Source organism: Pseudorasbora parva, chromosome 2 (genome assembly GCF_024679245.1).
Source record: "Pseudorasbora parva isolate DD20220531a chromosome 2, ASM2467924v1, whole genome shotgun sequence".
Classification (NCBI taxonomy): Eukaryota; Metazoa; Chordata; class Actinopteri; order Cypriniformes; family Gobionidae; genus Pseudorasbora; species Pseudorasbora parva.
In genome coordinates, this window is record NC_090173.1 from 23,296,728 (window position 1) to 23,585,085 (window position 288,358).

Below are 288,358 nucleotides of genomic sequence, written 5' to 3' on the forward strand. Positions count from 1 at the left end.
CGAGGCGAGGGCGGGGCTGAGCGGGGGGGGGGGGGGGGGGGGGGGGCGTGCACCTGAGACCCGAGTGACAACTTGTTTGACAGTTGTCAGACTCGCAAAGATGGATAGTGACTGGAGTGAGGACAGTAGTTTTGCAACAGAGCAGTCATCTAAACTAGAGGACTTTTCTCCACCACCTTCACCTGAAGTGGACTGGAGGAGGGTGAAATGTCTGTAGACACAGAGTTTGTAGGCTCAAACTGCTTTAACTCCCGATGCGGACGATGCTTTCATTCATTCATTCATTCATGCTAGCGAAGCAGCAGCGCAAGAGAGAATGAGATCACTAACTAATCTATGAACACTGAACAGCCATATACTTATACTGAATACCACTAAAAAAGCGCAGGACCAATAAGTTCAAACCTAATAGCCTATTACAACCGATTTCCTCATATTAAATATTCCTCATGCATTAAATAAAAGTTAGACTACATACGCCAGCAGTCTAGCACGTTACGGATTTGTTGTTTGTTACCACGGCAACCATTTGCGTGTCAGGGTTTGTCTGAAAGCCTCTGAGGTATGAAAATTATCTGTAGACATGACAGGCGGCAAAAATATCAGAAGAAAAGCTAAACATGTACTTACAACTGCATTATATATCTGTATTTTCTTAATTAGGATGTTGAAAGCAAGTGAAGAGAACTTCTAACAATGCTACACTAACAACTATGCTAATTAACTAACTAGGCTACACGAATTAATCTAAATAACTATACAAATGGCTGTGCTAACTAGATGATAATATATGCTATCCTGATAATTTTCTATACTCGCAATTACAACTCCTGACTGGCTACAGAGGTTTTGAACTGAAACAGGATGCTTTTATACCAGGGGCGTGGTGAGCTCGCGCCAGGGGCGTTGTGAGTTCCCGCCAGGGTCGTGGTAGTGAGCCGTTGGAAGTACAAACCTACGTAACGAAGTACCATAACGTCCAATAGGAAAATTCAACTGCAGTAGCCTCCGTTCAACCTTAAGAGGGCAGCACTAAGACGTTTTTACACCATATATTATAGAATTTAAACACTTTAAACCCAACTGTCAAAACATTTACTCGACTCAATGAACAATAATAATAAACCTCCATTCTTGCAGATCATTAACTAAAAAAAGTTGTTCTAGGGTTTAGTTACCCTTTAAGTCCCTATTGTGTGTTGTCTTGTGCCAGTTCATTGTTTGGTGTGGCTGTGCAAGCACGCAGCCTTGTTGACTGGTATTCACTCATTTTGGATTTCTGCCCTGTCTTTGTTAGGCCAAGCTGTTTAGACTGGTTGCCTTTGGGTCTTTTAGTTTTGTTTTTCTTTGCTACACTTCTGTTTTCTCTAGACTGTTTTCTCCCTGCATCTTTGTATTGATTACAGAGGTTTGAATGACATTACTTTTAAGAATAGATATCCCCTGCCTTTAATGTCATCTGCCTTTGAACTACTGCAAGGAGTCAGGGTCTTCAGTAAGCTAGACCTCCGTAATGCTTATCATCTGGTCCGGATCCAAGAGGGGGATGAGTGGAAGACAGAGTTCATCACTCCCTCGGGACACTTTGAATACCGGGTCCTCCCTTTTGGTCTGACTAATGCCCCAGCTGTCTTCCCGGCCCTGGTCAACGACATGCAAAGGGACATGGTTAACCAATTTGTCTTTGTGTACCTTGATGACATTCTAATATTTTCTCCTTCTATTCAGGTACAACCCCAGCATGTTCGTCAGGTGCTACAACGGCTGTTGGAGAACCAGTTGTATGTGAAAGTGGAGAAGTGTGTTTTCCACGCAGTCAGTTTCATTCCTGGGCTGCATAATTTTGGTGGATGGCATCAAAGCTGATCCCGCTAAGGTAAGGGCCAAAGCCGAGTGGCTGACTCCAGACTCACACAAGGCTCTGCAGCGGTTTCTGGGATTCGCCAACTTCTATCGGTGTTTCATCCGGAACTTTAGTCAGGTTGCTGCACCTTTGACGGCTCTCACCTCTACAAAGGTACCGTTTAGATGGAATTCGAAAGCCCAGGGGGCCTTTGATGTTCTCAAGTCCCGGTTTATCTCAGCTCCTGTTCTTTCTTTTCCAGACCCTGAACGGCAGTTTATTGTGGAGGTAGGTCAGGCTGGCTCTGGGCCAGTGGCGTCACTGGTTAGAGGGGTAGACGCAGCCCTTCTTGGTTTGGACGGACCATAAGAACTTGGAGTATGTCCGCTCGGCCAAGAGGTTGAGCTCTCGCCAGGCCCGCTGGGCACTCTTCTTTGGCCTACAACTTCACTCTCTCGTATCGGCCAGGCTCTAAAAATGTCAAGCCCGATGCCCTCTCTCGTCTTTTTGGGATTCCTGGGGGAGGTGCACCGACTGATACCATCGTTCCTAAGGAGATGGTGGTAGGGTCCTGGGGTTTTCAATATCTTATGGACTGGGAGGGATACGGTCCGGAGTAGAGGAGTTGGATTCCGGCTCGGGATATTCTGGACCGGTCTTTGGTCGAGGACTTCGTCCGGAAGTGTGGTGGGCCTCTCCCTGGGGCGACTGGGGGCGCTCCTAGGGGGAGGAGCTGTCATGACCCTGGGCTGATCTGTCCATTCTCTTCCTGTCTCTGTCATGTGTTTGTGTTTTGGAGCACTTGGGCTTGCTTTGATAGTTCACCTTGTGCTTTGCTGTCACTGTGGTGTCTGGTCCCACCCCTTGTTATTCCATTCATTACCTTGTTACTGTTTCACTCTTTCCACCTTTGCTGTATCAATTTAGATCTGGATCCTCCTATTTAAGTCCCTCTTGTGTGTTGTCTTGTGCCAGTTTGTTGTTTGGTGTGGCTGTGCAAGCACTCCTCTAGCCTTGTTGTCTGGTATTCAGTGATTTTGGATGTCTGCCCTGTCTTTGTTAGGCCAAGCTGTTTGGACTGGTTGCCTTTGGGTCTTCAACTTTTAGTTTTGTTTTTCTCTGCTACGCTTCTGTTTTCTCAAGGCGGATTCCTTCTGCAATTGGCCCTGGTCTCGCTCTCTTATGCTGACCATGGGTCTCCTTCGCTGCCCTGCTTCACGTGCCATCTGAGCGCCGCCAGCCCCACCTATTCAGTGCCTCATGCTGCGCTTCTCTGCCTGGTTCAGGCTTGATAGTCTTAGCATTCATTGCCAGATGGCTCTGCTATTGACTCTTGTGTTGTCTTTTCAGGACTTTTCCCTGTTCCTGTCCAGATTATTGATAAGACTTTTGTGACTCCTTTTTTCTTCTGTTTCTGTCTGGACTATTGTCAGCCCGTTTGGGTTGCACCTTTTGTTTTCAATAAACTGTAATTTGGTGCCTTGAGTCAGTGTCCAAATCTGACAGAACTGGTTTACAAATTGGATAATTACATCTCATTTCACTGCATGGTGTCTCTCTCAGATCGCCATCAGATACAGGTAAGTTTCATGTAAATTAGGGATGCTCATATTAACCGTTTAACCGTTAACCGATAGTAAGAATTTTGACCGAATAATATTATCAGTTAAACGTTTTAAAGTTTTTTGGTTTTTTTACGCTTTTGTTTGTTTCCTGCATGGTGAAAAAGGGGAAAAAAGTTTATATTTATATTTTATATACACCTTTATATTTGTTAAAGGTGTCATGAACTGGCTTTTTACATTTTTATAGTGTTGTCTGAGGTCAACTAATGATGCTTGTGTGGTTTTTACATTCAAAAACATCATAACTAATAAGTAATAGGCTATTTTCTACACTGGTTTTGAGGCTCTCTCCAAAATGCTGGGTTTTGATGGGCGCACTGGAGACTTGGAAGTAAACGCCCATGGGTCGGCTAGGATTGGAAAAGATTTGCATATTTAATGATCTTCAGCTCCTGTCATATCTATGCCCCTGTCAGTTCAGTTCACATGAGGGAGGGTTTGTTTGGAAAGCGACAACCGGAATGATTCAAGTACTTCTTTATCAGACAAACACAATTATTTATTTCTCATCGCGATTGATTGAACTATTATTTTTGTATTACATACCCCGCACGATCGTTCAATTTAAGCACGTACGCCCTTCAAAATTCAAGTCAAGAGAGAGATAAAAGCACGGAACAAGAAAAAAAAAGGACTGTTTTGAGATTAATCGGCCTGCCGACGGGCTTACATTTTGGTAGCCCATCTGGAAAACACATATCCCCGGGACGTTGGGCTTTGCGAGCCCTGGGCCATGTCTGAGTCCAGGTTGTTAAAGGTATGTTCTGTTGGACACGTACACATAAGCAAAATGATCTATAACAATGCAATACTATTACATATAAAAAACAAGTTTTACTCACATAAGTGTGTTGCACCATTCCTAATGTCGGATCCAATATAGAAGAAATAGCATTGTGAGATGAGATTTGTTTACAAACGATCCCGCAGTGAAATGAAGTGAACACCATGTCTTCCCCACATCAGCTAGAACTTCATTAAAAATAAAGTTCAACCACACATTCTTAATATTAGGATCCAAAGGAAGCTTATGCTGTGTTCTTCCACAACCAGGATTAGCACAATATCTTGCTATATTATTCTGCATGTTTATTGCTGCTGGCTAGCATGATCCGATGAGTCGGGGCTCCTGAATTACACATGCTTATTATTCAGTAGAGGCGGTGTTTTGCCACACAATGACATCAGGATGAAGCACACAATCGTTTTCTGGGCCTGGTGTCTATAAAAGCTTTTCTTTGACTAACAATGAAGTTTTCAGCTCTGGATATTCTAGAAAGGATATTCTTATATTACCATGACCTTTTATATATCAAAAGCTGTTGATTTTTCAATTCATCACCCCTTTAACTCAACACATGCCAACACAGACATATTTCGCAAAATGAAGCAATGGAAAGCAGAAGCAGTACTGTGTGGGACCATTTTGACAGAAAGGGTGACGAAGTTACGTGCAAAATTTGCTACGCAGTATTAAAATACAGCAGTAGTACAAGCTCTTACTCCAGTGATCTGATTTCAAATCTTATCTCAGTATATCAGTGCAATTTTCTCCAGACCATGCTAACAAAGCTAAATGCAAAATTAAGTTTAAGTACAGACATGTAGGCTGAATGAACATCATCTTTAAGAGGAAAAAAAGGAAAACTATATTTTTTAAACAAATCATTTTGGTCATAATGTACAAACCTTATTTAGCATTACATATCGATAGAATAATTACCTGCATACTGTAAAGTTAGTTACCGTAATATTATCTCCCTATCTATTTATTACTTATAGAAATAGTGCAATGTCATATAGTTACATTACATGTATTGCAAAATACGTAATGTTTTGAGGACCAAGTTTGTAGTCAAAGTATGGGCAGGCCATAGTCAATTTAAATCATATTGCTGATGTTTCGTCAGTATTAGTTAATGTGCCATAACTGTTTATCCATCTGTCAGTGATCCTGCTTGTTTACTAGCCTGTGCATTCTTGGCTGGAGCTTTGGAGGGAGGGCTGTAGTGCAACAGAGAGCACCTGTGAGTTGTGCTTGTTCAAATTTTCAAGCTAAGTCAACATTTTCTAAAAACTCCCTACTAGCTTTAATATATGGATTCAAATTAAATAGATAGCCTGTATTGAATTTATTACTTCACAGGCAATCTGTCAAATGATTGCAACAATACCATGACCTGACATGATTTTGTCCTTGCCCATGAGCATGCCGGTTTGGATATGATCCAGTTTTAAAAGGTAGCCTTAACCAAGAATGCTTTCTGAAAGTGTGTTAATTTATTACATCCCTGAAGTGCGACAACAACAGCTAATACTTGACTCTCTGATCTCTGGTAGTGTTTTGTTCATGAACAATTCAGAGTTTCCTACAAATTTACAACAAATTGTCAACAAAGTGCTGATTTTATAGAAGCATTGCTAGGACCTGAACATACCTTCCTTGACTGAACAAGTGGCAAAGTCTGAACGAACTTCACCAATCCGTCATCTTGAACGAACGAATTAACTCAGCAGTCTCCTAAATTAGACACAACAATATTAATAAAAGATGACATTTTGGTCATGATAGGCTGAGTGAGTGATTCAATGACACCCAGGACACACAAAAAATAACTGGAAGAATTAGCGAACGAATCATTTTGGTCAAGAGATGTAAATGATTTGACTCACAGAGATAAATCAAAGCGTTAACTTTTGAGAAACAGGTCTCCTAAATTAGACACAACAATTTTGATAAAATATGACATTTTGGTCATGATAGTCTGAGTGAGTGATTCAATGACACACAGGACACAAACAAATAACGGGATGAATTAGCAAAAAAATTATTTTGGTCAACAGATCTAAAGGATTCAACTCACTGAGATGAATCAAAGCATTCACTTTTGAGAAACAGGTCTCCTGAATGCTGACCATATACTGTTGTGAAGGTAATGTAATGCTTTAATACAAATATGTGGGCTATAAGTCAGTGTTTATAGGCCTATACTATATACAGGCTTTATAGAATTTGTCTTTTAGAAAATAGAAGTGTTTATTTGTGCCAAGTGGCTCTTGCTAAACCCTTCACTGGAAATACAAAGCACATTTTCATGTTTCGCAATGTTCTAAGATGAAATGCATTATGTCATGTTTTCAGAATATGTGAAGTTGAAAACAGGAAATTAAATGAATAGACTGCATTCATGCATATGGCGAGATCCTCTGTTCTCTCTCTTCATTTGGTCTTGTGTGTATTTCCAGAGAATTTCTGGAAGAAGAAACATCTGTTCAGGATTGTGCTGTTACAGAAAGGCTTTGTAGAGAATAGACATGCACAACAAAAGTGTATTCATAATTACAATGAGAATTCCGTAATGGACTAGAGGCACTAAGTAGTCCATGACATGATGTATTGCTATTCAGAATTAATTTAATATTACTTAAGAGGTCAAACACAAGGCAGGTTTATCATACTGTGAATTTTGCCATACCAAATATGATATAATAAATATATTGTAATATAATTATTAATCTGAATGGTATAATTGGTAATGGATCTAAAGAAAATAAAAATGATTCTTTTAGTTTGTATTTTGAGATGACTAACAGACTTGAGCTTGAACTCCATTCCCAGACATAATCTGTCCATCCACCTGTCTCAACACCTGTCATTTCACCTCAAATAGCCCACTGGCAGCACAATGTCTCAACCTACTGTTCATTTGTAGTAATACACAATACTAGATTTGGTCACCAGGGCCCAGTTTTCAAAAGTAATCTAGTGGGATTTAGGATCATGGATTGGAAATAAGATAAGAGCATGTAATCCGATTTTACATTTGATCTGGAACAAACCTGCCCTTTGGGTTTTTCAAAACTTTGAACTCAGTTTGGGGTCTATTTGTCTAAAAAAAAAAAAAAAAAAAAAAAAACAACTGTATTATCCTGATCCCATCAGAAGGGTAGATTCAATTGTGATGTTTATAACCCTGGTAAAACAGGATTTTTGAAACAGGATTTTTGAAACAGGATTTTTGAAATTTGGTATTTGGAGCACAGTGATCCCAATTGTATGTTCCTTTAAAAAAATGGCATAAAGGTAAGATGGATTAGGTGATCCTGCATAGCAAAACATGGGATTTCTAAATCCAGATCAATTTGATCCAGATTAAAAAATAAATTTAAAAAAAGTTCAAAAAGTTCAAAAAGTTTAATCGGGATCAGAATTTTCTAGATTTGGAAATCCCATGTTTTGCAATCCTGGAACATGTAGCGTAGAGCTGAGAGAAAAATAATATATAACATAATTGCTTTTGCAAAACTTTTGTGAGTGAACTTCTTGGAGAATGCAAAATCATTCAAATGCAGGTTTCTGTAGCTCCGCATGTGACCCACAACATAAACAAACAAATATTAAAGATGCAACTGTTAGAAATAACTTTTGACTGATGTTTTTAATGCAGTTTATACATACAGTCATATGTATACACTCAGCTAAAGGATTATTAGAAACACTGTTCAATCTCTCATTAATGCAATTATCTAATCAACCAATCACATGGCAGCTGCTTCAATGCATTCAGTGGTGTGGTCCTGGTCAAGACAATCTCCTGAACTCCAAACTGAATGTCAGAATGGGAAAGAAAGGTGATTTAAGCAGTTTTGCGTGGGATGGTTGTTGGTGCCAGACGGGCCGGTCTGAGTATTTCACAATCTGCTCAGTTACTGGGATTTTCACGCACAAACATTTCAAGGGTTTACAAAGAATGGTGTGAACAGGGAAAAACATCCAGTATGTGGCAGTCCTGTGTGCGAAAATGCCTTGTTGATGCTAGAGGTCAGAGGAGAATGGGCCGATTAAAGCTGATAGAAGAGCAACTTTGACTGAAATAACCACTCGTTACAGCCGAGGTATGCAGCAAAGCATTTGTGAAGCCACAACACGCACAACCTTGAGGCGGATGGGCTACAACAGCAGAAGACCCCACCGGGTATCACTCATCTCCACTACAAATAGGAAAAAGAGGCTACAATTTGCACAAGCTCACCAAAATTGGACAGTTGAAGACTGGGAAAATGTTGCCTGGTCTGATGAGTCTCGATTTTTGTTGAGACATTAAGATGATAGAGTCAGAATTTGGTGTAAACATAATGAGAATATGGATCCATCATGCCTTGTTACCACTGTGCAGGGCTGCGTTTCCCAAAAGCATCGTAAGCCTATGTTGATCGTAAAAACGATTGTACGAGTGATCTTAATATTAAGGTCTGTTTCCCAAAAGCATCGTAACTTAAGTAGCACTTGAAAATGATTGTAGATCTACGAGTGCTCTGGAGTAATCGTAAAGCTCTAAGTGTATCCTAAGAAGAGAGAGTTATGAGGTCACCTACAGGACAACCGGCAGATTACACATTTAACTTTATTCAAGTGCATTGTGATAATACTAGGCCTATAATTTTTTTTAAATACAAAAACACATCTGAATTAAATGACAGAAAAAAAGAATAAAATAATAAAATAAGTAATGTAGAAAAAATACTTCAAAAACTGGGAAAAATAGAGATAAACTTATATGACTTGCTGACGTGCACGAAAACCAGCCACGTATTGGACATTCCTCTGCAGTGCCCTCTTCCTTTTTGTCAGGCTTGCAAAATCTTGCCATTTCTTGCAGACCTCTTTACCCGATCTTTTAACTAATAATTTAACTTTTAACTTTTAATTTGGTAGCAATGTCCTCCCATATGTTTTGTTTCTCTTTGTTTGTACGATGCCCTTTTAATCGGTTGAAAATAATATCTTTTCCCGCTCCACCTCCTCTAGAAGGATATTGATGTCGTCTTTTTGAAAGGTATCTTTTCTTTTCTTTTTTTTTCTTTCTTTTTTTTTTTGTTCAGCCATTTTGTCATTGCCTCAGCCTGTAGGTGCTTATTTGCTTATTATATATATAAAAGTTGCTTAGAATTATTTGGTGAACCGTTCAGAGGATCGATTCCATATAAGGTTATATTTCAGCACCTCGCAAATGGACAGCGACTCTTAAGTAGCACTTAGAGCGCGTCCTCGCACGTTCATGTTAAGTACATATTTGGGAAACGCACGTGGAATTGCTGCGAATGATCGTAACTTCGCTCGTAGAATGAGCTCTTTATAGCTAAGATACATCGTTATTGGGAAACCCAGCCCAGGCTGCTGGTGGTGGTGTAATGGTGTGAGGGATGTTTTCTTGGCACACTTTAGGCCCCTTATTGCCAATTGGGCATTGTTTAAGTGCCACGGCCTACCTGAGCATTGTTTCTGACCATGTCCATCCCTTTATGACCACCATGTACCCATCCTCTGATGGCTACTTCCAGCAGGATAATGCACCATGTCACAAAGCTTGAATCATTTCAAATAGGTTTCTTGAACATGACAATGAGTTCACTGTACTAAAATGGCCCCCACAGTCACCAGATCTCAACCCAATAGAGCATCTTTGGGATGTGGTGGTGCGGGAGCTTCGTGCCCTGGATGTGCATCCCACATATCCCAATCAACTGCAAGATGCTATCCTATCAATATGGGCCAACATTTCTAAAGAATGTTTTCAGCACCTTGGTGAATCAATGCCACTGGTCAAACACAGTATTAGTATGGTGTTCCTAATAATCATTTAGGTGAGTGTACATGTAGTATTTTATTTGATATTGATAGCTGTTTGGGGGATTATTTTATTGTTCCAAAATGTATCTAAGGCTACTTTACTGTAATGTTATGCTTACAAGGCAATGAGTGCCTAACTTTTACTTCTAATTTATGACGTTTACAGTTAAACTAATCAAAAGAGCAAAATGAAAATAGAAATGTGTGCATATGACATGATACAATTCATCAGGTGATATTTTTGACCAATTTTAAAGTTTTATTACATTAAAATTGTCAATGTCACATCTCAAATAACCTATCTCCAATTAAATGATCAACAGCAAATGTGTATTAGCAGTATCTACAATTAGTTAATGCTGCCCTCGTGTGGAGTACAGGCAGAAAGACGGAACTTGTAGATAACAGAATCATAGCCTACTGTCTGTCTTTTCTTTTCTTTTCTTTTCTCTTTTCTTTTCTTTTCTTTTCTTTTCTTTTCTTTTCTTTTCTTGGTAAAGTAGACTATGCACATATACATCCTGGAAACACTTCTGTCCTCATACCCTGTCAGTAAGAGTTCACAGAGGCTTAGCCGCATGAAACCAGACACTCCCAACAGCCCTGCATCTCTCTCTCTCTCTGGAGATGGATATCCCACAGAGGGAGACCTAGAGGGAATGAAATCACAGCAACAGAAGGGGGTCCCGTGTCACAGCCATGGTGATCCAGATGCAAACTCATACTGGATGAGTTATTGGAGTCTATACACCAACACTGCTGTGATTCACTAAAGGATTCTGGGACTTAGCAGAGCTGAAGTGACAGACAGAGCGTGGAAGGGGAATTTAGATCAATGAACATTTAATCTGGAAGGTGAGGTTTAGACAGAAAGTTGATCATTTGCAGGTCAGAATGCGGTAACTGGATTTGATTTTAATTCACTTCTGTATATGATTTTTCTTCATCTGAATGTTTATACTGAGCTTTCACTGGAGTTATGCACAAATTAGTACACTGTAAAACCCAACAAGTTACGGTAACTCAAACCATTTGAGGAAACCGATTGCTTCAAACCAATTAAGTTTTAAAACCATTAAGTATGAGTACCGAAAACTCATATACATTGAGTTAAATTAACTCATATTTTAGTGTTGTTTAAGTGTTAAAACTTATATTTTAGTGTTGTGTTGATCAATTATTAAGAGTAAACTGAACTTAAAGATTTTAAGTTAATTTTATTAATTCAGTTTGAATTCAGGTAACAAATCTAACTAAGTCTTAACAACTACATGGTTACTTAAATGGTTTTAGGAAACAGATTGCGGCAAATGGTTTAAGTTCATCAAACTCAAAGTGATTAAGTTACATAAGACTAAGCACAAGCTAACATTGGTACAAAATGAAGACAGAACAGGAGGGTATTTTTAAGTAATTTATTGAAATATAACATTTACATCATAAATACAGTATGCCATTATTTTCACAAATATAACTAGACAAAAAATATTAGACTTTTTCACCAAATAAAACAGCACAAACATGTTTAAAAAAGTCATAACATTTAAATAACAAAACATATAAAATAAAAAAAATTATGTAAAAAGGTACGTTTCCTCAAAAAGCAAAAGCACTGTATGATCTTTAATGTACTCTAAGTGTATTGCACTGACCGAAGACTTGGCAGACATCACCACCTCATCTTTAAAGACAATCAAAGCATCCAGTGGGTTTAAAGGTAACGTTCCCTCTTCCTCCTCGACAGTAAGGATGGTGACTGTTGGCTTCTGCACCTGGTCAAGCTCCTTTTTCTATATGCATTGGAAAAAAAGTTTGTATGTCACCACATATAAAAATAACCCTTGTCAGGGCAGACACCATATTTCAATTTTCATAAATAAAAAAAACGTTGTTATAAGGAACGGATTCTTGTTGATTTAATTGGGCGTGTGCTTATTTAAAACCCTGTAGTTCAATTTTGTAAAGATGTTAAGTTGTTTGTCAGCAAGGTTTAATTGGGGGAAAAACATTTTCAGGGGTGTATCAGCCGAATGTTCTAGACCTTGAATTGAATGACGAATTGAATTGAATTGAATTGAATTCAAGCGATAATGCACACATTGCAAAACATTTGTTTTTCATGTCAGTATGTCATAAATAGAAAGAGGCAACAGTTTACTGTCAAAGATTTGTCGCTCACATCACGCCGCATCCAGTGTAGACAACATAACGGACTATAAGGGGCTCTTTTGTCCTGTCGCGCTGCTCACATCCGGTGTAGACAAGGTGAAACAAGACAGATTTGATTAACAAATTTTAAATGGATAATGGCAAGACATCCTTGGTGTAAATTACGTTCTTCTTTCAGATTAATATAATCAGAGCGGTATTAATAAATGTCCTGGTTAATCCAAGCATTATAATGGCAGTAAACGGCTGTCCAAAATTTGAAGCCAAAAAAGTGCATCTATTCATTATAAAAGTAATCCACATGACTCTGGAGGGTTAATAAAGTACTTCCGAAGTGAATCGATGGGTTTATATAAGAAAAATATCCATATTTAACTCGTTATAAAATAAGAAAATAACTAGTTTCCGGCGCAACGATGACGTCGGATATAGCGTAAAAAAGCATAACAGCCACGGCGTTGACGGCGGACGCAGCGTAAAAAACATAAATGATGTGACGATGATGTCGGGCGTTGCACAAGCGTTTTGAATCACGAGAGGATATTTTTCTTACACAAACCCATCGATTTAATTCAGAAGGCCTTTATTATTCCCCCGAAGCCGTGTGGAGCACTTTTAAAATGGATGGATGCACTTTTTTGGGCTACAAATTTTGGGCTGCCATTCACTGCCATTATAAAGCTTGGACGAGCCAGGACACGTATTAATATAACTCTGATTGTATTCGTCTGAAAGAAGAATGTCATTTACACCAAGGAGGACTTGAGGGGGGGAGTAAATCAGGGTGAACGATTCCTTTAAGCTTGAGCTGAGATTGGTTTATTATGTGTCAAATAAGCTTTTGCTGTGCTCAATGTATATGCTAATGAAAGCCTAAATTAAACGTTTTGAAGACTAGATTTTCAATGGACAGATTAATAAAATTCTTATGTGTTTGGAACAATATGAGGGTTGGTAATTTATGAATCATGACTGAATTTGTATTGGCAAGTGGACTATACATTTAAGACAACTTGAATGATCAACTATCAGTCACTGTAACCACACCATGCATTTATGCTGGTGGCAGCTGAAAGGTTAACATGTTGCTAAATAAATGTAATGTAGTTTTGACATGTGTCCTACCTTGTGTCTTGAAAACATCTCCTGACTCTTCCTTTTAAATAGTAACAGACCTGCCAGGATCGTAGTTTTTTTTATGATTCATGACAAGACTTCTTTCAACCACTGCAAATCTAGCATTGCCAATTACCTTACACCTTTACAAACCCAAGGCAACTTCAGGATAACTGCCAGTGAAAATATAACACACGAAATGTTTCTGTTTATATTAGGAAAGCCGACTATAACAACAACTTTCAAGACTTGACCAGTATTCTCCTGAAGCAATACAACATGACTTTGAATGATAGACAGACTGGACTTTGGACTTTAAGCCTTTTAAAAAAATCATATTGCTTCAGAAGACTTACAAGTTGTGCTAAAAGGCATTTATGGTCATAATTACGTTTGCAAAAATAGCAATTCATTCAAAAATTAAAATTGAAGAACAAACTTATATTTGTATGAACATTATGTAACTGTTCATAACGTTATCATTTGCATTTTGCACAGTAACGTTACAAAATTCCATTGATTTGTTCAATGTTAATTCTAACTTACTTACTCATAGAATTGTAGCCACGTTGCTGCCATTGCACCTTCGTCTTTGCTCTGAAAAGATTTAAAAGCATGGCAACAATGTGTTAGTGTGAGTTTCAAATGAGAAAACGTCATGAGAAACAAATAACAGTTTAAAATTTTATCTAACGTTAGCAAAACAGGATCTAAAATGCTCCTCAAATCACTTTGTTCACCCCGGAGCTTCCAGTAGTATATTCCTGCACAACCGGAGGCTGCAGTTTCAGGACCCCAGTTTCAGGACCGCAATTCTAGGACCCTCGTTTTTTGTGACAGCACCACCTACAGAACTGGATGATATAGCGGTGTGCTGCAGTTTCAGGACCTCAGTTCTATGACCCATGTGGTTTAGTTAGTAGCCTACATAGTATAAAGATATTTAATCTCAGGAGTATATTTTATGTGTTTTTTTTAATTCAAAATGCATCAGAGGTTAATTACAAAATGTGTAATACCTGCTTTGAGTCACAATTTTAAATTTAAGCACATTAATTTACACAAAATAAAATTTTAAAATGTATATCAATCTTTAAAAAAAAGTTGAGTACCTTAAAAATCTTAGTTTCTTACTGTATATTGATTAACCTCCTTAACTTTAACTAATTAGTTCATTATCAGGTAAAATAATGATGGAATCAGTATATGCAGTCACTAAATTACAGTCAGATATTTTAAAGATTGTACAGAGGCAAGACAAGACTCAAGAATGTTTGAAGAATATATATTTATGTCAGTTTTGCAATAACAACAGCACCAAAAAGATATATATGATTTAACACTTGTGCACTGTTGGAGTTGTAGAGAGAGAAAGGCAAACAGAATATTAATGTTACTCATGTCTAATTCCAAACTCCAAATTTGTAGTATATAAGTGCAATACCCACCAATTGAGACCATGGTACTATACAGTTGAAGCTGCATACAGTGTGAGGCAACTATTGTAAACATTTCTTACTTAGCTAAATGGATGATGACTGAAAGTCATTATACTAATCTGGTGAACATGGTAGTTTTGATAAATAAGCCATGACACAAAATGAACTGTAGATGATAACATACATTCAATAAAATACTGCACAATTTATAAAAACCAGCAAGTGTTGAAAATACAAATATATATTGTTATAATACCCTTCTATTTGGAAGCGCTCCATCAAAAGAAGACACCACCACTTTCTAATGAAAGCCATGTCCATCTGAAAGATGTGTGACATTGACAGATACTATATAAGCATATACTTATATAAAATAAAAAATAAAAAATAAAAAAAACAAAAATAAAACACTGAGACTCTAAAATTAACATGGCAATCCTGCAGTCATTTCCACAGTGATGGCGTGGCAATCCCTAAAAGCAAAAAAAAAAAAGGTAACATAGGCTACATGTCAAAAGCGATTGCCCTCTCGGTTACATTATGAAATCTACATGATATGCAGAATGGAATATAATAGTATTTGTTTGAAGTAGCTAAATATGCATTTATTAATCACTGCAATATTATGCCCAGTCTTTTCAGTCCAGCTCCAAGGATAATAAAAAAAAAAATTGTGCAAGATTCATACAGAATTATTATTATTTTTTTAATTAAATGATTCATTTTAATCTTTTTAATCCTTCGCAGCAAAAGTACAGACTATAAGAACGTAGCCAAAGTATAAAAGGTTGAACTTGTCAAACATTATGCATCATTTAGACAGGCTGATATTGTAGTGCAACCAGGCAGTCAGAGCAGTTATGTAAGAATATTTTATTCTTAACTATGGTAAAACAATGATTATTCAGGAAGTTTCCCCACTAATACAGTAATCTACAGGTAAATCACACACCCTTACATCAATATGCATTTATCATCTTTTTAAGTTTAATAGTGTGGTGGCTAGATGTATTATAGTCATTAAAAATCAAAAAGGATTTAATAAATCATGGCCACGCCACGATCAAGAACATCATAGTAACTAATAAAACTAGCACACAAATTCTTAATTCGTGTGAATTTATTCTTAATTCATAGTTAGCAGCTCACTTTAGTACATTTTGTTTTTCGTTTAAACGTTATAAAATAAAACTTGATTGAATATCAGTACTTACAGTCTGATCAGTGTCCATCGTCCATCTTAAATTAGTGTTTTGGTGATTCAATTCGGTAGGTGGTGCTGTCACAAAAAACTAGGGTCCTAGAACTGGGGTCTTAGAACTGGGGTCCTGAAACTGCAGCCTCCGGTTGTGCAGGAATACCCTTCTCGGAGCTTCAGCTGCTTTAGTCAAATTAACTAGCATCACATATGATAGAGGAAACTCGAATTCGATTAACAATACATTTAAAACGGTTGTAATATAAGGAATGCGTGAGTTTGCATTAACGTTACCTTTTGCTTTAACGTAAGTTAGTTAACGTCACTGTGGCACGAGACGAGAGACATGGAAAGATGGCCAACTGTCTCTAAAGCCAGCGTTTATCTGTCCGACTGTGAGAAAGCACAAACATATATTTTTTAATTCCCCGCTGACAAACTGCAGTGTAAAACAGCATAATTAACTCCAAACGTGTACATTACCGTTGATAACACTGGTGCAATAGCGCATTTGCTCCTAATGTTAGATTGTTTGCTGGCTAACTTTACACACAACATTACTGAGCTGGTTAATCTTCGGATAAACATAAAAGAGTTACGAAAATAACACTGAAAACGTTCAAACATGAGCGAAATATGAATAAATAAGTTTGAAACGCTTACCTTTTGTTTTTCTTGACGGTAGCGCGAGCCGTCCTGCTGTGACTGGACTGAAGGAGGGAAAATGGTGCGGTTTTTGTTACCTCGGAAACTCACTGGGATGATACTTTGACATGACTAAATGTAATGACTTTAAAAGAGCTTAATGTAAGACTGTAGGCTTAATATGAGGTAGATTAATGTATATACTATTGTTTATTTATTTATTTTATCAGCTTTTAGTTATTTAATTGGCCATAGATGTAAAATACTAGATTAAATAAATATCTGTAACTTAAACCATTAGAGTTAAAAAGTTTTAGTAACTTATTTAGATTGAGGTTTGCTTACAATAATACATTTTTGAGTTAACATCACACATATTTGTTAAGTTGAATTAACTTTTTTGGTAACATTAAGTAAAATGAACTTATTTCATTTAGTGAATTTCACTGTTAGGTTTTACAGTGTACACAGCTAAATTGTAAAAAGTGGTATCTTAAAGTTTTATTAAATGTTTTGTTCAATGATTACTTCTTCTTAAATAAAATTGTCATCATTTACTCACTGCTGTGTTCAAAACCCATATGACTCTTTTTCTTCCTTGTCTGACCAAAAGTGAATGAGATTTGAGAGCTGAGTAGGTGTGAATAATGCCTTTAATTTCAGTCTTTTCCTCAAACAAACTATCATATACCCTCAAAAGACTTGGGATAAAGTGTATATGTAATATTGAAATCTTATAGGGCAAATAAATAATGAAAACATTTGAGCTGGACCCTGTGCAAAACAAAAACATCTTTATAAAATTATTAAAAATATTATTAAAAATATATATTTATTCTGCCAATTTAAAGTTTCTGGTCCCTGAATGCTTTTGTCATATGGGACAAAAGCATGAACATCCTTCAAAATGCTATGTTCCATGAATTAAAGAAAGCCATACAGGTTTAGAACAAAATAAGTATTGGTGAACAATGGATAACTGTTCATTGTTAAATTCTGTATCATTAGGAAATTCATATTTTTAATTAGTTTAAAATTAATGCTCAAAGAATCTCGCAAATTGTATATATATATATATATATATATATCCAAAACAAATTAAGCAGCACAACTGTTTTCAAGATTGATACTACAAATCAATGTTTATTGAGCATCAAATCATTGATTTCTGAAGGATCATGTGACAGTAATACTGCTAAAAAAAAAAAATCAGCTTTACCATCACATGAATAAATATGAACATTCCATTTGTTCATCTTTTTTTATTATTATTATTGAAGTAAGATTGTTAAACTTCTCATTCATCCTATTCTTCTGCAATCCAGAATGGGAGCACATGCTGAAAGGATTTGTTTGGAGCTGTGCCTTCTGGTGAATTTGCATTTCCTTCAGCCTGAGGCTTATTTATTTCACTTATGCTGAAAAAGCTAAAGGGCCTTTACATTTACAATTGTATTTATTTATTTATTTACTTTTACTTTTTTAATTAAAAAAACAAGCAAGAAGGCCCAGCCCAGCTGAGAAAAAGCACCCCCAAATTAACGTAATGCATTACTTTTAACAAAAAGTTACTAACACAATTAGCTACTTTTTAAGGAGTAACGCATACTGTAATGCGTTCATTTTAAAAGTAAGTTCCCCTATTATATATACACATTCTTTTCTATATTTCATCATGGGCAGGAGGTTCAGAGGGCTGAGTGAACAGGTGGATGATGCTTCTCTTTTAAACTGTTGTTACTGGCGCCTGAATGACAGACATCAGGGGTTAAAAAAGCAAGAATGTCAAGCAGTTGCCATTCATAGAAAAACAAGACAAAAGGCGTTTATCCTTAATAATTCCCTTGATCTCTTGAAACTCACAAAGACAGAGAAGAGTGCTGACCAATGAAACTGAGAAAATTGATTTATGGAATTATTTTAGTTGTATTCTATATTATTGTAGTTGGTGATTAACTAAAATTGAAGTGTGTAACACTTTAAATTGTAGGTTAATATGCAGAGACAACTAAGTAAAGCATTTTTAAGGTGATTCCTCTAAAGTTTATAACTGTGTCTTTCAAAACATTACTGTGTTTATTTGAGAATTCAGATCAGCAACATGATGGGATAATCTGATTGACTGAATTTTATTTTTTATTTTTTTGCTGAAGGCCGTGCCAATAATTTTACCTACAATTATGAATAAGAAAAGTTTCCAGAAGTGTCCAGATTTATCCATAGGAATGAGTTCTTTCTGAACTTTCCTCCATCTATTTCTCAATAGTAAACCAACAGCTTTATGAAAATTGCAGAACCTGTCAATCAGACATGGACAAACAAGATCTTACACAATCTTAGAAGATCCATTTTAGGTTCTGCAAAGATCCTTTAAATGAACAGTTCTTAAAGTGAAACCATGAAATCAAAAATTGATCATTATTTTTTTATGGAATATTGCAGTCCTTATTATTAATGATTTATCTGTGCACACATCATTATATATATTTTAATTCATGTGCCCTTGTAATATTTAATCAAAATAACTTCCTCTCCCTTCTGTAACGACATCTCTTCTCTTCCCCAATGATCAAACCATCTAATCAATTCCCATTGGACAAAATCAAGTACCGCAAGTGTCAAGTATTCAAGAATTCAAGTATTTTTTTCTCCTACGAGAATCCATTTCACATGGATATATGTCAAAATAAGAAACAAAAGACTATTGCAACATTTGTTTCAAAGAACTCTGTAAAAGAACGTTTAGGTAAAGAACGTCTGGGTTACATATGTAACCCTCGTTCCCTGAAGGAGGGAACGGAGATGCCACGTCGGAGTTGCCGACGAATAGGAATCTCGCTTGCGAGAGCCAATCTACTTCGAGTCTAACTAAACGAGCCAATGCACATTGGCATGCAATGATATCACCAGGTGCTCATGCCACGCCACGCAGGTATAAATGAGACACAGGTGATTGCATCAGATTATCTTTTTTGCTGAGGAGCCGAGTAGGTAGCCTGGCACCCCGGCAGAGACAGAGGACATGGCGACGGGACGTGTCCTTCAGGGAACGAGGGTTACATATGTAACCGAGATGTTCCCATTCAGTCGGTCACTCTTGACGCTACGTCGGAGTTGCCGACGAATAGGAATCCCTACCAAAGTGCCATGGACTCTGCCCCCTTCCAGTGCCCTGTGTGAGCCACCTGAGCTCTCTTACCTGATAAGACGGAGCTTACACAGAGAAATCCATACTGCTGTTCCGCCTGACCCACTCAGTGACTATTGGATAACATTGGGAAAGCATGCCCGAAGGGGCCACTGCGGAACCATGTCATACCAAGAGGAGTTATGTGGAGACAGAGCTGAGCCATCGCCCGCCACCGTGAGGGGGGCTCCATCCCCAAGAAGGGAGGTCTCTCCCAAGGGAAAGACACAAGCTTCCAGAGGAGCAATCGTGGAATAATGTGGGATCCCCGAGGGGTCGCTCACATAGCCAAAGCCAATACCGGTTGTCAAGGATACAGCGGCAAAAGCCTGATGCCAGGCACTCCGCCACGTCCAGCACCGAGGGCAGTGGAGGATTCACAGAGTTCCATTTCTGGAGAGAGTAGCACCGAGGCGCAGCAAGTCGACAGGAGCCGGGCCTCTTAGTGCTTCTACCCGTTTGAGGTGAGAACACAGGAGAAGACCGGTTCCACACGTAGGCTATAGAACCTAGTGAATGTGTTGGGTGTCACCCAGCCTGCAGCTCTACAGATGTCTGACAGCGAGGCGCCACGTGCCAGCGCCCTGGAGGATGCAACACTTCTAGTAGAGTGTGCTCGCACCCTGAGCGGGCAGGGCACACCTTGTGCTTGGTAAGCCAAGGTGATGGCATCCACTATCCAGTGGGCCATCCTCTGCTTGGAGACAGGCTTTCCCTTCTGCTGACATCTATGACAGACAAAGAGCTGATCTGAGGACCTGAAGCTTTGAGTTCTGTCCACGTAGATCCGCAGAGCGCGGACGGGACAGAGCAAAGCTAGGGCTGGGTCTGCCTCCTCCCAAGGCAGCGCTTGCAGGTTCACCACCTGGTCCCTGAAGGGAGTAGTGGGAACCTTGGGCACGTAGCCAGGCCGGGGTCTCAATACCACGTGGGTGTCCCCCGGCCCGAATTCTAGGCACGATTCATCGACCAAAAAAGCCTGCAGGTCCCCTACCCTCTTGATGGAGGCCAATGCAGCCAACAGCAAAGTCTTCATGGACAGAATCTTAAGCTCTGCTGACTGTAAGGGCTCGAATGGGGCATTCTGAAGTGCTCGGAGAACAAGAGCAAGATACCACGAGGATATGGTGGGAGGTCGAGGAGGATTTAACCGTCTCGCCCCCCTAAGGAACCTGACGACCAAGTCGTGCCTTCCAACTGACTTGCCTTCCACGAGGTCGTGATAGGCGGAAATAGCAGCAACGTAAACTTTGAGGGTGGAGGGGCGACAGCCTACGCTCCAACCCTTGCTGTAAGAAGGAAAGCACTGACGTGATCAAACATTTTCGGGGGTCTTCTCGGCGGGAAGAACATCAATTGACAAACAGGTTCCACTTCAAGGCATAGGCCTGTCTTGTAGACGGTGCTCTAGCCGAAGACATGGTGTTAACTACCCCTTGGAGTAAGTCACCTAGAACCTCCGTGTCCCATCCATGGACCAGACAAGTTTCCAGAGGTCCGGACGCGGGTGCCATCTTCTCTGAGTCAGAAGATCCTTCCTCAGAGGGATCGGCCAAGGAGGGGCTGTCGCAAGGAGCATGAGTTCTGGAAACCTCTCCAGTGGGGCCAATACGGGGCCACCAACAGGACCTGCTCCTCGTCCTCCCTGACCTTGCACAGTGTCTGTGCCAGTAGGCTCACTGGGGGAAACGCATATTTGCGCAGGCCCCGGGGCCAGCTGTGCGTGAGTGCATCCGTGCCGAGTGTGCCCTCGGTCAGCGAATAAAACCACTGGCAGTGGGAGGTTTCTGGGGAAGCAAACAGGTCGACCTGTGCCCTCCCGAACTGAACCCAGATCAGCTGGACCATCTGAGGGTGGAGCTGCCACTCTCCCAGGAGCGCTGCTCGTGACAGCTCGTCGGCCACACGGTTGCGCACCCCAGGGACATGAATGGCCCGAAGGGACCTCAGATACTTCTGACTCCAGAGGAGAAGATGGCGGGCGAGTTGCGACATGCGACGGGAGCGTAGACCACCTTGATGGTTTATGTACGCAACGGTCGCTGTATTGTCTGTACGGACCAGTACATCTTTGCCTCGTAACCGGCCCCTGTGGCGGCTCAGCGCACAATGTACTGTCAGCAACTCGAGGCAATTAATATGCCAATGCAGGTGCGGGCCCGTCCAAACCCCAGACACTGCATGCCCGTTGTACGTGGCACCTCAGCCCCTGGTCGAAGCATCTTTGAAAACCACAGCATGCCTGGACACCTGTTCTAGAGGCACTCCGGACCGCAGAAGCGAGGGGTCCGACCATGGGCTGAAGGTACGGCGGCAGGCCGGTGTGATGCTCACTCAGTGAGTGCCGTGGTACCACGCCTATCTCGGGACTCGGCCGTGAAGCCAATGCTGAAGCGTCTCATATGTAGCAGGCCGAGCGGTGTTACTGCTGCTGCGGCCGCCATATGTCCCAGGAGCCTCTGAAATTGTTTCAGTGGAACCGCCATCCTGCCATGAAACGTGTTCAGGCAGTTCAGCATCGACTGGACACGCTCTTCTGTGAGGCGCGCAGTCCACTCGACCGAATCCAACTCCATTCCGAGAAAAGAGATCCTCTGCATCCCCTGAGATCCTGGGGGGATGCCGGGCGAACTGAATCGCATAGCCGAGCCTGATGGTCCGAATGAGCCAGCGAGATGGACTGGGAAGCTCTAACCAGGCTCACAGAGACAGAACAAGCGGGATCATCGGGACCACCGGCGTACCCACCGTGGGGCAGCGAGGTGGAATACAGGCACCGGTCTGGGGCGGTTGTCTCATGGAGGCGGCCCGCAGAGAGGTGTGAGTGTGCTGTGCGACACCTACCTGATTCCACGGCTGGGCAGAGGGTCAGCACGTAGGTTGTGGGGTGTCCGTGTGTCGTCCGCTGCTGCCCGCTGGTGACACAGGAGGAGGATGAGTGTGGTCCGGCGTTTGACCGGCCACAACTCTCCGAGCCCCCTGGGGACCCGGAGATGAAGGAAACTGCTCTTTTATTGAAAATTTAAACAAAACGGAATACAAGATTCACCCGGCCCTCCTCTGGGGGATGGAGCGATGCGGTCACCGTCCTGGAGAGCAATCCTCCTCATCTCCGGGTCGCCCGTCTCAGGACCGCTGCCCATTGCCTTTGCTCCTCTTCGGGGCCGCCTGGACGGGCGGGATGGCTGGCTTGCGCCCGGCTCCACGACGTCGCTTGGGTGGAGGCTGCTGCTGTGACGCGGGAGCGGAGGCAGATGCAGACGGCCGCCCTCGGCGACGAGCTGGCTGAGGCACTGCCAGCGGCGGGGTGGAGGCAGCAGCTGATCGCCGCGGCATGATGTGACTGATGGCCTCAGTCTGCTTCTGTGCGACCGAGAACTGCTGGGCTAAGTTCTGCACAGCATCGCTGAAGAGGCCAGTCTGGGACACCGGGGCATTAAGGAACCTGATCTTGTCGGTATCCCTCATGTCCACCAGACACAGCCAGAGATGGCGCTCCTGGACCACCATAGTGGACATCGCACGTCCCACGGCACGCTCCGTAACCTTCGTCGCACGAAGCGCGAGGTCCGTCGCCGCCCTCAGCTCTTGTAGAACTGCGGGATCGTGACCACCCTCGTGCAGGTCCTTCAGTGCCTGGGCCTGATGGACCTGCAACAACGCCATAGCATGTAGGGGGCGGCGCCTGCCTCTCCACGAGCCTGGTAGGCCTTCCAGATCAGATCGGAGGAGTATCTACAGGCCCGGGAGGGGAGACACGGGTTCCCCCTTGATGTGGAGTTAGAGCACAGTTGCATAGCAACGGCCCATTCCACGGGAGGAACCTATGTGTAACCCTTTGCTGGACCGCCATCAAGGGTGGTGAGGGAGGAAGACCCACTGGGCCGGTTTCAGGCAGTAAAAGGTGCCGTCCACGACCTAGTGAGCTCCTCGTGCACCTCCGGGAAGAAAGGAACCGGGGTGGGGCGCTGAGAACCACCACGGGCCACCACGAGAAACCAATCGTCCAACCTCGACGGCTCGGGACACGGTGGAGGGTTCCACACGAGCCCGACCCTCTCGGCGGCCCGGGAAAGCATTGCCATCATCTCCGGATCGGTATCGGGCACAGCGGGTCTTCCCGAAGGAGCCCCCTGCGCCGACACGTCATCTCCAGACAACTCTGACCCTCCCTCCGATGCAGCGATGGACATTTCCTCATCGCTGGGAACCCCCGAAGGATAAGGATCGCAAGCAAGATTCCTATTCGTCGGCAACTCCGACGTGGCGTTGAGAGTGATCGACTGAATGGGAACCTTTTTTTCACTAGTAAGAATCTTGTGTGTAATGGAAAGTTTAAAGGTTCTTTGTTGAAACAGATTGTAATAAATAACCCTTTTTAATATAGTGTAGAAAAGTGGACCAAACCTGCTCAGCTTAACTTAAATTTCTACCTGAAAAGTTTGAGAGCATAATTATGAACTATAAACTGTATACTGGTTCTCATGTTACCATGCTACCATCATGCATCTGTCTCAGGGGTTTTGCTTGCGAACACTTAAGCTTCCTGTCCTTGTTTGGAGAATGATGATGGGATGGACCAACCCTCTTGATACATTTGGGAAGCATTGAGGAGAGTATAAATACTCTCAAAGTTCATTCTCATTCTCATTCCCCCCTGCTCGTCATCTTGGTGGAAGAATGGCTCCTAAAAAAGCTGAACCGAAGAAGGAGGCAGCAAAGCCAGCACCCCCTCCTGAAGCAGAGAAACCCAAGGAGCCTGAATTTGACCTTAAAAGCATCAAGGTACACTTATGGTTTTGTCTGTATTGCAATTTTAATCATCATGAGTAAACATAGGAAAAACCTGAAGTAACTCACTCCCAAAAATCATAAGGAGGAAGACTTAGAAGATAAGGACAGAGAGCTTATTTTTAAGCCTTTAATTTTTTTGTAGCAATAGCAGCAGCACAAAAAACTCAAATAGTTGACTGTTTTGATCTTGTGTTGTTCATCAAAAGCTCTTTAATTGATCTTAGAAAATATTTAATAGATTGTTAGTTATTACTTCACTTGGTTTGAAAACAAACTATTGGCATTTATGAGGATTAAAACATACCTTGAGGTCATGTTGAGTTAAAAACATCTCGGTTACGTATATAACCCTAGTTCCCTGAAGGAGTGAACAGAGGCGTTACGTTGAATAAGACCGACTGATAGAGAACATTCAGATATTGATTGGTCTAACCTTATATGTGGCCCTAAACAATATCATGGCTCAAACCAATGAATAAGGTTAAATAGTTTTACACAAACTTTAGTCCCATCTGTCTATGTGAAGACATTATTCAAACTGATCTGAGACCACACATACAACTTTAAGTAACCTGATGGTCAGAGATGGGGTCTGGAGAGTGGAAGGTTGTCTGAGGCCAGTTTGAAAGAGCCTGCATGTGGTCATTCGGCCTTTCACGCTGGTGTCTCCCTCTCTCCTTAAGCGGGTCTCTCTTTCCAGTGGACAAAACGGATGGGGTTTCACTGTAATTCCCTCTGGTCCTAGAACAGCCTTTTGTTATTCTTAGTCTCCATGAGTGGGGGAACAGCTGACTTTTGTTGAATGACCCCAGAAAGCTTTGTTTGAAAATTACAAACATCTGTATTCCATTGTGATCAGTAATGTTTAGGGGGAAAACAACTTTACCATTATTTACATTAATTGCAACACTACACTGTAAAAAAATATTTAGAAAAAAAGTTACCTGGTTGCCTTAAAATGTTGAGTTCATTGAAATTAAAATTTTGAGTTAATACAATGAACATTTTTGGAGATTCGACAACCTTTATTAAAATATCATTAAAATATTTTGTAAGCATATTTGGTAATTGTGTGTGTTTTATTTCTGATGACGCAGTGAAACATGCCAAATGATTTATCACATTTTTTATGTGGTTCAGATACAAAAATATTTTGAGTTTCTATTTATTAAACAAATTTCCTTCATTGTATCAACTTTTTAAGTTCAATAAACAACATTTTAAGGCAACCAGGTTACTTACTTTTTTAAGTTAAACCAACAAAAACCAACCTTTTTTACAGTGTAATCAATCAACTTCCTTATAAAAGTTACCTAAAATATTTTTTTTTCTCTCCACAGGTTGAGTTTACAGCTGACCAAATTGAAGGTAGGTAAAATTTGCTGAATGAAATAGACCTAAATTGATTTTTATATCTCTTCCTCATAATATACAATATCGTAATATCCTATCCACACAGAATTCAAAGAGGCCTTCATGCTATTCGACAGAACACCTACTGGTGAAATGAAAATCACCTACGCCCAGTGTGGTGATGTCATGAGGGCGTTGGGTCAGAATCCTACAAACGCTGAGGTTATCAAAGTACTTGGCAAACCCAAACCTGAGGGTGAGAGGAGTAAACTGTGTCTGACAGTAGGCTAAACGTTGAACAATTCAAATGAATACTTTTTTATGTGTTTGCCATTTTCTCTAGAAATGAACACCAAACTGATTGACTTCGAGACTTTCCTGCCTATGTTCCAACACGTGTCCAGGTCCAAAAATCAGGGCACGTTTGAGGACTTTGTTGAGGGCCTGCGAGTCTTTGACAAGGAAGGGAATGGCACTGTAATGGGCGCCGAACTTCGCCATGTACTTGCAACGTTGGGTAAATACAAAAAGAGCTCCATTAACAAACCCAATCAATGCTTTGTTGAATTAGGGAGAGATTTGTTGGAACATAAGGATCTTATTCAAATCTGTGTTTGACAGGTTTTTACATATTTACTTTGAGGTCAATGCAGCTTTCACGTACTATCTGAAATTTCCAACTTCCCACTTCTGAAGTCGTGATTATGAGCTCTCTGCATCCAAATTTTGACTTGAGAGTGTGTTCAAGTGCAATTTTTTATATAAAATCATATTTGTGATAAATCCGATAGCATGTGAAGGCAGCATACCACCACCAGAAACAAGTGGCAGTCCTTTTTCCTGCAGGTGAGAAGATGACGGAATCCGAGGTAGAACAGCTGATGGCAGGACAGGAAGATGCAAACGGCTGTGTCAACTATGAAGGTCTTTTTTTTTAAAAGAAATACTTTTATTCAGCAAGGATGCACTAATAAAAAAAGACTTTTACATTGTTACCCAAATTTCTTTTCAAATAGTTGAGTAAAGATGTTGAAAATGTAGCTTTACCATCACAGGAATAAATAAAATGTTAAAATATTTTCAAATAGAAAACAATTTTATATATTGTAATAATATTTTACAATATAACTATTTTAATGCTTTTTGCTGTGATCAAATAAAAGCAGCTTTGATTAACACAATGAACACAACATGTTTTTTGCCTATAGCTTCGTTTTACATTGGGTAGATGATAATCTTGTCTTTGTATCCTTTTTTTCCACAGCATTTGTTAAGCACATTATGGCTGGGTAAACGAATAAGGTCAGTGGTGGTTATGAATCTTAAATTCAATGATATTTGCTCATGCAAGTTTACTTTTGCAAAAGTAAAAGAGAAAGAATCTGATTGTCTTTTCCCCCTTATAGGCATGCTGTAACTGTCTTCTGCAGTTCTCAACAGTCCTTTAGCCCAGCTCTCTGCTCTCTGATGCCTCTGGACTATGTTTCCTGTATGAGATTTTGTATTAGCATTTTTTTTTTTACATTTGTGTTGCAGGCCAAACGAAAACAAACCGTTTCAAAAGTATAGGTTCCCATTTTACAACCAATGCATTTAATTGCAAATGTGTTGGTTACTGAAACAGCGTGTAAAGTTAGGCTAGATCCTGTCTCATGAAATGATGTCATTGATTTTTATGTGTCAGTGCTCAAACTCACAAAGTCTAAATCTCACAATCAGGTGGTATACAACATCAAAAATAAAACTGACCTCATCTCATCCACCTCAGTTGAAGCTTTATCTTCTTTTCAAGACACATCTGCAGCCAGAGAATTCCTTATATGTGTGATTTCCTTATACAAATGGATTACAGCAAAAGCTGGAAAGAGAAAAGTTACTAAGCCCCGGATAGGAGGAACAACAAGAGAAATACACATTACATGTGTAAAAGTTTTAATGGTTTCTGGTCTGGGGAAAGAACATTTCTTAGATCCTTTTGATTTGATTCATGATTTGTAGGTGGGCGGTGTAGCGGTCCTTTAGACAGGTCTTTGCTCAGGGTTAAAATCTATCCCTGGTCTAAATATTCAATTCTGATTGGATGGAAGGTGCTATTTAATGCACAGGTTCCAAGTCACTACATTATATTACTCAGCAAGTTGGTAACCGCTGTTTTTTAAGTAATTCAACTCGCAGCTTAGACATAGCACACACAGGTGATTCACCCCCCCCCCCTTCTCTCTCTCAATTCATTCAAATAAATTGTATAATTCAATCAAATAAATGTAACCTTACCGCACTACTTTATCTCTGCATCTACTTTAGAGCAGACAGAATGCTAGATCTAATGAGTACTGAATAAGCTGATGAAAATAACCACCATTTTAAGCCTTTAAGTCAAATTTAGCGCTACAAACATCTATGGCTAGCTGAATACACTTCATGGAGGCTTGTCAGGTCATTCCCTGAGATATGTTCACTTGCATTGCATCTGAGTTTATTCTCCTGATGCTATAAGGGGAACGCTTTCTCTGAAATACTGAAAGCTGATTGGTTCAAATCTTTGCACCTGCACATACAAATGGCTTTTCAGACATTTTGAGTCAGATTTTGTCTCCTTCAGCACGAAGATCATCTCCTTGAGGACTCTGAAGACTATGCAGTGACAAGCCTCTGCAGCGGAACAACTTCTCCCTTGTGGCTTTCCGGTGAAAAGCAAAAGAGCAAATTTCATGGAGCAAGCTGAAAGAGTAATTTTTCAATTTCTAATACAACTTTTCCAACAGAATGAACCGGGTGCTAGATCAGAGCCAGTGCTAGTGCCAGTTCTGAGTTGGTTGGACTGACGAGACTTCTAGCTACTGGTTTGCCCTTCCACATGCTAGAGAGTGCAGTAGCGGGAAACACAAACACACCAGGCTTGTTCGAGATGCATTGGCGCTGTGCAGACCGATCCACATATGATCTCAAAATACCGCATGAGCGATTCAAAAGCATAATGACTCGTATGTACTTTGACATGATACGGCGATCGGTCTGCACAGCGACGATGCAGCTTTAACAAGCCTTCCATTTGTGCAGCTCGCTGTGATTTGTATAGATGAAGATTACAATTGAGCAGCTATTAGCTCGATTAGCTGCTATTTCAAAAATGGAGGCCACATGTTTATGTGTTTGTCGTGGTAACCCTGCCCCCAGCCCCTGACACAAGCCATTCTTACTTCTAGATCAGCAATGTTTTGGTGCTACTTAAGAACCACTTATGTGGAAAGACAAAGAATCGATTTGAAACTAGGCTATGGCTCTAAACCAGCATCGCCTTGATGGAAAAGGGGTTAATTGTAAATAATAGGGGTAAATAAAAGAGCAAATTGAGCGACGTTTGCTTCAAAATGTGGCCCCCACAGGTGTGACACATTCAGGGCTCCCCTAGGACTCAGAGTTTATCTGCACCTTTCCAAGGCAGTAAGGGAGCTTAGACTGGTCGGCTCCTGAAAAGCCCAACTGCAGCCACCTCAATGAGGGGTTTCTGCAGCCAGGCCGTCACCAACTTCTTCCCAAAGGTCCATGAAGAACTGACGAAGTTATAGTGCACCCCCTATTCAGCATGCGTCCATTACTCCTCTTCAGCAGCCCTCACTACAGTTGATGGCATGGTGGAAAACGGTGGTTACACCAGGTTTTACCTACCAGAGGAAGCCCCGTCGCTGCACACCTCTGCCTACCCACAGCGCTCGGATGGAAGTCTAAAGCCACCCACCTGTCCAAGCAACATCAAAATAAGCAGTGCGGCAGGCTGGCTCTCACCCTAAACTACAGCTGGTCCCTGAGCCCACGATGCAGCCCTGATATATCAAGCAGAATTAGGAGGTAGCAGCTAAAAAATGTGAGGCCTGACTGCCACCAAAACTACCATGCATTCACCTCACAACTCCCTGTTCAGTTCCGGTTGTTGGAGGCATACTGGTTGAAGAATGGAGTAATGATACTGAAAATTCAGCTTGGCCGTCATTGCTAGCTTGTGATTCCTGTTTTTACCTGTGTGCACAGCAGTAGCTGTTTTAAATGTGCTTTAGAAATAAAATTGCCTTGCCTAAAGTCCTGTTTGAATAAAACAAGAGAGCATGTCTAAGGTGTGATATGAGAGAAATGAAATAGTGCTATCATTTGGAAAAATCTGGCAACTGGATGCCAAAATAGACTAGGTGAATATAAGGAAGCACAATTTGTCTGTACAGACTCTTGGTTACGTTACAGACAGCTCATTCTCACGGATTAGTGATGGACATGTATGGGTCCACAGCTGACAAGTGTTAATTTACAGACCAGAACAGCTCTCCATTCAAAGGCTATTGTATTTTCTCTGTGTGTCCTTGTGGCTCATGGCAACGGAGATGCTGTCATTTGTCTCCCTTATTGTTGGGCTGTGGAACGTAAGCATCTCCTTTGATTTTTCAACACAATGATGCATAAATAGCTTCAGCTGTATCCCGTAGGATTGAGAAACACTGAGGCAGAGCAGGTTATTGTGTTACTGACACATGGAGAGGGAAGACACAAAACACAAGAAGGGATTCGTCTTTGTATCACTGTGAAGATTATCATGCTATATATACCTACAGCTAGAAATAAACTGCTACTCCTGTTATGTTGCCAGGATACCTTTAAAATCACAGTTGGAAAAATGTTAAATTAATTTTGTCTGAATGGGGCCCTCTATTTGCAGGAACACCAAAAACAAGACACTGCTCACTGCAATGGGTGGAGCATGACATTCAGCTCCCCCTTTCTACACCTAATCATTGGATCAAAAGGTCCAAACTTTTATATTGCAGTATTTGTTATAAATTATTTATCTGTGCACACCATTTTTTCAATACCTTCAATCATAATAACTCCCCATCCCACTTGCAGCAACATCTCAACTCTTCTATTATGATGTGTTTACTGGCAGAGGGTGGAACAACCCTTCACTCACTTGACATCACAGCAACAGCCAACAACAACCATCCAAAGATCCAATCATCTTAAAAATATATCTAAATCATGACATATGCTCTCAATACAAAATGCTGAACAGTTAGTTCATGCGTTCATGACCTCAAGGCTAGAATATTGTAATGCTGTACTGGGTGGTTGCCCTGCATGCTAAATAAACAAACTCCAGCTGGTCCAAAATGCAGCAGCTTGAGTTCTTACTAGAACCAGGAGGTATGTGCATTAGCCGGGTTCTGTCAACACTGCACTGGCGTGCTCCCTATAAACATCGTACATTTTAAAATCTGTCTTATTACTTACAAGCTCTAAATGGTTTAGCTCCTGAGTACTTGAGCGAGCTCTTAACGCATTATAGTCTTTCATGTCCATTGCAGTCTCAAAATTCTGTCCAGTTGATAATACCTAGAATATAAAAATCAACTGAAACAATCTGTATTGTTATAAAGTGCTATATAAATAAAGGTGACTTGACTAAACCAACATAAAACAATTTAAGATCCATCCACTAAGATCAAAGTTAAAAATCAGTTACCTTTCTGAGGAAGATCACATAACCCAGAGGTTTTCAAACTGAGGTCCCGGAAAGTCTAGAATGTATTATTTTTAAATAAATAACTAAATTGATTAAAATAAATAGCAATACATTGAAATAAATATAATAAAAGAAAAAATATATGAATATAAATAAATAAAAATTAGATACAAATACAAATGTTTTTGTGTGTGTATAAATTGAGAGTTCATAAAAGACTTGTACATTTTGGGATGGGGGTCCCTCACACAGGGATGATCATATTTGGGGGTCTGTGGCATCTAAAAGATTGAAAACCCCTGACAACTTGTCACAGTGACAGGACTGAGACGCCATCTAATGGCCAAAAGTATTTGTGACAGCAAGACTTTATCTTCTGCAGGAAAGAATCATCATTTTAAAAAATAAAGGTGGATGTATCAAAGCATATTGAAATAAAGAAAGGATTACAAATCCGACACAGGAAGACAAGTCAATGCAACAAACATTATCAGGCCATTAGCTTTCTTTCTCATAGACACACCTCAAAATGTAAGAAAATGCCTTCTCATTCACAAGGGGGCTGGTTGCTGAGCAACTCCCACCCAAGCCCAACCTCAACCAAGCACTTTATTGGCTTTCACACAGCATCTCACACATCTGAAGAAACACAAGGACACTGACAGCATCAACAGCACTGCTCTTTTTCATAACTTATTTACTTAGCAATAAGGAAGAAGGAGGAGATTTTAAAGTAGTACATTTGATCTAGCAATTTCTGTCTTTTGGGGCAAAAAAACTGTTAAGCGGATAAACAGAGGAACTCCTAAAGATTCAAGGACTACTGTTTATGTGAAGGTGTCCAGGTGAAGGAACTGGCTTGGTAAGTAACTCTGGGGAATTTGGCTGAATTTGGGGGCCAGATGGTGCTATTGTATGTGTGTATGTGTGTGTGTCATGCATGTTTGTTTAAGACTATACTGCGAAAATAGATGGGGCTTGTTCATATAAATCATACTGTTTATAAGCAGAAATTGTGCTAAAATAGCATTACGAGTGAATAAGCTGGAGTTATTGAAAATGCTGACACAGTCAAACTGACCCAAATGTCTAATGAAGAACCAGTTAATGAAATATAAATAACTGGAGAACTAATGTTTTATACACATTCCAGGACAAATCAACAAAAATAAAATAAAATAACATTAGTCTTTTTTTCTTTTCTTTGTCTAAACACAAACATTCTATATATAGCTTAATTTACTCTGTGATATTAAATGTATATTTATTTTAAATTATTTGTGGTTTAGCAAATGTGCTTGTATCCTTTAAGCTATCTTATATCCTTTAGGGAACTATGGAAAGAAAGTATCTGCCAAGAGCATAAACTGACAAATATTGATCACTCAGCACATATTCTCAAATATGAGTTTTGTAATGGCCGTCGGACCATTATGACCACACTTATGTGTAATCATCACATCAGGAAACTTTAACTTAACTAAACTTTACTTAACTTGCATCTGGAAAGTACACAAAATTAAAAAAAATTGTTGGTTTAACTTAAAAAAGTATGTAACCTGGTTGCCTTAAAAATGGTAAGTTTATTGAAATAACACAAAATTGAGTTGATACAATGAAGGAAATTAGTTTACTAAATAGAAACTCAAAATATTATTGCATCTGAACCACACAATTATAAATCATGAAAATAGCACGATTTTTTCCCTGTGTCATCACAAATAAAACACACAATTACCCAATATGCTTACAAAATCTTTTTATAATATGTGAATAAAGGTTGTCGATTCTCAAATGTTTTTCAATGTATTAATTCTCAATTTTAAAGCAACCAGGTAACTTATTTTTTAAAATGTTTTACAGTGCAGTCACAGAGCTTCACTAATTCCACATTTAATTATGTTACAGTCATGCAATTTCAAAATGGATTCAACTAATTATTTTTCTCATCAATTCTACAAACAATGCCCCAAGTATTCACAGCCTTTTGGTACTTTGTTGAAGCACCTTTGGCTCTAATTACAGCCTCAAGTCTTTTTGAGTGTGATTCTACAAGCTTGGCACACCTATTTTTTGGCAGTTTCTCCCATTATTCTTTGCAGGACCTCTCAAGCTCCATTAGGTTGGATGAGGAGCATCAGTGCACGGCCATTTTCAGATCTCTCCAGAGATGCTCAATCGGTTTAAGTCTGGGTTCTGGATGGGCCACTCAAGGACATTCACAGAGTTGTCCCGTAGCCACTCCTTTGTTATCTTGGCTGTGTGCTTAGGGTCATTGTCCTGTTGGACAATGAATCTCCGTCCCAGTCTGAGGTCCAGAGCGCTCTGGAGCAGGTTTTTATCAATGATGTCTCTGTACATTGCTGCATTCATCTTTCCCTTTATCCTGACAAGTCTCCCAGTTCCTGCAGCTGAAAAACATCCCCACAGCATAATGCTGCAACCATCATGCTTCTCTGTAGGGATGGCATTGGCCAGGTGATGAGCGGTGCTTGGTTTTGTCTGTACATGACACTTGCCATTCAGGCCAAAAAGTCCAATCTTTGTTTCATCAGACCAGATAATTTTGTTTCTCGTGGTCTGAGAGTCCTACAGGTACCTTTTCGCAAACTCCAGGAGGGCTGTCATGTTCCTTTAACTGAGGGTGAGGGTGCAGAGATAGTTGTTCTTCTGGAAGTTTCTCCTCTCTCCACAGAGAAAGGCTAGAGCTCTGTCAGAGTGAACATTGGGTCCTTGGTCACCTCCCTGACTAAGGCCCTTTCCCCCCAATTGCTAATATTGGCCAGGTGGATGATGAAGGCTACTGTGCTTATTGGGACCTTCAATGCAGCTGAAATGTTTCTGTACTCTTGGAGCTCTACAGACAATGGTTGGACATCATGGCTTGGTTTGTGCTGACATGCACTGTTAACTATGGGACCTTATATAGACAGGTGTGTGCCTTTCCAAATAATGTCCAATCAACTGAATTTACCAGACTCCAATCAAGTTGTAGAAACATCTCAAGGATAATCAGTGGAAGCAGGATGAACCTGAGCTCAATTGTAAGTGTCATGGCAAAGGCTGTGAATTCACATTGTTATTATGGGTCATTGTTTGCAGAATAGAGAAAAAAATTAATAAATTGAATCCATTTTGGAATTAGGGTGTAACATAAAATGTGTTAAAAGTGAAACACTGTAAATACTTTCTTGATACACTGCATGTGTTATATAAACTTAACTTATGTTAAGTTTTGGACAAAATCAGGATATAGTAAAATGAGGTCTGTGAACTTCCAGAGAGCTCGTTTATGCAGTATATAAAAGGTCGTACATTTGCGCTGAAGGCATCAAAAAGTTTGAAGCTGTTTTTGTCACCAATTTTTTTAAACCCCCCCCCCCCCCCCCGCGCTTTTTTTACGGGAAGCAAGCATCTGACCATAAACAGAATGCTATTTCTGTTCTAATATAATACAGTGCACTGCAGAAATGGTCAAATAAGTTATAATAAAATGCACAGCACTCGGTTAGTTGTGTGTAAATGCCATAGAAACGTCAGCCCAGTGTTCTGGCTCACCCTGACATCATTCTCGCTCTTGCTCTCTAGCGCCATCCTCCCTTTGCAGGACGCTGAAGGATTTGTGAGGGTTTGCTCACTGGCTGACTGCTGCAGTTGGACAGACAATAACTCAGTGTGCCACAGAGGTAAGTCAACCCGGTTTACAAACTCAGAGGCATGTATTTAATAGCGGTTCATCATGAATCAAGTAATAAACTATGTTCATAAGCCTTACCACAGTTTTTAGCTCTGCAACCAGTGTATTGGTCATAGGATGTTAGTGAATCCGACTGTTGGGTGTGTGACTGAGACATTATGGGCCTGCTTTTCTTCACAGAAAAAAAAAAAAAAACTAAAAACATTGCATGCATGTAATTTCAGTAAGATTGCTTCGACAGGGAAGTGCACATATAGCCTACATCTGATTGCTTTCTTTATGCATTTGCTTCTACCGGTAGATACTTATTTTAATGGATGCACTATAACTTATTTCCATTTAAAGAATATTACATCCCACTTGATTTGTCTTTTTTGCATGACGTGCATCGTATCGTTGAAATCTCGAGGCTGTGTGGCGATAGACGCATGCAATAGTTCACGTGCACGCGATTTGCCGGTGTGGAAAAACCTAGAAGTATGAGACACTGATGGAGCATAATGTGCCTCACGCCGGTGTGTTAAGTCAGTCTGGATAAAAGGTGGCAGGTTTTTCTTGACATCTTTGTGATCATAACCATTGACAAATCGATAAACGTTTTTGTGGCTTTAGCTCGCGGACCTGATCCGTCTGAAAGCGATTAAACGGACTCGACATGTCGCTGACATCCGGTGTAAAGGGATTTTCGCAGTTTGCTCATGGTGCTGATGCTGCATGTGGATGGCGTGTCATGGTTTCTATTAAATCTGCCCCTTATCTGTACGTTTCAAATGATTTTAAAGGGCGCGTCTTTAAGAAAGAACTCCTTATATTTATTCTTACGAGAACACCGCTTATTGAAGACGCTACCTTTGTAACACCACATGGAGCTTTTGTCTGGGCGACTTTGCAAATAATAATTATTTCGAATAATAATAATGCAATATTTTATAGTGTAATATTACACAAAACGACTTTTCTAGACTAATAAATAGAGCAAACAAGCATGGGTCGCACATTTAATATATTTTCTCTGTCCCATAGGCCTACTCCAATTACAACGTAAGTATTAAACATAAAAAACACATCCCCCCCCCATAACATTTAGCCTATAAAATGTATGAGGATGGATAGACTTAATTCTGCATTTTCAAGGCAGCGGACACACCTTGCTCCCCCGCCCTTCCCGTCTCTCTCTCTCTCTCCTCGCTCGCGCTCCCTCTCCCGCGCCCTTTCTCTCTCCATCACATCACGGCTGTTGCTCTGCCACACTCTCTCATCATCCGCGCCCATTGTTCGCCTCGTAAGTACTCTCTTTTTGAAAATAAACATTCTAAATGTGAAATTCTTTACTGTAGCGTTTGGACCGTAACGGTCGAGATCACGCGTCTGCATCCTTACTTCCTCCCCCACGCCCATCTCTGCTGAACATGCCATGCCTGTCTTTAGACAAACGGCACTGTCGCCTTCATTATGTAGGCTTTCATTTTTATAGCCTAATATTTAGAGATTACGAAATGCCATTTGCTGGTGGCTTTATAGCGGATAACGCGTGGCTCTTTCTGGAGAAGTTAATTTCATCGATATGTAGTGGTCGGTTTGTATTCTGTCAGCGAATGTATACCTGTTTGTGCATAACACGTGATAGGTCTAGATTAGCCTAGTTATTAGAGATGTCATTTTTAGGAAATACCCTAATAATTTCTTAGAAATTTTTTTGGGGGGTTGTTTTAGCTTCAGTTGGACAAAAAGAACAAACTACGGATGTACAAAAATAATTGAGGAGAATATTAATCAGTTTTGAACATATTTACAAAAACAAATATCCCAGTAAATCAGACAGCAAAAACGTTTTTAAGTTAATACTCAGGTCCTAGATTTAGGATGGCTTTTGCATGTGCGAGTTATAGAATACAAGCAAAAAAAGTTCAGATTTAAAAGAGGGAGGGGTATCTTTCGCAAAGATAAAATATAGATGCAGAATTTACCCTGATGAAGACTACAACTATATCTTCATCAGCATTATTCTGACAGTAATTGAGACACGTGCATGGGCGTAGATTACGCGGGGGACGCGGGGGACGTGTCCCCCTCACTTTTAATAAAATGTATTTTCGTCCCCCGCACTTTTACTGGGTCTCACCGATCCTAGTCGACCCGCTCCGAGCGGGATTCGAACCTGCGCGAGGGCGGGCAAGTTAACAGGGACGCTAAAAAACAGCTTTCTCTAATCTCGGTTGAGAGCGCGCTTCTTGAGGTCACGGGCAAATGTATTTACATAGAAACCAAAGTGAATACATCAAGATTTAAATTCAGAGACAAAAAATAATCTATGCAGGAGCTGTAATTTTATTCTAATCTGAATATGAGGAGGGCGCTCTCTCACAGAAAGTCCAAAAGCGGATTCGTAGAGGTAATACCTCTGGAGCTGTAGCTGAGCTGAAGGAAAACAATCGTTATGAGTGATGAAACGTGACGACGACAATCAGACGATTGCGACAATATATGCTTTATGTGTGTTTTTCAAGTCATCTCAATGTAGGCTATTTATTGACAATAAAGTAGGCTATATGAATAATGCAGCTTTTAATGTTTAGTATCTTCTGCTCACCAAGGCTGCATTTATGTAATCAAAAATAGTTAAAACAGTACTATTTTGAAATATTATTACAAATTAAAACAGCTTTTTTTCTATGTAAATATATATATATAGTAATTTATTCCTGTGATCAAAGCTGAATTTATAATCATTACTCCAGTCTTCAGTGTCACAAGATCCTTCACTAATCGTTATAATCAGGATATATAATAATCAAGATATAATCAAGATATAAGATATACAAAATAATTTTATAATCAAGAAACATTTATAATTATTATCTGTGTTGAAAACAGTTGTGCTGCTTAAAAATGTTGTGGAAACCACGATAGCCTACATGTTATTTTTCAGGATTCTTTAATGAATAGAAAGTTCAATGGACAGCATTTATTTGCATTTATTAAATACATTATCTTTTTTAATATTAAAAATATCACTTGTGATCAATTTAATGCATGCCTGATCAATAAAAGTATTAATTTCTCTCTTTTTTAATTTTACCACAAATGTTTAGATGGTTTCCACAAAAATTAAGCAGCACCTTGAGCAGCAAAACTGATAATAATCCTAAATGTGTGTTGATCATCAGATCCTCATCTGAGAATGATTAGTGAAGGATCATGTGACTCTGAAGACTGGAGTAATGACGATAAATTCAGCTTTGATCACAGGAATAAATGACACTTTACTATATCTTCACATGGAGAACAGCATGGTTTACATCAGAATATATCTATATTTTTTTACATTGCATAAAATCTATGGAATCTTAATGCACAATTGTTTGTAGCAGTAAAATTGGCATAAAAAATAGGAGAATAATATTATAGATATTAATTAGTGGTTATTGTTCAGTAGTGTATTTGATATCTTGCCCAATTAAAAGCAAGAGATGTGATAAATTATATTGGTCCAAAAAAGAAAGGGGGGGGGGGGGGTATTACGACATTTCTGTCCCCCTCACTTCTGAAAAGATGGCTACGCCCCTGGACACGTGGATGGAATATTTGGTTATTCAGATTCAGTTTACAGACGATGCAATGAAGTGTGTGTTTTTCCTTTCAGTATGATACTTGATTCAGTTTCAGACTGTTGATCACTTTATCATTTTAGAACAGAGGAGGATGGATGGACTTTTTCCCCCAGTCGAATAGGTACACTATTGTAACTTTTGGCCCTCGATTGTTTTGGTTGTGCTTTGGCTCTGTGTGACTGTGTGATCGCTCTTAAAACATTCACTAGGTGTAAGAGATATAACCAGTTTTAATGGAAATGATCTCAAGCTGACTAGCTGAAGCTAAACCCATTGATAGGCACTGCCCTTCCTTGTAAATAAATTCCAGCACAACAACCATAAAATTATTCGCACAAAAGATAATGCTTTACACCGAACTCTGTTAGAGAGCTACATATGGAAATGTATCCGTTCAATAAAATATCTTACTCACCTGAGTGATAAAAATGTCATCACATCGCTTTTACAACATTTCAAATTCCTCAAAAGCCAAGCCATCTTGATTTTCAAAACATATTTTGGAAGAAGGCTTGATTGCATATTGACTTTTGAACAAAAAGTAACATTTTGTGCACCTTTAAGATACGACCATGTAATGTGAAGATATATGAAGGTTGCATCTTTCAACCGGTTTCAAATGTAATGATCATTAAAACCGCATTTGATTTTGAAAATGTGCGCTAAATCCTGTCCAGCCAGCATGTGACAGTGCTTCTAAAAGGACCAAATCTGAGGTGTGGTCATATTTTGGCTTCTAAAAAAAGTCTTGAGGGAAACTTAATCGAGGATGCTCACCCTGTCTGCAGAACATGCAAAAAGAAAGTCTGCAATAGGGAGAAACACTTCAAATCTGCAGAGTCGTCTTCATGACCATCACCCACTGTTGTAAAGCGAAGTCAAGGCACGTTAACTTTGACCTCAATACCAAAATAAGGGAAATAAGTGGACATAATGTTGAGTTGAAATATTTCACCTCATTCTCTCGAAATTAGCGTGAAGCTTTTGCAAAGTGGCTTTGAGCCAAATACGAATGAACAAGTTCAGACTATTAAGGGTGACATTTATGGGATAATAATGTTTATTCATTGTACACTTATTACACAGATTTTTACCACATAAGTAATTATGGGGACAGATTGAGTCAAATCTTACCCGTTAATAAATCTATTTTGTACAGCGTACAAAATAATCGTCCAGATATAAACTAATCAAAACTGTTGTAGTATTCATCGTAAAGTCTCTCTGTAATATAATTTTTAATGCAATCAAAAATAGAGACGCAAGGCGACAAGTTGCATTTAAATGTAACGAGAGTGCAACCGTTGTGATAGATGGATGTGTTGTGTTATAATATGTTGCTATTGACAACGGTCATTATAAGGAAGGAAATGCCACAGAATAGAGTATTACTTAGAACTGCATCAGTTCTTTTTGAACACTTTAATCTCATTTTAACAAAACCGTGATAATACTGATAATTGTGACAATTTTGATTACTATAATAATTGTGATGTGGAAATTTCATACCTTCCCATCTCTATTCTGAACATTGCTTCTTGTAATGACTGCATCAAAATTGATTTTAGATCATTAAAAGGCATTTAATCAATATTGTCAATAACGTCTGAAAACATGAATTACATTAGAATATGACTATGCTTCATACTATACTTTGTTAGAGGGTCTCCTTAAGGGGGGTGTGAGCATTAGGGAACACTTTGATTTGATTAGAAGAGCCATTATCTCCCAATCAGATCTCAGGAACTTCCGGGGATATAATACACATCTGGAGTTACCGGAGCTGCTCATTGTTGGATACAACATGCAACAGTTTTGTGAAGACAGTGAGACAGCGTCTCTCTGGTCTGCTAGGCCAGATCCCATGCAGTATGCTCTGCAGTCCTGAACACCCTGATGCACCATGGCAACAGATGACTAACTTCCTGTGTGCAGCGGCTGGAGATTACAAAAATCTTGCACACATACACACACAAGCTGATTTCTGAGAGTTCATACATCTTACATTCTCTATATTGAATGTTAATGTCTGTGCCTCACAGCTATCTGCATCCGCGCACATTTTGTTGCTGGATGTATATCACAAGATTGACATTTTACTCTTCATGCCAGCATCTGTACGACACGTTCACATAAATGCCAACCGTCCTTTTTGGGGAGTGAATATTTTAATATGCAAAGTGGATCATGCTGTTATCTGCAGCAATTCCGTCTGGCAGCATGACCGTACAAGTCGGGACAGTGTCCGCACACACAAGCTCACACTAACTGCTCTGCCAGGCGTTTGATTTAACGTCCAGATTCGGTTCAGTGAGGTGTGATCTGAACTCTTGTGGAGAGTCTGGGCTGCGGGTCCAGAAACCACATGGCAGATGGGAATGTTCAGTCTCGTCGCGGTTAGATCAAGGACATCTCTAATGTTTGAGCAGGTGTGAGTGACATGGGCAAATCACAGCTCTGTTCATGCGTAAGGTTTAACGCATGATACATTCACATCTCTGAGAATGTTCCTGACTTTATTAGTCCTAATAATATCGTTCTGAGCACTATTCTGTGGGATTAAATAGAATCTCCTAAATCTTGTATGAGGCTTTGGGTTAGTGCTTCTTAAAGGGATAGTTCACACAAAAATGAAAATTCCCCAAATTTACTCACTTTCATGTCGTTTCAAACCCGTATGCCTTTCTGTGGAATTTGAACTATAAATCTTTGAAGAATATATTGACCCTTTTGTTACATAAAGTGAATTAGGAATGATAAAAATTATCAAAAAGCATCATGACTTGTGCCAGTCATACAGTACACTCTAGCCTAGAAATCTAGACGCACCCTAGTGGCAGCAAATCTAATCTGCCGCGAGTGTCATCTAGCAACTCTCAGTACACGTCTGAGCTGTAAAAACCAAACTCTTGTCAGGCCAATCACATCGTGTATAGAGTCGGTGGGTGGGGCTTAACATAATGACGACGGCCGAGTTGCGTTTGCGTGCTACTAAACACAGAAACTGGAGAACGGCAGTATTTCGAATCAGCTTTGACCGCGACTCTAGAAGACTTGGAGTTAAGCTTTTATCTGAGAAAAGAACGGCACTGAAGTCATTCTTAAAAAGGGAAGATGAGTTTTGCCGACTGGATACGGCGAATGTTTAATCTATCAATAAGCTCTGTTTCACCTTCATTGCTCTGGTTGGTTGTAGCGCTATCCTATCGCGTGCAGCGGGAGTTTGAAAGACAACCGTTTATCCCGCCCCTCGGATTGAGCCCTGTCTATGGTGAGTTTCCAGACCAAACATCTTGATGTGGGTCTGGCTTGTCAGGCTAAGTACACTCTGCACTGTAAAAAAAAAATATATATATATATATATATATATATATATATATATATATATATATATATATATATATATATATATATATATATATATATATATATATTTGTTGGTTTAACATAAAAAAGTAAGTAACCTGGTTGCCTTAAAAAATAGTTTATTGAAATAAAAATACATTTGTATTCCTTGATACAATGAAGGAAATTGGTTTAATATATATAAACTTAAAATATTATTGTATACCACCAAAAAAATGTGACAAATCATGAAAATAGTTTTTCATCACAAATAAAACACAAAATTACCAAATATGGTTATAAAATCTTTTAATATTTGAATAAAGGTTGTTGATTCTCAAAAAAGCTCATTGTATTAACTACAATTTTTAATTTTAATGAACTCAAAATTTAAAGGCAACCAGATAACTTATTTTTGAAATAGTTTTTTTTTTTTTTTTTTTTTTTTACAGCGTAAGGAACATACAAACTTAATTATTTCTTCATTAGTCATTATGCTATAGCCTCGGTGTGTTTAACAGCTTCAGTCCCTATCTGCTTTCATTATATTGAAAATAATGGGCATAATGTTCATTCCATTTTCATTTTTCCAAAAGTTACATTTAATGACATGATTTTGGGGTGAGACAGTGAAAGGATAAGATCTTAACCACTGGAATTAGTGTTTACCGGTTGTTCTTGCTGGCTGGTGTAAGCATGCTACATTACTTGAGGCAATATTGAACATTTTCTTGATTGGGCCGCACCTGCCATGCACTTGGCACGCGGAAGACATGCAGCCATTACCTTAACTAATCCTGCTGCCCAGTGCTGGAGCTCTGCAGGAACAGACAGAGAGAAAGGAGACAGACTAAAGGGTGGAGGCATGAGATGGAGAGATGGCTGCACCCTTCTGAAGTGATGCTGCAATCTGCGCTGCTAGCTGAGATGGACAAAACTAGGTCAGAGGCAGAGAGGCACCCAACTGGGTACGGACAGGGAAGCTAGCAGTGCTTCCAGCTCTTCGACAACTACCAAAGCGCAAACACAATATTTACTTTATCTAGAAATTGTACAAAATATTCAACATGTCTTTCATACTGAGCTGCCACAGGAAGTAGTTTCATTTGAGTGGACTTAACTTCAGTTTTGTTTTTGCTGCTGCATTGTGTCTGAGGCATTCCAGAACCATCTCCTGGACACTTCAATAACACTGCGCACAGGGCACTTATGTAATTGGTCTGCCTGAAAAACTCTTGAGAGAGACCCATAAATTTAGTGAACAGAACAGTGAACAGAACAGAAACGCTGAGCTGGAGAGGACAGTCTGGCTAATTTAACCCTCAGAATCTGTCTGGGCTGTTAAAGGGGATGGATGATAAACAAGCTAGTATTTTAGTTACAGGGAAATTACCTCTTAGATTTGGAGCTGCATTCGGAGTAAACCAGCATAGTGAGTGAATTTAAGATCAGACATTCACTAGTCTAAGGAATAAACACCAAGGTCTAAACTCTAGACAATGATAGGCCATTTGTTTCCAGTCTGTTAACCTGAACAACTACTTAGACCTGACAGATTTTTCTTAGGCTTAGACCTGACAGATTTTTCTTAGGCTTAGACCTGACAGATTTTTCTTAGGCTTAGACCTGACAGATTTTTGTATCCCTAAAGGGATAGTTCAACCCAAAATGAAAAATATAATTGACACATAATTTGGGTTTTTGTAAGGAAAAAATATCCATATTTGAAAATGTATAAAGTAAAATATCTATCTTCCGGCAAACTCCTTCTGTATTAAATTCACGAAGAAAGTGTAACGACTCTCGCAATTCAAAATGCTTATGCTTTGTCCTACGTCATCGCCGTGACAGTTAAGTTTTATCTGTAAGTTAAATACATAAGAGCTTTTTGGTCTGGCAGATGCTAGATATTTTTCTTGCACAAACCCATCGGTTCACTCCAGAATGCCTTTATTAACCCCCAGAGCTGTGTGGAGTACTTTTATAATGGATGGATGCACTTTTTTGGCCTTCAAATTTTGGGCTGCCATTCACAGCCATTAAAATGCTTGGATTAGCCAGGACTTTTTTTTAATATAATATTGTGCATCTTAAAATGTTGGGCAGGCTTGATTTTATTGATTGGAGAGTAATGAGTGATCTGTATATGACAGATTGTTGGAGGGGAGGAGATGAAAAATAAGAGCTTTGGGAAATCAGTCAATAAAGTGTTCAGGGAAGGAAGTTATTACATTTGAAAAACTTACAAGGCTTTCCTTTGGAATAACATGACCAGGTTAACTATTCACAATAAAACCAGGAATTTTAATTAAGAAAGAAAAGACAGGTTAAAACTTTTATTTTATGTTGACCTTAAAGAAAACCTCAATGTATTAGAGGCTTGGAAGACAGAAAAGCCACACTACATAAGACAGGTAATGGAAGACTGTAAACAGATCGATTACAAATAATGAATTTTATAGCCACAAGGGGCTAACATGGTAATCCTCTTATTAAGACATTATCCTTTATTAGGCAGCAAAGATCAAAATTCCTAGTGCTACAAAAGCTGGTACATGGATTATGAACTTTCTGAGGGACCAACCTAGTGAAATGATAGTGAATTTATTGCTTTTGTGTGTGGAAAATAAATTTACCATATCGATTTGCTGGATTGGTTGCCGTAGAAGCAAGAAACACCTTCATAGGTTTTCTTTTGTTTGTTTTTGGCTTATATTTATAGAAGATGGCTGCTCTATTGATTTCTCCTGTTATTGTATCAGCTGGGATCTGTAACATCTGCACTTTTTTCACATCTCTAGGCCAGCAGGACGTTTGCCTCATTTTCTGCCCTTGCTAAGGCCTGTACATTTACTGAGAGGATCTAATTACAGAAACAGACATACACAAGGTTACACGAGGTTATGGATCACCAGCATTTCATCAATTTGTAGCACCCCTACCCCTAACTCCTGGTATGTGGTGTGCAGAGTTTGACAGATGGCCATTTTTCCAATTGAATGAGCAAAAGTCGAGTCAGTTTAGCAGAAAAGCGGCCAATCCACACCACACCAGGACCACTGACAGGTTACATAGAGTCACATTTAACACGCTTCACTGGATCAATGTCATGCGATATTGAAAACTGGCCACTGGTTCTTCAACATATAGCATCCGATCATCGATGGACAGCGTTAAATTTGTCTAACTATGAATGGCTTTAAAAGGGCTAAAAAATCAAACAAACAAAAAAAAACCTGTAGATTGTAATTATATATATATATATATATATATATATATATATATATATATATATATATATATATATATATATATATATATATATATATATATATATATACATACACACATGAAAAAAGGACTTTGTCTAACTATGAATGGCTTTAAAAGGGCTAAAAAATCAAACAAACAAAAAAACCCTGTAGATTGTAATTATATATATATATATATATATATATATATATATATATATATATATATATATATATATATATATATATATATATATATATATATATATATATACATACACACATGAAAAAAGGACTTCCAATAAAATATTGGCAAATATCTTCCCCTGAGAAACTTTGCGAAACTCACAAAAATGTAGTTTTCCCGTCAACCACATACTATCTTCATCAAATTTGACCATAGCCGTGTCCGTTTAGGGACTCTGTAGCCAACCAAACTGAGAAAGTCATCAGACGGTCAGTGAATGGACTGTAGTTGTGCCGTCTCAGACTAGTAGCTACATGTATGTTTGTCGACGAACACAACCTCAAGAAACCTTTCAGATCAGTCGTGCTACAGGATCATTTAGCACAGTGTGCTCAGGCAAAATAACATGTGATCTGATGAGAGAGGACAGGGCTGAGTGCTGTGAAAATACCCACAGTGCCCCAGTCCTCTAGATGTGATGGCAGCCCATTGCACTGTTTCGGCAAAATCGGTGAAAGTCCCTCTAGAAATCTGCTGTATCATACAGTTGCAGGCTCTGTCTGTGTGTCTGTCACTCTTTCTTTTCTCCTGCCTGCAGTTCCTTTATCCTTTCATCCCTGAAGTGCTCTCTTTCTCTGTCCTCCTCCCTCTCTTTTTCTCGCTCACTGAATTCTTTCCTCCTGCTTGTTTCGTCTTTGTTTCTCTCTCTCCTTTCCGCCTACTCGCTCTTGTCCTTTCAGCTCAGAAACTCTCACACATTCCCTCTCTGTTTTGTCTTCCTCATCACTCACTCTCTTCTGTTCGCCGTTTACTGTAGGGTTGAAAATGTAGAGCAGGGCTCGGCAATAAGGGTTTTGTTTTCTGTAGGTCTGGGCTAGGGCTGGGCGATTAATCGAAAAGTAATCAAAACTGAAATTCAGAACCTCAAACTGACGTAATTTACCCATGTCGGTTATTTCGGTTTTAGTCTCAGAATTACTATGGTAATTGCATGTTTTAGACAGTTTATACAGGTAAATTAATCGCCGTTCTTACATGTGCTGCTACATGCACAAAGCCACAACGCTTTTACTTGCGTCTTCGTGAAGTTTGTCATTTAAATTGCCAGTTTAAATTTAAGCGATTTTACACTATTCAAGAACACGAAATGGCAAACATCTCCATTCAGTGCTCGTAAGCTTTTTTCTGTGACACAGAGAGCAGAGTTGTCTCGTGTCTCTCACAACGTGCGTGCCCTTAAGCCAGATCACTTTTACTTGCATCCTCACAAAACCTTGTCAATTGTATGTGTTTTAAAGCCTGCCCGTTTGAACACTGAATTTTACACCATCGGATGTGCATTACGTTGAACTAATGCCTGATATATTATGACACAAACACTCATACAGACAATAGCTCGCACATCATGTGAAGGTCACGCTCAGAAACTCATTGTCAACGCTGTCCTATGATTTATCAATAAAGTAGCTTAGAAACTCAACCGTTATAGCAGACCTTTGAAGTAACTTCAAACCACAGAATCACTCTCTCATTAATGCATTCAAATAAATGTAATCTAGGTCTACTGTGCCAATTTATCTGTATCTGATGTACAACAAACAGAAGTCTGTAAGAAATGTTATGACCCATAGACATTAACTGTTGAAAGTGATGCTCAAAGTAATGCACGGTTTCATAAAAATAAAAAAAAAACTTTAAAAATTTAACATATTTACAGTACAAACCACTGAACTATGAGGGCAAAAAAAAAAAAAAAGCAGCACAATATTCATTAATTAATCAAGGTTAAATGTTCAATTATTCGAGATTTAGATTTTAGGTCAAATTGCTCCATCCCTAGTCTGGGCCAATAATTCAGATTCATAACCTTCTCTGCCAAAAGTTTCACTAGCCCCAACAATTATGCAGTTTATATAGTGTATTAAAGGGTAAGTTCAAAAATAAAAATTCACCTGGCATTAAATTGTTGTTTAATTTATGGAGTCCATAAAAGTACATCTATCCATCATATAACTGCTCAACATGGCTCCGGGTTAATAAAGCCAAGGCCTTCAGAAGTGAAGTGGTGTGTTTGTGTAAGAAAAATATCAATGTTTAAAATGTTATACTAAATGACCTATCTTCCTTCAGAAAGCTGTATACGATTCGACTTGCGGCAAAGGAGATCATGAACCATAATTTACAGCTGTAATACAGCAAGAAATGATGGTTTATGATGCAAAATATTACTGACTGATTTCAAAATCTGATGAGTAACATATTCGATCCGATTTCTGTATTTTTTATTTATTTGAATGCTTCTGTTAAACAGATGCAAAAAAACCCCAACAAACAATATTGTATTTGATCTACTGTTTGTTCTTATTTTCAGTAACAAAGATAAAAAAATTATATTGTGATAATTCGTATAATCGAATCATATGACATATAATCGCTACTCTCTGAATCGTAATCGAAACAAATCGTGAAGCAAGTACTGGCCAAATGAAGTAAGTAACATTTCTGCCAAAAAGCCCAAAAGTCTCTGACAGCGTTCCATCCTCATTGATGATCTGTTCTGTTGCATTTGTGTTGCCATCCCCCTCCCCCCATTTTTTTCCGCTCAGTCTTTGTTTCCCTTTCACCCTCTCTTTTTTTGCTCACTCATTCTCTCATGCTTTCTGCAGTAATGTGTCCTGAATATTGATGAGGTGTGCATTGCCCATCCCTGGCTGCTGGCCAACTCGCATTACAATTCTCCGCCTCACCCCTGCTCACTTCAGTAAGGGCCACCCCTTACTCAGACCATGTTCTGTCTTTTAAGAGCCCTCCGAATTCCCAAATCTACTCTTTATGAATCCACTTTTACCATCCATCTCGTTTCAGCATTGCCCTTTCTGCTCTGTGCCAACCCCTTAACCACAAAAAGAGAGAAAGACATCCATCGCTAAGCAGAAAGGCTTCTCAATGGGGCATTGCCATTCTGCCTGCGCTGCCCAGGAGGGATCACAATCATTCAGGTCAAGTGCACCAGCACGCTGAGCACCGTGAACAGCGACTGTTGCAAATCTGACTTCCAGCCAGATGAGACCAACTGCAGGAGCTAAAAACTAAGGCAGCAAATTCACAATAGACTGCTTTTGAAAAGACAAAACAACATGAAATCTCAAATTGCACCGTTTACTTTCTCAATACACATTCCTGGTCTTAATATGTTATTCAATGTCCACGTGAAAGAAAATGTTTGTCTTTGCAATCTTTTATCAAGCAATACCTTGCCCTGCCAACACAATGACTTTCTTTTTGGTGTACGTCATCAATCCCTCTTGTTCTTCAGCCCCATCTGGTGCCCACTTACCAAGGTTGATTCCCTATGGATATAAGATCAAGTGTTGACTTGATGGAAATGTACATGCTTTTCATAACCATGGGTTCAAATAGCCTGCTAGCAAACACTGAATCACACATTGAGTAAATACATTTCTCTGCTGTCCAGACGAGCACATGCTTCCTCAGGCTATTTTATCCTATTTGATGTCTATTTAGTGATTATCACAGCCATGTTGTTTGCCTGCACAACTTGGTTGACCATCATGGCATTGTAAGTGAAGCTGATTGACTGACTTACTATTCAAGGTAGTTAAAGGAATGTTCAACATGAAAAAACAAATTTTTTTTGTAAGGTTTTACTCAGCCTTTTGTCGTTCCAAACTTGCAGGACTTTATATCTTCCCGTGGAACAAAAAAAGGATAAAATTTATTTCAGCTATGTGTGAGGAACAGACAAAATTCAGGTCTTTATTCATGGACATCTAACCACAATGACCTTAGACATCATGAAACAAACAGATGTTCAAATCCTATTTTCTGCCCTATTGAGACATATCTCCTAGTGAAACACCTTCTTCAATGAGAATAAAGGTAGAGCGGGACTTGATTTTGCCTGTAGTGGAAAGATGTTGTTGCGAGGGTGAGTGGACAGTAATATTTTTGATTAAAGATTACCAAGGCTCATGAATTACAAAAAACAAAACAAAAACCTGAAATATTCCATTAAAAAAGTCCTGCATGGGCCAAATTAGACATCTGATGGGACACCAGCATACCAAAATCAAACGTACCATCTGCTGACTCCAGCTGCTGGGCTGTCCTTTATTTTTTCAATTTTTGAGCATTTTAGCGGTTTCTCCCCAGTTCGTGTTTTGCAACATTTGCGTTAAATAAATCAGTCCCTATTGATGTAGTGGCGGTTTCCACTGATTATGTAGTTCTGGACTGGTTGCAGATGGTTTATAAGCTCTGTTTACTGACATCACAGACTATTCTGAATAATGCATGAGGAGCCTGTGGGAGTCAGGACTGAATTTGCACCACTGCTGCCTCAGGGAAACCCAGCTTCTGTGAGTTTATTATGAAGGTGGCAGATTTCCACCGGGGGGAATTTTGAGAAAGATGCTTCCCAATCTTCAACTCACTTGTGCAGTCATGGTACTGGGAATTCGGGATGTGCCCGAAGCTGAATACTGTGTTTGGAAAGGAAATTTCGCATTCTACAGTGCCTCTAAAGGGACAATGATGGAAATAATTTGAGATATATATTTAGCATTCTTTCGCAATTATATAGTTAGGTAATTGTATACAATTTACAGGCATCAGGGAGCCACTATATATATATGTTTTCCATATATTCCATCTGTTTTTTCTATATTGTTTGTTTCTAATTCGCCATCATGCGTACTCCGTTAATGGGGGGCCACGTTTTAGAAGATAAGATATTTGTCAGTAACGCTCCCAATATGTTGCCCAACAATTCCTCTGACAATGTCCTGTCAGCCATCTCTCCTTGCTATCTATCTTCACATGATAAGTAAAATCTGATGTACTGTAATGTAACTTCAGCAGCAAGCTTAACCACGTCCCTTTATGGGCTCTGTAGTATGAGATTGTTTCTTTTCTGTGCCTTTCCAAATTGGGATTTAGTTCCCTACTGGGGACAAAAAACCTCCATTTCAAAGCATAAGGAAATATTTCACCTAAAATATGACTCTTTTTGACTCAAATATGAAAATTTGATAACTGTTTTCCATATTCTTTGCCATGCATTTACAATAAATGGGAACTAAAGCTTCTAAGTGTAGAAAAGCTACAAAAGAACCATGATTTGGTCCATCCCTGACTTGGTCATATCGGTTTACAAATGAAAACATATTTTATTTTTGGATGAACTATGCCTTTAAAAAGCCATTTTGGCTTCTGATGTTGTTCCTTCCTGCTGGTCACTGCTGACTTTAAAGATGATGTAATTGACAAATATAAATCCACCCCTGCAGCTTTGGCACTATATTCAGCTTGACAGCACTTCTTGCCTAAAACACTGTGAAACTTGGTTTTCATTATGACCCCCACATCCAGATGACCTTGCTGTGCGATCTCGGGAGCACAAGCGAAGCATTCTGGTGTCCGATTACATGCACGTGGATCATCAACAAAAAAGGATTTCTGGAATGTGATAATGTTGCATGTGAGCCATCTCTTCCATTTCGACAATAATGGAATTCATGTTTATAGGTGTCCTGTGTGAAGGAGATGGATGAGAGTGTTCACTTTACTGTCTCGAGTGTGGATTTACAAATAGCTCTGCTGGGACTACATAAGTTTAATCATCTTTGTACAAAGTATAACGCAGAACTGCTAAGGAAAACCACATTCTTAGTTGTAACAGGAAGCACACAACGCAGTACATCAGTGACCATAAGTAAAATAACAGGATATGGTTTTCCTCTGGGTGTTCTTTAAGAGAAAAGGAAATCCCAGTGCCATCAATCCCTTGTTCATTTTAACTAACCATCTTTTACATCTGAACATTTCACCACCTCCCTAACCAACCAACTAACTAACTAACCATAGTTTTATCATAGTTACATAAAGGTTACCAACAACAAATTTACTAATCCCAACCCCACCCATACAGTAAATCTATGTAAGCTTTTGTATTATATATTTTGTCGTATAAAGTTTGTGTTCTTTGCTCCTGCCTTAATTAAAACATAGTTTTTTTTGTAGATAATGACTTACCACAATGTAATACTGTAGAATTTATATTAAATCAACACCATACAGGGTCTGAATTTAGGAGTGGGATTGTGAGTAGCCTATTTTGCATAAGTTTACTCATTCTTGCATTTAGAAACGGCTCTTTGACAGATGTTTTCTTTGCGCTCATAACCACAGCACACACACAAAGCTGCCTCAGAGAGCTTGCACAATCCAAATTAAGTTCCTTTTCATCGTTATTTAAACAATACGCTCTTAAATACAGTATGAGCATTGATCAGTGTTAAAAGTAAATACAAGTCTAGAATAGATCGTTTGAATGATGCACTCACCTGTCGATGTCTTAACACCTTGCACAAGTCAGGATGGGTAAGTGACAGATGTTTGGCAAGGTTGGATGTGTTGCCTCCTGAGACACGCTTGCAGACTGGTATGGCCAGGTCTGTTTCTCCCGTTTCAATAGGTTTATAAGCAAAGTAATTCCAAATTTCACTTCTACTGCCCTTTTTCTTCATTCGTTTTGGACGTGTTGAGAGATTCACCTGCTTTATCCATTTTGCTTCTCTATGTTGTCACATTTTATGGTTTGGCGTTCATGTTTATAAAGCCATTCTGTCACATTGGTAGCTTGACAAGCCAGACCCACATCAAGATGTTTGGTCTGGAAACTCACCATTGACAGGGCTCAATCCGAAGGGGCGGGATAAACGGTTGTCTTTCAAACAACCGTGGTTTTTGGTTTTTACTCCATCTGCATGGCATGCACGCAATTGGATAGCGCTACCACCAACCAGAGCAATGAAGGTGAAGCAGAGCTCGTTGAAAGATTAAACTTTCCCTGTATCCGGACAGTGACTGTGACAATGACTTCAGTGCCATTCTTTGTTCTTTTCTCAGAGAAAAGCTTAACTCCAAGTCTTCCAGAGTCGCGGTCAAAGCGGATTTGAAAGACCGCCATTCGCCAGTTTCTGTGTTTACTAGAAGCACGCAAACGCAACCCGGCCGCCATTATGCTAAGCCCCGCCCACCGACTCTATACACAATGGGATTGGCCTGACAAGAGTTTGGTTTTTACAGCTCAGAAGTGTATTGAGAGTTGCTAGATGACACTCGCGGCAGATTAGATTTGCTGCCGCTAGGGTGCGTCTAGATTTTTTAGGCTATCACATTGGTGCATTTTCATGCTGATACACAGCACCCCTTTTTGGGTACAATGTTTGGACCAGTAGGTGCACATGCAGGTCCTCTAGAATGGTTTGGAAATCCTTGGCAATTACTCAACCATAAAGTACAGTAGGGATTGGAATGCCATGATACTGCAGCCCAAACCATCACAGATCCACCTCCACGCTTTACTCTGGGCACGCAACAATCCTGTGCTATTGCTCTGCTAATTCAGCCTTCAGACTCTACACTTACTGATGGAATATAAACTAAAAGAATGGCCACTAGGCTGTACATATATAGGCAAGAAACCTCCACAGTATAATGCTCAGCGTTTCATTGACTGACTCCTGTATTGTATGTCTGTGCAAGTCTAGTACATTCATAAAACTAATATTTTGTGGTTGAAAGGCAATGCAGCACATTTGTGTCACTTTAAATCTGTAACGAACTGCTCTGAGACAGAAGGTTGGTTGAAGATCCACACGCAGTATTTATTAAAGGGTAATCCAAAGTCGTAGTCCATAAAACAGGCAAAAGGTCATACACAGGTAGGCAGTTCGAAAAAGCAAACAAAACAGAAGGAACAGGCAAAAGGGTAATCCACGGAGAAGGCAAGAAATCAAAGACCAAGATACATGAAACCAGATAAACGCTCAGAAATGCAGTTGTGACACTAAACAAGACTTTGCAATGAATGACAGAGAAAACCAGGCATATATAGGCAGAGGTAATGAGGTGATGAGACACAGGTGTAAACAGTAAGTGCTAATGAGTCCAAGGATTATGGGTAATGTAGTTTGTGATGGAGTGACAGTCTGGGGTGGAGTGCCCTCTGATGGTGATCACGGGCACTCACACTGGTGAATTGTCACAAAAACATTAACTTATTATGGTTATGTTTTTGTTTTAACTCTATAGACTGAAATCATCTCAAAATGGACCATCAGGACCACATGAATTCTGGACAGGTGGGTGACTCTCAGCACTCTCCTGGGAACAACATAGCATCTGGTGTAGCCAACATGACCATCAATGACGGACATCAACGAGACATAAAGAACGGGACAGCAGCACATAAGGGACCAGGTGAGAGTCCAGTGAAAGGTTTGTATAATAAGGGAAGAAATATTGTAGTTACTTTACTATATAGAAGGGGAAAAAAGTCTGAAAATCTCCTTTTCCCCACAAAGCGCAGAAGAGCTGAGTGATACTCATGGCAATGCGTTTTCACTTATGTCTTGTCTCATACTGAGAAACTCAACACATGCTGACAGTGACACCACTCAGCAATATGTTGGTTTCAAATGTCTGTGAAGATATTCATTCATTCAGGTCAATTGCAAAATGTCATGTAGAATTTATTTGTTGGACTTTATTTTCCATCTGTTGAATGATGATGGAGATCACAATCACAATTTAAACCTTTAGAGGACCGCTTACACAGTGATTGTGAGTCTCATGACATTGCGGTACATGACAATTTTAGTTTAAGGAATCCCCACAAGAGAGTTTCTACTGTCAGTGGAAAACCTGAAAAATATGATTTCTATGGAAAAGTCAAAGAAATTAATAAATGGCACATGGATAAAAGATGAGATGTCTTCAAATGTTGGAAAACAAAGTTCAGTTACGAATATCTTCTATAAGACATATGTCCTGCCTGCATTGTCTGTTCAAAATAGTTTTTCAAAAATACATTTGTGCATATAATATTGATATGTTTTTATGATGTATAGTAGGATGAAGCTCAGATGTGAGGAAACGGTTCATAGTTTACTATAAAAAGCTGATCTGTCTTACCCGCTTGGATTGTTCTGGCACAACTGACATTCTTTCAGCAAGCCCCAGGCTCCCTCACAAAACACGGATGAAACCTTCTTATCAACCAGCAACCTGAAAGTCCAGCTCAATTGTGCTGGCAGAAGTCAGTGAAGCAGAATGTCTCTAAAATGACAAATTCTGTAAAAAAAAAAAAAAAGTTTGGAAAACATAACACTGACTTTTAGAGAGTTAGTTTGCCCATTAAGAAAATATGTTTTGGACACTTATAGCTCTCATCTCAAGAGCGTACCAACATCTGCATCACGGTCCTGTTGTACTTCATCCTTTGCCTAGATGAAGACTGGAAGAGCTTAAGGAGATTGACTGCCCTAAATATTTTTGCTTTGTTTGCCATCTCAACCACCTCAGTCCTCTGCTGTCTTATCTAAAAGTTCACCGCTCTCTCATAGAGAAGTCACATGAACCAACGCCTGAAGAGAGACCCCAAAACCCTGTTTTAGACGACTCGGAAGCCACGCCCTCATTTGATAAAGATGTGCCATTGGGTATGACCCTCCAATTTAAACTACAATTGTGCCGCTCTACTTCGCTGCCTGTTGCTCAGCTTCATAAGGCCGTTTCCCTTGATCCCATAACTCTATTACACTACTGATTCAACCATTCAATTTTGCTTTCCCAAGGATACAATACCACAATTGCACTAATCAAATGACATTTTCGGCATACTTTTTATTGAAATTTTTAATTTTAATAACTGGCGCTTGAATGTTTTTTTGTGTGTGATAAAAACCAGCCTCTCATATTTCCCATTCGACAGTGGACAAATGAGAGTGCTAGACACAAATTTAGCCATTCATCATCCTACTGCTTTTCCCCAACTGCTATGCTTTGATTTGTAATGTAGGGCCCTTCCAGGCAATGTCCATAAAGGTTCCCACAGTCTTGGAAGACCTGGAAAAATCAGAGAATTTCAAAGTTATTTCCATGCTTGAAAACATAATAAAACTTCAAATGTCATCCAAATTATATAACTATAGTGAAAGTAGATTTATGTGATTCTGCTATGTATAGAAACTCAGAAAGCCAATTCCTCCATTGAGCCACATTTAAATCTCAGGCCATTTTTTTGTCTTTTTAGAGACTGACATGCATCTGACGTGCAGATGGAAATCTTTTGTAGAGATCACATGCAATAATAATGAACAACAGGAATAGTAATGGAAAAACAGTGGGAACCTTGACGCCAACATAAGAATGTATGCCTTGCTTTTGCTTCTAACAAGTTTCCAAAAAGCACTGCTTATTAACATTGTCAACAGAACAGTGACAATTCTATTGTTTTTTGGGGGGCCAGCAATAAATCTGGATCCTCCCAGGAATGACCTTGCTGGTGTATTCCTAAAAGCTTTTTTGAAACTTAGTTTTCGCTGATGTAAAGCAGAACTGAAAAAATTCACTGAAAGCTAATTGCATGCCTTCAAGGCTGTAAAATGCAGCTGCAACAGGAAGTAGTGTTCCCAAGCACAACTAACTCTTTAAAGGATTCAAGGCCAGTAAAAGCCCAGAATATTTGTCAGAGCAATTAGGCAGGTCTACTTCACCCTTCCTTTTTGAATAAGAGATTAATGGCAGTTCTGGGCAGGGTGAGTACTAGACTAAATAGTAGTGCCCAGAACATCCATTTGTTAAATGAGTTAATGAGATAAGTGACCAAATTGCTAATGGCTTAGATGGATGTACCTGTCTGATACTGCGACCTGGGCCTGATATAAGATGGAATAATAATAATTATTATAAGTATCATAAGTCTTATTATTATTATTATTATTTTATTTGTAGAAACAAAAGACAAAAGGGACAATACATATTAATGAACATTTTTCACAAATGTAAATATGCCAGATTATAGCCAAAGGCTAATTTCCATCTGCAGACCCCCAAGCAGGTAGATGTTACACATAAATTCACATAACTACATACAGACACACTATGCACAGGCTATGTACAGAGAAGAAAGGACAATAACAGTGATCACAACATACAAGCCCATAATACACTATATCCATGCTATACTAACTCCTATTACACAACCCATATCACACTGATAGTTCTATCCCATTTATTTTTATAAAACACTAACTCTATTTTACATCTGGTATATATACTAACGATTACTAAACATGCTCGCATAAGTCTTAATAATTCTAGCTCTAAGTATTGTCGTTAATATTATACAATGCTTTAAAACACATCACTATCATTTGCTGTTTTATGGCACCTAACTTGCAACAGCCAAAAATACTCATAATTGCATGAATAAAAAAAAAGTGAAATCAGAGCACTGTACTTCACGCTACAGATGTGTTCACATGTTCTACACGTTTATTTGGAGCACTCACATAAAAGCACTTCTCAAAAAAAGAGAGACTTTGTATTTGCTATCAAATTTCTTAATTGCAACATTTGACTAAAGTGGAAGTTACAGTGTACAAAAAATGCCATTTGGTCAAATGGTCACAACTAAACAATAAGGCCTACATCTGCCATTACATATGACATAATTACTTTGCAAAAGTTCAAGGTCTGAGTAAATGGTCTTACCTCCCAAGGCCACAAACTCATCGATCTTATCCGAGTAAAAGGCATTAAGATAGTGTTACGCATGTTGTATGCTATTGTTCTATGAAGTTGGGAGTGATTTAAATGGATTGGACTACCATTAGCCATCAGCTGAATATTTCATGTTAGAGAACATGTTGCTGATGTTTGCAGTGCAGCTGAAATGGGTCTACAAATTTAATTGCTGTAAAGTTCACTTTACATGCTTGTTATGAACTACCAGAGAGATCAAATGTTTATCAAGTCATACATAAAGTAGATTCTCCCCATTCATTTCATACGACAGACTCATTACTTTAAAGATATAGTGGGAGGATTAAATGAATGAAAACATTTTGCTGTGATTTATAGGTTGATAAGCATTGTGCTAGACTGCTAGCCACTTTAGTTCACACTGCAACATGTTTAGAAGACAATATATTTGCTGAATTTCTTGTAATAGGAAACCAACCAAACTGGGCAAAATATTCCCAGTGCTGCTGTTAATGTTCTTTGTATCCTATCTGTTCTTTTAACTCGCTTCCATGTGATTACACAACTTCGACACACCTGTTCAGGAGGAACAGCAGGAGCTGGAGAAGGTATGGTGGGCTCACCACCCCCTTACCCACCTGCAGTGTAAAACAAACACACTGGGCTCGTGACCAACACAGTTTAATTCCTTCATTGCTTGCACATATATGCAAAAATCAAATATGATTTCTAAATCTGTTTATATTGGCTCTATATTGCATCACTGTATCTGAGAAAATTAAAAGTATGAAAATAATGTCTTTCAAGTACAGCTATATTTGAATACAGTAAAAGTGATTCAAATGCATTTACAGCACAATTATTTTTACTGCTCAGATCAGATGCAAAAGATTCCATCAGTGTATTAAATGATACTTGCCAATCGACAATGCACCAATTCATTGCTTCATTGGCCATTTTGCTTCCAGTCATCAATGCTTTACACACTGAATCTCACAGAGATGTTGTGGGTCATTGTGGATATTGTGGTCTGATTGGACATTGGATATTTATGCTTTTGATTTTGATTGTTTTTGTTGTGATTAAATGAGTGAAGAGGCACTTTTATAAGAACTGATCCCATAACCCATTGAGCCTACTCGATTGACCCCTCATTTTGCCACTATAGTTACCCATTTTTTGGTGCAATCCATGTTGCAACCTACTGCTTGCTAATTTAGATTAACAAGCACTGTGTAAAAGTGCCTTTAACTCAAAGTTTATTGTGTAAAATCAGATTTTTGGACTGTTTAACTTTTGTCATGAAAACAGAAACTTGTCTTTTGTGTTGTGTTCGGGCTCCTTACATGGTTCTGTGCTTTTAGTTCCTTGATTTTATTTCTTTCTCTGCTTCTAATGTTGACTGTAGAGAGAGGGTGGTTGAGTGTTGCTAATTCTGAGGTGTTGTCTGTGGCTGTTCCTATCATTCTGCCTTCCACGTCATCAGAAGAGTTAACACTCGGAAGTCCGCCAGAGAGTGGCCGGAGCAGTGCGGCATCAGTGGAAGGGGAGGGAGAGCAGGAGAATGGGGAAAGAGAGAGCTCTGTCAGCCCACGGGAATCACCGATGTCCCCATATCCGTCGCCAACAACCCTTGCTGATGGTTTGGGTTCAGGGATCGCAGGCTTCGGCAGTCAGATGAAGAGGAGTCCTTCGGATAAGATGTCTGACCATCATAGTCCCAGTGGATCTGAGGAGGAGAAGGAGAAAGAAGGGAAAGAAATAGAGAAGTCTGATAGAAGATTGTCTGATTCTCTCCGTGTAGAAGAAGCACCTAGAAGTGCTATCACCATGAAAGAGGATAAAGAAGAGGACAAAGAAGAGGAAGAAACCGGAGTTTCCTTGGTACACAGTTCTGTGACCCCAGACTTGACAACCCAGAAAGACGACAATGAACACGAAACCCCTTCTCATCTTCCCATGACCCCAGAGGAAGCTAAAAAACGTGGCCTTTCGTTTGACTACACAGAACCTCAGAGTGGTCTTGTGGGCTGGGAGTGCAGCTCTGACAAAACGCCGCCGGAAAGCAAGAGCCCCGACTCGTGCAGGGCGGATCCGGGCTCACCTCTTTCTCTCAGTGCTGCCGCCGACCCTACCCAAGAGGAATCATCTCTCACAGATTTCCAAACGGATGCTCGGGAAGATGAAGAGGAAGTAGAGATACCAGAACCAGAACATAAAGATGATGAGACCACCGTTCCTCCTTTTCCCCAAGAAGATGTTGCACGCAAGATGGAGCCTAAGGCAGAGGAACATCGAGAAATTAAAGAAGCAAAAGAGATCAAGCAGGATAAATACTTGGAGCCGAGCAATGATGATCACATTGTTACAGTCCATTCTGTTGCAACACCAGTACCTGTTGCCAAACCTGAACCTGATGCTGTCAAAACGAATGATGCCATTAAGCCCAGTGCCCAAGATACACCCACAAAAGCACCAAGCCAAGCGGCTCCTGTCAAAGAATCTCCTGCAAAAAAACAGAAGAAACCCGTCGCTACAGTCGCTGCCACTCCTTCCCCCAAATCTGCTCCTAAACTTCAGAAAACCCCCTCTAAAGATGCTGCTCCGGCCAGAAAAGCAAGTGTCCCATCCAAAGGTCTGTTTTCCGTTCTGTTCCTCCAAACCCCACACAAATCTTTTTATTTCTCATTTCCTTTTCTTTTTTAAAGTAGATTAGTAGAACTATGCAGCACCCTTTCTTATAAGCGCACACTACTAAAAGAATGTGTTCGGTTGAAGAAACGGGCTGCTTGTAGCCACAAAATCTCTCTCTCTCTCTCTCTCTTGAATCTTTGTGCCCTGTGTCTATCTCTTCTCCTTCCCTCTCTGTGTGTGGTCAGTGTTGTTCGGCTTTTGTCTGTGACTAACTGCATTGATTGACTGTTATTGCTGGCACAGTTTCCACCTGCCCCTCTGTATTGCATGTCACCTATGCATGATGTGTGTTGAATGTATCACTCACAGAACTGTGCATTACCTTTGTGGGTCTACACCTTTCTAAGATGTCCATTTTATTAAACAACCAAATAGACCCAGATGCCCATGCTGATGGGGTTGACTATAACACATGCTGAAAGGAGGTCAGCGTTTGCTGCTGGGTTCAAGACAAACGTCCTCTAAATGTCTCGCACAGCTGTGCAGACATCTACAAAAATATCAGACAAGCTCACTCAATAATGTGAAAGAAACATTTTGCAAACCATGTCAAGGCAATTGATTGGCACTCAGCGATCTAGCAAGTTAAGTTTGGTGCATGCAAGGCAACACTATTTTAATACTCCTGAATCATTCTGCACTTCTCCACAATTTCTTTTTTTGGTCTTTATTTTAGCCATCTACCTTTTTTTTGAACTTTGTAAAAAAAAAACAATAAATAAACAATAACTAAATGTAAAAGGTTAATAAACAAGTAAAAGAAAAATATAAAATTAATGTTTCAAAATGTTATGGCATTGTAATATTTACATACTGAATTGTAATTGGTATTCTCTTACCTATGTCTATTTCACCAGTGAGAGCAACTGTGGAGAAAGTATCATTATGTGTTGATTTTTTTTTTTTGTGCAACGCCAAAAGAAAATAAGATGTCATTATCGTGACAATGACAGCTCTGTGCACTTTGTTTACAGCTCCAAAGCTTAAACCCAAAGTTAAAACTTTAACATTAGCCTACTCATTTGCTGCCTTGCAAGCACAGCTATTTACTTCAAGAAAATAAAATCTGCAATTGTTCCCTGTACGAGGTTAATTTTGTTTAATTCTTTGCTTTTTGCAATAACAAAATAAGGTCCTGCACAAATCAGTTGATCCCAAAAAATAAAATAGTTCACCTAAAAATTGTCATTTTCCTCACCCTCACCCTGTTTTACCGAACCCATGTGACTTGGTTCAAGGAATATCAAGTAATAATGGACTATTTACCATAGCAACCAGAATTATGGAAGACCAGTTTGCATTGTGAACGAATCATTCAAAAAAAAAAATGATCAAATGGGTCATCAGTTCAATTAAAATATGATTTAGAGACCACAACTAAAAGTGTACTCAATAATGAACCCAAGATTATTCAGTAAATTTAAAATATATTTAGGTATATTCCTATAAAGCTCTAGAATGGCTTCAGAAAACTTGGAATATACTTCTGTGTTTTTACAGTGGGTAAGTAAACAACATGAGGGTGAGTAAACAATGACATTTTCATTTTGTAATACATGTTTGTTTCTGAACGTTTATCAAAAACAAACTTAAAAAACCGAAACACTGGAATCTATGCTTCTGGGAACAGGACTCTCAACATCACATCTGATAAATCACATTGGGTACTGATGTAAAAACACATCTACAGCAACTGTCCTTCTTTGAATCTAGTAGATCGACATCTTGACAAATGTAAGTCTTGATTTCAGTCAAATAAAAACATTAACATATGAACTTGCACTTACTGTTCCTTCCTTTCTTACAGCTAAGGCTGGAGTTGGGGCAACTCCTGAAAAAAAGGTAGTTATCACGGGTGATATCGTGGTTTGTTGAAACAACTACAGTCTATAAAGTCTATAGCCAGATTAGTTTAAATACACCACTACAGAGAGGATTCATTGTTTCATAAATTAATTTGTTTTTACACTTAATTTTCTCAAAACTAAGTCATCTTCAGTTTTATTTAGCATTTAATTTGGTATTTTTGTTTTATTTTTAATTGCATTTTAGCATATCCTTTATTTTTTATGAGTTAATTCGCTTAAAGGGGGGGTGAAACACTCAGTTTCAGTCAATCTCATGTCAATCTTGAGTACCTATAGAATAGTATTGCATCCTTCATATCTCCGAAAAGTCTTTAGTTTTATTATATTTATAAAAGAAATATGGGCTGTACCGAGTCTTTCTGGAAAAAAACGAGCGCCTGGAGGCGTATCGTGTGGGCTAAAGAATGACGAATGCGCAAAGCGGTGACGTCCTCAAGCGTGGAGAAACCCTTGCTATCGATCTCAGCTAATAGATATGATCCAGAATCTAATTCGGAGGCTAAAAAAGAAACAGCAACATCAGGACGTCCGTCTCTGTGGTATGCACTGTAGTTAGTGGCCTGTCAACATTTGTGTGTGTTTACTCGCAGTTTATGAGGACATGATTCGGTTTATGGACTATTGTATGCGACTAAACCTCAGCAGTAGCAAGCGAAACGGTTTTGCACGTTAGACTAGTGTAACGTTATACATAGAACAGCAATGAAGTCCGTTAGCACATTTGAATGAAGAAGCACGCGATCGTGACGTTTACTGATGTTTACTCACGCGACGATAAGCAACAGCACAGACATTTGAAGCAGTGCTTCGAAGCAGTGCTTCGAAAGCAGGACCGAACCTTTATCGCTGGGACCGCTCCGTCAAAAACACACTTCTTGGAGTGTGGAGATCCACTTTGCGATGCGACTGAAGCGATGTTGTGAAGCTTCCCGTCATTTCTGCGTTCAAATCGGTTCAAATGCAGCGCTGCTGCATTCTTCCCGGAATGCTGTGCTGAAGCGTTGAAGTCGCTTAATGTCAAAGTGGAGGAATGAAGTGGAGCGGCGGCGCGGACTATAACCAACATAAGTGTTCATGGACGACTGGATCTGCACCTGAGAGAGTGTTTATGGGCGTGCATTTCCTTTCTCGCTCTAGTCACGCACGCACGCACTCTACCAGTAGAAGAGCCCGTATGGCCCATACAAGGACCTTCCGCTCTATTAACGTCAAGCTAAGCTATACTCGAAAAAAACTCTCCGAAACTTGTGAGAAACCGGAAGGAGTATTTTTAACACAGAAATACTCCATCAAACGTCCAACATTAGTTTTTGAAACTTTGTCTATGTTTAGGATGGGAATCCAAGTCTTTAACAGTGTAAAAAGCTCAGTAAGCATTAAACAGCATTTCACCCCCCCTTTAATTTACTGCTTTTTACTCTTGTTTTAATTTTTTTGTCTCCATCACCCTCTCAAACACGCAAGTTATCCACCACATCACTGCATGCAAAAGCTAGACCCAATTCTGCCCCCCAAAGAGGGTCGTCAGTCTCAGGCATCCCCAGCAAAAAGCCCTCAGCCTCCTCACCTTCATCATGTCGCTTTAGCAGTCCAATTTCTGCAAACTCTGTAGAAACACCCAAAAGTGCAGGAGCAAGAGAGTTCAGGGCCACGGTGAGTACTGCCACACATCCCAAACCATCAGTTAAGAGCTTTTGTTCAGATTTTTATGAACATTTTTCAACATTACGGTCCCCCTAATAGGGTCTCTACGATACAATTGAATTTACAGCACCTGAGACCCTTCACAACATCAACATCCTAATTACCAGAGCAGAAAGAGAAGTTTAATGAATGCATTTCTGTCATGTTTTGGTTTATTTTTGCATTTAAATTGTGATATAATTTATAAAAGTATATAAAGCTTTCTACTATTAGCTAATTCTTGCTTTAATTGTCCGTATTTAGGTTGGAGATGCCAAGACGAAGACAGTAGGTGCCAAACCTCATGGAGTAGGCACCAAAATGCCCGGTAAGTGATTTTCAGATGCATCTTTTCAAGGTCCCACATTAATCTTTATTTAGTACCATAAAAAAGGAAGGATACTTGGTGACTCAAAATTGAATTCCCCTTTCTGACTGTTCGAAAGGGAATTTAAATATTATTACGTGAGCCAAGTGCTTCCCACAAAAGAAGATATTTTGAAGAATGTTGGTAACCAGACAGTTTGACGGTCTATTGACTTCCATTTTTTTTTTATTCCTGGTTTGATAACCAACATTCTTCAAAGTATCTTCTTTTGTGTTCAACAGAAGAAAGAAACTAATACCGGTATGAGTCAAAATAAGTGTGAGTAAATGATGGCATGAATAAACGAATTTTGACAGAACTAACCATATAACTAGTTTTCAGGAAGTACACAATATTTGCCTACTAGAAATAGATTGGGAAACCCTAAGGGAATAATTCTCTATTTATAGAGAATTTACATGACTGATTTGTACCACTTTGATTTGTGAAATACAGCTGCTTCACGGATGGAGCAGCGAAAGACAGGACCAGGGTCCATTGAAAGAGGTAAAAAAAAAGTAGCCTCTTTTGTGCGGGAGCCAATCGAAAATATTTCTGTAAAATGCAGCTGTTGGCTCTGCAAAACCTGCACTTCTAAAATAACAAAAACTCCACAAAACTCCATGAAAGCTATTACATATTAATATGCCAAAGAGGCTGGAGGGTGAAAACTGTAGTTATTTATCGTCACCTTCCTAAAATAATTTGAGTATTTGACAAGTCAAATTATTTTAGGAAGGCGACATCCTAAAGTAAAAGAGTAAAATACAAACCAGCAGAGCAAAAACAAGAAAATAATTTGGTCTGCTGTTGTTTTTTTACCATCAGCTGACTCACCTAAAACCCCAGACCGTAGTGGTTGCAGCAGCCCGGCCAGTCGGTCCTCCACCCCTGGACAGCAGGTGAAGAAAGTAGCGGTGGTGCGCACCCCTCCCAAATCACCTGGTTCATTGAGAACCCGTGCCCCAATCGCTCCAGTTGCACCCATGCCTGACCTGAAGAATGTCAAGTCCAAGATCGGCTCCACTGAGAACATCAAACACCAACCTGGAGGCGGGAAGGTAATTCTGTCGACATGTTTTTTAACTGGTAAAATCAAACGTCCGGAAGGTCTGAAAACAAAACCAGCTGGTTGGGACACATTCAGAGTGGAATTAAAAGAGTCAGACTTGAATGTTTGATACAATAAAGCTCTAAGAGAAAACCTTGACCCCATCTGATGGAAGAAGGCCAATCATCATAGATGTTTAGTGGATATTTGGATTCTGGAAGATATTTGATAGAAAAGCCTATAATTAAGCTCATCCATGTTGGGTAATGTTCGTTATGTATGGGAAGTACATCCCCACAGGAAAGAAAACACAGCAAACCCTTTGCAGAGCATGGGATCTGCAGTTCAGCTCAAAGCACCAGGTTAACGTTCTTGACTCTCCTTGTCCTTTTCCAGGTGGCTATTGTTCATAAGAAGATCGACTTGTCTAATGTTCAGTCTAGATGCGGATCCAAAGACAATATCAAGCATGTTCCTGGAGGTGGTAATGTGAGTAACTGTTAGGGTTAGAAATAATAATAATAAAGCAGAGAACACTAGATTGAGTTGTAAAATAATGTAGAAAATGAGAAGAACAACCAAATAGCATTATATTTCAGATGTGTTTTCAAATGAAAAATGGCCCCTCAACACAGACAAAATATCCTGTAAAAGTTTTTTTTTTGTGATTTGGAAAAGCTCCCTCAGGATACATGATATATTCTACTTGATCTCTTTCAAAATGATCAAAAATTAGGTATTTAACCACCTCAAGCTTTGACTATGACCGCTGTATATTTCTGAAAGTTGAAAGAGTGTAAATCTCTCAAAGACAGTTCTGCTCACTCAATGTCAAATATTCCTCTTATAACTAATGAAACCCTGACACAAATACCTAGTCAAAGCTTATAAGAAGCTCTCCATCAAGTCAAGTGTTATCTTCCAAACACCCACAGTCAAAAAGACTGTGTGAATTGGTTCTATTTTTAAACTTTCTAGATTAAATTAGATTAAGAGATTAGGCAAGACTATATTTTAAAATGTACTACTAAGCCTAAACACCCACAATTAAAAAAATAGAACATATAAAAAATACAAAAAATTATATATATATATATATATATATATATATATATATATATATATATATATATATATATATATATATATATATATACACACACACACATTTTAGCATTTGAACTTTATTAATATATCTTGTTGATCGTGTCTGTAAAAGGTCACTACTAAAATAAACCATTACAGTGTGACCTGACTCTGATGGTTTTAGCTATGAGCTGTGTTATTAGATGCCAGAGTTTCATCAAGGTTTGGCTGGTTCAGGTTCTGCAGCATTCCTTCACAGGTAATGCATTTGGGCAAGCCATCCATCTAGATGCCTTTGGTTTAGTTAGTATTAGGTTGAGTTAATTTGCCTGAATCCCCAGTGTTGGTATCTCCTCTTACCTGGTGTTCTTCTTGGTCTCTCCTGGATTTCTGAATGGTGTTACTACATTGCAGACATGCTGCTGTGTAGTTTGCATGCATGTACCACAGAGAGAGGTGTTTCTTCCACTGAAATGGGGATAAAAAATCCTCTGCAGGTGAAGATTGTTAGGGGTCTCAGGTAGTCAGATATGCAGAATAAACTCCAAGGGATATGAATCTTCACTTGACTGCTTGAATCTGAGCATGTGCGTTATTACAGTGCTTGCAAGGCATCTTCAGAGTTCAGCGTGATTTTGCCAAGACAGACTTGTCCATGGATCAACATATTTTGTTGATCCAGGAACATTCCTGTCTGAAAATTTAATCCTAACCCTACCCATAACTTATATAATTTAACTTATATACCCTACAATAAGAACAAAACATGTCTCTCAAATCTGATTGGTTGATCGAAATGTTCCAGGAACATGTTGCACTTTGTGACATCATGTGCACCATATTTAAACCACAAATCTGTATTCAAATCCCTAATTTCTACTCACACTTTTTTTTGCACTTCTTTATACTTCACTATCTAGACTCGATAGTTTCCCCCTTCGGTATGCTACTTCACCCCCAAATTCCTAATCGGAATAATTTTAATGAAAATGTTGCTTTGATGCCTTACAAGAACTGGTATTGCCTTCAGATGTAAATGTAGTTATATCTGAATTTTGTATTAGTAAATCAGATATAACAGGTTTTTGCATTACAATCGCTTCCCTCTGTAAGTATATGAGTGATGCATATCTTGAGTGAATCTCTTTTATGACTCCATATCTGGGATAGAGAGGACATTTTCCATGTCTTGAATCTTATTTGATAAGGTATTTACAAATTTGTACATCTAAACATAAAGGGTCCATGTGAAAATGCCCTTTATAACGTATTCATATAGACAGTAATATCTTGTATACAATATGCGACTTAAACTGAGTCTAAATACATACAGTATTATGTAGTATTATGTGGATTAATATCCATTTTGTACTGGCCTATCAGTGGAAGGAAGTTTCTTCTCTGTCCCATGAACCCTGCTGTTGTGATTAATGGACATTTTCCTACTCCAGATCATCAGCTCCTCAGGTGCCTGATGAGCATGCGGTTCATTTCCTCCTAAATTGTTCTGGTTAAGGACTGACTCTTATCTGTTTCTCATGCTTCAGATTCAGATAGTGCACAAAAAGATCGACCTAAGCAACGTCCAAGCAAAATGCGGCTCCAAGGACAACATTCATCACAAACCAGGTGAGATTTCAGTTAGATATAAAGAAATTTATTAAAAAGGCACGTTGGCACAAACGTGACAACCAACACTGATTACTGTAGAAATATTATAAATGTTTATACAAATTGTATTTACCTTATTGGTTTGGAAGTGCCTTCCCCACCTTTGTCCTCACCTTCAGTAAACTAAAAACAGAGGGGAAAGGTTTGATTTAGGCAGAAGTTTTACACTTTAATCTGTATTTTAGGAGGTGGAAACGTGGAGATCAAATCTGAGAAGTTGGATTTCAAAGCCCAGTCAAAGGTTGGATCTCTGGAGAACATTGGACATGTTCCTCGTGGTGGACAGAAGAGGGTATGTTCTTGACTTTATTAAAAGCAACACCACAAGTCTCTAAGGAGTCACAAATGTGCAATAATGTGTTGAATTATTTGAAATATAGATGTAGAATTAATTCCACAAAAAAAAAAAAAATGTTTAATGATGCATTTTAACTTGTCTATTTTTTTAATCTGCACTACTCACTTGAAAGTTTCCTCCTTGCTAGATCTTGCTACGGTCAGCATGCTTCCTTCTGCTTGGCAGACTTTCAGTGTACTTCTTTTGCACAGATTTTTGTCAACTTCTTTGAGTTGCCTTTTAGATCTATTGTTTCAATGGACTGTTTGTTTAAATACATAATCCAGAGCAATTTTTTGTTATTATCCCATGGTCCATTAGAGGCACAATATGTACGATTTTTGGATTAAAATATACCACTAGAACAGTGTTATATATTTTGTTTACTTGTGTACTTACATTATGTTTCCAAGAATGTTTAAATCCAGAGAAATAAGCCATTTAAACATGGACAGGACATGACGGACCTTGTCCGTGCGTCGCCTATCAATGACATCATACACGCGTTACCCTCGATTTCGGGTTTTATTTTGTAGAAATCATGGAAACTCTAAAGACACTTTAATATATTATGTTTTATTGGATACTTTTTATTTTTTTTAGAGACTTTTCTATACAGAAAACAAATTATTGTACAGTAATATCATTTTCTCTGTCATGCAATGCGTTTTAAAATAAATTGCATGCCATTTAGCATATCCAGCATTTATTAATATGATATTTTATTATTAATCTAGCTTAGTGTGCAACAAGTTTCTCATAGCGTATGCGGAGACTGCGGCGGCATAAATGTTCCGCTGCTCTCCAGGAGTGTGTTGCGCTCGTCTCGCATTAGCAATCGCTCCAGCGGCCACGTTGCACTCCCACAACACTTAGCCCTGCTTAATACTTCAGCAACGTTAATAATCTGAACATGATTTCTGCCCACGTCCCTTCCCGATTCTTTTCCACGGGGTGTGACTACCAAGATTCCACACAATCTCGACGAAAAATGACAGTGTTCCTTTAACCGTCTATTTAAATGCTTATTTCGTCCAACATTTAACATTCTGTCATCATCTACTTACCTAATGTTGTTCCAAACATGCATGACTCTGTGGAACACAAAAGGAGACATTTAGCAGAATGTGCTGGCTGCTCTACTCCATTTAATGAAAATGAATGGGGCCTGTTGGGCTTCAGCCAAGACATACAGAATTACTCCTATAAATCACATGATATGAGTAAATGATGAACTATTCCTTAAATGAAAATATCTGCAGCTTTATGAAAACGTACCTAATTGAATCTGAATTAATTTAATCAACATGACACAAAAACAAAGTCTATAGATACCACATGCATTACTATAGGTGTTAACGTATTACATACACATTCAAACACATACAGGTCCTTCTAAAAAAATTAGCATATTTCATCTGACCAATAAAAGAAAAGTGTTTTTAATACAAAAAAAGTCAACCTTCAAATAATTATGTTCAGTTATGCACTCAATACTTGGTCGGGAATCCTTTTGCAGAAATGACTGCTTCAATGCGGCGTGGCATGGAGGCGATCAGCCTGTGGCACTGCTGAGGTGTTATGGAGGCCCAGGATGCTTCGATAGCGGCCTTTAGCTCATCCAGAGTGTTGGGTCTTGCGTCTCTCAACTTTCTCTTCACAATATCCCACAGATTCTCTATGGGGTTCAGGTCAGGAGAGTTGGCAGACGAATTGAGCACAGTAATACCATGGTCAGTAAACCATTTACCAGTGGTTTTGGCACTGTGAGCAGGTGCAAGGTTGTGCTGAAAAATCAAATCTTCATCTCCATAAAGCTTTTCAGCAGATGGAAGCATGAAGTGCCCCAAAATCTCCTGATAGCTGCATTGACCCTGCCCTTGATAAAACACAGTGGACCAACACCAGCAGCTGACATGGCACCCCAGACCATCACTGACTGTGGGTACTTGACTCTGGACTTCAGGCATTTTGGCATTTTCTTCTCTCCAGTCTTCCTCCAGACTCTGGCACCTTGACTTCCGAATGACATGCAAAATTTGCTTTCATCCGAAAAAAGTACTTTGGACCACTGAGCAACAGTCCAGTGCTGCTTCTCTGTAGCCCAAAAGTGGCTTGACCTGGGGAATGCGGCACCTGTAGCCCATTTCCTGCACACGCCTGTGCACGGTGGCTCTGGATGTTTCTACTCCAGACTCAGTTCACTGCTTCCGCAGGTCCCCCAAGGTCTGGAATCAGTCCTTCTCCACAATCTTCCTCAGGGTCCGGTCACCTCTTCTCGTTGTGCAGCGTTTTTTGCCACACTTTTTCCTTCCCACAGACTTCCCACGGAGGTGCCTTGATAAAGCCCTCTGGGAACAGCCTATTCGTTCAGAAATGTCTTTCTGTGTCTTACCCTCTAGCTTGAGGGTGTCAGTGATGGTCTTCTGGACAGCAGTCAGGTCGGCAGTCTTACCCATGATTGCGGTTTTGAGTAATGAACCAGGCTGGGAGTTCATAAAAGCCTCAGGAATCTTTTGCAGGTGTTTAGAGTTAATTAGTTGATTCAGATGATTAGGTTAATAGCTCGTTTAGAGAACCTTTTCATATGCTAATTTTTGAGATCTTTTTTTTTTTCATGAGCTGTATGCCCAAACCATCAGTATTAAAACAATAAAATACCTGAAATATTTCAGTTGGTGTGCAATGAATCGAAAATATATGAAAGTTTAATTTTTATCATTACATTACGGAAAATAATAAACTTTTATCACAATATGCAATTTTTTTTTTAGAAGGACCTGTATATGTATACATATATGAACAGCAACTGGGCATCTTGCTCTCCTTCATCTTCTCTCTCTACTGAACATATTTTCAGTCATTTTCAAGATCACTGCACTTTTTAGTGCTCCCTTAGTGCTAATTATTTTTCCATGCAGTAATTTCTGCTCATGAGTCTGTTATCACCACACATAACCTAGAACTGCTGGCTGAGTGCTGCTTCCATGTGTTCACATTTAGGAATCAAGTAGGAGTGCTGATCTAAGAACTATTTCCAGCAGATTAAAGGTAACAGTTACACTTTATTTCGATGGTCCACTTTAGACATTCTATTAAAGGAACTGTATGTAAGAAATGTATTTCAATTAATCATAAAAACGGTCCTGCTATGTCACTAGACATTAAGAAATCATGTTCATTTTAAATACTTATATCACTGACAGCAGTAGTTTTAGTAGTAGTAGACAGCAGTAGACACCAGCACGGCCAAGATATAGTCATTATAAAGTTGTTGCAGCCCTCAACTGATGTTGATGTTGACATGTTGTGTTTTGGCCTGAAACTCCGCCCTCCACCTATCGACCAATCACAACGTCAGTAGTGTTTGGGCATCCGGGTTGCCAGATCTGCTCTAGTTACCACAGCTGCAGCTACAAATGTTCCTGATGATCCTGCAGCCTATCTGGCAACCTCGAGTCAGGGGGGAATTTTTACCAGTTCTGGCCACAATCTTACACACACTTCCTTTAACCATAAATAACTTTTGCAACTACACGTCAACTAACTCTCATTAGAGTATTAGTAGATTGGCTGTTCGGGTTAGTATTGTTGTTTCTTATAGAATGTCTCTTGGAGGAGCATCACAACAAAGAGTTAGCAGATACTAAGCAGACAGTCTAATAACACTCTAATGAGAGTTAGTTGGTGTGTAGTTGCAGAAGTTACTTATAGTTAATAGAATGTCTAAAGTGGACCATCAAAATAAAGTACTAAGTTAAGTACTAAAGTTAATAAGCCTATATAAAATCATGGAACTGATCTCAGAATAAACTTTTTAATGGAAATTCACAAAGAGGTTCACTAAAATACATCAAGGCATAAACTATAATCATTTTTTACTCTAGCACTCCATACATCAAAAATAAATAAATCAGCTTTCATCTGCTGGTCATCAAACAGCATTGATCATTATTGGACATTATTATTTAATCCAAAGGAAGAAGACAGATCCGTACTCTAACTTGGAAATATTTAAATAATAATAACAATAATAATGTATTCAGATAGCTTCATCCCTTCTCCCAGCATTCCCCGTTTTTAGTGTGTTTTTCTCTCATAACCTCCTCATTTCATACTTTGCTCCCCAACCCCTCAATAATTTGTTTTGTTTACCCATAACCGTGAACTGTGGCGTCCATGCTGTAGAGTGAGAAGGGGAAGGAAGCAGAGCCGCAGGCCGCAAATGCTTCCTCTAATGGGGACGCTGTTCACTCTAATCATGTGGACATGACCTTTGACCTTCCCTCCACTGAAGGGAACAGTCTGGTTAAGTCAGAGGGCCTCAGTAAGTATACTGAAATTACAAAGTGTCAATTTAACTGACATGTCACCATTACATCGTTTTTATGTCCTTCTGTGCTAGTTATAATTTCTTGAGCGCAATAATACGCATGTCTTATTTCACTTTATTGGTGCGTTACCTTCTTAAATCACTATTTGGTACATTTCTGACACCCTATGCAAAAGGTATACAAGTAAAAGAAGACTAGTGCTACAGGTTTATATTAGACCCATCTTACCGTATAGCATCAAGTTGTCCATGTGCAGTAGGTCCACTAGAGGGCAGCCTTATATTTTCAGCTGTCTCTGCAAATGAATTAGGATACATTACATCAGTTTTTTAAAGAATTTAAAGGAACTGTATGTAAGAAATGTATTTCAATTAATCATAAAATGGCCCTGATATGTCACTAGGCATTAAGAAATCATGTTCATTTCAAATACTTATATCACTGACAGCAGTAGTCTGGTCAGGATATTGTCATTATAAAGTTGTTGTTGCAGTCCTCAACTGATGTTGATGTTGACATGTTGTGTTTTGGCCTGAAGCTCTGCCCTCCACCTATCGACCAATCACGAAGTCAGTAGTGTTTAGGCATCCGGGTTGCCAGATCTGCTCTAGTTACCACAGCTGCAGATCTACAAACGTTCCTGCTGATCCTGCAGCCTATCTGGCAACCTCGAGTCAGGGGGAGAGGGAGAGGGGATACACCGCTCTACTGTCATTTGAAAGTGATTGCAGTACCAGCTTTGGCCACAATCTTACATACACTTCCTTTAATACTTTTATTCAGCAAGGAAACATTAAATGGATCAAACATGACAAAGACATGTCATATTACAAAAGATTTCTATTTCACATAAATGCTTTTTTCCTGCTATTCATAATAATAATAAAATAAATGAATAATTTTGGAGCACTAAATCATCAATCATGTGACTGTAGACTGAGTAACAACAGCTTTGACATCACAGGAATACATTCAAATAGAAAACAGTTATTTTAAATTGTAATGTTTTTACTGTATATTTGATTAAAATATACTCAATGAAAATGAATATTTTTGTAAAAAAACAAACAAAAAACAGATATAACCTTTTAGCTTTACATTATGTATGCATTATCTTTAAAAACTGATAATTGTTCATATCAATCCAACTTAATCCAATTTTTGTACCTTTTCTCCCATCAGATTGAGAGCCACAAGCTAAATTTCCGAGAGCAAGCCAAAGCGCGCACTGACCACGGCGCTGAGATCGTGTATCAGTCCCCCACCATTTCCCAGGACGGATCGCCCCGCCGCCTCAGCAACGTGTCTTCCTCCGGCAGCATCAACATGACCGACTCCCCGCAACTGTCCACACTAGCCGACCAGGTGTCGGCCTCCCTCGCTAAACAAGGCCTGTGAAACGTGGGCCATTGACAAATCACAAAAATTTTAAATTTCCTTCAGTCCTTTTAAATAAGGTGCTCGTCGGATTTCTCCTTACTAAAGGTTGTCCCAGCGGCTTGTCTGCTTGTGAAATAATTTTCGCCTCTTGGCACGGAGGGACAGGTATTGTTGTTATTGGCTTAGTATCATCAAAAGACGAAAAAAATTACCGTTTAAAAGGAGCTGGTGGCGTACTGATCCAAATTTACAGCACTGAGTAGCCTGATTTGTTTAGTTTAATGCCCTATTTTTTGAAAGAAAAAACGACATTTGCTTTCAAAGTCGTATTTGCGTCGTTGCCTTATTGTGAATGTTTTTCTTTACCATAACTTACGCATTCCTGTTTTGACTTGCAGCAGTAAGGAAGGCAAACATGTTCCATGGTTTGTTAACGATACTGGCTATGAATTTGACAGGAACCGAACATTTCAAACGCTCTTAGGTAAAACTTGAGGCTATCAGGCTGTAAAGGACACATTTAAGAACAAAAGAGGCCTGCTATAAAATTATTTAAATCAAATCAATCAGTGGGCACTACAGTGCATGTTACAGTCCTTCAAAGATGTTCAAATTCCTTTTATAAAAGCAAAAATAAGACATTAAAAAATTACTCAGTCTAATTCTTAAATCACGGAAATTCTGGTGCCAGGCTCGGCTTGTAAATTCATCAAAACTACATTTTCCTCATGCTGAATGCACGAAGTCGCATCGCTGAAGGAAATCGTCTCGCTTGGCCTCTAGTGACTCTTTTGACAGAGAAGAAAGCAAATGTCAACATACAAAATCATACAAAACATTGAAGTAAAGCTGCTGCACAGGGCTCAACAATAAGGATTTTGTTCCTACATTTTTCCATGTTAAGCAACAGTTTAGGTTACAATGAGAGGTTTTTATCTTTTTAAAATTATTTAATGCAAACATTTAATTTAATATGAACATTTTATACATTTTTCATTAAATTACTGATGTTTTACATACAGCTTTTGTTGGAAAACTATGGTATTAATAATGCAAAGCATCGATCTACCTTTGCATTATTCTTACAATGTCCAATACTTCATTTAAACATCAATTCATATTTAAGTGTTCAAGGCAACAACAAAAAAACATGATACAAAAAGAAATGACAAATGACCTTGCCATCCTTATAGTTGAGCTCTGCAGTAGTTTTGCCTACACAAGCACCCTCTAACCGAAATCACTGGGCGCATCCCTCCGGTTTTTCATACCTTATCCTCCCTTAATGCTAACAATGCTTCTGTATTAATGGATTAAACAGCCTCTGTGTATAAATGCTGTTCCAAAGATTGTGTGAATGGACCAACGCAAAGGACATGAAAGGATTTCAAAGCACTCAATAAAACAACCACCAACATCATCATGGAGAAATCTCCTATTGAGATCAGACAGCTGAAAAGTGCCTCCCAGTGTCCATCAGCTACATTTGAGAAAACTGTCTATGTTGTAAAGATTGGCTTTGGTCTTAGACAGATTCAGTCATGTGCAGCAACACAGAGCTGATTCATCTGGTCTGAAATACGATGCAGGCCATTTAACACAAGCTTCCCTTCAGTACTAAAGCCTTCAATCCAAACCACGCTGCACATTCCCAGCATGCAATGGACTTCACCCATGGTCTTGAATATAGTAGCCAGTCACCACATCCCTATCCAGCTGTTTAGATAATTACCTTTACTAGACATTAAGAGCGTTTAACTCGTATTAAATCATGAAAAGAAAGAAAGAAAAAAGGTGGAGGAAGATAGGAACTAAGCTACCTGCAAAGGTTTATGTTGCACTCTTTTTTTTCTAATAGTATTGTGTGGACGATGTAAAATGTACGAATGCGTTCAGAAGATCTGATTTGGATCTGACACTAAGCTTTTTATTTAATATCTGCAGTGCATTGCAGCTTTATGCAAATTTTGAAAGGGAATGCACTGATTTGACATAAGAGCTGCCTCGAACTACATTATCATTAAGATGTGTATCTTGCATTTAAAAAAATAAATATACAAATAGGTAAAATAGGGGTCAATTTTGCATCCAGAATCCACAATATCAGTAAAGGTCTTGCCTAGTGCCACATATCTCTCACACGACCCTGTGGGAAGCTTTGGACGAATTGCTGTAAACCCAAACATTGCGTCCTCTTTACGGCATGCTGCTAACATAAACCTGAGCATTTAGACGTGTGGGTTAAGCTGAAGAACAGATAAAGAGTTTAAAAATGGCACAGAATAAGGCCTAAGTAAGTAATTCTACCCTTTAGATGTGTTTCAAACGGTTCTGTAATCCGTTAACCCGTTATGAGGTCTCTCTCCGTTTCATTTCCCGCCTCTGCTCTTCTCATCGCAGTTCTTCATTCTAGCTTGACAGTTGTGATTGTCCTTATTGTAATGTGTTTTATTAATTGGTTTACACTGATACTCCTTGCTGTAAACGTGAATTTGGAAATAAAGTCCGTATTAAACTGCTTTCTGTGTCCTTTCTTTTTTATAAGGTTGTTTTTCTTATAGCTGTTTTATTTAAATGTGTTGAATGGACGATGCAATATGAACACAAGATGTTTAAAGGTATAGCGTCATTTTCCTTTTTTGTCTTGCCAACAATATTGCTTTTGAAAGCTGTTCAGGCTGCTGTATATTTGCCTTATACATAGACTACAAAAAAAAGAAAACTACAAATAATGATATCAAGAATGAAAGCATCTACCTCTATGGTGTAGGCTACGCAGTTGCCAACAATTAATTTCTACTCACTTTCTTGTTATTCTGTAAACAAACAAACAAACAAATAAAAAAACACTACAATATATTGCACTATGGGAATTAAAAGGGCGGGCCTTAAAGTAGCCAGTGATGGGCTGTTTTCAAGTCATATGACAATGGAATGTTCTTCAAAAACATCTCCTTCACATGGAAGACAGTTAACCTAATTTCTAAACATCTCTTCTGAAGTGGGATTTTACTTCAGGGGGCAGCCTCTCTCAGCACAGCTGTATTTTTGAAGTTCGTTCTGTAGGTTTCTACACAGTGTAAGCTCGTGTTGCAAGGCAAGCTACCATTTATTTACTTACCTTTAATGACTTTGTTTTTAAAACGTTTCTGGATGCAAAACAATATAAAATTAACTGTACCAAAAATGTGTGTATATGGTCCAAAAGTGTCATTTTTGTCCATTTGTGAGCAATATCATAATACTTTTAAGAACCATTTTGAAGGTTCAATGATAGGTATTTGCTAACTTCTTTCGGCTGTTCGCAGTTCACAGCGAATCATCTGCTTCCATCTAGTCCTATCCTCTGTATCCTCCTCTCTCACACTGACTACCTTCATGTCCTCCTTCACTACATCCATAAACCTCCTCTTTGGTCTACCTCAGGGCTATTCAAATCTTACCCTGGAGGGCCAATGCAGTGCAGAGTTTAGCTCCAACCTGAATCAAGCACACCTGAACATGTTAATCAATCATTAGAAAGATCTCCAGGATCATTAGAAAACTTACGCATTCCTGTTTTGACTTGCAGCAGTAAGGAAGGCAAACATGTTCCATGGTTTGTTAACGATACTGGCTATGAATTTGACAGGAACCGAACATTTCAAACGCTCTTAGGTAAAACTTGAGGCTATCAGGCTGTAAAGGACACATTTAAGAACAAAAGAGGCCTGCTATAAAATTATTTAAATCAAATCAATCAGTGGGCACTACAGTGCATGTTACAGTCCTTCAAAGATGTTCAAATTCCTTTTATAAAAGCAAAAATAAGACATTAAAAAATTACTCAGTCTAATTCTTAAATCACGGAAATTCTGGTGCCAGGCTCGGCTTGTAAATTCATCAAAACTACATTTTCCTCATGCCGAATGCACGAAGTCGCATCGCTGAAGGAAATCGTCTCGCTTGGCCTCTAGTGACTCTTTTGACAGAGAAGAAAGCAAATGTCAACATACAAAATCATACAAAACATTGAAGTAAAGCTGCTGCACAGGGCTCAACAATAAGGATTGTGTTCCTACATTTTTCTATGTTCCTAGATTTTTCCATGTTAAGCAACAGTTTAGGTTACAATAAGAGGTTATCTTTTTAAAATTATTTAATGCAAACATTTAATTTAATATGAACATTTTATACATTTTTCATTAAATTACTGATGTTTTACATACAGCTTTTGTTGGAAAACTATGGTATTAATAATGCAAAGCATCGATCTACCTTTGCATTATTCTTACAATGTCCAATACTTCATTTAAACATCAATTCATATTTAAGTGTTCAAGGCAACAAAAAAAAACATGATACAAAAAGAAATGACAAATGACCTTGCCATCCTTATAGTTGAGCTCTGCAGTAGTTTTGCCTACACAAGCACCCTCTAACCGAAATCACTGGGCGCATCCCTCCGGTTTTTCATACCTTATCCTCCCTTTATGGTAACAATGCTTCTGTATTAATGGATTAAACAGCCTCTGTGTATAAATGCTGTTCCAAAGATTGTGTGAATGGACCAACGCAAAGGACATGAAAGGATTTCAAAGCACTCAATAAAACAACCACCAACATCATCATGGAGAAATGATGATGATGACACACTGACTACCTTCATGTCCTCCTTCACTACATCCATAAACCTCCTCTTTGGTCCAGGGCTATTCAAATCTTACCCTGGAGGGCCAATGCAGTGCAGAGTTTAGCTCCAACCTGAATCAAGCACACCTGAACATGTTAATCAATCATTAGAAAGATCTCCAGGATCATTAGAAAATCACAGGTGGGTGTGTTTGATCAGGGTTGGAGCTAAACTCTGCAGTGCATTGGCCCTCCAGGGTAAGATTTGAATAGCCCTGGTCTACCTCGTGACCTCCTGCCTAGCAGCTCTAACCTCAGCATCCTTTTACCTTATATATTCACTCTCTCCTCTGAACATGTCCAAACCGTCTCAACCTGGCCTCTCTAACTTTGTCTCCAAAGCATCTCACATGTGCTGTCCCTCTGATGTTCTCATTCTTGATCTTATCCATCCTCTTCACTCCCAAAGAGAACCTCAAGGTCTTCAGCTCTACAACTTCTAGCTTTTCCTCCTGTCTTTTCCTCAGTGCAACGGTCTCCAAACCATACAACATCGCTGGTCTCACTACTGTCCTGTACACTTTTCCTTTCATTCTTGCTGACACTTTTCTCAACCCATTCCAGCCTGCCTGCACACTCCCCATTGCTCTGGACTGTTGACCCTAAGTACTTAAAATCCTGCAGCTTCTTTACCTCTTCTCCCTGTAACCTGTAAGTCATATTCATGATCCGCATAATGAATTTGGCATTTTTTTTTACTTTGGATGCCCTGAGGGTTGACACAACCCTCTCTATTTAGCCGGGCTTGGAACTGGCACAAAAGGTACACTGGCGTGTGACCTCCTGTGGCTAGATTTTGGTTTGTAAGTGTATGTGTGTGTGTGTATATATATTTACACACACACACACACACACACACACGTTATGCCTCCTATATAGATACATACACAGTGGTGGTCAAAATTGTTGGTACCCCTGGTAAATATGATCAAATATGGCTGTAAAAAATAAATCTGCATTGAATATACTTTTGATCTTTTATTAAAAAAATTCACAAAAATCTAACCCTTTCATTAATGTAAAATAATTGAAAATGAGGGAGTAAATCACATTATGAAATAAATGCTTTTCTCCAAAACACGTGTGCCACAATTGTCTGAGTCTTCTTCTATGATGCCTGATGAGTTTGGAGAACACCTGAATAGAGATCAGAAAACATTCCTCCATACTGAACCTCTCCAGATCCTTCAGATTCACAGATCCATGCTGGTGCTTCTTCTCTTCTGTTAGGCCACACATCTTCGATCGGGTTCAGGTCAGGGAACTGGGATGGTCATGGCAGAAGCTTCATTTTGTGCTCAGTGACACATTTGTGTTGATTTTGATGTATGTTTTGGATCATTGTCCTGATGGGAGATCCAACCACGGCCCATTATACGATTTCTAGCAGAATCCATCAGGTTTTGATTTTTTATCTTTTGGTATTTGCTAGAATCCATGATTCAATGTATCTGAACAAGATGTCCAGGACCTCCAGCAAAAAAATAGGCCCACAACATTAAAGATCCAGTGGTATTTTTAGCCGTGGGCATGGGGTACTTTTTATCCCTGTTTGCACCAAACCCATCTGGTAGATTTGCTGCCAAAAAGCTATTTTATAGTTTAATTTGACCACAGAACCAGATCCCTTTTGACTTTCCAGTCGTGTCTGACCACTGAATGTGCTGTTTCTGGATGAGCGAGGAGGATTTTTCTTGAATCCCTCCCAAACAACATGTGGTGATGTAGGGCTTGTTTGATTTTTTTTAGGCTTTCTGACCCTAAGACTCAACTAATCTCTGCGATTCTCCATCTGTGACCCTTGGAGAGTCTTTGTGCACTCAAACGTTCCTCCTCGCCGTGCATTAGGACAATATACACACACGTCCTCTTTCAGGCAGATTTGTAACATTTTTAGTTAAATGGAGCTTCTTAATTATTGCCCTGATGGTGGAAATGGGGATTTTCAATGCTTTAGCTATTTTCCTAAAGCCTCTTTCTATTTTGTGAAGCTTAACAATCTTTTGCTGCATATTAGAACTATATTTTTTGGTTTAACTAAGGGAATTTGGCTTTTATGCCTCCTTATATTTATCCTCCTGTGAAACAAAACATCCTAGCTGGACAATGTCATGTTCCTTGTCACCCTGATGTGCTAAAAAATTAAATATTAATGTAAATATACTTCAGATATTTTACTCATTTAAAATTCTAGGGGTACCAATAATTGTGGTCAACGTGTTTTAGAGAAAATAATTTTTCATAATGTGATTTACCCCCCATTTTCAATTATTTTATTTAAATTATCCACTTAACTATCCATTTAAATTTTGTTTGTTTGTCCAAAAACAAAAAGAAAACAAAAGTTTGTGTAGGCCTACTGTTCTTAATTAACTGAGACTTCTTACAGCTCTTACAGGTTGTTGGCCTTGTTTGTTTCGTTGCTTCTATTGCTCTACCCTTTTTTGTAATTCACTTTGGATAAAAGTGTCTGCTAAACGAAAACATAAGTACAATATAATTATTAAATATTGTTGTAAATATTAGATGTAAATGAAAGGTTAGATTTTTTTAAATAAAAGATCAAAAGGATAAACAATGCAGATTATTTTTTAAAGCCATTTTGATCATATTTACCAGGGGTAACAACAATTGATTTATATACTTTGGTTTGTAAGTACATAAATCTATCTGTTTTGATTTGTATGATTGAAGCAATTTCATGGTTAGAAATTAGAACATAATTCATACCATAAAGAATGCATGAAGCTAGAATAAAACGTGTGTTCTCTGTTCTCTTTCCGTGTTTGGATATCCATTCAATAAAATACTCTAGGGGCCACGCTGGCGGTGGCTGGCAACCACATACATACGCGCGCTATATGAACTAGAGTTTAAACACAGTATGTGAAGTATCCTTCCAAGATTTTTAAAAGAACATACAAGTAGCAATGCAATAAGAATGTAAACCAATTTTACATTGTGAACAAACGTTGTAGAACAAAACGTCAAAGTATAGTCATGCTTACCAAAGGCTTTATTTTACTCATAAATTTAACCTCACCCCCATTATAAAACATTGAAGGAACCAGTGGCCAATTAGTCTTCCGGGTTCTGATGTCATCTCTGCACCAATGCTCATTACATTCATGTATGAATAGAGTGCACTATAAAGCAACTGGTAACCAAATACTACTGATTTTGCTTGATACTGCATTATTGCCACTAGGAGTCAGTATAATGACTGTAATAGCTGTACATGGCACAGCAATGTCCATGCAGTCATTACAAGGTACAGCACCTGTTTGAATAATAAAAAAAAAAATCATCAATAATATCTGACATCATCTAAATGTCTTTTTTAAATGTATTAAGCTTTTATCCTCCACGAACATTAAATTTAAAAAACTTCAACGGGGTCTGCTTTTCGAAGTTATGTTACATAAATAGGTTTAAAATGAATGCCAATTCTAATCCAAACCCTTGGCGATCCGAGCAGATGCCTTTAATGAATACTCTTTCTGCATGTGAACCTGATGGAAACAATTCACTGGTGCAACAGAAAGACAGAAGACATAAGTACAATATAATTCACTTTTAATTTGAGAAGCACAAACGTTGCCTGCCTGTCCGATCAGCCAATTATCGATAAACATTTTTTTTTTTTCTTGTTGCCTCTGCATAAACAAAGTGTTAAATATTTCCATGTGTCTTCTCCCTAGACAATCAGGACAGCTACAGCCTGAACATCAAACACAGTAAAGAATCAAACAAGGTATGTACAAAATAAACTTTTTTTTGTTGTTTTGTACAAACTATTACATGCTAAAGGATATACCAGACTCACCCAACCCTCATTCACCACATTGGAAATTCAAAGTATGAAAATAACTCACACGATACAATATTGGCTTTTGAAAGCTAGTCAAACCTTATGGTACATTTGCCCGATAAGTACACAGACCCCCACAGAGAGAGACATAAAACCATAATTAATGATATTAAGAATGAAAGGGGCGGCGGGTTTCTCAGCAGGAAATGGGACAGTCGTTGATGGTCCGCTTACAATTTGCCACATAACCTCGAAAGATGAGATTTCTCTGACACTATGAATGCTGTTATGCTCCAGTGAGATAAAAAAAAAAAGAATATATTAAGGATTTCTGGTTTACATGACATCCCTTAAACAAGAACAAATGGCTACAATAGCTAGATTTGTGTGACAACAGATACAGAGAAGCTACTTATAAAAATTGTAAGTAACTGGTGTCCGCTATTAGACTTTATTACATTCGTATTAGTTAAAACAACAGGAAAGAGCTGCAAGCTGTGACTCGCTGACTGGGAGGAAAAAAACGAAATAGTTCCTCGTCATTACACAACGAAAAAGAAAACTGAGAAGAAAAAAAAAAACGGGACTGTGACCGACAGCAACCGAGGAGCCAACGAATGAAAATTTGCCATGTCCTTTCTTGTCAAGCACTCCGGCCAATGTTAATCCTCATCATAAACCCAGTAACGAGATTTGATGATTGCTGTAGGTATTGCGGATTGATTTATTAAACGAATAGAGTTTAGACCTGACCAATCAATGGAAGATCTCTTTTGTACGGGGTACCACGTTTTAGGGAAACAAGTGGCAGGAAAATTTCAGTTTATATTGGAGTGACTGCATGTTCTTTGGACTAACTTGGTCATGCATAGTAGCGCCAAGTGCTACAAAACTCACACTAACGCAAGCCCACACAAGAAGGGCCATTCCACGATGCTAAGAGCGCAATCGAGCCTCCAATATTAGCGGCCTGCGCATGTTTATTCGGGTGCTGATTGTAGGGTTACTGGAAATAGTGTCATGCTAGAGAGACCAATTAAGTGCTCTAATCAGACTTGGTGGTGTTTAAAAAGCGCACGAGAGCCACATGGCAGTTTGATTTCCTGGCTGCGGTAAAGGCACCTGCTCTCTCTGTCACTTTGACAGAAATGGGGCACAGACGGACCATGGGACAAAAATGAAACTGGGATTTGTGCAATTCATAGCATTAAATATGAGGAAGTTTGTCTACTCAAAACAAAACAAAGGGAACGTGGAAATAATTCAAAGCCAATTGCTTTCGCAGAGAGAACAAAGACAAGCATTGGCGCCTTCGTGCAAGTCTCCTGTAATCATTACTGGCTTTATTTTTGCGTTTTATCACTCCAGTATAAACTGCAAGGCTGAACGAGAAATTTTAGGCAGGATTTTGGAAAAAGCTGGAAGGGAACCACACACAATGCAAGCTGAGCCCCTCAGTACGACAGCATGCTAAGGGGGAAGTGCTCTTCTGCGTTATACGATACATTTCGGAGCTTCTTATTTTGGTTTAGCACTCAAGCTAATCTCGCGTTCTTCCTTTTATTTTTATCGTCCTAAACATTTTTGTCCTCCAGTGACCCAAAAAGAAAGACTGAATTAAAACAGGTCTCTATATATAATCGCCATACAATTCACTAAAAACTGTGAAAGAATTTACTGATGTTTGAATATCAAACAACAGGGACTTTCATTCGTTTTGTTGGTTTTCTTTCCATCTACGTTGCTGCTGTTCCATGAGTTTCTGAAAGCTGGTGGATGGGGGGGGTTGGTTGGTGGGTGGGCAGAGTCTAGGCTTCATCGGTGAGTAGGTTTGGATGGGTTGGTTTGTTTCTGCTTGGCGCAGTCGTCGCCGAGAGGTGACGGAGGCCCAGCGTCGGACTCAGACTTGGAAGTTCTGGAGCCGGACACGCGTCGAATGGTCCTATATGACCTCTCGCCAGCAGGACTGAGATGGATTTCGCACTCCTGTTGCGGCTCCACGTCCAGTGGAAAGGTCCGGCATTCCCATGGCTGTACCGGTTGGGGAGCCCATAGGGACAAACAGAGACAGACCAAGTAAATACCTGCACACAGATCTGAAGACTGCACCTGGTAACCAGAAGGCTGTCAGTTTGAACTCCTCGGTTGCTCCAACAGGACAGTTTTTTTAGTAACTGAACTACTGAGCATGTTTGAACTTGAATGTACAATTAAGCCTCCAGTTCATATTGGAGCACAGAAGAACAGAATACTCTAAAAAAGTCAGGTAAACATCTATAGTGATGGATGGAAACAAGTATGTATTTTTTTGTATATAGATTAGAAAAAAAAACTTCTAACTTTACAAAAGAGGGAAAGATTACAGGAAAGAGACCGATTACATCAAAATTAAGCATTACTCCCTCAGCCGTTGTATTAGAAACACTCATGTAGCCAAAATAACTCGTTTTCTGTGATACCGAGGTAGTATAGGTTAGCCAATGTACAACTTTTTTTTAATGAAATAAAACTGATAATTTTCATAATCGTGATGGCGCTACATTGGGGGCCTACCATTTCCTCGCAGGTATCTGGGGTGGAGCAGCGCGTGTCCTCATTGGACAGCAGCCGGTGGGAGTCTCTGGAGCCTGGCGTGTGCAGGCCGGACAGCATCAGCATCTCCGGGCTGACGGGACTGGAGGGAGACGTCACTGAGCTGTACTCGTGCAGCAGGTGGAAATGTGCCGTGTCTGGAGATGAGGGCTGCGGCGTGGAGGGGTTGGTGCCGCACAGCAAAGGAGTTGTCCGTCCATCCACAGACTTGTACGATCTGTGGGAAAATAAACTGCCACTGATTATCATGATATACCTGTGGCTGTAGTGAAATCAGTAAAATGCTTATTGCTTTAATAACTTCATTAGAAAGTCGATGCAAGTGAACAGTCTGGTGTCGTTATTCTCTGCATCTCTTATGTCTCGTGTTTGAAACTGTCACTTTTGCACCTCATCTGCCATAATGAAGTGCAAAACTCAACGTCCAGCTACGTGTAGACGGCCGCCAAGTTGTTAATCAGAAGAAAATCGCACTCATCCCTAAAAAGAGCTGAGAAAAGCAGTGCAAGATGTGTGTTCCCTCACCTACTGCCTCTTCTCTTTGCGACGTTGCTGGCAGTCCAACTCCAGCGAGAGCGCTCCTGCTCCTCACAAGGAAGGTGTAGCTGAGAGAATGTAAGGTCAGAGAGATCCTCAACCTGAGAGAATGAGAGAAGACTATTAAATACATAGACATGCATAAATACATAGCTTCAGACTGTAAAAGGGGTTGACATTTTAAATTTGGGTCAAATTCTCAATAACTAAAAATTAACTACCACTTCCTCAAACTCTTCCTGCCTCAAACTCTTATTAATAGTTAGTAAGGTAGTTAAGTTTAGGTATAGGGTAGGATTAAGTAATGTAGAATATGGCCATGCAGAATAAGGCATTAATATGTGCTTTACAAGTACTAATAAACAGATAAAAACTTAGTAATATGTATGCTAATAAACAACTAGTTAATAGGGAGAATTGGACCTTAAAGGGTTAGTTCACCCAAAATTGAAATTTATGTCATTGATTACTCACCCTAATGTCGTTTTACACCTGTAAGACCTCCGTTCATCTTCAGAACACAGTTTAAGATATTTTATATTTAGTCCAAAAGCGTACCCAAGTGTATGCACACTATACTGTCCATGTCCAAAAAGGGAATAAAAACATCATCAAAGTAGTCCATATAAAATATCCTAAACTGTGTTCCGAAGATGAACGGAGGTCTTACGGGTGTGGAACAACATTAGGGTGAGTCATCTAACAGTAGGGAATAGTGAATGAGGGTTTAGGGGGCGATTTCAGATTTAGCTAGTGTTGAGCTGTGCCGCGTTCCATACGTTGTTTAAGCATCATGCACCGACACTGCTGTATATTAAAAATGTATATGATAAAAATCAACACCGGTATTCGGTATGAGACGGTATACCGCCCAGAACTAAAACAAACCTATGATGCCCTAAATTTCTAGATAGGCGGCTTACGGTCTTGACAGCCTAAAATAACTGCTGGGTGACCAACAGCATGGCCGTACCTCCACTGCATCGTCCTCTTCAGCTATTGGTTTTGCAAAAACGTCCACTTCTCGCCAACTACAATTAAAAAGCAAAAGGCAAAATAATCAGCAATCAAAGAGCAATTGATGTGGCTAATGAACACAGGTCAGAAAGCAGTTCTTTTGCATGTCAGTTTCTCTGACCTCGGGGTAAGGATCTCTTTATACTGTAGTTTCTCCACTCGGGTGGTGGCGGCCACGGACATGGGGATGACGATGTTATTGATGTCAAAGGGGCTCTCTCCTCTCCGTCTGCGAATAGTCTGTAAGAGTCACACACAGGCATAAGTAACTTGGTTCTCACATGTATACACAAACGGAGATGGAAGGCGTTTAAGAGCATCATACAGAGGCGCTGCTGTTAAGGTGGAGGGGCGTGGAGGTCTCAGAGGTCGACGGCTGTCTCATCAGGGGGCTGTGGGTGGGTGTGTTGAGAGCGGACAGAGATGGGCATGGACTCCCCATATCCATATACAACTTTGGAGTATCTATAGACAAATTATAGTGCGTTAAAAGAAGAAACTTAATGTTGATTAAGAGAGAGCAATTAAGACTGACGTGCATAAAAGCGAGTAAATGAGAGGAGAAAAATGTAACGAAGAACATACTTTCTGTACGGTCCAGCGAGGGTTCACGAGGTCTCTTGCGGCTGTGGCTCCTGTCAAAAGAACTGCTCTGCCGGAAATGCTGGCGAGAGTCAAGTCTACTGGCACTCATTGGGATGTCTAACTGCTGCCGGGACACCTTCTCTGAGCGCACCTTATGATGCGACAAACCTGAGAGAGAAAGCAAATGAGGAAATTTTTAATCTTTATCTGTATTTTTGGGTTATTTTACATGATTTACAGAAAATGAGATTCACAGTTTTTGTTTTGCACTAATACTTATTTTGCCCTATTATATTTTGTACATTTATTTTAACATCTAATTTGCCAGTTGTAATGTATATTTAACTATTTTGTTGTAATACATTTATAAAGATAAAATAAACATTTAGCCTAAACAAAGTGCTTTTGGACAACCATCTTTATTAACTCTTTTCCCGCTAGCATTTAAAAAAAAAAAAAAAGTTGCCAGCCACCGCCAGGGTTTTTGACCATTTTCACAAAAATTGAATAGCCCCTAGAATATTTGGTTTTATGAATATCTGAGTGTGAAATACATTAACAGAAAGAGCGGACCCTCTTCTTTCAAACAAAACTTTTATTCTAGCTTCATGTATTCCTTTTTTATCAACACTTGAATATGGGTAGGTTTCATAAAAAAAAAGCAAAATTTGAACTAAAAGAAAATCTGAGAAAATCATGTTTTTGTGAAAGACTGTTTCCAGATAAGATTCAGAACGATTATCAAACAAAGATGGAGAAGATGGAGTCCATCAACACTCCTAATGCTTACACAGTCCTGTAGCTCGTCCTGGATCCACATTTCATTCAGTAACATTAGATAGTTTTGAGTTATATGATGTTTAATTTTGATGAGCAGGTTATTTTGCATACGATCACTTCCTCGTATGTTTTGATCAGGAGATTTAACACTCATTCAGAAGATGTGTAATAGCGCCCCCTAGCGTCTGACAGTGAAAACCCGGAAAATTCCGTGTTTGGCGTGGAAACGCTTTCTCTCAAATAATGGAAATCTCTGTGTTTAGCGTGGAAGCGTTTTCTCAGAAATAATGGAAAATTCTGTGTTTGGCGGGGAAAGAGTTAACACCTAATGTTAGTTATCTTGCTTTTCGGTTACTCCGCATATTTTGCCTGTTTCCATCTTTTTTGCTGTTACTGATTCGTTTTTTTTTTTTTACGTCTTACTCTTTAGTTATTTTACATAATTTATATCTGTGTACATTTTTTCTTACTTTAACTTTTTTTTTAATGCGACCGTTATTATAAAATGTGTTCTAATTTCCATGGTAACATATCAAACTTTAAATGCACTTTATTTTGTATTATTTTTATACAAAATATTTACTGACTAAATTAAATGCATGTAAGTGACCTCCTTATGGTTAAAAGAATTCTAATTATATGTTTGTTGATTGGAAAGTTATCACGGGCTGTGGGCGGGGTGCTACCATTATGTTTTCAACACTGACAGGGAGTCAGAGGCTGCTGGATTTACAACACAAGATCATCCACTTCACCTGATATATGTCAGGGTAGAAAATTATTGTGCTAGTTGATCTGTAAAGTTATCACAGGCTGTGGGCATCCGCGCTGCCATTATATGTTTTAATACTGATGGAACCTGCTGGATTTACAACCTAAGATTATCCACTTCTCCTGATATAGGGTGAATTCAAGGTGATTGGGACACTTTTTGGCATTGAGATGACTTGCGAAAAGTGTCCCAATCACCATGAAGTCATCTTATGTGACATTACGTAAGGGAACATGGTAGAAAATTACTGTGTTGGTTAATCTGTAAAGTTATCACGGGCTGTGGGCATCCATGCCCCCATTATATGTTTAAACACTGACGGAGATGGGGCCTGCTGGATGTACATTTTTGTGATTGTGAAATGTAATTTGAAGTGTATGAAACCTAAAATAAACATTAAAAGACACTGATCTCAGTCAGTCTCGTCAACATGCTAAAGCAGATTAGAATTTTTGAATCTGGCAGGTTGATAACTAAATTTTCTAATCACATATGTGATCGTACGTGTCAAAGGGTTAATGTTATCTTTTCTTTGTCAGCATATGTAATTTGAGTAATGTAATTTGAGTAATCAATTATGTCAATCTCAAACAATACTAAATAACACAAAAACAAATATTACTACATTTCTCCCGTCACTCATTCAACTCTACGCTAAAGATCATTAAATCTGGATGCTTCAAAGTTTAATAATTCATACATAGGATGTGAAAAATAAATAAATAAAGGCGGCAACCGTGGCTAGACTTATATGATGCCAGAAATAACTGCTGAGTCACTGTAGCGAGAAGCTAATGACGGCCAGACAGTCACAGGACAATTTAACTGCTCATTAGGGCCATCACGTTTAGACCAAATTTAGACTCTCCTAAAGGTGTGAGAATTTTGCCTACATTAGAGACAACTAGACTCTTGACATTTCAGACATGAAGATGCAGGGAATTTCCTCTCAAAACTTGGTAGACTGTCAGAGCAGTGGCCTATAGAGCTTTGGTGCCTGTGCAGCCACCTCCATTTTCTAAATCCTATATACACCTCTGTATTTTCAACATCCATGAAAGTGGAAAAATGCTAATAAATGAGATCTTTCAGTGAATTTTGTTGTTGTTTTCACACTTACGGGCTGTGGAAAGGAGAGAGTTGGCGAGCCTGTGTTTGTCTTTGGAGGAAGGGTCTGAGATGCGGCTTCCCAAACACATCTTGTGCTTGAGTGAGATCTTCTTGATGGGCTTGATCTTCTCCAGAGGACGATTCTGCCAGTGTCCCTTCAGCACACGCTGCATATGGAGATTCATCATCACATCTAAGAGTAGAAAAAAAGTTAATAGTTTAAGACATGGCTTTGCACTGTCAGAGACCCACAGGACTAGATCATTTAAAGCTAGGTTCACGTCATCTGTGTCATTCTGATAGCTTTCTACACCTCAGAAATTCCTGGCTGACATCAAGCCCCACTAATGCTTCAATTCTTAGAGCATTTTATTGTTGGATATCCTGTTTCACTTAAAAATATATCCATCTAGCATCCAAATGGATTTTTCCAAATTTTCAATGCATTTAAGAAATGTTATATCATTTTGAAAGGCAAGTTTATTTATATAGCAAATTTCATAAACCATGGTAATTCAAATAGCTTTACATAAAAAAATAATAATACATTTAAACTAACATGAGACAAAATAAAAGACAATTATGTGCATTCCCTGGAATCAAACCCAATACCTGGTGTTGCTAACTTCATTTGACATATTGCTCCTTCAGAAGCCTTTCCATCCTTTAGCAACTGTATTAATGCGAATGTCGACTGACTTATGGTCTGCAAACATCTAAATCAGTGACACAAAGTCAACTAGACATGTGCGTAATTCTCCAGAAGGGGGAATCAGAGCTTGACTGTAGTATTCATCGTACTTTGGTTCCTCTTCCTTTTTTCCCTCCATCTACTAGTGTTTCACCAGCGGTGTCACCTGCCTCTTTCAACGCCCATTATTCATTTGCACAACAGAAGCCAGATTAGAGAGGACAACAGGCTCATATTAATGAGGGAAAATACGTCTGTCTCAGTTAGTCTGATAAAGCTAGCCGCTACTGGCACAGTTAGCCAGAGTCAGATTGCACTGCTCTTTAAAATGGTTATCACAGCAAAGGTCAGGCAGACGAATGCATGATCAGCTAATCTGATCCACACAGGGGGGAAGGACTGCTGATCTAAGATCAGCCCCTCAAATCCTATGTTATTCTCACAGACATGAAAAGCAAAAACAGTTCTGAGATCTAAGCACTAATGACCTGCTCCAAACCCAAAGCAGGCTGCAGGTTATTTTAAGAAGCGCAATAACCAGATACAGAATAATTAACACATTGCAGTAAAAAAAAAAAAAAAAAAAAAAAACATTTTAAATCCTTAAGGCAAACTGTGGAAGAGAAACGGCGGGTGATAGATAAAGCTGTGCTAGTCATGTGCTACACCGTCATTGCTTTTGTCTGTGTCTATGTACATGCGTGCATTCTGGAAAGAATAAGAAAAGATAAAAGGCTGGGGTGCGTCCTCACCGTCTGGAAAGGAGAGAATGGGGTGAATGCAGGGGTCAAACTGTGCCAGTCTGTCCAGTAGGGGGAGCTGGTGCTGGGTGTCAGCAGGAGGGAGAGCACATCCACTGCACATCACACACTGAGCGTTCAGCTCACAGCCACAGCGAGGAGCCACTGACCTCTGAGCGTGACAGAACAACAAGGAGAAAAGTTAGTGTATGAATAGTAATTATGGTGAACAGCCCATAAACAAAAAACTAAACTCCCCTAAAAAAAGACCAACTCTGACTGTAAAGACATTTATAATTTTATAAGAGTTCTATTTGAAATTTTGACACCACAATTTACACAAACATATTAAGCAGCATGACTGCTTTTAATGTTAAAATGAGAAATATTTCTTATTCATATATCAGTGTGATTTCTGAAGGATCATGTGACACTGAAAACTGGAGTAATTTGCCCTCAAAGGAATCAATTCCATTGTAAATAAAATGTTAAAATGATTACATCAATAATGAAATTAAATAAAAATACTACATTATTTTTTTACAATATTACAATATTTTTACAAAAAACTATTACAGTATTTACTTGCAAGTATTACAGATGCCAGCCGAGCTTAGCCCCGCCCACAAATTTTTTAGGTCGGACAGTTCGGTCTGGCCTTGCTCCATAGAGGAGTAATTATCTCTGAACAGAAACTCTTCGGAGCAATGAAATCATCAGGGCGGGCTTTAAACGATGACGGACAGATGATCAACAGTAACGTACTCATCACGTCATCAAAGGGGCTTGGATTATATTTTTTCGAATCCTAAACGGAGCGCTTGTTTGTATATGCATCACCTTCACGATTTCTCTCTGAAATCATGATCATGTTGGGTAGTGTTGTCACGATACCAAAATTATGACTTTGATACGATACAGACTAAAATACATTGATACCGATACTAAATCGATACCACAGTAAAAAACAAACAAAAACAGATTATATGAATAATATGACAACAGAACTTATTATTCATTGTTTTATTTTTGTTACTAAAACTTCACTTGTCCAGCAGTTCCTGCCCTGGTTTTTGCCCATTCCCTCCTCTTATTGCTATAATAACTACATGCCAGTGTGAACATCCTTACAGAGATCACATTATCAGTCATGTTATCATTCACTAACCTTTCACTTCTCAACAGGTTGGGATGAACAAAATCTTATTTTATGATTCGAGTAATTTAATATTTTTTAAGATGTAATCTAATTTTAAGTTGTATCTTGTTTTTAAAAATAAACAAAAAATGCAAATTACAAACAGTTCTTTATTTCTCAGCTTCATTAGGTCTATTTAATAGTAGCAAGTCAATAATCAAATATAAACCTGCTTACTTAGTCTTCACCCTATAATTTAACTATACACTGATTCTTAATAAATATATTTTAGTTATTTAGCCAAACGTGGTGGTTTTCTATTTTTTTCATTGTTTGCTTAACATTAATCACAGAATATTAGGTCTGGCTTAAGACCTGCACTGATCTAATTTCCTCAGCTGTACACGTTCACTAAAGACATGTCCGACTGAGTTTACCTGAATACCAGAGGTGTCAAAAGTACTGGCATTCATTACTCAAGTGGAAGTATAGATACTAGGGTTTAAAAATACATTTGTAGAAGTTGAAGTATCAACTCAAGCTTTTTACTTAAGTAAAAGTGTAAAAGTACTGGTTTTCAAAACTACTTAAAGTATAAAAGTAAAAGTAATGTAAGGGAAAAAAATGCCATTAAAGACAAAAGCTTAGGCCACACCACAGGGGCCTATAGAGCACTACCCCACCTCCTCAAAAAAACACTTTTCTAAAGGCCATAATGACTATAATGTTATATTAAAATGTTAATGTTGAAAAATTTGGGAGGCACTGGCTACCTGTTTCAGCTGCATATATACCCATTGAAAATGAATGCATTTTAGTACAATGGACATATACCATTATGTGTACTGCTGAGCATTAACATGTTTCCTGAAGCAGAAGATATGATGGCTAGTTGCCTATAAGTTATGAATAACCTTTATTGGAATGTAAATGTAGGCTACATGTGTGATCAGTGTTGCCAGATTGAGTCGACGATTTAGAGCCCTACGGGCCCTGACTTTTACACCCCTAACCTCATACCCACTGTCGGCCGCTGACTGCTTGGTTGTCACTTTAAAAAAAATTAACAAACAAACAAATTATCCAAACATTTTTCTAAAACATTCTTCGTTTAGTTCCAAACATAAGAAACTAAACGAAATATAACTATTGGACATTACAAACAAAGCTGAACTATTTTAATGACTGCAGGAGTGTGTCATAAGAAGGATTGTGCAGGGCTCAAAGCAGTGGCGCCTCCAGAAATTTTTCATAGGGGTGGCCAGATGGGGCCACTTAAAATCTTGGGTTGGCACACCAAAACTAGAAACCATAATTTCAGATTTTTATTCTACTGGTGTAGTAAACCAGCCTGTAGCACGTCACGACACATAATTCCGCGTCGTCTTTTACTAAAAAATATTTTTTGACTTATTTACTTACCAGTAGTCTACGTCTTCTAACGTTAACTTCTTTTGAAATTGTTGCCTGACTGGCATGCGCTGACCTGTTACTGTCTGAGCGCACAAAGACTTATTAATAAGTCTATTAATTTATGAGGCTCTTCAGTTCAAATTATCCAGTACCAAAATAATAATACTCTTTATTTTCCAAGTTCATAAATGATTTTCAAAATGGATTTGGAAAAAAAAAACATACACACAAAATGACTTATTTTAAATATAAAATATATAAAAGTCTTGGGCATGTCAAAGATTAGTAACAACTTTAGCTTTTATGCATTAGTTTTTGTGCAGCATCAGATTTTTCCTCCCTCATTTATTGTTCGTGGCTGTTTTTGCCCCATTGACTTCCATTATAGCCTCATTTTTTGATTGGAAAGCAATGACACCATATAATCATGCATTATTGATTGTTGGTGGTTTTCCCAGTTGGGAAGAGGTAAAATGTGTAATTTTTACAGTTGATAACCAGGTGGCACCATTAACCCTTTAGATAGGCCTGTGCTGAAGAAAAAAAGAACAAGCTTAGTTTCTGGCATTTGTATAGAATAACTGCATATAAATGAGAGATTAAAAAAATGTAAATCTGATGCTGCACACAAACTAACAATGCATCAAAGGCAGTGTTGTTACTAATCTTTGACGTACAAGACTGTGATAAAAGGTCAAAAAATATCCAGTCCACAATCACTTTTTATATTGAAAATAAGTTATTTTGTGTGTATGTTTTTTTTTTCCAAATCAGTTTTGAATCCGTTTTTGAAAATAATTTATGAGACCATTTATGAATTATTATAATAATAATTTATAATTTAATAATTTTATGAACGTTAAAGAGTGATAAGAGTGACAATGAAACAATGGCAGCAGCTCAACAATAAACATGGAATCATGTATGTAAACTTGCAACAGAACACATTTTAAATGATTTTACTTTTGATTATTTTATTTATTTCTGAAGATCTCTTTAGAAGCCTGTATTGGTGTACTTTAAAGGAATAGTTCACCCAAAAATGACATTTCTGTCATCATTTACACTCCCTCATGATGTCCCAAACCTGTATGAGTTTCTTTGGTCTGTTGAACATAAAAGAATATATTTTGAAGAACGTTTGTAACCAAATATTTGCTTTAGGGGCAACATTGACTTCCATGGTAGGAATGTGTCGTCATATGTATTCTACATAAAGAAATGCATACAGGTTTGGAACAACTTGAGGGTGAGGAAATTATGACAGATTTTTTGTGGGTGCACTGTCTCTTTAAGCAGTCATTCTGAACCAGTAACCACTTTACTGACAAATCTGAAATTCAAAAATGTTTAATCCTCTTTATTAATTTACTATTATGACTATATTATTATGTAATTATTTGTCTCATTTTAATCTAAATATTTTTTAAATATCAAACTGCTAAATTGATAACATTAATAGGCTATAATCTATTAAATTAACCGTTCTAATGTCTAGAAAAAATAAGTCTGCCAAGCTCTGATAAAGTATGGAATATTATATTATATTATCCATTAAAAAAACAATAGGCCTACCTTTAGTTCACGGATGTGTCTGTCATCACATGCTTTAAGTCAGACAGTCTGAGACACTGAAATGCTTCTCTGCAAAGGGTGCAGTTTGTCTTAGGTTCATCTTAAGTTACTGGACAGCCCTATATCTGGAAATCCTCTTGCGTTCAAACTGTGGACGCGAGCTCGACATGTTTTTAAAAAACCGCGCAGGTTTCCAGCGCATGTTCTCGAGACTCCGTCGCTATGGCAGCAAAGCGCCGCTAAAATGCAATCTTGTGCATCGCGTCCCATATTGGTTTGATATGGGACGCGTCATTTTGCTTATTTTAAAAATTGATTGGACTAGTACCTAGCGTCCCCCCCAAACCTACGCCATGGCCAGTGGGGTGGCCAGGGGTTCGCCAGGGGTGGCCATGGTGGCGCCACTGGCTCAAAGGTCACCAAAACTGGCAAAATAATGTGATGATATTTTATTGAAGAAGCCACTTTAAGTGCAAACAGTGCCCAATATAAGATATCGGAAAAAGCAAATAATTAACAGGCATTTCACATTAAAACACACCACTGCCAAAATGCGTAATTCATTGATACTGTACAATAATCCGCCGACAAAAAAATAACAATGCGCTTAGCTTTGCTCTGACAAAACTACAGTACCCTTGTGAAGTTCATAGAACACGCACTTATCCCAGTCAAAACTGATTCATCATTGATTCAAACCTCTTTCAGCAGCTGTTGGGGTTGCTAGTTGCAGATGTCCTGAGTGTGTATTATGATGGACAGGATCATGATTATAGTCTTCGAGTCACAGGTGTAATCCACGTTTGAGAGTTGGTTCACTCCACCACTCTGTAGAAACGGCTTGTGTATATATATATATATACTGTATGTATGCCACTTTAGCATAGCAATCACTTGAATATACATCTACAACGAGTTATCGCGGTAAAAACCTGGCTGTCATGAATGAGCACGTCTGCTGCTGATCGCTGATTGACTGAAAGTGCGTGCTCGTGCGCTGGAACCCGCGCAATCTGGCAACACCGTGTGTGATTTGTGCTTTGAGTCATGTGCAGGCGCGATGTAACCAATAGGGTGTTGGAATGGTATATGTTTACACTTCTCATCCAACCACAATCAAATTCACACTATCCGGATGACACGATTTATCTGCATAGTTTTTTTAAACAAGATGAAATGAAAGAGGAGTAACGAGGCTATTTTTAAAAAGTAAGGAGTAGAAAGTACAGATAATTGCTTGAAAATGTAAGGAGTAGAAGTAAAAAGTAGGCAGAAAAATAATTACTCCAGTAAAGTATAGATACCAAAAATTTCTACTTAAGTAAGGTAACGAAGTATTTGTACTTCGTTACTTGACACCTCTGCTGAATACTCACTGAATACTCACTTTTACATATGTTTGACCATTCAAACCCAAATAATAAGCCGCGAAAGAACTTGAAGACTGAAGGGCACGCGCACGCTTCAGGTCAAAGTCTGGCAGCACGAGCACGTCCCGCACCGCGCTTTTTCTCCTCATGCGCACATATTTCTGTTGCTTTCTTTATCATGCGTTGCACGTATATATTTAACTCTTCTACTTCTAATGTTTATTGAACGGCTAAGGCAGAGCTCTGCACACACGTCCTGACACCTGCTGTCACACGTCCACGCACATTAAGAAATGCAGCTCATAGGCGCTGTCCTCCTTAAAGTACCGGTACTAATAAAAGTCCATATCGTACCGTTTGTAATTGCAGGGTATCGCAATACTTTTCTAGTACCGGTATATCGTGCAACACTAATGTTGGGTAAGTACTCTGTGTATCATTCAATTCTTTTATTTTTTTACAACACCGGCCAAGATTGTGTATTCCAGCCTGATTCCAGCACGCGTGACAGGGTTGCCAAGTTTTTACAAAAAAACCGGCCAACTACTAGCCCTAAACAATAGCTTCTCAGGGGGTTCTCCGGGGGAAAAATGGCATTTGGGGGGTAAAATGTGTTATTTTGGCAAGGTTGCCTGCTAAAATTCGCACTCATGGGTCTATACATCACATACTAGCAGTGTTGGGCAAGCTCCTTGGAAAATCTAGTGAGCTAAGCTACCAGTTACTCTACATTAAGCTTCACTACACTGAAGCTACCCCCCTGGGAAATGTAGCAAGCTAAGCTAAAGCAACTTGAAAAAAGTAGTTTACTACATCTAAGCTACTTTTTCTTTTTTCTTTTTTATTGAACCAACTTCATTCATATCAATGCTATCTCAGTGATCAATAAAAGTCAAGCATATAGACACACATTTTTTTTTAGTTATTCATAAAACTGTCCGAAATCAATTCGGCATCAAAACCATGTGATCCATAATATTAACAAAACCAGGGGCCTATTGCACAAAACTAGGATAAGGGATTAAGCCGGGATATCTTGGTGATCTTGTCATTTTTATGTAAAATTTAGTACACAGCTGTCATGTAAACATACCCTGAAGGCAAACTGTATATATATATATTATATATTATATATTATATATATATATATATATATATATATATATATATATATATATATATATATATATATATATATATTAGCGGATAAATTGAGCAGGGATAACCAAAATAATCCCTTATCCTAGTATTGTGCAATAGGCCCCTGGTGGCGAGAGTGTGTGTGTGTGTATATATGTTCATCTGTATGTGTATGATAAGCATACACAACTGTGTGTTTGCATTTATGCTCGATTTAGACTTGGGCACTTTTGCAGGACAAACTGTAAGTTAATTTACAACTCAACTTGTACAAAAAAAGTCCAGTCCAGAAACTACAGTAGCAAAATAATTAAGACCTGCTCCAAAGAGTAACAACATGGCAAAAAACAAAACATGTAGCCTGTGTGTGTGTGTGTGTTTGTGTGTGTGATCTATCTCCCACACACATGAAACAAGTTTCATTCATTCATTCATATCAAGAGGTGGCCAGGCTGGACCCCGATACTTTTAACAAGAGGTGTTTATTCAAGAGACACAATAGATTTTAAAACATTGCAGTTTCTCTTTTGTCATCGCGCGGATGATGTGCGTGCAACAGCGAATTGAGCGCTAGGAAAAAAAAAAGTCAACTGCGAATGTGCACGCGCCTATCCCGTCTTTATGCGCTCACTGCCAAATGAGTGCTTTGAAAGGCTCTCGTGCGCGTCTGCGCAAGGCAGAAAGGAACGTAGAAAGTGAAGTATATCCACGTTCTTATCAGTTGTGTTTCCAATTTGAGCTTGATCCTCAGAAATGCTTGGAAAAATGTAACGCAAGCTTGTGTGGGCATTGTGATGTCCGACTAGAATTGAGTATGACCACGTCAGGCTAGTATTTACTTTCATTTTGAGCAAATATATTTAGCCTTCGTAATCATAGACTTTTCATAAGACACTTTTTTTATCTGACCAGCCACAAACTTTTGAATAGTGTAACTTATGTAACAATTTATTAAAACAGAGTATTAAAGGGATAGTTCAACCAAAGTTAATTACTCTGGTTAATTACCATTAATTACTCACCCCTCATGTCGTTACAAACCTATAAGACTTTTGTTCATCTTATGAACACAAATATTAATAAAATACTTTTTATATAATCGGAGCCAGTTCTGGACTCTCCATTGACAGCTATGCTCTTTAAGTTCATAAAGAGATTGTAAAACTGATGTACATAAATTAAATGGTTTAGTCCAAATGTTCTGATGAGACATGGCTTTAAATAAAAACAGGATAAATTAAGGCTTATTAAATGACAGAATGCTAATTTTTAGGTGAACAATCCCTTTAACCTATAAACACTTTTCAATTCTTGTAAAATGAGTGATGAAAATGATCAGATTTGGGAACAAACTTAGCACATAAAAGAACAAGGCAGTAATTATTTGCTGTTTAAAGTTTAAAATTGTGAATGGTGGATTTAAGACAAAGATCTGCAAACACATTTGTGTGTGCCTGGCAACAACCCCAGCACCAAACTTGCTAGCATCAAAATGTGAATTTTTCAAGAATTCTGCACAAAGAGCCTTAATATCAAAGCATCCATGGATTGTCATCAATTATGCCTTTCATTCATCTTAAATCCAGTCTTTCAAGTGTCTTCCACTGTGACCTTGCTTTAGTTAATGAAATCCCAGGAGCATCAGCAACCAAAATTTAAGTCTGCCAGGGATCAGCCTTTCCCTTTGTTTCCATTTACTTGAGTCAACCCTTCCAGCCTGATGCTCGCTTACAAATCTCTGCAGCAGATGACCACACATGGATCCTGAGCTGCTCACCCAGTTTTGCATGTGGCAGGTTCTCCTGCTCTCACATGCTGGTGTCATTAACCCAGAGCACAGCGCTGGAGAGAAAAGGTTGCTATTGGCAACTGGGCCCGGTTTTTCCGAGCCTATTCAAACAAGAGTGCTTCACATTAGAGCAGGACAGTTTACACAGGGACCATCATCTCTGCAATCACACAGAAAGCACCTGGAATTACAGAACTGATCTGCTTTCTTGGTTGTAATGAAATGCAAATTCTGCAAAGTGTTCCTTGATCCATTTTGAACATTTCAAAACAACTAAGTTTTTATATGTTGAACCCATTTTACTTACAAAGAGATTACGCTAAACGGATTAGCAGTATAATTCTGTCTCTGTCAGTGTTCAAACATGATGGACATTTTAAAAGCCGCAGTGTGTTTGCCTCTAACTGGGGCAGCGTTTATCTGGAGTGCCTGTTATAACGTTACAATTGGACTGAACATCAGTTAGCAGGTAGTTTATAACTGGCAGTGAGAGAGAATCTGGCTGTTGGTACATTGATGACACTGGCAGCATTTCTCATAACATTTCAAGAGCGTTGTTTCTGAATGACATCCAAGTGCTGTTATTTGTAATGGAGCTGAGATCGACTGGGGTTACGCTTATTGTTTTAGCACATGCCTGCGCATTCTCGCTCACAGTGGGCCTGTGTTATGGGAGGAATCGAGTTTTAAAGGCTGTTCAGAAAGCAAATAGCTCTATAAATTCACCAAAATGCAAGTGTAAATCAGGCGGATATTTTTCCATCATTCAGAGAACAGCTGCCTGTTGGACAGGGACTGTAACACTATGCCCTAACGAGGCGCGAGGTGATGTAAATCCATGTAAATCCAACTTTCTGTCCTAACTAGACGAACTACACTTTTTATTCACATTGATCCTATATATTTATAAACTTCAAACACAATAAATGACCGAAACCCTGGTATGTACCGGACTGAATCAGAACACAGATTTCGGTTCCTCATTTCGGTGCCATCAAACGCGCTTTGGCTGCCGCTGAGCCAGAGACAGACACGCTCAGCGCTCGTCACAACCACATCATGTTTATTTTAGGTTTAACACATTTAAATGCACATGAGTAGCAGCAAAAACACGCTGGTGTCTATGGAAGTGGCAATAACTCCTTTCTGACAGTTATAATTTGTGTTTTATTCATATCAGACACGTTATATAAGTTACTATATAGTTTACTCTATTTTTCTCTGAGTTTACTTGTCACATACTTTCATGCATTTCGTGAGACGAGGATGAATTTACTTTATGCAAATCCGTCAGATCCGAATCTGAGGCGCAAACTAACATGGCGGCGCCCATCGCGCATTATATATCAACTAACTTGATCCTTATGACAAAACATATTTACTTACACATATTTGAAAATCAGAATATCCGACAGCTCATGACATAGTTAACAAGTTTGTGAATATTTTGAATAAAAAAAAGAATAAAACTAAATAAACCGATACAGCCGAGCTATCATACAGTGCTATTGCGGCTGCTGTTTCCGCATTGCTATGGAAATAATAAGGCGATGCGTTCTAAAATATTTAGCCAGAGAATATGGTCGTATTAATGAAAAATAATGCTGAACCGAAGCTGGTTTGTAGCAGAACAAGACTACAGTCTTTGCTGTTATTAGTGCTATAATATCACTAGTATTAGTGCTGTTATTTAGTGTTAAATTAGGCCTATTTGGTTTAGGGTTAGGTGGCTTAGCTTTTACTGTGAATTTAAGTAAATTGTGTTTTGTATCTGTTTATATATTTAAGTATACTTTAAACGGTTAATAAATTGTTAAATTTAAAGAATTGTAAAAAACAAAAAAACAAAAAAATCAATAAAAAGCCATTCTTTAATGCCATCCACCGTCTTTCTGTGGCTCTTTTTCTTTTTTGTATCGGTTCAGGCACCGGTACCGTTTTAAAAGTACCATTTCGGCACCGTAATCGAAAAAAACCCAAATGATAACCAACCCTAAGTGCCGGTTCTGGAGTAGGACTGTGATCTCTGTAACACTGCAGTTGCTGTGTCACCTCTATTTAATCTATAACCTTTGCTAGAAGCCCATTGGGACCTCAGTGTGCCTTCAGTAAAACACATCCACAGAAGACACTGAAAGAACTTTTGTTCTGTCTCACACATCTCTCACAACAGCTTTCATGGCCCATTTACACAAATTGACCTTCTTCACTTAGAATCTGACACATCTTACTGCAAATATCTGTGCTTTTATTTAGACTAAAGGGGGTTAAAATAAGTTAAAGGTGTCATGAACTGGCTAATGACATTTGTGTTGTTTTTGCACCCAGTTGGTGGACATAAGCGCAAACCGTGCACACACACACACACACACACACACACACACACACACACACACACACACACACACACACACACACACACACACACAGGTGCATGCCTTTCAAATAAATAAAAGTTAAGAGTGAAAATAAATGAAGTAAAAAAAAAGCTTTTCTTTGACTAACAATGAAGTTTTCAGCTCTGAAACTTACAGGATATTCTTATATTACCATGACCTCTTAACAAAAGCTCAAGGGAAAGATGATTTCTCAATTCATCACCCCTTTAAAAAAAGTGTCCTTAGTGAATACTTTTGGTACAAATATGTTACTTGTGTTAAGTATTTACATCAGACTCTTGTGAACAGCAATTTGTGCTCATAACTACACCAGCCACTGGATCTGGAGAAAAAACACGTCTGTCCTTACCTTACGATTGAGACTGGTGAGCGAACCAGGCCGGAGGACTCTGCGTTTCCTGCATGAGAGCAGTGGCCGCGTGCGGGCCGCCACACACGTGTTGTCATACACAGAGGACGCCAGATGGCCCAGCTCCAGATTCTGCTCATCTGGGTTCGAGGTGACAGGGGAACCGGGTCGTAAGCTGGATGAGGACAGGAAATAAGCATAAGTGAACATAGTGACATCTCTTTTGGGGTAAACTTTTAACAAAGAAATTAAAAAAATGCACCTTCTATCATACCTGTTGATAACACCATTGACCTGTTTCAGAGATCCACAGCTTTTCTTCAAGCCAGTTTCTGACACGATACCATTAGATGATACAGACGCTTCTATTCCAACACTATCATGCTCCTAAAAAGACAAAAAAACAAACAAATGCGATGTTGGAAAGGACATCCCACCAATTATCCCCCTAAGTTGGTTGGGATGAGTTGAATGGTTCTTGCTGTATTTCTTTACTACTCTGAATGGATGAAAAGGTCAGCAGGGTTTTGCATACAACAGACAAAGAGATCGAGTGTTTGCAGCCCCTTTTCTCAATCTTCTCACTCAACAATCCCAGCATTCTCCTGGGATGTGCGTGGGCCCATATCATGGGCTTTTTATCCGTTTATGTGGGATTTAAACACACTGATGTGACTTAGGCTGTTTATTGGATTGAAAATTGATTACCTATAATCTTAACAATAACAGTAAATAAATGCAATGGTCTTGAATTATAGCTTAAATGAAATTCAGGACTAGGCTGACTCTGATGGTAGTCCATTTACTATTTTTGATGTAGTCATGTGTCTGTGCTCCTGGTCTTACCCGTCCGACAGGGCAGGTGATGCTCTCTGTCCTTGAGTCACTGCTATCCTCTGGTACTGACTCACACACTGAGCTCACCCCAAGTACAACAGAGCCCTAGAAAACAAAACCACACATAAATTATAGACCAAAACTAGGAGACATTGCTTTTCCTCCCATGTCAAAATCCCCCCAATCCTTTTCTTCTAGATTTGGCAAACATCTAAAAGCAGATTAAATGTTTACCTGAATTAACTAACAAAAGAAGATTAGCATCTGATGGTACATATCACATACACTTGTTTTAATTAAAAGAAGCAAATTCTTGAAGTCTGCATTGGCCGATCACATTCATTAAAAAAAGGCTAAATACTTAAAGGGTTACTTTAGCGATTAGCATATGGCTTTGTATCAGTAGAAACCCTGGAGTATATTCAAATGATTGTGCTTCCATCACTTCACGTCAGATGAAAGACTTGATATTCTCCAAATGATCTGTTTGTGTTTAAATCACACAGGGACAAGCTGAAGTAGCGCTTTGAAACAAAATAGTAAGCTAAAGAAACATGAAACGACGATGCCACAAGTGTACACTTTACCACCGGAAAACGAGAGAGAACCTGCATTGCCAAGTTACCTGAGGCAGACTGGTAACTTAAACTAGACTAATGATTCCGGCATATACAGCATGAAGTGAACTTTCATGAGTCAAAATAAAAGCAGCCTGTGTAAATGTTTTTTTGAGTCTGTGCACACCTTGCTGGAGCGTATCTGTCTGTAAATGTCCGTCTGTTGACGTATACGGTACTCCAGGTCTGAGACTTGGGCCTGTAGCCAGTTCCAGTGACTGATGATGGCAGCTCTGTCCACAGCATAACGGCCTTCTGCTCTCCTACATCTGGAAAACACACAGGAATATACTAGTTACAATTAAGGACAACAGCTTAAACATTTTTCATTCATGTTTAAGGGAACATCTGTCTTATTAAAAAGCATTTGCACTGGAGTTTTAGCTATATGCAAATGCAGTTAGCATACACATTCCAAACAAAATAAGCTAATTTGGTTGGACTCAATTGCAGATTATGTTGCTCACAATTTTAAATCCTTTTTCCACAGTTAATACAGTTAATTTAAGTTTTTCCTTGATTGCTAAGACACATTTCTTGAAAGCTGCTCTCATTTTCTCAATTTTCAAGCTACATTCACAAAACCTCAGACTCTTTTGCAAAACCAAACGTTCAAAACACTACTGAACAGTTACTAAACACTACGTAGAAAAATAGAAAACAATGCTCAGGGCAAGAAGAAATAAATGTTTATTGTTCACTGTAGGCTAAATGCATGTTGCAAAAAAAAAAAAAAAAAAAAAAAAAAAAAGTATGCATTTAGCATATGCACAAAAAGACAAAACCGAAATCTAATGTATTTGCCTCTTGTGTACAATACTCTTCCTCTCAGATTTCTATCCATTGTAAGGCCTCACAAACCAGTGCTCTCTGAACTGGCTTACTGTATACCGGTATCACATCATTAGCCACAAGTGTGATCAATTTTGAGTTGTTGCGTTCAAATGATGACATCACAATGAAAATGTGTTGGCAAGTTGTGTCTAAACAGGTGAAAAGTGCTTATGGTTTTGACAAAAGAGTTATTGATTCAATCAGTGGGTTCAGGCAACTGGGCATGTGGTTCAGACAATATGGTTATGTTTTAGCAATTAATAAAAACTATAAATGAAAAAAAAAAAAAATGGACAGAGTGAAAACCATCAAGTAACCCTTGTATGATAGTTATTGCCTCGCCACAGCACATGGTGACATGGAAGTGAGAAAACAAAACCAAGAAACAAAATCTGACAGGAAGTTAACCAAGAACATCAGTTCCATCCAAAACATCCTCTAGCTCGGGGGTACTCAATAGGCGGACCGCGGTCCGGGTCCGGACCCAGACGCAATACAATTTGGACCAACGCCAAAATCAACATTATAATTTAGTTATGATCCAAGCGAGTTTTGGTGCGGGATTTCTTATAATGTTTTCCTACTAGATGTGGTTTATCTATCTTGTCGCCCCCAAAGATCCAAAAAGGCGCTGTAATAACTGTAATAATCACCATGACAACGCACTCACTCAACTCAGGTTGTGTGTGGGTGTGTGTGTGTGTCATTCGCAAACAACGCAAGCGCTAATCCATAACGGTTACGTTACCCGTTTTCCTTGCTAGCGAATATCATGGCGTGCTCAAAACCTGACAAAAAGAGAAAAGTCGATTCTGAAAATCGCGAGTGGCAGAGTGGACTGGCAGTTATGCATTTGTGCTGCCGGCGGGGAGCACAAAAAATGTGCTTAATTTGCAACGAGACGGTTTCCGTTGTCAAGAGTGGTAACGTGAACCGTCACTATGAGTCAAAACATGCATGGACACTTTGACCACAATTACCCCCAAAAATCTGAGGTAAGGGCCAGAAAAATCAAACAACTGCAATCATCATACCAAGCAGCATGCAGTGTAATAGTTAGATCAGCCACCCAACAAGAGCGTGCAACTGAAGCGTCATTAAGAGTGATATGGGTCTTAGGAAAGCACAAGAAACCCTTCTCTGACTCTGAGATTGTAAAAGAATGCATGAATGAAATAGCAATTGCCATGTTTGAGGGAACTCTAAAAGATGACATCACCTTTTGTACATAGTTTGAACGTTTTGGGGGTTTTACCACTTTTGTTGTTGGAGTTCTTTTTTTGGATTTTGACCATCACTGTTCCGGACCCTGGACGTTAGGAAAATTTGGTGAGTGGACCTTTTAGGTTTCTAATTGAGTACCCCTGCTCTAGCTGATTGTGTGTGAGAATTTAGCAGGCAATTCGCAGACCATTTAAATCCGCCTGATATGTTCCCCATTTAATTTTAATGTAGTCCACACAAATAATAGCCTAGAAATCTAGACACACCCTAGCGGCAGCAAATTTAATCTGCCCGCAAGTGTCGTCTAGGAACTCTCAATACCCTTCTGAGCTGTATTCCCCTCACTCTGGATGGGCCAATCACATCGTGTATAGAGTCGGTGGGCGGGGCCATAATTACGACGGCTGAGTTGCGTTTGTGTGCTTCTAGTAAACACAGAAACTGGCGAACGGCGGTCTTTCGAATCAGCTTTGACCGTGACTCTGGAAGACTTGGAGTTAAGCTTTTCTCTGAGAAAAGAACGGCACTGAAGTCATTCTTAAAAAGGGAAGATGTGTTCGGAGTTTTGCCGACCGGATACAGTGAATGTTTAATCTATCAACGAGCTCTGTTTCACCTTCGTCGCTCGGGTTGGTTGTAGCGCTATCCTATCGCGTGCAGAGGGAGTTTGAAAGACAACCGTTTATCCCGCCCCTCGGATTGAGCCCTGTCTATGGTGAGTTTCCAGACCAAACATCTTGATGTGGGTCTGGCTTGTCAGGATACACAAATAATACAAATCTATAAACAACAACATATAGTCAAGCATCATTTTGAAAATGCACTGAATTGATCTCTGACCTCTTTACATTAGCCCTAGTACAATCTTGCACAACCTCTGGCCATGCAGTGAGGCAACATAAAAGGAGCAAAGCACATAACTGAAAATAAAAAGATTGCAAAACATAGGCAGAAATAAATTACAACTTTTTTTTAATCTGAAGTACAATAACATGACTCAAGATTTCCCTAAATCACAGAGAGAGAGTAAGAGAGAGAGTAAAAGAGAGAGAGAGAGAGAGAGAGAGAGAGAGAGAGAGAGAGAGACTAGAGCAAGAGGAAAAAGGAAAAGCATCACTGTAACCACAGCAGAGAATGACGAGAAGAGAAATACAAATTTGTGCTGAAACACGCTCACATCACTTTTGTGTTCTCTTTTAACAGTTCAATAAGAACGCTCTTTTATAAGCTGGAATTACACTCAGCTCTGCTTCAGAGGAGCCTGACAACAACAAAAGCTTGTGTGAAGCCTCACTTGCCTTTTCTTTACACACTAGAGAATTTCAAATCAATGAACTCGACAAACTAGCCTCATTTCTAACCATAGGATGTTTTGTTTTTCTTCAGTTCACTCTCAGATGTGCACCGATGGGGTCAACTTATTAGGGTTGTGTTATACTAAATCACAAGTTTGCAGCTCTTAAAGGCAGAAGACATCAATGCTCATCAAGCTCATGCACAACAATCTGGCCAATTCATCATGCACGACTGCTAACACACACACACGACCAAAACATTTATTCGTAGCCACTGCATGCCGATGAGCAATCGCTTGTGACATTATTGACAACCAATCAACTGAAATTAAGTTTTTATGTAGTCAAAGAACCACACCGCAGCAAGACCAACAGCATGCATGTGGAGCGGTTGTGGACATTTAAATACTTATTTTCATATCAGTCAGGCAGTGCATGGGTCCTACACCTAAAAAAGACCTTATTTTATTTAGCATGACTTGTCCTTGAAGTATCAGTACTTTTGACATGCCTTACTGTGTATGAGAGGCTGGAAAGATAAACGGCCCAGATAAGAGCCTGCAATCTGTGATCGTGAGGAGATCTGGCAACGTGTCTGTGCTAAAGCCTACACTAAAAAGGCCTATGAACATTTCAGTTTCATTCTCTAATGTAATTGTTAATATTAAGAACATTTGAAAACTAAATTAAAATAATTTATATTAACTATACTGTGAAATGTTATTCTTGTTTATAATAATAACAATGTTATAAGCATACACCACATACAGGCATTTCAATGTAATCAGACATTCAGATGTTGCGGGCAATGTGCATATTAACCTCAACAATAGTCAATCTATTCCAAAGAGGCAGACAAAGACAAGAATGGGGCTCCTGTAAACATGCTATGATTCCCTGGAACAAGCTTAAACAATGTGACCATCAATGTGACAATCTTCTTCCTCACTGGAATGCCATGTCTCTACTCTTGCCAATTCAGATGAGCATTTTGTATTTTTGGCCACTCAAAACGTTTCCACATGGGTTCAGGGTGGGGGGAAGGACTGACACATGCGGCAATACACCTAACTGGCCACAAGAGGCAGCTTGTCGACATGAATGATCATGGAGCATGTTTGCTAGTAAAGAGAAATGTGACCAGATTTTCTGTCTAGGTACACAGAGCTTTTAAAATGCAGTCAGCATGATCATAAGAAAACAAACTGAGTGACAGGTCTGATCTCAGTGAGCGTTCGTGGTGAAAAACGACTGAATGTGTGTAGAGGAGATGTTTCCAGGCCTGTTGTCCTTAGAGGAAGCAGAAAACAAACAGGAAGAGGCCACAAAATGAAGACAAGATACTATGTGCAGATGCACAGGCAGAACGCTGTAGAGAAAACAGTATTTATTGTTGCAATTTTTATATCGACATGTCTTGCAAAATCAATCAGTATGATCTATAATCTCTCTCAATGGGCTACAGTCCTTCCAATCTGTCATGTCTCACTTACATAGAATAAATAAAAAGCAAAACTACTAAGTAGTATCAAGTACATTCAACTTTATTCAAATGTTCAGACCTTCATTTGTCCCATCCAACCTTCATTCTGTCAAAACGGAAGCGACAACGGAATTTAAACAACAATAAACCCACAGGACTACTGCATTTTTCAACTATTAAATATGTTGCTGTCAGTGATAAAAACCCAGCCAATTATCATTTCAAAACAGCCAATTTCACAAATAAGCCACTTTTGAGATTAAGTTTTGATCTAACTTTCACATACTATAACATCATTTGACACAAAACAGAAATAATTCATAGGAAAACGACATGGTCTCTACAGAGCCAGTCACACACATATAAACTGAAATGCCAACCACATACAGCCATTTACAGGCCAAACAACCCAGAAAACTTTAGCTGGACGTCAAGTGGGTCGCCATAAGAAAACATCCACATTCCCAGTCAACACAAAGGAACAACAACAAACAGGACAAATGCTAACACAGAACAAGCCTGCTTCAAAGCATTTCAAACCAATACAAAAATAAAGCGTATGCACAAACACACACACGTGCCAAAAACATCAGGACCGCTCCAATTAGGTGTAAAACACCAATGATAAAGTTAAATAATAATTCATTAAATAATCTATCATAGTTATAGTCAGTGTTACATAATTATTACCCCTTATTTAGTCCAACCGGGGGACAAAAAACACTTCACAAATTAAACTAACATTACCAGTAAACACTGACCAGATTACATGTTGCTGCATTTTGTGAAGCATCCTCTAATCATTACTAGATTTTCAGAAAACCTTTTTCCTATTCCAGCTTAACATTATAAATAAACCATTTGTATGTTAATTCCCCTGCTCTTAGAGCATCCCCAAACAAATGTTGTGAGTTGGGGCAGGAATATCGGTTTAAAAACAGTCATACATTTTTCAAAAGAAATAAAACATGACTACACACTTGAAGCAAGTATTTATATGCCCAGTCCCATTCTTCAGCAGTGTCAATGAAACCAGAACACAAACAATGTTCAAGCTGTACTGATCCTTGGGAAAAAACAATGACTAACCTCCTTTAAATCGATGGGAACATTACATGGCAATCTTATCTGGCAGAGTTTAAAAACATAGCTTGTAAGCAGAGAGCCATCACTCAAAAATGTCCTCAAGTGCAGCGAGACAGAGCTAATGATCAACAGAAATGAAAGGGACACAAAAATACATAAAGATCCTTTCGCTGATGAGTCTAGCAAACTGACTAGCTGATGAGTCTAGCAAACTGACTAGCCTTCGACTGATTGCACCTTATCTATACATCATTTTTTTAATTCTTTTTAGAACTGTTTTAGTTTACCTGTTTTTTTATTTTATCATCATTTTATTATTTTTAACTCTCTTTACATTGTATTCTTTTTCTTATGCATTTTTTATCCCTATTTTAATTCCTTTCTATGTAAAGCACTTTGAATTGCCATTGTGTATGAAATGTGCTATATAAATAAACTTGCCTTGCCTTGACACCTGCACAAAACGAACCATTATGACAGTAGCACTTCATCTAAAAACATTCACAGACCAACTCAAGGTGGAAAGTGGGAATGTCCCACCTCAAGGTCAGAAAACACTACAAAATATCTCTGTGCAGCACAGTCCTTGGGGATTTCGTCAACTAAAGCAGTACAGAGATGAGTAAAAAGATTATGATCACCACAAGATATTTCAGTCAAAAACTTAATCTTGAAAACATATATTTCTAACAAAAACGCATTGTATTTGTTTAAAAGCAATCATTGTTATATTTATTCATCATTAAAAATATATATTTTTGTGAAATTGCTTTTATCTAAAACTAATATTGCATTGAAGATATACATTAGATCAGTACATTCCCTGGGAATCGAACCCATTACTTAGGCATTTGCTAGTGCCATGTTCTTTAATACTACTAATAAAATAAATCAATACATGTAAAAAAAAAAAAAAAAGAAAAAAAAAAAAAATAATACACATACCAATGTTGACAAAAAATTCAAGCACAGCTTACTAAATTGTTTTTCTGTTTCGTTATTTTTGTTTTGCTGCTTGCAATGTCTCAGCTCTTTATTATAAAACCGAATATATTATCTAAAAGGGGGTATAGAATTCAGAAACCCTTGTTATTAATGGCCATTTAGTGAAGTGGAGCCAGCAACTTATTGCTCATGCTCAAACTAGTGCAAATGTAATGCAGAGAAGACAATGTGATTCAAGACCCGACAAAATTAGACGAAGTTCTTTTTTGCTCTTTGCTTAAGTTGGAAATACCAACTTAACTTAACGTGTTAACGGACCACCCGATGCGGTCCACATGGCTGAGAGTGACGTTTAGGTGAATATGTAAATGTGTTCTGCATGATTTCCAAAATAAAAAACTAAATTGACAGCCGTGAGAAAACAGCGAAGAAATCTGATCATAGCGATGTGGACATGTTTGGACACGCTTTGCTATTCACCGGCAGCATGTTGGCAGAGAAAGACTGCTATGATAGTTTGATCATTAAGAATATTTTAGACTGATCTATAAATAGTATATATAGGGAACGAATCCATTTTCTTTACATGACACACTGACATTACAGCACAGAATAGCTCTTTTGATACCCTGAACATTGTATAAGCATTCATTTGTGTCATTAAAGAGAGGATATTTCTGGAGCGGGTTCAACCGTCACATTCTTTGGATTTTCTTGGCAAAACTGACCTGAGTCCTTCACATACAATTCAGTCTACAGGATTTTTCAGACAACCTAGGAAAATGGGGAAGGTCTAGGTTTTTAAGTTTACTTGCAAGCTGTCCACAAACTGGCAATACAAAAAAACAATGAATAATACATACATTGTTACATATAGCACCTTCTGTTACAATATTTAATTCAGGATTACATGGACAAACTTGAAGACTTAACTGAGAAAATTGAAAGCTGTGAGACACGGTTTTCATTTAATTTGTTAACCAAAATACACAGCAAATATTTCCCCGAAATATGTATAAAAAATATTATTGAATTATTAGTACCATAACCTGGTCCATTTTCACGTTGGACTCTTATCTACATCATTGCCTTCATGTTGAACTCTTTTTCCCCTGACACACACACACAACAGTGCACATGCACGCACACCCTGCTTTTTCAGGAAATGACAGAACGAGGTGGAGGAACTAAATGAAAACACAGGAAATCAAGCCTGCGGTGATCATTACGTGGGTAACATGAAGACAGCTGAGACGAGAAGGCTGAATGCACACACCTGCATGCAAGCGAACACCAACAACATCCAAGCACAATCATTTAAAATAGAGATAAGGTGGCTCAGAAAGATAAAAAAGAAAGAACTGGCAGAACGGTCGGGCACGCTCAAAACGCAACGCGTTTTCAGTGCAGCCCACATTTGTAATCATTGTGAACCAAGTGTGAATGTGTGTGAAGGGCAGAATGAAAGCCGACTTCAAGGCCAGGAATAGAGCTTCTCTACTGCAGACATGATATGGGCGTCGTCTGGAGAACAAAGAGTTGAGAAAAAGAGAGAGCGAGTCCCGCCCCCTTCAAGGTCACATGACTGGTAGGAGGCAGACATGGAGCAATAGAAGAGGAAAGAAATGGAGAGAGAATGGAACGCGATAAAGAAAAGGCATGCCAAGTTTAAAGCATGAATATAGTGTTTAAGCATGCTTAAAATAGCTTTTATTGTATTGTTTGGGAGTTGTGTGGGGATTAAAACTCATTTAACACAGTATTACGTCCAGTGACTAAAAATGTATGAAGACGAAGTACAGCATAAATGGCATTCTCAACACCGTTCAACAAACAAATCGCTCTTTTATACTTTTTAGTGGACTTATTTGAACGGATTCACAAAGTGTGTGTAAAATACTCAACTTTATGCTTCCAACAAGTCAGAGCCACACTATACAATTACATTCATTTTCAAATATGTACAAATTATGTGATTAAGTGATGATGACTATGACCTGAAGCAAATAATTCGATTGTACCGATTTGCTACAATAAACCTATCACCAGCTATGCTAATTTGGGCTAATTCAACTATGATTTCAGCAACCAACAACAGGACAGTACTCTCAGCACCTTGTTAACAGGTTTTACCATATATCATAATCCGTAAGTGTATACATAGACAGATATCATTGAAATTAGCCATGCCCCATAAAGTCAGAGCAGTCGGCTTTACACATGAGAATGTGTGGCATGTATGGACGACGGGCCTGGTCTCTCACACAGGAAGCCTGTGCCCCATCATCCCAGCAGATTACTGTAAGTCAGCAGATTTCCACAGTACTGACCAGATGCCCAAACCCTCTCCCATATATCCCCCACTGCTCTCAGTGTGTGAGGGAGGTCGTGGTTTGCTATATAGTGTTGTGAACTCGTAAATAACACAAGACATGTGTGGGGGGCGTTAGTACTGATAGAGGAGGATCTGGAGGGTCTGATAATAACCATGTTTCCGTGTTGATCACAACACACAACGACCGTCACTACTGCCACAAAAGGGCCAATGTCGTGCCTGATGCTAACAAAAGAAAGGAGGTCAGTTTACTATGCTGATGTTTAACTTGACTAAACACGGAACATAAAAAACAGGCTCTGACTAACGTTCGAACATTTCTGATTAACAATACAAGCACGAACTATTATGTAAAATAATACAGATATTATTTTAAAGCAAAAACACAGCTTAATGCTTACAATTAAAGTTACAGCAAGTTCTTTTCTTAATCTTTTGTTCGATTAGCACAAAATACAGCAGCAGACCAAATATTTATAGGGATGTAACGATACATCGTATATCCATATCACAATATAAAAATGTGACAATATATATTGTTTATGTAACCTATATGATTCACAATATAGAGTTAGTCTTATCCAAGGCTCAGCTAACTGTATATAAAAATAGGCCAATAATTCGCTCAAAGATGTAAATGTCAATGTACTCAACCTCATGTCTCTTCAAACTATACGATTTTCATTTAACTTCAAAACACAAACTAAGATACTTTTCAAGAAACCAAAGAAAGATTTCTGTACCTCCAAAAAAAAGTCCATTCCTCTCAAACTTAAGCTCCAAAACATGACAAAGTCATTGTAAAAATAATCAATCGAGTGGTCTAATCCAAATCCAAGTCTTCTGAAGCATTTAACATGATTCAAATTTGACATGACGTGCGGAAACAACATGAGTGACTAAATGCAGAACTAACCATTTACAGGCCTGGAATGGTCATTTTGACACTTTCTTGCGATTAGAACTGAGACTGATTAAATTGATCATCTGAAGCACAGGCATCATTTAAAGCAGCACTTCTTATAGTGAAAGTGCAAACATCATACATGTCATATACATCATAATGTTGAATATATTGTATTGTAATGCAATAAGGGAATATGTGTGCGTGCCCAGATAATCACCCCACCGGGAGACCAAGAACATGTAGCTGGTTTCGGTATCTCTATACTGTAGAAAAGGAGTAAATAAAAAAACTAAAATAATCAAAATCTGAATTTTTGACAACACCACTTAGAACTTGCATCACTAAAAAGATAAAACTCAAAAAAAAAAAAAAAAAAAATATCAGCAAATTTCAACAAGAATATAATCTCCACAGTTACAACAACTACAGGTCATAGTAGGTCATGATCAGCTGATCAGTGATCACAGCTGTACAAGTACAAACATGACGATTGCAGCATTGAACCCTAAATGTAATTTTCCAGTAAATATTAGGAGAAAAAAAACAGACATCTGGAGTTTCAGTAACTGATAGAGCTTATATGTAAACTACTGCGTGTAGAGATTTGTTTTGCATAAACAGGTCGACGTTAAACATGCAGCCACTTGAACAAATGACACCTATAACCTGTTACATAAACCAAAATGATATGTACAGTAGGGCTGGGTTTCTATTCAAATTTAAAGAATCGATTCCGATTCTCAAGATCTTGCTGAAGAACGGCTGTGTTCTTCAGCACGGTGACGGCGGTATAATGTTAGGCCGTGTGTCCACCAAAGCTTTTTTAGCCAGCTGAAAATGCTAGGCGCTCAGCTGAAAACTCCTCGCTGTGAGCACTTAAGAGAGTATTGGCAGGCAACGTTTTTTCTCCTCAGTTGAGATTTTCTTGTTGTTATGATACGGAAAATCCACAGAGGTCTTTCTAATTTCACAGGTAGTTTGTTCCTGTATTGATTCTATATAAAATTGCAGATACAATGTAAAGTATTATCTGGCATTTTGCATTTTGCTCTGGCATTTGCTTTAAATCATTTTGTTTCGTTATTGCTTGTTGACATCTGATGACGACACGCAGAATGTGGTAGTTGGTCTGTGTTGTATTTGTCCCGCCACTCCTCCACTGTGATTGGACGGCTGGGTGAAAAGTGACAGTGATGAGCGCTGCGTTTTACTCAAAGTTGAACATGCTTCAACTTTCGGCGACCAGTAAAAAACGCTGAGCACTCAGCGCGTGAGCTTGAAATACTCGCTCAGTGCCTCGGTGCGCTCCAGCCGTTCTTAAAACCAGGCGCTCATTGAAAACAATTGAAAACGCCAGCCAGTATTCTCTGTCCGCGGCGTTTCTGGAGTTTTCAAAGCTGCCATGTCCGTTGTGTTAATGTCCATCCACCTCGCACACATGCGTGAATTCGGCAAATTAAAATTCAATGTAGGCCTATTATTAAATTGATCCTCTGAGTTACGGATCGATCTTTAGAAGTTAATATGAAAATCGATTCAGAATTGGTGAATCGATTTTTTCAACACAGCCCTAATGTACAGTGAAGAGGTCAATGCAGTGTAACATTTGGTTCATTGCGCACTGGTGTATGTAATTTTTTATCTCGCAATTTTAAGTGATAATGTTAGTCTAAATCAATGGTTCAGCAAACTTACAGTGGCATTTTAATTCACCCCCTATATAACTATACATGAAAGCTAAATGGATTTCTAAATCTGGCAAAAGTATGCATTTTTTCATAAAATCAAAACTCCATGGGCACACACACACACGCATATATATATGATATTTTTAGATTTTCTAGTTAAAGGGTTAGTTCACCCAAAAATGTAATTTTTACAATAATTCACCCATTAATGACTCACCCTAATGTCGTTCCACACCCGTAAGACCTCCGTTCATCTTCGGAACACAGTTTAAGATATTTTATATTTATATTTATTTATATACGCTGTCGAACTAAATATAAAAAACTGTGTTCCAAAGATGAACGGAGGTCTTACGGGGAACAACATCTTATGGAACAACATTAGGGTCATTCATGACATAAATAACCCTAATTAGGTTTAATTAGGTAGAAAAGGCAAGTTTTTTTTTATTTAATATTTTTTAATCTTTATCTTTTTCCTTAACCAGTAAGTCCAATCAGGAATCTGGAAATTTAGTGTGCTTGGCCTTTGAATATGGTTGTGGAGACCTTAAGAGTCAAAATGGTTGAGAACCACTGCTCTGCAGAATTCCCAAGAAAGCTCCACAAGAATCACTGCAGAATTTGTCCTTCATTTTAAAAAACATTATATAATCAATATGATTCTCTTAGATGTGTTAAGCTGCTTTATCCTATTTCAATTATTCAAAATAATTCTAGAATAGTGTTGTAAAAATGTGACGCTTCAAGCGCTGTAATTGTAAACTCTGACTGGCCATTGTGCTCACATGCTCATCAGATGTGCCTGATAGACTGATAGACGTCTTCGTTCAAACGCTCTGTGTGTATCTGTGTTAGCGTTCTGTGAAAAGCGTCATTGATGTATTTTTACAACATGTTTGTGAAGAGCTGATCGTAGTAGCCAATCACAGACATATTTGATGAGCACGCGCGCGAGCACAATAGCCAGTCAAAGATGTTTACAATTCTGCTCAGTTTTCAAAGCGTCACATTTTTTAAATTTCAGAATTCTAGTTACATCTGTGCAGATTCCATGTGGGCTGAGCTATGACTGTATTTGAAGGTGAATGGAACAAATGTAAATATGAGCTTAGTGAAACAAGAGGTGAATCTCATGTGGAATTCTGGAGTCTGTACATTAAAGAGTGAGAAAAAGCAGGGACACAAAGCAGAGACGGATCGAGACGGGCAGAAACAAAAAGAGCTGGCTACCCAGAGAGCAAAGGCTGTGTGTTCACTGTAGGACAGGAGAGATTGAGACAGTGACAGACTTCCTCCTTCACTGTCACAAATACATTTCTATAAGAGACCTCTACTTTAATAAATTTAATACATTAATAAATAACTTTACAGCCATGACTGAAATAGAAAAAATAAATATAATACTAGGAGAGGGACAGACAGCCGCACTGGCTGCGAGATACGTGTGTGCCACAGCCTGAGAGACAGCAGGTGAGTGTGTGTTTAATGTGTGTAATGCATCTGACCTGAGTGTGTGTCCCTACTGTCCACCAGTGACCATATATATATGTGTGTGTGTGTGTGTGTGTGTGTGTGTGTGTATATATATATATATATATATATATATATATATATGTTAAAACACTGTGGTATCAAAAGTTCTAATTTGTTACACCGTTTATTTAAGTTCAAGTTATGTTATATGTTCAAGTATACTGTGTTGTAATATTTTCTTTATTATTACCATCGATTATTATTATTTATGTTAATGTGTATTATTATTTGTTATTCACTTTGGCAATATTGTATTTTTACATTCAAGCCAATAAAGCAATCTTGAATTGGAGAGAGAGAGAGAGAGAGATAGAGATAGAGATAGAGAGAGAGAGAGAGAGAGAGAGAGAGAGAGAGAGAGAGAGAGAGAGAGAGAGAGAGAGAGAGAAGAGAGAGAGAGAGAGAAAGAGAGAGAGAGAGAGAAAGCAAGAGAGATAGAGATAGAGAGAGAGAGAGAGAGAGAGAGAGAGAGAGAGAGAGAGAGAGAGAGATAGAACCGTTATGCAATTGGTGTGGGTGCAGTTTTCCAAGTCCATTAGTTAGGCTGTAAGCAGCTCCAGATGTTTGGAGTTCAGGGTGGGAAAGTGACACGGCTGCTCGGCATGTTTCAACTCCTGACTGAATGCACTACCAGAGCAGGAACTGCCTTACGTCACACCAGCATAAGAGATCTGTGATGCGTTTCTAAAGAGAAGAAAACTTGGGAGATGAACTGACAGATTCTACGAAGAAGTACGAAGGGATACATGCCAAGCGTATACTGCAAACATGATCATTGCTCTTAGGATGAAATTGAGAAAATATTTTTCCTGCAAATTTCATACATAATCTACTTAAAAATGTTTTCTTTGGCTCATTTGAAATGCATTGTCATACTTCACCCTGAACCTTTGAGCAAACGACAGGAAAAACAAACAAAAGAGAAGTACCCAAGTTGTTGTGTCAATGCTTTAGTAAAATATCATATAATACTATGCATGTGATATAAAATGTGCTGAACATCAGTGGACATTCTTCATTACTATCATTCTGACAAACATTGATTAAATTGTTTCTCAGTGTTACAAGTGTCCTGTAGTGTAAGGTTTGTGAATTTGAGCCAAAACATGAGAAGCTGATCATCTGTAGCTTGTTTAAAAGCACGCCTGCACCAATAATCAAAATGAGACTCATTAGTGACGCATTAAAAATTATGCAATGTTTGTCAAAATACAAGTGTGGGCTCGTTACCAACTGCAGCACGGAGCACTAAACACAGCGAGAGGGAAGCCAAACAGTTTCACCCATAAGAAACAATGTTTGGGGGGTATCTGATCTGTGTAAACAACCAAATGAACCAATTAGGGCTGCATGTTAATGAGAACTTCAAGAGGGGGTCTGGGTATAATAGGGGGTCTGGGTACCCCATAATGTACATTTTACTCATCCTAACGATGCTAAAAAATAAACGTATTAGAGCGTTATAGGCTGTGTCATGTTATAGCCAGATATGACAGCGCTACCGCAGTACACGTCGTCGCAGAGTATCTCTTCAGTAGGGTTGGGCATCGTTTTGATTTGAACGATTCTGATTCCGATTCTTACTTTCGATTCCGGTTCTTTACGATTCTTGATTCCAATTCTTTGAGGGGTGGAGTCAAAACATGTCACATCGATATTCAATGCTATTTTCAATACCAAGGGGGAAAAACGCTGCATATACTGTCAATTATATATTTTTTATATAATTGTTTTTTTGTCTGTCTTTTGAAAGTCTAGGCAATCAAAAAGTTCTTCTGAAGAGATCACTTTATATGATAAAGTTTTTAAGCTTTTTCTCCTATATAAACATTGATTAATTACTATTAAAATTCTCTCACAAATATTTGCTAACTCAACGGGGTATTACAATTTTTTTACAACGGGGTAATTGTGTTGCAATAGCTTACACACAGCACAAGTAAGCTTGATTTCGAATGGTAAATTGAATTTAAAAAGACGACAAAACTAATTGAATAAGAACAAATAAACATTACAAAAAATAGCACAAATAAATAAAATAGAATAAAATATATAAATGAAATAGACTGCTTTATTTTTTCAGGTAGGTCTAACATTCAGGTAAAAAACTGAATTAAAAAACGCAAAGTGGCTAATTCAATTTAAAATAACATTGGATAATGTTTTTTGCAAAAAAATAAATAGTTTCATATAAAACCATTAAAGTTGATCAGTCAAGAGCAGTGTGATCGTTTGTCTTTTTGTAGTTGAATTTGAATAACAAATGACTGCTGTCCCTTTAAGAACAGCCGCACTCATGGATCCTGAACACTGTTCCTGTTACTCATTCTTCATTTCTTCCTGAATTGTTTACGACTGTGTTTACATTAATACTCTTCAAAATGTGCACTGAGAATTTGGTTGATTGTATTTGACCAATAATAAGCTGGAAAAAGAAGCAAATATGTGCACTTGTATGTCAGAGGGGGTTTTATTACGGTATGTGTGTGTGTGTGTGTGCTTCAGAGGCGAGCTTGAAATCAGAGGGTTTCGTAGAATTATGTGCGATCCCGCACGAAATTCAGACCGATCACACACACTAACACTAACACGCTGTCGCAAGGAAAAGTCCAGCAGAACGAGCATTCGCCGTGTTCAGAGGGTTAACCAGGTTGAGTGAGAATATGCGGCTGCGCGTCAACTCGCTGTCGGTCAGAGAGGAGAGGAGAGCAGCTGGGATCGATACTGTAGAAACTGAGCAGGCTATCGTATCTTTTCAGATATTTCAGTATCGATATTTTTGACAATACTAGTTGCACTGTGCCAACCCAGGCTTTTTAAAAGTGAAATAAATCCACACTTCAGAGCGCCGTTTACCGGGCTTCCATGACTAAAAGAGCAAGCGGGCGCGCAAGCACCAGAAATCAGGTGGCCATGGAAACCAAAACTTGCGTGTTTGGAACTGATGATCGGAACCGAAAACAAATTTTCAATTTCCAATTCCAATGGAATCGTTATTTTTAAAACGCTTCCAAGTTGTAACCGGTTCTCGATGCCCAACCCTACTCTTCAGTGAGCCAGCGCACAAACTACCGCAAATTAAACCGAAAATAAAGTCGTAGGTGCAATCATCTTCATTAAAAGTAAAGAAACTGAATGATCTCACCAGTGCTGTTGCCGAGCTCACTCATTGCGGTTGTTGATTGTTGAATCAGTTGATGATCAATAAAATGCAGCTTATATCTGTTGTTTTGACGTGACGTGAACTCCGTTAAATCCACATACAGTGCGGGAATTGAAGATTGGATTTATATACGTTTTTCAGAGACACATTTACGTGCCTAAGTGCAAATGAAATCGTTTTGATAAATCATATAGCTTTGACTTACACACAGCGCGTGTTCTCCAGGTCGTGCTCACCGGGTTATTCAAAAAATACGAAATGTGCCCAAATGTATGTTGGAGCATTTTGAAATCCCTCACGTCTCGTCTCTCTCTGCCATTGTATGCTACCGTGACAAAGCTTGCATGTTACAAATAACATTATATGTGACGTCAGTAACATTATAATCGGTTATGGTCTATCACTGAACCGCTACCGAATCGTACTCGTCTCGCGATGCATCGAAGAAATTATTAATTTCGACACCCCAACCTCTATTACAGCCACCCCCAAGAAGGCCTCATAGCACCGCACTCAGGTGAGGATGCCGGCCCTTCATGACAGGCTAAAAGCTCAAGGTACTAAGCGCAGTTTAATCAGTACACTGAAATTGTGCAAGTGGTTTAAAGAAAAAGTGGAAAGTACATTCGGTAGGACTTGTTGACTGTCTATGACTCATAAATACATGGGTAAAATAAGACTAAACTAAAAAGCATTACAGGTGAGCCAGCACGGTTAACTATTCGTTCATCAACCGAGACGCAATTTTCTAATAAAAAGATGCACCCACTCAGAAGTTGCATTACCGTGCCATGCTATAGTGAGGTAGAGAGATAAAACCCTCTTCAAGAAAATGAGCACCTCTACTAGAGCCATCAAAGCAGCACTTTTGTACACATTCAGACAACAGACCATTCATTGACAGGCGTCAAATCTCCTGCTGTGAGCAATGTTCCTGTTAAGTAAAGGAACACTTTACTAAAACTAAATAGTTCCAGTAGACGGTAGGATGCTGTGAACTAGATGTTTCACAACTAAAATAATTCTACATTAATGAACCGGAAACTTTGAAGCTCATCATTCAGGTTTTACCTAAATGACTGTGTTTAGCATCCATATAAAAGAAATGCATCTGGTGGAGAGAAACAGGCAATAATTATACAGGCTATCTGACTTGTCAATTATGAAAATGTAGTTTTGCACATCCCTAGTAATGATGTACATAAAATATAAGCTACAATAAAGTTCCACTGTTACCCAGCAACACATGATTTATTAGCTTGTAAAATGTATGTAACTTTTAAAACAAGATCAGACTTTTCAATAGAGATCACGAACATGGTCTTCATCTGAGCCTGGATGTTACAAATGTTAACATGTGAGGAACATAGAAAGAATTTCATTTCACATTACAGATATATGTGCTGATCAAGGGAGCATTTAGAGCAGACACACTGAGGATCCGATATGAACCAGCTTGATGAAACCCCTAAAGGAGGTATCAGACACTCTATTTAGAAATGTGTACGTCTGTGATGCACCAAACACCTGCTGGTGTGACATCAAACACGCTCTGATCTGAAAAGCAATCACTCACGGCCTATGAGAAACAGAAACCATCAACGATGAGCAAGCACTAATGTTTCAGTCTCTGACGCACAAGCAGAACAACCAGTAAATTTGTGTGTATATACAAATCAATTTCAATAACAATGATGATGATAATATCACATATAAAAGTTAAATATTTGATATATCATGCATAAGCAGAGCAACCAGATATAACTATAAAAATAAATTTAAAAGTAATAAATACTTATTCTAATATAGTATCTGAGCAATGCAATTTAAAGGGTTACTTCTCCGCTTTTTCATATTAAACTATGTTATTCCCTTAACTAAAACGAGTTGATACATACCTCTCTCGTCTCAGTGCGTGCACTTAATCGCTCTGACGCGCGGTGACGATCTGATAGCATTTAGCTAAGCCCAGTTCATTCACTATGGTACCAAACAGAGCTCAAGTTAGAAGTACCAAACACCTCCACGTTTCCCCTATTTAAATACAGTTACACGGATAGTTGAACGATCAAGTATGGTGACAAAATAAAACGTGGTACTTCTCTAATCGGATTGAAAAGGAGAACTATAATGTATGGCGGAATAGCACTTCTGAGTGTACTTCGGCTCGGCGCAGTAAAAAGTCCCGGCCGAAACATCTTTCCTCACACCTCCCCCTCACTCTCTCATTTCTGTCAATAGGCAGATGTGAGGGAAGATGTTTCGGCCGGGACTTTTTACCATTGAAAAGTTCAAAACACAAAGGGAAAGATAATCGATGCGTAGTGTATTCATGAGGGGTGGGAATCACAGGATAACTCACGATACGATCACAATATTTTGCCTATTCATCTATGCAATATTTTACTGAGCCGTTTCTTTTAACAGTTTAATATTTCAGTTACTGTCAGTGTGAAGAACAATACAATCTCTAGTCCAGTGTTGTGATCTAACAGATAGAAAGTAACACGATTTAGAAACCGCAATAAACTCCAGCAAGAGTCTCATTTTATGCGAACCATAGACTTTTATCTTCAGATCAATAATGAGAACATCGAATCATCTAGTAGTTTCATCGTGTTGACGGTCGTAACCGAACGCGCCACACAGTTTGAAAACTGAAAAGCTCGAGAATGACTGACAGACGCGGATAAGGGAAGGCATTGACGTGAACTTGAATTTAATGATTTCATCTGTACCTGACATTAAACTACAGAATGGATTCAGAACACTTACAATCTAGTGCACGAAGCATTGGTGATGCTTTATAATGTTTTTTGCCTTTTGTGGGGCACTGGGGCTTAACAATAACACGGAATATTAAAATTGAATGCACACAGAATCGGATTTAGATTGGTCCTGTCTGGCCGATACCCGATCCAGCAAATAATGGCGGTATCGGAGCCAGTACCGATATTGAGTATCGGATCGTTGTATCCCTAATAAAAATTAAATTGTTATTAGAAAAACTGCTTTATGAATTTTTCCCCCAAATCAGTTAATTTTAACCTTCAATATTATAGTAACACACCAGATGACTGTTTCCTGTATAGTTTACTGCAAAAGTTCTGAGTTTTTTTTTTTACAGTACCTCATATCTAAATGATATTGAATCCAATTAAATCATTACCTAAATCAAAAGCTTATAAATAGAAAATTAATTGTGAAATGTGTGTAAATGCCCAGCCCTAATAAAAACAGAACCAGTCATTTTAGCAGTTGGACTATTGATGAACGTGTTCAAACTTTATCGGAAAAAAGGGGCAGGCAGTGGATAAGCACTGGCACGTGACCTAAAGCTGTGCATGCATTTCATTTTTAAAAAGTCCCTCAAACTCACATATGGACATAATCACACAGCCTGCTTTATTAAGTTAGGAGCAATATATACTATTAAAGTGTGAGATTTTAACCTGCACTAGTGGACAAGGCCAACAAACCGTGCACGTTTCTGTGATTATCCCTTTGCGTGCCATTAAGGTTGGCAAACGCTGATAAAGTCAATTAAAAAAAAAAACTTTCACACTAAAAGTAAAAAAGGGCAAAAGTATAAGTATTTTACAAAGGGCCAATAAACAGTTAATTGTTTTAAAGACATGGAACTCTTATGAACTGGTAACACACATTTCATTAGATTAAAAAACAAACTCAATTACTCCAAGTTACTCAAGCAGCCAGAAAAACACAACCACATGTGGCTGCAAGCTTCCAACAGCTTAGCTGACCAACGTGAGCACAAACTGCATCCAGCCACCTATCCACCTTGCGCTGAGAGAAAAAAACTTTGCGTGGAAGAATACGACAAATATTAAGCAGCACAACAGTGTTGGAGTACATATGCGTTTAGCAGTTTGTTGATGCATTCAAGACTACAAATCTGAACACGCCGATGCTCCCAAAAAGAGCACAAGGACATATTTCAGCAGAGGGGTATGATGTTCATCCAGTGTTTCAGACACAGCAAGAGGATCTCCTCTTGAAAACAGTTCCTGATGGAGTCGGGTCCAATCAGTTTTTAAGCTCCGAGCTGAATCAGAGCCAGCGTAGCAACCAAAGGCCAAAGCTGGATGAGAGCAAAGACTCAGTGTGTTTCCTACCCAGCACAGTTCAGCAACTCAGGAATTTGTATTGTGGTCACTAGACAATGTTCAAAAACAATAAGATTATCTGCAGTGCATTAGTGCTGCTTCACGATCAAACATGCACATCCACAACTCATCCTGGGAGTAAGGTTTCTGGTCCAGGTTTACGAATATGTGTTTTAAACACTTTAGGATTATGTCAACATCAGGACAAACACACTGGTGACATAAGATATTATTAACCAAGCAGAGTTACCGAAAATGTTACTTAAGCACAAAAAGTCAAAAGCTCAAAGAACTACTACATGTTTTTGTCTGATTTTGTCCATAAAATTAAAGTCAAAAGGGTCCACAACAACAACCACCACCTCCCTCCCTCCAGCCATGTTTATATAATGTTTGCAAATAACGCTTAATTTAGGCCTTCCGGTATTTTAAAATAATATACTAAAATGCTAGTTATACGCAACTTTGTCTTTATCTCTCAAAAGCTAAATTTTATATGTGTAGCATATTTTTTCTAGCCATGCAGAAAACATTTTCAAAATATCTTGAGCTCTCTTCTATTGGACTTTGTATCTTGAAAAATTGCTTACATTTTTTTTCCTTAGAATGCAAAATCAAAAGTTTATCAAAGTTTCAAAATGTCAACACATCTGGACATTTTGACCAATAAATAGATATTTTCCCAGTCGTTCATGACACTTGATGAAAAAATAAAAAACCTTTAAAAAGGTTACAAAGTGCATCTGAATATTTTAGAGCCAAAATAAATGGTAAATGCGTATTAAATATAGAAATGTACATTACCATTCAATAGTCTGGGGATAGTATGTTATTTATTTATTTTGTAAAAAGAAAAAAACTATTCAGAAAGCATCCATTAAATTGATCAAATGCAACAGAAAATACAGTAAACATTATTAAAGTTATAAAATATTTACATTTCATATTAATGCTATTATTTTAAATGAATATTCTATTCAAATAATCTTAAATGTATCATGTTTCAAACTAAAATATTAAGCAGCACAACAGTTTTCAACATTGATAATAATAAGAAATAGCCTAGAAATCTAGACGCACCCTAGCCGCAGCAAGTCTAATCTGCCCGCGAGTGTGGTCTAGCAACTCTCAATACCCTTCTGAGCTGTATTCCCCTAACTCTTGCCGGGCCAATCACATTGTGTATAGAGTCGGTGGGCGGGGCCATAATGACGACGGCCGAGTTGCGTTTGCGTGCTTCTAGTAAACACTAAAACTGGCAAACGGCGGTCTTTCGAATCAGCTTTGACCGCAACTCTGGAAGACTTGGAGTTAAGCTTTTCTCTGAGAAAAGAACGGCACTGAAGTCATTCTTAAAAAGGGAAGATGTGTTCGGAGTTTTGCTGACCGGATACGGTGAATGTTTAATCTATCAACGAGCTCTGTTTCACCTTCGTTGCTCTGGTTGGTGTAGCGCTATCCTATCGAGTGCAGATGGAGTTTGAAAGACAACCGTTTATCCCGCCCCTCGGATTGAGCCCTGTCAATGGTGAGTTTCCAGACCAAACATCTTGATGTGGGTCTGGCTTGTCAGGCTAAATAAGAAATATTTCATGAACATCAAATCAACATCATAAAAGGAGCATGTGACAATGAAGACTAAAGGTAATAATACAATTTTTGCTTTGCCAACACAAGAATAAAACATGAAGTAAGAAAAATTAAAGGCTATTCAACTTCCAAACAAGTAGGTGAGGCAGAAATGAAATGTTAAACCTTGATTATACTGGCCAAGTATAGCATTAGTTTATCTTTTTAATCCCTTCTAAAAAATATAAAATAAAAGAAATAAAACAAGTATCTATAATTCAGAGCTCTGCTTGCGCTCTGGGCATTAGTGACTGTATCTGTCCAACAGCTGCCTGACACGTTAACACAAAACCCAGTTGTTTTTTTTATGGCGAGACGCTAAAGAAAAATACGAAGCAAAAAAACAAACCCCCGATTGCTGATGTACTGCCACATCTATAAACTGCTTGTTTGGCTCCATACATACCATTATATGTGCTGTTGCTTCTAGATTCTGGCACTGTTAATTTGACCACCTGGGAATAAGTGATAGAGCAACAAGGACTTTAGCTTTAGCAATAATCTCTTTACTGCCAAACAATGTGCTGTAAAACTTTCCCGGATTGGTGGAGAGTGGGGAAATTGGCACGGCGGTTCTATGATGTCACAATAGTGATGAGTCACGTTAATAAACTGACAAGCATGTGCAACATAATGTGCATTAGCCTTGATCCGCACCAGCACAAAGATACAGACAAACCCTCGGGAAAGGGTATGTGACCTGAACCAAAGCTGTGATGACTTGCATATTTCATTACAGAACAAAAACAGGCCTAAGAAAGACGCAACACATTGAACGGTTTAATTCAATCACTGTGCCACACACATTTACAGGGGCGCACAAACACACACCCGTCACAGAGGAGCCTTTTCATTATGAGCCAGGCACTGCAGGCGCTGCCAGGTACAGATGATCGAGAGAAAGAGGGAAAGAAACCTCTGCTGTAGGTATAACTCTACACCATATCATTTTCAATACTAAATAGCGCTTATAGTCAGTAAAAAAACGCGTGTTTGGAGGGTTTTTGGACCCATGGTTGTGTTTCTAAATAAATGTCTAGCCTACCTAATCCACTGGACAGCTGGAAGACCATAATACATTTAGCCCCAATCCTACTTCTGTTTTACTCCCCTACTACTTGCAACCGAGTGGCAAGCCATAGAGGTGAAAAGATACCCCTGAGACATGGGATACCACTACTACACCATTACACAGCATCATACCCTTTTTTTCATTAGTGTCCTGTAATATTTAAACAGTATGAACAGCAATGAAGATAAACAGCACATATCTAACGGAAATCAGGCGTGAGCATGTTTAACAGATATTGCGCTGTATTTACACTTAAAGGGGTGATGAATTGAGAAATCAACTTTCCCTTAAGCTTTTGATATATAAAAGGTCATGGTAATATAAGAATATCCTGTAAGTTTCAGAGCTGAAATCTTCCTTGTTAGTCAAAGAAAAGCTTTTATAGTCACCAGGCCCAGCAAACGGTCGTGTGCTTCATTTTTACATCATAGCGCTACGAAACACACACCTCTACAGCACATCTAATCCAGAAGCCCCACCCACCGACTCATGGATCGGCTTGTGCTAGATAGCCAACAACAATAAACATGACAAGGAAGATTGCAAGATATTGCGCTATTGATGGTTGTGGAAGAACACAGTCGCTGCATAAGCTTCCTTATGTCTGGTTTAACTTTATTTTTAATGAAGTTCCAGCTCACGTGGGGAAGACATGTTCACTTTATTTCACTGTGGGATCGTTTGCAAACAAATCTCCGGTCGATGCTGGATTTGGATCTGACAGGAATGGTGCAACACACATGTGAGTAAAACGTTTTTATATGTAATAGTGTTATGTCTCATGTTGGCATAGAGTATGAAGAGGACGTACATAAAATAATATAAACACTTTATTTATTCTGAGCTCTGGGGAGTAAATGGGGAAGAATAAACCATGGACAAAGAGGTAGTGGTTACTATAAGTGGTTTGCTATATTTACACAGACAATTAACTTACACCAAATATTGCATTGTTATAGATCAGGGGTCGCCAACTGGCGGACTCCGGTCCGGATCCGGACCGCGAGATGCATCCATCCGGACCGCGAAGCCTTTTGACACACTGAAATAACTAAATGCCAAATGCAATTTAAAATAAATAAATAATCACATTTATATCAGGCAGCTCAGTAGAACCGTTTTTCCTATGTTGCCACAGTTGCGTTGACAGTTAAAGGGGTCGCACACCGGACTGAAGCTCATGGGTGCGTCTCAGGATCTCACACCGGACGCTCACATACGTGCAAGCTCAGTTTTGAATCGACTCCTGACAGAAGAACTGCACGGTGAGTGTATCTCTTGTAGCACAGGGTGAAATCAGTATGTACATGGACGATATAATATAAATGTAATACATCGTGCAGCTCTTCTGTCAGAAGTCGATTCAAAACTGAGCTTGCGCGTATGTGAGCGTCCAGTGTGAGATCCTGAGACGCGCCCATGAGCTTCAGTCCGGTGTGCGGCTACGTTACTATGCTCACTATATGTTTAGGCGCGCAGTGAAGAGACTGAAGAAAACGGCGCGCAAAACAGAGGATGAATCAGAAATTGGCCCCTTAACCCTCATTCACTATTCCCTACGTTAGTCCACTATTACAGTTCACTTGAAGGAGTGAATGAAAACGAGTGCGTGAAGTCGGACAGCTGTTGTGTGTACATCGGCTGTACACTCGTTATTGTGGTGCAACATGTGAGTACACTCAAACATGTCCACTGTGGTTTCGGACGCCACTACAAATGGCTGTCCCCTCAAATAATGCCCTATTTAGGGTATAGTGGCGATTTCTGATTCAGCCATACACATTTTAAAGACCCCTTTTTCCTCAGCAGTCTGAGGTAAGGGCGCAGAAAATAAATGAGCCAATTTCTCACATGCACTGAAGTTCAGACAATGTTGCTATATTCACTTTTTTATTATTTTTGGAACAAGGAATGTTTATGCTTCCATTCCATCTTTAAGCTCAACTCAGCTTAGCCTTTTGAGAGGTTATTTCCGTTTTTCTGGATTTAAGGGAACAGTTGAAATAAAGAGATAAAATATTTTGTGCACTTTTTAATTTTTCCAACACTGGTGGCACCTTATTTTTGCCTGTTTGTGTTTCTGGATGATATTGCTAATGATTTTTTACCAGTGCAATTTGAAGCACAGAGAGAGCAGTGCTGAAGATAGTCTTTACCTAACTAAATGTAGGCTATACATGTGAATGAACATAAAATTATGTTATGAGATTTCTGTTTTGTTTTTTTAACCCAGGAGGGTTTGTGTTCATTGATTGTTACTGTTTATCTCAGTTCAGCAGAAAAAGCACTTTAGTTGCTAGTAATGTTGAAATGAATGTATTTTCAGTGCAGATTTAGAGATGAAGGCATTTCATTCATTTCATTTTCATTCATCATATTTTTGTCAGACATGGCTACTGGTTGAATTAGATATTTTGTACCAACACAACTTAAACAGAATAACCTCAAAATGAAATACATTTTGTGAAGGATTACCTATGTTTGCTTTAACAATATGAAAAGACATACTTTATCTATATGAGAACAGATTATATTTTGTTCAATAAATACATTTTAATCTACACTAATTTCTTTAGTCTGGCAAAAAGACATCGATTCATGTTTTTAGGTATATAACTGTCCGGACCTCGGCCGGTGAGAAGGTTTTTTTTCTGGACCCCAAGCTATTTTAGTTGAAGACCCCTGTTATAGATAATTTTGCTTGTGTGTACATGTCCAACAGAACATACCTTTAGCACAGTGGACACGTATGGGCCAGGGCTCACAAAGCCCGGGAGAAATAAATCATTGTGCGTGTTTGATAAAGACGTTTACGAGCCCTGTGATCGAGAAAATCCTTCTCCTGCTTCTCCCTCAATCTCTCCTCTCCCTCATGTGAACTGAACAGGGGAGCTGAAGCTCATTAAATATACAAATCTTCTCCAATCCTAGCTGTGGCCGTTTACTTCCAAGTCTCCAGTGCGGCACGCCCATCAAAACCCAGCATTTTGGAGAGAGCCTCAAAACCAGTGTAGAAAATAGCCTATTACTTATTAGTTATGATGTTTTTAATGTAAAAAACGCACAAACATCTTTAGTTGAAAAAATAAAAAAAGCCAGTTCATGACACCTTTAAGGTAGTAATGTCACTGAAACTCTGCAAACTTTCATTTTTCCCCCTTAGGCATTACTTAATGCACTATAAGAATAAATAATTTAAAATGCTTCGAACAATAATGCTACTAAACCTAAATGTGATCTGGTGATTTAAATGGCTTGCGCTTTGACTTTGAGGAGTGTCGTTCCGGCAGCACGTGCACTTTAGATGGTCAATGCAATCTGTTAAAAGCTCTAATCGCAAGAAAGCACATCAAAATTACCACTCTCAAAGTTGAGCCTAGGATAAAAACTCTCAATCGCGAATCATATCGTTTCCATCAACGACACGTATATCGGGATATATCGTTTAACGATGTAACGTTACACCCCTACACACAAGTGATCGATACGGAGTGCAGCACTGGGATGCAGGGAAATTTCTCATACTCCCTCGTTCAAATTTTTGTTCCGAATCACCTTAGTTTGAAAGGCTATCTGGCCCTTACCCCTCCAGCCAAAAGAGAATCAAGACACCCTTACTGCTTCATGTGAACTAGGGCTGTCAAAATTGCTCAAAAAGGACATTAGAATATTCCCTCTAAAAAAACACGAATATTCTAACTATTCGAACATCTGGTTGCACATTTTCTCAATGCTGTGCATTACGTCAATTACACGGCAAATTATTACAAATAGACATAACTACATGGTAGTCTATTTAAGTTTAAACATATTTGAAAACGTATTATTACTTACACAAAAACAAGTAAATCAACTAGATGAAGCTGTTCTCTGCAGGTACATGAGCGATGAACGCGCTGACGGTCTGGAGCTCAAATTATAATAATGGTCAAGACTGCAGACCTCACTCTCTTTCACCCTCTCCGCATAACGGTTTAAATGAACAAACTTTGAGTGCTGATCAAGTTCTGTGCAAGCAATTTAAGGTAGCCTCTTGTCCCAAATATAACAGGCTTTATTCAGTGATTGAAAAAAAATTAATATACATTTTTAGTTTTACAGCATAGTGAACGCTCCGAGCGAGCCGCGCTAATGTTTAACATGGAACTTTTCCTTGATATGAAGCAGTAAATAAACAAACCAGTGGAAGCAGTGCATTTATCGTTTATTCATGCAATATCTATTCAGTCAGTACAGTACAGTAGCCTACACTTTAGTAATGTTTCTGTTTAACGTTAAATAAAATGAGGCATGGATACGCTAACTGTAGCTTACATACAACTTTATCTCGCAGCTCAACAGTTTTTACCTCCAACAGACCAAAATCCAAAGAACTTCCAGACATTTTAGATTTTGGAGGGTTAAAATCGCTTTCTCTGCTACGGTTGAGTTGGGCTCTGCACTTTCTGCCATTTTCCATGCAAGACGCATCAACTTTCTGCCGTGCCTGACAGTGGGACTCCTGTGACCTGTCACCCTCAGGCACGTGAGCGCGCCCATGAGCAAAGCAGACAGCCACGCCTCTACTACTACGGGCATTTTTATTAATTTAATTAATTTGAATATTAATTTTCACCTTCAATTTTTTTTTTTTTTACTATTTGAATATATATTCGAATTCAGAATATTTGTTGACAGCCCTAGACCACACAAAATGAAGAGGTAGGGGAAAGGGAAGGGTTAACACGTAGAAATGGGATTGGGCCTTATATGTAACTATGGTGCGCTTGGTTAACTTTTCATTGTGTCTGGTGCATTTGTTTTGCACATCAGCCGAAAAACCTTACTTAAATCGATCATTGATAGGTTTTATTCATTAAATTGACAATTGATCATACATGAATCATAACCAATCGCTAATAAATAATAAAATTGTAAAAAAAAAACAAGCTCTTCGTTATGTCCTTTTCAAAAGAATCAAAAGAATGGGTGGGACGTTTGTCAAGCAATTTCATGAATCAAAGAACAGTAGTGGCTCAATTTAACCACACTTGCACTCCACAAACTACCAAGCATCAATTTTTCAGTGCAGCAGAGTCTTTCATTCTAAGTGCAGGGTAGTACTAACACACTTCCGACTGCAACATAACTGTAGCTCTGAAAGGTCATTGACATGAGTCCAGACTGAGCGCCAGACGGCCAGATCATGGTGTACATCTGAAGTAGGGATAGGAAATATGGCCATTTTTTACAAATTTAGTACTACCATTCCCTATGTTTCGGCTACAAGCATTCTTAAGAGCCTCAGAAAAACAATGATCAAAAGTAAAACGTACCCATGATCAAATGGGCTCCTTAATAAAGAAAATTACATAAAAGAAAAAATATCCAAACACCAGCCTTTTCAGAAATGAAAAGGTATATTGCAGAAAGTGCAGGCAATGTTTAAAAAGTGCAACTGTGCTGAAAATATCACAATACAAACAATAATAATTGAAATCTTTATTTATTGCAGATTTTATTTTATTTTATTCATTGCAGACAAGAGTGAAATGTAAACCCTGATTCTGTACTTATTCATATTCTCCTGGTGCAAAGTGGCAAATATAGTGCAAACAGTAAAAGTAAAATACCAACTATGTCTTCAGATTACAAAAAAGAAAAGAAATGCAAATTATGACAGAACTAAAGTCACTTTAACTTAAACTTGGTAATCGCGTGAAAATGAAAACATGTGAATAAATGTTATTTTAACTGAACTTAGGGTTAGCCTAGTAGTGGACTATTGTTGGCCATTTATTTCTGTAAAAAACAACAACAACAACAACAACAACAACAAAAAAACATTAATACTGGTAAGATAATGCTACAAATTCTAAAAATAACAGTATAAATGATTGATGAGCTGCTGGGTTTATGAATATTAACCACATTAATCAAAACGACATTAATAGGTGCGCGCCAGTCAAGGAGATTGCCGTTTTGCGCATTTGTTTCTTCTCGTTCATTAAGGCTGAATCCTTTCACATGAACAGCATTATCTTACCGGAAAATAGAAAAAAAGAATATTGTTTACATGTAGCACATCAATTCTGTGTGGTATGGAAGACTCTTGCTTTCTCTTTGAGCGCGTGAGAAACAGTGAGCGTTTACTGTGCGTCAAATACACTGTGCATTCGTCGAGATGAACTAAAATGGCATGCTTTATGGATCGCTCAACAAAGAGCTGATATCTCGAGCGCTCATTCCAAGTGCTCAGTGATTAAAAATATATCCGTGTGTACAGGTCACAGATTGTAGCGGTAGTTCCTCGTATAGTTTTTCACTCGTGCCACCAACGAGGCTTTATCATTATTATTGCAGCAAGACTAATTCCTATCATGGGGACAATTTTTACTGGTATAATCGCAAACGATAATATGCCGCCCATCCCTAAGCTGAAGGTGAAAAGCAAAAAAAAACAAAAACACGGCTTTACATGGTTTCCACAGAGATGCTCTGCCATCACCAATAAGACACAAGAGATGGTGGGCTGCTGTATCCCGCAGCCCAAAGGGCAGCAGGGCTGATGGAAAAAGCTGCTGGCAGTTTCAAAGCAGTGCTTTTTAAAAGGATGCCCTTAAATATTCATCTGAGAGCTGATTTACCGTTTCTACACTAATGGTTAAGATGCATACTCAAACAGAAAAACCGGTGCTTGAGCAGTGGGCAAGAGCAAATTAAATCATTTGCAATTAGACTTCGGGTAGACGTTCGGATGGATGGAGGAGAGATCACAGAATATACATGCAACAGACTGCAATAGACGGAAAAAAACAGCAGAAGCTAGGGGTATTTTAGCTTTTTACTCACCCTTATGTCTTCCCCTCCATGTAACACAAAAATATAAGAATTTGTATAACAAACAGGCATTATTTGCTGAACATCTTGACATCTACCCTGGTTTCCTTTTGAGAAGTAGCCATGTCCAATTTGTGAACAAATCTTTTAATGAATTGACTTCTTTCAATGAATCACTTGACATTTCAAAACCTGAATTATTCTTTCACAGATTGGACTGCTCTGATTCTCGCGTTTAACTAACAGACTCAAAGATCCGGTTACAGCAATTGACAGTCATAGAGTGGTGCAGGTATGACATTACTTTGACATTGCTTGCTACCAAAACGCAGAAGCAAGTTAGCATTTTTGGTTCCCTCGTCCCAAAGTCACCTTTTTTTTGGAACGGGTTTTGTTTAAATGGCTGAAATAAGGTCTTGGGTTCAACAGGCACAACAGGTTCCCATGTTGTGATTAGACAGCAGCTTAGTGCGCGTTGACCGGAGAGGTCCCGCCTCTTACCATAACGGGGAGATGCACGCGCTCAATGCGCGCTCTTTTTCACATGGAAGAGCAACAAGACCACGCCCCCTTTTTTGTGTATTCTTGTGGGCGGAGGGTTAGTCAACAAACTGTTCTAGTGACATCATTACAGAAGGAAGTGCAGGGATGTAATCCAAACCGGCTGTACGCTGTAAGCTTTGAAAGGGAACTTCTGTTAAATAAAATCTCACTTGGCATTGAACTTTGAGCTTTAGAATTTTACAGGTATTATTTATGCTCTAACAGCAACATTACACACTGACTAAAGTTTGAAAGATGGAATCGCAAAGAACGGGACCTTTACAAACTATTCTTACTTAAATGTTCTAGATAAAAACTGAAAGAGTTGTCGGAAATGAGTAATGTTAACACTGAAATTCCGGGATGGTGTAGTTCACAGCCTACCTCTATTTCTGGTGACTGCATTTATGCGGTCATGCGGACTGCATTTATGTTCATCTGTGATAATTCTCTTGCTGGATAAAATGTGCAAACTTCATAAACTTTTGTTAATCACAGAGCTTTTTTTTTTTAGATGATCCAAAAACCTATGGGACAATCCTATTGGGATTTTCCCTGAGGAAACAAGTGTGATGCTAACTACCGTCTGCCTAAAAAGTGACATCATACCTGCACCACTCTATTGCAGGGGTGAAATATTTAGCTTACTATTTAATATTTAACAACTTGAAGTCAAATACTATGGCCTGTTTATCACACAAAGATACCGTAGCTTCAAAAGACATTGATAGCTCTGTCCCCCATTAATTGATCCTTTAGTGTTTAAAAAAATAAAATAAAATGAATCACAGGTTTGGAACAACATGAGGGTGTGTTTTCATTTTTGGGTGAACTTATCCTCTGTTATAGCTCTAACAGCATCTTACAGATTCAAGTCCATGTATAAACAAGACCTCTGCATAAAAAAAACAAAAAACAAAACAGATTTACATTCTATTTATGTAAATAAAGGACAATGTTGAAGCAGAACAGAGCTGCCTCATGACAGGCCTGAGAGCAGAGGGAACAGCGCACAGCTGGGTCTGCCCTTTAAAAAAAAAAAAAAAAAACAGTCAATCTTTCTCTGCTATTGGCTTATGGCTACAAAGAAACACAAATATAGTCCCAAATCCCTCCATACCTGATGACACCCTCAACATATCAATGTGTCCATCCAGTTGGTGGCTATAGCAAATATCTGTGGACAAATGACACATATGCTCTGCAGTTTGGGATCCACGACAGATGACATGCAAGAATCATTGTCTGTGTTTTGCTGTCTGAGAGTTTGTTGTTCTCTCATGCTCTATGCGTGTATCGGAAACCACAATGTGCCACAATTTAAGATCTCTCATTTCCTGTACTCACTAATGTGGGCCGCTCTGCACAAACTCAAAATGGTAGGTGATATAACTAACTGTACAACACCACATTTATGATTCGGTAAAATGGGATTTGTGGGAGTTTTTTTTAATTTAATTAATGGAATAGAACACCATTGGATTTAATAAAATATTTTTTATATATCATAGCTTATCATCATCACTGGGCTTATTATCAGTGTTGAAAACAGTTTTGATTGCTGATGGTGCTGCTTACTTTTTGTGGGAACAACCATACCATTCGAACATTTGTGGTAAAATTAAAAAGAGAGAAATTAATACTTTTGTTGATCAGACGTAGGCTACATTAAATTGATCACAAGTGATATTTTTAATATTACAAAAGATAATATTTTATTTAATAAATGCAAAAGAAGAAATATAACATGTATCATGGTTTCCACAATATTCTTAAGCAGCACAACTGTTTTCAAGATAATAATCAAAAATGTTTCTTGATTGTGAAATCCTCATATGAGAGTGATTAGTGAAGGATCATGTGACACTGAAGACTGGAGTAATGATGATAAATTCAACTTTGATCACAGGAATAAATTACACTTTACTATACTCAAGATAGAAAACGGCTGTTTTCATTTGCAATGGTATTTTGCAATATTACTGTTTTAACTGTATTTTTGATTAAATAAATGCAGCTTTGGTGAGCAGAAGATAAACATTTAAAAAGCTGTCAGTTTGTACTGCATTATTCATATGATATAGGTCTACTTTATTGTCAATAAATAGCCTACATTTAGATGGCATTTCATCTCAAAACGATTGTTTTCCTTCAGCTGCAGCGTGACAGTAAGTTTCTACTAATCCACTTTTGGACTTTCTGTGAGAGCGCCCTCCTCATATTTAGATACGAGTAAAATAAGTCATGAATATATTATTTTTTGTCTCTGAATTTAAATCTTGATGTATTCACATTGGTTTCTATGTATAAATACACTTGCCCGTGACCTCAAGAAGCGCACAATCAACCGAGGTAGAGAAAGTGGTCTTTAGTCCCTGTTAACTTGCCCACCCTCACGCAGGTAACGTCGGTTCGAATCCTGCTTTGAGCGAGTCGACTTGGATCGGTGAGACCCAGTAAAAGTGCGGGGGATGAAAATACACTTTATTAAAAGTGCGGAGCACTTGTATCCCCCGTAATCTACGCCCATGCTTGAATTGAACACTAAATTGCTTCCTTTCAACCCTCAGACTCGCGTGGTAGCCAGGCGTTTCATTCAATGGCGAGCTCAGTTGACGCTGTGTGCTTCAAGATTCTGACGCAAGTGCTAAGACTCCAATTGGCCCAGAGAAATGTCAGTTATAAGAATTATCCAATAATGTTTCGCATGTCTAGTCTACAGAATTTTCCATAATGTAATGATAAAAATTAAACTTTCATATATTTTAGATTCATTGGACACCAACTGAAAAATTTCAGGTCTTTTATCGTTTTAATACTGATGATTTAAAAAAAAAAAAAATTGCATATCATGAAAAGGTTCTCTAAACGAGCTATTAACCTAATCATCTGAATCAACTAATAACTCTAAACACCTGCAAAAGATTCCTGAGATTTTTAAAAACTCCCAGCCTGGTTCATTACTCAAAACCGCAAACATGGGTAAGACTGCCGACCTGACTGCTGTCCAGAAGGCCAAAATTGACACCCTCAAGCGAGAGGGTAAGACACAGAAATGAATTTCTGAACGAATAGGCTGTTCCCAGAGTGCTGTATCAAGGCACCTCAGTGGGAAGTCTTTTTTTGATTTTTGTTACAAGTTTTGATAAACTTTTTTTATGCATTATAGAAGTATCGGATCAGGACTCCGTATTGGTAGATACTCAAAAAAGTCAAATGACTCGGAAACGAGGGCAAAAAAAACCCTGATCAGGACATCCCTAATACAATGAAGATTCTAATACAAAAACATTAACTAGCTAATGGTGATTCTATTGCCAAGGAATGTGTAAAGGGTTGCCAGATATTTAAATATTTGTCCAACTAAAAACACTCTATAGGACAGCAGTCTCAATCTCAATATACATGGAGGTAGCTGGAGGTAGCTCTGGGTTCAGGATGGGCCACATCAAGTATTCCGCAAACAAAAAAACAAAAGCACACAAATGCACACAAATCCAATCTTCTCAATATTTATTATTAACAGTTATTTATTACTCCAACAGTGGACCTTTTTTCACCAAGCTGCTTGGCAGTTTCTCCGTAGCCCTTTCCAGCCTTGTGGAGGTGTACAATTTTGTCTCTAGTGTCTTTGGACAGCTCTTTGGTCTTGGCCATGTTAGTAGTTGGATTCTTACTGATTGTATGAGGTGGACATGTGTCTTTATGCAGCTAACGACCTCAAACAGGTGCATCTGATTTAGGATAATAAATGGTGTCGAGGTGGACATTTTAAAGGCAGACTAACAGGTCTTTGAGGGTCAGAATTCTAGCTGACAGACAGCAGTTCAATTACTTATTTGCTCCTGTATCAAACAAATAAATAGTAAAAAAATCCTACATTGTGATTTCTGGATTTTTTTTGATTATGTCTCTCACAGTGGACATGCATCTACGATGACAATTTCAGAACCCTCCATGATGAGCAAAATACTTCAAATACTTATTTTCCTTACTGTATATATAAAAATCAAACTTACAATACAAATAAGTAAATCATATTTAAGGCTATAATGTAAAAGGATATTGGACAAAAAAAAAAGAAAAAAAAAAAAGACCATGGATAAATTGATAAACAGATCAACATGACTGGGATGAAAACTAGGTCTATCATCTGTTCAACAGAAGTACTTCACAGTTGTGCATGCCCTCTCCACACACACGTATTAACATGCACACATAGAACAGGTGGAGTCATATGACTGTGGACAGGATGCAGAGTCAGAATATTTTTCTGGCAGTGCTTGTTTTTCAAGCAGCAATGGTCTGATTTTAATGTGTGTAAACATAGAAAGTGCCACAAAAGCAGATTCGTGAGAAACTACATCTATGAAACTGTATGCACTGTTTTATGTCTCTTCATAATTGATGGTTTCTGGAGCACGTCTCATAAGAATTAGAGCATTTAGAGAGTTTAGTCTGTTTAATAGTAGGGTTGGGAATCGTGAGAAATTTTCCGGTTCCGATTCCGCCTAACGATTCCGGTTCCGATTCCGGTTCCATTAAAATTATTAAACAAATAGTGGTAAAGGAAAAAGGCACAATACGCAACTTTAAACAATCCTTTTTTTGTGTTTATTACTTGCTCTCAAATGAATTTACAGGTTGGCAATGTCAAAAAAGTCCTGTACTATACATATATTACAGGATTAATCGAGCCATATGGAATTTATGGAGATTAAAATAAACATGTTCAAATTTATACCTCTGAAATTGTCTTATTACATTTTCTCTCTCTGTTTTAGGGATGTTAACCGATGACCGATTGACCCATGGTTGACCGTATCAACGTTAACCGATCAAAGTTGTCGGTTAAAAAAAAAAAGTGATCTCTAAATTAACTTAGGCTATTATAGACAGTGGACTAAACGCTACTACAGTTAGCCGTCTCATTATAAAATCTTTTTGTGTGAAGTGAACATATCCCTCGCACTCAATTTTTCATAACTCTCCTGTTTGTACTTAATAAACCAATAAAAACATTTGGGGCGAGGTCGCAGCGTTTGCGCGCTCACAAGGTTTGCAAAAAGTAAACAGGCTAAAACACTCGAGGTTAGATCCAGAGCAGACGACAGTATGAAGTGTCATTCCGCATAAGATGGGCTTACATTTGGAAATATAATATCTACATTTCAGTGGTAACACATAAGGTGTTGATCGTCTTTCTTTATTATTGTTAGCACTAACTTACCTCAAACTAAAGCGGCGTCTCTTCAGAGCTGTCATTTTCTTAAATGAGCCGCGGCAATGTTTCAAATGAGCTCATAACGCTAGACAAACGCCTTTATTTTCAACGCGATCAGCTTGTACCCAAACCATTTCGAAACTAATGAGCCATGGTCCTCGGATTACAAACAAGCTCCTCGGTGTCGCGTTTGCGGGACTCGCGCTGTGGGGGATTTTAAAAAAGTGAGGTGAGGGGAAGGGAGGCGGCAGCGCTAAGACAGTGTGTGTGTGTGTGTGTGTGTGTGTGTGTGTGTGCGCGCGCGCGAGCGAGAGAGAGAGAGAGAGAGCGGGAGTGCGGCTCGCGGCTATGCTCCCAGCGCTTCGCACACACATTGCTCCAGAACCGTTTTCGGAACCGACACTCAGGAATTTCGCGCGGTTCCGGTATTTTTCAAAAATCAGTATCGGTTCTGCATAAGAACCGGTTCTCGGTTCCCAACCCTATTTAATAGACATACTGATCAGTTGCTAGAAAGTTGAATGACAGGATCAGATATTTGCCCAAGTATATTTAGTGCATTTGGATTATAATTACTTTCTTTGTTCTTATTGCTGACGGTTTACTTGCCTTCTGTATTGTTTTGAGGACCTTTTACTGTATATAGCCATATTAGCTAACTTAGTATTAGTTTTTGCTGAAGTAGCCTATAACTGTGAATTTTAAAGGGGTCATATAATGGTACATGCACTTTTACAAGCTGATTGTATGAAAATGGTGTTGGCAGTGCCTGTACACAACCATCCTATAATGATAAAAATCCATCAAGTGTTTTTTCTTTTTTTTTTTTTATCTCCTTATACGTTTTCCCCTGTCTCAAATCGAGCTGTTCATGTGATGTCACACATCGATCGGACACCCCTCCCACGACTTTTGATTGACAAGCAGCGTTTCCTCTCAGACCCGCCCTGCTCGCGCTCAAGATGTCGTCATTATCATAGACATCATATAGGTTTCAAATCTATATGATGTCTTTGGTCGTTCCAGTCCGCCATTGTATAAGTAGACACTGGGCGATTGTAGTGTTCCGTTCTTGGGTGTAATAATGAACACAGCAATCATTCTGATGTTCCTAAATCCAAACATTTAATTCAGCTGCTCCTGAATAAAGATCTTTGTGTTTATGCTGCCCCTCCACAAGAAGTTGAAATGCTTCACGATGAACTGCAGCTAAAGTTTACAGGGTAACGTTAAATTACAGCATGCTTTCTATATATGATGTTCTCAATATAATTCATAATCTCACGTTTATAATGAACAACAGTTTATGGTTATTGTGTTATATCAAACTGTGTACGCTGGCTTTAAAGTTAACGTGGATGTGGTAAGTTAACACTAAGCTTAATTATGTAGATGGTTTATAATGGTGTCTGATACTGTCTAAAAATAAATCGTGTTGTAACAGTTATTACACTGCATAGATAACGTTACACATCACTGGCAAACCGACATTAACAGAAACAAAGTTTTTATTTTATTGGCCCTTCGGTGTAACATCAATCTCTCAATGAACTACACTGCAGCACTACATCAAAATATCGACACACAGCATTTGCGCTAACATTACCCTGCCAGTACATGATAACGATAGATCAAAGTGACATTACGTTAACCAACCATTCAGAAACGTCCTTTTTAGGCTTAAATGTCAAATTTTGTTGGAGCTGTGATCTTGTCTGACTCCGGTTAAAATTGATAGAGTTGATCTTTTTTACGGTCTATGATCTGTCCTCTCAGAGACTCGTCGCCTCTGTTGTCACGGGCAACGACTCCTCGCGCCACCCTACATTAAGGAGGGGCGGGATCATTTGTCATTTAAAGCCAGATGCACTAGAATGGCTTGGTGAAAACAGCTGTTTTTGACCAGGTAAAATTAGTGTTTTCTTACAATACTAATGATAATATTACAAAGTTTTCATTTAGACACTAAAGAATCATATTAACTTACAAGTATAAAAATGGCATTATATGACCCCTTTAATAATAAAAATTTCTCTTTTTTATGATACAAGATTCGTCATGTCGCACACCAAAAATCGTGTTAAATAATTATGATTTCAATACTGACCAAAATAATCGTGATTATGATTTCTGCCATAATCAAGCAGCACTACATCAACATATCAAGTCTGTCAGAACACTTTTGCATTAGTAAGAAATTAATCATCTAAAACTTAGATGAAAACAAAAAAAATTAAATACAGTGAAAAACTATTAGAGAGGGGACCCAAAAAAAACTTGTCAAGCCAGCTGTGTGACATAGAAGGTTGACTGGTAAAACCAGAAATGATGTCGATCGGGAGGCTTTGAAAAATGTAAAAAAGTTATTTAGTTAATTAGAAAGCGCTACCCCTTAGAGTAAAGTCTAATTTCTGACGTTGGTAGCTTTTAATGTAAAAAAGGTTAAAAAGTCAAGACAGAGTAGGTACATTTTTACCATTACCTTGGAAACAGGGTTTATTATGGTTGGTTTTAGTGGTTGAACGATATTGATTTTTTGATGGCCGATGCTGGTATCTTAGAGAAAAGGGCGTCCAATAGCAGAAAAATTAAGAAGCTTTTTTTTTTTTTTACTTCATTTTTTACTAAATTTGAAATAAGGCATTTGAAAATTAATCATGAACAAATGGTTTGATCTTGATAAATCAATATCAACTTATTTCTCCAATCCTATTACAGTAGTTGTTTTTTTTTTGTTTTTTTTGTTTTTTTAACAAATAAAAGAAATGGTTAAAATTTATGAATATAAAAAAAGCAAACAATAACAAACAGGACAAGTAATCTGGCATAAATGTGTGCACTGAGAATTATATATATATATTTTCAAATAAAGACAAGGTAACACAAACTAGACATACAGCACAATGAAAATGACAGAGGCCAACAAAATATATCTCAGTATAGTTTAAAATCAAGGGTTTAAATTTGTTGACTGCGTCTCCAGTGACAGCTGCACTTCCCAATTAGAAGTTTAATATATTCAAAGTTGAATATTGAATATTCAAAGTTGTTTCAATTATATAAATGAATTGCTTAAGGTAGAAGAGAAAAATAATAATAGAAAAGCAAACGTTAAAATACTTTATTTACCATTTACTTTTTTGTTTAAAAGTTTTATCTAATACAGCTTTAGACAGAACTTTTAAACAGAACCCGAAAAATGAATGATGATGGAGAATGGGAGCGCTGTGTGCTCAGACGCAGATGTTCTCGGCGCTCTCAAATAAATAAAAGTCCCAATTACGGCACATCGGCTAAACAGGAAAACGTATCAGCTGATGCCGATAATTTAAAACATAGGCCTTGAGGATATGTCACCCGACCACTAGTTGGTTTTAGTAAAAAGTCTGATATCCATAGATAGAGAGATCATTGATAGAAGAACCTTTAGAAGACAAAGTAACATGGCGCACCAAATTAAACTCAACTTGAATCGCTAATCGCTCCTCACCTAAATCATCAGAACTCTTCTGAATGCAAACATCTTTAAAATACAAGAGACAAAAACAATGATCAATGGCTACATTGGGGAGATAACGTGTAGTGGCTCTAGAATGAGTTGTTTTGGTTCCACTCAATTTAACCAATATTTTCGAACCCTAACTTCATTTCAAACCGGTAACATTATCAGTGAAGAATCTTTTCAATTAATCAATCAATCAATCTGTCTGAATGATACAAAACTACATCCCGTTTCAAAAACACAGTATTTAAAATGGCTCCTTTTGCGGTCCACAACATTTTGGAATGATACATGGGTGTGTAAAAGGACATCTTGAGGAGTCTTTACAGCAGAAGGCTGCACGACAGATACAACCGTCTGATGTTCGACCAGTTCGATAAAACCTTTTCATGGAAACCGGTTCTAGCTAACAGGATTACAGCCCAGAAACAAATGAATGCCGCCAGCTTGTGTGTGCAAGTTAATGAAGGCTAAACTGTTAGCCTATGGTACCAGAAGGACACTAGCAAGATGTGGTTACCCCTGTGAGTACATAATGGATGTTGGGGCTGGTCTTCATGGAAACATGGTTATTTAGTGAAGTTTCGTTCCAGGAGGAACATGGATGCATGTAAACACTGTATATGGACCAACGTTGGCAATTCAGGTTAATTATTAGCAGCGTTTGAGCACTTTTAATTTGTGTGAGGCAGGTTTTTTTTTTACAAAAAAAAAAAAAAATCTACAAAAAGGCAACATCAACAACAAAATATCTCATTAGGCCTACCTAGCTAAATCCAATACAGCAATGATGAAAAACCAGTGACTTTTGAGGAACTGTAAAAAATGATTTAGAAAAAAGTTACCTAGTTGCCTTAAAAAATTGTGTTCATTGAAATTAAAATTTTGCGTTAATACAATGAATTTTTTTTGAGATTCGACAACCTTTATTAAAATATTATTAAAAGATTTTGTAAGCATATTGGGTAATTGTGTGTTTTATTTCTGATGACACAGTGAAACATGCCAAATAGTGCTAGTTTCATGATTTATCACATTTTTTTATGTGGTTCAGATACAATAATATTTTGAGTTTCTATTTATTAAACAAATTTCCTTCATTGTATCAATTCACATTTTAAATTTCAATAAACTCAAAATTTTAAGGCAACCAGGTTACTTACTTTTTTGAGTTAAACCAACAAAAAACAACCTTTTTATTTTTTTTTACAGTGTGTTTACCACCAATTAACCAAAACACAAACGAGGTACTGCAGATTTGATTTGGATTGCACTCAAGTGACAACTCGGCTCATCAAGACACTGGCTTTAACGGCTGATTAAGCATCAAGACAAATCAACTACCCATTAACAAAAAGACCTTGCATGCAGTTATAACATGCGGTCATGTGGTATTCCCACAAAGGAATCTGTTGCATTATCTACAAAGGACCAAAATCCCATTTTAAAAGAAGTATAGATGTGTGGAAGGCAAACGGTCAAGTAAAAAAAAAAAAAAAAAAAAAAAAAATTTAAAGTTACACAGTCCTGTGTCAATGAGCTTCACTATGCTCGTCGTATAATCTGCAAGTAAGCCTATTTGTCCTTGCGCAATAGTCATGTGACTGAATCCACTGCATGTAGGTTATCCCCTCATGGAGCAGTCTTAGTCTGTAAAAAAAAAAAAAACCCAACATTTCTGTCTCACTCGGGTATTGAGACACTACAACTACAATGATGCAGCAAAAAAGACCAGTTGAAGAACTGGTGCGATGGAGCTGATGTTTAATGTACAAGTAAAGGAAAATTATGCAAAAATGGTGTTTATTGCGGCCGTACATTTCATGTGCCAATGCTTTTATCAATAATCAAGATTTGCCTCATTAAGAGGATTACTTTCTTTGTGTCTGGAATATTTACTTGGTTTTAGAACAAAGCATTAAGAAAATAAAACATTCCAAAAGGAAGAAGTTAAACAGCACATTATCTTTGCCCTCCACTTGTCTAGTGTGTTGTTAACCGGAAGTTGGGATGGGTGAAAACAGGCCCAATAACTGAATGAGAAAATTGTGTTTATGGATCTAAGGAAGTGACTCTCTGCCTCCCAAGACAAAATCCTTTCCCATTTGAGTGCATTTAAACTAGGTGCAGCCATTGGAAAGGGAATGATTGGCTTGATGTGTGCAAGAGTGTGGGGCGTGAGTCCTGGTGTAACAAGGATGATAAAAACAACAAGGATAATAATAATAATAATGATATTCAAGAGATGAACACATACCTTCATTATATATACATATATTGACTAGGGCTGCACGTTTTCAAGTTTTTTATTAACCGTTAACCGAGGCCCTTAGCGGTTAATACTCGGTTAACCATAGTGTGCGTCAGGGTTATTTTTAGCGTATTAATTTGACGACCACCATCTCCGTAGTTAACGCGCCTATAGAGAGAAATGCACATCATGGATTACATAATCAGAGTAGCCAATTTCTTTTCGTTTTAAATTGTTAAAAGACATTTCAAGTTTCTTAAGATTAGGGTTGGGAATCGTGAGAAATTTTCCGGTTCCGGTTCCGGTTCCGATTCCGCCTAACGATTCCGGTTCCGATTCCGGTTCCATTAAAATTATTAAACAAATAGTGGTAAAGGAAAAAGGCACAATATGCAACTTTAAACAATCCTTTTTTGTGTTTATTACTTGCTCTTAAATGAATTTACAGGTTGGCAATGTCAAAAAAAAAGTCCTGTACTATACATATATTACAGGATTAATCGAGCCAAATGGAATTTATGGAAATTAAAATAAACATGTTCAAATTTACACCTCTGAAATTGTCTTATTACATTTTCTCTCTCTGTTTTAGGGATGTTAACCGATGACCGTTTGACCCATGGTTGACCGTATCAACGTTAACTGATCAAAGTTGTCGGTTAAAAAAAAAAAGTGATCTCTAAATTAACTTAGGCTATTATAGACAGTGGACTAAACGCTACTACAGTTAGCCGTCTCATTATAAAATCTTTTTGTGTGAAGTGAACATATCCCTCGCACTCAATGTTTCATAACTCTCCTGTTTGTACTTAATAAACCAATAAAAACATTTGGGGCGAGGTCGCAGCGTTTGCGCGCTCACAAGGTTTGCAAAAAGTAAACAGGCTAAAACACTCGAGGTTAGAGCCAGAGCAGACGACCGTATGAAGCGTCATTCCGCATAAGATGGGCTTACATTTGGAAATATAATATCTACATTTCAGTGGAAACACATAAGGTGTTGATCGTCTTTCTTTATTATTGTTAGCACTAACTTACCTCGAACTAAAGCGGCGTCTCTTCAGAGTTGTTATTTTCTTAAATGAGCCGCGGCAATGTTTCAAATGAGCTCATAACGCTGGACAAATGCTTTTATTTTCAACGCGATCACCTTGTACCCAAACCATTTCGAAACTAATGAGCCATGGTCCTCGGATTACAAACAAGCTCCTCGGCGCCGCGTTTGCGGGACTCGCGCTGTGGGGGATTTTAAAAAAGTGACGTGAGGGGAAGGGAGGCGGCAGCGCTAAGACAGTGTGTGTGTGTGTGTGTGTGCGCGCGTGAGAGAGAGAGAGAGAGCGGGAGTGCGGCTCGCGGCTATGCTCCCAGCGCTTCGCACACACATTGCTCCAGAACCGTTTTCGGAACCGACACTCAGGAATTTCGCGCGGTTCCGGTATTTTTCAAAAATCAGTATCGGTTCTGCATAAGAACCGGTTCTCGGTTCCCAACCCTACTTAAGATCTATTTCATGTCTGCGAGGCGTACGCTGAGTTTCGTTAAATTAGGATGAGATGCGCTGCAGTTCACGAGTAATGCGAGTGGCCGCGAGGGCGCCTGCACGATTAGGGCATTAGTAAAATATGCAGCCGAGAATGATTCACACAGACTCAGCGTTTGACTCGCGCGGCTGATGAGCCTCTCCCGGCAGAGAGTTCAAGCATCTGTGGACTCGTTCCTTCAGCTCTGGCCATCTTGCTTTCAGTCCGCGATCAGCTTTTTTGTTTTCTTCATTACAGTTAAAGTAACGTCTGCTTTTCTCTAGTCATTCACAAGTTTCTCACTTCAAACTTTCTTTCTTCTGATCCGTTATGCACAGCGCGCGCGGCTCGCGCTCTGCTTCTGCCCTAATGCGACTTTTAGTCCAGTGCGACGTATGTTATTTTCCTCTTCATGACGCATATTTTGACTGATGCGACTCATACTCCGGAGCAACATATAGCCTGAAAAATGCTGTAAGCACTGCATTGCAATACTTGCATTTTGCCCCGTCACACTTTAATTTTTAAAGTGCTCCCACGCTTTCTTTGCCCGCTTCATTGCCCGCTTAGAAAGCTGGTCATGACTTCTTCTTGTGGATATTACAAATGTCTGGGAGCGCTCTGGCGGTCTCTAGGGGTGCAAACATATATTACAACTAAATTCAAGGCACGTCATTGACGTCACTTAACCGAGCAAAATGTTTCACTCGGTTACGCAATTTTTAACGGTTAATCGGTCAATCGGTTAACCATGGACACCCCTAATATTGACAACAACAAAAATCAAATTCCGCCTTTTCTGGTTAAAGATGCAAATAGATTTTTTTTTAACACACAAAGAACATTGAGTTTTTAAGAATATAAATAAGAAAATTATTGTCTTTTTACAGAAAACAGCAGATTTGCGTTATCATGCAGGGAGCCTATACATATCTTTACAAAGGTCTTAGGATTTTTTATAAAATAGTATAGTAATGAAATATAAATGACAGTATTTGTGGTGATTAAGTGATAGCATTTGTTTATTTCCTGAACAATTTTGGAAAATATGATTTGTAATTATTAATATAATTTTTTGTTTAAGCTTTTGTCTTCTGTACTATTAAAAAAAAATGCTGTATGTAAGCTGTAGAGTTCATCAGCGCCCTGTACTGTCATTGAGCGGCACTTCATCAGGACGTCTCCTTCACTCGTTCATGTGCTTCTCATTGACTTCTGAGTGCGTGTGTCCCTTTGACGCAAAATACAGCGGTGTTGAGCATTTACGGTTGATGGGCAAAGTATTCTTGAGTGCATTATAATTTTTTTTTTATAATTTTTTATAAATTATTTACAATATTTTGAAGTGCCCATGATAATATTGTGCATATTCATTATGGTGATATATCGCATTACCGAAAATCGGCGTGTCTTGCAGGGACTACATAATGTGACGTCAAATTGCTAGAATCTGCAAATAGACTGTACTAAGACAGTGTTTATGATTTATGTGATAAAATAATAATAATTAAAAAAAAAACGGTGGATTTTTCCCATTATAGGGTGGTTGTGTACACACACTGCCAACACACATGAATGTTCAAACATTCATTTTGTATAATAGGTCCCCTTTAATTTTGATTAATCGTGCAGCCCTGCTTCATTATCAAGACAATTCCTCTGTAACAAAAGCAATCAATGTGATCTTGAACTGAAAGAACAAATCTACACTTACAAATGCACAGAGGTGTACAACAGCCACTTGAATCCGTCACATCATGGCTCATTACCGTGTGAGAACACAATGATTTCATGAAACTACATCACCCAGCCTGCATCAGCACTTATCCTACATCATTACTCCATTATCAAACCATCTGGATTCACATTATCGGGGTAATAATCAAGGTCAGTACTCACAGAGGAATGTGGCGTTGCTCAATGTCGACCCGAGCCAATTCATCTTCCTCCACATCCGTTTCTCCTCCTGAGCTGCTTTCTGTGGCGTCGGAATCGAAAGCACATTCGGCAGATCGCAGGTTGGTGGTACAACTCAGGGATAGACGTTCTAATTCGGCCGGCATGGATCCACCCTTCAAAAAACGTCCCAGTCCGTCCCTCTCTTGAGGGGTGAGGGCGGTGTCGCCGTAACGGCCCCTTGGCCGCCTGGCATCCAGAGTGCCCAGCGTGCTCTTGAGTAGTCCGCCCAACTGCTGCTGCACGTGGCGCTCCACCTGCTTGGCCTGCACTACCTGCAGCCGTTTGCGTAGCCGCCGTAGCCGTGACTCGATCTCCCCTTGTCTGCTCTGGCTGTGCTGTGTACGGTCGCTTAACTCCACCCCAAGGTCACCTAAGTGGTCTTGCTGTGTAGTGAGCGAGTGCGCCAACTGATCTTCACTGCTTAACGGCATACAGTCTGAGATTTTGTCCTCTATGAAAGGTGCAATGGAGGTTGGGGATGTTGCAGCAAGTTCTCCATTGCTGGGACAATTCTGGGACTCACACGATGACAGTTGGTGTTGCTCCACACAGTCTCGAAGAGGACCATTCGTTGTCAATCCCCTGGTAGCAATGGCAATTTGTGTCTGATTTGAGAAATCCTGTTCGACGCTATGTTGGCCACCATTAAAGGTCACTGCATTGTCTCGTTCAGTCGGTTTAGTCACTTTCTTTGTCACACCATTGACAGTTGCGCCCTGGAAGGTGGGTGGCCCACATGGCCCACCTCCTCCACCGGCACTCATGATGCTCTTTAGCTGCTCTTCAGAGAGCTCTAAAGCCTGGTGCTTGCGTGGTATGAGGCTCGGCAGGATGCTGTGCGTCTTCAGTAGAACACCTTGCAGCTTGAGAGACTCTTTTGCTGAGGACACAGAGGTCACATCTGAACAGTGATATGAGGTAACGAGGGACTTGCAGGGGCCGGCCCCACGAGAGGAGCGCTCCTCTGAGGCCTTGCGCTTGACTGCACCGTTACTGGACACAAGGATATGGTTGGTGGTACCACTTTCCTCCACACCACTCGGGGAGAGGGTGGAGGAGGGCGGAGCCAGTTTGAAGCGTATGCGGTGAGTTTCGGCCGGCGCGTCGGTTAGAGCGGGCGCCATTGCAGCCATGCAGCGCTGGGAGGGGGCGGGTGAGGGGGCCTCTCCCGGTGCCGAGGCCAGCTCCACACCACCCACCCACCACTGTTCCAGGGGACAGCCTGAAAAAAACAAGAAAAGAAAACAACAAGACATCAGAAGACACATTTAGTGGTTTATCATGGTCTGACTGAACAGGAAGCAGAAAAAAGCAAACTGCACTTCAAGTATCAAAAGGAAGATAACATGCAAAGTCCTTTTCACATACAGCTTCTGGAAAATACACTGAGATAATGAGTCCCGGGATTTGGGATTTGTCACATTCTCACTGCCAGTGATTTTCTGGAATCTTTGAGCGCGTCACCACACATCCCATAAAGACACAACATCAGAATGAGACATGTAATGTCTTCACAGCGTCATGAAACACTTAAAGGTTCATGAAACCCCAAAACACATGTTTTTGAGATGTGAACATATGGACAGTCTGCTAACACAGGAAGTTATTGGTAAATTTTTTTTTTTTTTTACCAATAACTGCAAATTGGTTATTTTTGCATTTTCAGAACAATTTCATCCTTTTCGTTCTGAGGTAGAAGCGTGCCTCTGGAGTGTGTGATTGGCTGCCGGGACTGGAGACCACAATTCCACGTTATCCGGTTCTTATAGTGGAGAATTCAAACATCACGAAAGACCATTTTAGCCCTGTTCCTTCACCTCTGCCTGTTTAGCTTAGTGTTCGGACACATGCCATAAGTGAATTTCCTCAGCACAGTAGCACAAAAGTATGTTTGGCATGACATAAAAGAAAACTGAAACATTGTGTAGGCTTTCAAAGATAGGCTACTCCATCACCCTGCTCATCTTCCCAGTGTACGTTTCTCTAAACCTGCCATAAGAGCCACAGAAAAAAAAAACTCACAGGCATAAACTTTTTTTTCTGTATTTAAAACATAGGATTGTGCCATTTCCTCACTGCAGCACAATTTTTTTTCCTATATCATAAGAAAAAAAGAAAAAAGTATCTACATCTATCATACAAACTCAATATACCACCCAGCCCGAACTATACATTACTATATGAGAATGTAACATTTTATTATTCGCATTTAAACAGACCCAGACAACTCTGACCAATGCCTAACGGTTCACAGTATCAATGTAGGTCAAACCTTAAGAGGGAAAAACTAGCAGAGCCGGACACAAGGACAGAGACAGTTTCATGCGGAGGCCAACTATACAGATATGGAAGTATTTCTACAACAAGTAAATGCAAAACTCAGGCCTTGAGACTATGACTTCAGCTCTGTGATGTCAAGCACTGTTTAGCCTGTTCTTATTACCCTCAAAACAATGACAACAGACCGTGACATTTGGAGTGACTTTGAATGCAGGTAGTAGTTGACAGCACCATAACTAAATCTGGAACATAAACCAATTCATTCTGCACTGTCAAAACCCTTTAGGTGTAAACCATTCTTGTTAAATCTAACAAGCTGATGTGCCATGCCTTGATGCATTTGGTGAATATTTTGAGAGAAGAGAAAATTAATTCACAAAGACTAGGTTCTTAAGACAGTTTTGAGGTTTTTAAGATAAAAATGGAGTGGGGTGACACACTAAAGCAACAGGGCTCAATGCTGAAATGCCACCTGGTCTTGTGAGATGGCTATTACAATAAATTACATGGGAGGAAAAAGATGGCTAAACTGCCTCCTTTCAAAATAAAACAGCTACTTTGAATTTGAATAGATCATTCAAAAATGGCATGCAGATTTTAAAACACTCTATGGCACTCTTCTATTGTATTTATCTTTGCTTATAATTTGTTTATTACTACCTCTGTAGATTCACTTCCCTACACAATCACCCCTATTATTCTAGAATGATTCATTCTGTTGAAATGGTTTTTGTAAATCGCAATAAAAGTTTTGCAATATTGTGCAGCCCTAGCTTGTACTGTGCATAGTTCAGCAGGTTTGTGCATAGTTCGGCGAGAATGTAAAATACCACGCAGAATTGATGTACTACATATAGTCTTTGTTGTATTTTCCAGTTAAATAATGCCGTTCATGTGGACTTATTCATCCTTTATGAACGAGAAAAAACTAAATGCACAAACTGCAATCTCCTTGTGAAAAATGTGATGATACCAGAATTTCTGTAGTACTGACTCCCAAGTATATCTGGTACCCGCAGCTGCATTCAGTCGCTTGCGTGTTAATCTAAACACAGGGCTCCAGACTGTAGCCGAATATACTAGTGTATGTGAATATTAAACTGCAAAATACTATTTAAATATTACTCCTGCATGTTCTACTGTTCTGTGTGAATGACGGGCGCTGATGCGCGGGCACGCGTACGCGCACAAACAACTGCTGTGTCACTATATAAGGACATGAAGGCATGAACCATCACTTCATGAAAATGTACCATTTCATTTGATAAAATACAATGAATACAGACACTCAAAGGTCTTCATGGCAACCTGTCAAAATAAGTTTGGTCTAACGTGAAGGAATTAGAAACATATTAGGGTTTACTGTTGTACAGTAGATTTAGCTACCTCTCTATGTAATAATAATAATAATAATAATAATATGCCTCTACTAATAATACTAATTATTAGGGATGCACCGATCCGTTACTCAGTATCGGCTCCGATCAGCCATTATTTGTCGGATCGGGTATCGGTCAGACAGGACCGATCCAAATTCGATACTGTGCTTATAATATTCTGTGTTATTGTTAAAGTGCCCCACAAAAGGCGCAAAAACATTATAAAGCATCATCAACCATTTGTGCACTATATTGTAAGTGTTCTGAAACCATTCTGTAGTTTAATGTGAAGTACAGATAAATATAAGTCATTAAAGTTCAAGTCAATGCGCTTCTCTCTGCTGCGGGTCAGTCACTCTCCATTCAGCTTTAAACTGCATGCTGCGTTCAGTTACGACAGTCAACACGACGAAATGGGATACGGGATGCGCATACGCGCTTTGTGGCGCTCTGTGGTATAATACTTTTGCACTATGAAAGATTATTATGACATGTGGGCAGATCTCTGCTTCCACCGTTCACTAAACATTGGAAGCAGAAGAGTTAAATATGAACGTGCAGTGCATAAAGAAAGCAACAGAAATATGTGCGCATGAGGAGAAAAAGCGTGGCGCGGGACGTGCTCGTGCTGCCGGACTCTGACCTAAAGCACAGACACATGCCTTTCAGACAACAAACATGCGTTCGCCATTCAGTTCTTTTGCGGATTATTGTTTGGGTTTGAATGGTCAAAAATATGTAAAAATTCATGGTCTGGTGAGTATTCAGGTAAACTCAGTCGGATATGTCTTTAGTGACCGTGTACAGCTGAGGTAATTATATCAGTGCAGGTCTTAAGCCAGACCTAATATTCTGTGATTAAGGTTAAGCAAACAATGAAAAATAGAAAACCACCACATGTTTGGCTAAATAACTAAAATATATTTATTAAGAATGAGTGTATAGTTAAATTATAGAGTGAAAAATAAGTAAGCAATTTTTTATATTTGATTATTTAATTTCTTTCTTGACTTGCCTACTGTTAAATAGATCTAATGTAGCTAAAAAATAAAGTAATGTTTTTGTCATATTGTTTGTAATTTGCATGTTTTGCTTATTTTTAAAAACAGATACAATTAAAATCTATTATAAGATTACATTTAAAAGATATTAAATTACTCGTATCATAAAATAAGATTTTGTTCATCCCAACCTGTTGAGAAGTGAAAGGTTAGTGAATGACAATAATGTGATCTCTGTAAGGATGTTCACACTGGCATGTAGTTATTACAGCAATAAGAGGAGGGGATGGGCAAAAACCAGGGCAGGAACTGCAGGACAAGTGAAGTTTTAGTAAAAAAAATAAAACAGTGATTAATAAGTTCTGTTGTCATATTCATATCTGTTTTTTTTTTTTTTTTTTTTTACTGTGGTATCGATATCGATGTATTTTAGTCTGGTATCGTATCAAAGTCATAATTTTGGTATCGTAACAACACTACCATACTGGTGTCACATGTCAGTATTTGGTGGTTTAAATGGTCGCTTGAGGTCTCTGTTAGGTTTAGGCAGTGTAGTAACTGTGTTAGGCAAAAAAATATGCCGTCACCTAAATCGTAGGAACTTTTTTTGTCACAACCATAGCGCACGTATATATTTCCCTCTTCTAAAATATAAAATGTGTGTAGACTGAATTTAAGTGTCTGGACTCCTTTATTAACTTGGGATTTTCCGTTATTTGTGAGAAAACGCTTCCCTGCCAAACGCAGAATCTGTTTCCACTGGACGCTAGATGGCGCTATTACGCATCTTCTGAATGAGTACAGAATCTACTGGTCAAATCACACCCGAGGAAGATGCAGTAAAATAAGCAATTGTATGTAAGCAGATTAGTGTTGCAGCTAATGTTATTTTGATAATCGATTAGTTGGCTGATTTTCTTCTTCTTCTCGATTAATCGGACAAAAGGGCTATTTTTATTTTATTGACAAAACTATTCCACATCCTGTCCAATGCTGCCCTTCAAACAAACGTGTCAGCTGAGTACTATGAACACAGTGACTAGATCAAATGAACCATGGTTTTACAATGAACAAAAACTAAAATAATATTAATAAATAAATAACAGGGCCACTCTAGTTATTCAATGGTAACCACAAATTAGCCATTGTTTCTAACTTAATTCATTCAGATTCAACAAAGAGACTTATAATACTATACTCAAAATACTATTATTATTCACTGCACCGGTAAGGTGTGTGTACTTAAAGCATATGGGGGAAAAGCATGCTTTAAACTACAGCAAGCCCCTTTAGCCATGACAGCAGTCCTGTTATATGCAAAAACATTATGAACATAACTAATATCATTGCTTTTCTAGCAGTGCAATGAGTGGTTAAGATACACTAGGGGTGGGCGATATCTCGATATTTAAAATATATCGAGATATTTTTTCAACTCGATATGGATTTGGACATATCGTATATATCGATATATTGTTTATATTTAATTCTGATTCCGCCACTTTGCTTGTTTGCCTTCTCTGTGCTGTGCTCGCTCCCGCTCGCGCGCCTCCCGCCTCTTGCTTTTGTTCCCCCTCCCCTCGCGTGTCGTCTCATTGAACACGGCTGCTTCCACAACCAGGTGAGGATTAGTTATCATGTTGACAAGCGTGCACGTTGTTCGGGACTCAGTTTAGAGACCATGTTTTCCTTCTAACACAACTGCTTGCTAAAATTCATAAAGAAATATTAATGTTCATCATAGTTCAAAGCGCAAGTTTCACCCACAGTCAGGTGATTGACACTACTGGTGCGAGACGCGGTCGCAATCATGCCAGTTTATGATTTGTGTCTAACTGATCGCATGGTTTTCGGTTAAAATGTCAAAATGATCGCAAATCATTTGAAAACATTTATAAAGTATTGCAATATCATTACTATTATTATTTTGTCAGCTTTATCACGGGATTATGATGAATAGGTCTATTCATGTTTTAGCCAAGAGGGAAAAACGCGACATCCCGGGTGTCCTGAGACACAGTGCTCTTCTGTCAGTTGTACTGTATATTATTATCATATAGCCTACCTTCTGACATTCATATTTCTTTCTGTAACTGGAAAAGAAGTGAAATTCAGCTCATGTGTAGCCTGCATGATGAGTTTGAATTTTGTCAAACTCATGACAAACATCACTGTTTGAACTTTGATACAAAATCAGTTTATTTATATCTCAGTCATGCCCCCATCTTTCTGCAAAATGCTTACTGTTTACTTTAAGTGTAAAAAAGGGAGTCTTTGATTCATCTTTTGAAAGCATGAAATAAATGAAAAGAAGAAAATATTATTTATTTTCTTTTACAGTTAAATTATTATTATTTATGTAATCAGGGAGTTTTTTTTAATGTTGCAAAAGCAATTTGTTCCTACATGAACTGACTACCTCTTTGCACTTCAATAATAAAAAAAAGAATTTGTGGTATTTGGCATATTTGTTTTTGCTGTAGTTCTTAGGGGGTTATTTTTCCTGTAAAGATATCGAGATATATATCGTATATCGAGATATAGCAAAATATATCGAGATATATTTTTTGCTCCATTTCGCCCAGCCCTAAGATACACTTCTCTATCTTTTCAATCGGTTTCAGTTTGTTTAACTAAAAATCACAAAATGACTTCCTGTAGTATGGAACTGAACACGCAAGTCTGGTATTGAATGCCATGCACCTCCACTGATATATCAACCAATGTGGTGGTAGTGCAGTTCCCATGACCTTTAGCCATACAAGATCCAAACCTTCCTGGGTGGGGTGGAGTCTTGTCACAGAGCTCTTTTAACCATTATCTCTATTAAGGAACTACTAGACAGAACAATCCTGAGCATATTTATATTTTTCTTAAGAACAGTTTCCCTTGAAAACAACCACACCTGGAAACCACACCTACAAGAGCAGATATCCTACAAAAAAAGTGGTTGAAAACTGATCAAAATGTCATATGCTGACAATTTAACCATAAAGCAACATGGTCAATATGAAGCCGTCACTAATGTTTTTTTTGGTAATCAAGCAATCAGTTATATACTTTGACGATTAATCGAGTATTCATGTAGGCTAAAAATACACCTAAGCCTTAAAAATTACTTGAAAAAAGGACATTATGTAAAATTCACTTTTACATGGTGTTTGAACATCAATGTGTCTGGAGTGTGTGTAACTAACCAACCAACCAACAGGGCTGAGTATTGTTCAAAATCTTTCGATCCGGTGGTAATTTCGATACCTCAGTTTTGATACCGTTCCTAACAATACTTTTTTCGATACCATATGCAACCGACAAGCAGCACAAGCTAACATGCATAAAGTGGTAGTCAACATTATGGGGATGCACACAGCTATTAGCGCTCACACTGCATGCGTAACGAACTCAAGCCTAACCTAACCGCGCTCTGGCTCTTCTCTTCCAAGCGGTCAAACGAACCGCGCCAGGGCACGGAACGGACCGCTCACACTTGTCAATCAAACCGAGCTTTGGGCCTCAAACCCCTCGGGCACAGTCCAGAGCGTCTAGTACACCACCTTTGGTTGCAATACTCAGGCATGTGATTGGCTAAGGACAAAAAAGCAGGAAAATATACCATATTTTATAATATAGACCAACCCCACCCCCGCCGCGCCGCGCCGAACAAACTGGTGGCGGATCAATACGGACAGTAAAGCAGGACCCATAACAACTTATTTGAACAAAAAAATACATTTTATTGTAATAACTTTTTTGTACAGTATGAAAAATAACTAATTATTTGGTGGATGCATTTTTACCCAATTTTAATAGCTAAATGTGCAGCATGCACATTTTCATGTCAAAAGAAGGCCTCAATTTTTCTATGACTCTTTAGCCTTTGTAGAAAGCTTTTTTAGAGCCTCTACACGTTTCTTTTGGAATTTGCGCTTGGCATGATAAATGAATCTATAATGACGAAATGGGGGTGCAATTCACGTTTATTCCACAAGGTGGCAATGTCTGATACCCAATGATGAAGTGACGTTTCACTCATAGTTACCTCTGACAGAAAACGAAACAATAATAATTATAATCTGCAAAACTTAAAATGACTCAGTGATTTACTGCAGAGAGCAAGTACTAAACACAATCATATGTTAGTGTCACTGTCTCTTGATGATGGATGTGGTCAAGCTGTCAGTGAGCAAAATATTGATTTTGAAGACGTTGAAAATGAGTTGGAGAATATGCGTGAGATCGCGAATATGAGGCAGATGCTGAATCTACTGGTAAACCAGCTCTGACGAGGAAATATGATGATGGTATTAAACATCTGCTCAAACTGAACCCTTCCAAGCTCCAAAAGGTAACGAAATAGGTTTTATTTTATTCTTCTGTAGCTGTTACTCTAACATCAGGAGGAGTTGTATATATTATCGCGACAGGTAGAGGTCTAACGTTATCCATGTTAAATATAGGACCGGGTCCCCAATATGTAAGAATGTTTGGCGAAACAGTCATGCATTTAAGGGTTAAGCTATGGAATGGCTTCAGATGACTTTGTCACCCAAACTGACGTGAAAAAAGCGGGGGGCGCCGAAAAGCGCGCTGTTTGCATATATAGCTAGTGCTAGCAAATACAAGTAATGTTAGCTGTCAAGTTAATGTTAAATGCAGCTTAAACATCCTGCCATAGTGGAAAATCAATCAAAATCGATAATCTAATCAATCGACAACAAAGTCAAATTAGTAACTTATAGGTTATATATAGACACAAGCAATAGTATACCCAGATCATCCGATCCGGTGATGTTCTTGTCACGATACAGTCCTTGTTGCCCATCCCGCGATCGTGGTTTCGACCCGGGTTACCATGGTGACGGCTGTGAGATGACGGTCAACCCACCAATCCCCCCCCGCCCCCGCCATTTTTTTTTTTTTTTTACAGATCTGCATGATTTACGTAGGTCACATTTTCAGGTCGGAAAATCCGGAATTCCGGATTAATCCGGAAAAATCACATCCCTGAATACTCTTATCGCATATGTTGCACTTTGCTGACTCTGCATCCACTTTTATAAAGTGAAGCCACACTTTAGACCTCTTTGCCATTCTTAAACGACTCGGTAGAACACATGAGAAAAATAACTACACTTGTGTTGTGTGACTGCGAGTATCTTCAGAAATCCTCCCCCTCTCATGGTGGTGGACAGCCAGTTGCTGGTGCTTTAGGTCCTTACCAAGCCTGCAGTCTCCCTCTCATTTACTGAAGCTTTCGCGCCTCGATCGCCCCCCGGTGACCGGTCCCAGTATAGCCGCCCCTCTGTGATTTCTAATGGACGCAAGGCAAACTAAATAATAAAATTACACTTCAAAATTTTTCCCCCAAAGTTAGTTTATGTCACTGAAGGCAGTTATCATCACGATGATTTCATTTCAGGTGTTCGTTTTAAAAATAAGTTTAGTTGGAGTTAGTTATTTGATGCTATAAAAACGGGGGGTGTGACGTCATGATTGACAGCGGAGACTGACGGCTTCTCTGAGTGAAGTTGTCACTGAGGCACTAACAGACTTTTTTCGAAATTTTTGGGAGCAGATTGGAGCTTTAGCTTTAATTTCTACATTTCCATACCTGTTTATTTCACACCAACATAATTAATTGTTCTGCATCTGCGAGAGTGTGGGCAGGCTTTTGATATCGCGACTGTACTTCCTGCGCTCTACTGCGCAACTCCTGTCCCGAAATCGCTACTGCGCAGACTCGGTCCCAAGATGTCCTCGCCGTGCAAGGCCGCCTGAAAGCTTCAAAAATGGCAAGCGGAAACGGATGATGTCGAGTCGTCCATATTTTTTTACGGTCTATGGTCCTTACATGCAAGTATGCTGCAGGCTCACACAGACAAAGCCACTTGGCTTTTGGTACCAAAATTTGGCACCGTTTTTTTCTTTTTTTTTTCTCGATACTTATAGTAACAACGTTTTTCATTCAATACCATGAAAGTTTCCCCGTTCGGTGCTCAGCCCTACCAACCAACCACCCAATAAAGTAAAAATCCACCAACTTTTTATATTACCCATAAATCAGAACCATGGTCTAAAAATTCCAAGCCCAACCCACTGGTAACGATCTCTGCCCTATTAGGGCCCGATCAGACAAAACATGCTTTTTTCTTCAGGTTTTAAACGCGAGGCGCACCACACTGCCTTTTTTGGTCTACGTTTTTTTAAATTTTATTTAGAAAAGAGCAACTGCAGGATTTTTTTGTGTTGCTATGCAAACCCTGAATCAGCTGTCATGTCAGTGTAATCAGCAGGTGGCTAAAACGCATAAACCTTGTGCAAAACGCTCACTGCCAATAGAAAACATTTTAAAAAGCAGTTTGCCATGTTTAAATCTCAATATAGTGATATAATGTCACTGCTACATAGGGCTGGGACAGTATGGATTTTTTTACCACAGTTGAAAAGCAAGAAATTCCCGCGGTTCAGCGGTAAACCGCTTTTAAACCCATGATATTAAAAAAAAGAAGAAAAAAAAGACGTGCAAATGGCGTGGCGCCGCGCCCCCTGTTGCACGTCTTGTTGTGAGCCACACACATCCATCTTTTTCTATAGTTTGCTCTGTAAATTAAATTGAGAGTATAACTAATGCATATATGCAATTTTAAATACTGTACTGTATTCCAGATATATATAGCCTACAATTTACAATAATAAACGAGCAAACATCCTTTTCATAAGCATGCTGTGTGTTTATTTTCCACAACAGGCTACAGCCTGTAAAACATTTAAATGATTATAAGTAAATAATGGTAATCTTAAGAATATAAGAAAATTAAATATTTGTTTAAAAAATATTTGTTTTATAGCCCATTGCCCCGCAAAAAGATGCGTCATGCCGCTCGGTGCTTTGAGATGATTGTGGGACACGAGCTGGATAGACCTTCTCGAATATCTTCGTCTTCATGTTTTCTCCTGATGTTGCAAAGCCACACAGACACACAAACATCTGAAGAGTGAATTTTATCTTCCAAAGGGTCAAGACATTTAGGCTCTGTTTGATCATGCAGAAAACCAAAAGTAAAAACGTTGCACGTGAACTGCGCTATTCAAATAAATTTGACGCGCCTCAAGTCTAATAACAAGCACAAATTATTTAAATAATAGTTAGTTCTACAGTGTTTTTCTACTTTACCACAGTAAAAGATGTGAATGGGTGTAACAGACTTAATCAAACAAAAGGAAGAAACGTTTATAATTCGCGAGTTAAGATTTGGGAAAAGAAACGAGGGTTAATCTATATTTATACAGTGAAGATTATGTAGTGATATTTTACATTTGATTACTATTTCTGTAAACTACCTGAAAATCTAGTTCAGACATACACGAAACAAATAAAAAAGTTATTTTCAGGTTTTTTTTTTCTGTTGCATTTGTGCTGTTGCTCATAATTCTATTATTTGTTCTTATTTCATTACAGACTGAGTTAGGCTTTCTGGAGTAAACCTTATTTATTAAGGTTACATGGATCGAAAAAGAACAAAAGCAATAACTAGGCTTATTTTAGTTTATTTATTACTTTGTGGTGGTGCCAGTATAAATTTGGTCAGGCCAAGTAAAAATGAAAACCACTGGCCCTGTGTAATGCTTTTTGAATATTCGATTAGTTGATTTAATTATAGAATATCAAATAAATTGTGAGATTATCGTCTAAAAAACAAACAAACATGTTTTTGGTGCTGAAGTCATTTTCATTTTAGGCTTCTCCTCCTTTTTATATTTTCTTTTCATGAAAAATATGAGATGCGTTGTTTCCACCAGAATATGAGATGCAGCACGAGACCACGCGACTGTCAAGACTAGCTGGCACTTCAGCGCAGCTTCGCAGAGTCATGGCTTTTTTACTTTGGTTCACTTAATTAATTTTCTCTGATCAGATAGTGTAATTCCATGTGGTTGTTTAAACCACATATGTAAATTTTACTGGAAAATTGTTTAAAAATAAATGCGAGAGCGTGTTATTGGCTATACAGGATATGGTGTAGTCAGATACAACGCCGCTACTGCAACACGCATTGCCGCAAATGAAACGGAAAGTAGGCTAGCTAAGTCTCAGGTGCTCAAAAACATAAATATCTTCATTAAAACTAATGAGACTTACGGTCGACTGTTCACACTTGTAGTTCGGTTCGTTTGGTTAGTTTGGTCCGGACCAAAAAACAAAAACAAACATAATAGTCCTGGTCCGCTTAGCGTTCACACGGGCATTTTTAACAGCGAACCTAAAGTTTCCGAACCAAAGGCACAGGGAGACGCTCACAACCTGATTGGTCGGCTTATACGACGTAGGAGCTCGTTTACCGAACATGCAAAACAATGTTGTGTGCGGATTACACGCGCGGGCATTTTATGCGTGTACATATGGCATTATTTTTTACCAGAGAACTCATGAAGAGCTCATGAAATGTTCACAACATTCAAAACAACGTTGTGTGCTGGATTAAACGCGATCATTTTATGCGTGTAACACATATGGCATTATTTTTTTTACCAGAGAACTCATGAAGAGCTCATGAAATGTTCAAAACAAAGCTGTGTGCTGGATTAAACGCGATCATTTTGTGCGTGTACATGTGGCATTATTTTTACCCGCTGAGAACTCATGAAGAGCTCATAAAATGTTCAAAACATTCAAGCAGGATTTCCTCCGTTGTGCAGAAAAGTGTCAGGCGTCTCTTATGCAAAAGAGACGGCCGTTCTGTCGTCTGTACCTGCTAATAATGGGCAACACAGGAGCTTTGATGAGAAGAGCCAGGTATGCTTTTTGTGCGTTTTTTCTAGCATTTTCGAAACATGCTCGTCAGACCAAATATTGATGAGGCTCTTCCTCGTTGCTCTACGTTTGCCCTCTAACGTTAAAGTTACTCATTTTGGATAACGTACACCGATCTTTCCGCGTCGTCAAATCAGCTGCATTATGCGTGGCATCTTGTGACATTATACGTCCGGTTTTTGGTCCGTTTACATGTCTTTGGTCCGTGTTGCGTTCATATATCAATCGAACCGCACCAGAGTTCGTTTGGAAGCGGACCGAGACCCATCTTTTTAGCGGTCTCGGTCCGCTTGTTTGGTGCGCACCAGAGTTCGGGTGGCAGCGTTCACATATGTTCAAATGAACCGCACTAACCGAGCAACCGCACCAGGGTTCGTTTTAATCGAACCAAACATGACAAGTGTGAACGCACCCTAAATGATATTACATGTGGTTTCCCTGACTAAGGATTTAAACATTCAAATCAATTGTCGAATCTTTCTACGGTCGACTGATAGTTGAATCCTCTGTGTGTGTGTGAATGGGCTGGGATGCGACAATAGTCAGCAGGAGGGTAAAACTATTTTTATTTTCCTTTACACACTGCACACAGCAAAAAAAAAATGTATAAAGCGTCCAAAACTGCCTGCCAACTGACAGACAAACTGACAATGGCTCTCTCTCATTTAGGTTTAAATTAAAGGTAATGTGGTGGATAAACATTCATAAAACGTTTTCTCATAACATTTTAAAGCCACGGTTGAAATACAGAACATCACACAAATATATGAAAGAACATTTTGATAAATAAACCTAAAAAAATACCTGCCTAGAAAGGACAATAACACAGTGTTTACATGCATGTTCTTAAGCCGATTGTGCCTAAAGGGGGTCGCACACCGGACGTGAAGCTCAGCGCCACGTCCGCGATGCGCACATTATATACGCAAGCTCAATTTTAAATCGACTTCTGACAGAAGAGCTGCGCCATGGGTGTATCTTAGCACAGGGTAAAATCAGTATGTACTTCGACAATTTGAGGACAATTTTTATATTTATTTAATATAAAACCTTAAAATGGAGCTCTGTGGCGCAACAGGATTTTGAACAACTTCCTGAGTCGCCGGGGACAGGTGCCAGTGTGGGTCCACTCATTGAAAACAATGTGACTGAATTTTAAAAATGTGGCATGGCACTAAGCTTCACATCTGGTGTGTGACCCCCTCAGCGCTACGCCTTTAAAATATTGAGCACCCCCAAATTGCCAAAATGATATGATCCTCCTTCATAACATCGGTGAAGATTTGACTGTGAGATTGGTGGACGAATTTGGCTCTGCATATCAATGCATCAAATTTTCGACTATTCGGGATCACCCCTAGATCTTACCAGTGCTTAGGTCACTCTTTTCCCTATTGCGGTATTGGTCTCCAAGCTCTGTATAAAAGCTTTCACATTAGCAATTTTCCATGCGATCCGTATCCGATTTCAAACTGTCTGTGTAAAAACTAGGGATGCACCGATCCGATACTCGGCATCAGTATCGGCTCCGATCTGCCATTATTTGCCGGATCGGGTATCGGACAGACAGGACCGATCCAAATTCGATACTGTGCGCATAATATTCTGTGTTATTGTTAAGCCCCAGCGCCCCACAAAAGGCACAAAAACTTTATAAAGCATCAACGGTTCGTGCACTATATTATAAGTGTTCTGAAACCATTCCATCATTTAATGCGAGTACAGATTAGTTCACGTCAATGCTTCCCTCCACTGCGTCTGTCAGTCACTCTCCATTCAGCTTTAAACTGTCGCGTTCGGTTACGACACTCAACACGATGAAACTTTCCAAGATTATTTATTGTTTCTGTTATTATGCTTGATCTGTAGATAACGCTGCGTTTATTGCTGTAAACCGTGTTACTTTCTACCGGGTGTCAGTTAGATCACAACACTGGACTAGTTATTATAATGTTTTTCACACACAGTAACTGAAATGTTAAACTGTTAAAATAAACGGCTTATTAGAATACTGCATAGATATACTACGCGTCTATATCTTGTTTTAAACTTCTCGTTGCGGACGGAGCGCAGCGCGCTGTGAGCGTCTATGACTGTGGCTGTGACCATGTGACTCCGTGTTGCTTCAAGCGCATCATCCTGCACACGGGATGCGCATAAGCGCTTTGTGCCGCTCTGTATTATGCTACTGTTGCGCTATGAAAGCCTTATTAATAGCCTATCTATATGTTGCTGCCTCATTAAAAATATGCACTATACATTTAAAATAAAAGCAATTTCTTAGTATATAGGCCCTATTTCTATAAATATATTTACTTGTTTTTCATGAATATATTTTGTGTAACATATTACCAGATTTACAGCTACAGTTAATTCACTTTTGTGGTTTCCTTTATTTTTTCCCAACTAAATGTTTAGATTTTATACAATTATTGTGCACTCATGATTTTATAACTTTTGCTGCTGTATTATTCACTAACCTAATTTAATTAATTCTACACACTAAGGCTTAGAAATTCTACATAGAAAAAACTGCATTGGTATCGGATCGGTTTAGTATCGGTATCGACCGATACTCAACATTTTTAATATCGGATCGGATCAGTTCTGGAAAAATGGTATCGGTGCATCCCTAGTAAAAACACCCCGAGACAATACTGTAGACTTGTGTGCAAATAACGGTTATGGTAACTTAGGGCAATGTCAAATCAGCATGTTGCAATAATTATATGGCTTGAGTTAATATAGCCTACTCACTGAGGAATTAAACAGTTTGTTATCATATATACATACATAAAAATAAAAATAAATAATCGTTAGTTGCAGCCCTACTGCACCCTTACTGAGATTAATTGTAATAGATACAGAGAGCGAAACAAGCGCTCAGTCAGTGTTCAAGGCGAGTGAAAATATTTCTGAGGTTAACTTATACTTAGCCTCTACTCAAACAAAGCTAGCGAAATCTAACAATTAGCCAATTATTAATAATAAACATTATTTAGCATGAAAATTGTAGGGGGTTGATGTGTCACATACATACAGAGTGAGAGGGCTATCTTTAGCTCTTTTCAATAAAACAATGAAAACATTTTAATAAATTTGCTTATTCCAATCCTTAGTTGTTTTTTTTATCTGTGGCTCTAATCTTGTCCCTTGAACAACAACCAATCACGGGAAGTTTTCAAATGATCTACTTTGTGGGTTGTGATAACCTCCCTCTCTCACACTGCCTGAAACGTGTGAAGGTCAAAAACATGCATTTCAATGACTCCTGAGTGGTGGAGAGAAAGTAGTAGTTCCCTTGGTCCTATCTCTAAAACAATCCAAAAATTTGCATTTGGACACTCACAGACCAAAGACTATTCTTAGATAGGTTGAGCATGTCATCACCAGCTAGCGACTCTTATTTTCCCAGGAGATCGTTTTATCCTGAGCACAATGTATTTGTGTAATCACATTTACCCAAAGTCACAACAGGACTACCAACACAGATTTCAGAACAGTAATGATTTTGTGCAACCTATACCACACACACTGCTGGCTTATAAGAAAACATAAGACACTTCTTAAATAATCCTGTAAACGTTTGTATTTTTCTAGTTAACTGCTCTTGCTGGACATCTAAAGATTACATCCATCTATCTATAGATAAAATACTTTTTTTTTTTAATCCATCACAAAACGATTAAAATAAATAATCAATGCATTCAACTGAACAAAACTGACTTCAGGCGGTTGCAATATGTCCAGATCATGGTTCTCACACTGTCTGGCCTGAGGAGGAAGTGTGTGAATGAAAGCTTATATTTTGAGTGTGTAAATGTAGGTGTGTAAGGGAGAGAAATCCTTTATGAAAAGGCTGTTATTTTTGGAAAGTTGACGCGTCACATGTCCTTGAACTATTATTAATACTAACTACTATTGATATGAATATAACAGGAAATTGCGTATTTTGACTTTGTTTTTTGCTGTATTTGTCCTGTGGTGTGATATCCAAATTGTAAAAGTTGAAATATTCTGTATAATATGAACTACAAAATGCTACAACAAGCTAAATGCTTAAATAATTACAACATGGTCACACCACTGGACATATCAACTCACCTAAAATTTCTCATTTGAACTAGACCTACTCGTGTGGGAGGTAAATGAACTTTAAACTCTAGGTTCCACCTAATCTTGACTAACAACTTTCAACAACTGTGTCACAGCTTGTTTGATAAACAGGGTTTTTTTTTTATCGTTCTCTTCAGAAGATCAATCTACCAAAAAAAAAAAAAAAGGAGGAAATTTCTACTTCACAGGCAGGTCAACTCAAGATTCTCAAGAGTCTGGAAGGCTTTGATTTCTAACATATGGTTCAAGTATTCCCAGCAGGACAAATTTACTTACAGAAGCCCTTTAAGACTGAAATCAAAAAGAATTTCATTTAAAAAGACTTAAAGTGAATAACTTTGGCCACAAAAAAAGGACTGTTCTTTGAAAAAGACACACTTGCCCTTGTAACAGAGAATCCATGTTAATTTGACTTTAACTACAAAAGTTCTCTCTGTATACAGGCCACCGTGTCAGGATATTTTTCCCAAACACATTAAACAGGTGGTCCTGTCTCACAATCTGACTGACTCCTCTCTCCACTCCCAGCCAAATGGTCTTGTGGATGTCTCCAGTCCCAGCCTTGAACTTTCCAGAAAGAACAACTTTGATGTTTCCAGACACTGTTTGTCAGTAGCTTGCACTTTCTTTCACTTTTCCTTTTTAACCCCCCAAAGTCCTGCCAATCTAATGCCCTGCCAATGAGATCAGAATTCAAATTACACTTAACAGATACAAGGAGCTAAGCCTTTATAAAGTTTAAAATAAATCCAGGCCTTCGGGTTTTCAATTCAGAGAAAAACAGGTATTTTTGTGACACTGATCTATACTTCAAACAGACATTGACTTTGAGTTAAGAGTTGCACGGGTATAAATACTCAAATGGATCATAAAAGATTACCGAAAAAAATATTTAAATGCCTTGAAGCAATAATTCAATTCTCTTTAAATTCACTTGGACAGCCTTCAACAGTGTGGAAGCCAAAAATTATTTCATGCAGCTCAACAGCTGAGATCTGGAGCAGCCCACACATAAGGTAGATCAAGCATGTCTAGAGAGAAAGACATTTTTTTTGGTAATTTTTATGAATACCTCGACAACAACAAAAAACACTACAGTGTCTACATGACTTTAAGGGTCAAATAATTTACCTAAAGCATATAACGTGCTCATGCATGCACTAAAAACACAAATCGAAAGGTATAAAACTGTCGATAAGATTTCCAAACGACTGCACTGCCTTGAAAATTAGAGGACTTAGTCAATGGTATTGATGTGTTACGTAACAGCTCTTCCTGTAAGGAGGGGATGTAGGACACTGATCAATCTGGATGGAATAAAACATACACAACAACTTATAATCATATGTCGATCTGGAGACTCTTAAAATATCCCACAGACATAATGCTGTGCAGTCAATGTACAAAGAGAACTAGTTTAATATGGGGGGGGGGGGGGGGGCAAACTGACTGTTTCCAGTACAGAACACAAAAGACCTCAAAACCAGGAAATAAGAGAGCAAATGGAACAAACAGGACAAGAGGCACACATGGCATTTACCATTAGGGATCAATACAGTATCTATCTATCAGACGAGGGGGGAGGTTTGGGTCTAGGAAGGGTCTTTGTTTCAACTATGTTTTAACCCCATCTGGGAACAACAAAGTAAGGTTTCAGAAAGACAAACAGGCCCCCCATTTAATAAAATTAGTCAATGTCTTGTGGGACTGACGATAAGTAATGTATCTGAATGTCTTATAAGGTACAAAATACATAATAAAACGACGTCAATAATGAGGAACAATTCATCACGAATGTCTCCTCAAACCATAAACATCACGTACAAATGCGGAACCTGTTGTATTTGAGACCTGAGATTAATGGTGTGCTGCGAAAAATATGCAACGTAACACATTATATAATGGAAAAGTACAGCGCGTTAAACTAACCACAGGTTGAGCAGGTTAATGTTCTATTAAACCTAAAGCTCTCTGCTGTCCACAGCCAGGCAAAAGACTGTGCTAAATATAAATAACCCCCCAAATTATACGGAAAATAAGGGCTAGGGCGAGCGAGCTTAAGGCCATAAAGAATCGCTGGCCGCGTTTCGAAAGCTGGCGTGTTGCCTACGAAAACAAGGTTTTGGGATAGCATTTCGAGACGCAGCCGATGGATGATTCTAATAAAAATTCTCTCGCGACGTCAGTCCTGGGCGAGGGCAAACGAAAACGGGAAGGGGGGAAAAACAACCAAATATTATGTAATGCAGCTAGTTATGGAAAACTCCCCGTGTCCAGTCTCAACGCAAAAGTTGTAGCTGTTTACCGCCCAATTGCATCAGTTTTAGCAAATGCATGCGTATATTCAGTACTGAACAGACCCCGGAAATCAAATCTATGTGCGATCTGTTTATTTAAAAAAAAAAAAAAAAAAAAAAAAAAAAAAACGTAGGATTAAAAAACCCCTTAAAGGGCCAGTACGCGTTGACTGTATAATTAATCTGTATTACTGGAAGGCAAGACCGTCACACATAGGCCTGGGACAGCATCCAATAACTGAGATAGTAATGCAATGCACACGATTCACATGGCACAAACGAACCCCTACTGATCTAGATGCAGCAGACATATACTGCGCACCCAACCCATGATCACACACGCGCACTGCATGGGTTTAACCTACCTACTCAATGCAAAGCCTGTGAGTGAACGAACTTCTACGTCTCATGTGCGGTTACCAACTACGTACTTTCGTAAAGTTGACACGTATAATTAGCCTGGTTGATTTTGCAACCTTGATGGTCTGACTTTCAACGCCGCCTACTTCACGAGTTTAACCAGAACAAACCGTGGAAAATAACTACCGAGAGCAAAAGGCGTCCGAATCTAGCCGCATTTATAGAGTTAACGCGCCCTCGGCGTGCACTATTTCGCCGCACGTCGATCTAGTGCATAATTGCGTTAAAAATGTCTGAAGTTGCCTCACGCCACCGAGTTTTAAACTAACAAAGAGAAAAGGAGGAACCTACCACGTGATGAGGAGCCGATTTGGGGGAAATTTATGTAATAAATCCCCACGCTTAAGAAATATAGTAGTAATAACTGACAGGCTGAAGCAATTATCCAGATGCAGATTCCGCTGTTGCACGTTCAGGTGGAAAAATCCCCGGCCTCTCGCGCGCTCCGGTGTTCGGTAACCCCCCCTCCTCTTCCTCCTCCCACTTCTCCAGGCTGCGTTTAGGAATCACGAAATGGGCGAATGAAACGGGGGCAGTCGAGCTATAGGAGCCCAGTCGGCTGTTTTTCAATCGCCCCCGACAAAATCCACGTAAAACCAGTGAAATGTATCCCTTTTCCGGTCGTTCTTTGAGCACAATCCCTTCTCTCCTTCTCCGAAAGGTCTCCGTGTTCGATTTCGGCTGTTAAAACTCCGTTTTTGTCCGTTTTTTTATTGTTGTCGTTCGAGGGGGAAGCGACGAGCTCGGAAAATGGCGGCTCGCTCCTCTCCCTCGGATTGCGAGTCTGACTGACAAACAGAAAGAAGCGGAGCGGCGCAGTGGCGGGAGAGACGCGCTACCCCGACTGGCCGCTAGAGGCTTCCTGACATAATGCGTCACGACATTAGGGGGCGCCACATTTACTACAGCAAATGATTAATGTACATGCTACATTAATGCACCTATGATATTATCAAATGAATCCCATTCAAACACACGCATAATTGGAAGAACGTCTAAATTTGACCAATTACCATAATTAAAAGGTTTAAGTTTTAACAAAATAACATATTATAAAGTATGGATGAAGACGGCACTATAAGTAGTGCATAGAGCCCGGCCTATTGGTGCACGTTTCTAGAAGGAAGTTCTAAAATAAATGCGGTACCAGCAGAGGGAACTCAAGGGCATCTGAAGTGCTCTAGTAACCAAGGGTTATGAAGTGTTCAAGAAAACACTAAGTCGAGTTGAATATGAACAAATAACTACTAAAGAACCTGATCAGATGGCCGTTATATAAACATTAAAAAAGACCCCTGTATGTGAACTGAAATGCAAGATTTGTATTAGTAGAAAGACAAAAAAAAATAGCAACATAAAGTGAATAAATCAAAATATGCTTAACACTATTTGCCAAAAATTGACTTTTTATCATAAGTTAGAAATTATGAAACCAAGACAAGGAGGGTTTTGAGCTTCCTGTTTACAGGGGCCCTCATAAATGAAAAGACAGCACCATCTACTGTTTAAAATGGGAACTTTTTTTTAAACTTCCTTGCTGTGTGGTACTGGTTATTTAACAGACTATTTTTCCTGTTTATTCTAACAACTTGCAGTACTGTAGAGATACTACAGGAAAACCCACCTATGATATTACAAATTAATGTAAATAAACACATGAAAAAAAAACACAACTTAGTGTGTCAGACCTTAGAGATGACCAGTTTCAGTCTAATCTGATGGTTTACTGGAACCTCCATTATTAATCCAAACGTAACTTGTAAACTCAAAAACAAACAGACAGCGATCCAACCTGCAGCCTGAAAAACAAAAAAAACAAAAAGATAGTTAGTCATTTACATTTATCATTTAAATAATCTATATTCCTGCAAATAACATACATTATTTTAAAGCTAATTTGATTTGTAATATGGAATCCTAACTGCGCACTTTTAAACTTTATATTTTCAAAGTTTCAATACATTAAAGCTAAATATTCATTACATAATATAAAGCTGCAAATGTATCATGTCTTCCACTTGTCACAGTCAGATCGTTGGGAGACAATTACAGGAAAGTACTTATTCAATAATGCAAGTTAGTTCAGATAAGTAAAATACACACACACACAAACACACACACACACACACACAAAATGAACTAAAAGTTAAACAAAAACGCGCATTAGATATTGCATCTAAAGGCAGATGATGGAGTTTCGGAATGTATTTCAAAAGCATGTAAACGGCCTACCTGACATCGTACGTGCTTTCAAAATGCTGACTTATTAGTAGGCTTTTTACTAGGTTTTAAAACACAACCACATTCAATCAATACCAATATCATAATAATAATAAAAAATATCGCAGAGTATAATAAAGACACGAATAAGAATATAATTATTGCAGATAAGCTTAGCTTAGATAAGCTTTAAAAAAATAAAGCCGAGTATTAATTTAGTTTACTAAGGCCCGTTCACTGTAGGTTTAGCATGCTAACATCATCAGCTGATAGTCTCTGCTGTATTACAGCCTTTCTTTCATCACCACTCCATCTTCAAGACGAATTCAAAGGGCAACATTTTAGCCGACACCCCAGTTATAACAACAGGAAAAATAGCATTTTATAGTTGTTTTAATTATATTTGGAGGTTAATTCTGATAGACCGAGAGATTTTTTTGAACCCAAACAGTTTTTGGCCTGTTGACTACAATCTCCGGGATGAAATTACTTTGTCATAATGTCTACCGCTCATTGAATGACAGAAAAAAATGAAACAGCGTATTCCCGTGGATCTTATTTAGCATTTAACGTTGAAAACAGCATTTTCCCCATACCAAAACAGCAAAAATAAGTATATTTTACATGACAGAGTACAGAATTCACGTTCACTTACCTGCACAGATCAACCAGACTTGAGCCGGAAGTACCGCCTCATTTCAACCTGTGATTGGTCAGCGGGTGGAAAGTCGTCCGCTGATTGGCTGGTTTATGTGTTTTTAGTGAGAGATGGGCTTACGAGTGAAAGTAAAAAACAAAAAAAACACTAACTTTGCAAGAGAGTTGTTTTTTCTTTGTTTGTTTTAATTGATTGTAATAAAAAAAGTGTCCAACATACTGTCAGTTTTGAGCATATATCAGACCTAATGTAAAGTTTAATATCGCAGAATCTTTGCCTGCTGTTGTCGTTCTCGCAAGGGATTTTATAAATGTCAGCGCTTATCTATGGACACTATACATTATTATTAAACATTTATAATGAAGTAACAAACTTCTTAAATTGTCCAGTGCAGGAACATCACATTTTTATTTATGTATTACAGCAGTATAAATAAATGTATGCATTCGAGTAGAATAATGGCATTTTGGGGGAAACCATGGTAATTTTACGAACCTAGGCACTTTAAAACAGTGTTTATAAAAAGCCCAGTGTAGATTAGGGTACAGGTTTAATATTTATCTTCAATGACCACGTCAGGACTTTCAGTCAAAGTTGTTTATTCTATTACCTTTTAATTCCTTAAAATGTACAATAAGAAGCATTTAGCAGAGATCAAAAACATTTTATAATAATAAACATGTTCTGGTAAAATAAAATCCATGAAAGATACTTTGTGCACATTTTCTATATGTTCATCAGTATTATCCTCAACAGCACCAACATTTCAGAAAATTGTCTCAAGTAGTCTGACCACTGGTCACTGTGCCATACAATAGTGTTGTTAATTTGGACATTGTGGTCTGGGTTCCTCAACAGTCTAATGTGTGCCAAGGAAACCACCACACCCATACACTTATCGTTTAATCAACAATTCTGTAATCAATCCCTTGCAGCTTGGCAAAAATGTGGATGCAGATGTTTTAAAAGTTTGCAACTTTTAGAGTAAAATAGATGTGTGAGAGAGTGGCAAATTGTTCTTAAAAAATAAAATAAAAATTAAAACATAAGTGCATTTCAACAGAACTCACAAGTTAAAAAATCTGGTGGGGAAAAAAAAACTGCATCATCCAGAACTAGTACTTTTTTAGTTTACTTTCAAAACAAATTTCTTCTAAACAGATGGCAATCTGATAGAAGATATGCAGTTTATATTGAATCTCTTAAGCCAAACACTTTTTTCTCCGATGTGGGCAGAAAGTGCTTTTTTCGCCAGCAATTACACTCCATAAAGAAAAGGGGAAGGGAGAGGAATCAAAGGACTACCAACTATTACACAGGTCTTTATTCAGAGTAAATGCTGATAAAATAAGCATTAAGACAGGAACATCCATGAATGTCTGTGGCTCTTTTTTGAGTCTTAAATTGACAATAAACTTGTTGAGAAGACAGTGGCAATTTGAGCTCAGACAGACCTTGAATTCTTCAAGTGGTCATGTCTGTGATAAAGGACACCTGCCAGTGATGATGAGGGATGAGACAGGACCAGAAGATCAGACCGATGAGAGACCTCTAAGGCATGATGACGAGGGGATGGAAAAAGGCATGAACAAATGATGGAAATAAAATGACAGAAACGAGGAGGTACTGTTATTAGCAGCAGTTTGTTTTCCTTTTTTTCTTCTTCCTCCTTTTTCTGAGCTGGAGTCTTCGAGTAGCCCCCAAATTGGCAATTTTTCAAAGTCCAGAGTGGTGTCCGGGGGGGCTACAGAACCTCATCGCTCTCCGTGGTGTGGAGCTGTGTGTCATCAGCGTCCGTCATACTGCTCTCCTGTGACTCCTCCACCTCCGCTGCTGAGACCAACCAACAACATTAGATAGTGCACACAGTGCCACTTCAATGGCTCACTAAATAAGATACTTACTTGAGTAGTAGGGATAGTCATCAGGAGTGACAGGTTCGTCATCATCTGGGAGGTAACGCTTATCTATGGCCTCTTTGATCTGATTATTGGCCCCTTTGGGGTCTAAGTCCATGGCCCAAGAGAAGTTCATTAGTGCCAGATGGGTCTGGCCAAGCTTCTTATAGACCTAAAAGATCATGTACATTTGTTAAATGAATTTCTTTTTTCTTTTTTTACAAATGATTATACCAGCATATAGCTTATGTAAAATATATGCAATTAAGCAGCTGAGCTTTAGGTGTACCTTTCCTATTAAGAAGTAAACAAGGGACTCTTTGGGCACTATTTGCTTCAACTCTTCAAGCTCCTGCAGAGCTGCCTGTGAAGAAAAAAATATTTATTTAACATTTAAAATACATATAATCTTGGCCGTCTGATGTAAGAAATTGAGGTGTACCTTGTACTTTTCATTGGCAAATAGAATAGAGGCCCTATGAAATTTGCATAGCGGGTTCTTGGGATCGATGCTAATGGCTCTGTTCAGGGTCTCCAGTGCATGGTCTGATTTCTTCAAAGCATGTTGAACCTGATATGGTGCACATGAGAAAGTATAAGATCATATAGCAATTCAATATATAGCAACAATTCAAAACAAACAACTACTAGAGAGCGTGGGTCTATTGCACAAAACGTCTCAGGTTACGTATGTAACCCTAGTTCCCTGAGGGAACGAGACGCTGCGTCGAAACGCTGTGAGAACGCCTCTGCGTTAATGCGTCGTGAAGCGCCTGTAGAACCATTCCATCGGAAAAAAGATCGATCGTCGCCGACGTGATGACGTCGCCGACGTGATGACGTCATCAACCGGAGACTATAAAAGGTCCGCGAACACAAACAGGAACTAGCTTCTGATAAAGCCTGAAGTAAGTGATCACGGACGCGCCGGGAGTATGGCAGAGCGACGCAGCGTCTCGTTCCCTCAGGGAACTAGGGTTACATACGTAACCTGAGACGTTCCCTTTCGGGGAACTCGAGCTGCGTCGAAACGCTGTGAGAACGCTTATACCCACATCGCCATAGGACCAAGTGTCTCGTATGTGTGAAGCCGAAGCGCACACGGTTACGAGAGTACCTGTGCCCCAACTGTAGATGCCAGGTCTAGTTCATAGAACCTGACGAAAGTTAAAGGAGACGACCATCCGGCCGCGTTTACAAATATCGTGGAGGGACGCCCCCGACAAAAGTGCTTAAGAAGCAGCCATACCCCTGGTTGAATGCGTCCGGACAGCCAGTGGAGACTGCTGCCCGGCCGCCTCATAAGCAAGTGAGATGGCCTCGACCACTCACTTGCTCATCCTCTGCTTAGATACTGGGGCCCCTTCTTAGGGGGCCTGAAACAGACAAACAGCTGATCAGTTTTCCTCCACAGGCTCTTTCTTTTGCAGCTCTGTGGACATAGTATCTAGTGCTCTAACAGGGCACAGCAGATTAATCTTCCTGGTCTGACGTCGTGAAAGGAGGAGGACAGAATGCTTGAAGAGTAATGGGGCCCCGTGGGCTCGTAGGAACCTTGGGGACATAACCCGGCCTGGGATGAGAAAACCCCGGCGCAAACTCTAGACATGAGTGCATAACAGGCCTCAACCTTAAAGTGCCACGGAGGAAACGTGTAATCAGAGGGTGTCTTCCCAAGACACTCCACCCAAAGGGACGTGGACGGCACCCAAGGCCGCCACGTACGCCTCTATTGTGGAGGGGGTCAACCCTGCCGAGAACCTTGCCTGCAGAAACTCCAGCACTGTACCAACCGGGCAGTTAACTGGGTCCCACTGGCGTTCTCTGCACCATGCTGAGAAAAGTTTCCCTTTCAGAGCGTACAGTTTCCTCGTGGACGGAGCTCTGGAGTGACGGATGGTCTCTACGACCTCGGCCGAGAGACCTTCCTCTATGAGCCTAGCCCCCTCAGAGGCCAGGCCCACAGTTTCCACATCTCTGGGCGTGGGTGCAGGAATCTCCCGCCCGCCTGAGAGAGTAGATCCCTCCTGGTCGGAATCTCCATCGGAGAGCCTTCCAGGAAAGATATCAGGTCCGAAAACCATACTCGGGTCGGCCAGTACGGAGCCACTAGGAGTACCTGGGCCCCGTCCCGGCGTACCCTCTCCAGAACTCCTGGAAGCAAGACAATCGGGGGGAAGGCGTACAGAGGTAGCCTCGGCCACCCCTGTACCATGGCATCCACCCCAGCGGGGCTGGGTGGGTCAGAGAAACCACTGCGGGCAGTGAGAACTCTCCGCCGAAGCAAATAGCTCCCATATACCTTCCATAGGAGCTCCACCACTTCTGGGTGGAGTCTCCATTCCCCGGGCCTCGGCCCCTGCCTCGACAGGCTGTCTGCTTCCTGATTCAGGACCCCCGGGATATATACTGCTCTGACTGACAGCAATTTCCCTTGGGCCCACAGGAGGATCCGATGTGCCAATTGTCCAACGGACGGGACCTCAGACCCACCTGGTGATTTATATAGACGACCACCGATGTGTTGTCTGCACATGGTGGCCCCTTGAGGTCGGGCAGGAACTGTTTCAATGCAAGAAACACTGCGAGCATCTCTAGCCGATTTACGTGCCAGTGCCGCTGATGTTCCTGCCATAGACCCTGGGATGAGCGACCACTCATGGTCGCCCCCCCAGCCCGTGAGAGAGGCATCTGTCGTTAGCGTTACGCGACGAACATGAGCCCCCAACACGGGACCCTGAGCGGGTTTTTCCACATGACCAGAGCACGTAGGCATCGCCGCGTGACTTTGATCGTGCGGAGCGGATTTCCCCTCGGGGAGAACCCTTTTGTTTTGAGCCACCACTGCAGTGGCCTCATGTACAGTAGGCCAAAAGATATCACGTTGGACGCTGCTGCCATGAGACCTAACAGTTTCTGGAACCGTTTCACAGTGACGGCTCGGCCTAGCTTCTGTTCTTTGGCGGCTGCCAGGATCGATGCTATGCGTGTTGGCGATAATTGCGCCCGCATAATTACCGAGTCCCAGTTCACACCTAGCAAAGTGGTTCTCTGAGCCGGAGAAAGCACACTCTTCTTGGCGTTCAGCCTCAACCCCAGCTTCGACATATGGGCGAGAACAGCATCTCGATGCTGAACCGCCATCTGCTCTGTATTCGCTAGAATCAGCCAGTCGTCGATATAGTTCAGTATGCGGATGCCCTGTAGACGCAGCGGCGCCAGAGCTGCATCCACACACTTGGTGAACGTGCGGGGTGACAGTGCTAGACCGAAGGGAAGTACACGATATTGGTATGCCTCTCCCCCGAAGGCAAACCTCAGGAACTTCCTGTGATGTGGAAGGATGGAGACATGAAAATACGCATCTTTGAGGTCTATGGTGACAAACCAATCCTCCGATTTGACCTGCGCTACAATCTGTCTGAGTGTAAGCATCTTGAATTTGAGCTTGGCCACCGAGCGATTCAATAGCCGCAGATCTAATATCGGGCGTAAGCCCCCATCCTTCTTCGGCACGATGAAGTAACGGCTATAAAAGCCAGACTCCCTGCTGGGAGGGGGAACCCTCTCTATAGCCCCTTTTTGCAGGAGTGTCTCTACTTCCTGTGCCATTACCAGAGCCTGCTCCGGGCCCACCTCTGTAGGTAGGACACCGCAGAAAGGAGGTGGCCGACTTCTGAACTGAATGGCGTACCCCTTTTCTATTATCTGCAGGACCCACTGAGATATATTCGATAGACGTTTCCACTCGTCTAGAAAATCTACTAAGGGAACCAGCCTCTCGAGGCTGGCCTCTGGTGTATTTTGAGCAACAAGCACAGTGCCCTGAAGCGGCGGACCGGCAGGGAACGACTGACTTGACTGCTCGGGAGCCCCCCGAAGGGGGAGCGGACCACCCTCGAGTGGCCCGCGGGGACCGTCTGCGCCCCGGCATTGCGGCGGGGTTGGCAGCGCGGCCCCCAGAGGGCGCTGCAGGACAACGGGTACCGTAGGCAGAGGTAAACACCGTTTCCCTTCGGAGGGGACTACCCTCAGCGTCCTTTTGTTTCCCCTGCCCTCCGAGGAGGGGGCGGACCACCCTCAGGTGGCCCGCGGAGACCCTCTGCGCCCGACATTGCGGCGGGGTTGGCAGCGCGGCCCCTTGAGGGTACCGAAGGAAGACGGGTACCGTATACTGAGGTAAGCACCGTCTTCCCACGGAGGGGAAACTAAGGGAACCAGCCTCTCGAGGCTGGCCTCTGGTGTAATTTGAGCAGCGAGTGCAGTGCCCTGAAACGGCGACCCGGCAGGGAACACCTGACCTGACTGCTCGCATGCCCTCCGAGGAGGGGGCGGACCACCCTCAGGTGGCCCGCGGAGACCCTCTGCGCCCTGACATTGCGGCGGGGTTAGCAGCGCGGCCCCCTGTGGGCACCGAAGGAAGACGGGTACCGTGTGCTGAGGTAAGCACCGATTTCCTTCGGAGGGGAAATGCCAGGGACGATGCAGCTGAAGGCGAGAGATAGCTCGCAAGCGTCTCTTCGATCTTCGGCATCGCCCCATAACCATAGTGTCTCAGCCCAAATATATTACTATATGCAGATGTATGTGGGCTGAACACTCTATATGATACCGCTTGTTTCCTCCATGACCTAGACACCTCGGTGTGCAGGTCAGGGAAGAATGGCAGGACGTTGATGCTTTGCACGAGAGGGCAGGAATCGCTCATCTAATTTCGTTCTCTCTGATTTCGATGGGATTCAGATATTTCAGCCAGCCAGTCATTTCTTATTTTTATATTTAACCTGGCCACAGCTCTCGTGAGAACCTCAACTCACTAGCGGGTGACTGAAGTGGCGAGTCTTCAGTCGCGATGCTCTCAACGTCCACCTCCTCAGAGCTGGATAGTTGGAGCACCGGTGCCCCGCCCAGGGAGGAAGAGACCGCAGAGCGGGCTTCCAAACCCCGAGACGAGACACTGGACGATACAGGTGAGGGCTGAGATAAGGCTGGGCCCGTCTCAAACCCCTCTGTAAAGTCCACTTTTTTTTTTTTTCTCGCAGGGGACTGAAGTGGCGAATCTTCAGTCGCGATGCTCTCAACGTCCACCTCCTCGGAGCTGGATAGTTGGAGCACCGGCGGCTCTCTCGGGGGGGAAGAAACCGCAATGCGTGCTTCCAAGCCCCGAGAAGAACCGCTGGATGGAGCAGGTGAGGGCAGAGATAAGGCAGTGCCCGTCTCAAACCCCTCTGCAACATCCCATTGTGAACCCCACGACTGCAGCCTCCGCTCTGCCTCGGCAGCAGCGGGACCAGAGCCGCGGGGAACACGAGCCGAGGCACCCTCCTCGAAGAGTGCCCGGCGGGAGCGCAGCGTTCTCAGTGGCATACGCTCACAGTGCTCGCAAGCAGCCCCCTCGAGGGCTGCCTGGGCATGCTGCGCTCCCAAGCATGCAACACAGAGAAGATGTGTGTCCCCGCCCGTGATGTAGCGTGGGCAGGGAGGAACACACTTTCTGAAATTGCTGCTTTCACTCGCCATTTCTATCTATTTTATTTTCTCTTTTTTCTGTTAATATATGAAATATTTAACAAAAGGGTGGAAAATCTCTGATAATAGACAGACAAAAACACCAAATAGACAGACAGGTTCACACAGATCGCTTACTGAAGGCACAGAAGCTAGTTCCTGTTTGTGTTCGCGGACCTTTTATAGTCTCCGGTTGATGACGTCATCACGTCGGCGACGTCATCACGTCGGCGACGATCGATCTTTTTTCCGATGGAATGGTTCTACAGGCGCTTCACGACGCATTAACGCAGAGGCGTTCTCACAGCGTTTCGACGCAGCTCGAGTTCCCCGAAAGGGAACTAGGATAAGGGATTAAGCTGGGATATCTTGGCGATCCTGGCTCAATTTATCCACTAATATAGAGTTATTTTTCATTATCATTATCACTCTTGGTGTGAGTGTGCCTTTAGGGTATGTTTACACGACAGCGGTGTACTAAATATTGCATACAGATGACAAGATCACCAAGATATCCTGGCTTAATCCCTTATTCTAGTTTTGTGCAATAGGCCCCTAGTCTGACATTTCCAAATTCAAAGTCTTGCACTGTCATTCACCTAAGAAATAAGAAAATGTGGCACACAGATTTAGGCTAAATCACTTCAGATTAACAATATTTCCCCTGCATTATATGTACTCACCACTCCAATATGACAGAGCAGCACAGAGCTCTGAGGATTGATGCTCAAGGCTTTCTTGAAATGAATCTCAGCTAGGTTAAACTTCTCCTGCTTGTAGTAGATCATTCCCAAGCCATACCTAAAGTAGCAGACGCAACATAAAATTAATTATTGAGATTCAACTGTTCATTTCATTTTATGAACTTCAGGTTTCATCAAAAGTAGCATCTCATTTAAAAAGCCAAAGAACAGAGTCTGAACCATACCAGGCATTGTAGTGACGTTTATTGAGGCGTATAGCATTGCGGAAGCAGCCCAAGGCTTTCTCCAGCTCTTCTGTGAGAACAAGTTCATGCCCTAATAGTGTGTATGCATATGCAAAGCTGGGGTCCACCTGGATGGCTCGTGTAAAGAACTTAATGGCAATGTCATGCTCCCGCTGTAAGCTGAAACAGTTGCCGGCTACACACCAGGGCTGTACACAGAGAAAAAAAATGGACCATGAAATAAAGCATTAAAGAACAGCAAACCCTGCATACTTTCTATATTGCAGTGAGAAACTTACCTCTGGTGAGTTTTTGTCCATGTCAGTGAGATCTTTAGAGAGGGCGGAAAGTGCCACATCTTTCTGTAAATGCCAGAGTGTGGTGGAATAGATCTCCATACCTTCCACTCGATAGCTCTCGATACGCCGGACTTCTGAGAAAATCCTCTCCGCCTGGTTGAACAGACAGAAAAATTCAGTCTTGATTACCTTTTCTGTAAGAATAATTTGAAATAAATAATTTTTACCACTGATAATTTCTCAAATGCCTTCAATTATAAATGATGTCCTGTTTTAAGCAGCCCTGACTCACCTGCATGTATTCAGCCAGTTCAAAGTGGGCTCGCCCGATCTGACCCAGCACCCACCCTGTGTTGTAGTGGTGTGAAGGCAGCTGACTTAAGATGTTAATGGCCTCTTTGCAGTTATAAGAGCAGAGAGCTAGATAGCCCCTCCCAATATCCCGCATTAACGTCATCAGCCCATCTGAATAAAACATATTAAAAAATAATTAAAGAACCTTCTTCAGTTTTGCTGAAAATACATTATTTGCAATAGCAATAAAACAAATAAATAAATAAATTTGTTTATATTTCTTCAAAAACTTTAAAAGACAAGCACTCTCAGATACCTGCAGCAGCCTTTTGTAGATTAAAAGCTTGGAACTGTGGTGAGCTGATGTTGCCTTTGCCCTCTGATATGGAAGAATCCAGCTTGAGGATCTCAATGCTCTCATTCAGGTTAGATGGGGTCATTCCTCCCTTACCCGTTTTCGTTTTGGTCTTTCGATTAGGAATCTTGGTGGGGAACTTCATTTTCAGCTTCTTACTGTTCTCCTGTTCAATTCCATCAATAACAGTGTTTAGAAAACCTTATTTTTTGCAAATGTATATTCATAAACTTGCTCGCATAAAAGACCTAAAAGTACCTTGGCAGTGGAGCTGGCACTGGTGAAGAGTCTTGAGCTCCGCCGCGGCTGCACATTTGGGGGAGCAGCAATGGTTGGGCTTAGCACTTGCGGTGTAGTACTTCAAACCAGAAAGAGATGTCACCCGAAGCCATTATCATAGCTATTAGTTGCCTCAATAAATGTGTAGTGAAATGTACCTGGTCTGTGGGGCAGTGGTCTGAGTTTGGTTGAAAGGGTTTGGAATGACCTCTCTGCTGTTGCCACTCTGTGCAAACACTGACTTCGTCCCCACTTGGCTGATTCTACTGACGGACTGTAAGGAGGGTGGGGGGTTAATAATGACAGACTGAAATTTATTCTATATAAAGCCTATTTCTCTCTTGTCTGTTTGCTTAAGTTTTTATTGTCATGTTCACATCAGGGCTTTTTACATGGCAAAGACAAGGTCAATATCACAATCCATAAAATTTAAATTATTATATAAACAAATTCAATTTGACATAAGACATTTTGGGTGATGTTCCATGTAAACATGTTTCTAAATAAAAAAATTCCAACAGTATCATAAACAGTACAATCCAAAAGAATGTTTAACAGTCAAAGGAACTTGACACAAAAGACAAAGGTGAAACTTTGCCCATCAATTAAAACCCAAGTGCAAGTCTTGAGTGAACCAGTCCGCACCTAGAAGACTGCTGAAGTTATGGAATTTCATGTGGAAGTTCATGTCATACAGTTTATTATTATTCGTTCCATTCTTTCTGACACGTGTTAGTGATGTACAAGTTAATGGTCTAAAATCAAAAGGTGGTATTTGACAGTCAGACATTCCCAGGTCAAGCACATCCCTGGCAGCAGTGTCTGCCCTCTCATTCCCAATCAGTTCAATGCGACTTGGAACTCAGTTTTCCTTTTTTAAGAGATCTAATTTAGTTAAAACGTTGATAATTTGATAATTATCCACCAGTCTTTATGGATTAAAGTGCTTGAAGACAAAACCTCTTTTGGAATAAGACTTCAATATCCTAAATAATCAAATATTCACAACACAAAGTTCGTTCTCCAGTCCACCCAGATCAGTTTTTAAAATAAGCTGAAAAATTATTTCATTCAGCAATAAAAATAAACAGAGATATGGTCCAAAATAGTAATATACTATAACATAACATAGTACAACACAAACCTTGGCTAATTTTATAAAAGGAAAAAAAAGGCAATCAACTAAAATGTAAAACAAAGCCCCTCTTAAAGGTCCCATGGGAATATTATAACAGCAAGCTGCTATAAATAAAAAAAGACTTACCTTCTTTGGGGGGCCAGGCGGAGGAGGTGGTTCCATCCCAGTTCCACTGTGACTGTAATTCTGCAGGTACGTTGGGTCTCCCGGGCTTGGCTCCAGAGGCAAAATTCCAAAACTTTACAGTTTTAAACAGAAATAATTATTACTAGAATGAAAACATAAGATTTCAAAGTTCTGCCAAAGTATCACATTCCTAATAAGAATGAATAAAGGAAAAAAGTACTTAGAACTACGTTTAAAAAGTCTTATGCATATATAAGTGTGAGGCATAACAGCCCTATGGTTCGATTTGGGTCTCTCAAAGTGGTCATTACCTTGGTGTTAGGGGGCTGAGTGTGGCTGTGCCCCCCAGCAAACAGCGGCCACTCTTGGGTTTATTTTGCACCTGTTTGGATAACACTGAGCCACCGGTGCCCAGTGAAATGGAGTCTGGCGAGATGACAGAGGAGTCGATGTAGGACACGGAGGAGTCCGTATTCAGGGAATACTTTGAGTTAGAAGATTCTAGATTGAGCCGGTTTAGCTCCTTTAGAGAGGGAAGAAAGACAATTCCAATATATGATAAAGAAGATGATCCGAAATCACATCGTTAAATATAATAGTCTACCCATGTCCTCAAACAATACCTCATATACTTAAAGGGTTAGTTCACCCAAAAATTATTTATGTCATTAATGACTCCTAATGTTGCTTCACACCCGTAAGACCTCCGTTCATCTTCAGAACACAGTTTAAGATATTTTATATTTAGTCTGAGAGATTCTGTCTCTCCATTGAAAACATATGCACAGTATACCGTCCCTTTCCAGAAGGACCAGAAAGGTAATAAAAATATCACCACAGTTGTCTATATGTGACATCTGTGGGTTAGTTAGAATCTCTTGATCTATTGAAAATACATTTTGGTCCAAAAATAGCAAAAACGACGACTTCATTCAGCATTGTCTTCTCTTCCGGGTTTGTTTTCAATCCTCAAACAAAGATTTGAACAGTTATGAATCAGTGTTTTGATTCGTGATCCGGATCGCATGTCAAACTGCTAATATCACGTTACATTGGCGATCTAAATTCTGAATCGATACGCTGATTCATGACCGTTCAAATCTTTGTTTGAGGATTGAAAACAAACACAGAAGAGAAGACAATGCTGAATAAAGTCGTAGTTTTTGCTATTTTTAGACCAAAATGTATTTTCAATAGATCAAGAGATTCTAACTAACCCACAGATGTCACATATAGACAACTGTGACTATATTTTTATTACCTTTCTGGTCCTTCTGGAAAGGGACATTATACTGTTCATACGTTTTCAATGGAGAGAAAGAATCTCTCGGAATAAATGCCACTCGTTTTTTTCCGGAAAGACTCGGTACAGCCTACATTTCTTTTATAAATATAATAATACTAAAGACTTTTCGGAGTTATGAAAGATGCAATACTACTCTATAGGTAGTCAAGATTGACATGAGATTGACTGAAACTGAGTGTTTCACCCCCCCTTTAAATGTTTGTAACACATAAATAATGGTAATGTGTGGTGGAAAAGACTTGTTTGATTGTAAAGCTGCTTCATACTGTAAATTTATGGCAGCTGCTCTCTCTGTATCAGCAGCAGCACGAAGGCAGATTTGAATGTTGCACCGTGGCGATTATCGTCCTTTCAAAGGTTAACCAAAGTCTTAGTTTGAAACAGTTTCACATCACAAGCGTCAGGAGAGCGCGAGCAGCAGATGTTTTGTCACTGCTCATTTATCAACATGGGCAGCAGCTAAACACATGCCTTTCTGGTCCTTCTGGACTAAATGTAAATATCTTAAACTGTGTTCCGAAGATGAACGGAGGTCTTAAGGGTGTGCACTGACATTAGGGTGAGTCATTAATGACATCAATTAAATGTTTTGGTGAATTAACCCTTTAATGCCTATACACATCAATTAGGCATAACATTTTGACCACTGACAGTGGAAGTGAATAACACTGATTACACAAAGTTATATGAAACGAGCATTAAAGGCATAGCAGAATCGTGGTCATTTAGGAATAGATATAGATTTCGTGGGTGTTTTAATAGAGATTACAATCTTTTAATGATTTATCTTGCAGCTCTAGGCTGCATAGCCGCAGACTAGTCAGGTTGCCCATGCTGACCCTTTTCCACTGCCGTAAGCACCAACAGTGGGCATCAGAACTGGACTACGAAACAATGGAAGACGGTGACCTGATGAATCCCATTTTATTTGCCATCACGTGGATGGCAGGTGAACATTAACATATGGCACCAGGATGCGTTATAGGAAGAAGGCAAGCCGACGGAGGCAGGTATGGAGATGGGACTAACAAAATATTATATTCATGTTATGCCTGACAGGTGTACATATCTCCCATTATGAAACATAAAATGAATGGAAAACAAGAGGAAGGACATACCAAAGTATCCTGTGGGGTCTCCATTAGGACGGTGTCGACTTGTCGGTGTCCCATGTTGTTACTAGGTGTGTGTGCAGGGCTGATGGGAGGAGGGGGGATGCCTCCTCCACTACCTCCACTGAAATTCTGCAAGGAGGTCAATCTGAAGATCTGCTCTGGATCCGGTCGTTCCCCTGTAGCACGGAAATCAGTTTAATAATCACATTATCTGGCGGCTTCTCCATAGGGAGTCCTGTAACGGTGTAGCATGGATGAGGTTGGATGATGACCCTAATTAATAACGAAAAAGAAACTCACCAATCTGACAAAGAGACTCAAATGGAGACCATAAGAAGGGGTTCTCGCTCATGCTCTTTTGGTAACAGTCAGCTCCTTTTGCTATTCGATCTGTTTTGCTGCAGGGATAAAGAAAAGAGTATTCGTTTTTTGCATGATCACAAAAATCTTTGCCACTGAAAATGTTTTATGTAAAGTTGTATGCCAAAATGTAAAGTTTTCTGCCAAAATATACAAAAGGCTGAAACTGTCAACAAAAATCAAAACATTACAACCCAATAACAATCATTGAGAAAGAAGAAAACAGCTGTTTTATTGAATTAAGTCTAAATAAATAACAATGGATTATTGGCTTTCATTTATACTTATAGCTGTCGAGAACCACAGCATTACTGAGAAACTCACAGAGAAAGCAAAACACACATCAAGTGTTGCAGACAAAAAATACAACATGACAGATTTAGTTATGTGTTTTGCTTAGTTGTGTATTATAGTACACATCCCCAAAAGTGATTGTTCTCTTTGTTATTAGCACATTAACTAAGAGTGCAGAAGCTGTGAGGCCAGGGGTGGGCGATATACCGGTAGACACTATTAACCTGTAGAAATTTGTCAACCGTTAGAGATTTTGGAGTATCGCAGTTACATTTATGTGACATGTAAGCTAATCTTTTGCATGCATTTTTAAGCACAGAGGTTTTAATACAGGTGTTTTTCAAACCATTTATGCGCAGTATTCAGCAAAAGACAACTCGTTTCACTACATGCGAGTGCTCTCTGAGACGCACACATCATGAAGTCGCCGTTCTCAGAGTGCGTGAGAACTGAACAGGACCTGCCTTTTGCTTTTGCCACCTAATTGGGCTTGAATAGTTAAATACACATACATATGTGAAATTGACATGTATTTTCAAGTAAACAGATTAATTCATGTTTTATGTAAACATAAAAGTATATTGGATCCATGCAGTCGGTCTTGAAGTGACAGCATCCAAATTGACCTGCTGTCATTATTAAAGGGTTAGTTCACCCAAAAATGAAATTGACGTCTTTAACTCCTCACCCTAATGTCATTCCTCACCCGTAAGACCTCCGTTCATCTTAAGAACACAGTTTAAGATATTTTAGATTTTAGTCCCAGAGCATATGCAGTCAATGCTCACTTTCCTGTCCATGTCCAGAAAGGGAATAAAAACATCATCAAAGTAGTCCATATGTGACGGGTCGCCAATATCACGTGATTTCAGCATTTTGACACGATCCGAAATGCTGAAATCACGTGACATTTGCGACCCGAATCATTGATCGATTCACACCGTTTGAATCTTTTTGGAGGAACGCCGAAGAGAGGACAATGCTGAATAAAATCATGGTTTTTGATATTTTTGGATCAAAATGTATTTTCGATGCTTCAAGAGATTCTAATGAACCAACTGATGTCACATATGGACTACTTTGATGATGTTTTTATTCCCTTTCTGGACATGGACAGGAAAGTGGGCATTGACTGCATATGCTCTGGGGCTAAAACATAAAATATCTTAAACTGTGTTCTGAAGATGAACGGCGGTCTTACGGGTGTGGAACGACATTAGGGTGAGTCATTAATGACATCAATTTCATTTTTGGGTGAACTAACCCTTTAATGTTAATAAAAAACAATAGAGAAAATCTCTCACTGCTCTTAACCAAATCACTTTTGTAACTTTGAATAAATATATATTTATTTTAAACAGTACATACTATGTATTGTTTTTATACATTTGATTATAAAATGTATTTATTTCTAGCTTTCCGTGTAGGTCTATTTCAATTGTGTCTGTTCTAATGTATTTTATTTTCTTTGCTCTTTCTTTATCACTGTTTACTTTTTTAAGATATTGAAAGTGATGATAGAATAAATTGCAATGGTAACAAAAATGTATATCACATAAATGTTTTGTGGTCTTGATTTTGGTCATATCGCCCATCCCTATGTAAGGTTATAGCACACACTATCTCATGCAACGCATTAGAAGAGGAATTTCTCATGTGAAAAAACAGAGAACCTTAATTTACTAAACAACCTACAACCTTACCTGAAGAAATTCAAAACTCTCCAAGCAATCTGTCATTGAGCGATGCTCTATACAAGTACAAAACAACTCTCAAAACAGTCCTATCTCTAAAATCTGTTACAAAAAAGAGCTTTTGTTCAAGCCTGCTTTATCTGCAAGTTAAATGACACAGCCTCTCACTAGTGTATCCTTCTCAGTAACAACTGCAGCCAGATATCCCTGTATTTTCACAAAGGTTTACTGATTTCAGTAGGCCAAGGTAAGTAGCCAAACAATCTCAACACACCAGTAGATTTGCCCCAGCAGTGCCAGAGTGAAGCAGGCCGAGTCTCCAAACTCAGTAATGATGTCATCTTGGCTCTTCTGTTTGTTCAGGACTCCTCCGGTCAGGATCTGTTCACCTTCTGCCAACCTGACAGAGAAAAATACAAATAACTGAAAAACAGCTTTCAATCCCACTCATTCTTATGATTAACATCCTATGATATTACATTACCTGGCCCTCAGGTAGAGATGTCAAAAGTACATCCACTTCAATACTAAAGTAAAGATATACCAGTCTTTCTACAGTAATTTGTAATACTTAAAACACTTAGGCTTTCAAAACTTCCACAGGTAAAATATATTTTGCTCAAAATGCTAGGTACAACTGTATACACTATCTGGGGCTTGAAAGCAGTAGGCGTGTAGCCTTACTAAAAATTGTTTAGTATTATTATATTATTTATTTAATTCACTTATATATAATATATAATATATATATAATCACACAAATATATTTTATTACGTTTATTCAGCAAAGATGCATTAAATTGATAAAAAGTGACAGGGAAGAAATTTATAATGTTACAAAAGCTTTGGGTTTTCTTTCTATTGATCAGAGAATCATTAAACACAAATTGTACACAACCGTTTTTAACACTGAATACTAATGTTTCTTGAGCAGCATCTTGGGCGACATCATAAAAATAATATTTACTCAATTGAGGAAAAACTTGACTTTTAATTAGTTCATATTTACAAGTATTTTGTGCAGTAGCATATTGCAATTGCGTTTGAATATTGCTATATTGAGTATTTGGTAAGGAACATCAGAAATAGGAACTGGGATATGATGATCATGAGTCATGAGCTATGATTAGTTGGGGAAACAGCCATACTTGCTCAGTTCCACACAGCACTTGGCAAGGAGATATTTGCATTGAGGTGTGGTGCAGCTGTGTCCTTTCAGGAGGTGGTAGGCCTTGTATGCTTTTCCTGAACGGTAGTAGCATGTCGCCAGCAGGAAAAGTGCCTCTTCTGAATGGACTGACAGGTGAAAAGAAAAAAATATTCAGAAGACAAATGGCAGAATGGAACAGGACTTGTCCTAAGTTTTATAATCAAATTCTGGATTTAATATGATAAACATTAGGGCTGTGCGATATGACACTATATCGGATGGACGAAATAAAACGTCTGGCGTTTATTTTCTGGTGTCGCAAACTACATTGCTTACGGTAATACTTTTTCACCATTTGGATGAAGGCAATCATATATGCCACCACGAGGATGCAGGCAGAAACGTGAATAATAATAAAACTCAGAGCAGGAGTCTATGTTCGTGAGTCACAGCGCAGTAGCTCAGTACAATAATACACATCCGAATGGTCTAAAAATCGATTATATGTCCAAACTGGCAAGCCTTAAAACGCATACAATTGACAAACTGTGTGTGTGTTGACTTGGTGTTTGAGTTCGCCCACGACACGTGTTGCCTCCATGCAGGTAAATGGACAGGGCAGGCCATGTGACTAAATATAAACCATAGATTAAAACAGAACAGCAGGCGTGAGACTCGGGAATGTGTGTCAATGTCTCATGCATCACAAATCGTTTTGTTATTGGATAGATTGTGAATAAATCTTTTTTAATTAAACAGTCCTTCCTATGTGGTCAGTATATATAAACTATTAATTAATTGAATTTACATAAAAGGTACATATATCGTTATATGAGATTTTGATCATATCGCCCAGCCCTTACTGACATCATAAAAATTAACAATGCAAGCAGTGTAAGGCATTTTAAATAAACAATACTGCACTGCTTAAATTATATATATAAATATATATATATAAAAATAATGCCAGCAGTGCAAGGTATTTTAAACAGTTTATGTTGATGGGTAAAATGAATAGAAATTTCATCTTCCATTTTGAGTCACACAAAGTTGCAAAGCCTTGGTTCAGCTCTAAGAGAGGAGGGGAAATGGAGGATGTTGTCTGTCTGTAAGGAGCACAATTTGTGCAATTACCCTCAGCATAGAGCCTTTCTGCCAGGAATACAGCATCTCGGTAGGCGTAGTGGTTCAGAGCATGCCAGACAGCAGCCTGTGGACCAAAACAGAGCTGCTGTTACCGTCATTATTTTTACAGTTAGAATAAAAGAAAGGAAAAGAAAATGGTAATCCATAGCACCTGATGAATTAATGATTTTGTTATACACCTGGCAGCAAGTTAGTATACACATCTGATCATCAAAACTGCAGATGAAATTAATGCCACGCAAACAGTGAGACATTTTTAAATGCATGTCAAATTATCTGCTGTCATTAAGACATGTCTTAATCACAATTTCAGGAAATGGTGAACGACATCAGTACAAAGGTTGGAAGAGAAGGAGGGAAACCAGCTGATGTTAACTGACAGATGTGATGCATATAGGCGCGCTTGAATGTCACAAAAATGAGTTGTAAGTAGTAAGTAGGAGTAGGCAGCTTATTCTGCTTTGAGACACAGCCAATGTGAACACATTGTATATGCATTTGAATTTATGTCTGACAGACATACTCAGATTTAAGAGCTGTAAGTTACTGGATGAACCGTTGGCTACCTAGTATCTGACAAAGACTCATTAAACACATGTTTAACGTTTATGTTGGCCCGTTACAAATTATACATACATTTTATTTTAAATAATTATGTGTTATGTTTTTATTTCTAATGAGCTCGTATATCAGACAACTAGCTAGCTCCAAAATTGCTAATCATCAAATCACTTCAAACGCACTGGTTAAATGCTACTCTTCCTATATTTTCTTCAGCAATCTCTGTAAACATATCTTCAATTTACAATTATCCTTACTCCAAAAGACATTTTCACACGAGCGTCAAAATGAAACATCACTAACGTTACCCCAATAATATAAACCCCTATAAATCAGGCAGCTGGCTAACCTGCAAGACAACACATTAGCTTGCCTGCAAACTACTAACAAACAAACAAACTGCCCCGAGGTGACAAGCACTTTTATTAAAATATCCTTTGTAAATAAAAATATAAGCAATACATTGTAAGTTTAAGGACAGTTTTTGTGTAAGGTAAAGGGCAGAGGGCCTTAGCATTAGCTGCTAACTGAGGCCGCGGTGTAGCAGTGCTCAATAGTCCGGTCTCTCGCGCTGGATAAAAGTCTTCTCCCGCAACTGGGACTGCAACGGAGCGCTTTAACATTTAGTTCAAATACCTGGACAGGTTCCTGCAACACCGTCATTCCGTAGCCAGGCACCTCTTCACCTCCTTTTTTTGGTTTCTTTGCTCCTTCTTCAGTCGCTTTCTTAGCTCAATATCCACTCCAGGCCAGAAGTAGCAAAACTAGCATCGAAGATTTGAACATTCCAACCGTTATCGTTGTATCCGGAAATGCCCGAACACATACGATTCAAATAGACACTTTACGAGAAGGGACGAATTCTGTCGGAAATAGCCGATTAGGAAAGCTCCAATTCTCGAAATCCTACGGCGAAAAAAACAGATACAGTGACAATAAATATTAAATTACAGAGTTTCCCAAACTAGGGTTTATGATAGAACTGCTACTCACAACTGGGGGTTGTGAGTTTAATGAAAAGCTATTCAGTGATTAAATAATAAAAATGTCAAATTAAAATAATTTTAACACAAAATAAAACACTAAAAAGAACACACACACATTATATTTATTATTATTATTATTATTATTATTATTATTATTATTATTATTATTATTATTATTATTATTATTATTATTATTATTATTATTATTATTATTATTATTTGTTAACCTGCATGTCATGTGACCATTAACAGACATCAGAGAACCGGAACTTAATTCTGCTATTGGACTTAATTTAATATTGACTTAACTTATTAAACAAAAATCATAGGAAGTACTTCAAGTCATAGGAAGTACTTCCGTTATAAAAGGATTTTAATTTTGGAATCTGATTACATAATCCAGATCAGGCATAACATAACATTATTACATAATATCCTCCTTTGCTGCCAAAACAGCCCTGACCCGTCAAGTCATGGACTCCAATGGACCCCTGAATGTGTGCTGTGGTATCTGGCACCAAGATGTTAGCAGCAGATCCTTTAAATCCTGTAAATTCCATTGACACCACTTAATGAGAATAGAACTGATCTGGACTATGACACTATTTTCTTCTAGACCTGCTGCAGTCGAAACAAACCTTTTTGCATTATTTTGCTTTTTAAAGCTGATTTGAAACAATTTGTATATTAAAAAGTGCTAATAAAAGTGACTCGACTTTTTTGAGCACTGTGTATTCAAACATTCCTCTTCTGTTCCGCCTCTACAGAGTAGGGAAGTGTGCAGTTTTTTGGATTGGATATTAATTAATATTAACAAAGAATAATAATAATAATAACTAACTGTAATGAATGAGACCTTATTGTTTATTTTATAATTATTTTGCAACGCCTGCACCTGTTGAAACATTTGTTTGCTTTATATATTTTTTTGTGTATTGTTTTAATTAAATTATTTAAATTTGATTTATTATTAAATTTAACATTTTTAAATGTATTTTGTTGTTGTAAGAAACAGCTATTAAACCTGTTAGGAGGGCAACACTTTTTCTAACCTAATTCAATGTAATAATAACATACCATGAAAAAAATGTCAACAATTATGATATGAAAATTTGATGCCAACCTGCAAAACATATTTACAGTTTAAAGTCGGAGTATAAATAGCCCAGGCTAATTACATAGTTATTAAAACAGTTTGTTGCAGTAATATTCAAAAGCCAGTTTAATGTATATTCTCCTTATAATGTCTCCTTATACTCTTATTAAGCTAAAACATGTTATTTAAAAAATTACAATGCAGCTCTAACGTTGTTTAATATACTCATACATTTTTAACTTTCGTTATGCCCTCAGCATTATCGTTTGGCTCAGCATAAACTTCTTTCAGTGCTTCCATCTGAAGATGCTAAAAAAAAAATGTGGCTTCTTGGTGTCGTCCGTGTAGTTAACAGGACATGCATGCTCTCTTTCACTTCTGTCCTCCCTGGGTTACAGAACAAGAATGATTTTTATGGTTAAAAATAATGGTTAAAATCATTCCAGCATCCTTACCCAGCAGTCTTAAGTGTTTGAGTTAAAAAAAAATAATAATAATAATAATAATAATAATAATAATAATAATAATAATAATAATAATAATAATAATAATTCAGCATTTTTTAGAGTGTAATTGATCCTGTTCACATTTACAGGTCTCTCAGAAATGGAAGTCATCATAGGATAAACTTTTATAGTGTTGAATGAGAGTACATTAAATGTATGTTCCACATTTTACCATCACTCCTATTGTTTTTTTGTTTTTTGTGTAATTTGAAAGTATGTATAGTGTTATAAATGTACATACATACATACATACATACATACAAAAATATAAAGAAATAAAATTAAAACTTAAGTAATAACAGTCCAATCAGTAACATTTATGAAAATAAAAAGTCCATTTAGTAACTTTTTGTGTGGCCTGGTCTGAAGTTCATGTGAAAATAAAAGGTTTGTACCTTTTGAATTTGTATGATTTTTGTTTGCTGAATAGTGCAAACATTTTACTGTAGACTGTATTTCATGACATTGGAAATTGATATTTAATCAAAAAAAAGAAAGTTATTAAAAACATTATAAACAGGTAAAAAAAAAAAAAAATGCTGTTATATTTCAAAACATACAATCCAGCAGACAAATATTACAATTTTCTGCTGTTTGTTGGAGTAGTTTGCACTTGTCCAGTGGATGCAGATCTTCTCCATTAGATGGCACTAGTGTTATTCATAATGTATCTCCTCTTCTGCATCAGTAAAGCTAGTTCTATGCAATATCACTTTTGGTGAAAACATTGACTTATACAGGCAACAATACAAATATAGGCATTTTGTATTTTATGCTTGAGCATGTGAGCAGTTTTTTGACCTGACACCACCTAATGACAATGTAATACACATTTTTCTTTTGCATTTGGCAATGTATTGGAATACTGTAGCCCTAAAAAGTGTTTGTTATACTGTACCTGTTAATTCTTAAAAATGCAGTTTATTACAAATGAATCAAATTAAGTAGCATCTGTAAACAACTGTCCAAACACATATATACAATGTGTGTGTGTGTGTGTGTGTGTGTGTGTGTGTGTGTGTGTGTGTGTGTGTGTGTGTGTGTGTGTGTGTGTGTGTGTGTGTGTGTGTGTGTGTGTGTGTGTGTGTGTGTGTGTGTGTGTGTGTGTGTGTGTGTGTGTGTGTGTGTGTGTGTGTGTGTGTGTGGGTGTGTGTGTGGAAAGAGAGCTAGAAGAGAGATTTATCAAAAAAAAAAACATCCAATTAGGTATAGTAAAACAATTATCATTTAGTCAAATACATGACACTTTATAATGCACTAATATTCATACATCAATATTATAAAATGCAATGACATAAGTGTCCATTTAGGGGCCTGCTCTCTGTCAACGCGTTCCACTATACTCCAGGCTTCCTGGGTCTGATAAAAGCTTAATGAAAGTTCCTTGTAGGTTGAATGAGTAGCTCAGATTGTGTGCACTTAATATATTACACTCAGATAAAGTGACACACTTAATTGATTAGAGTTGAGATGAACTCCAGCATGTGATTGAGGATACTGGGAAACGAACCTGGGGCACACCAGCACTGATGATGTGACATGCTCAGCTGGGATGATGTGACACTGGGTCGATAAGTAATTTAGCTCTGGTATGTTCAGCTGGGTGCTGCATTTACAACATTTAGATATCTCAACACTTCTAAGTCTGGCCTGGTAATTCTGTGAACACGAGGCAGAAACGATGCAATTCTGTGCCATGTCTGATTCTGAATGAAGTTGGCTTTCAAAGCATTATGCATTTTATTAGCCTAGAAATCTAGACGCACCCTAGCGGCAGCAAATCTAATCTGCCGGCGAGTGTCGTCTAGCAACTCTCAATACCCTTCTGAGCTCTAATCCCCAAACTCTTGACGGGCCAATCACATTGTGTATAGAGTCGGTGGGCGGGGCCATAATGACGACGGCCGAGTTGCGTTTGCGTGGTTCTAGTAAACACAGAAACTGGAGAATGGCGGTCTTTTGAATCAGCTTTGACTGCGACTCTGGAAGACTTGGAGTTAAGCTTTTCTCTGAGAAAAGAACAAAGAACGGCACTGAAGTCATTCTTAAAAAGGGAAGATGTGTTCTGAGCTTTGCCGACCGGATACGGTGAATGTTTAATCTATCAACGAGCTCTACTTCACCTTCGTTGCTCTGGTTGGTGTAGTGCTATCCAATCGCGTGCAGAGGGAGTTTGAAAGACAACCGTTTATCCCGCCCCTCGGATTGAGCCCTGTCTATGGTGAGTTTCCAGACCAAACATCTTGATGTGGGTCTGGCTTGTCAGGCTAGCATTTTACAGCAATATACACAAATATATATTCTTCTGTTGTTACAAGCCAAAGAACCCTAATTTAGTAATATACTGTTTAGAACTAATTTTCTGTGTGAGCCTTTACATGCACATTAATGTCATTGACATCCCATTCTTAATCCGTAGGGTTTGGCCCATCCTTTGCAGCTATTGCAGATTCAGCTCTTCTGGGAAGGCTTTCCACAAGGTTTAGGAAAGTGTTTACATGAATTTTTGACTATTCTAGAAGTGCATTTGTAAGGTCAGGCGCTGATGTCAGATGAGAAGGCCAAGCTCGCAATCTTCAGTCAGATTCATCCCAAAGGTGTCTATCATGTTGAGGTCAGGACTGTCAAGTGCACTGGTGCACAGTCATATTGGAATAGGAAGGCGTCATCCCCAAACTGTTCCTACAAAGTTGGGAGCGTGAAATTGTCCAAAATGTCTTGGTATGCTAAAGTATTAAGAGTTCCTTTCGCTGGAACTAAGGGGCCAAGCCCAACACCTGAAAAACAACAACCCCACACCATAATCCCTCCTCCACCAAACTTTACACATGGCACAATGACTGACAAGTTACGTTCTCCTGTCAAACCCTCATCCATCGGATTGCCAGACAGAAAAGCGTGATTTATCACCCAAGAGATCACGACTCCACTGCTCTAGAGTCCAGGTGCCCTTGGTGATGTAAGGCTTGGATGCTGCTGCTCGGCCATGGAAACCCATTCTATAAAGCTCTTTATGCACTGTTCTTGAGCTCATCTGAAGGCCACATGAAGTTTGAAGGTCTGTAGCTATATGCAGAAAGTGAAAATAAATAAATATATACACAAAGAAATGTAAATAAGCAAAAATAAATGAATAAATAAATATAGAAAAACAAAAAATTAAATAAAATTCAATTATAATTCCTTATTTACGTGTATATTTAAATTTTTTCCATACATTTTTTTTAATTTTTTTTTATTCCTCTTTTATACATTTATTCATTTCCATTTTTATTTATTTCTTTAATTTTACTTTTACATTTCTTTGTTAGTAGGGTAATGCGGAGGGCGTGGTTTACCTCAGACATAGCGATCGAGCCTTGTGGTGTGGCCCAAATCAATAAGTTATAGCCTACTGTGACGACTCATGGGGTATAATACTTTATTTTGTCCATCATGGGTCTCTGGGTAAATGTTGTGTGTTTTCAGATTGAGCGCTGTAAAATAGGTGTGGAGAATTGACGGTGATTGACCATGCTGCTTATAAGAAGTTTGAGAGAGTAGGAGATTAGATATGATGAGTTGGGACAAAAGGCTGGGAGCGTGTTGGCTCTCTCATCCTCTCCAGTCAAGGCTTGATGTGTTTTTGTAACTTGTGTTATTTTAATTCTTACTTGTAGTTATGTTTGTCTTTTAATTAAACACTTATTATTTTGCAAATTAGATTATGTGTATAGCCTCTCCATTCATGTTGCTTCTCTTCGAGCCAAGGGGTTGTATAACTACTTACATTGATACTGTCTGTGATGAATGATTTGTATAGGTATATGGCCAAAATCTTGTATCACGGGTTAAATCTTATCTCCCTAACTGTGCTGTGTGTGTGACATGGATAGGCTACTCTTTATTCCCGAAATGGCCGTAGAACATCGTCTGGTCTGGATTTGTAAAATGCCCTGGGCTAACAAACATGAAGAGCAACAACTTCAACAGATCTGTTAAAAAGGAATCTGAAATGAAAGCGCTTGATATTTTTCCGGACAGAACACACGGAAAGGAAGAAGCATATTGATCAATGCATTTGAAACGAGACCACAAATTCGCTTGAATTTACTTTATAGGCATATTTCATAGTCTATTTAATTGTACTTAAGCCAGTATGACAATGATAATAACAACAACAGTCTAATAAGAAAGAAAAAAGAAAGAATGAATAAGAATATATATATATATATATATATATATATATATATATATATATATATATATATATATATATATATATATATATATATATATATATATATATATATATATATATATATATATATATTCTTATTCTTTCTTTCTTTTTTCTTTGTAAACTAATAATAATATAATAGGCTACTTTTAATAATAAAAACAGCTTTTAGTAATGATCCAGGTGTTGTTTCCTCCGTACAGTGGCAGTTCTTCGGGATCCATTTACATTATTGCTCTACATTTCACGTGGTGGCACTGCAGTTCCACTCCACGTTCCACTCTCTGACAGTCAATGATTTTAAAATTTGGCTTTGTAAGTGAATTGGAACATGTTAGTGATTACAGTTTAATGTGTTAAACATAGTTCTTGAGAAAAGCTTCCTTTGGGGGCACATGGACTTTTGGGAGAGAGGGAGAATGGCTCACTGATTTTCATTAAAGTTTGGGATAACATCATCAGGTTTTAATTAATATTTTTCTTTCTTTTAGAACAAATTCAATTTTCCTAACCGAATTTGTAATGAAAAAACAAAACAAAACACACATCGGACACGGATTTACAACAAATTGATCAAAAAATGAAAATTATTTTTGTAAGAAAATGTAGTTGCCAAACCAAAGCCATTTAACCTGCCAATTGTGTTGTGGGCTTATGTATATAAGGGCATGCTTCATATCCCTCTTTACAATATTAGATTTTTTTGTCTAATTTGATAACTCTTTCAGACAACAGCATGTGTTTAGTTGATGTTCAGCTCCATTAATACATTTTACCAGGCTTAAATCCATTCTGTAGAGCTCCAAAATTAGTGTACAAAAAGTTTGCAGATTCTGTTTTGACCTGCATATGGGCTGAACGAATAGTTATTGTTCAAAGATGTTTGATGTTGCATTACCATCGACTTGCGCTTCCCATGAGAAGCCTTTTTTATATCAGATGCTGCAGATTATATTTTCCTTTTTAGATGTAGAAAATAATGGCCTAAATTTGGTCCCACTGGTGTTTGTTTATGATCCAAAACATCAAGCAAAAGAAAATCAATTAACAAACAAAACCAGCACTAAGAAAAGAAACATTTGGCATCAGATATAACCACACTGAGATACTGCAGACCTCAATTACTGTCACAAAACACCCCACCGAATGTACAAGATGTTGTTTTGTGGTAAATTCTGTAAATATGGTTTTACTTTGCTCGTTTTTTATTTCTTTAGGCTTGCCATCCATTCATGGGAAAGAGATACTAATCTCAAATCCATATGCTGTGAGTGTGGGCTATTTCAGAGCATAATAAAACCAGCAGGTCCTTTTCTTCCCACGCCAGGCTTTCTCGCTCAGCTGCCCTGTACGATCAAGGGCCAAGACGTCTGGTTTGCTGCGTGCTGCCCTCTGTGATGTGTATCTGTAATAGCTTCTGCTAATAAAGTTAGTGCATTTCAATATTGTTCACAAGCTTATATGCCACAGTATACATCATTTTAATCAACTGCAAATCCCAGAATGCATAGCCAATGTTTGTATAACGTATACGATTCTCTTCATAACTTCTTGCAGAATATACATTAAGAGCTGGTGGGTGTAATTTTTTTTTAACTGGATGAGTGAAAATGTAACTTATTTTGTCTTCGGGGCAACATGTAAATAACTCATGCTCCTAAAGGATAGTGCTAAATAATAAAAAAAAGAAAGAACCTAAACAAGATTTACAACTCAGAGCTCTTAATGCATCGTGTTGCCATACTGAGCATCAGTGAATGGCTTCACCTTCACCTAATAGTTGTTTATTAATCCTATATGAAGTAGTTTTTGAATCCTATCCTAATAGTTGTCTAGTTGTTCTCAGTGTGAGAAGATGGATTTCAAAACACACAAAAAACAGCGACTGTTGAAAAAGGTTCAAATATGCAGAAGATGCTTGCAAACCAAAGAATGTGAGGAATTTTTTTCTCGTTTTTTTTTCTTTTCTTTGTAAGAGCAGTGCTCATGAGTCATGAGCAACCATCAAAACATAAAAACGGTTGTTGATCATCAAACTTCTGAACTGGTTCATTTGTGTAAATTCAGTTATTATCTAGTCAACAACTGAAACAGCCTATTAAGGATAGTACTATATATATATAAAATGTAAATAAAATAACATGCATTTGGCATATTCTGCGAAGGCTATGAACATTTATGAGCAGAACTGTGTTAAGGGAAAAGTAGTTCCAATAAGTTAGTTAAATCTGACTAAACCTTAATTTGGGGACATTCAGGGATGTGCTAAAATAAAAACAAACAAACAAATAAATAAATAAAATTTTGGTTTGGTTTGGTTTTGAGTCAGTACACATACAAAACTAACAAAAAATATTGTTGGTACTTACTTAAAAAAGTAAGTAACCTGGTTGCTTTAAGATTTTGAGTTTATTGAAATAAAAAATAAAAAATAAATTAATAAATAGAAACTCCAAATATTATTGTATCTGAACCACATAAAAAATGTGATAAATCATGAAAATAGCACTATTTGGCATGTTTTACACATCACAAATAAAAACACACAATTACCCAATATGATCACCCAATATGATTCTCTAAAAAAATAAAATATTTGAATATTTGAATATTCAAAATTTTAAGGCAAGCAGTTAAGTTGTTTTTAATTTTTTTTTTCAGTGTATATAATGTATAGTATTATAAATATACAAATATATAGTATATAATATTTGAGTAAGTCATTATTTTAACACAATCTTATTATTTACTTTTTTCTTTTTTTTTCTTTTTTACTAAATATAGATTTGAGCATAAGCATTATATTCCACATTGTTTTTGTCAAACAAGTAGTTAGATAGTTTATGATTAAAGAGTAAAACACTTAATTTTTTTGAAAATGTGCAATTGTTTTTAAAGAATTAATGCCTGTGTGTAAAGCCTGATTTTAATCAGTGTAAATGCACTGACATATTTTAATAAACCTGGGATTATTTATTTATTTATTTATTTAGAATGACAGTCATACGTCACCTCTACATTCATCTCTCTCTCTCTCTCTCTCTCTCTCTCTCTCTCTCTCTCTCTCTCTCTCTCTCTCTCTCTCTCTCTCTCTCTCTTAGCTAAAACACTTATGTGTTTTACTAAAAATATATGTGCTCATTAATGTATATTTACTTCTTTCAAGTAATAAAGTATTCTCGTAATTTTATAATATGCCATTGAAAATACATACGGGTGAGGGGTTCGAATGCCGGTCACCATGTTGCTCCTCCATCTTGAAAGTACATTAGCCAAAGAGGAACATACCCATAAATTCAAGCTCCGCCTTTTGCGTTTTAACACTCGATGGCACCGTGTCGAATGTGAAGAGGAGGATTTCCATGTTAATTTTGGACTAAATCGGCCACCGTAGGAGTTAAAACTAAATCAGAATTGAGAGGAACAGAAACTAATAATCACTAGATGGTCATATACCTTTTCACCACTAGATGGGGGAAAATATCACACAGTGGAGCTTTAATATAGACTACTCATTCCCCCAGTTTCACAAACAAGGTTTAAGGCCCAGAGTAAAATGCATGTTTGAGCTGTTATATCTGAACGCATCTTGCACAGACAGATCTTAAAATAGTTCCATTGCTTTGTTTGAACTAACAAGAGAAATTGTCCCTTGATCCATTTTACAATTGATGATTACAACTAGGAAATCAAAGGGTCAAGCATGTTTCTGATTCACTGAAATCAACCGGCTGATAAAATGTATTTATTTTTGAATCAGAAGCGAGTATTGGAGCGACGCTGATGAAAAGTGACCTGGGGAAGGAAATAACCTCTCTCTAAACAATTATCATTATCATCAAAAAAATGAAATAAAAAATAATGATGCGTTTACTGGCACAAGGCCTTCCTGTCACTCACATGACATCACAGCAGCAAACCACAACCAAGAATCCAAAACATTTTGGAACAAGCCCCACCTTACATTTTTTTCTTGTTCGAGAAGCTGTTACACTTGGATATGTGTCACAATATTGAAGATAATTAAAGACTATTGACTATTGCAACAGTTTATACCAACTTTAACAGTGTAAAGTGAACTTTTATCTTCCCCAATTATGTCACTGTAAAGGTTTCGACTATGAGTGTTCTTGTGGCACATTAGCCAATCAGCCATTGAAATAAATGGAAATAACATACAGCATTTTTGCAATATCCTCCTTTATTGAACATACTGTATATGGAACAAAGAATGTACAGATTTGGATGTTGTTTAAATAAGTGGACCTGCAGCAGTTGTTTATGATGTCACTGAGGACGTAATGTAAGTATTGGGTTAAAACCTGAGCTGAAGCACAGCTTCACAGGTTTCAGAAACCCAATTACCCTTATCCGGTTGTTAAGTCCGACGTCACGCAGCAGTGCTTCTGGGTCCTAACGCTCTATCTCATACCACAAGACGAAAAAAAAAAGGAAAAAAAAAAAAACGGTGCTAATATACACACAATGTGGTGTAAACAAACAAACAAAAAACCCTTTTAATCATACCCTTTATCTTCATACCAAAATTCCAGATGGCCAGACAGTGATTCATCTTTTATAAATAGTTGAAATATTAATGCCTCTGACACAGTGAGCACAGAGACTGTTGTGTAGACTGTAAGTATTTAAAATGTTTCACTTTTTAAAATGTTAGATATTTAATATGAATAAATAGCGCTCATCAGTTATAAGGCTTGGACCCAGAAACAGCGTTCCTTACGTCATGACCTAACAAGCGGATAGTATATATAGTACGCGCACACACACACACACACACACACACACACACACACACACACACACACACACACACACACACACACACACACACACACACACACACACACACACACACACACACACACACACACACACACACACACACACACACACAAACATCTTGTTCACTATCTTTGTGGGGACTTTACAGAGACGTAATGGTTTTTATACTGGTTTCTGTACAAATTCTGTACATTCTATCCCCCTACATTGTCCCTGTTCCTAAACCTACCCATCAAAGGAAACATTCTGCATTTTTACTTTCTCAAAAAAACTCATCCTGTGTGATTAATAAGCCTTTTGAAAAGTGAAATCATCCTGGCTACATTCTCTTGCCGAACAGTTACATTTACCATTCAATCAATTCCTTGGTTTTCTCTTAATATCTTGTTTCAGTCAGAAATACATCAGATTACAAAAGTAAATGGCAGTTAAGAAACACTGGCTTCCACTTTGTTGATCTTTGACCTTATGATGATGTATTTAAAAACTGATGTGATGTTTACTCATTATCACCATGTTCTGCCTGAAATTGCTTGGCATGACATTGAAGCTCCAGGGTCAATTTTCAGGCTGTTCCTTTGTTAGCGGGAGCTGGCTTTGTTGAACTCATGGTGGGAGCTCAGCAAATCCAGAGAAAAACACTAAGAAGCATCTAAGCTGTTTTGACACCTTGTTGTTCATTAAGCCAATGTGCTATTGGCATGAGACGTCCCTTTAAATAGAATGCAAGTCATCTTGTTTTCTCTCGCTTAAACATCTCGCCTTTGTTGTCCCCACCTCGATTAGCGTAATGAAATAAATGGTCAATTATTTTGTTTTATAGATGCAAAATAATAAATGCGGGACCAGTCAATGCAATCCACGGGATGTTCACTCACACAAGTATACCTCCATATGTGTTTAGAAAGAAATAGGACCAGATCAGAGATTTATTATATATATATATATATATATATATATATATATATATATATATATATATATATATATATATATATATATATATATATATATATATATATATATATAATAAATCTCTATATGTCCACAGGGAAATCATGCAAGCAGGGAGCATTTTTGAATACTGTGTCAAATACTCTGGTTGATATTTATTACATTAATTGGAATGTTTTATTGCCCTATAGTGATGTTAGATTGCTGTAAATATGTAGAGCCTGTTTAGTTGTAGTTGCTTGAGGGCACATCCATGATTTCATTTATTTTGTGAGTGAAGCTTATAATACTTAAGAGGAAGAGACTGAGGATGCATTTAGTGGGACAGTTAGTTATCTTGCTCTAAAATGTCTTTGAGGCTTTTCCACATTAACGCATGTAAATTCACACATATTTACAATGTCCACATGATGGGACTGGGGTCACAACCTTTTACTCAGGAGACAGAATTGCCTGGGAGACAGCAGGTCAAAAAATATTGGGCAATATTAGCACAGTCTGGATGAATTTGATCCCAAAGGTCAAAACAGAGAGATTGTGATCACTCTGCCTATTTATGTGTCCCCTGGGGTCATAGAGGCAACATCATACCATATCTGAACTTTGATTTCACAAGGGAACTAAATATTTAAAATGGAAGGTTCTAACCCAATTTCCTGCAGTTCTTTGAAACATGAGCCACAGTGAGTTGACTTATGCCCCATACCACCAGATATGAGAGCATGCATCTTCATCTAAATCAGTATCTGTTTGTTTCATCCAGTGACGTGTGTTTATTTTTTCTAATGCTGTTTTCTTGCATTGGATATACTCCAGGGCTTGACATTAAGCATGTTCATGTGCTTGTCGTTCATTCAATTGTCAGAGTAAAAACCTTGCTTGTCCGGAAAAAGGTTTGATATTTTTTTAATTGTGTGTGTGTGTGTGTGTGTGTTGTAACTATAATTTATTCTGAAGCAATATTTTCACCAGTGTTCAATCAGCTTTGACATATTTCAATCTGCATATTTGTGATTTTTTATTTTTTATTGAATCATTTCAAATTTGTGATATTTTTACCTTTTATAAAGGGAATTTTCCCCCTAATCTTATTAAATATAGGCTATAGTTCAGGTTTAATTTTATATTGTTAAATTTGATCAATACATTAAATTAAGACACTGTAAGGACTGTTAACAATACAATTAAATAATTTACACTGAAATATTACAACTGCATTAAATAATGTTTTGAGATTTGTAGTTTTGAATAGACATATAAGAAATGTTGGAAAGTATGTTTAAACATGAAACTAGTGAGTGAGTCATTGAGTCGTTCATTCAAACGATTCATTCAAACACTGAATCGTTCGCGTTACGGTTCTGCTGTGTGTGAACGATTTTCACTGCTGAAATCGAACAAAAGCACTCAATATTGCATCTAAAATGTAAGTGACTTTAAGTGAATGTAAATGTAAGTGAATGTTAATTAACTGTTTATGAAACTGTCATATGAAATCAGTATCATTTTCAGTTGTGATGGTATTCAGGAAACAGCTTAAACGCTTGTGTTGTAATTTCTCCTCGAGAGGCTGCAGGAGCGTCAACAACCCGACCTTGTTATCGTCAGTTCATTATATATTATTATTCACCACTATCGATTGCCACTTATACTAAATTAATGCACATTTTGGTGATTCGCTAGTTATTTTTTTGTTTCAATCAGGCTCTTGTTCGTCGGGCAAGTAAAATTCTTTTTCACTCGTCCCTTCAAAAAATCCACTTGTCCCGGACAGGCGGACAAGCGTTAATGTCGAGCCCTATTCTCCATACTTTCAGATTTTTCTCTTCATGCAGTTCAGTTCATCACTTTTTTGTGTGTGATAATAATTCTTAGAGGATTTATTTTAAAATATAATTAAATTTATGATGGTTGAGTAAGATAGTCAATTGTATATGTTTATATGCAGTTGTATATGTATACTCATGGATTGGCATTAATTTTATCTTAACCAATATCATTGTCATTTGTTTGTGTGCTGGCATATAGTGATGTACAACATGCTATGCCATATACTTCAGATTTGTTTTATGTTTTATTGAAGTATAAACGTAATATTAAAGGGGTGGTAAAAACATAGACTGTAAAAAATTATGGACGTAGTGTCCGTGACGTCACCCATAGGATTCTGAAAAGCCGTTCTGAAGCTTAAAGTATGGTCGAGCTGGGCGTTGCCATCTTGTGAGTGAGTAAAAAAAAGGGCAAAAAGGTGGGATGTGCGCAGAGCTGAGGTGATGCAATGACTATAGACTGCGAATAAATGGCTATCCACTTGTAACCATGGCCTTAATTATGCAGATCTTTAAAGCTTGATATAACGTAAACGAATTAGTTATAAAAAAATTCACCCCCCTCACATTTGTCATGAAGATCAAAATTAGCCATATAGGCCAAAACCACAATTTGTACCAGGCTGTAAACATATTTTTTTCTGCTGTAAATTTGAGAATTTTAACATGGGGCTCAATGAGATTCTGCTCCCTTCTGGAGCCTGCCTCTAGTGGCCAGTTAAGGAATTACAGTTTACATTCCTTCCGTATTGGCTTCAAGAGACAACGCGGGAGGTTGCCGCTTGGGTAAAACACATTCTTTCGGAGGCTTGATTGTGTTTGTGGGGTGCACTTTAACATGTGTTCATCATTTGTTTAAAAAAAGTGCACTATTTTTCATATATTTTACCTTTATTCTACACTGCTCTGTCCCTCCTTGTAAAATGGTCTGATGGTTTCTGGGTTCTATGAAGCCGGTCCCTCAAAAATATGCATTGGGCTCAAATTGGTTAGCTGGCCCAGTGTGTTGTGATTCGATAACCGCCTAGTGTACGTTTCTCGGAAAGCCCTTACCTTTACAAGTAGTCTGTAAAGACTGCAAATTTATAGTGATCGCTATTGAATGGCACCTTTTGTATTTTTAGAACGATTATAGTCAAATATCTGTTGCAAGAACTATGATAAACAGTGTTTATCGGGGCCCATTCCTGCTCTCAGCACCAGGGGCAATTTCCAGCCCTGGGGAACAGCCCGGGGAAGAAACGGAAATGGGGGTCCCAGAGATGGGACCCTGAGCTCTGCTCAGAGGGACGGAGCTGGCCAGTTATTATCAGTCCTCTGGTCCTGTTTCCCCTCTCTCTCCTTGCCAATTCCTTTACCTGCTTCCTGCCACATTGGTCCGGTTATGGAGTTGGGATTGGGGTCCCTGACTCACCACAGGTTGCCCCAATCAAGCTGGGCTTAGATACCAGTGATTATCTAGGGTGGTAACCTTTGGTGGATGGAGGATACAACCAAACCTGGATCCATTAAAGGTGTCATGGCTTTTTTATTTTTTTATACTGTTGTCTGAGGTCAACTAATGATGTTCGTGTGGTTTTTACATTCAAAAACATCATAACCAATAAGTAATAGGCTATTTTCTACACTGGTTTTAAAGTTCTCTCCAAAACGATGGGTTTTAATGGGCGTGCCGCACTGGAGACTTGGAAGTAAACGCCCATGGCTAGGATTGGATAAGAGTTGCATATTTAATGAGCTTCAGCTCCCTTGTCAGTTCACATGAGGGAGAGGAGAGATTGAGGAAAATGAGGCAACCGGAATTATTTTCTCGATCACAGGGCTCGTAAACATCTTTATCAAACACGCACAATGATTTATTTCTCATCCACCCACGATTGATTGGACCGTTTATTTTTATATTACACATAGCCCGCAAGATCAGTCAATATAAGTGCTCACAAAGGCATGTTCTGTTAGACACGTACACATAAGCAAAACGATCTATAACAATGCAATAATAGTACATATGAAAACAAGTTTTACTCACATAAGTGTGTTGCACCATTCCTGTCGGATCCAAATCCAGCATCGACCGGAGATTTGTTTACAAACGATTCCGCAGTGAACTGAAGTGAACATGTCTTCCCCACTTGAGCTGGACCTTCATTAAAAATAAAGTTCAACCACACATTCCTAATATTAGTATCCGAAGAAAGCTTTGCAGCGACTGTGTTCTTCCACAACCAGGAATAGTGAAATATCTTGCTATCTTCCTCGTCATGTTTATTGTTGTTGGCTATCTAGCACGAGCCGATCAGCTCCATGAGTCGGTGGGTGGGGCTTCTGGATTAGATGTGCTGTAGAGGTGTGTGTTTCATAGCGCTAAGATGTAAGAATGAAGCACACGACCGTTTGCTGGGCCTGGTGACTATAAAAGCTTTTCTTTGACTAACAAGGAAGATTTCAGCTCTGAAACTTACAGGGTATTCTTATATTTCCATGACCTTTTATATATCAAAAGCTTAAGGGAAAGTTGATTTGTCAATCATCACCACTGTAAAGCCTGATGCAGCCCTTGGATTCATATAAGATCTGCATGGTTAAGGGACTATGTGTGCAAAGGGGTGTGGCAAATTATCCATTGGTGACTGCTGTCATTAAATTTCGGGGACAAAAACAGTTCGCGGTTAGCCCACAACTCAGACAACCACTAATTTTGGGAATGAACTGGCCTGCTTTGAGTAGTTTATTGGGGCACTTATGTGCGGATGTGTCTTGGGGGAAAAGAGGGTGGGAAATGGAGCGGTTGCACAGGTGGGAAAGACTAAGCTGGGACAAGTAGGTACTGAGTCAGAGGAACAGAGCGTTGTTGAGAGACTGAACCTCACAGAGCGCGATGACTTTCCTCTGGAACAGTCCCAGAATGAGACATTAAAAAATACTTTTGCTCAGGTCCAGTCGATTGACGGACAGTTTCTCCACGCTGGTCAACCGATTTTCTTATATTCTTATATTTTGCCATATTGAAAGAAGTTGTACAGAGTGACCCAAGACACTCAAAAAAGCAAGATACAACCCAATTATTGGTTCCAAAAAGCCATTGGGAAATGCTTTTCTAGAGAGCTCACTGTAATCCAATGTCAGGAATGTCAGCTGGAGAATATGTATGTATGTATGTATGTATGTATGTATGTATGTATGTATGTATGTATGTATGTATGTATGTATGTATGTATGTATGTATGTATGTATGTATGTATGTATGTATGTATGCAGCTTGGATATGTAAAATATGCTTGTCCCACGTGCCACTATATACAACCACATCGTCTAAATAGACAGTACAACCATTTAAACCAGAGGTTACATGGTTCATCAAGCGGTGAAAAATAGCGGCCAAAGCTAATTAGAGAATAAGAATATAGCCTAGAAGGCGTAATGAATGAGGCAATCTCCTGTGCACCACTGGTTAAAGGTACTTGTCAATATCCTTTCAATAAATCAAATTTGACATACATTGCAGAGCCAACAGAGTCTACAATCTTCCATTTGGGGGAATAGAAAAGATTCTGGTTTTGTTACGTTATTCACCTTTTGGTAGTCAGTACAGAAATGGTATGATCGATGTTAGCGATGTTATTTTTGACCATATAATTTCAGACTCAAGAGGACGTTGTTTGTTCAAAGAAACACGATAAAAACACTGGCGTATTGGTTTTGCGTCTCCAACATCTATCGTGCTCTTTCAAATGAGTGTGTAAAGGTCAATCTGAAACCAAAGCTAACAATTAAGCTCTCTGGTGAAGAGGCAAATGTTGTACAAAACCCTCCAAGGCTGGATTTCCCGAAACCTTCTTAACACTACGTCATTCTCAAGTTATACCTTAAGGTATCTCTTAATGTTAATATGTGTTTCCCGAAACAAACTTAGTTAAGGATCCTTTTTTAAGTCATACTTTTGTAAGGTTGGTCTGGACCACTCTTAGCTATACCTTATCACTATTAACAGTTCATTCCACTAGTGGCCACCACTGTGCAAAAAGCTTCTTTACATGCCATTCTATATGAATATAATTCCGAAGTTGTAATATATACCAAGTATTCAGTTAGGCTAGTTTAATTTTTTTTAAAAATTGATTTATTTATTTTTATGCAAGGATTAAAATTGTCATAAAAAATGTCATTACACTAATGGTTGTTAGCTTTTTAATGATATTATCCAAAGGTACATCAGCTGGCAAACCATTCGACAGGAAAAGCTTAGGAGACTATTTAAAGGCAATGATTGTGGAGGGGAGTTTAGTCAAACTTTGGCAGCGAGGCAGCGAATAGTTGTGCTAAATCAAAGACTGCGCCGTCCGCAGAGCCATTTAGTGTATGTGCATTAGTCCCCTTTAGTCCCCTGGCTACCATGTCAGAAGCTGCTATTCAAAATATATTTTGCCTGCCAAGACAACAAATTCAGCAGCTTTTAGATTTTGTTGGACCAACTTTGTCGAGAAAAACTGGACGGAGCTACCCCCGCAGCCCTGAAATCAGCCGCTGGCGGCTCTCCTCTTTTTTTTTTTTATAACGGATGAATTTCCAGTTGTCAATGGTGACTGTCGTTTGAACCTTTTTGGATCCGCCATCAAACTGATAAGTTTAATTATATCAAGTGGTGTGAGAAAAGGCTCTCTCCACTTCCAACATCCTCACATGCGATAGCCTGCTAACCAGGACTCCTTCTTTATGTGTACAGGTGTGACGTAATGACGCAAACATATGCTTGAATTTCCCGGGGAAATCCACCAGTACCACTGAAATTAAAAATATTATTACAAGCTTACTGCTGTAAATCGAGCTACGGTAAGCAGATCGTTTTGAACACTAGCTGGTTATGTCCTTGCTCAAAAAATTATTTTGCAAAATTTTTACCCAAAAAAGTTACGGACTGCAGGTTTAAAGTTCTGCATAATTAAGGGCGTGGCTACTTTGATTGACAGGTGGATAGCCATTTATCCACTGTCTGTTAGCTCCGCCCACATCCCACCTATATGCCCATTTTCTGTTATCCGGTCGTGATGAGCCATGACACGTTGCTAGCTTGTCTCTAATTTACGCTTCAAAACTGCACTTCAGAATCCTATGGGGGACATCACGGACGGTACGTCCATATTTTTTTTTACAGTCTATGGTTTTAACAAGTTAACATGGCACAAGTCATTTTGATCAGAAACTTGATGTACCACCGTATATGGACCTGAAAACTTTGCACAGAAAGGAGAAGCAGGAAGAGGCAACCGGGCCAACGCCTGATCGCCTGGACAAAATATGAGGCAAAAAACGCTTAATTGTCTTTTGTTTGTTCAACAAATTGTACTTAGCTTAAAGGGGGGGTGAAATGCTGTTTCATGCATACTGATCTTTTTACACTGTTAAAGACATGGAATCCCATACTAAACATGGACAAAGTTTCAAAAGTTAAGGTGGACGTTTGATGGGAGTATTTCTTTGTCAAAAATACTACTTCCGGTTAGTCATAAGTTTCGGCAAGTTTTTTGCGATCATGCGTCCCCATTGACGTTAGTGGGGGCGGAATTTCCTTGTATGGGCCTTACGGACAATTCTACCGGAAGCGTGTGAGAGAGAGAGAGGGAGAGAGAGAGAGGGAGAGAGCGAAAGCAACAGGCTATGCCCATCAAAGCGCTCGTAGGCTGCGCTGCACAGGTAATGTGCACAATTAACAATGACATCAAAAAGTGCGTTTTTGGTTGCCAGACCAAGACAGTCCTGCACAGATTCCCCCAAAACCCCGCGGTAAGGCAACAGTGGATGTAATTTGCTTTTCCGGATCAGCAACTGAGTTGCGCGAATGTTTATATCTGTTCGCTGCATTTCGGTGCCGACTGTTTCATAAACATGGCCCAGCATGACGCCGGATTTTCCAATAGCCTAATGCTGAAGGATGGAGCAGTCCCAACGTTAGAACCGCGGGCGGTGAGTTAGACTGCTTCAAATGTCTGTGTCTATGCTCATCAAGTAGCCCAAACATGATCACGTATAGTTACTATATATATTACTATATATAGAAATTGATCAATGGAGCATGCGATGTGTAGTGCGTGTACATTTGTTTAGCTGGCCACTATATGTGTAACTTTATGTTTGTGTATTGTAAAAGCACTCAACAATACACAAAGAGGGGGGAAATATGTTGAACTAAATAAGCACGCTTCTTCATTCAAATGCGCTACTATTCCGTGTCTATCTATGTAAACACTAACTTAACCTGTCTACGCAAACCACGCGTAAACACACAAACACACGTGCACAACTGCACTTCCCACATGTACACCTTCAAAGACAAAAATACGACGATATAATTCAAGTATAAATATGTAAATAACACAAGCCGCTAAGCATATTATATAGTTAGTGTATAACTTGTACCACATAGAGACGTCCTGCTCTAGTCGTTTTTGCTGCTGCTCCTGTTCAACTGCAGCCTCTGGGTCTGATTCCGGATCATAGATGTATGGCTGTATCTGATTAAAAGCCATATTTTTATTTTGAATAAAGTTTTTTCCCCGCTGTTAGGGATGACAGCTTTACGACGCACTCGACGCACTCAACACAATAGCAGCGCGCTGCTGCACACGTCATTATTTAGCTCCGCTCACACGACACGCCCCCACCCGCTCGGCTTTTTTCGGAAAGACTCGGAACAGCGCATCTTTCTTATAAAATTATAAAAAAAATAAAGACTTTTCGGAGATATGCAGGATGCAATGCTACTCTATAGGTACTCAAGATTGACATGACACTGACTGAAACTGAGTGTTTCACCCCCCCTTTAAGAATAAACAATGTCTCAAACCATCAACATATTGTAACAAACTCTTAGGTGGATCGGGCCTCCCTTTTAGTCCATCATGGAGAACAGCCAGTGGTCAACGTACTTTATGATGAAAGACCGACTTAAGGGGGTCGCACACCGGACGCGGAGCTCGGCGGCGCTCGGCGGCGCTCGGCGGCGCGCCACGCAGCGTCTCAGGTATCGCACACCGGACGCGCACATTTTAAAAGGCTAAGTTTATTATACATTTCCCCAAAATATGTTTAGACTTTATTCAAGCTGTTGAACTCAGAATGTAAAACAAATGTGTCTTGTAGCAAAGGTTGAAATCAGTATACCTTAACGATAATATACTTTTAATATAAAGCCTTGAAATGGCGCTCTGTGGCGCGGCAGGATTTAGAACAACTTCCTGAGTCGCCGCGGACAGGCGCCGAATGCCGCCACCGGTGTGCGTACACTCATTGAAAACAATGTGTTCGAATTTTAAAGACGTGGCGCGCCGCCGAGCGCCGCCGAGCTCCGCGTCCGGTGTGCGACCCCCTTTAGACTGTCCTGAACCACCTCACAAGCCGCCAACAGTAATAAAGTCAAACCCTCCTCCTAGTCACGCTTTAATCCCACACAATAAGCCCGCAGCAAAGACTTCAATGTCTGTTGGAAGCCCTCTGACTTTGTGGATGGTAGGCACTAGAATGGTTTTGCTTCAAACCAAGCTGCCTGAAACATATGAGAAGTAAAATTTGATCCCTGGTCGCTTTGAACAACCCTAGAAATCCCAAACTCCAAAACAGAGCCAGTGATGGTTGCAACAGCAGTGAAGAGGAGGATCTCGGGCCAGAAATGAACACTAAAAGTACATCTCATACTTCAGAAGAAGTTTCAGATGTGTTCTCAACCCTATACCTGTTCAAACAAACCTCATTCAGCACCGTATTGAGATAAAAAGTGGTCCAGGAAGAATTTGAGGTGATGTAAGATATGGGAGTAACAGAAGACTTCAGTGATCGGGACAGCCCTATAGTTTTTGTGCTTAAAACGGACGGCTCGGTCCGGTTCTGTGTGGATTATAGCAAGGTGAATGCTATGTTGAAATTAGACGCATATCCAATGCCGAGGGGTTGACGAGTTTCTTAGGTGGAGCTTGATTTTATTTGACGCTGGATTTAAAGGGTTACTTCAGCGATTAGCATATGGCTTTGTATCAGTAGAAACCCTGGAGTATATTCAAATAAATGTGCTTTCCTCAGCTACAGGCACTCATTTAAATGGAGCTATGGTGAGCAAGGTAAGTCTTTTAACTTCTCAAGTTAATTTCTTTGAAAGTTAAGCTTGCAAAGGCATGAACTGAAACGCGCCAGACTGAACTAGCGTTGTGAATGTATGTCGCGAGTGTAGTGTTACCTCAGCTCTCATCACGAGCTCATCAGCTCATTTATCTGACTCCTGCAGTTAGTGCTCAGTGCTGTGATAATCGCGCTGTGACTCACTCATTATATTGAACAGACACGTTCAGTTTTTAATTGTAGTGTTTTCTCCAACTCAGTCACAGTAATCCAGTAGGTGGCTTTGGGAGTGGCCTCACAGGGCAGCGAAGCATTCTGGGAATTGTAGTCTTTCATCCCCATGAGACAAAAATACATTTTCTGTCTTTTCTCAGTCTAGAAGGCACCAAATCCAAAAAAAAATTCACATTTCTGCTACATTGATGACCCAGTCTAAATACAGAATCATCGGACCCACTTTATATTAGGTGGCCTTAACTACTATGTACTAACATTGTAATTAATCATTTGATTCAATGGACTTATTGTGTACATACATGTGTTTACATTGTACATTTAAAAAATACCTGCATGTAATTACGTCTGTAATTAATTTATGTAGTTACATTTGTAATTACACAGTTATCACTTCCCTTACACCTAACCCTACCCTTAAACTAACCCATACCACCACACCTGTCCCTAACTCTACCCGTATCCACCTCAATATCAGCAGAAGTGTTCTGCAATACAATTTGAACACAGTAAGTACATTGTACTTATTTTTTGATGTAAGTACATAGTACTTAAGGCCACCTAATATAAAGTGGGGCCGATTCATCTTCCCAGCGCTGAAGTACCCCTTTAACAAAGGGATATTGGCATATTCCCTAACGCCTTTATCTAAAGAAAAAAGCAGCCTTTAAGATGTGCATTTTGTGCATATTGTCGCGATAGTCGATAAATCAATTAATCCCACGATAAAAAAAATGAGCTCGATAATTTTTCCGGCCGCGATAATTGCCATTTGCATGCTTTTTTGTTTTCCTCGTCTCTCTCGTTGACTGCACGCACCTATTCCATTTGGGGAGGTGTTTATACTCGGCGCACAGACCTGATGCGGCATGATAAGACGTCATTCTCGGCCAGCAGATTCGTCTGGAAATTAAAAAACTTCGGTGGCAGAGCCACACGCAAAGTTACGAAATTTGACGTGCAAAGCGGCAAGCGAAATGGGGTCTTGCGCACTCTGCGTCAACGCCATTTTTACCGCACACACCCTCGCGCTCGAGCTACACTGAAGTTTGATAAACGCAAGTTAATTCTTCAGTTCAATCTTTGTGTGCTTAAAAGGCACATACGTTCCTGTAGAGATAGCAATACACATTCTCATTTTGTTGCCAAATAAATGAAAAGCCTGTCATCAAGAGACTAGTTTTCCTCAGAGATGGTCAAGTTCAGTTAATATAACATTTTTTTTAATACTGTATCCTAAATTGTGGATAATTAATTTATCATATGCTGAACTACATTTCTGGATTAAAATAAAAAAAACAACAAGAACCGTACAGAACAGAAAACCGTGAGCCTAAAACCATGATACGAACCGAACCGTGGGTTTTGTGAACTGTGCCGCCCCTAATATGCTCCTAAAACACAATAATCTGTTGCAGTTTTCATCCATTTTATTTATTGTTTTTGGTACTTATTTAAATGCATTTTTTTAAACAGACTGAGAGTCCATGCTTTTATTGTTTTTGATTGTTGTGTTCATTTATTGTGGTTATTTAAAAATGTTTTCCATTTTTAGTGTTAAATAGTCTTTAGAAATTAAAGTTTATTAATCTTTGAAAAGATGTACCTGCATTTTTATGCCATTATCATTATTTTAAATGAAAATGGTCTCAGAACGACAATATTATCATTTATCGCAATAATTTCTTGGCCAATTTATCGTCCAGCAAAATTTGTTATCGTGACAGGCCTACGCACAAGCTCAATTTTCAATCGACTTCTGACAGAAGAGCTGCACAATGAGTTTATCTGAGTGTATCATCTGTATGCAGAATTTAGTACACCGCCATCGTGTAAACGTAACCTGAAGGCACACTCACAACAAGAATGATAATGATAACGAAAGATAACTGTATATTAGGGGATAAATTGAGCCAGAATCACCAAGATATCCCGGCTTAATCCCTTATCCTAGTTTTTTGCAATAGGCCCCAGGTTTTAACAGGTCCAGAGATCAGTTATCATGATTAGATGATTTGTGAGGTATGAAGAATGGTTCCCTGGTCTTGTACAATTAAATAGCAATCCTACAGTTGTGTAAATTAAGTACTTTTTTTATTGGCATAGGAAATTATAGCAAATATGTCAGTGCTAAAACAACAGTTATTAGCTGAATGGTAACTGACATTGAACATGAATAAAGACGTTTGGAACAAGAAATTCCAGTGTTCCAAAGTTAAAGTGAAATATCTTCACAGTCCTCTATCATGTCTTTATATCATTAGCATACTTCGACATAATTGAGTTTCTCTGTGCAGATGATAAGGTGTTGTGGTGTTACAGCTTCTGGGTAGAAATAAATGAGTTTTGAGTTGCAGTGCGATTCCATTTGATTAATTAAAGGATTTTTTAAAAGTTTATGCCATAGTGAATAGATAGTATGTGAGCCCTATGTTAAAAGGAAAACGTGATAAAAAGTCACGGTGGCTTTAATGTTTATGTATTAACCCAATTGATAATTGCAAACTGTAACCATATGGATCATAAACTCCTTACTTGCTGAGTGAAGAAGAAGAGAGAGCTAGTCACACTCGCATATGAAAGGACAAAAAACAACAACAAAAAAACAAACATGATTGAGCAAACCAGTTTTCCATTTTCACATTTTAAGAAAGATATTAAGTTGGCTGACCTGTAGAGTTTTTTTTTTTTTTTTAATTTTAAATTTGATTTGTTTATTTAAACAGGGACAGTGTAAAATATACATTAAACCTTAAAGGAAAGATGCATTTTACCAGGTTGTAGCACTTGTGCTAATTTACACCTGCAGTCCCTGGACAGGCTGATGTAAACAAATCAAGTAAATAATACATTAACAACATTTAAATAATCAAACCCTACATTCATTCTACAACATACATTTACAAATACACTATGACCTACACATCAACTAAACATTATGTAAACATGTTTGTTGTGAAAGAAGCCATTTTCTGACCCGATGTGAAAAAGTGTTAAAATTCATAGATGTAAGTAACTCTGCTGGCAGCTTATTCCACTGTCTGACGGCTACGTTAGAAAAAGCTGAGCCACCAAGTGCTATTATACATAGTGGTATCCTACACTCGCCCCGAACAGCCGACCGAGTGGCTCGAGATGTATTTTCTGAGCTCAATAAGATATACTTTTTTAAGGGAGGAGCTGCAGTACCATTTATTATCTTAAACAATAAACAGAGATGTGAGTATATGATTATATTATCAAAACTTAATAAGCTATATTTTTTGAGAATATGACAATGATGAAATAACCTAGGTTTCTTATCAGTCTGTGTAGAGTGGCTGAGCTCCTGAAAACCAATAATGAGTAACTTAAAGAGGACGTTTGAGTCACAGATTTAAAAAACAAAACGAAAAATAAATAAGGTAATACTCAAACACAAATTTGAGCACAAACTATTTCTTCAGGATGGATGATATGGTCCTAAATAGAACTGTTAAAGGGGTGGTAGCATGCGATTTCACTTTTATAACTTTAGTTAATGTGTAATGTTTTGCTGCTTGAGCATAAACAGTATCTGCAAAGTTACAGCGCTGAACGTTCAATGCAAACGGAGATATTGTCTTTTAAAGTAATGACAGTTTATTGCCTACAAAAACGGCATTAAGAAGTATTAAGACATGTTAAACTGCACCCTATAAACACAACCAAGCCTAGAAAAAAAAAACCACGGAACCACCCCTTTAAGTGTGTAAAAACCTTAAATGATCCACAATTTTATACTTTCTGAGTATTAGCATTGATTTTTTTTCTTTCTTATGGGGTTCATGCAAAATTTAGTTTGTCAGATCAGTTGATTATCAGATTATAAACCATTGGTAAACACACTCTAACTCTGAATCTATTTGTGTCAGCTGGGATTGTTTCTCAAAATTGTTTTGCTTCAAATTAGATTTGTATTGATTTGAACTTTGCCATTATCATCGATAATTGTTTGTTTGTGTGCATTCATGTACTGAGATGTGGTGGTATACAGGCCTCTTAAGAATAACATTTAACGGCTGAATGCTGCATGACACCGGCCTTACAATTCATTTAAAATCTCGAGTCAGCAAGAGGGTTTTGATGTTAATGACCCTGTTCTTTATATAAGGATCTACTGTTCCAGGAATTGGTATTCCATCACAATTTTCCTTGAGAAAATCAATTTCCCAATGCTTGTTCAAGCACTAAATATAAAAATATTTCATAATAAAGGGGTTGTGGTAACGTACTTCAAAATGTAGCAGTGACAACACAGAATTTTCATACAGTTTGACTTTGTAAATGAAAATGGTAGTGAAAAAATAAGAAGCTGAAATGAAATTAGTTTCATTTCAGTTTCTTATTTTTTTTTATTACTTTTCAGGGGGGTATCCCAGAAAGCAATTCATGTTAACTTACTGTGACATACACCTTGAACTCTCGGTTGATTTACCCAAACCTTGCTTACTCAAGGTATGCTGTTTCCAAAAACGAGTCCGGGAGTAAGTTCAGCCAAATAAGAGTATGTAAAATGTGAACACAAGACATTCTCAACAGAGCAATGAATCGATGATTCACCATGGAACCTGACACTAAGAAAAAGCATGCCATTCTTCTTCCTTCTTCTTCTTTGGTTTAATGGTGATTTACATAACCTACTTAGTGCACATTGGTGGTTGTGCAATCATTTTCCCAACCTTTTCATTTACAGTTTTTCACAGTCGCTTTGGTACATTTCTTGAATCATCCTCAACTTTTGCAAAACAGTAAGTGCATTTCTCAACACAATTCATACAAATAGCAAAACAACATGGATTACCTGCAAAAGCCAGTTTCTTGCTCGAAATCCTTAGTTCATCTCTCAGAAGTAAATATCTGTGTCAATGAACATGTCAGTGCCATCAGAATGACAAGTCCTTGTGTCATTGTGTATGGATAACAGTCAAATTTCTTAGCATGACTAAGCAATTTGACTGTGTTATCCATACACAATGACACAAGGACTTGTCATTCTGATGGCACTGACATGTTCATTCAGTGTACTCTGGAAGGATGCTCTGATGTAAACTATGGCTAAAATTGTGATGACAGTTATTGTAAATTGTAGGTTACACCTTAGTGTATGTGGGAGTTTGATTGCAAGAGACTGGACAGGATTCACATTTATGCTTTTACTATTTGTACTGTAATTCGTTGACAGTCCATGTCATTACCATACAGGAAGGAAAAGCCAGCACTGCATAGCACAAACAGAAAAAAAGTGTCGAAATTTGAACGTCTAAAGGAAATGTATAGAGATATGTTTGACTTATTACAGTTGTTCTCAGTCACTTTGGTACATTTCTCAGATCAGAATTGAAATTCTCAAAACTGCTTTTTCAAGCTTCACATCATTGTGTCACTTTTGCACATCAAAAAAAGTTTCTCATTTCATTGAACACGTTGCAAATGCTTTTGTACATCCATGCAAATGATTATGTACAATTTTCTGCTGTTTCCTACATTATCAGTTGCATATATCATGTTGATCAAAATGTATTATAATTGGTCTCTGTTGAATAGTCTCACCCACCACAACATTTAGGCATTAGCGTCAGTTTTTCTCAATCGATTTGGTGCATTTCTCCAAAGTCAAGTAACAGCTCTCAAAACAGTTAACGCAGTGATCTGTACACTTTGTAATTGTCTTAAACAGATAGTAAATTCTCCTTAATTTCATACAAATTACAAATCAAAAGCATCATTTTCTCAAAAAATGTGGACAATATCCCCATATGTTATCACAGCAGTTCATGCAGCCAACCAAGTCTTTGCAGCTTTTTTGGTCTTCAAAATGATCACAAGCATGTTTGCATTTTCAAAACACACACACACACACACACACACACACACACACACACACACACACACACACACACACACACACACACACACACATGTTTGTTTTTGTGAATTGTGGGGACATTCCATAGGCGTAATGGGTTTTATACTGTACAAACCGTATTTTCTATCCCCTTACACTGCCCCTACCCCTAAACCTACCCATCACAGGAAACATTCTGCATTTTTACTTTTTTTTTAAAAACTCCTCCTGTATGATTTATAAGCATTTTGAAAAGTGGGGACATGGGGTAATGTCCTGATATGTCACCATTTTCTGTAATACCTGTGTCATACACATGTTATTACACACATTTTTGTCCTGATATGTCACAAAAACAAGCACACACACACACACACACACACACACACACACACACACACACACACACACACACACACACACACACACACACACACGCGCGCGCGCACACACACACACACACACACACACACACACACACACACACACACACACACACACACACACACACACACACACAAACCTCTGTGAATTGTAAAATAGTAAGTTGCACACATTATGTCCTCAAGTAACCCCGATTTGATATCTGATGAGTTAGCAATCCACTAAACACAGAAAAAGTTTTGTTCACACAGCTGTCGTATGTACAACAAATACAAAAGGGGAAGAGAAAAACAACAAAGAAGACAAATGAGGAAAAACGACAATTAAAAGAAGAAGAATGAGCAGTGGGAAAGGAAGAGGTGTAAGAGTGAGAGGTGGTGGACAGGGGACAGGGGACAGGGTAGACATTACATTTACATCACAGCGTAAATGTGAATCCTGTCCAGTCTCTTGCAATCAAACTCCCACATACACTAAGGTGTAACCTACAATTTACAATAACTGTCATCACAATGTTAGCCATAGTTTCCATCAGAACATCCCTTCAGAGTACACTGTTATACTGACAACATGACTAAGCAATTTGACTGTTATCCATACACAATGACACAAGGACCTGTCATTCTGATGGCACTGACTTGTTCATTGACACAGATATTTACTTCTGAGAGATGAACTAATAGCCTGACAAGCCAGACCCACATCAAGATGTTTGGTCTGGAAACTCACCATTGACAGGGCTCAATCCGAGGGGCGGGATAAACGGTTGTCTTTCAAACTCCCTCTGCACGCGATAGGATAGCGCTATAACCAACCAGAGCAACATGAAGCAGAGCTAGATGACAGATTAAACATTCACCGTATCTGGTCAGCAAAACTCAGAACACATCTTCCCTTTTTAAGAATGACTTCAGTGCTGTTCTGTTCTTTTCTCAGAGAAAAGCTTAACTCCAAGTTGCGGTCAAAGCTGATTCGAAAGACCGCCGTTCGCCAGCTTCTGTGTTTACTAGTAGCACGCAAACGCAACTCTGCCAGCATTATGTTAAGCCCCGCCCACCAACTCACTATACACGATGTGATTGGCCTGACCAGAGTTTGGTTTTAACAGCTCAGAAGTGTATTGAGAGTTGCTAGATGATACTAGATAGGTACTCACGGCAGATTAGATTTGCTGCCGCTAGACTGCGTCTAGATTTCCAGGCTAATGAACTAAGGATTTAGAGCGTTAACATTTCTGATGTGTCAGACAAACTTTGTGCGCATGTCTCAAAATGATTCTGACAGAAAGTCAGCACATGTAAACCCCAGATCGGTTTAGATAACGTCTCATGTAAACAGCCCACTAAATCTTTCAATCGGAATAATTTGAATCGGAATTCACAAAAAAGTTAGCATGCAAACGTGGTTATAGTAATGTGAAGATTGAACAGATAGTTTTGAGAATTTCAATTCTGATCTGAGTACCAAGGCAACTGTGAAAAACTGTAATCTGTATTCTTTATTCACTGAGAATAAGGATTATATTGTTTGCAATACAGTTTTGCCAGTTAATTAGTTTGTTTTACCTCACAAGTGAAAATATTTCAAAACAAAGGCAAAGCAAAATGAATTGTTCTGCGTCTATAATCGGTTGAGTGAACGATTCAGCCGTTACTGGATGAATCAATGCGTTTGAACGAAATCAGTAGTAAATGATTGAGTGACACATAAACAAACAAACAAACAAACAAACAAACAAACAAACAAAAAAAATCTTCTGGTGTAATGTTATCTGTAGGATTTAATGGCATCAACCTGGAAACCTTTTTAAAGGTATAGTAAAATATAATTAGTCTTACGACAGACTGCCTTCCACATTCAACTTCAACGCCTCTCGCAGTCCAAAACACTTATGATATAGCATGTCATGTCAGTTACGCTTTTTGTTGAATACAGAAGGTTGGCTGGTGGAAGCTAGATATTTTACATTATAATGTGTTAACATTTGTCCATTTTTGAGTGATGAAGTAACAACTAAGGGAGTTATGGTGAATAAATGGTTAAATACCTTAGTTGCCACTCTAAAACAGGTAGCAGGTTTATTTCTGGACATGGGCACATGGGCAGATGGCTTGCGTCAACATTTTTGCAGCTTTTAGCTGTTCAACACATCTTGCTGACAGATTTTCCATTCCCACCTCACAGATGGGCTCCTAACTGTACATCCTAATGTCTCCTAACTGTAAATCCATTTTAATGAGAATACTAACTGTGGTGAAGCAGAAGAGAAATTGACAAGAACCTTTGTGTTGACATTTTAAGCACATGAGCAGGCAGGATAAATTAAGTGAGAACATTTTTATTGAAACCCCAAAGCTGGATGAAGTTAGCATCTCTGTCATTGCTCCAGATCATCATTAGACACGGAGAGAGGAATTTCTGTTGCACAGTTAACTGTGGTATTCATTCAAGGTTTAAGGACGTTTGCGTTTAATTTACTCTTTAGAGAAATAATTAATTTACTCTTTTTCCATTCTACAGTTTTTTGTGCAATTGGGTTTTGGCATCACACAAAGGTACTCTAAATCTACTGAAGGTAGTGTTAATAGCTTATATTTAAATCCAGCCCACCCCAAATGTTCTCTTTCTGTGATTTAGTTTGGTCTTTAATATTATCAGTAAAAAGTCGGTAAAAGTCACCTTTATTTATGTAGTGCTTTTACAATACAGATCATTTTCAAAGCAGCGATACAGTGATAACAGGAAAATAATGCAACAACATAAGAAAATAGTGTCAAAGTCAAACTTAAATAAGTTCAGGGATAGTTAATTTCTGTTGTAATTTTTTTAAATTAATTTAGTTTATTTATACAGTTACTCTGGAGAAAACAGTGATGTCATTGTCAAGCCCAGTTCAATTCTCATACAATGTGTCAGTGCAGGCAGATCAATAAAATAATTGTTGCATATTAAGAATGAATCCTGGAGTTCTCTTATGGATTGTTATGTGTAATCAGGGTTGGGGAACGTTACTTTTAAAAGTAATGCATTTCAATATTGCGTTAGCTGTTAGTTACTTTTTATGGAAAGTAATACGTTACATTACTTTTGGATTACTTTTTCTCACCTGGGCTGGACTTGCTTGTTTGATTTTAATAACAAAAAAACTGTCTATTTTCGGCAATAAAGGTCCTTTCATACAAAAAAAAAAAATGGAATGAATAAGCCTTATAAATATGAAATGAAATTCAAAGACATTGGTTTATAAAGTGAGGTTAAATACAGGTTTGTGTAATATTCTAAAATTGAACTTTACTGTTTTTATTCATTTTGAGAAATACTGAATTTTACAACTACAATAAGAATCATGTTTACTGTTTACACAAAACGCCTCTGCACTTCCTCACGATTCCTCTCAACATGGTGAAAGGAGAGCTGTCAGTACATGGAAAAACAAAGTAATTTGCGTTACTTACCGTATTTTCCGCACTGGATTATAAGGCGCACCTTCAATGAATGGCCTATTTTAGAACTGTTTTCATATATAGGGCGCACCGGATTATAAGGCGCATAGAATAGAAGATACTGCAGTCAAACGTTTGACTGGGTTTGTGTTATGCATCCACTAGATGGAGCTGTGCTAAAGGCAATGTCAACAAAACAGTCAGATAAAGGCAAACTTTATTAAGCGTTCTGACAACTCAGTTCACTCGTTGTTCAAACGTTGATGTGCATATTAACAAACAGTCTGATACCACTAAATCAAACGTTAGTGCATAACTCAAAATTAGTTCAGTTACGTATAACACGTAAAGCTCACTTTTCAGTTCATTCCCTGTCCACGAATCCCCCGAATTCTTTTTCTTCAGTGTCCGAATTGAACAGTTGGGCGACTACGGCATCCAACCTGCCCGGCTCCCTCTCATCATTATCCGAGTCAGTGTCGCTGCTGTTGCCTGGCATTTCAGAGATTATTCCTGCCTTTGTGAAAGCTTGGATCACAGTTGAGGCTGATATATCAGCCCAGGCATCCATGATCCATTGGCAGATGACAACGCCCGGCGCTGTCTCCCCGTCTTGGTGAACGTGTGTTCACCTTCTGTCATCCACTGCTCCCACGCAGCTCGCAGTCTAGCTTTGAACGCCCTGTTGACACCAATATCTAGCGGCCGGAGTTCTTTAGTTATTCCACCCGGAATGACGGCAAGCTCCGAATTAGTTTGCTTTACTTGTTTTTTGACAGCATCGGTGATATGGGCGCGCATGGAGTCGTAGATCAATAGGGATGGAGCTGTGTGGAAAAAGCCACCCTGTCTCTTGACGTAAATTTCTCTCAGCCACTCACTCATCTTTTCCTCATCCATCCATCCCTTCGGGTTAGTTGTGATGACGACGCCGGCTGGAAAGTTTTCTTTTGGCAAGGTCTTCCTCTTGAAAATAACCATGGGTGGAAGTTTCTAGCCATTAGCCTGGCAGGCAAGAACTAGAGTGAAGGATGACTTCTCATTCCCTGTGGTGCGTACAGACACCGTACTGGTCCCTGTTTTCTCCACAGTGCGGTTCATGGGAATATCAAAGGTGAGTGGAACCTCGTCCATGTTGGTGATGTGCTCTGGCCGGATCTTCTTTTCAGTGATTTTCTTTTTACAGTATGCACGGAAAGTGACCAGCTTTTCTTGGTAATCTTTTGGCAGTTGCTGCGAGACGGTAGTTCGTGTACGGATGGAGAGATTATGTCTTTTCATAAAGCGAAAGCACCAAGAAGGACCGCCTCGAAATTCATCTATGTTCATGTCCCGTGCTAGCTCTGTTGCCTTCATTCGAATAGTGACTGTAGAGACACTTCTACTTGCTGCTCTCTGTTCAACAACCCACTGTTCGAGTTTGTCCTCTAACTGTGGCCATCTCGCTTTGTTCCCTCAAAAACTCTGTTTAGTCTTTTTTACTTGTCTTTATCTTCTTGCTTCCTCCACTTCCGTACCATTGATTCATTAATGTTGAATTCTCTCGCTGCTGCTCTATTCTCATATTCTACTGCGTGACCGTCAGCCTTGAGCTTGAACTCAGCGTCGTAAGCGTGTCTCTTGAACGGTGGCATTTTAGGGTCTTTATACACAAACAAGTGGTGTGGGACTGTGAGTAAGCACAGTACAGGTATTTACTAGCTATGGTAGCTGTAATGCTGCAAGCGGTGCGGCTTTGTCGTTTATCAGTCGTACTGAAACATTTTGACAGAGTGCCTTGATCCATATTTAAGGATTATAAGGTGCACTGTCGTTTTTTGAGAAATTTAAAGGCTTTTACGTGCGACTTATAGTGCGGAAAATACGGTATTTGAAAAAGTAACTTTTGTTGTATTAAGGTATTTCTGACTTAAAATATGGTGACTGGAAAAGCAGTCGTTTTTTTATGACCGTTGCTGCGTTCGTCATTCCTTACTCATTTACCATTTCATTATTACTTTAATAATAGAAAGAAGGTACTGTACCATAGGACTGGTTTAGTGTAGCACTCTTCAGCAATCATAATCAATATGACATCACAGTAAAATTTTTATAGTTATTAACAAAATAATGATGGAAGATACTCAAAGAACTTAAGGAGCATGTATTCATAAGACTTGTCCTTCAATCAAGGGCAAGGCAAACTTTTAAAAGGGGTACAGGTTAGTCATTAATCTGCTCCTAAAAACTTTCCAATTTGGCATCCAGGCAGCTGCCATTAATAATCTGATCTTATGAGCAACCTGGGGTGCCTGTAATGTAATACTGGCCCTCTGCCAGCATTGTGTTTATACTGTAACAGTTAAAGTAAATCCCAAATTGCCACTCCAGAAGCTCTTAAGCTGGTCTTGGGCAAACCACTTAGCAGTTGCCTTAGGAACTAAGAGTTGTTGTTCTGTTACAAACATGGATAGCACATAATTATGTTGAGCACGAGATAGCGAAGTGTTTTTTTTTTTTTTTTTTTACTAAATCACTGGCAAACAATGAACAAACATCTCAAAAAGCAAATATGCTGGATATTTGGATGGTTTAGTACCATGTCTTGTCCCTGTTCTGAATGCAGAATTGCAGGTTTATTAAGTCCCCATATCCAGCATTGTGTTAACATTCACAGTATAATACCTTGCACATCAATACTCTCCTCCCTGACAATAAAAGCTGAAAACAATAATGGACACAAAGTCTTATTTACAATGGCAAACTTTATATCTGTGCAGGGAACTGCACAGCTTATATAATATATTATACTCTTTAATGTTGAAGACCTGCAACTGACCAATTTAAAGATCTATCTATCTATCTATCTATCTATCTATCTATCTATCTATCTATCTATCTATCTATCTATCTATCTATCTATCTATCTATCTATCTATCTATCTATCTATCTATCTATCTATCTATCTATCTATCTATCTATCTATCTATCTATCTATCTGTCTATCTGTCTATCCGTCCGTCCGTCCGTCCGTCTGGATTTCGAGCAAGATACTGGCTTCTACAGGTAATCCATGTTGTCTGTCTGTCTGTCTGTGTTTCTAGCTGTCTGTTTTTCATGTTTCGTGGAGCCTGATCTCATGAAAATGTGTATAAATAGTACGAATGTGCGATCTTGTGGAATGTATACACCAAAACTCATTTCGGCATATACATTCTACGAGATTGCACACTTGTACTATTGATATGCATCACCACAGAATAAATAAAAAATTAAGTGATCTAACTAATTAGTATCCGTCAGTATATGTAAATATACTTCATGTAATTCATTGACTAGTTTTATTAAATTTCAGATAAATGAGATTCATTAAATTGGTTTAAACCCTAAATGTGTGAATGTTTCGCCAATCATTATTACATATTCTATCTATATTTAATACGGATGGACCTACATGTTGTGATTATATAATACAGTAACAATAACTTAACAATTACAGAAGAATAAATTAAAGCAAATGATCTTAGCTTTTGAAGCTTGGAAGGGTTCAGTTTGAGCAGATGTTTTATATCATCATCACTGTCCTAGTCAGACCTCATTTCCCAGTACATTCAGCATCTGGCTCACATTTCCCATGCCAACATATTCTCAGAATTATAACTTTCAACATCTTCAAAATCAATATTTTGATTGCTGACATCTTCTTCACCATATCCAGCGTCAACCGACAGTGACACTAATATTTGATTGCGTTCAGCACTTAGTAAATCGCTGAGCCATTTCAAGTTTTGCTGATGATTCTTCCTATTCTTTTGTTTTCAGCCTGCAGTAGCAATGAGTGAAATGCCACTTCATTATTCTGTATCAGACATTGCAACCTTATGGAATAAAGGCGAATTGCACTTATTCAGTCATCAAATATCAATTTTTTGTTGTGCGGACAAAATATATATACACTGTCACTCACCTTGGGCTTTAGCGGACTTATACATTTTTTAAAAAAAATTATGTGAAAAACAGGCATACTTTTACAATCATTTTCTTGTTCTATTGTTTATAATGAATTGATTGAGAAAAACTAGGTGGATGTCAAACTATAAAAAAATGCATGAGGAAGAGGGTAGTGATGACGTCCTGGGTCGCTAAAGACCAGAGTTATGCATTTAATGCTTATTGTCATTAGAGAATTCATAGAGATTTGTAAATAATACAAAACCATTTATGTTTTAATGTCCACCCAAAGGTACAAATATGTAAATGTACATTGACAAATATGAATAAGCTCACCCTTTATTTATCATGAAACAATTTATCTGCATAATTTGCAGTTTTCATTTTCTTATTTTTTGCAGTTTGTTGTTAAGTTTACAATGTGCAAGTGTTCTGTGCAACGCTGAGCATTAAACAATTACAGCTCTCTCACCTGCTCACGGTTTCTGGGAATTAGTGTAACAACAGTCTGTTCTCTAACCTGAGCATCATCTACCTGCACACCCATAATGCAGCACTTATGTCACTTAAGTTTGGACGTCAAGCCAGCAGAATGAACATGAAGTGCTTGAATGACATTTAAGATAATAAAGAAAGCTCTCGAACCACATAAAAAAATAAATAAAATAAAAAACACACACAAAAAACAATCTTGCTGATTCATGTGAACAACACTGTGACCACATGGAAAAATAGTGTAAGTATATGAAAATACCACTGCAGTCTGCTGTCAATTAAAGGACATTTTATCTTTCCACATGTGTCACTGTCTCAAGAACAGACATCATTCTGTATAATGCAGTGATCTGTTTCCTATTTTCCTTGTAATCCGGGACTGCGACCAAAAATCTATATAATATTTAACATCTCTGGCAATTGTGGGCAAAATCTCTAAGGAGGGAAACATCTATTTTGATGGTTCCAGAAACTGGTGGTAAACCACAACTTAAGATCCCCCAGAGAATCCCTGCTTGTGATATGTTAAACTGAATGTACTTCCTTCTGCGGGTCCTTTTGTTCTCATGTGGTGCAGCCATCATACTAACTAGGCAGTAAAACAGCCTGACAGGATGCTTTCAGTAGTGCAATACTATAAACACATCTCAATATCTGGAGGACTTTTAGTACATTTTACGTTGCTGTTTGGTCAATCTTTGAAAATTTGCCGTCATCCAATGCAATAATGAATCAGTTCACTCATCTGGGTCGTATACTTGTAAAACGTATACGTATTATATGTATACATACGGTATTTAAAGTGCCTCTTTGCTGTTTTAAAGGTTCCTCCTTTTGTTTTGCAGATCTCCTACACTATTAGAAGAAAACGTTCTAAATAGAACCTTAAAAGCTTCTATCAACGCTACGTATTTGGAACCCCTAAAAGTTTCTATATAGAACCCTTTTTTAAGTGCCAAAAGAGTTCTTTCTTATCACTGTAGAACCTTTTTTTAGCATAAAAGGTTCTTTGGAGTTCAACTGCCACACATGGCAGATCAACGAGTGGCTACATTTCTCTCCGATACGGTAGGAGATTAAACTTAATGTGGAGGATTTGAATTGTGACGAATCTGACGATGCCTTACAAGGCAGTTAAACGGTGACGGGATGCACGTAACTAAGCGACAGAGTCCGTTAAAGATGGCAAAGTAGTATGTCCCAAAGCTTGCATACTTTTCTGCTACAGTATATACGTTTTCTTCACAAAAAGAGTACATACTTTTAGGAGGTAGTATAAGTAGGCGAATTGGGACGCAGCATCTGTCACTGTGCAGTCTTGTTTGCACATAGCCATGGTTTCTGCACTCTCTTGGACTCACCTGTATACTTACCTGCTCCTTCGTCCGATCTCCCAAGCTCCTTTGTCTCCTCGTCCTGTCTCCAGCGTCTCCTTTGTCTCCTTCGTCCACCATCTCCAGTTATTTGCAAGTACAACAGACTGTGCGAATGCGACCTCCGGAGAACGCAGCCTTCTGAAATGAAACGCAGCTTGTATCATCCTGTGTACTCCCAGTTCTCAGTATCACCTGCATTATTCTCACCTGCCATGCTCGTTCTGGTCCTGTTAATAATCTCTGTCATTATCCACCAGTCCTTGTTCCACCGAGTTGTTCTGTTTGTAACAGTACAAACCACTTGATAAAAAAAAATATATTGTACAGTCTCTGCAACATTTAAATGTAATCCTTTTGAATTAATACTAGATGATCTTTGAAATACTAGCATACTTTGAAATATACTTCCATATACTGTTGATGTCTAGAGAAGTCAATTGTGCACAACTGCACATACTGTGCCCTCCAAACAACATTTTTCTCCTCTTTTCCACACTTTGCCAACGATAACTTCTACTTCACATTCAGTGAAGTTAGGCCTACATGTTTTTGATTTCCTCTCTGTGTTTGCCATGATTTCGCAATCGATGAATGTTATCTTGTGGGCGTTTCACAGACTATATGTGCAACTATGCGTGACATGAAGCTGCAAATGCATTGCGCTACATTTAGAATTGTTTGTGATTTATTAAGTGAAAACTGCGGAGGATGTGCGTGCGCAAGGTTTTATAAATCTGAATATTTCCGTGCTTATGCACGTCCTACGTTTCATCCGTACGCAACTTCTGACGCAAATCCTATGCAAAGTTTTATGATTGATGCCCCAGGAGAGTATATATACACACACACACACACACACGCACATACGCACATGCACACACACACACAGTTTTTGTTTTTGTGACATATGGGGACATTCCATAGGAGTAATGGTTTTTATACTGTACAAACTGTATTTTCTATCCCCTTACACTGCCCCTGCCCCTAAACCTACCCATCACAGGAAATATTCAGAATTTTTCTTTCTAAAAAAAACTCATCCTGTATGATTTATAAGCATTTTGAAAAGTGGGGACATGGCCAATGCCCTCATATTTCACCCTCTCCTGTAATATCTATGTCATACCCATGTCATTATACACATTTTGTCCTCATATGTCACAAAAACATGCCCCCCCCCCCACACACCAAACATTTACATGCACATGAACTACATCACATAATTACATCCCATTCTTAATCCATAGGGTTTAGTATGGAGTTGTCTCCCCTTTGCAGCTGTAACATCTTATTTTCTGGGAAGGCTTTCCACAAAGTTTAAGAGTGTGTTTATGGGAATTTCAAGCATTGATGTTGGACCAAAAGGCCTGTCTCACAGACTCCACTGTAATTCATCCCAAAGGTGTTCTATCGGGTTGAGCCCAGTCTAGTTCACCAGCTAACACTATTTTGCTGGGCTGTATGAGCTCAGAATGACCTATAAATGTTATCTAAAAAAACAAACAACATTTTTTACTGCACAAATCAACACAAGCGATTGAGACTTTTTTGCCGACGTTTTGCTTTGGGTGGGGGGCCAACTCACTTTTCTACCTGGATCTTGCTTTGTGCACTTGTGCGCAGTCATTTTGGAACATGAAGGGGTCATCCCCAAATTGTTCCCACAAAGTTGGGAGCATGAAATTGCCCAAAATGTCTTGGTATGCTGAAGCATAAAGTGTTCCTTTCACTGGAACAAAAGGGGCCAAGCCCAACCCCTGAAAAACACTGTGTGATTTTACGTGGCCTACCACTTCATGGCTGAGTGCTCTCTTATGGATTCTGGGGCTAAAACAATCTAAACAGTGAATTCCCCTCATGTTTAATAATTTCATTATTGTGGTAAAGTTACAATGACAGTTTTGAGAAAAGTGAAAATCATCTCTTCTTTTTTGTTCTCCTTCATGAATAAGTAGGACACGGAAGAATCACTTACTCGTTTCAGATCAGCGTTGACATCTTTATGGTAAGATAAAGGTTAAAATTTGGATTCAAGAAAATAAATCCTCATGGGATCCTTAGTTTGCTGGAAAAAGTATCATAAAAAGATAATGATAAAGAATGCAGTGACACATACAGCCTCTTTTCTGTCAAACAGCACCCAGTTTTACATATTATGTCTGTGAAATAATGACAAAGAAGGTCAGGTTGACTTTTAGGCTGATTTTTATTACAAGGAAGGGAGTTTCACTGAAAGACTATCTGTGTACATTATACTGTTTTTTCCCCGGCTGAAATCATGTATAGAGTCTAAAAATAGGTCAAAGAGGTGAAAGTGATGAAACCTCAAACATGTGGTTATCTGTCGTCCTTCAGGCCTTAACTGAAAATGTGCTTGGCTTTTAAAATAGGCTATCAGTTCAAGGGTGTTTAGGTGGTTATAATAAATACTGGACATGAGACAGAAGTAGGTTAGGTAGGTCTGTGAATAGCAGAAGCAGCAGCGCTAGCTCATTGTTTTATCATGTTTTTTCAGTTCAGTTATGTCAGGAGATTTTCTGAGAATATAATTATGTTTTAGCCTTATCTTAGAGTTCATATTATAATTCATCATTAAATAAATTGAATTCATCATTCCAACTGGGTGCACTTAAATGGAGTTCCAACGGTGCACTGATCCTCAGTGGTAGGTCGATCCTTCTTCAAATTCTTTCATTATTTTACCCTTGTGTCATTCCAAACTGCAGTGTTGTAGTCGAGACCAGTCCAAGTCAAGACCAGAGAGAGTTGAGTCCGAGTCGAAACCAAGACCAGATAAAATCCACAAACAACATTAAAAATTTGATTAAAACAGAGTGACTGCAGTCACTATTGATCAATTTATTATAGCTGAATAGAAATATTAAAATGTACATAAAAAAAAATACTGACCCCTTTTGAAAACTATTGTACATGAAGTGGTAATTGTCTCTGGATACGTATTTGTTCGTCTGCCTGTTTTATATATTGGCAGGCACAAAAGAAAGAAAAGCTGCACTGAGATACATGAAGTGCTTGCTTAGAACTGAGTTTCCTAGAACTCCTTCAAAACTAAGGAAACCACTGGAGATGCTAAAGTACTTTTTAAAGATGTAATATTGCTAAAATATCACAGCCATGAAATTACAGTTCAACTGTGTAGAGGGAGTTATGCAAGAGCATAAACTGAGTCCAGCCCCATCTTGTCAACTCAGTATGTGTTAAATCAACATGGGAGGCTTTTCTGCTGCCATTACTTTACCAGTCACAATTTAAACTGTCAGTCACAGCTACATTTGCAAAACCGCTGATATATAGGAGTCATGCGGGTTAAGTTAACAGTGTTATGTTATGAACATGTGAGGCATTATGTTTCCATCAATCCATCCATTTCCCAAACTGCTTGAATTATGTACTGTAGTTTTCCAAGGATGTGGGAGCCTATGCCCAATATCATCCAATTGCGGCCACAAATGGGCGTTTTCGTGCTGGTGGGAGTTACCGTTTTCGCAGATTGGAACGCCCCCTTCTTCTTCCTCGGCTCTTCTGCTGAACTGTTTGCTGTCAACATCCGGATTAATATGTTCAACTTTCGCTAGTTATTTTTTCAAAATAGGATCTAGCATCTTGCAACATGACTTTGCGTAAACATACACGGCACTTTCTAAAGCCAAGTGGCGTGTTATCTGTACGCATTTTGAGCTATCCTCGTGTATGTCTACGCTGTGTGATTCCGCATGAATGTCTACGCCTAAACAAACTATCATCCCCGCATGCGATTCCGCGCGTATGTCTACGCCAAAACTAACCATTATATGTGTGTGTGTCCACAATGTAAATGGATTTATAAATGTTTTTTTTTGAAAATGTAAAAATGCTGTTTCTTGTGATGGGTAGGTTTAGGGATCAAGGTTGGGTGTAGGCAATCTTTATTGTGATTGACATGGCCAAATGAAATTATTAGAATTAGTTGCAGGGCATTTCCGCTGAACTGGTTTTGGGAAAAAAATCACGCATATAAAAGGAGAAATTACATCATACCCAGTGTGCCTTGAGAAACTCAGCGTGATTGGTCGATGAGACGCTACCAGGAACACCTAATAGGCATTCTTGTTTTACGAAGGGAATGCCCAAGCCGCAGCTGGACCTTTCTCCCTATGCCAGAGTCTCAGGCAGGGAAACACTCGATTAGATGAATAGCCATTTCATCTTACTTTTTTTCCCCAGTGGTTTTCTTCTTATAAATCACACTTATATGATCATTTGTGGCAGTAGAACATATTCTGCTGTATTATAAATTGTTATAAATATTCTTTTTTTATGCCAATAACAGTGTGTAAGATTGGTCCGACTGATATAGTAAACTTAATCTTAATAATTTATTAAAATCCTATTCAGATCCCCATTAGTTTACACAAAGTGATCATTAGCCTTTCTTTAAAAAAATAAAAAAATAAAAATGTAGTGTGACAAAAAGTAAAATAAAAATAAGGATAAAGTTGTTTACCTGTCACCAAAAATATAATTTTTCACACATAAGTGAACATTACGAATAACATTCGAAAACAAGGGGAAAATTCAGGGAACAAGGGTTAAATACGTAACCGAGATGTTCCCATTCAGTCGGTCACTCTCTACGCCATGTAGATCCCTACTCTCCCACGTAGATCCCTACACAATCCCTACTCTCCCACCTAGATCCCTACACAATCCCTACTCTCCCACGTAGATCCCTACACAATCCCTACTCTCCCACGTAGATTCAAACATAATCCCTACTCTCCCACGTAGATCCCTACACAATCCCTACTCTCCCACGTAGATCCCTACACAATCCCTACTCTCCCACGTAGATTCAAACATAATCCCTACTCTCCCACGTAGATCCCTACACAATCCCTACTCTCCCACGTAGATTCAAACATAATCCCTACTCTCCCACGTAGATCCCTGCACAATCCCTACTCTCCCACGTAGATCCCTACACAATCCCTACTCTCCCACCTAGATCCCTACACAATCCCTAATCTCCCACGTAGATCCCTACACAATCCCTACTCTCTCACCTAGATCCCTACACAATCCCTACTCTCCCACATAGATCCCTACACAATCCCTACTCTCACACCTAGATCCCTACACAATCCCTACTCTCCCACGTAGATCCCTACACAATCCCTACCCTACACAATCCCTATTCTCCCACGTAGATCCCTATACAATCCCTCCTCTCCCACCTAGATCCCTACACAATCCCTACTCTCCCACGTAGATCCCTACACAATCCCTACTCTCCCACCTAGATCCCTACACAATCTCCACTCTCCCACCTAGATCCCTACACAATCCCACTCTCCCACCTAGATCCCTACACAATCCCTACTCTCCCACATAGAGACAGAGTTTTTTCTGGAGAGAATATAAGCACCGAAGCACGGCAAACAGACAAGAACCAGGTGTCTCAGTGCTTCCACCTGTGTGAGGTGAGAACACAGGAGGAGACCTCCTCTACACATAGGCTATAGAACCTAGTGAACATGCTAGGTGTCGGCAAGCCCGCAGCTCTACAGATGTCTGACAGTGAGGCACCACGTACCAGTAGAATGGTGCTCTAGCCGACGTGATGGTGTTAACTACCTCTTAGATTAAGTCACCTACAACCTCCGCATCCCGTCCAGGGACCAGACATGAAGAGATTTCCAGAGGTCTGGCTGCAGGTGCCAGAGGGTTCCCCGTCTGTGAGTTAGAAGATCCTTCCTCAGAGGAATCGGCCAAGGAGGGGCTGTCACATGGTCCAGATAACTATGAAAATTGAATGAAAATATACCTCTAAAACCAAGGCCACTGAAAAAGTATGCTTTCACTGAAAAACAATGTTATATATATATAGCCGTTGTATAGTTCGTCTGCCTTGTCTTTGACACATGTATGTGGGTGTGATTTTGTCTTTTTGTGTGTTTGTGTCTTTTGTGTAGTCTACACCAGTGTAGCATATGCATTGTGATAACTGTACCTCCACATTTTTTTTTTTTACTGTACCTGCACATTTAGGGCAGTTTTTGTGAAATGACACTTGTCACAGCATGTGCTCAGCACAGTGATCTCTGTTTTTCTACTCTTCAAGCTCCTGAAAAGAAAAGCATTTCAATGGAGCTGAGGCTGCATTCGATGGCTTGTGTTTTCTAACTACCAATATGCAATCTGCTCAAATGTCTCTTCAGGCAGACTTTTAGTCATATTTACTTGTCTTTCTGCTTGATTTTGGTGGACATCGACATCTAAAAGCTGTCTGCTTCCAAACACATGCAGGTCTACCCCATGAATGACAAATGTATACATGGCCAGCATGGTGTGTCAACCAAGGGACCAATCAGTCCCAACCACCCTCTTCCCAGCATGCACTAGGGCATTATATTTTATTTACATTGCTGTTAATTATTTTGTTTGTTTTGTATTTTGCTTCTGATGTCAGAATGACCTTTCTTTAATAAAAATGGCCAGTTATTTTTACCTTTATGTTTCATGTTTCTTGAGGTCAAGTCAAAAATGATTTGGATAGCATTTCAATTGAAAGCAGCTTTATAGAAATATATGATGTTAATGTTAATAATATCTTTATGCTGGATGGAGAAAGATGACAGGAAAGGCGAGGATCCTAATGCAGATCCGTTTAACAAACAAACAAACACGTATGTGATGGAGAACACGCATGAAGAAACCAAAAAACCATGAGGGAATTCCAAACCATACGGCAACAGATCAAAACAACAACTGTCAAAAGAAAGGAGAAACACAAGGGCTAAATACACATGAGGCTAAAAAGAGGAACACGAAACTTGTGTGGACTTAAGCAAGGAGCAAATCAAGGTGAATAACTACTAAAACTACAACTATGGCACAAAAGACACAAAGTGAACAATAGAGATTGACGATATTCATGCCTTATTAGTCGCATTGAGCAGATTAGAGCTGGATGATAATATAGTTTAGTTAATTTGATCATTTGACCATGTAAAGCAGTTGAGATATGCCATATAATATAATATATATTACCCAAAGCGAGTAGTGGACAGCGGGGCACAACCTAACGCTTTTTGACTGTCTCAGTTTGTGTAAATCCACTTGGGGTTCAGAGAATTTATTTTTTCCCCACATTAATTTCCCACATGTCTAGTACAATTATGTGGTACTATATAATACAGTGTACATTTTTCTTGATTTACCTTGAAAGAATGGAAGTAAAATGTGACAACATGCCCCATGTACATTGTAACGTGAGGGGCACAATGTAACGTGACCAAATGACAGCTTACAAATATCCAAAACTATCTTAAAATATTTTTCGAACTTTTTCGAATAAAAATAATGGCATTTTTTAATCATTGAAAATAAACACTTGTTTGAGACAACAAACACCTCAAAACACCGCAATACAGAACAGTCTTTTTTCAAATTTCTCTCATGGTTTCTCAATAGAATTCATGAAAGTATAGAATATAATATCATAGTTCTAATAGAGGCACAATGCAACGCAGTGTTACAACGCACCCCATCTGCACGGCTGGGATTTAAACTGTGGCTTGTGACCTCTGCTGTGGGATCCACATTAAAGAATGATCTCAATTGTTAAAAAAAAAAGTTAGAAATCTATTTTTGCTGGTTAAATAAATGTTAAAGCTACACTGTGTGATATTTTCCCCCATCTAGCGGTGAAAAGGTATATGACCATCCAGTGAATAATAGTTTCTGTTCCTCTCAATTCTGATTTCGTTTTAACTACGGCCGATTTAGTCCAAGATTAACATGGCAATCCTCCTCTTCACATTCGACACGGTGCCATCGAGTGTTATTACACGGCTCTGTGAAATACTTGATTCTGATTGGTCAATCGCGCATTCCAGCGGTACGTTATTTCCAGATAACACCTGCTCATACGGGTACTACGAGTTACTTGACCGGTACTACTTCTATGCTTAACGCTGGCGCCATCTTGTGGCTTAAACAGCCGTGGGTTACAATGGAAGACATCAAGGCAGGTTTCCTTTCTAACGTTTTTAATATAGATCTTTTTCTTACACAAACGCATCGATTCGAATCAGAAGGCTCTGTTAACCCATCGGAGTCGTGTGGAGCACGTTATTTGACGGACAGCTGCATTTTTTATGGACTTCAAACACAACTACAACAACTGCTGGGATTAACGTTAGCCTGGACTTTTTAAATATAACTCCGATTGTATTTGTCTGAAAGAAGAATGTCACCTACGATGACTTGAGGGTGAGTAAATCATAGGCTTGGTTTCATTTTTGGGTGAACTAACCCTTTCAGCATTCATTTTCAACATTTAGCAAGGGCATATGGCAAATCTTCAGCAATATTCAAGTTCAAGTTCAAGTTCAAGAGTTTTATTTGTCACATACACAGTTATACAGAATACAACCGGCAGTGAAATGTAAACAGGTCCGCTCCATGGACAGCAAATAACAATTAACAAAAAGAGCACAATAAATTATAAAATAGGAATAGGATAAAATAGGAATAGGATAAAGGTGCTATATATACATATGTAGAATTATGAATAAATCAAGTAAAAGAAATAAGAGATGTGGAATAAAATAAGTGAGATAAAGTAAACTGGAGACTATAAAAATAAATCTGTGGATAACAGAAGTGCAGGAGTGTAATGTGCAAACAGCATTATAATGAGTAGTTACATGAAACACAAGAATAAAGTGCAGTGCAATATCAGTATGTGAGTTTGTTAATACTGAAGTGAGGTGAAGTCACATGTAGTTAAGTGACAGCGTTCAGGAGTCTGATGGCCTGTGGGAAGAAACTCCTCCTGAGTCTCTCAGTTTTGGCCATCAGGCTACGGAAGCGCTTACCAGAAGGCAGCCGGGTAAAGTGTGGGTTGGCCGGGTGATTAATGTCCTTGATGATTTTTGTAGCTCTGCCTCTGCATCGTTTGATGTAGATGTCCTGCAGAGACGGGAGAGCTGACCCTGAGATGCGCTCGGACAAGCGCACCACTCTTTGCAGGGCTTTGCAGTCGTGACTGGTGCTGTTACCATACCACGCTGTGATGCACTGAGTCAGTAAACTTTCTATCGCCCCTGAATAGAAAGTTTTCAGGATAGCTGGTGAGACCCGGAATTTCCTCAGCTGGCGCAGGTGGTACAGTCTTTGCCTGGCCTTTTTCACCTGAGACTGGATATGTGCAGTCCAGGTCAGGTCCCCCGAGATGTTGACACCCAGGTATTTGAAGCTGCTCACTCTCTCTACTGGTGTCCCGCTGATCATGAGAGGGGAATATGACCGCTGCTGTCTCTTCCTGAAGTCCACAATCAGTTCTTTGGTCTTGTTCACATTCAGAAGGAGACAGTTGTCTTGGCACCATGATGTCAGTTGCTCCACCTCGTCCAAGTATGCGGTCTCATTGTTGTTGGAAATGAGGCCCAGGACAACAGTATCATCCGCAAACTTGATGACAGAGGTGGAGCTGTGTGTGGACAAACAGTCATGCGTGTAGAGAGAGTAGAGCAGGGGACTGAGGACACAGCCCTGTGGAGCTCCCACACTCACGGTGATGGAGGTGGAGGTGAACTGTCCTACTCTCACCACCTGAGGTCTGCCAGTGAGGAAATCTTCAATCCAGTGACAGAGAGAAGAGTTCAGTCCGAGATCCAGGAGTTTGTTAGTTAGCTTAATGGGAACTATGGTGTTAAAGGCTGAACTATAGTCAATAAATAGCAGTCTGACATAGTTCATATTCTTGCTGTCGATGTGTGTGAGGGAGGAGTGGAGGACGTGACAGATTGCATCTTCAGTCGATCTATTGGGACGATAAGCGAACTGAAGAGGGTCCAAGGTGTCAGGGATGGAGGAGCAAATGTTGTTTTTGATGAGTCTCTCAAAGACCTTCATGACTAAAGACGTGAGAGCCACTGGGCGATAGTCATTTAGGCAAGAGGGTTTACTGTTCTTAGGGACAGGGATGATGGTGGATTTTTTGAATGAGGTTGGGACCACAGATGTAGCAAGGGACTCATTGAAGATGGATGTGAGGAGTCCAGCGAGCTGATCAGCACAGGACCGCAGGACACGACCTGAAACACCATCCGGACCAGCAGCTTTCCTAACATCCACACGTTTGAGTGTCCTGCGAACGTCATCCTCCGAGACAGAGATCACGTGATTTACTTTTTCAATTTACAATATATAAAGGCTTAAAGCAGGTTGGAACTGTTTTCCTTCGCGGAAGCTTTGTGTAAGAGCTAATAAAATATTTAATCTCGAGACAATATTTTGTGTCTAATAATTATTTATTTGAGACTAGTAGCCGTGTAATAAGCGGGATAATGTACACCCAGCCGGTTTTTATCGCAGAATAAACCCCTTCAGAGTGATGCAAGACCCCGACGCGAGTCCTGATCACTCTGTCGGGGTTTATTCTGCGATAACAACCGGCTGGGTGTACATTATCCCTTACTTAAAACGCAAAAGGCGGAGCTTGAATTTATGGGTATGTTCCTCTTTGGCTAATGTACTTTCAAGATGGAGGAGCAACATGGTGACCAGCATTCGAACCCCTCACCCGTATGCATTTTCAATGGCATATTATAAACTTAGGAGAATACTTTATTACTTGAAAGAAGTAAATATACATTAATGAGCACGTTTTTTGAAAGAAACAGCTGTTTTAGCTAAGAATAAACTAAAAAAGTTACACAGTGTAGCTTTAAGTGATATCTTCCAAAGATTTTTTTCATTTGGCGCATTTTTTCTCTATATAGTGTTGATATGGCAGCTAGTAAATACACTAAGTTTTGTCATCCTGGCATGTGTGGAAAGTGTTAAATTCGTGTTATAAAAAACCTAGTATTAGACAATGCCCTGCTCTTCCCTATATTGTATGTATGCGAGTAAAGTTGGACATACACTGTCAGAAAAAAAGGTACAGTGCTGTCACTGGTGCGGTACCCTAAGGTACAAAACTGATATGTACCTTAAAGGTACTACTATGTACCTTTAAGGTACTAATACGCACTCTTAAAGTACTGATATTTATACCTTTTAAGGTACTAATATGTACCATTTAGGGGTTAAAAAGATGTTCCTTTTTACTTTTGTACCTTAGGGTCCCGCCGCAGTGACAAAACTGTACCTTTTTTCAGAGAGTGTACAGTCATGGCCAAAAGAAAATGAAGTATTTCTCACAGAAAAGTATTGAAATGACACGTTTGCTAATACACATGTTTATTTAATTTGTGTGTAACACAAAAAAGAGGAAAAAAAGCAAATCCCAATTTCACAAAAAACTCCAAAAATGGGGAAGGACAAAATTATTGGCACCATTAACTTAATATTTGCATGGTTGCACACCCTTTGGAGACCCCCCCCTCCCCCAAAACAAAACAAAAACCTGAAACCAATCGCTTCCTATATTCCTATATTACTCTTATATTGGAAGGGCACCTTTTCCCCAAAAGCAATTTTAAGTTCTCTCCACAGGTGTTCAACGGGATTTAGATCTGGACGAATTCTTCAGAACTCTCCAGCGCTTTGTTGCCATCCATTTCTGGGTGCTTTTTGAAGTATGTTTTGGGTCACTGCCCTGCTGGAAGACTCATGATCTCGGATGCCAACCCAGCTTTCTGACACTGGGCCCTACATTGTGCCCCAAAATCCTTTGGTAATCCTCAGATTTCATAATGCTTTGCTCACAGTCAAGGCACCCAGTGCCAGTCTGCCAGAGGCAGCAAAACAACCCCAAAACATCTTTGAAACTCCACTTGACTGTAGGTACTGTGCTCTTTTCGTTGTAGGCTTCATTCAGTTTTTGGTAAACACATTGTAAAAAATTATTTAGAAAAAAAGTTACCTGGTTGCCTTAAATTTTGAGTTCATTGAAATTAAAATTTTAAGTTAATACAATGAATATTTTTTGAGATTCTACAACCTTTATTAAAATATTATTAAAAGATTTTGTAAGCATATTGGGTAATTGTGTGTGTTTTATTTCTGATGACGCAGTGAAACATGCCAAATAGTTCTATTTTCATGATTTATAATTTTTTTTATGTGGTTCAGATACAAAAATATTTTGAGTTTCTATTTATTAAACAAATTTCCTTCATTGTATTAACTCAAATTTTTAAGTTCGATAAACACAACATTTTAAGGCAACCAGGTTACTTACTTTTTTAAGTTAAACCAACAAAAAAGAACACTTACTTACTTTTTTTTTTTTTTTTTAACAGTGCAGTAGAATGATGTGCTTTACCAAAAACCTCTATCTTGGACTCATCTGTCCACAAGACGTTTTCCCAGAAGGGTTTTGGCGTACTCACGTACATTATTGGCAAACTGTAGTCTTGCTTTTTTATGGCTCTGGTCCTCCTGGGTCTCCTGCCATAGCGTTTCATTTCATTCAAATGTCGACGTATGGTTCGTGCTGTCACAGATGCACACTGAGCCTGCAGGACAGCTTGAATTTCTTTGGAACTTGTTTGGGGCTGCTTAGCCACAATCAGGACTATCCTGCGTTGCAACCTTTCACCAATGTTTCTCTTCCATCCACATCAAGGGAGATTAGCTACAGTGCTATGAGTTGCAAACTTTTTGATCATGTTGCGCACTGTGGACAAAGGGACATCTAGATCTCTGTAGATGAACTTGTAACCTTAAGATTGCTGATATTTTTCCACAATTTTGGTTCTCAATTCCTCAAAAAGTTCTCTTCTTCCCTTTCTGTTCTCCATGCTTAGTGTGGCACACACAGAAACACAATGCAAAGAGTTAACTTTTATCTGCTTTCAGGTGTGATTTTTATAATGCCCACAACTGTTACTTGCCCTAGGTGAGTTTAAAGGAATAGTTAATCCAAAAATTAAAATTTGATGTTTATCTGCTTACCCCCAGGGCATCCAAGATGTAGATGTGTTTGTTTCTTCAGTAGAACACAAAGACATATTTTTAACTTTAACCTTTGCTATACAATGCATGTGAATGAGGTGTTATTCTATGAGAGCCACTATGAAAAACACATACACAAACCGTTAATACAAGTCCATATTAAACACACTTTGTGAGGAATAAAAGGTCACAAGTACCTTTTTTATTTTATATTTCATGGCAGAAACAAGCTTCTACACCAAAACGTTTTTTAAGTAGTTGCATAAATTAAACAAACATCAACAAGCAAACAAACATACAATTAACTTTCCCAAGTTAATATACCTCATTTTGTCATAATCAGATAACAACACTACACTGCTACACTTCAACATTCCCTTGACGTGTGACATGAGCTGCAGTGCAAAAAGTTCACTAAGAAACAACTCATAGAATCTGTCGCAGAGAAGCAAATTAGAGACACAAATGTGAACAACAAGTTGATTTCATGGTTGGTCTGTCGATTGAAAGCCTGGCCACGGCAACATAGCCCCCATCAGTTGTTGATACGGACACTAATTACATCTAAGAATCTATCCAGGATTTCTGTATTGGACCTCAGATCCCATCACATTCTGTTGTGAAAGCCCCTTTTTCCACACATTTGGCATCTTTCTTCCACCCTCCACATCTCTCAGCTGTCTCCTTGGGTCTTATTTTCTCCAGAAGTCTCTCACCCCTGTCGACAGCAGCTCCGCTTAATTGGAAAGGACAGCATCTCTCCCAGCACCCAATAATCGCCCTTGACGGCCTCAGAGCTTGGCATGCCAAACTGCCCCTCCTCCTCTAGATTTCACAGAACTCACATTTAACATATGCCAGCCTTAATTACCCATAATCTTGGCTGTATTTTAAATGGGGATTGAGCTATTGTTTTACAAGGGTTAGTGTTACAAATTGTGTGTTTTTAATATTATATATATATATATATATATATATATATATATATATATATATATATATATATATATATATATATATATATATATATATATATATATATATATATACACTCACCTAAAGGATTATTATAGGAACACCTGTTCAATTTCTCATTATTGCAATTATCTAATCAACCATTTACATGGCAGTTGCTTCAATGCATTCAGTGGTGTGGTCCTGGTCAAGACAATCTCCTGAACTCCAAATTGAATGTCAGAATGGGAAAGAAAAGTGATTTAAGCAATTTTTAGCATGGCATGGTTTTTGGTGCCAGATGGGCCGGAGTATTTCACAATCCTCTTAGTTACTGGAATTTTCACGCAAAACCATTTCTAGGGATTACAAAGAATGGTGTGAAAAGGGAAAAACATCCAGTATGTGGCAGTCCCATCGGCGAAAATGTCTTGTTGATGCTAGAGGTCAGAGGAGAATGGGCCAACTGATTCAAGCTGATAGAAGAGCAACTTTGACTGAAATAACCACTCGTTACATCCGAGGTATGCCAAACATTTTTTTGAAGCCACAACACGCACAACCTTGAAATGGATGGGCTACAACAGCAGAAGACCCCACTGGGTACCACTCATCTCCACTATAAATAGGAAACAGAGGCAACAATTTGCACAACCTCAACCAAATTGTACAGTTGAAGACTGGAAAAATGTTGCCTGGTCTGATGAGTCTCGATTGAGACATTCAAATGGTAGAGTCAGATCTGGCGTAAACAGAATGAGAACATTGATCCATCATGCCTTGTTAGCACTGTGCAGTCTGGTGGTGGTGGTGTAATGGTGTGGGGGATGTTTTCTTGGCACACTTTTGGCCCCTTAATGCCAATTGGGCATTGTTTAAATGCCACCTGAGCATTGTTTCTGACCATGTCTATCCCTTTATGACCACCATGTACCCATCTTCTGATGGCAGCAGGATAATGCACCATGTCACAAAGCTCGAATCATTTCAAATTGGTTTCTTGAACATGACAATGAGTTCACTGTACTAAAATGGCCCCCACAGTCACCAGGTCTCAACCCAATAGAGCATCTTTGGGATGTGGTGGAACGGGAGCTTCGTGCCCTGGATGTGCATCCAACAAATCTCCATCAACTGCAATATGCTCTCCTATCAATATGGGCCAACATTTTTAAAGCATGCTTTTAGCATCTTGTTGAAGGTGAAAGGTGAAAGGGGTTGAAGGCAAAAGGGGGTCAAACACAGTGTTCCTTATAATCCTTCACAGTGGTGATTAATGTGGTGTTCCTTATAATCCTTCAGGCTATATATATATATATAGCAGTGTGAGTATGTGTCCAGGTACATCAAGGGCAGAATGAATTTCCAGAAATCAGGAAGTTGATAAATCACATCGAACATGAACACAAGTTGAATGTTGATGCTCAAGAGCGATGCCTTCGAAAATCTATACTATAATGATGAATGCATCTCTAGCACGGTGAATCATTGAGGAAGAGTTGTCATTGTGTGGGAAGCCTTTTTTAGCTGATGTTGTTAGTGAGACACTTCACTGTGAAGCAGGGCTGTACCCACCATTGAGGTCCCAGAGGTCCGGACCTCGGAAAATTCTCCGAGGTGTACATAATAGAAGTTGCAAAATAATAGCCTATTAAGGCGGCGTGTACAAACAGGTGTTCTCGCCTCGCCCGGCGTATGTTTTCAATTGTTTCAAATGGATGCGCCGCACTTTTCAATAGCACCAACAGCTGGCAGGTTTTGTCCATTTTTACGCGTTGAGTGCCCACAGTTCAACTTTGGGTGAACATCAATGTCCAATTACAGTGGAGGAGAGGCGGGACAAATGCCACAACCAACAACCGGCGGTTCGAACAACGACTGATGTTTGACATCACAACACCGTGAGAGCGCTTAATAATCAGGGATGCAAACCAATAACGTTTTCTTTACCTGGTTTTCTTGGAAGCCTTCAGTAAATTTACATTTACAACTTACAATTTACCGATACAGACGAAAATGAAAAGACTGCTTCAAACAAAGCTCAGCTTTGAAAAGAGAAAAGATACAGGGCAAGAGAAGGAGACTGGGGAAAAAAGAAAGAGAGAAGATGATGGCGATGAGACAGAAAGAGCCGGTAGCCCACTGTGTTCAGAATAGAAAAAGCATTAGCCTACAATATATTCCTAATTGCTACACATAATGTGATTCTTGTCTGTGAAATCCAGGCTAAAGTATCATAATTTCACTCATTGGTGACATGATCTTACTCATTCAACATTAAATATATCAAGGTTATATGTTCAAATAATGTTCTTTACATAATGTAAATCACAAAAATTTACTTTAGCTAGGTTTTCAAAGACGGAGTCACACATATGTCGTCTTTGGCTCAATTTAACAACAAAACAGATTTTCTGATTTTCTAATTTGCAGTTATTGCATTTAACCAGATTCTCATTTATAAAAATCTGTTGTCTTCTTAAAATAATTTATACTGCACACTAACATGGTTTTAAAGCTACAGTTAGCTGATTCTTTGATTTTCTTATGTCTTAAAATGCATATGTAAAGGAGGGAATTTTTTTTCTTCCAAACCCTTCAAAATTCATATTTGGACCTCTGTATTTGGAAAATCCTGGGTACGGCCCTGCTGTGAAATCATTTAATGCTTGTTTTCGTCTGCCTTATATGTAAAAACGCATAACATTTCTTGTCATGTCAAATTTAGTTATAATTCACATAAATAGTAATTTTCCAATTCAAAAGGGTGAAATTTCATAAAGAAATGTCAAATAGTTTGTATCACTGGATAATACTGTTGGTCACTGTACGTTTTTATTTTAAAACAGTTGTCAAATATCATATGCTTCGCTACTTATATCTTACGACACGCTCTTTCACTGCTATATCTAACGCGTTGCGTTGGAATTCTCTCTAATAATAAGCCGATTTGATAGCTGTTCGCACTCATTCAGATTTAGACTGCTGAGGCAGACCAGCCTAAAAATAAAACATTTTACTTTTGTCATCTTAGACTTTTCCCCCTCAGCGTCTATGGTGGTTATGGCCCTGCATTGAACTCAAACTAACTCAGAGATTTTTCAGCTACTCATGAACAGTTTGAAGCCATTAACATTGAGTGGAACAACAGTGACTCTCCTTGATGTAAAAAGCTGTCTTCAAGTTTACACACGTGGCTTTTAAGAAAACAAAGGAAAAGGCTATTCAGTGCTTACTTACTTTATCTACAGTATTAGTGCAAATCTTGTCTTTTTTTTTGTCTTTTTTTTTTTTGCCCAGGAGTGCATATAATATCTGCTGCATTAGGAACAAATGGATGCATGGACAGAGATAAAATCCCAAGTCTCTCTAAAATGTATTGAACCCTTTTCTAAATGTCACCCACCCAAACTGGACTCACAAACAATGGGAGTTAGTTCCTTGTCACTCAGCAGATGCTTTTCATTTAAAGTGACTTATGGTACATTATTTGCAGGGACAATCTTCCGCTCAAAGAACACTGGTGTTAAGTGCCTTACTCAAGGGCAAAAGACAGAACTGCAGTAGCGCTGCATACAAAGTGATGTGATGTTTATTTCAGTCAAGAAGGAAGAATGTCTATTCACTAAATCATAGATAGCTCAAGCAAACCATTTTTATCTTTCAAAGATTGGCATGCCATAATGTACACCTTTAATGGCCCGGGTATACTTAATTTTCTCTGTATACTTTGTCTTGCAGTGAGCGTGAGAGCCTTTTAAAATAAACAGCTTTGGCCTGAGCCGGGAAACACACATTCGGCTCTATGCACTATCTAGTGTATTTTGTGCTCAAGTCACTCGCATATGCGCTGTTGTTCGTGCAGTCACAACTGGGCTTCAGACTAGAGTGCATTTTGTTAAAGAAAATATGACAAAAAATGTTCGTTGATGATCTTTTTTTCAATGACTCAGGCCCCGTCCACACGGAGACGCGTTTAGCTGTATACGTATAATTTTTTTTTACCATATCAGCGTTTCGTCCACACGGATCCGGCGTTTTAGAAGCATGCATCCGATATTTTTCGAAACCGGGTCCCAAAGCGGATAAATCTGAAAACGATCATCTTCCGTCTTCGTGTGTACAGCGAATCCGTATATTTTCTGAAACGGTGATGTCATCACACTACGTCCAGGACGGTGAAAGAGGTAAGGGATACAACTACGGGCACTGGGCATGCGCGCATCAATATCGCGTCGTTTAATTAACGTATCTGCATACCTGTAAGGGTATGTTTTGGGTTGGGGTAGGTGTAGGCATTAATAAAACTCATCTGTTAAGTAGCAAATGTATTTATTGTTATTTTATTGTGAGATTTTGCCTCACCTCCGACAACTGCTTTACCCCTGCCTATCCACAACTCTTCTTCTCCGTTTTTAGTGTATTTCTGTGGCAGAATTACAGCGCCACACACTGGCCTGGCATGCAACATCGTTTTTAGTCCGTTTTTGTAATCTCGTGTGGACGCAGATATTTCTTGAAACGAGGGAAAAAAAAGATCGGATTGGGAAATCGCTGGCTTCGTGTGGACAGGGCCTAAGACTAAAAAAAGACGAGATGACACAAACGTCATTAAATGATAACTGTGACTATCAACATGCAATATCATTGACAAAAAAGACTAGACTAAAATGTAGTTTAAAAAAATAAAAACTTGACCAAAATCAATTTTATGCTAACGGTTACCTGATTTCAATAATTAAAAGAAATCCCCAAATCAGAGCTATTCTAAACTTATATATCATTATAATACAAGACAAAATAATTGATCAAATTACACTTCAAATTTTTTTTTTCCAAAGATGGTCTCTGTCATTTTAATCACGCTGATGATAGTTTTTGTTCTTTAAAGAAGTTAGGGTTAGGGTTAGGACTATAAAAACGGGGGTTTGACAGCTGAGACTGACAGCTTCTCTCAGCAAAGTGAGCCACCAACAGACAGGGGTGTAGCAAGCTTCTAAAGTTTGGGGGATGGATGAGGTTTGTTTGTTAACAAAAAATACGATGAATACAATGCCAAGGGTACAAAAGGTGTAACATACAAGATAAGCTTCCCATTTAAATTAATCTACCCACGTAAAAAAATATTAACCCTCAGAAATGACTTAAAAGTAGTCCAATTCCACAGGAAAACCACAGACTTCAGCAACAATGTGCAGATGTCCGTGAACCCGCCTGATGACAAAAATGACATCATATGGACAGTGTACAGCAGACCACTGCGGACCACAGATGGACAAAAATATAATAATAATAATAATAATAGATTTTATTTATAATGCACTTTTCATTCCGAAGAATCTCAAAGTGCAACAAAGGGGGGGGGGGGGGGGGGGGGGGGGGAAATAACAACAAAAAATGAATAACAAGTAAAAATATAGAATACTACAAACAGTCAACCAACACAGAAAACAGAACAGAAACAGAGCTGATGGTGAACAGAAACAGAGCTGATGGTGAACAGAAACAGAGCTGATGGTGGACAGAAAACAGCTGATGGTGGAAGTCTCTGTTAGCTCCGCAGCACACTGTGGTCCACTCCATGTTTCAGATTTCTCCCAGCGGCAGTGTCCCGATGACATCGCCGAGGCACGACAGCTGAAAACCAGATGATGGGTCTTCTTCATGATGATTCAAACGATGGGGATCGCTGCAGCACCATGCAGGAGGCAGAACATTCCTCCGGGCACTTCTGTGGACACACCGGGGCCGGCGCAGATGTCCAAGCCGCTCCACGGTCGCAATGTAGGACGGAACAGCGGCGCAGCCGAGAAGCGGAACATCCCAACATCATGCCGGACGCCGACGACGAGAGCCCGGATGACGCTAGCCCGGTGCAAACTTCAGCCACCATGCAGCCCAAGCCCAAGGGAGACCACCGCGGCGAGAAACATCAAATGTCCTCCAAACCATAAACCAACCGCAGCAATTCAAACGTAAACATTAGAGAAGCGGTTGAAAACGGCGAAACGACGAACAGCGACCTCTCAACGACCTCTCAGTGGCTGCCAGCAATCAGCAACAGTCCCAATTGTAGCTCTGACTGTTAGACTAGTCACAAACATAAGGAAATAAAATAAAATGTAAATCTAATAGTACATTAACATGATTTGTTGTGGGTGGAGAAGCGGCGAACAGACAACGCCAGCATCCTCTCCCCCACGTTGCCTAGCAATCCAAATATACTTTGGGCTTAAGGCCCAGTCCCGTATGGCGTCCCTTTGCGGCTTATATGCACCCTCACATTTTTTTTTTCAGAGCAGAATTCACTGCAGCATTATATTACAAAAGTGTAGACTCAGAAGATGATCGAAAGGGGTTAGGGTTACATTTGGGATCCAATGAATCGAGTTCAGTGACTCATTGAAATTATAGACTTTTGTTCAAATGAATCAGTTTGTTGAACAAACTGTTTAAGCGAATGATTCAGTGACTCCAAAAAGATTTTCCAGTGATAGTAGCGATAGTACAACTCCAAATCCAGAAAAGTTGGATCATTTTGTGAAATGCACTAAAATCAAGAATCTTCATTCTCTTTAACTTTTATTTAACTGACAAAAGTACAAAGAAATAAATTCACAAATGTTTTCACTGGCCAAATTATTTGTATTTTGTAAAAAAAAAAGAAAAACAAGAGAAAAAAGTACATTTGTAGCTGCAACACACTACAAAAAGTTGGGACAGAGACAAAATAAAATTGAAAAGATTATTGAATATTCAAGTTAAACTCTTTTGAAACAGGTGTATGTAACAGTAGCATGATGGTTTCTGAGGGCTTGAGGGATTTTCACAATATCATGTATGCTAGATGGCGAAAGACCTTAATACTTTGCAATCTTGCATTGATAAATGCGATTTTTTTAAAATTGTTTGATGATTCTCTCATGAAATTTGGCAGAAAGTTATGAGCCATAACCCATCTTTGCTTGCAAAGAGTATTTGGTGGATGCTCCTTTTATACCCAGATACGATACTGTATAACCACATGGGCTCGTGAGTACTTTGGAAAACTGTTGTCACTTAACACAACCTGTCACTCCATCAAGGAATGCAACTTGAATCTCTTACGCAAGGAGAAAGATATTCATCTGTTCAATGAAGAGAGGCCTCAGAGTTCAGATGCTCATCTCAGAAGGTCAGATGAATCCACATTTCAGCTTGTTTGTGGGAAAAACTGACTTTCGAGTTCTCAGTCCAAAAGATGAAAAGGACCATCCAGACTTTTTTATCAGTAACAGGTGCAAAAGCAAACATCTGCCATGGTGGGGGTCAGTGATGGAGTAATCAAGTCCTGGACTCGGACTCGAGTTCTTATTCTCTGGACTCGAGTCCGACTCGAGAATTGGCTCTCTGAACTCGCGGACTGATGACTCGTAGGCTACTTGGACTCAAGTCTCGAGGATATGTAAAATCGGACTTGAGCATTCATGAAATGAATTACGTTGTTTATGACTAAATAGGTTAAACAAATTTTATATAAGATAAGATTTATATAAGATGATTTCTGAAGGATCATGTGACACTGAAGACTGGAGGAATGATACTGAAAATTCTGCTTTGCATCACAGAAATAAATGATCATTTAAAGTATAATGTATTGGATTCGAACACGGGACTCGAGACTCGAGACTCGGACTCGACAGTTGGTGACTCGACTACAACACTGTTGGGGGTGCCATGGGTGGCATGGGTAACTTACAAATGTGCAAAAGTACCACTGACGTAGAAGCATATATTGGGATTGTACAGGGATATAAACTGTCATCAAGGTAACATCTTTCCTAGGAAGCAAGATAATGTCAGGCATCTTTGTGCATATGCTAAATCAGAAGGGATATGCTTGACTGTCTGCCTGCAGTCCAGAGGCCTGTTGCATGAAGCTAGCTGAACAAACTCAGGGTTTCAGAGTAGGTTTAGAGTTGACAAATCCAGATAAATCCAACCAGGTTTAGATCAAGTTCAATCGTTTCTCAAAACTCGGTATAAACTTTCTCTGTCAATCCAGAGTTTGCGATCAACTCAACGCGTGCACCTGAAAGTGTGCCACATGCGGCAAACAGCCAATCACAGTGCCCGTTTGATTCCCATCTCTTCTGAAGATTGAGAGATCGTTTTGCAAATTACTATGAAATTAAATGTGTTTACAAAGCAGAAATAAACACTGCTGCTGCGGCGAGAGTTTGAGAAGGCAGCTGAAAGAATCTCCGACTATATCAATGCATGATGTGAATCAAAGAAATATGCCTAATAATTATGGTTTATGGTAATTATAATTATGGTTAAAAGAGCTCAAAGGAATACACGTTGTTTAAAATAATTATGAATGCATGCATTATATTTATATTACTATTTGGCTACTTGTCAATTAAAATAATATTTATATGAACATATTATATGAATTCAAAGTGATAATAATTCATATAATATAAATATAATAAATAATTAGCACCAAAAGATGCAAAATTTTATTTCAAACGTTTTTTTCATTATAAACTGCTTTAATTTGGAACGAGACATACAAGGGGTGTGGCTTTATTGCATCTTTACTTGCTGCTGATTGGTCCAGTTTGGGTTTGCGATCTCAAACCCAGAATAAAACCTGCTCCAGAGCAGGTCAGCCATGTAGTGTCAGTTACCATGGTGATGAACACAGATAAAAACCAATCCAATTTCTTGAGCCCGAAAAAACAGAATTTGCTCAAACTAATCTCTAACTTACCTGGGTAACAACTGAAACCAGCTTTGTGCAATAGGCCACAGATCTGTCTTTAAAATGTATGACCCATCATAAAAAAAGAGAATCAGACAATGGTGATCACAGACTGGTAAGCAGCTGTCTTGTATTATGCAAGATTGGCCAAAAATTCCACTTGCAAAACTTCTACAATTAAGCCCCGTTTCAACTGAAATTACCCGGAACATTTTGCCTCAGGAAATCTTTTCCCAGGAACTCTTTGTCCCTCAGACCTGCTGCTGTCTGCGTTTCCATCGTGGCTTAAAGTACCACGAAGATTAGTCCGGTGACACAGGATTGCGCTCGAGTCTTTCAGGTTCCCACTGGATTTTGTCATCCGCAAATAAAGGTAATAAAGCCTGCACCTAGTCTCCAACTACATTGTTGATTTAAATAGAAAACGGCTTTTACTTCTCAAACAACAACAGATTTTTAGGTTGAAATAAAATGCTGCATGAGCTCAACTAATCAGCATGTTCAGCAGCCAAGTCCCACTCCCTAAAGTTCCTGAACTTTGAAAAAGTACTACTTTGCTAGCAGGGCCGTTTCAAGGGGGAACTCTTTACCCAGAACCTTATTAAACCCCAGTTCTTGTGGTTTAAGAACCACCCCAAAGTTCCCTAGTTCTTGGGAAAAGTTCCTGTATTGGAAACCATGCGTTAGTGTCCTTAATTCACAAACATTTAAAAAGTGTAATTAAAAGGTAAGGTGATGTGACAGTATTAAAGATGCCTCAGTACTAACTTTTTTTTGGAGTGTTTTGCAGCCATCAAATTCAACATTTGTTTATATTTACAAAACAAATGTAAGTTGGTCAGTGAACATATTTTCTTTGTATTTTGTCAGGGAAATAAAGGTCACAGAGAATAAAACATAAAATAAAATAATAATTCACAGATACTTGATTTTATTGAATTTTACAAAATGTCCCAACTTGGATTTGGGGTTGTAGCTGTTTTGCTACTTAATATGGAAATTAAATTAATTGAGTGAATTATTGAAGCAACACACAAGGCAAATACTGGTGTAAAATGTAACCAACAGAAAAGAGTGAAAACCCCCACCACTGATGCACAGATTGGCAGCCTCTCTGGAGCAAAATTTTATAATATGTCATTCTTTGTGAAATACTAAAGCCGGATGGGAAAGATGACATGGAGTGATGTTAACCAGGAGTCTGGAAAAATATGTCCCAGATAGTTCAAACAGTGACTTTGTTATGTTTGATGTTTGACATATTTCATAACATTTCATAATCTTCTATTTTAGGCCTATCCTTTGGGTTTAATATTGGTTCAATACAGACACTGTAGTGACCTTTAGCTGTCAGATATCTGTATTCAATGTCTCAGAGGCAAGTGTTGTTGAATGTGTAGCTAATCTGGATTTTGATAGAAAACAACTTGGGAAAACAAAAAATGCTCTCAACAACTCTAAACCATGAAACAGTGATCAAATAAATACAAACCGTACAATAGCTGTATAATCTAACATGGACCAGTTATAGGCCAATTATTTAAAATACATTCTAGCTAGGCATGTCACGATCTTGAATTTTGTGCTGGCAATTAGTTGCCATACAAATAACTGCAATTAACGAATAGACAATTAATCAATGATATAGCCATACACATAATTCAGGGGTGCAGTATATACTGTATTTGATGTTGGTTATATAATTAACAGCCATAATTCTTCAGATTCTTAGAACTGATTCAATTGAAATTAGCTGAACCATTCAATTCAGGTGGTTAGAAAAATGCCCCTGTTAATTCCAGATGTTAGAAGCTAGATTTAATTTTCAGCATATCTATTTATACAGGCAGAAAAGCTTGAACAAATGAACAATAATGATGAATTACGACAAAGTGGCAATGACTGTTCACTAATAAAAAAACATTTAAAAACAGCTTCCAAGCAAAATCGGAGGTGTCCAAATATGAAAATCAATAACATATGTAATGCTTGCCAGAGGTAAGATTAATTATGGTTTCATACAGCTAAGCTATCAGGGTCCTCCTGACACGAGTCAATTAAAATATTTTTGGGGGGACAAAGCTGGAATTGAAGTTACATTTTCTGTTATTCATGTTAATGTTCATGATAATCCTGTTATTGTTAACGTTATGTTTTAACCAGTGTTCAGATTTTGTTGTGATTAGCATCTTCAAGTTAAAGCTGTTGAATTCACTTAAGAAACAATGTAGTATAAGCAACTGCTGCTGTGAATAGCTGCAGTATCCTTGACCTGTATGACATACAGGAGTTAGTCATTAAAAATACCTTTTCTCTTCTACGTGAATGGACCCAGGTGGAAACATGAAAAAAGGACACAGATGCAAGTTTTTGATCACTTAAAGGAACACTCCACCATTTTTGGAAATAGGGCTTATTCAACTTCTTTCCTACATTTAGATATATGGGCAAATGCATTTTTGTCTCAGTGCATGCATCGTTTTAGTTTGGCAGGGTCGCCGCTAGCTTAGCATAATGAATGGAATCCTATGTTGCCAGCTAGCATGTCCCAATTAAAAGTAATCCAAAAAACAAAACAAAAAAACCTCACCTAATTACTTCTTGTGGCCTGCATATTCACAATGAGTACAGATAGCGAATCAGATTAAGACTAGGCGATTTCCTAGGCAGATATTGACAGGCGAAGCACTGCTACTTGAGCGCAACGATATGTGAGATATGTGAGAAATCGCAATGTATTGCGTGATATCTGCGCCCAAGAAGCAGTGCTTCGCCTGTTAATGATGAATTAACAATAGTTGAGGTTAGTGTATGGTTAGTATATAAGGAATTAATCATGATGTGCCCCCTCAATTAAAGTCATGACACAATGATGCATTAACAAACAATGAGTTGATGTTAGTGTATGGTTAGTTAATAATGAATTAATCATGATGTGCCCCCTCAGGTAAAGTAATGACATAGTCATACATTAACAAGCCATCAGTTGTTGTAAGTGTATGGTTAGTTAACCATGAGTTAGTAATGACATGCCCCCTGAAGCAAAGTCATGACACAATGATGCACTAACAATTAATTAATTACAAAATGAATTAACATATAGAGTGTATGTATCAACGTCACTTTCCCGCCGGAACGCACCCCCTCAGCCGGGGCTGGGTGGCAGATGAGTTGCTGTGTGACTGGAGTTAGTAGAGCAAACGATTATCAGTTTAAACTAAAGGTTGGGCTATATATAGTTGTCCTTACAACTTATAACTGTAAGTCATCACATTTTTTGTGTGAATCCTGCATGTAGCGGATAGGTCAGTGTATTTAAGCATGTATGTGGCTGCTTGTTAAGACTGGAAAACAAAAGTTTTATCCCTTTATAATCACTAAAAGGTGTCACTCAATCAATAAATGCAATCTCACTAAGTTCTGCAGTGAAGCTGGTATACAATGAATCTCTTATTATCACAATGTCTGCACTTACAGAGGATTGATGTGCATGTTAACTGAACTCAGCACCTGCATAAACACGAGTGGATTCCAAATTCAACACCTGTGATTGGCCAACTGCGTTGTAGAAATCTACAAACATTTCCGTGATTGGCTACATTACTCACTGAAGCGAAAACACATTGGAGATTGTAATCATTTGACAAGTGCAATAACAAATACACACTGGATCTTTTGCTAGCTCCTTTTCGCTAATAATATGCTATTATCATATTATGGTTTCTAACAGAGGTTACATCCTAGAGTAGTTATGGGCAGCTCTTCCCTCTAAAAGCAGAAGCAGAAGCAGGTGGCAGTGGTTTGACTGAGAAAAGTATACGCTTTTATTAAATCCGTCTCAAGCTCGGAACAGCGATGTCCTTGGGGTCTATGGACAAGCCTCCCCCTAACCCCCTCTGGCGCCGGACCTAGTTTTGTGTGTTTTCGCATTCGTCATTTAAGCTTAAAGAAGGGCGCTCGTGAGCACCACCTTTGTGGCTGCCATGCGCCCTCGATGCACACTTCAGCTGAGCGCGCAAGTTTGCGAGCTACGCAGAGGACTTCTACCTGGCAGTCAAAGTGACATTACGCCGTGAAAGTGCGGACTCCGTGGAAGACCGTGAGGGTTTAGAGTGCCATTTGGGACATGGGCCGTTTCTCAATATGCGTACTTGTCTGTACTTGTGTTCTCGTGGACTTTTGAAACGTCATCAGTCGCTGCCCAAGGACTGTTCCATTTCAAAGTTCACATCTAGCCAAACAGGCTACATTTAAAATCCCTGGATGTGTCCTTTATCCATACTTTTATCGAGGTTGCATCGAGAGGAGACATCCCAGAATGCATCTCGCACCAACCAGCAAGCGTCAATAGCGGATGAGAAACCCTGCATAATTAAAAACTACTACTGTTAATGTGTCAAAAAAAATATTTTTAAGACTTTTTCAGGGGAGAATGTACTTGTTAAATGATTAAATATGTGGTTTATTTATAAAGAGACCGCCTATTTAAGGTGTTTTTTAAAGTGTTTTTGGAGGTGCGAGATCCAGTCGATCATCGGGTGCTCCAAGCTCATTAACCCGCCGAGAGCAGCCTTTCCTCGGATAAACCTTCTGACGTCTGCCGCTGGATCTGATGTGGTTAAACATCAGATGTCACAAACATGAGAAAAGAGGCAGGGTTGTGTTTTATTTTTTATTTTGTTATAAATATAGTCCCCACTCTGGGAACAGCCTATTCATTCAGAAACGTCTTGCTGTGTCTTACCCTCTCGCTTGAGGGTGTCAATGATGGCCTTCTGGACAGCAGTCAGGTCGGCAGTCCTATATGATTGTGGTTTTGATTAATGAACCAGACTGGGAGTTTTTAAAAGCCTCAGGAATCTTTTGCAGGTGTTTAGAGTTAATTATTTGATTCAGATGATTAGGTTAATAGCTCGTTTAGAGAACCTTTTCATGATATGCTAATTTTTTTGAGACAGTAATTTTGGGTTTTCAAGAGCTGTATGCCAAAATCATCAATACTAAAACAATAAAAGACCTAAAATATTTCAGTTGGTGTGCAATGAATCTAAAATATATGAAAGTTTAATTTTTAGCATTACAGTATGGCAAATAATGAACTTTTATCACATCTTACATTTTTTTTTAGAAGTACCTGTATACTCAGGTCAGAGCTCAGAGAGATCAGAGCTCTCTTTTGAGTACAGGTCAACTACAAGGAAGAAGCAGAGGATTTGATTTCATAGGAAGACTTACACAAACACTTCTACACTATAAAAAAGTATGTAAAAAAGGGCCCAATGTACTTTTAATAAGGGTTCCCTTTCGAAGTGGAACTAAGTACCGCCACTCCCACCATGTGCATCACTCGCTGCGTGTAGGGCACCAAGTGCTGAGAGAATGACTTTGACGTCATGTCTTTGCGTGTGCAAAAGGCCTGCTAACGGTAAGCAAGTGATTCACTGTAGGAGTGGAACAATCCCGTGTCTTCTTGATTTTCAAACAGTTTTGGTTTTATTTGTTCAAACAAACTTGAAACAGAGAATCCTGCTACTCAGCAGAGTCGTCGGATAGGGCCGTGTGTTATTTGTCTTCTCAATAGGCCTAAAGCTGAGATTGCAGACTCATTTGTTCAAGATGTTGTCGTCAGGATCATTCGCTAAGGGTTATTGAGTGAAGAGACATTACCCTGCCATCCGTTGGACATCATTCAGCACCTCGTCCATGAAGTACACCATTTTCCTCTCTTTCTGCTGAACACTGGTAAGCAAACAGTTTTCTGTCAGGGAGTGATCAGAACTGAACTGTTAAATCATACAGTTGTCATTCATGGAACTGTGACTCATGAATTTTCTTGCAGAGGGATTCATATACTTCGATGTGCATTCCTGGACTTTTTGTATTTTTTTGTGAACTCATGGTGGACAGAGTTTAACTCTGCCATTTATTTTGCTAGATTTTTGAATCGGACTAGGCTTTTTGAAGTGAACTTCAATGTGACCTTTGAGAGTTTCCGATAACTTGAATGTATATGTGAAACATTTCAGGGTTTTGAAAAGAAGACACATTTCCTGATTTTCTACATTTTTTTTAAAAAAAAATTTGACCGAACTTGAATTTGATCTTCTCCTGTTAAAACAGGGAAACAAAAACAATCTCCATTAATTTAACAAAATGTATGCTAATTTCGAGTCATTTATACTAAGGAGTCTTACCCATATTGTTAGACACAGGGATGGTGGGTTTTGCAGACAACAACACTTACCCCTGAGTTTTCTGCACATACACTTCAGATGGCTGCCATGTATTGAGTAAATCCTGGAGCCCACCTCACAGTCTTTTGAGCATTTACACATTGCAACCCAATAGGCAAAACAAATAATACATTTAGTTAATCCGACTACGCCACCCTGGTGAAAGACCAGGGAAACACTCCTAATAAGGACACAGGTAAGTTTTATCACTGAAGGCAAACAAAAATGTCTAGCGAGATGAGAGCATCAATACAAAAGAGATTCGATTTTATTATCCTGGGATATGCCCAAAAACAATTCTCCAGAGCCAGGTGTCGCAGGGACGAGGCTGGCCTGCTGCAACTCAGGAGGTTGTTCAAACCCACCTCAACTTCACACAAAATTGGCACCACACGCACGGCACACTGTAAAACACACCACCGAATGAACGCCGCCAGCCTTCCCCATTCCACAATGAATCTAAACTGGCTCCTTTAGAGAAAGGAAACATATTAACAAAAGATCACAACAGAATTATTACTAAAATGATAAACAAACAAATTAAACATTTACATATACTGTGCACAGGCTCAATGACGTCACCTACCGCGAAGCAGGTGGACAGAGTCCAATTGGCACCAGAATACATTAAAAGAAACAAGAAATCACAATGAAAACAATTTTTTTTTCTGAAACTAAAAATCAACAAACAGAAAAGGGAAAAATGAAGGCTCATTCACGGACAGCCACGGCCAGTATTAATCAGCACCAATCGTCCCCAACAGCTCAGATACACAGAAAACAAAAATACAATCAAGACCATAAGCAAAATAGCGGGGTCACATGTAGCGTTTTCAGCAAGCAACAAGGATTAGGTAGCTTGAAGTTCAATTCCCCTTCTCCCTTTAACAAAGCAGAGCGTCAACTAAATTCCCCGAGCCCCAAATATGAGAAAGGGAAAGGCATACATACGATTTGGATTGAATAAACACCAGACGCAAAACTGTATGTTAACTCACAACAGGTACCGTGAGTCAGTCTATAGGCCAGAGTTTAACACGTGCTATTGGCGCCATACTGAGAGCAATACAAAATAAGTACCGGGTTACCAAGGGATTTAAAAATCTACCCAACGTACCTGAGCAAACTCTGCTACAAACTTGCTACAATGCAGATGCCACCACCAACTCTGCTATAACTACAAATGACACATCTTATAATACAGCACTGCCATAAGCAGCTCACATTAGACCATCAGGATCTCAACATACCTGTAGACAAATGGGGACAGGAAAAGGAAGTGCCAGGGGGAGAGCAAACCCAGGATCAACAGGACTATACACCTGTCAACATAAAGGTCCTTAAATACTATGGCTGCTTGCACCTCATTGGTTTATCAATCATAAGGGTGCTATCCAATTCTTAGTTGTGCATCCTTGTTTCCTTTCCTAGCTTCCTTTCCTCGCGCCTTAGCTCCACTCCTTCAGCATGCGAGGGAAAGACGCGAGGAAAAGAAGCGAGGGCGGAGGAATTAAATCAAGTGAAATTATATATATATCCTCGCTCCTTTTAACGTCAAGTAATGACGACACCGCTGGATTTAGTCGGGATTCTTGAACATTAGAGAACTATTTATATTGTAAGCTTCAGCCTCCACAAAATACCACATTTGTCCATATTTTAATTAATATTACCAGTAGGGATGCACCGAATCCAAGATTCTTGTTCGGATTCGCACGAATATTGGGCTTTTTGACTGGGTTTGGTTTCTGCCGAACCTTAGAATTTTTTTCCACCAAACCGAACCCGCTTGCACTACGCGATACTGGTCGAACATGATGCCGTGGTTGATTATGGCAACGTGTTTACTAGGTGGACCGTTCGAATGCAGTAGGCTGTGAGAGAGTGAAAATGGAACTTGTGAACAGAAAATTTGTTGTTTGGCAGTACTTTCAGTCACAAGAAGGCAATTCAAGTCGAGCTATATGTTCAATTTGCAATGCCGATTTGTCTCGTGGTGGCAAGAACCGCTGGATGTCCGGTTCGCGAACGAATCATTCTTTTTAACCGGATCTTTTTAGTGATCCGGTCGAACCAGTTCGGAACTGAATTGTTCTAAACGGTTCACGTTGCAAATCAGCGCTGATCTCACAAGTTACTAGTTACTCACTTTCTGACATGAGTGACAGTCCCTCAGACTAGAAATAAACTAAGATTTTGAAGTATATGTTGTAACTCCAACAGTTCACTGAACTGAGACATGTTTTGCTGTGAGAACCGGTGAGCTGAGATACTGCATGCGTGATAGCGTCGTCTTGAACAGAACTGTTTCTCTCGGAGTGGGACGGCTGCTGTTTCTCTCGGAAAACGGATGCTGATAATATATGAGCACGGGTGAACCAAGGATTTGTGTAAGTTTATGTTATGACAATGTAAGTTTATTTAATCTGTGTAAAACATCAGTGTTTGCACGACAGTGGCTGTATTGAGTGCTTTTGCAAAACATGAATTAAAAACGTATCCAAGATGATGATGATTACAATAATAATTATTACTATACTAAGTTTTGATTACAAATACTTTAGATGAATGTGTTTAAATGTATTTTCATCTGCCGGTATGATAGAAATTATGTCATTACGTAAGGACGTAAAAGAAGCGGTGATCCGTTTATTTTGTGCATGAAGGAATCTACAGACAGCAATATGGCACAGTCATCCTGGCATAATGTTGTCTTTTAAAAAAAAATAAATTAAATTAAAAATACACTGCTGTGAATGTTGTTTATGTCATTAATTTGTTTACTGTGGTGATGGACTGAGGATGGGAGTTGGATTCGGTATTCGGATTCGGATTCGGCAGAATCTTAACCAGTGGATTCGGAGGATGGTGCACTTCCAGGGAGTTAGATGCACTCATGGTGATGCATTTGCAGTAGGAAGCTCTGTTCTTGCTTGTTGTACTTGCTTGTTGATTCTCTTAGAGTGATAAGAGTTAAGCATTTGCAAAGATTGTGCGTTCGGCTCTTGAGGGAGCTGATTGCATTCACTGTGATGTGAATCACTGTGGGAAGCTCTGCCTGGCATATTAAGGCGGCATGTCTAGTTCTGAGGAATTAAGATACGGGGAGAGTTATGGCAGGTGTTATTCATAATCTATCTATTCTGAAGGCATGGTCATGGTGAAATGATGAGACCCCTTCATTTTTTTTGTTGCCCTTCCTCCAATATTATTGTAAGCAATGAACTGCTGAGGCAGCAATTTACTAGAGCAGTGGTTATGGTGAGATTGTCACATGCCTGTCCTGTCCCGTGTAACACATGTGCTGTTTTTTTTTTTTTGGGCATGTGCTTGTGTCATTAGCTGTGTCTCATTTCGTTAAATTTCGAAGGCTGCGTCCTCCGGAGGACACGTCCTGTGTAGGATGCAGTTTACGGAGTGTCCTCAATCAGAATTAAACGAGATGTCCTTCGTAGGACACACAGGCAGGAAGTATCACGTTGCTATGCCAACAAGTTCAGCCTCGTTGCGCTCTCACGCCAGTTATATGAATGAAAATTATTTATAACTTGAAAATGACTATGAAATGTTTCTTGTCTTGACAGCAATGTACTGTTCTAAACGTTTAAAATGCACTAAACAATTGTAATCCTGTTTACCAAAACTGTTTGAGGTAACAAAAAATCTGTTTGAGGTAATAAAGCTTAAAAAAACAACAACAAAAAAGCTTGAACTACTTATTTTAAACACCACACCTACGCTCGCATGTATATCTGGCGGTGGTGCCGTTTTTTTCATATAATATAAAAAAAAAAAATGACGAGTGTGAACGGAGACGCAAAGAATTTTGGGTAATCTCCAGCCGTGAAGGCTACACCTCATGCACATTCCGAATTCCTGTGAAAGAAGGACGCATTCGAAGGTCGCGTTTGGAGTGTCCTACTCACTTTTTTGAAATGAGACGGCCTTATGATGTATGCACCCTTCGAATGCGACCTCTGGAGGACGCAGCCTTCTGAAATGAGACACAGCTATTGTCTTGATCCCTCATCCCTTGTTATCTCGTTATTGGTTTCATTTGCTCCACCTGTGTTCTCTCGGTCCCTTCTTGATTTGTTCCCTTTATAAGCTCCTTGTGTTTGTTAGTCTTTGTTTGAACGTTGTCGTGTCTAAGTCTCCCATTTGCCCCCGTGATTCTATTTATGGTATGTTTATGGTTCTAGATGTTGTTTTGATTTTGTTTGCCCCATCGTGGGTTTTGTTTTGTGTTTGTTTTATTTTGTTAAATAAACCCTCTTTTCTGCACTTGAGTCTTCGCACCAGTTTTCTTTGTTTTTGATGTGACAGAGATGACGCTCTGTCTGATGATAGCTCTCCCTCCAGTATGACTGGAAGTATTAACGGTGAACTGCTGAGCCAGTAGCTTATTGAAGGAGTCATCGTGTTAAGATTAGGAGACCCCTTTCTTCTTTAGCTGCAACATCTCCTTTGGAGGTGTGCTTTACTAAAGACGAATTGCTAGCTATAGTGGGTTTTGAGTACCTTTACTTTAGTCAGGGTATGAGTTGCCCTCCCCTAATGACTATGAGGCCTTTAAATATGGCCTGAGGTCCCCTGTGGCTCCTTTGGGGATAGAGACTGGGTGATGACGGTTAGAGGGAACACTGCATTATTCCCTCCTTTAATTTTCCTTCCTTTCTAAAGTATGAGTATGGATGTGGGCTCCACCTTTTGAGGAATGGCAAAATTGAAGGAGCCTAAAGGACTGTTTACTGTGGGTTTTTAGCAACTTGCTTGTTCCTTGTGATAAGCTGCTCAAGTTTGTGTAGAGCAGGGTAATTTAAACTATGTTGGGCAACTCTTAAACTGCCTTTGTTTAATTTACCTCACACCACAATTATTTTTGTGTCTTGAATCAGGTACATTTCTTCCCTTTAGAGGGACATTTGACCACGGCCCTGTAGTGTAAATAAGTTGAGGAAGTTTGCCTGTGTAAACTGCAGTGCAGTTTTATGAGTAGAGATATAATGTGGGACAATCTTCAGGTTGTTAAAGACCACTCTTGTTGCAGCATTCTAAATAATTTGCTGAGGTTTGAGAGTGCTTGCTGGAAGACCTGCCAAGAGAGCAGTACAATAGTCCAGTCTGGATAGAACAAGCGTTTGGACAAGGAGGTGTGTAGCATGCTGCAATAGGAAGGGCCTGATTGTCCTAATGTTGTATATGGCTGTCATGGATGGAGTTATGGTTGATGATCCTAGCAGTATGGATAAGTTGTGATGAAGTGTTGAGTTGGCCGAGATCACAAGCAGCTCTGTCTTCAAAAGGTTTAGTTGAAAGTGTTGGTCCTTCACCCTGTGGCATTCCAGTTACTAGATGTTGTGACTCACCCCTCCATGACACCCAGAAGGACTTACCTGAGTGGTAAGACTTGAACCATTGGAGTGCGCTTCCTGAGATTCCCTTCATCTTGAGGATTGACAGGAGGATCTGGTGGTTAACTGTGTCAGAAATGGCAGACAGATCAAGCAAGATGAGTACTGAGTAACCACTCTTGCCAGTCTCAGGGCTACAATAACTGAGAGCAGGGCAGTCTCATAAGCGTTATGAGTAAGAAAGGTAGAGACTTCAAGTGTTAAGTGTTGTTCAAGTGTCTTAGTAATGAATGGAAGAAGGGGTACCAGTCTGTAAATTTCTAGATGTGCTGGATTTAGAGTGGGTATGAATGCCTGCTTGAATACTATTGGAAAGGTATCAGTGTGAAGATATGTGTTGATGATATGAGTGAGTGCAGGTACAATGATGTGATGGTGAATACATTTTCCCACTGGTTAATCTGTGTGCCAACACTTGTAATACTGGTATCACTTGGAAGGGGTGACACTAGAGTTTTCCCTCTTTTGCACCAGGCTTTTAAATGGTTAATTACAGTCACTGCAGAAGCTCGGGTTGCCATAGAAACATGACAAGCGATTGAGGCTGCACTCGCGCGTTAGCTGGATCAACCTGAAATATGCGCTTTTTTATGTGCTTTTTTACGCAATTTGAGCGTCACACAAAACATTTGTGATAGTTCACCTTAGATTTTGTTGCTAATTTTAAATATATTGTTGAGTACATTATTACAGTGCGCTTGCATTAAATCTGCCTGCTTTCTAAACGGCTGAGTTAAAGAGAGAGAGCTCGTGTTTTTTTATTTTTCTAAACCTTATTTCCTAGCTCACGCTTTTCTTATCCTAATTTTACTATTTGCAAGTTACACAAAACACACACGCTGTACTGAATGACTCTGATCATGGCCAGGTGTTCTCCACGTCCGATCGACTCGGGTATTACACACAATGTTAAACAGACCCAGGACCCAAAGTAATAGATTGGGACCCGACCCAGACCCGGCTAACCATTTAAAATACAGACCCGAACCAAGTACGGGTCCATGGGTCTCGGATGCTCCGTTAAGACCTCTATGGCAAAACAAATGCATTCCCATCGACAAATGCATTGATCACGGTCCTCTGTTCCTCTTTTTAAATTATTGCCCTATCCATATATTCTTTAACAGGCGCGATGGCGGAATCTACACATCTCAGTTCTTTAACCCAAGCGCTCTTTGATGACGTGGCTGATTATGTTTCTGATGATAATCTGTCAATCATCGCCCTGACAATGTGATTGGTCTGAACAGTTTCTGTTCGGGCATAATAACTCCTCTATGGATCGATTCCAGACCGAACTTCCCGACCTAAAAATGTTGTGGGCAGGGTTTAGTTCGGTTGGCATCCAGGCTAGGATATAATAGCAGTGTTGCGCAAAGTAAAGGCCCTTTCACACCAGACATGTAATGAAAAAGCGAAGCGAATATTTTGCATGCGGATATTTAGCGTCAAAACCATTCACATCAGCCGCAACATGAATTTGCAACGTTTCAGAGCTCCAACATTCCAAAACATTCACGGCGACAGGTAAGAAAACACGGGCACTTCCTCAGTCAGTGAAGATGAGCTTTTAATTTTATTTAAAAGACAGAAAAGAAGGTTTTGTTTACCCAGTCTTAAAAGAACAGAGAGTTTGAAGGGGAGTATGCTAATCATGTAACTAAAACTTTATCATGGCCGGTTCTGCACTTACTTTCGAAAGTCTGTGGGACAATTTGAAGAGCTCCTCCCGAAACAGCAGCGCATCTGACGAGACAAACACACACTTCAGGGAATCAATCGATCTGGAGAAGCTGTTTCCAGTTGAGTCACAATGTAAACATTTAAGTGCCACAAACATACTGATGGCAACACGTTCCCTTTTCATAATTGCAGACACAATGGTAAAAAAAAAAAAAAAAAAAAAATCAACAATTTACAAAATATTAAGTTATTGCTGTCTGTAAACACAGTAGTAAACACAGCTACAGATGTACAGCTTTAACTAAAACTACAGCTGTAATCTCATGCCACACCTGGGAAAGGTTTATGTTGAGTGAATAGCTAGTGACATCAACTGGACATTTTGCCGCCTTTCTTTCCTTGTATGTGATTGGTTGAAGCAGTTTCTGTCGCTGCTAGAGTAAAAAAAAAAAAATCGCTATCGAAACAGAAAGAATAAATGAAGTTTTTTTCACTGCAGCACATTCACGTTCGGTGTAGAAGCACTCATTACACAAACAGCTGATCAAAAAATAAAACCATTGCGCGAATTATTTGCGCGTCAAAATTATGTCCAGTGTGAAAGGGCCCTAAAGGGATAGTTCGCTTTAAAATTAAAATTCTGTCATCCTTTACTCACCCTCAAGTTGTTTCAAACCTGTATGAATTTCTTTCTTCAGCTGAACACAAGGGAAGATATTTTAAATAATGTCAGAAACCAAACAGTTAACTGGAGCCATTGACTTCCATAGTAGGAAAAAATAAATAAAAAATACTATGGAAGTCTATGGCTCCAATTAACTGTTTGGACAAATATGGACTAACTATAAAATTATTTATTATATTTCATTATATTATTTATGCTGTTCTATTGTACTTTTTGGAGTGTGTCATTGTAAACCATTAACTGTAATCACATGGAAATTAGTAGCACAGACATTCAGTCTAGCATCTCTGTGTTTCATGGAGCAAATAAAATGATAATATGGCATCATAATGACAAATGACAGGGTGAATGTGTAAATTATGATATTAACTATACATTTCACACATTGAAAGCACTTTAAAACATTTCACACATTGAAAGCACCTTTTGAATGGTGCAGAAATCACAGAAAATTTAAAAGGACTGACATTCAATAAGGAACATCTCACAGAAAAAGCAATGACACCGTAGGTATTGAGATGGACATGTAATATAAATACGAAACAATATGCTCAGTCACGTAGAAGGTATGCTTTTGTGGCCATTCAGTCATTTCCCCGCTGTTCTGTGGTCTACCTCATATCACAGGCCACAGTTCAGAGGGAAAGTGTGTGTAGTCTTTGTAGGGGGGCACGTCTCTGATAGATAAAGACTAAAAGGTTCAGATGGAACAGAAAATGGTCTTCATTCATGTAGATGTAGGCACACATGAATGCATAAAGAGAAATTGAGGAAACAGAACACTATTAAAATGATGTCTTGTGTTTTGAGGAGAAATGTTTGTGAGTGTGATACAAGTGTATTTGTGTAGGAATAATATGGAAGCAGAAAAGACTCTAATAATTTGAATTAATTATTCATGCAAAAAAACAAAACAACAACAAAACAACAACACAAAAAAAACACGATGCACACATGTAGCCATTTTTACATGCACAAAACTAAATTCTCATGCACAAAAAAGATTCACATGTGCAAAATAAAATATATATTCAGAAAATATATTTCACAATTGCAAAACACAATTCGTAGATTTACAACTGTGCACAAAAACTTTCGAATGTTTAAAATTTTAAAATTTGTTGAATTTCCTTGGATTTGTGTGTGTGTATTTTGAGACTTTCTTGGCAGCACTCTCGTCCCACCTGGATCAGTCGTAATCTTTAGGCAATCAGATTTAGGCTAATCAATCAGCCAATCATAATCGTGTAAGGGCGTGGTGTTAAGTCATCAGCTTTTAACCACAGTGTTAGGGTTATGGACATTTTCGGCCACTAGATGCCCCCATTGCATCTCTTATTCTTGTTCAGTCACTGGCATTATGTCAGATTGTTTTCACCTGTGCCTTGTTTCCTGTTTGTGTATTTAAGTCACCTTAAGCCTAGTTCAGACTGCACGATTTTCAAACTCGTCGGGTCACTGCTCTATTCACACTGCGTGACTATCTGGGGTATCATTCAGTCACTGCTGTGTTCACACTGCACGATGGTTTGACGACAGAGGAGTTCACACTGCATGACTGAACAAGAGGAAGAATCACCGACAACTCTCTCGCTCTCCGGTGTGCAAACTACATTTCCCAAACACACGTGCGATGTGCCGAGTAAACAACGCGAGATCACACGTGCGTCAGACCGGAGTTCTCGCGCGTGACTTGGAATTGTTATTAAAAATGATAAACTGCACAAAGTTTGCTTCAAATTGTATGTGCGCTGATTTGTGGAGAAAAAGAAAAAAGATTATGGCGGAAGAAATTGTTGGAGAGACAGAGGGAGCCAGGATTTTGTTCTGCAAAGACAGTTTGAGGTAAATAAATAATTATTTAATGTGCTGCTGCTGTGGCTGGATGTGCAAATGTTTGGCCTTTGTTTCTGTTTGATAGAATTGTAAATATATCTATTAAAATACTGAAATTCTGCTTTATAACTCCTCCCTGAACCTCCTGCTGCCCTGTATCTCACTCTCTCATTGGCTGTCGGTGTAATTTTCAGTCAGAACGCTGTTCAAACAGCTGGAGTTTGAATCGCCGACAGGTCCAGATATTTAGCATGCCAAATATCTCACCGGCGTCGGCGACTCGTCGGCGATTCTCTCTGATCGCGTCTTTGATCATTCATACTGCGTGATTGTCACTCGCGTGCACGAGGACCGATTTGCCTGTGATCTCGGGCATTTGTCAGCGATTTCGCAAAACCTGTCGGCGACTCGAAATCGGGGCAAAAATCGGGCAGTGTGAACTAGGTTTTAGTCTTGAGTACTCTGCTCAGTGTTTCCTGTCATGACCAAGTCTAGGTCATTTTCATGCTGTGCTTTTTTGATTGATCTGAAGAGACTATATTTTGTATCTGGTATGGTTCTTCTGTTTTATTTTAATTTACATTTTTTCTTTGAAACTTTGGCAATTACTAAACGATCTTTTGGTTAACTTTTTGGAATGCCTTCTGGATTTGCATTGAGAACTTTTGGGATTTAACTTTTGGAACTATTGACATTACTCTTTACTTTTTGCATTTTTTCCCCCTCCTAAGAACTTTTTGTATGCCTAATACCTTATTGGGACTTTTTGGAGTCTATATTTTTTGGAATGTTTTGGACTTGCCTTTTCGTCAAATTAAAGATTTGTTAACATTCCCCCCAGAATTAATATATCTGGCTTTCTGTTTTTTCAGGTCTCACACTACTCCTATTCCCGAGTCCCTGACGGAAACACTGAGTCAGACATGGACCCAGCAAATTCATCCCAGGCACAGGACCTTCGTGGTGCAGTTGCTCGTCAAGAGGCTGCCTTAGCCCAACATCAGACCTTTATGGCAAAACACGATAGCCTGCTATCTGACGTTCTCACATCCCTTCAAGAGATTTTTTGTCGCCTACCAGCTGATCCTGCCATAGGTCCAGCTCAAGTACCTCAGCCAGCACCTCCTACCACTAACCTGTTATCTGAACCCTGGCTACCTCCTCCTCAGCGCTTTTCAGGAGACCCTAGTGCCTGCAACGGCTTCCTGACACAATGTGTGCTCTCACTTTTGAGTTACAACCATCATCCTTCCCTTCAGACAGGGCTAAGATAGCCTATATTATCACCCTTCTCTCTGGAACAGCCCTCTCTTGGGCCACAGCCATCTGGGAGGCCCTGAAGTCCCTTCTGTAACCGTTACTCTGCCTTTGTAGAGGAGTTCAAACGGGTCTTCAATCATCCCCTCCAGGGACATGAGGCCTCAAAGAGGCTGTTGTCCAATCCGCAAGGCAAACGCAGCGTGGTGGACTATGCCACCCAGTTCCGCACTGTTGCAGCAGCTAGTGGCTGGGATCAAGAAGCTCTCATTGTTTGTTTCCAGAACGGTCTCTCAGAGACCATCCAGGATGAGCTTGCTACCAGAGATCCTGTTGGTACTCTTGAGACTCTAATTGAGGTGGCGATCCGCGTGGACAATAGAATTAGACAGAGAGACTGTGCTCGTAAGTCTTCCATCCTCATACCTGCACAACTCCCAACTCAAGCTTCCCAAGAAACCCCAGAGCCCATGCAGTTAGAAGGTACCAGGCTGTCACTTTCTGAACGTGATCGGCGCATGAAGGAGCACCGCCGCCTGTACTGTAATCAGTTGGGCCATTTCAGAGTTTCCTGTCCTGAGCTTTTGGGAAAAGCTCCATCCCGTGCAGACAGGGGAGGTCTGTGACGGGAGTTACCCAAATCTCTCCCCTAACCGACATTGGTCTGCTCCTTCCGGTTATACTCTCTTGGGGAGATGAGAGATTCTCTGCAGGCTTGTGTGGATTCCGGTGCAGCTGGTAATTTTATGGATGTTTCCTTAGCCAGAAAACTAAGCCTTCCCTTTGAGTCCCTTTCGTCTCCCCTAGTTGTTACTGCCCTGGATGGGCGACCTCTGGGTCATGGAGAAATCATTAATCAAACCCTCCCACTACCTCTCTCCATTCTTCAACATCAGGAGGATATATCTTTCCAGTGTCATCCAGTCCTCAGCATTCCCTCTAATCCTGGGGCACCCCTGGCTTCTTCAACACAACCCCCATATCGACTGGTCCACCAACACTATCCTTGAGTGGGGACCAACCTGTCATGCCACATGTATCTTCTTGAGTTCCCCTGATGCTTATCCTCAGCACCAAGAGTCCATTGATCTCTCTCGAGTGCCCCCTTTGTATCATCTTTTTCAGGAGGTCTTCAGCAAACGCAGGGCCACCACGTTACCTCCTTATCGGCCCTATGATTGTGCCATTGATCTGCTTCCTGGCACTATTCCCCCTAGATGCCGTATTTTTTCACTATCTCTACCAGAAAGGGGAGCCATGGACAGCTACATTAAGGAAGCCCTTGCTACAGGGTTCATCCGACTCTCTACCTCCCTGCTGGGGCGGGTTTTTTCTTTGTGGGCAAAAAAGATGGTGGTCTTCGCCCCCGTGCATTGATTACAGAGGCCTCAACAAGATCACAATCCGAAATCGCTACCCTCTACCCCTCATGACCACTGCCTTTGAGTTGCTTCAAGGAGCCTCGATTTTTACCAAACTTGACCTGCGCAATGCATACCATCTAGTGCGTATAAGGCAAGGGGACGAGTGGAAAACTGCATTCAACACACCTACAGGGCACTATGAGTATCAAGTCATGCCTTTTGGACTCACTAATGCTCCTGCTGTTTTCCAGGCCCTAATCAATGATGTTCTCTGGGACATGTTAAACCAGTTTGTGTTCATCTACTTGGATGACATTCTGAATTTCGCTAGATCCTTGCAGGAACACACAAAGCATGTTCAAAGAGTTCTCCGTCGCCTCCTGGATAGCCATTTGTACATTAAGCCAGAGAAATGTGAGTTCCATGTGTCTAAAGTGCAGTTCCTAGGATTCATTATTACCCCAGGTAACATCCAAATGGATCCTAGAAAAGTGCAGGCTGTCACCAATTGGCCTAACCCCACCACTGTAAAGGAGGTTCAACGCTTTTTGTGGTTTGCGAATTTCTATTGCAAGTTTGAGCGGAACGTTAGTGCAGTAGCAGTTCCCCTTTCAGCCCTCACCAAGGGCAAAGCTGTAGATTTCTTTGGAGTTCTAAGGCTGAGGAGGCCTTCAAGGAACTGAAGCACCGTTTCACCTCTGCTCCTTTTCTGACTCTCCCTAATTCTGAAAAACCATTTGTGGTTGAGGTGGATGCCTAGGAGGTAGGAGTGGGAGCCATTCTCTCACAGGAAGGGATGGACAACAAACTTCCTCCTTGCGCCTTCCTGTCACACCGATTAACACCTGCTGAAAGGAATTATGATGTGGGGGATCGAGAACTGTTGGCAGTCAAGCTTGCTTTGGAAGAGTGGAGGCACTGGCTTAAGGGGGCACCTAATCAGTTCTTAGTCCTCACAGATCACAAGAATTTGGAGTATATCCACCAGGCTAAGCGGCTTAATCCTCGCCAGGCCAGATGGTCACTGTTTTTTAATCCTTTTCAGTTCACTTTGTCCTATCGACCGGGATCCAAGAATCTGAAATCAGACTCCCTGTCTCGAGTTTACTCACCCGTAGGTCGTGAGGAGCCAGTAGGCCCCATCATTCCAAGCTCAAAGGTAGTAGCTCCAGTTAGATGGGACATTGAAGCTACGGTAAGGAGGGCCCAGACTCTCGAACCTGACCCTGGAGGGGGGCCAGCTAACTGTCTACTTGTCCCGAGAACTGTCCGTTTCCAGGTTCTCCAGTGGGGACACAATTCTCGCCTTAAATGCCATCCTGGTGCTACCCGGACTCTCGATTTTCTTCTTAGAAGGTTTTGGTGGCCTACCATTAAGGAGGACATTCGAGCATATGTGGCTGCATGTCCGACTTGCAACCAGGGGAAGTTACCCCACCAAACACCTCAAGGATTGTTGCACCCTCTTCCCATTCCCCAGTGGCCCTGATCTCATCTCGCGATGGACTTCATCACCGGACTCCCACCCTCCCAGGGAAATACCACTTTTCTAGTAATAGTCGACCGATTCTCAAAGGAATGCAAATTTATCCCATTGCACAAGTTACCTTCTGCCAAAGAAACTGCAGAGATTGTCATTCAACATGTTTAGAGTCTTCGGGATTCCACAGGACATTGTTACAGATCGTGGGCCACAATTTTCATCTTGCTTCTGGCATGCCTTCTGTTGACTACTGGGGACAATGGTGAGTTTGTCTTCTGGTTTTCACCCAGAGTCCAATGGACAAACTGAGAGACTGAACCAGGACCTAGAGACCACACTGAGGTGCATGACAGCTAACAACCTGACATCCTGGGCATCTTTTGTCATCTGGGCAGAGTACGCCCATAACACGCTGCGTTCCTCAGCAACCGGCATGTCTCCCTTTGAATGTCAGTTCGGATATACACCCCCATTATTCCATGACCAAGAGGCAGAGTTTTGGGTTCCATCTGCTCTTTACTTTGTTCGACGCTGCCGTCTAACCTGGAGGAAGGCTAGACGTAAGCTGCTGCAGGCATCTCAGCAGAATCAGAGGCAGGCCAATCGTCGTCGTCGAGCTGCTCCTGCATTACGTCCTGGTCAGCGGGTGTGGCTATCTACTAGAAACCTGCCATTATGGGTGGAGTCCCGCAAGCTGACTCAACGTTTCATTGGTCCTTTATGTATTTCAAGGAAAGTAAATCCAGTTACCTACTGTTTATTTTTACCTAGATCACTTAAGATTAATCCCACCTTCCATGTGTCTTTACCAAATTTCTTCTCCTTTTACTCCCGCAGTCAGAACTCCCCCTCCTCCTCGGTTCATTTGTGGCCAGCCTGCTTACATGGTCCATCGGATACTGGACTCTCGCTGAGTACGGAGATCCCTTCAGTACCTGGTGTACTGGGAAGGCTATGGTCCAGAGGAACGCTCCTGGGTCCCTTCCCGGGACATCCTGGATCCCGAATTGATCCGGGAGTTCATGCTCGTCAGCCTGATCATCCTTGGAGGAACGTCAGGAGCCGTTCCTAAAGGAGGGGGGTCCTGTCAGGGTTATGGACATTTTCGGCCACTAAAGGCCCCCATTGGATCTCTTATTGTTGTTCAGTCACTGTCATTATGTCAGATTGTTTTCACTTGTGCCTTGTTTCCTGTTTGTGTATTTAAGTCACCTTGGTCTTGAGTACTCTGCTCAGTGTTTCCTGTGTCATGATCAAGTCTAGGTCATTTTCATGCTGTGCTTATTCGATTGATCTGAAGAAACTACATTTTGTATCTGGTATGGTTCTTCTGTTATTATTCTGTTATTATTTTGATTTACATTTTTTTTTCTTTGAAACTTTGGCAATTACTCAACAATCTTTTTTGGAAGAAAAAAAAAATTGATTTGCATTGAGAACTTTTTACTTTTGAATTTAACTTTTGGAACTATTGACATTGCACTTTACTTTTTGCATTTCCCCCACCCCCTCCTAAGAACTTTTTGTATGCCTAGTACCTTATTGGAGGTTTTTGGAGTCTACATTTTTTTGGAATGTTTTGGACTTGCCTTTTCGTCAAATTAAAGATTCGTTAACATTCCCCCAGAATTGTCATCCGCCTTTCTGCATTTGGGTTCACCTCTTTTTGACTGCTTTTTCAGTTCTCACACTACTCCTATTCCCGGGTCCCTGACACACAGTTCGTCATGGCTAAGCAGATGTATGTGCAGTTTGATCTGTTAATTTCTGTTTAGTGAAACTATGAAGTTATAAATCAGTTGTAGTGATAGTGTAATAACAATTAACAGATGTAAACGACTGCAACAGATGTAATCAGATGTCCCATATGAAGAGGAAATGATGCTTGTTTTGCTGTATTTTAGCTGCAGGTACAGAGACAGACAGCTCCCTCAGACAGCTCTCACAGGTATCATCTGGGTGGCCAATAGCTCCCACTTAGCACTGGCCTCATCGAGATTGTGTTTTAAATAGTGGAAACATATTTTTATGAGCACTTACTGTTTAGTGATGAAGCTATTTGGCCATTTGGGCAACATATGGAACATTTTTACTTGTAAACTTGTAACCCAGCTTTAAAATTTTAGTCAACCAATCTCACAACTAAGAGACATATTTTATATATATATATATATATATATATATATATATATATATATATATATATATATATATATATATATATATATATATATATATATATATATATATATATATATATATATACTATATTTATATATATTTCTCTGTACTATATGTTGTGCACATTCACGGACGAACTTGTACATTTAAAACATTCAAAAGTTTTTGTGCACAGTTGTAAATCTATGAATTGTGTTTTGAATTTGTGAAATGCATTTTATGAATATATAATTTTATTTTGCACATATGAATAGTTTTTTTGTGCATGGGAAATTGTTTTCATGAATGTGGAATTGGCTACACATGTGTGCATCTTGTTTTTTGTGTGAATTATTAAGGAGTTTTTTCTGCTTCCATAGAATAAAGCCTGTTTGAAGTGAATTTAGGATTCATGCTCCAAGAGTTTAATCAATATCTGATGCAGAGTGAGAGAGTCTCTTCACAGAATGTGCAAGTTAGAGATGGCGGTTATCCAGAAAGGACAGATGTGAAAAATGATAACTACAGTTGTTTAACCATACATTTGATCTGTGAAAGCCAGGTTTGGGTAAAATTATGAATTTTAGAATTGGCTTCTTCTCAGTTCATGAGTTTAAATTTAATTGGTCACATAGAATGTTAAATAGGAAAATGATGTTGAATGCATGAAGGATTTATTGAATTGCAATTAAAAATAAATTCAAAACAGTCACAGTAACTGTGTTCACTGGAATAGTGTTCTGTGCTAGAATAGTGCTCCTTTTAGTCTCACAACCAAAAAATGGGCAAATACAAGTCATTCTTACATGTCATGTTTATGTTTCCATCTAAGACCCTTCATGTTGTTTATATACATTTTGGTTAGACTGAGGCAGTCAATTAGACAGATATACTAGGAAATGTGTTCTATCGACATGGTCCATAAAATGATAGTTAATTTACTAAAACATGTATTGATTTTGGTCAATAAAAACTAACAAAATAAAAACATATATATTAATACAGTTTTTCCTCAATCGATTTTACACATTTGTCCAAATGAATGTTGTTGCTCTCAAAACAAGGAACACAGCAAACTAAACACTTATGTTGGCTACTCCTTTCGGTTAATTTAATGTACTTTAACACTTTAATTATATTAATAATGTAAAGGTTTTGTTTGTCCATGTCTTTGTATTAAATGCTCCTTGTCATATGTTCCTGTTTGTCATGTAATCCTGCCATGCACTCCATTGTAAGGTGTGTTTGACATCGGCTGCAGCTGGATGCATTGCGATCGGCGAGAGTAGCCGTGTGCAGGCAGGGAGGAGCTGCAAATGCAGGCGTGAAGTCGGACACTTTCTACCTCCCGGAGTGACGCTTGCACTGCGTTTGCAAACTTTATTACAGCTGAAGTTAAATAAATGCAATATTTCTCAAATACACAGATGTTTCATATGACATTTTCATTCAATAGTTTATATACTGCTTAATAAAGTGTCTATTTGGACAAGATTAAAGTTCAACATTTAAACCTACACTATCAATGAAGTGTTGTCAACGGTTTTTATCAGTTTTAGTTTGATAAACATGACAATATAACATCGCGACTACATGAAAAGAGGTTTTACTGTTATAAAAAAAATTATTTGTGAGCATTAGCGCAACATAAGGTTTTAGAATAAACACGAAACACACGTGATCGCCGTCTTGCGGTGAATCCAAGGGTAATCTAGCACTCGGAAAGCGTTCCACCCATTGGGGCGGCCATTGCTAACCAAGCCATCACCTGCTGTTAGCATCCCATTGACTCCCATTCATTTTTGAGTCACTTTGACAGCGAATAACTTTACATCTAAAGCGTTTAAAGACTCCATTTGTCCGTTGACAACAAAGCATAAAAGGCTCCATTACCTTGTATCTTACACTATCGTCCCGATAGGCTAATGATTGCGTCATAACCAACGCAACTCTGTTGCACAGTTGAGAAATTACCATATAGACAGGAGGAGATGCTCAGAGGCAATCTTTTACTGTCTATGAGACAGTCGGGGGGACGTGGAGATATAAAGTCTGATAAAGTCAAGGGGGAATAATGGGGAGAAGCCGATAGTGAGCCAAAAGCAACGGGAGAAAATATTTAAACATCGTGATTCAGATTTCACTTTCCACAACTACTAGAAGACTTACAGCTGCCAGACAGGTTTCTCACGTCACATCTACATCCTCAAGCTTAGTCTGAGCCTGCGCAGTTCACTCAGCCATCAGGAAGTGAGTGCCTCTAATTGACCTCATTTTCCGCTGTTGACGTCAATGGGATCGCTCTGTCCATTTCTTTTACTGTTTATGGGTGAATCCGGCCAATCGTGAATCAGCTGTGTCGTCATCAGAGCTCGAGCAGCCTGCTGCAGTCCCCCTTGAGAATCTGCACTGGCTGCATCAGCCGGCTGCTCTCGAATCGCTCTCGCGGTACTTTGATGACATACATCACAGTGACGTGCCGTCTGCACTGTCTCGAGACGGACCAAATTTCTAACCGGCATGCAGTGCTTTAAGTCTGCTGCTGATCGGTCTGCGCATCGCTGGGTGAAGTCTAACAGGTCTATTATGTTATTCCCTGGTCTCTTGTGTCATGTTGTCATTGGTTTATTTAGACATGTGTTTTCTCATTTCAGTTCTGTCATTGGTTCATAGTTTTGATCATTTTTCACAGGTGAGTCTTGTCTAGTCATTAGTTCTTGTGTATTTATGCCCTCATATTTGCCTAAATAAACTGCTTTTGGGTTTGCAAGCTTGCCTCCAGTGGACTAAACCATTACAACCTCTTCCTTTGTTCCTCTCCCTCTTAATATTACCCTTCATCTATCCTCTCCCAAAAACTTTTCCAATTATTTTTCTTTTGTTTTAATTTTCTTTTCCCCTTTTATAGCTTTTGTAATTGATTTAGTTGTGTAAAATTTGCATTTCTTGTGTTATGTATATTACTAACTCAGCAGATATTTATTTGGGGCTAATTGAGAACATTGCGCTATAAAACATTTTGTGCACAGCATTTTAAGAAAATTATGCATGTAATTTGTAATTTGCATGAAATTAATGTACAGGAAAATGTACAACTTGTTTAGGACAATTAGAAAGTTTTCAGATTACATGTGTTAACTGGTTTGAGAACAGTGACTTAAGTCACTTGAGAAATGTCAAATAGATTGAGAAACAACTGTATCTGATACAGTGTATCTGTAAATACTCCATATGTTATACATTCTACTATTTCACCCCCCCCCCAATAACCATAACTGAATGAGAATGGATACAAATCAAAGGTTTGATAGTAAGAACTTTAAGAAATATTATACTTTGTGACTTTTGTATATTGTACTTACAAAATGTAGAAAAAAAAAACCTTCCTGGAATGTTTGAAAAAAGGGCACTTTGATGGTATATTGTGATATTAGTCCCAACAGTTTTGAAAACTGACCAATTGCTTGTGGAAATCGCACCAAAGCAATTAAAAAAACTGTAACATGAGATGTTCACCTTAACACGTCTGTGTAATCTAGCTTGGGGTTTTTGCTTTTCTCTCTGACATACGAATTAATCTCCTCCTGCACATATTTAAAAGGTCATCCGTGTTGGCTCATTGCTGGCTAATGATGACTGCTTCACTTCCCTTTGCTGTTGATCTGTGCGTATCTCTCTCTAAAGGAGAGAATCTTAACCTTTTGAAAATAAAGCCCCCCCCCCATCATGTTATCTATTCAAAATAAAATCTATCTGTAAATAACCTAATCTATAATCCTTTTTATAGATATACATTTTTATAGATTCCCTTATAGATAGATAGATAGATAGATAGATAGATAGATAGATAGATAGATAGATAGATAGATAGATAGATAGATAGATAGATAGATAGATAGATAGATAGATAGATAGACAAATATCTTGCAAATGCAAACTCTTATTTCAAAATTATTTTAAAATATGTACACTATATTGCCAAAAGTATTGGGACACCCCACCAAATCGTTTAATTTAAGTGTTGCAATCACTTCCATGGCAAAATTAATATAAATTCAAGCATACAGACTGCTTCTACAAACATTTGTGAAAGAATGGATCGCTCTCAGGTGAATTCAAGTGTGGAACCGTGATAGGCTGTCATCTGTGAAATAAGTCCATATAGTGGGAATGCAATAAGAATGAATTCTCACTACTAAATATTCTATGGCCAACTGTTAGTGGTATTATTACAAAGTGGAAATAATTGGGAACAACAGCAGCTCAGCCACAAAGTGGTAGCCCATGTAAAATACCAGAGCAAGGTCAGCACATGCTGAGGTGCACAGACGTCGCCAACTTCAATAGCTACAGACCTCCAAACTTAATGTGGCCTTTAGATTAGCTCACGAACACTGCCTTGAGAGCTACATGGAATGGATTTCCATGGCCGAGCAGCTGCACCCAAGCGGAACTCTTAATGCTTCAGCATACCAAGACATTTTGGACAATTTCATGCTCCCAACTTTGTGGGAGCAGTTTTCCAACAGGAGGAACTTGATTGGCCTGCACAGAGTCCTGATATCAACCCCATACAACATCTTTGGAATGAATTAGTGCGGAGAATGCAAGCCAGGACTTCGAGTCCAACATCAGTGCCCGACCTCACAAATGCACTTCTAGAAGAATGGTCAAAAATCGTTTTTGTGGAAAGCCTTCCCAGAAAAGGGTGGGTCAATTTCAACTGGTATTGTACCTCTACACACAAACATCAAATGATTAGCCATAAGCATGTCAAACTACAGACAGGTGAAACATGTTTAACCCTATTCTCTCATGTCTTTTGCTTGTTGTGCAGTGGTGTTTGTCATAGCACTTACATGTATAGGCCTACAGTACTTGTGCTGTAACAAGTTCAATGACAAAGATGTCAGGGGTGGCATGTAATCCAGTCTTTTATTACTCACAAAATAAACACAAAATAAATCCTGTTGGGCTCTCTGCCACCACCACGCACACAAGCACAAACCGCCTCAGTGGTAATTAGTCTCTCTCCCTGTCCCAAGGTCTGCGGGCCGCTTATATCACTGGAATTAGAGACAGGCGTTAGTTATCATGCACTTGACCTCCTTATCCCTATTCATCTTTGCACTCGCGTTTTCTTCATTGCAGACTTTGCATTACCATGCCCCTCTTGCACAATTGATAAACTGTTCATATTCATTTTTAAACAACATAATACTAATGTTTTAATTTAATGGGGGGGGGGAGATATCCTTCATATCTCCGAAAAGTCTTTAGTTTTATTATATTTATAAAAGAAATATAGGCTGTACCGAGTCTTTCCGAAAAAAAAAAAAAGTGGCTGGAGGCGTATCGAGTGGGCGGAGCTAAAGAATGTGTGCGCAGCTACTGCACGAGAGCTTCTGAAAGCTGACATCCTCAAGCGTGGAGATGAAAACGTTACCCTAAATAAACCATGGCTATCAGATTCAACTAATACAGATATGATCCAGAATCAGATCCGGAGGCTGAAATAAATTGAACAGGAGAAACAGCAACAGCAGGACGTCCGTCTCTGTGGTGTACTGTATTTAGTGACCTGTCAACATTTGTGTGTGTTTACTCGCAGTTTATGAGGACATGATTCGGTTTATGGACTATTGTATGCGACTAAACCTTAGCAGTAGCAAGCAAAACGGTTTTGCACGTCAGACTAGTGTAACGTTATACATAGAACAACAATGGAGTAACGTTAATGCATTTGAATGACGAAGCACGCTTTGTGAGAATGCTAGGTTCATGTTTGGGTGGTTTTAAAATAAACAACCTGACACCTAAAGTGGTCAGCTAAACAAATGTATTTAAACACACACCATAGATCGCATGCTCCATTGATAAATTAACTAACGTTATACACGATCGTGTTGTTTACACATTCTGGTCGGTGAACAGTCGTTTTAGCCCTATGCCCGTCTGTAGCTTTTTTGTCCCCAATGTCTACTGCTTGACCTTGTTCTTATTAACCGCCATCTTTGAAATGGATGGAAAAGGATGGAAGCAACCCAACGCTCACTGTATCCCTCTGCCAGTAAAGCCAGAATTGAACTCTTCTTTTCCTCACTCAAAAATTTCCTTTTCAGCTTTTTTAGCATCATCAAAAGTTTTATTTTTTATTTTTATTCCAATTACTTTTGAGGTACTACTAGCACAATTTTTGCCATCTAGCTGGCCCTACTGCAAGAGGATAGTGATGACCACAGAAGTGTTTTTATACTTTTCCTTATTAAATAAAATTTGGTTCAGGTGATCACCTAATCAGCACTTCATTCAGTATAATGAGATGTGCCTGTGTTGGAATTAAACAAACATTGGAATGGAATGGCTTCCATACTTGCAGATATGCTGATTTAAGAAAAAATTGCAGTGCACTGTAAAAAAAAGATATTTAGAAAAAAAGTTACCTGTGAACATTTTTTTGAGATTCAACAACCTTTATTAAAATATTATTAAAAGATTTTGTAAGCATATTGGGTATTGTGTGTGTTTTATTTCTGATGACACAATGAAACATGCCAAATTGTGCTATTTTCATGATTTATCAATTTTTTTATGTGGTTCAGATACAATAATATTTTGAGTTTCTATTTATTTAACAAATTTCCTTCATTGTATCAACTCAACATTTTAATTTCAATAAACTCAAAATTTTAAGGCAACCATGTTACTTACTTTTTTAAGTTAAACCAACAAAAACCAACAGCATTTTTTTTTTTACAGTGTGGTCTTTTATTTTTTTCCAGAAACAGAAATGCAAGGGTCAACATTTATTTGTTTCTTAAAACACAGTTTTTATTTTCTGTGTGATAAATCTATACACTGTAAAAAATTATTTAGAAAAAAAAGTTACCTGGTTGTCTTAAAATTTTGAGTTCATTGAAATAAAATTTTTGAGTTAATACAATGAACATTTTTAAAGATTCGACAACCTTTATTAAAATATTATTAAAAGATTTTGTAAGCATATTGGGTAATTGTATGTTTTATTTTTGATGATGCAGTGAAACATGCCAAATAGTGCTATTTTCATGATTTTTTTAATTGTTTTATGTGGTTTAGATACAATAGTATTTCGAGTTTCTAAAACAAATGTCCTTCATTGTATCAACTCAAATTTTTAATTTCAATAAACTCAAAATTTTAAGGCAACCAGGTTACTTACTTTTTTAAGTTAAATCAACAAAAAAAAACAATAATTTTTTACAGTGTACGTTTTCACACATGATCCAGATACTTTTGTAATGAGATTATAAATGTCACACACAGATTATAAATGTCTCACTTAATTTGGTGTGAACAGGAGGTGAACATCAAGGTCATGTAAAGCTATAGATGATTGTTGTTTCAGCCCACCAGTCTCCCAATGAGATGGTGGAGAACAAGACAGTAATCTTGAATCCTCCTTTCCTGCTCTCTGATACATTCACTTGCTAATATCTTCCTCTACTTTTCATTAAGTGATTTGTTGTCAGAATTCTATGCTCAGTTTGTTCACAATTCAACTTGCGCCTTATTAATGCTGTTTTCAGACCAACTCGAACAAGATGAGACCAAGTGAAAAAATAAGGGACAGAAGAGGGTGTCAATGAAGAATGTGTGGAGAGCAGATGGAGATGGGATTGCCTGCAAAGGTACAATCGGTTTCACAAATAGCCTCTTAGAAATCTAGAGAGGATGTGCTAAACAGAGCTCAATTCCAATGTCTTTTTGGTCCCCTTAAAGGGAGAGTTCTCTCAAAAATGAAAATGATGTCAACATTTACGCACCCTCATGTTGTTCAAAACCTGTATACATTTCTTTATTCTGCTTTTCCCCATATGTAAGTCAATGGGAAGCAATGTTGTTTATTTTCCAGGAAAATAATTAAGAATTCTTATTAACATTTATCATATTGTAAATCACACACTACAAGTGAAGTTAATAAACGTAATTTCGGGAGGAGTACGCCCATCTAATCTTTCAATTAATGTCAAAGTATAAAACCAGCAGCTTACCTCTTCCCCTTTTTAGTTCCTGAAGTATCCCTCCTCCTCCCCTGCTCCTCCCTTTTGTACAATTTGTATACCACATTGGTGGTGGTTGAGGAGAGATCCCTGACACGAGTTTAAAGCGCTTTGGGTGTACAGTAGTACATATGAAAGCGCTATATAAATGACTCATTCATTCATTATTTTATTGATTCAATTTGCCTGTTATAGGGGGGCAATCGGAGCTCGGGTAGAATATCCTCTCCAAGCCCCTCTCTGCAGACAGCAAGCCAAATCTGTTTACCACTTTCACTAAGATTATATGGGCACACAAACTCATGAATCGCTAAATGAATATGCTCAAATAACATAGGGTGGTTAATTTGCGACATTCATAAAACATTATTTAAAATCTAAACATTAGACTACTAATTCCATCTTTCTCTCTTTCTTTAAATCCTCATAAAAATCCTCATACATACATTGTATTTTATTATCTGACCCAGTAATGTATTTTTGTGTATGTCTTTAATCAACCAAAAGAGCCTCAACATGCACTGTAAAAAGACGTGAAAAAAGCAAAGGCTTTGTTTAAGGAGGTAGCCTACCTATGAATTCTAATGTTGTTGTTGTAACCTTTCAGTCTAGTTTATGTAACATAAAACAATGGACTGCTGCTTTAACTTAATTGAGGTACTAATAATAATAATATGTTACATGTATATAGTGCTTTTCAAGGCACTCAACGCGCTTTATATCTCAACACGCTTTATATGGAGGGGGGAATCTCCTCAACAACCACCAATGTGCAGCATCCACCTGGATGATGCGACAGAAGCCATATTGCGGCAGAAATTGCAGACACTCCAGCTTATTGGTGGTGAGGAGACAGAGCGATGAATCCATTCAGTATGGGGATGATTAGGAGGCTATTATGGACAGAGGCCAATGGGCAATGGGTAAAATATTTTAATTAAATCAATGATTTAATCAAAATCAGCTAAAATATCACTTAATTTAAAAACTTAATGTGAGTGTGTTCAATCCACCTAATATATTTTATGTAATTCATTTGTGTTAAAACTACATGAATCATTTTTGTTGACATAACTAAATGGGCTGCATTTCCCAAAAGCATTGTAAGCCTAAGTGGATTTTTTTTTTGCCATTGCCACCAGTGGTCTCTATGATCAACTTAGCTCATGATACTTTTGAGAAATGCTGCCTTGGGCAGTGGATCTGTAGTTCCCAGCATGCTTTGCCAGGGACTGCATTAGGAGAGTAATTTTAGGGATTAAGGGTTATTTTATGTGTTTTCAGTAAAGTGAAAGATTTTGGTAGTTATAGTAATTTAATTTTGTGGTTACCTGCACTGTGTTAAAGAGTAGCTCTTATGTTTGTCGGCACTCAATGTTCTATGCTTATTATTGTCAGTGTGGACACCTTTCTTGGTTGTTCATTATACGGGTCCAGGTCATATATTAGAATATCATTTATTATCATTTATTTCACTAATTCCATACAAAAAAGTGAAATGTATATATTATATTCATTCATTACACACAGTCTGATATATTTAAAATGTTTATTTATTTTAATTTTTATGATTAGAACAGACAACTAAGGAACATCCCAAATTCAGTGTCTCAGAAAATTAGAATATTACTTAAGACCAATAAAAAAAGGATTTTTGGAAATCTTGGCCAACTGAAAATATGACCATGACAAGTATGAGCATGTATCACACTCAATACTGCAGCAATGCGGTGTGGCATGGAGTCGATCAGTCTGTGGCACTGCTCAGGTGTTATGAGAGCACAGGTTGTTCTGATAGTGGCCATCAGCTCTTCTGCATTGTTGGGTCTGGCATATCTCCTCTTCCTCTTCACAATATCCCATATATTTTCTATTGGGTTAATGTCAAGCAAGTTTGCTGCCCGATTAAGAACAGGGATACCATGGTTCTTAAACCAGGTACTGGTTGCTTTGGCACTGTGTGCAGGTGCCAAGTCCTGTTGGTAAATTAAATCTGCATCTCCATAAATTTGGTCAGCAGCAGGAAGCATGAAGTGCTCAAAAACGTCCAGGTATACGGCTGCGTTGACCTTGGACCTCAGAAAACACAATGGACCAACACCAGCAGATGACATGGCACCCCATGTAAACTTTATACTGGACCTCAAGCAAAGTGGATTGTGTGCCTCTCCTCTCTTCTTCCCCTCTCTTTCTCCAGATTCTGGGGCCCTAATTTCCAAAGGAAATGTAAAATTTACTTTCATCAGAGACCATAACTTTGGACCACTTTTCAGTCCTTTTTGTCTTTAGTCCAGGTGAGACTCTTCTGACACTGTCTGTTGTTCAAGAGTGACTTTACACAAGAAATGCGACAGCTGAAACCCATGTCTTGCATTCATCTGTGCGTAGTGGTTCATGAAGCACTGACTCTAAATGCAGTCCACTCTTTGTGAATCTCTCCCACATTTTTTAATGGGTTTTGTTTCACATTCCTTTCCAGGGTGCAGTTATCCTTACTGTTTGTGCACTTTTTATTTACCACATCTTTTCCTTCCCTTTGCCCCTTTATTAATGTGCTTGGACAGAGAGCTCTGTGAACAGCCAGCATCTTTTGCAATGACCTTTTGTGTCTTGCTCTCCTTGTGCAAGGTGTCAATGGTCGTCTTTTGGACAACTGTCAGGTCAGCAGTCTTCACATGATTGTGTGGCCTACAGAACTGAGAGACCATTTAAAGGCCTTTGCAGGTGTTTTGAGTTAATTAGCTGATTAGAGTGTGGCACCAAGTATCTTCAATATTGAACCTTTTTACAATATTCAAATTTTCCGAGATACAGAATTTGGGATTTTCCTTCATTGTCAATTATAATCATCAAAATTAATGATTTTTTTGATGATATTCTAATCATATGACCAGCACCTGTATGCACTGTGTATAATGATGAATGATACTACTAATATGAATGATAAGGAAGAATCCTAAGTCTTTTGAAATTAAAATAATTAGGGAAATTAGGTTGAACCAACATAAACCACATAAACTAAATTTTGTCAACTCAACTAAACTGATTTACATTTAATAAAATACAGTAAATTACATTGTGTGTAAAATGTCTTCAATTTAATAAAGTAGGGATTATGTAATTTTTTTTTTTTTGTATTTACACCAATGTGGAAAAAGACTTTCATCATGTAAAGCAAGATTATATCAAACATATTAGGTTATTTTACCTTGCTGGATGAATCAGGTTACATCTCAGGCCCCGTCCACACGGAGACGCGTTTAGCTGAACGTATACATTTTGTACCGTATCAGCGTTTCGTCCACACGGATCCGGCGTTTTAGAAGCATGAATCCGATATTTTTCGAAACCGGGTCCCAAAGTGGATAAATCTGAAAACGGCAATCTTCCGTTTTCGTGTGTACAGCGAATCCGTATATTTTCTGAAACGGTGATGTCATCACACTACGTCTAGCACGGTGAAAGAGTTAAGGGATACAACTACGGGCACTGGGCATGCGCACATCAATGTCGCGTCATTGAATTACCGTATCAACATTATTGTAAGGGTATCTTTTGGGTTAGGGTAGATGTAGGCATTAATAAAACACATCTGTTAAGTAACAAATGTATTTATTGTTATTTAATTGTGAGATTTTGCCTCACCTCCGACCACTGCTAAACCCTTCTAGCCACAACTCTTCTTCTCCGTTTTAGTGTATTTCTGTGGCAGAATTACAGCGCCACACACTGGCCTGGCATGCAAACTACATCGTTTTTAGTTGGTTTCGGTAATCTCGTGTGGACGCAGATATTTCTTGAAACGAGGAAAAAAAAAAGATCAGATTGGGAAAGCTCTGGCTTCGTGTGGACGGGGCCTCAGTTACCCCAGAACCAAGTTTGCCCATCCCTGCTCTTAAGTGTACTTAAATACTTTTTGTTGACCTCAAAAATGCTATTGTAATGTATTCATAGAATAGATTGCTTTTCTTACCTATGATCATGCAAATAACCTTATACAGATCTAGAGGTAATGAACAATTATGCATCTTTGACATTATCTTTGTTTTGCTCATTTTAATCACTGGATATACCTGTCTATTAGTACAATGTTTAATCCAGGGCAGTTGGTAACTATTCAAAATTTTGCCATCATTTTTATGCCCCTTTCAGTTTGTCATAGCTAGAAAATATTTAGTTGTGGTTTTTCATGTCTAAAAGCAAAATGACAGTGTTGAATCTTAAAGTCAGAATGAATAAAAGCCACAAATATATATTCTGGCATGCATACTGGTTTTTATGCATCAAATTTAGCTGTTGCGGGAGATCTATAGCGCCTGCCTGCCTGCTGCCAAAGTGACACAAAGTTCATAGGTTTTTTTGATGTTATTGTAACAGAGACAATTTTTCTCATTTGGCCATTGATGTAAACGAAGGGGTGGGGGAATCACTTTGAGTCTCTCAAACGCTGGTTTTCAAATGCAAATTATGTAAGAGGTTGTTTTCACTAAAATTTCTTTTTACAGTCCCCTTTTCAGCTTCATAGAGAGAATGCTATCTATAAAAAGTCTTAAAAAGCTATACAAGGAAGTGACTGACCTTTATTTGAATAAGAAGAAAGATTCTAAACAACAATTTCCTCACCTTTTTTGTAAATCATTGTTGGTGGTCTGGGATTTAACAAAGCCATTCATAGCTGTGTTTGAGAGTGTGTGGGTACACACGTGTGGACATGTGAGAAATGACCAGATTCGACATGCAGGAAGCTGTCATTCAGATACAATAGGTGGCTGCACTGTGTGTCAAGAGGGTGTCAGCCAGCTGAGGATAATGCTTCGAAGTGTTGATCTCTTGGAGATATGATATCTCCAGGCAACAGCTGCAAAGGTGATTGTAGAATGCTGCTTAAAGCCAGGCAGAAAAATGACAATAATTACACAATAATTTTTTACAAATTTCAGAGCTTTATCTTTCATCTTTTCTTTGGGCTGTCAGATTCCACACAGACATTGTAAGCTTGAAAACTACAGTATACATTCAACCCAGGCTCATTGGAAATGACTCACGTGACTCTGCCTACATTTTTGCAACACCCGAAATATGTACCGTCCACTGGAGGCACTCCACCAACCTGATCTCACAGAATGAATATTTATAGCCTAATTTTATATTTTGAAGCAACTAACTCCACTCCTACCCTAAACCTACCAACTCTCAACAATATAAAATACATAACAGGCAAATAAATGTACAGTCACGTGTATTTATTGCAAAAACTGACCAAAAACTGTATAAAAGTATTAAGTCTGAAGTCATATGATATCTTCATGTGAAGAACAGAGTTGATCCTAATGTTTTAGTCATGAACAGAACACACACACACTTACTCATTCATTCATATTTCTAATTCAAATGATACACACGGTCGGAAAGTGACGCGATCTGTCGCGAGAAACATGAGAGCCAATGGCATTTTATAAACAAAGCTGACGTAATGACGCATTTGGTCACGAGACAAACGACAGCCAATGCTGTCAAAGCTGACGTGACGTTTCTTCCGGCGGCAATATTTGAAATGTATTATTAATATTCGGCAGATGGACTCGACGTTACTGATCGCTTTTGGGGATTTTCTTCACACAAATCAATCGTTTGGCCTCAGAACACTTGGGATATTTGTACTGCATGAATAAATTTTGCCTGCTATCGTATCTGCCTGTTAGATCCTGTTTTTTATAATACACAAATGGGTAGGTTTAGGGAAGGGATTGAGTTACAAGTTCATAATGTGTCTGAATATGTGTGTGTGTCCACAAGATAAATGGATTTATAAACGTACTAAATAGTTTTTTTGAAAATGTAAAAATGCAGAATGTTTCTTGTGATGGGTAGGTTTAGGGGCTGTGTGTGAGCGTGTGTATGTGATGGGTAGGTTTAGGGATAGGGGCAGTGTAGGGGAATAGAATGAAACGGCGTTGATAAACACGCTAAAAAGCGATTATGCGTCTTGATAGCACACCAAAATGGCATACGAATTGGCGTGTCATATATATGCCATTTCATGAGATCAGTCTGTGAATGGAGAAAAAAATATTACCACTTAGCACCTCCGGTGGACGTTTCACCCAAAAAGTTCAGGTAAACGTACCTGGCGGTCCATATTTTGGGTGTTGCAAAAATGTAGGCAGAGTCACGTATTTCTAATGAGCCTGGGTTGCATACATTATTTAATGAGATTGTAATGTAATGAGATTCCTTATCATATGAGGACATCTGGTCTACATGCTACTTTTTTATGGAAGTTTGTTTCTGCCATGGAATAAAGGTATATTTTTATCTCACAATTCTGATTTTTTTTCTCACAATTGCAAGTTCAGGGGCCTCATTAATAAAAATGTTGCATATAGTTGCGTCCTACATTTTTATCTAAAGACTTAGACTTTGTATGACTTTGGCCACAATGTAGCTTTCTGAGCTATTTTGTTCATCCTAAAATATCCCTCTAAACCTAGGCCAAAATCTAAATACTTAGAATATTTCTCAGGGACAGAATATTTGAGGCACAGTCCTGTAGTGTGACTTCTCCTATGATAACCGTCAAATCAAAAACCAGGACCATAGAACCTGATGCAATTAGTGCACCAACAAACCACCACTTGCTCCACATACAAGAAAAAAAATCCCTATGATCAAAAGTAATGCTAGAAACATTTTTGTTTGCTGGCCTCCATTTCTATCCTGCATTTCAATGAAGCTCACAGTCACCAATACTGGTCATGGCAGTAATGAAAGGGAGAGCTCAGTTCATCATCAGAGTTGTTTTACGGATATAAAGTTTACCAGTTTATTAAGCACCCACTGAAAAGCTATTTATACATGTTTACTTAGTCTGACAAGCCAGACCCACATCAAGATGTTTGGTCTGGAAACTCACAATTGACAAGGCTCAATCCGAGGGGGCGGGATAAACTGTTGTCTTTCAAACTCCCTCTGCACGTGATAGGATAGCGCTACACCAACCTGAG

General features: G+C 39.0%; 4 protein-coding genes across 11 annotated transcripts; 2 read left to right on the forward strand and 2 right to left on the reverse strand.

Moving 5' to 3' along the window:
- Positions 1-3,340: 3,340 nt before the first annotated feature.
- On the forward strand, positions 3,341-27,752 carry myl4 (myosin, light chain 4, alkali; atrial, embryonic). Its single transcript, XM_067428860.1, has 8 exons — positions 3,341-3,423; positions 24,372-24,638; positions 25,988-26,015; positions 26,107-26,256; positions 26,344-26,517; positions 26,847-26,924; positions 27,265-27,302; positions 27,407-27,752. The coding sequence occupies exons 2-7, from the start codon at positions 24,534-24,536 to the stop codon at positions 27,291-27,293; spliced, it is 564 nt and encodes a 187-aa protein (XP_067284961.1). The 5' UTR covers positions 3,341-3,423; positions 24,372-24,533; the 3' UTR covers positions 27,294-27,302; positions 27,407-27,752.
- Positions 27,753-32,243: 4,491 nt separating this feature from the next.
- maptb (microtubule-associated protein tau b) lies at positions 32,244-76,164 on the forward strand. Of its 7 annotated transcripts, none has more exons than XM_067412646.1 (13): positions 32,244-32,371; positions 35,098-35,195; positions 53,719-53,886; positions 55,032-55,127; positions 57,759-57,782; positions 58,661-59,809; positions 61,676-61,710; positions 63,684-63,747; positions 64,243-64,293; positions 64,615-64,847; positions 67,471-67,552; positions 67,780-67,886; positions 73,448-76,164. In XM_067412646.1, the coding sequence occupies exons 3-13, from the start codon at positions 53,736-53,738 to the stop codon at positions 73,661-73,663; spliced, it is 2,208 nt and encodes a 735-aa protein (XP_067268747.1). In that variant the 5' UTR covers positions 32,244-32,371; positions 35,098-35,195; positions 53,719-53,735; the 3' UTR covers positions 73,664-76,164. The 7 variants fall into 7 exon arrangements, with proteins under 7 accessions (XP_067268747.1, XP_067268764.1, XP_067268740.1 ...); XM_067412663.1 differs by lacking the exons at positions 32,244-32,371; positions 35,098-35,195 and adding exons at positions 36,362-36,488; positions 72,120-72,258 and having other exon boundaries at positions 73,448-73,588; XM_067412639.1 differs by lacking the exons at positions 32,244-32,371; positions 35,098-35,195 and adding an exon at positions 36,362-36,488.
- A 5,711-nt stretch (positions 76,165-81,875) lies between these two features.
- Positions 81,876-169,817, reverse strand: kansl1b (KAT8 regulatory NSL complex subunit 1b). Its single transcript, XM_067412697.1, has 15 exons — positions 169,317-169,817; positions 148,661-149,942; positions 103,706-103,847; positions 102,971-103,066; positions 102,399-102,511; positions 102,125-102,299; positions 90,964-91,123; positions 89,531-89,713; positions 86,859-87,026; positions 86,599-86,738; positions 86,395-86,513; positions 86,230-86,287; positions 85,245-85,357; positions 84,680-84,936; positions 81,876-84,175 (listed from the first exon to the last, which is right to left on the reverse strand). The coding sequence occupies exons 2-15, from the start codon at positions 149,851-149,853 to the stop codon at positions 83,943-83,945; spliced, it is 3,150 nt and encodes a 1,049-aa protein (XP_067268798.1). The 5' UTR covers positions 149,854-149,942; positions 169,317-169,817; the 3' UTR covers positions 81,876-83,942.
- Positions 169,818-172,292: 2,475 nt separating this feature from the next.
- cdc27 (cell division cycle 27) lies at positions 172,293-191,164 on the reverse strand. Of its 2 annotated transcripts, none has more exons than XM_067412715.1 (19): positions 190,991-191,164; positions 189,782-189,857; positions 188,646-188,793; positions 187,772-187,897; positions 185,450-185,547; positions 185,153-185,325; positions 183,040-183,251; positions 182,729-182,840; positions 181,623-181,738; positions 181,444-181,543; positions 181,147-181,351; positions 180,829-181,001; positions 180,537-180,689; positions 180,238-180,446; positions 179,993-180,110; positions 174,244-174,372; positions 174,091-174,165; positions 173,808-173,973; positions 172,293-173,733 (listed from the first exon to the last, which is right to left on the reverse strand). In XM_067412715.1, exons 1-19 carry the CDS (start codon positions 191,015-191,017, stop codon positions 173,648-173,650), a joined length of 2,502 nt encoding a protein of 833 aa, XP_067268816.1. In that variant the 5' UTR covers positions 191,018-191,164; the 3' UTR covers positions 172,293-173,647. The 2 variants fall into 2 exon arrangements, with proteins under 2 accessions (XP_067268816.1, XP_067268810.1); XM_067412709.1 differs by having other exon boundaries at positions 172,293-173,736.
- Between the last annotated feature and the right edge of the window lie 97,194 nt (positions 191,165-288,358).

Bases quoted from the DNA above. Each gene is read 5' to 3' on its own strand.
- kansl1b (XM_067412697.1), bottom strand. From the start codon at position 149,853: ATGGCTGCAATGGCGCCCGCTCTAACCGACGCGCCGGCCGAAACTCAC. The intron at 86,514-86,598 runs GTATGATGCTCT...TGACTCTTACAG, and splicing joins ACCTTAACAGCAGCGCCTCT to ACTATTCGCAGACGGAGAGG. The intron at 86,288-86,394 runs GTCAGAGAAACT...TTTTAATTGTAG, and splicing joins AAAGAGATCCTTACCCCGAG to TTGGCGAGAAGTGGACGTTT.
- myl4 (XM_067428860.1), top strand. From the start codon at position 24,534: ATGGCTCCTAAAAAAGCTGAACCGAAGAAGGAGGCAGCAAAGCCAGCA. The intron at 24,639-25,987 runs GTACACTTATGG...TTCTCTCCACAG, and splicing joins TTGACCTTAAAAGCATCAAG to GTTGAGTTTACAGCTGACCA. The intron at 26,925-27,264 runs GTCTTTTTTTTT...TTTTTTCCACAG, and splicing joins CGGCTGTGTCAACTATGAAG to CATTTGTTAAGCACATTATG.
- cdc27 (XM_067412709.1), bottom strand. From the start codon at position 191,017: ATGACGGTGTTGCAGGAACCTGTCCAG. The intron at 181,002-181,146 runs GTATCTGAGAGT...TGTTTTATTCAG, and splicing joins TCTACAAAAGGCTGCTGCAG to ATGGGCTGATGACGTTAATG. The intron at 180,690-180,828 runs GTGAGTCAGGGC...CTGTTCAACCAG, and splicing joins AACTGGCTGAATACATGCAG to GCGGAGAGGATTTTCTCAGA.
- maptb (XM_067412646.1), top strand. From the start codon at position 53,736: ATGGACCATCAGGACCACATGAATTCTGGACAGGTGGGTGACTCTCAG. The intron at 61,711-63,683 runs GTAGTTATCACG...GTCCGTATTTAG, and splicing joins GGGCAACTCCTGAAAAAAAG to GTTGGAGATGCCAAGACGAA. The intron at 64,848-67,470 runs GTAATTCTGTCG...CTCATGCTTCAG, and splicing joins ACCAACCTGGAGGCGGGAAG to ATTCAGATAGTGCACAAAAA.